The following is a 231,047-nucleotide window of genomic DNA, read 5'->3' on the forward strand; positions in this document are numbered from 1 at the left end:
GGTGAAAATTGACAAAGTTAATCCTTATTTCCATTTATTGCTTTTGTTTGAGGTTTAAAAAATGGCTTCCTCTTTTGATCTGAGGTTTTGGACTGTTTTACTTTTTGGATAAAGTATGTCTGCAGCTACATCAGTATGTGAGTATAAACCCACAACCCTCCCTTCTCACATAACACCAATCCAACCATGAGCAAGAATGCAAAGCATCCAAAGCAAAAACAAATATTTGATCTTAACTCTACAAAACAGTTTTTAATGTAGACACACTGGATGATAGTTCATTCAGTAAATGCAATGAGCCTGATTACCCTACTACTTAAAGTAAAAACTCCCAATCTGTCTTCAAGTAACCTCAGCTCAGAGTGAAAGACAGTACCTCACACTAAGCCTGACATGTAGCTAAATACTACAAACAGCACTCACAGTGAGTTATTTCTCCAACAACATCAAATCTATCTCCTATAGACTTACATTCCTCTTTCTCTCTACTTTGTTCCAGAATCACACCACCACAAAATCAGCTGTGTTAAGGCCACAATAAATTAAGACTGTATTCTATTCCCACTGATTGCAACAGCAAAAATCCCAATCTCCTTTGAATGGGGTCATACTGATGTATACTATACTGGCATTAAACCCACTATAGTATGCTCTAGAAATTCACATGTACCACAGGTACATTTTACACTTCTCACAGATTCTCAATCACTTCATGTTCCCTAGACAGAACAGTTGCTCTAGCCTGGTTCTCCCCAGCTCAGTTCTCTCCTGTGCCAACAGCTAGGATGGGACAATGAATTTGAGTTTTAACTATTGAAACACTAATCTTAAGAAAATTAGGGTTTTAAAAGTTAGTTATTTACTAGAATTAATTAAAAAGCAAAAGGATAGATAGACCTTGTTGAAAATAATTAGAAGTTAGAAGAAAACTAGGCTTGAGATAGATATCTGAAACTTAAATAATTGATTGATTGTCATCTTATGTTTGCTCAGCTGTGCTTACAATGGGAAAAAACTAAACTGGTAAGTGGACCCAAAGAAACATGGACAATGCAACCAGAAACTCATTCTTTGAAAAACTGGACTATCCCCAGAAACCATTTGTATTGTCATTGATAGAAAAGAGAGTTCAGGGTGAGGAAGACTCACCTTACTCCTTTTAAGACCCCTCCCCACAAAAACGACCCCAGACCTAATTTAAGAAGCCAACAACTCATGCTTAATAGACATTCATGGGAAGCAGGGGATGGAAGGGGCTGGTATTATGAATATGTATTTGTTTGAATCCCTTGTCAATAGACTCTGTGATCACCTGTGATTTTGCAGTGTGTATTGAAGATCACTTCACAGCTGCTGCCCAGCGCTGAATAAACATACACTTGTTTACTTTAAAAGACAGAGTCTTTTGTCCATCACAATTGAGTATTGGTGTTAGACCAATACTCATATTTTGGAAACTCACTATAGAGGTATAAATACAAGTCTAACGATGCTTAAGGTTTATGTACTGGGGTATTTTTGTTCCACATCTCTAAAAGGGAAGAGCCAGACTTTCCACTTAATACACTGAGCTTGACATTAACACAGCACTTACCTTCACTTCCTGTACTAAAGTGCTGGGCAGCATGGCCAGCTTTTATGCTGTTAAACACACAGTTTGTGGTAGCTGCAGTTCAGAGACTGAAATAGTTTCTACACAAACTTTTCTCAGTGTACTTAGGGTGGAATGGGAAGTGTTATAGAAGCATCAAACAAGAAAAGTGAGCTCTTGGGCCAGCTTTTTCCTTAGTGAAATAAAAAGACATTATGTAGAAGTATTTATAGTTATGGCTGCATAGCCTAATATGCATGCATGGCTCCATAACCTAACAGACAACAGTCACCAACTAATCTTCACAAAGGTCTTCCTAGAAAAAGGAAGATTAGAATCTAAATGTGGTTATTAAGTAAACAAAAAAAAATATTCTTAGAGACATGTATACTACTCCAAGTTATGATATGTTCCAGAAAGCTGAACTTTCATATCTGAGATCATGTTTTAAATTCTGCGTTATTAGAAAATATTTCCTTGCTTTGAATGCTATATTATAAATCCACATAAGCTAAGTCTCACAAAATCTTTGGGTTTAGATCTAGCCAAGCAGTGGCATCCTTTCAAAAATGACAACATTAAAAAAGCATTAGAGGAAGTTTACAATCAGAACTGATTATCCACTAAGTATAACTTTACCATTTATGTTAATGCAAATCAGGTGTAAAATTATGCAACCAAATCCTACCAGTAGCCCTTCTCACTCACTTCACACTTTGTAAATTATGATAACAAAGTATAAATATTTTAAAAAAGGAAAAAAAAATAGTGATTTTGAGCTTCAGCAAATGTGTCAGAATTATGGAAATTAAACTTCTGCTGCTGTTTTGTTTAAAAGACTTGGTTTATAAGTTATGGATTGTTTTCATGAACAAAACTTTAAAAAAGCAGGTTTTTTTATTAATTTGGCTTGCAGTCTCTTTTATTTTGCAATAATAAGCAACTGAAAGATTCTATTGGTAATAATGGTCAAAGCCCATGGAAAGAACTTACACCAGATTTTCCCACCCTAATTTTTCTTCTTACTTCAAAGTCAGACATCCTTTAGAGACCTTTGCACTGATGAGTCCCTGCTGAAGAGACTAGGCTCTTCCTATGACATCAGCATATAACAAGCTCCCAATGTCTTTATAGTCTGCATGTGTTGGGAATTATTTATCCCATCTAAATGATGAGATCACTCTTATTAAGACAGAGCTATCATAACCACTGTGTTCACGATGATTGCAGCTCCCATTAATGCATTGAGTGTCTAGGAAAACACACTTTTCAAGCAAGAAGTTAAGCAAACCCTAGAGAAACTGAGGAGCAGAGAAACCTTTGACAGCTGCAAAACCACATTTGAATACTGAACATTGCAAAATGCAGCTCTTTTTCCTAGCCTCTCTACCAAGTAGGGGACTTCTTAAGAGATGTTTTTTTTGCTATGATTAAAATATTGAAAGGAGCTTCTGCTAGAACGGTACCTCTAGAATAAAGCTCCAGCAAAATCTATCTGCTGGAAGACTTTTGAAGCCAAGAATTCACTAACAGGCAAATGGGGATTCCAATTCTTAGATTACACAGCTCAAATACAACAGAAACTCACTGCCTGCCACTGTTCCCTTAAAATATATTTCTCCACAAATCTACATAACAGTCCCTAAAGGTGTTTCTGAAATTCAGTAGAAAAAGACACATCAAGTAGGATTTAAAAGGAAATTATTAGATCAAATTCTGTGCAAATCAGTCTGTTTGCATATTAGAGGGACATCTGATAACAGAGGAAGGAGCACTTCTATCTGGACAGAAGTCACAAAAAATTAGGAAAAATATGACATTGTCTGTTATAAGTGTAAGGAGAAAGATTTTTCTCATCTTCTCATTCTCATTTTAAATTGCAGTTTTCAGAGACATTGCAAATCATTAATTGCTACTCCTGCTGAACAACTTGTGAAATCTTAATATATTTCCAAACAGGTTCCCAGGGGAGTTCTTAGTCCAGAGGATCAGTAAAGAGAGTAGAGTAGAGCAGCTGTCACTTTGTTCTACTTCAGGGCAGTGGGCTGAACCCAGCCGACTAACTTTTATTTCCATCTCAGAAATCACTCTGAAAGACCTTGCTTGTAAAAAAAGATTGCTGTGTTCTAGTACCTGAAAAGTAGTCAAGGTGAACCCCAGGATCTGTTTCGGGGCTGCCTCCATCAGCCTTAAAGCCACTGCTACTATCCTATATTATGTTGCCTAACATATATTAACAAAAAAAAAAGAGTCAAAATCTATAGACTGCACCCTGGCATCAAACTAACCTGATTTCTATCAGGTGTCACCTCTCTTATCAGCTTTCCTCCAGTCCCAGAGCTAGGGACACCTATTCCACTGTGAAAAAATTCTGGTAAAACAAGATTTTGTGACCCAAAAAAGCAGAAGATCCAAAATCTGCTTCCTAGGAACTTTTGATGACCTTGCTTGGAGAAACTGTAAAATTCCATTTCTCCTGCCTGGGAAATCACAAAGGATCCTGGCCCATTTCTAAAAAAAGCTAGTGAAAAGCCAGTCTGCCCCTGCCAACAGCATAACTGTAAATGCCATCTGAGAGAGAATCCCAAAAGAAAGTTGGCAATTAGGCTTAGGATAGCTCAGAATGGTGTAATGTTTGACAATAGGCTTTTGACTTAAAACAGGTAGTCCAATAAATTCAAAGTGCATCCAAATAAAATATTTTATAGATCAAAGGATTTTTCTTTCTGACAAACTTTCAGGTGCCTCATAAACTCTTCAATTTGAAGATTTCACTGCTGCATGAGAGATGCCAAACTTGGGGAGGAAATGAGAAAATTTGATATAACCCCTTCAAAATGAACTTTTAAGTAAGTTAAAACAGATTTTGTGCTCTTTTTTTCACCTTTAATTCCGCCCTATAAGCTAAATACTTTGGATATGCTTAGATCTTTTTTCTCTGTTATAAAATCTCATTAACTCCTCACTGGAAACACATCATCATCCACTATCCTAATAAAACTTATTTTTCTAAAATAATAAATAAAATAGGGCAAAACCAAGCTTAAGGTAGTGATGGAACTCCTTTATGAAATGAATAGGTGCTGTCTGTGCCAATACTGTCTGTTTTATCACAGCCTAACATTTTAATTATGTATATAGCTAAGGATTTGCTTGCACTGGCTGAATTATTCTGCATGATAATATGAACAAAGGGCCTCTGTTAAAGTAATCAACAAGAATTTTAGCTGGCTGAGTTTCCTCAAATGTTCCAAGAGCAATGAAAGATCTGATCATTAAGCATTTGCTGCCCCTGAGAGCTATTTTAAACCTGTTCCCTTCATATCACAGCTGGCCTCAAATTCTTTTTAACTGAAAGCCCTAGTAAGACAGAACAAAAGAATGTTTCTCATTTGGAGTGAGCTGTGTCATCTGTGTGATGTTCACTAGCAGGAGATGTCTATCTTAATGAGCTTTTGGCCAGGAACAGCACTGCCACTTTCTAACTTTTGTCCAGTTCACAGGGCTCCTGATGCAGGGCACACTGGATGTGTCAGAATTGTAAATGAGCCCCAGAAGTGCACATTGCCCAAGGATTCCACAGTAACAATTAAGCAATAGTCTCTCCTCTCAGGGGTCTCTCCTGCTAGATAACTGACCCCCCAGATAATTGAGCCCGACAGGAGCTATGCAGAGAACCCACGCTGAAAGTAGGGATGCAGAACAGAACTGAAGGTTCATTATCTTTCAATGAAAGGGAGGTTAGCCCCAATGGGAACTGGGTTTTAAAGGACCAAAGGGTTAAAGCTTTTACTTTTTGAAGGATTTATCATTAATTTCTCCTTTGCCCAACAGAAGCTGATTGTTTTGAAATACACCCTATTTTAGTGGACGCCAAGAATCAGATAAGTGGTAGAGAAGTAAACACTCTGAGCCTACCCACATACAGGGATAAAGAGAGTCCAAGAATCCTACAAAGTTGTACAGAATAAGACACAATAATAATAATGACATATCTTGGTTTAAAAGCTAAACACTCTGCAACTTATAAAAGTTTTCCATGTAAAATCTGGAAGCACAGGAAGAAAACCAGCACTCAATGTATTCCAACAGGAGAGGATCTCTCTAGAGATCAAGAGCAAGAGCTGAAGTCCAAGTACTTTCTGATCCTGCTTTCCTCTGTAAGTCACCACCACCACATTGCCCATTACACAGAACCTTCTCTCACAGAGGTGACACTACAGGTGCACCTGTCCATGCTGCATCTGAAAGATTCAGTTCACCTGCCCCACTGAGAGCAGGGATAGGGTGAGGACAACTGCAAAAGTCATCCAGTACCATGGTGGACATCTATGTAATTTTTATGTTGACTTTTTATTCAAACATTCATTTTTTCAATAAAACAGGCACCTTCTTATCAAAAGATACCAAAATGTTTGTGATAAATCCAACAAGAAAGACTTCAAGATATTCTAAAAACCTGTAAACTTATTATGTGAGAGGCAGATTTACTGGGGGGAATAGGGGGACTACTGTACTTGAAGGCAGCCCTGTGGAGTATGTGTTTAATCCATGTGACTTAGCAGAAGCTGTAGCACTATAGAATCCCCATGTCACCACCACAACTAATTCAATCTCACATTCACTATGGGTGGATTTGATGTTTCTCCTATTCAGTACAGATTACTCCTGAATCTGTGTTCTTGTTTTGCACTCAGCTGTCTGCCTGTTGTGCTGCCCAGTGGCCTCAGCTCCATTCCATTCACCCCCATTCCCTGCCCTATCACTCCTGCTAACAGGCCTTATCATTTTCCCTGGGTTTATAATTTCTCCTTGCTTTTCAGTTCCTCTGCCCCTCAGATTACAATGTGCATTCCTTTTCAAACATCTTATTTATGCAGTTGATCATATCAGTGAAAAGGCAGTGGTGATGGATGGTCTTTTTGAATAAACTTGTGTCAAAAAGAATGAGCATAGCTGCAGGGAGAAAGTGTGGTGTTACACAGTGGAGAGGCACCAGTCACATAAGCCTGTTCTGCTGTTCAGGAAAGTGTCTCGAGGTGACAGTTGTATTTTGTTAACAAGTTACATCATTAAACAAGGTAATAATAAATATGCATTTTTCCATTCCCACTCATTAAAAGCCATTCCAGAGCTGACTATTCCCAGGATCTTACTTGCTTCATCTATATTCTAGTCCAGTCCCTGAAGGTTTTCCCTTACCTAATCTGCATTTTTCCTCATTATTTTCTCCTTCCACAAATTCAATTAGTTTTGGCCACCAACTCAGAAATGCCAAAGGCTCTAGGAGAACAGTGTAGGGTTTTTTCTCTCATCTTATTGGCAAGGGTTGCTGTTAAAAAGCCTGAAAAATAAAAGCAGAAATAAAATGAGGCAAAACAATGACTGAAACTCTTAGAATGCACCTGTGGTTTTAGAGAGCTGGCTGTTTGTGAATGGTTAGTCTGCTTTCCTCAATCTGTCCTTTTGAGACACGAACATTCACTCGATAGGAGACGGTGAGAAGGAAGAAAGCAAAACTTCTACAGTTGTGCAGATTGCAAACATGAGGCGAGGCTCTGTAATGGAAAAGATAAAGAAACTACCACAAAGTCTTGTCCTGTGTCTTGCCTTGCACAGGTATGGTTGATTTACTTTGCACCTTTCTGAGCAGTTTCCTGTGCAGCACTTCGTTGCTTGCTTTCATGCAAGCATGGTCTTAGCTCCCATGTTTGGCATAGTTCCTCTGTAGCATGAACCTGATTTCCAAACATACTTCCCCCACCACAGCCATTAGAGTGGACTGTGAAATATTCACAGCCACACAACTGGTCACAACAAAGACTATTACCTAAACTGTTCACAAATGCCAACATGTATGGCACAGTGATGGCACAATGCCTTGGGGAGAAGGGCAGGTACCTGCCAGTCCTACCATAAGAGCTGTACTGGGCCAAGCCCCAGCTTACACAGCTCACATTTCACTATTGCCAAGCAGGTGATACCCAGCACATGCTGAAAGAAAACAAACAAGGCATCTCAAACTTCATTATGGTCTCAGTCTAAAAATGCAAATCCCAGAATCTATCTGGATCATTGGATTTCATCTGGAGGGTCCAAAATTTTCTACAGAGCTCTGTAAACACCAGGACCTCATCAGAATAGGCACAGAGAAATATTTTCTCATACCATCCACTTCTCTGGCTTGCAAATTTCCAAAAATTTTGGCTAACAGAAGAGTTTTCCCATTGAAGTTATTTTTATGTAATTCACAAGCATTTATTAATCATGGCATCTGAAAACACAGCTCTGTATTCAATATGTTGTTAGATTTTCATTTGGAACCAATTATAGACTTAATCACCTTTGATTTGGGAGGAAGAACAATCCTAGTTCTCTGTAGTGTGGATTTGCCTCAATACACAGCAAAAGCCAGCAAGAGAATCCCCAGGACAACAGCAGCAAATTCAAAACTGGTAAAAAAGAAAATCTCTTCTGCCAGCAGTCTTCAAAACCACTATGGCAGGAGACCACACACAGGAGACCAGAGTGTTAAAAATAGATCAGAAACTTATGTGAATAAGAAAATCAATATTTAAACCCCTAATAATTTTTATAATGTGACAGCAAGAAAGAAGAAAATCTGAACTGATTTCTGGCAGTATGCAGTGTTAGCATTCTGGCATCAGTTTCCATATACAGATCTACCAAAATAGAAACAACTACCATTAAAAGAGTTTAAAAACTAAATTTGCTTTCACTGCAGATAATAACACTTCTCCCCACCCTGAAAAAACATCCCTTTATTTGTCAAGTCAGGAAAAAAGGTCATTATAGTTTTCATAAAATTTGGACAATTCCAATGACAATTGATAGCTGAGAGCCTTAAAGCTCTTAAATTGTAGGAGGGAGGGAGAACTCTGCACTGAGGAATTAATTCTTTCCTGTATTTGCATTTCTGTATTATTTCTATTTTACTTGTTTATATAAGAATTTATACACATAGATCTCCATTCCTTAATTTATGCCTGTTTTCAGGGAGGTTATACTTCTGTCTCTCCTGCCTGCCCTTCCAGTTTTCTCTTAATACCTCATCCGTCTTAATTTCCGAAAAATCCCCAACTGTAGTTTTCTGACAATAAAAAAAAAAAAAAAGGCAAAAGATGTTTTTGAGAAATATTACATTCATCCTACCTTTCTACACTTGGTTCTCTTTTCTTACTGCACTGGTTTTGGCTGGGGTACAGTTAATTTTCTCCATTGTAGCTGGTATGAAGCTGTGGTTTGGATTTCTGCTGGAAACAATGTTGATAATTCAGGGATGTTTTTCTTATTGCTGAGCAGCGCCAACACACAGGCCTTTTCTGTACCACACCAGGGAGAGGCTGGGGGTGCACAAGGAGCTGGGAGGACACAGGGCTGGGGCAGCTGACCCCAGCTGATCCAAGGAATACCCCAGACCAAATGGTACCATATAAAATGGGGGGAAGAAGTAGGGCGGGGGAAGCTGACTTCTTATGTGTAATGCTTACAGACAAATGGACTCTGGGCAGCAATGACCTGCAATTACTAGGAAGCCAAACATATACCAAAGTTTTGAACATACCTCCCAGTGCAAAACCCAGCCTCTTCTGATGGAGCATGTTGAGTAGCACAAGACAGAAGCATTGCCTGCCATGCATATACTCCAAGAAGGAGCCTTTTTTGCCAAATGTTTTTTTTCAGTTATTAAGATGGTGGCTACACAGTTCACTTATTGACTGTTGGAGTAGCTGCTGTAGTTGACTCCAGTTGTGAGATTCTACCAACAATTTCCTCCTAAGTGAGGAGAAGATCTCCATCAATCATGGATAGATCCACTGCATCCCAGCAAAGTACCAGAGCAGAGTAAGGCAGAGCAATGTTTGCAGGGGTTTTGTTCTACACTTTCAGACTGGATTCTACTTATGCAGATTCAGTCACCAGGCAAAAATCTCAGACCACCTGTTCCTGAAAAAAAATTGATCTTTCCCTGGTATCTAAAACTAGACACCCAAAGAATAAATAAATCTGCAGCACTAATATTCAGCTTCCTATTTTCACTAGTAGCTGCTTTTGCAAGGATAATTTAATTATTCTGTTTCATCTAGTATTGCAGCTTGTAAACTCCTTTGAGGATCCCTACCAGGAATTCATCAGCATGAAAGATATATGCTTGTAAGATCCTAATCAAGTCAATCAAGGGGAGAAACTCAAAAGTTTTGCCACTAAAGGAGTCAAACATAAAAGCCTCCCTGGGGGGGGAGGGGAGGGATAGAGGTTTATATACCATGCCTGGCCTATGTTAAGAAAATTAAAAGTCGTTTCGCAACATAAAAGAACTGAAGTGTGACATCACTAAAACCAGTTTCCAGTACAGATGCCCAGTTTGAGACTGGTTTATGAGGGAAATTTATAATGCATTTAAAGAAACACAACTGACAAAAACATAACTAAGGAATATATACAACAGGACATAAATTAAACAAGGACAATTTAAACACAATTTAGCAGCCGTCCATGTTGCTATAACGAAGAACACTTCTGTTTATATCAATGGCAAACTTCTTACTTTTTTCAAAGGAAATGTTTGCAGAGCTGATTCTTCTAAGTATCTGCCTAACATAAGAGTTGAAGTTTGCTCTTATTACTTCCCAGAATCTTTTCAGATAGGGTAGTAGTGCTCCAGAAAGGGAATCCAGACTGCTGCTGGGCAATGTGTGTCAATGAATAGAAAACAGGTTTGGGTTTGCATTTGCTGCTTTTTGGTTCTATTGGATAAGGTAATTCTCCTCTTCCCTCTCACTTACCCAGCAATTTTGCTTTAAAAGCCTGCATATTTAAGATAACACATGTTCTAAATACATCATTCAGAGAAGGATGGAAAGAAATCAGTTTTCTGAAGAAGGTTGTCAGTGTTCTTCAGAAAAGAACAGGGTATAAAATGATTGTTACAAGGCACAATTCAAAAAACAAGATATCATTTTTCCTTGCATGCAAAAATGATAATCCTTTGAAATTGTGTCATTTTAGGGGACCCAGTAGAAATTAAATAGAAATGTGGCTATACCAGGTAAACATTTTGTTGTCTCCAAGAAGAGCCATAAAGGATCTGGTGGAGATTTTTCAAAGCTGCCTTAGGGGATGAATGTCTAGTCCCCATTAAAATTAACAGAAACTGGGTCCTCAGACCCAGTCAATGGCTTTGAAGAATGAGCTCTGTGGGGGTAATACCTAGCATCAAAGAACAGGGATGAGTCGTATTGTTCACTGCATCACATGGGAGTCACTTGTACATTTGTTTGAATAAAAACGAAGTGGGGGAAGAAAGACAAAAACAACAGTAATAGTAACAGTAACAACAACAACAAAAATAGTGATTGAACTAAAAAGCCTAAAAATAGAATTTCCCAATGGACTTCAATAACTTCAAACATTGTGGAAGGTTTTATAATGGTAACTGGAATTCACTGAGTATGGGCATCACATTTGCCTCTCCCCCTGAATCCACCTGCAGAAGCCTTTGACAGTGCTGAGACAAACAGGCCTGGTTTGAAAAAATTTCAGCACTGCTGCAGCCAGCTCTCCCAGCCCCACTGAGAGATTTAAAATGAACTCTAATTTTAAAATCCCATGCTCTTAATTTTTTTTTACAGGAAAAATTCTCCTCTGGCAAGACTCCCACAACAAAAGGAAAAATTACTTGCTTTGAGATTATGTACAAAGTCTTTTTCTTTTAGCCTCTTTCAGGATTTGGAGGTGGTATTTGTTGCAATGCAGAAAAATACACACTATTTGAAATGAGAACTTTGACATTAAGTTTCCCTTTCTGCTAAACAGCTTCTGCCTTCCAGATAACTCGCACTTGGTTTGGAGCATTTCACTCAGTTTTTCTCCTGACCTCTGGCTTAAGGGGTTTTATTTCTACAGAGTAAATTGAGAGTGGGTCCATTCTTAGGTGTGAAATTGGGGTGAAAATCACCACAAAAACATGAATAATGCTCAAAATTACCAGAAGAAAATTAAGTCTAACTAAACAAGTCATGGCAAACAGAGTAAACTCACACTCTACAGTGGGCTTTCACACAGAAGTCAGCTATAAACTGAGTGTGGCCTGCAAATCGATCAGCCCCCTGCCTCTACCTAATGAGACTCTTTATTGCATTTTTATAGACTTATAAAAGCAACATAGGAATGATTATATGAGCTGTCTGTCTACCCTGTCCATCTGTGGCTCTACTGGTGTTCACCCCCATAGACCAGGATAGTACCTGGCAGGAGCTGGAACTTAAAGAAGTACAGAGGTGATTGCGAGACTTCTAAAAAAATAACAAAGCAACAACAGACATACAGCCACTTCCTAGTAAAACACTGATTCCAACAACAGTAACAAGGCACTTGGTACCAAGTTCTTGGTAACAAGGACTGTAAAATCAAAATGAGTCAACAAGAAAACATCTTTACTAACGCAGCACAACACTTCAATAGCCTTTGTGTGAGACCTTTGTGAATGTCAGTGCTAATTCACATTAGAAACACAGACAATTTCTCAGAACTCTAAATGGAACATAATTATTTAAAAAAACCAGGTCATGTCTATTTGGACAGACCTATTTCAAAGTTCTAGGATAATGACTTCATTTAATATGCATTACACAAGACATTTTTGGAGCTATTCCCATAGAATCAAAGCCTTCCTGTTCACGAAACTCAATTTTGTGATTCTTTATTTTGTCAGTGTTGCCATAAACAATGTGCTGCCCGTGGCAGGGAGGGGAAAAGAGATATTTTTAAAGGAAAAATAGTCATCCCTGCTCAGAATTTTGTAGTTACATTTACCAGCTGCATAAGTGTTCTGATAAACTGCCAAAAAGGGTCACTATAAAGCAACACTCCTTTAAAGTTTTAATCCCTAATAAAGGAAATCATCTGGACTCTCTCCAGAAATATTTTGAGGGGGAAAAAGGGGCAAAAGCTTCCGCAGAAGATCAAATGTTGTTGATTATAGCTGCTAACTTCAGTAAATTAGCAAGGAACTTTTATTATATCCAATCAAGCTCTTGTTAAAGATAACAAGTTCTTTTCATTCCTTGCATATTTGTGTAACAGTCACTTTTCTGGAACTCATCAAAGCTTGTTGCAAATCCGTGCAAAATTACCACTCTTTTAACTTCCTAAAAATAATAATGAAACTTATGATCACAGTGAAAAGGCACTGGTTATATTAAAATATTTCAAAATAAAAGATTGGGAATTACAGAGAAGTCTGCCCCAGTGCCAGCAGACTGATAGTCCACAGCAGAAGAGCCCTAAAATGATATGTTTTTCACACTTGTTTTTTATTGTTTTGTTCATGCAGAAGAAACTTAGCTAAACAGTCTTTTTATGAAATCTGATAGTGTAACAAAGCTCCATTGTGGTTTCACTTTAGAGAAGGCATTCACTCAACTATTAATTGCTAAAAAGCTATTTTACATAATGAGCTCAACCATATGATTATGTAAAGAATACCATCTTTATCAAATAACCAAAAGTGGGAGGAAAGAATGTTTTCCTTTGAAGCTTTTCACTAATAATACATTTTACAGTATTTTTTTTCTAAAAAAAATTAGCTACTTCAAAAGCAAATATCTTGGTGACAGGCTGTTGCACTGAGATCCCTTTCTTACATGCCCTACTCTAAATACATATTTTTCATCCATTTCATTTGTCTGCTGTCCAAGTTTACCAGTGATGAAAGAATCCTTTCTGGAAACTATTTAAGAAAGTTCCAATACCCACTGAAATCAATGTCTAGACACGATTAGTCTAATATGAGAAGTTTTCATTAAAACTTAAAATTATCCCTACATTTAAGTATGACAAAAGCACAAAAAATTGATGAGAATCATTTTCTAAAAGGCAATGCAAATCAGTTTTTCTCAGTCCCTCTCCTTTAGCATTACTGAAAGAAAATAAAACCTAATACATAAACTGTGCCTTTTTAGGTTTAGGTCAGCTAAAAATCCATCTAATGTACAGTAATGTATTTCCACAATTGTAAATGTTTTTTTCTGACAGTCAATCAGCCATTTATTGCTTATTACTAATACTGCTCAAAACCCTTTGTTCTAACAAGCTAACTAGGAGCTTTTACTGAAAGCATAGTTCTTTTGTTTATTTCTTTTCCATTTATGTTGGCCAGAATGAAATAGCACAGAGAAGCTGAACATGAAGGTGGACATTTCTCCTCCCAGTAGGACACAAGTTGTATCTGGGCAGCTTTCCATTGTCTGCTGTTCCAGCATAGGAGTGTTTGAAAATCCTCTGTAGCAGCTCAGTCCAAAAGTTAAGAGGTGAAGTGGAGAGACCAGCCACCTGCAGTCTTTTTATTTCTGCATAATATCAAATACATTCAACTTAAAATGTTCTTGGATAACTCTAGCATCCTGTAATTCCCATGTAATGGATCCCTCCTCCCCAAAGCAGTCTGAGTTCATTGGTTCTGATTAGCTAAAAACCACCATTGCTACTAACTGACATTATGTAATGAGCTGCTGGAAGGCCTGTGAAGCAGCGCCGAGGTTTGCAGCATAAGCAGAGTCAGTGCTCAACGCTGTCACTCTTTTTCTGAGGCGTCTCAAGCAAGTCACTTAATTTTAGTGACATCTTTGTTCTGCACAGATCAAGAAAGGAAGGGTTCTAGCATGCTGCTGCTGGTTTGGGGTTGTTCTGGCCCTTGCTCTTAGCCAAGGTCTCTCAGCTGCCTCAGGACCCGAACAGAGCAGCTTTTTCCTGAGCCAAAGTACTACAGCACAGCACATCTTGTGTTTGCCCTCCTATCCTGCCTTGTACCCCTGCAGGTTACCCTGTTGGTGCCACTCCTTTAGTGACAGGACAAGAGGACATGGCCTCAAGCTGTTCCAGGGAGGTTCAGGTTGGACATCAGGAGAAATTTCTAAATACAAAGAGTTGTAAAGCATTGGAATGGGCTGCCTATGGATATGGTGGAGTCACCATCCCTGGAGGTACTTAGGAAACGACTGGACATGGCACTTAGAGCCATGGTCTAGTTGTCAAGGTAGTGATCCAAGTAGTTCAAGGTCAGACTCTCTGATCTCAGAGGTCTTTCCAACCTCACTGATTCTGTGATTCCTGAGTAACCCAGGCTGTCTACTTGGACAATGGCAGGAACAGGGGTAATTCACCTTGGTAGAGAAGTCCTGGATTAGGATTTAAGAGGTGAAAACTGGTGTCTCACATACACCCAAGTGTTCCGCATTTTTCATCAAACTAGAAAGTCCTAACTCAAGCTGAACTGAGATATGATGTACCAGCATTTCTGGAAGATGTGGGGTTCCTTGCAGAACCAGGACACAATGTTCTGCTCTGTCACCACAGCACTGGTTCTCTCACAACTGACGTTCTCTGCAAAATACTGCAAGGCAATACTTGTATTCACTATGTGGGTCCTTCCCCCCTGTCCTAGGGTGACTATGATGCTTGCATCCCCAATTGTCTTTTCTGTTTCTGCTGGATATTAAGTTCTGCACCTTTAAGACTGGTTTTGTAAGCAAAGGGGGGAGAAGAAGCATGCAGTTTTTCTGCAGAAACTGCACTTGGCTCCCTGCATTCATTCTCACAGACTGTGTTGTCTGCAGCACAGAAGCAGGAGAGAGCTCTCCTTAGCTTTTTAGTTAGTTTTTTTTTTTTAGCTAGCTGAGACAGAGAAGTTCCCTGGACTGTGGCTTTTCTTTTCTTTTTCTTGGAACTGATCAACCCTGCTCTGGACTGAAAATCCTGAAAAACAGCAGAAGCTCACACCTGTGGCCCACCAGGGCTGGGACACGGCATTTTTCGGTGCCAGAGGGACTGATAAGAGACTCTGTGTGATGAGTGACACGTCACAAAAAGGACTTTCTGAACATGTCATCTCTTCAGAACAGAGAGAGGTTTTATTGTTTAATATATTCAATTTTTTATGCTAAATAAGCAGGTTTTTTCTACTTTTCTCCAATGAAATTTTTCCTGAGCCAGCTGGGGGAGGAGCTGCTTGAATCTGCTTTCTAGAGGGACCCCTTTGAAAGTTTCCTCCCAAATTTGCTCCAAACCAGGACACCACTCAGGATGCAGAGTCACAGTGAGATCTAGGAAGGAGGAAAACTGCAGATACCTAAGAAAAGACAAAGGAGCTGAAAAGAAGTTGCCCAGAAAAGAGAAGGGATTGATGATGGAAGAGAAATTGTAGAGAAAGAAGACAAAGTGGACTTGATTCACAAAAATCTCTCATAAACATTCATAACAATAAATTGTCTCTGTGTGCCAGAAACTGACACAAATTATTTATGATTCTTCATTATGTGTTTAAACAAATCTGCTGTAATCTAAGTTTGATGGTATGTGATCTGCAACACCAAGAAAATTCAGTCAGCATTCTCTTTAGAAGCAGACTCTTGCTCTAGCAGCAGCCAAGGATGACAGGTGTTCTCCTTAGGTTGGAGACTCTTCCATTCTTTGAAGTAGGCAAAATGTCAGGAAAGCTACTCTGACACAGTTAACACATAAAGAAATAAATTGAAGATTTTTCTCACAGCAGCAGGCAGAAAGAAACACTAACAATATCTATACAACTTCCCAAACAAAAGACAACATGAAGATTTACTTGTGTATTAAAAATGTTAAAATGCAACAGCCTACGAACAGAAAACATTAAATAATTAGTTATATATAAGATAGGTAACAACACCCATACATATATTTTCTTCTTTGGACCATAGATTTATTGGTTGATGCAGGTTATGTATGTATTCTACACCTTGTACAATTCAGAAGCAACAATATCTGCCAATGATATTTATCAGGTGTTCAAATGTTGATTGAACTTTGAACATTTAAAACTGAAAAATGAACCTAACAGGTAGGGGGAAATGTTTAATGTTTCATTCTAGTACAAGCAGCAATTACACGTCATTAGATATAAGCTAAAACTTCTACATTTTTTCCTCTTTTCTTTGTTTTCTTTATTCCTGCAATTGTCTTTCATCCCATTAAATTTATTGGCCAAATTAGTCACTGTTATATGTTTTAATAATAATTTCATAATGAAGCAAATGGAAATACACCCACCAAACCAGGATGTTTCAAATTCCCTAAAACCCAGATCTTACCCATCCACTCCAACAACTGCAGATGGTAAGTATAGTCTGTCTCTTCTTTAATATCAATAATGTTAGCTGCTAGTATCTACATATAATAATCTTTTGATCTATACTGGGACTACTTGTTTGGCCCAGTTCTGTGTTCATTACCCAGGCAAACCTAACCCTTGAATCAAAGAGAACTTGGATCAATTAAAGGCTAAAGGAAAGAGTTTTTACTTTGCTCTTGGCAGTAAGTGCACTGAAAGAGTCCCATAAAACACGGCAGTGTTATGGGGATATTTGCCTTTGCATTCAGCAGCTGCAAGAAGGAGTCTCAGCCCCATGAGTCAGCCCTGCTTCAGTAATGCCACTCATGGAACTATATGAACAGATTTTTTGTGGAGCCAACAGGTATTAGTAGGAGCTGGTTATGTTCTGCTAGAGTTTCAGTATCTCTAATAATTTTAGAAAGGACATAATTAAGCAGTAATAAAGTGTGAGAGATATTAAGGACTTTCCATCTCAAGCATTTAAAAACCAAGTCAAATCCAAATACACTTTTTCATTGACCTTGGACTTTCTAAAAGAGAATTTAAGTCTTTGAGGTTTGCGTTTCTGAGTTTTTCTCACATGGGACTTGAGAACTCTTTTTGAAAACCAAGATGCTTGCAGAATTAAATTATTCTAGGAGCTGAGGCTTTAGAGAAAAAAAATACTGAAAATCACCAAAAAGTCATTAGCTATTAGTTGGGTTAGGTAGTTTAGTGACCTAGTTCCCTCCACAGATGTTCATCTGAGGAATGTTGCTGCAACTGTTCCAGACGAAAGAGATGCAAGAAAATTTGGGTTTTTGTGACCAAAGAGTGGTGATTGCGTTCATGCACTGAAGGCTGAGCAGACTGTGTTTCACCAGTCGATGGTTATTCCCAGAACATGCAATTAAAATGCAGCTGTTCATTAGGAAAACAATACACTATTCTTGCATAAGTAAGGTGTGTCATGAGTGAATAAAAGGAACATTTTTGGTCCAAAGCTAGTCTGTGAATAAATGCTGGATGGGAGATTTGATATACAATTTGACAATCAGCAATAAAGAGGCAAGACTTGAACCAAGATCAACAACAAACCTTTGAAAGCTGAAAACATGACTTGGAAAACATCTTTAAAAATACTTCAAATAGACAAAAAAATCAATACTGTCAACACTTATAGTGAATTTATCTAGTAAAAGCATCACATATTTCTAGGAACTTTTCTTCCTTGAAATAAATACAAGCCTAAATGCGGGCTGATCTGGTTGTTGACTAAAAAAGGAAAACACTTGCTGCAATGCTTTTTATTAATTTTATTCATCACTGACTCACATTCCCCTAAATTTTTGTACCTAGGGGAAATACATCCCCATGTTTGCAGTCTGGTATTAGCAAATTCTCAAAGGATGTTCCATAATCAAAATTTCACAAAACCTGGTCATGTAGGATTGCCTGTTCATGAGACACAAGTGGCCATTCTCCTAAGATCTGTGGATTTATCCACAAGTAAGCCCTTTCCATCTGGGTTACCTTACTAAGGTAGTAGGTGTGTTTTTGCATTCTTCATTAAACCTTTCTTTGACTCTGTAATTCAAATATCCATCAGTATGTTTAGAGAGGAAAGATTGTTCAACACACCCTATTACAGTGTGTGATAATCACAGCTCACAAGCTACAATGAAATCCATTTGAAGGCATCAAAATAAAAATCTGACTTTAGAAACCATCAGCCACCTGCATCTTACATTGACTTCAGTATATTTTGCAAGTACTCATTTCAAATAAAGACTTTCTTCAGGTGTACACAACTCCAGTCAGCCAGAGTGCTTCTCCATTGAGTGCTTCTGAAAAGACACATTGACAAAGCATGTTCTTTCCTCCTTTGCAGTGAATGGATTCTTTGAGGAAATGGGAGTATTAACTGTGATACAGCTACCCTTTTTGTCAAATTCTTTCACAAAGAGATCACTACCTCTGGGACCCACAGACCCACGTATTATTTACAGACCACACACTGGGAGGAGATGCATTGACCTCAGGTCTGTTACATCATCATTAGTGTTACTCCACCCAGGATCTGAACAGTTCATTTGGATGAAGTGTCAGAAGTTATCAAGAGCAGCCATGAACTTGGGCTGATTCAGTTTTGAAAGCCTGAACAGTGCTCAAGGAGCCAGAGAGGCCAAATTTTCCATAGTTCTTCTAGGGTTTTGGTGGTATTGTTTTGGTTTTTTTTAATTCATATTACAGATTCCCTATTTTATTACTCAGTCCCAAGGAAACAAGAGAAAAAATGCATCTGTACTTATTTCTCTTCTCTGTCATTTAGGAGAATCATATAAACATCCCTTCTGGATGACATGGCCTCTTGAACTCTACAAGCTAGCTGCGAGCAAAGGCCACAGTCTCTAGGGCCAGACCACAGGGTTCTCCTTTTATACAGATGAAGAAACACAGAGCAAGTGTGAAATTACCAAGGATTCCTTCCCTTGATACAGGGGATCCTTTGGGTGGATGGATGACAGAGTAACTTTACTCAACAAATGCACATGCTTCACAGAAGGGGCTGTCAGGAGTTTTAAGCAACTAAAGGGATTTGGAGCAGACATAATAATCCAAAAAGTCTTTGGGTAGCAGAATAAAGGACTTCAGCTCAGCCTTAAATGTGTGTTAAATTACGTTAAAAGACAAAATTTTATTAAGCCTGAGGGAACAGGGAGAGACCTGGTTTCCATGTCCTTCCTTCTTCTGATGTACTGAGCATAACCTCAGCAAGAGAGAGAACTGTGCTTTTAGGTCTTCATTTCTCAATCTACTTAGCCTTCCATGTGCCCACAGCCAAAGGGGGGAGAGTAACAGAGAGGGTTAAAGGCTTCGCTACAGTTGACTGGTGTTAAAGCTGGGGCAGATGTGGGTTTTAATTAGAAAGCAGCTGCACATACATAAACCACAGCAATCCTAACCCAGAGAGCAACAGCGTGAATACAGACCTCTTGCAAAAGCACATACCTTTAATCCGCATTTGTCTGTGGTTTTACAGGGAAGGGTTTCAGCAGAATTCTATCCTCATAGGAGAGGAGCTCATAGGAGAAAGAAGGAAAAGCATATTCCAAAAAAATCAGAAAAGGACACTTAATTATATCTATAATTGAGCTAATTATAGCTATAATTGAGCCTTTTAGGAACTCAGGTACCCAGTTTGCTAGGAATGCTGCCAAGGAGGAAATAATGAACATCAAATTCACTCTGCTAATACTTACCATAGTGGCTTGGTTTGAAAGACAGGTGTCTGCTAAGGCAGGCAGGAGCCTCCCTTGGAATGAAAAATGTAAACCCCCTCCCTTCAAATTATTATAATTTTAAAATTACGGGGCTCTCAGGCAAAGATATGGTAAGAGGGATAACAGTTCTTTACTAGTATGTATAACAAGGCAAACAAAACAACAGCTGTGGAATTAACACCAAACAGAACCACAAACCCAGTGACGCTCCTCTGGGCCACAGGCGCTTTCCCCGTTGGTGCAGTTCCGCTCACAGCCAGCAGGGGCGCTGGTGGCTCCCGCGGGGCAGGGCAGGTGCGATGATTCCCCCGCGGCTGCAGGGGGCGCTGTGGCGCAAGCTCGGGGAGCACACGGTGATGGCGGCACGGCCCAGACGGGAAGGGATGGAAAAGAGAGGCTTTGCTGCAGGAACCCCGGGGCAGTGTCGGTCCCGGAGCTCCAGCAGAACACTCGGAAGCAGCAAGCTGGGTCGGCAAGATGTATTGGCAGGCAGGGGTGCGGGGCTGCAGTGCAGTGAAAACTCAGAGCAGTGGACCACAGTGTGACCACTATGTCTGTATCTGAATTTGCATGTATATATGTATATAATTTAAAGGTTTAAATTTGAGGGCACATCTCGGCCATGCCGCCATTACTGCATGTGAGAAACAAGACTCAGTCTTTCAATTTTTAAAAGTTTAATAAGGGATAAAATGGACAGTATCCAGTACTGGGGTACCTGGCAAACTGCCAGAAGCACACTGTTAGCTTAAAACAAATTTCTTATATATATTTTCATTACATTGATTAAATGCCTATTCATGAGGGTCATACATATTCAAACATTCCTGTGAGTTCACATGTTCCAGGAATTCTTTTGCTTGATTTTAACCTTTGACTTGTCTGCATGCCATCCTGTAGATTAAATCAATATATTTTAGTTCTTCTCAAGGCTTAATTCTGTTGTTTTGACACTTCCTGATAACTGGAGAGTCAGTAGTAAATTTTTCTCTTGGTGTCCTGGTTCTTGTCACTGTTGTCGCACCATTCAGATAAGACAGTCCACACATACATTGAATCAACATAGCTATTTCACACAGTTATGTAAGTTAGTTACACAAATGAAAGCATTTAACATTACATAGTCTCTAATATTCTGCGAAGGCCTAAGCTATATTTATCACACTACTATTTATAAGCTATACTGTGCATATCAAAGTAGTTTAAAGGGATTACAAATTGTACTATGTCAAAATCTTTGTGATAATAAAACTTGCAAAACCAATACATAAATGCAAAAGCTGACTATATTTTCACTTACATGTGCTCCCCGAGCTCGCGCCACAGCGCCCCCTGCAGCCGCGGGGGAATCATCGCACCTGCCCTGCCCCGCGGGAGCCACCAGCGCCCCTGCTGGCTGTGAGCGGAACTGCACCAACGGGGAAAGCGCCTGCGGCCCAGAGGAGCGTCACTGCGTGTGTGGTTCTGTTTGGTGTTAATGCTGTAGTTGTTGTTGTTTGTTTGCTGGATGCAGAACTACAGGTGGGGTCTCACCAGAGCTGGGCAGAGGGACAGAATCTCTTCCATCCTCAGCTGCCCACAGGGCTCTGGATGCAGCCCAGGATATGTTTGGCTTTCTGCACTGAGTGCCTGTGGCTGGCTCATGTCCAGCCTCTCACCAGCAGCTCCCCACATCCTTCTGGGCAGAGCTGCTCTGCATCTGTTCATCCCCCATCCTGGATTGATACCAGGGGTTATTCTGACCCAGGTGCAGCACCAGGACTTGGTCTTATTAAACCCCATGAGATTTCCATGGGCCACTTCTCTAGCTTATCCAGGTCCCTCTGGATAGCATCTCGTCCTGTAGGTGCATCAACCACATCACTCAACTTGGTGTCATCTGCAGTTTGGGGTATGAGTGTGGATTTCATAGATTTGGAATTCCTGATGATATTGTTACTGAGATTAACAACTCTTCAGAAAGGCAGATTAATCTGAAAGTACTGGTCACCCATATAGTCCTTAACTGGACTGCTGCTTAATGAAGGTTATGATTTGCTCCCATGTCATTTGTGGGTATGTACCACATTTCTTTAATTCCCCAAGCATCCCAGTGGTGACTGCTGGCATTTCTGTGCACAGAAAAGTAACTAATAAAGTATTTAATACATTGCAGCTTCTTCATTTTAACCTAGCTGCAGAAAATAGCCATTTTCTCTGTCAGTGCTTCCAGAACCAATTGCCAGCACCTGATAAAATGCTGGAAGATCTCAGAAGCAGCACAGGAGTTACCAGTAAAATAATCAGTGAGTGAATTGCCTCCAAATGAAATCTTTCTCCCCCAATCTTCAGCTATGAAATAAAGTGCTGCAGTAATTTCCTAACATCTATATTATGCTGAAGCTACTTTTTAATGTATCTTCTTTTGTACAAAGCACATCGAAGTGGGGAGTGATGTGAAGGTCAGACTTGTTTTGGAAAAGCCCAAAAGCTCTTTCTGCTGTTATTAGGAGAGCTGTGAGAAGGCCCAGTGGCAATGATATGTAGATAAACATCTGCATTCCTTACATACCACAATCATTTTTGCTTCAAGTAGAACTTCACACTTTCAATGCTAAGCAGATCATGCATGTGCCCATTAGACACCCAAATACTCTCTCTCCATTTGGTGTCCGGTATCCATCTGATAATTTTCTTTTGCATTATGAAGAGCTATGACTGATGCAGTGATCCTCTGGATTTGTGAAAGCTCTCTTGCATGCTGAGCAAACATTTAGTTCTTTTACAATACTGTATGAGCTGATTCTTCAGTCAAAAATATTCCACTATCACAGAGTTGCATTGCAAAGATCCTCAACTATTTTATGCACTGCCTACTTAAAAAATAAATAAAGATTGAATTTAATTCCTGAGCTCAGGATCCTCTTGCACTATACAAATATAAGTATTTAATTTGGCTTTCCTGTTTATGTTTGTTTTAGTTGCTCTGTGTCTTACTCAAACACAAGAATCCAGTATAATTTGACTTACTCAGAACTGTGTGTTTTTGGCAGCTTTTTGCTTCACAGTAAAAAACCCCAGGTTTTAAAGAATGTCTAAAAGTGTTTTTTGTTCTTTAATTGTGAAACTAAAGACAAACAACCAAAAAAAATTTATACCAACAGCCCGCAAATAAAGGCATAGACTTTAAAAATGAACTGTTTGTAATATTGCAGAAAGGAAGCAGGTTGCCAGCCTGCAGATTGCTGTGTTCCTGCCTGTAAAAAGATGGTGGAGGTTAGTACCCACTCCAAAACCCTCTTGCCAGTATAAATTGGTTTATGGCAGGTACAGGGGAGAAGAGGACAAAGCTACATAACAGTGATGGGGGACTTTTCTGGGGAAGGTTTATTCTAACCCAAGAGGTCTGGGAAGTACCAAAAAGCTGTTCCAGCTCACACTGTAGGAAATGGGAGGAAATGGAGCTGCTGGCTGTAGAAAGAGCTGCCACAGCTCATAGGAGGTTGGCTCAGCACAGCAGCACCTCGTGCCCAAGCAGCAGGACTAACAATCCCAGTCACTGAGTCACAGAGTCAGTTAGGTTGGAAAAGACATCCAAGATAATCAAGTTCAACCTTGGACTGATCACTACCTTGTCAACTAGACCATGGCTCTAAGTGCCATGTCCAGTCACTTCCTAAGTACCTCCAGGGATGGTGACTCCACCATGTCCATAGGCAGCCCATTCCAATGCTTTACAACTCTTTGTATTTAGAAATTTCTCCCGATGTCCAACCTGAACCATCCTGGTGCAGCTAGAAGCCATGTCCTCTTGTCCTGTCACTTTGTGCCTGGGAGAAGAGGCCAACTCCTGCCTGTTTACAACCTCCTTTCTCAGATCATCACAGATCTCGAAGGCATCAGCAGAGCTTAAAGATGCAGGAACAGTATCTGGGACAATATGGAAGAAACTTTGTGACTGATGTTACTTCTGGTATCTTCACTTAGATCCATACAAATACATAAAGTTTCCCTAAAAAAACATTGAGGATTCTCCTATGAAATGTGTTTTTTCTGGCAAGGTAAACTCTGCTTAAGCAATTGCTCACATCCAGGTCCACATCAGGCTGGAGAGCTGACAGCTTCTCAGTGCCAAGTGCACAGTCAGGGTCACAGCTGGAATGTGAAGCTCAGCCCTTCCCAGACACAGGGAGCATCCCTGAGAGCCAGCCTAGGAAGCTTAGGGCAGCCCTGTAGATGTTTTTGCCTGTTTCTGTGAATTATATTAAATGAGTAACAACTAAACCAAAATAAATCCCCACAGGAGGCTGAAAGCAGCAGCATCCAGAGCAATTATAGTCAAATAACCAGAAGCAGCTCCCAATTTGGAGATGTTCTTAGTTCTTTTATGCCTAAGAAAGATGTACCACATAGAAGCCCCATTTGCCATATTTTAAAACATTGATTTTCTTATTCTGACTTCTACCCCTCAAAGAGCTCTATCTAGCCATAAAAAGCTGAATAATTTTACTGAAATTGCTGGAGTTTCAGATATTTACATTTTGTAATAGTTTACAAATGAAAAAAAATCGTAAAAGCACCTGGAATGAAAATTTATTCTAATTATTGTTCTAATGGTTGTTTCTGAGCACTGTGCAAAAAACTGATTCTATATTCAGTTTTAAAATGCATGTACAACAAGCATTACATTAGCAAAACAAGAAATAGTCAAAGAGAAGCAACATAACACAGAGACACACCCTTCTGAGACAGAATGCAAAGCAACACCCATGAGTAATAAATAAATAATTGGTCACACATTTTATACCATACAGTTTTCTGTTTCAGGGGCTAGTGCATAAATATTTTGCAGATGCTATCTACAGGGGGAGCGAAAAATCTTGTAGTAAATACAATAAATTCGGAAACAGTTCTTAAAATCTCATAATTCCTCATGCTAGCTGTTGCAACAGGAAGAGTGACCAAGTCAATCGTCTCTTAAGGATTTATGAGGAGCCAAAAGAAACTGGAGAAATGTGAACACATGAATGTTAACATCATTGAGACAGAAATTAAAGTAAAAGAGAGGAATTTCAATTAAATACTGATCATAAAACTAAGAAGCCAGTGGTATCCTTGAAAAGTCCTTCAAATGGGGATTTAAACTCAGAGAGGTTACACGCTCTACACACAGACCTTAAGGCCTCATACTCTTATTATTTATACCAGGCTGCCCTCTAGCAACAAAAACCAGTGCACAGCATTCATGAAGAGTTTTCTCAGAATACAAGTTGCTTTTCCCTTTCAAAAACTGTTTGGAAAAAATGATCGCCCCACCTGTGCTTTAATCTGCATTTTAAAGCTCTTATTTGGTAATTTTTCTCATTAGTTCAATAGAAACAGCAAAATTGGCTACTTAATTGCAGTGCTTAAAGTTAAATATATTTGGAGACAGCAACTGCTTTATAAAGATATATATACTCGACTGATCTTTGCTCCATTAGACCACTGTAATCCCTGATGTACAATCAGGGAATGTGGCTCCAGCCTTTTCTTACTCAGTGCACTATATGAAAAGCAGTCTGGTGCTGGTGGACTCCACAGTGGCTCTCTACGTCTCCAAAAACCTGGCAGGATCTCATCATTTTTTCTAGCACAATTTGTACAAGGTACATTCCAGTTCAAGACTGAAACTATAAACACTAGACCACACTCATGGGGTCTGACACATCTCGACCCATTCTGCCTCTCCCACACCTTGCCCTGCAAAATTTATGATTACTGTTTGCTGCTAACTCAATCTACCTGGAAATTAATATGCCAATAAAATGCATAGTCATTGAAATTTTTATTTATTTTTTAAAGGGAAGTTATAAAACAAATAGTTATTGTTAGATTTCTTCTTTGGCTTGATAAAATACATGAAAATTCCCATGCCCTGTGTTGATATTCAGGCCCTAGGCTAGGAAGACATTGCAGAGCACATTCACCTCTAAGCCACCTTGAATAGAAGTCAGTAAAACCTAAAGACAGGCTTACAGACCTTTCCAAGTGCCTGACCTAATCTGGAGTTAAAATTCTGAAACTGAAAACATAATTAAATATTCTGATTAAATGGCTTTTATGATTACAAATAATGAATAATCACAAGTTTTCTGTTAAAACAAACAACAAAAAAAAGAGTATCTGAGGGAAAGCACCAGAAATGCTGACAAAACAACAAAGACATTGGGCTAAGGGAGGTTCTTCAGCTACCTGCAAGAACAACTGTTCTTTAAAATTATGTACAGTTGGAAAGTTATAGCAAAGTAAAGGTCAGACAGCAATAGAAACATAATTCAAAAGGCAAAGAAATTTGTATTTTACAGAGTATGCTCCCTAAGGACTTAGCAAAAGATCACTGTTGTCATATTGAACTGAGGAAACACTGAGAGGAAGGCATCAGTAGGATGCATTTGACTCCCTGCTTCTCTCCCTCACATTACCCCAAGCTGAATTAGCTGCCACAGCTATAGCACCCACAAGCTGGAGGGACTTGAGAGGGCCAAACTGACCTACATGTCCTTCTTCCCCTCTTTCCTTCCAGTGTCTTTTGTGGACAGCTGAAGTGGAGGGGTTATGACTACCAGGATAACACTTTGCACTAGAATATCTCAGCTGTGTGTCTGAGGAGGCTTTTGTGTTGCTCAAATAGGACAACAAGATTGATTGTTACATATCCAACATTAAATAAACATATGAGGGGCGAAGGCATGGTAATGTATCTGTCTCAGGGACTCAGTGTACTGACTCTTAATTTTACTGGCACTTCACAACATCTGCTGTGAACTTCATATTAAACTCAAAGCATTTCCATTAACCTTTACCCCATAAATTTAAACCTTGGGAGGGGTTTATATGTGACACTATTGTAAAGCATGTTGCAGTAGTGGAAAAATACGTTACATGGAACAAACCAGTAGATTAAAGCCTCCCCTCTATTTTTCCAATAAATACTCTTTTCCATTAACCATGGCACTGGAATCCTATACCACAGACTTTGAAGCTGATTATGTGGAACTGCTTTTAAATATTACTTCTGAATTTATCTTTTTAACGAACCAGTGGGACATTCTTAGAATGGTATTCTTACAATACCATCAAATTATTTTCCTTGTTTAATATAAGTAACAACACTTCTTGAAATGTTCAGCTTCTTGTCCACACCCAGCTTGCTGAAAGGTCAGAATTAAATCTACTAGGGATTCACACTGGATAATTTTTCAGTGTGTTATAACCAATAATTGTCAAATAGCATAGTTAAATCTTAACTAGGATTCTGTAGACCGCAGGCAAAATTCCTACTGAAGTCATGAGAAATTTTTCTTGACAAAAGACCAAGGGCTAAAACTGCTGAAAGAAAGAATAATTTTATGAAGTCCTGCTGGCCAGTTTACACATTAGATAAACTGGTATTGGAACTGGCAAGCTATTTGGGCAGGAATGAGAAAACACAATTAGACCTTATTCAGCCACTGCAAAATCTTATCTCTGGAAATCAAAAGTTTTCACATGTAGGGGGACACCAGAAAGCCCTACTACTGAAACAACTTATAAAAACTACTTTGAGTCAAAAGAATGGTTAAATATAGTTCTAATAGTCCTAAATAAAGTCCTACTGCAATGTATACTTATCTTCAGGTAATGATGGTACACACCATGAAACCCTAATTTTGAACAATGTATTTTATTCCTCTGAGTTTTCCTCCTCCTCCTCCTTCTCTCTTTGTCATTTCTTCCCAGGATATGTAGATAATCTGACTACAGTCAGCAGAGATATAAAAAGTATGTTTTAAGAAGAGGGATTTCTAAGCCATCCTACAACAGAATCATTGCATGGGGACAGATAATGATGGTGAGAGAAGGGGAAGGCACTGCAGCACCTGCAATAGCCAATTTTCCCCACAGTTCAAAATATAAGACAGAATGCCACTGACAGGCTTCAGGCTGCAGCTGACTTCTAATGGAACCTCTCCTGATTTGTGCACTTCAGAGTAAAATCAAGTTCAACAATAAAGCCCTAACTCTTGTCACAGAAGTCTATGCATTAGAAACTGGGTTAATCACAACTCTGAGACAAAAATTCTTTCATCCCAAGAAAGAATGTATCAAATTACAAAACTCACTTTCTTCACATATCTGAAATGTGTAAGTTGAGAAAGAATTACTTGGATTTATAGATGTTCAGTGGAGTAGAACCAGGACTATTTTGCTCAATATTTTCCCTACCATTTCAAATAAAATTTTTGGTAATGGTATTGTTATCATTCAGGGATAGGTTGCTTTGGAGTACTCTAGCTTATCCTATCATAAATATAAAATTGAACAAATACAGTAAGACGAAATTGAACATTTCATAGAATGGGGATAAATGTGGATTTGATGGTTGCTAATAGCAATTTCTTAATATATTCTCTCATTTTGCTAAAATGCTTGGGCCAGGCAGATGCAGAATATATCAAATTACTACCTTAGGACAAGCAATACTATGTGATGCTTCATTATAAACTCAGGGAAGTAAACTACATCCTTGACATACTCTGCTTCCAGACATTGTTGAGGCAATTGATAATTCTTTATGTCTCATGTGAGGATCACCAGAGGAAATCTCTGGAACTAGTCATTAATTAAACAAAAGCATAACACAGAGCTAGAATTTTTGAAATGGTGCCAAAAGCATTTGTGGAAATTTGCAATGACAACTGATGAGAAACTCAATGCCTAGAGGGAGGGAGGGTTGTGGTTTTCCTCTGGTTTTGTTTTGGCTTTTTTTCTTTTCTACTGATTGTATAGAATCATTCTAGGGAAAACCTTACAGTCGCCTTTGTAGAAAAGAAAATCAATTTTACAGTTTCTATTGTACTGGCAATTTTCCTGTAGTTACACAGAATGAGATTTATCCATTCCAACAACAGGCTTCCAATTAAAGAAGAAAACCAAAATATAAGGCAACAGAATGGGTCTGGAACACACTAGGATGGGATGAGCCACAATCAGAATGCACTTAGCAAGAGAAACAGGTATTAAAATTGTTTTTTTTTTTTAAAAAAAAAGGAGAATGCCCCAGACAGTAAGGCAAAAAGGCAAAAAAAAGGAGAGCAAAAATGAGTGAAGAAACTCGTAGATCGCAGGAACTGTCTATGTCTAATCAACCTTAGCTGAAATGGTGAAATATATTCTAACAAGCCCTTGCAAATCAGCTGTCAGGTACAAAGAGAGACCTCACTTCTCAGGTTCCTGGCATAAAATGATATATTTTGCACATTTTTGTACATTGCCTAGAGAAAGAGTGCTAGCTATGGGACACATGAAAAAAAGACAGTTGCAGTAACCAAGGCCATTAGCCTTAGGTTTCCTTATACTACCAAACCTGGATCCTTACTGTTCAAACAACCAAGACAGACACAGTCTTCAAGGCACTAATACTTATGATACTTCCTAGCCCTTTTTTAAAATTTGAAGTTACTTCACGTAAGTTCATCCTTAAAGTTTTCCTGCAGTGTCAGGTACTGTGTTTTTTCTCTTCCCACCAATTTTACCAGGGATGGCATTCGAGGCCTAATTTCAAATTATGGTCACAACTAAGGATAAAGCAAAGTGTCACTTTTGTACCAGCTCTCTCATTGTGATAAAAAGATAATTATCTGTCAATCCACTGGAAGTCTTCCTACTTCAGTGACTTACATGTGCCAGGTATAATTCTGAAATTCATGCTACAAAGACCTCCCTAAAAAAGAGACTACCTCATCAGAAAAACAACTGGTGACATCCTGCTCAGTGAAGCTCAACAGGTTTCTGTAATGGAATTCTCATTTACACCCACACCAGCCTGGTGTCTCGACTGGACTAGTGGAGACAGGTCTTTGTTTCTCCAGAACAACCAGCACTTACAGGCAAAGTCCCTCACACCTTCCTGGATGCTCCAATACAACCTCTGCTGTGCAGACAGACACAACCACAGGTGATTTATGGATCACGCTGCACTCAGGGTAGGCTCACAGATAAATCAGTCCTGATAGGACAGCACTAGTTCCAGGTACTCTGCCACTTCTTTTCAGGGAAATCAAAGACAAAAGCCAGTACTTAGCTTACACTGGATGCTCAGGCAAAACTTAAATCATATGATATTGTGATGAGAAAAGAACAAGAACATTCAAACATTTAACTCTGAGGAGCACATTTAAGTAATTTAGAGAAATCATGACTTAAAGCATCATGCTTAGGGGGAGATGTATTTTCTCCATACATCTATTTGACAAGCACCATAAGCATTACTGTATCGCTATAAGGATGATGGATGTAGGATAATGCCTTTGTTTCCATGCCAAACAACCCATCTAGTCTCTGCTCAGAATTCTATCACACACCTTTCTTTTCAGTCAAAAATACAAAACTATGCATTATCAATACATGTAATTTATGTCTAGACTCTCAGTGTTAATGAGATTCAACAATAACAAAGAGAGAATGGCTTTGAATACTAAGTTTCTGATTGTTTAAGATGTAGCATTGCTTTATTGTGTTTACTGTGTCATTGTGTTGCATTAGCAACCTTCATAAGAAGGAGAGACAAAAAGTGTTAGAATTAATTACCTGATGGTAGCCAGGAAAAGAAACTCATTTTTTAATGCATAGTTCATTCATCTGCTAACACACAGATACTAATGATTGTCTCATGCTGATATATAACTAGCAGTGCACCATACATGATGAGTTACCTATTAGCCATCATTACTACTAGATTTAGGTTTTATTAATTTATTTAAAAGGTACCTACAATGCATTTTGTGTTATCACCTGCTGTTTCAAATATGGAAATAGCAGTTTGCTTTAGGAGTTTTTAGGAGATTAGTAGTCAGATTTCCTGCACTCACCATGAAATTTATGTGATATATTTATAAATCAACACTAGATGTGCGTAAGTGCTTCCTGCCTGTTGTCTGCGAGTGAATGCTGCAACATGAGTCATAATTATTCAGGCCATAATTTAAGATATTCTACATTTCCTTCAGGCCATAATTTAAGATATTCTGCATTTCCTTTTGGTCAGCAGCAGTACTTCAGAATGGTGCTGCTGGGGTATAAATGTAGATTAAATGACCAGCATACTTCAGGGATTGTCTACTCTTCTAGCTTCTAAGAAAACATTTATGATCAGAATAGCTAGAATTGAAGACAGATGAAAAGACCTGATAATAGGCCTTTTACTCCAAAGCACCTACAAAAGGTGCTTTTCATAGTTGGGCATTCTTAGCTGCCCTTGTACATGGGCAACTTAAATGACTGCTTATTGTCACAATGCTCTTCAGCCCCGGTGTTGCAATGGGTAAAATCTTACAAAATAACGACCCTGTAAAATCATGGCTCAGCCCTACTGCTTTGGTTGTGTACAGCTAACAGCAGGCTCACAGGTATCTATGACAATCAGCCTGTCAGCCTGTTCTGTGGGAGCCAGCTCCCACCTGTGAGAAGAGGGACCCACAATTGTGTGAAACATCTTCTTCCCAGGAGACAAGAATGTAAACATCTTTTAGAGAAGAAAGTCTTCACAAGCACGCACACTAGCAACTACTAACCAATGAACTGACTAGCAAAAAGTTAGTACCCAATTAGAATTAAAGACGATGTTTTTAGCACACCATATAAATTTGAGCTGTGAACAATAAAGGTGAGTGTACTGCATGAAGAAATGAGTGTCTCGTCCGTCTCTACAGCGACACCTGGTGACCAAGGGCGCGAGCAGCGCCGCGCGGGGACGGAGCACGGCACAGGACACGCGGCCACCGAGCCGTGGCACAGCCTGGACTCCAATTTTAAAAAGGTGAGCCACGGGGAAAAATGGGAACGCAGGTATCTACCGAAGAAAAAGCTATAGTGAATATATGGATGCTAAAAACTGTTAATTATGGTGTAAAAGCCAAGGGCTGGCCCCTGACTCAACAAATGTATTTAGTGTATCAAGCTGGGAGCAAGCGTGAGAATTGATTTTTGAGTCTGCTTCTCGCGGCGATGAGACTGCTAAAAGTATTACGACCACTTTGTTTCGGTAACTTTAAAACTACTAAAGGCAGACAGAGATGCAGAATTACTAACCGAAGAAGCCCAGGTAGCTAGCGCTGCAGACGGAGCCGGGAGCTGAACGCCACGCCGAGCTCAGGGCGCGTGAGGGGAGCCAGCAATGGGGCTGGGACGGCCCGCGCCGCGCGCATGCGCCGTGCGCACAGCCACAGCCACCTGTCCCGTACCTCCCGCTCCCACACACCCGCTGCATTTACCAACCTGGGCACGGAGCTACGGCATGGATCTTGAGAACAGACCCGAAACACGGATCCTGAGAACGATCCACAGAACGGATCCAGGGAACGGCTCGATCCCCCTGTCCATGGTTAACCCCACGGCAGGCACTGAAAAGCCCCCCCCAGCCCATGCCCCCCCGCGGTACATCCCCCCCGCCCATCAGCTCTGCTGCACGGCACGATCACACCCTGCACAAAGTGCTGAAGCTGTAGCACATCGTTATCAGAATGCCTAGAAGACGCATTGAAACACGTTTGTTAAAATTAACCTTGTGTTTTCAGTGAACTGTGACTTGTAACAGGATTGTTCACTGGAGAGCCTGAAAGCTGTCTGTGTGTAACGTAGCAAGATCTAACTTCTTTAACAGAAATGCTGATATATTGCATGATTGATAGAATTTACGATGTGGAATGTATACTCCCTTTTCAAGAATTATGATTTAAAGGTCTGATTGCACTAAATTAGCACTGGTTCTTTGCTGACTTAAAACGGTGTTAGCTATCACCATGGCAATTAGAAACCTACAATTCAATGCTGAATTAAAAAGTTCGGGGGACCCCTCTTTGCTAATATTTTAGGAGGATGTAGAACAGCAATTAATTTTCAAGCCTGGACTGAGTAATAAATCAAATATTCCTCTGTTCTCTTGAAGACAAACCTTGGATTTTATCTACAGCAATTTAACACTTACAGTAGTTTCACGAATACAAGCCGCACGGATTATAAGCCGCACCCCCGGTGCCTCGACAATGTTGCTGTCTTTGTCAATAGATAAGCCGCACCCCGAATATTAGCCGCACTTTCGTTCGTCGCGAGAATCCATGCGCAGCTTTCACAAATTGGCCAATTAGTAACAGGATCGCGGCATAGCGGGCTTTACTGGCTCGGGGCGGGGCCAGGCAGGCTCGGCCCGCTCATGGTTGCCGACGGGGCCGGGTGGCCCAGCTCAGCGCCACGGCTCGGCGGGGCTGGCCGGGTGGTGCTGCCGCCGCCGCCGCCGGGCTCGCTGGCCCCCCTCTCCCGTCAGCACCGCCCCGCTGCCGCGTTCGCTCGCCCGGCTGGCAGGGCTGCCGCCGCCGGGCTCGCCGTCCGCCCCGCTGCCGCTTTCGCTCGCCCCGCGCCGCGCCTCGCGAGCGCCGCGCCCGCCCCGCGGCGCTTTCGCGGCTCGCGGCGGCGCTTTCGCGGCTCGCGGCTCGCGGCTCGCGGTTCGCGGCTCGCGGTTCGCGGCTCGCGGTTCGCGGCTCGCGGTTCGCGGCTCGCGGCGGCGCTTTCGCGGTTCGCGGCTCGCGGCGGCGCTTTCGCGGCTCGCGGCTCGCGGCGGCGCTTTCGCGGCTCGCGGCTCGCGGTTCGCGGCTCGCGGTTCGCGGCTCGCGGCTCGCGGTTCGCGGCTCGCGGTTCGCGGCTCGCGGCTCGCGGCTCGCGGCGGCGCTTTCGCGGCTCGCGGCGGCGCTTTCGCGGCTCGCGGCTCGCGGCGGCGCTTTCGCGGCTCGCGGCTCGCGGCTCGCGGCTCGCGGCTCGCGGCTCGCGGCGGCGCTTTCGCGGCTCGCGGCGGCGCTTTCGCGGCTCGCGGTTCGCGGCTCGCGGTTCGCGGCTCGCGGCTCGCGGCTCGCGGCTCGCGGCTCGCGGCTCGCGGTTCGCGGCTCGCGGCTCGCGGTTCGCGGCTCGCGGTTCGCGGCTCGCGGTTCGCGGCTCGCGGCTCGCGGCTCGCGGCTCGCGGCGGCGCTTTCGCGGCTCGCGGCGGCGCTTTCGCGGCTCGCGGCTCGCGGCTCGCGGTTCGCGGCTCGCGGCTCGCGGCTCGCGGCTCGCGGTTCGCGGCTCGCGGTTCGCGGCTCGCGGCGGCGCTTTCGCGAGCGCCGCTTTCGCTCGCCCCGCCGGCAGGGCTGCCGCCGCCGCTGGCAGGCTCGCCGGCCGCCCCCTCCCGTCTGCACCGCCGCCGCGTTTCCTCGCCCTGGCCGGCACTGCAGGCCCCCGCACCGCCGGGCTCCCCCACGCTGCTGGCCCCGATTATGCTGGGCTTCCCCCGCTGCCAGGCAGCCCCACCCGCCGGCCTTCCTGCTTCTGCCATGCTCCCCTGCGCTGCTAGCCCCAGTTCTCCCGGGCTCCCCCGCCCTGCTGGCTCAGGCTCTGCCGCCCGCCCCCGACACTGCTGGCCCCGCCTCTGCCAGGCTTTCCCACCTCTGCCGGGGCCGGCCGGGCTCCAGCTTGGCTTGGGGCTGCCGCGGGCTCTCACTTCCGTGTTGGCAGCTTTTAGAATTTTGTTAATAGATTAGCCGCCCCGGAATATTAGCCGCACTTCCGGGTTTCCACCAAAATTTTGGTCAAATTGGTGCGGCTTGTATTCGTGAAATTACTGTAGCTAAAATCAGTACATGAAATGCACCTATAAAAGCAGACAAAATTATGTTAACTTTACCCATTCGCTTGTTTTTTAGTAAGGTAATTTTACTGTGAATCTTTTTGCCAAAAAGACATATGTGGCAACATTTCAGAACAATACAGCTATTTAGTGATTCACAACTGGTTATTTTTCCTTACCATCTATAAATTGAAATTGGACTTGACATCAAAACAGTTTCTTGCTGTTTTAGCCTTCAATATGTATATCCTATTACCTTTATTGGGCCAAGCTCAAATCCATTGTACAAGCACCTGCAAATGGAACAGGTTTGAAAGGCACTTTGCCAAAATCTACACCGTTGTAATTTTTTGTTTTAATAAAGCTGCACTTAAAAAAAAAAAAAATCCGACAAGATTATACTTGCACCAGAAAAATCTTCACTACAAATAAGTAATTTTCAATTTTCAATTTTCAATATTTGCACTTACCTTAAGTTATTCTCAAAACTAAATTACATAAAACCACAACATACTTGTCACACCTTTATAATCTCTCTAGTAAATCCATGTTGCTCTATTTCAGTCACAGAACAATTGTTTACCTGCGTATTGTTCTTTGATGTTTAGCTGCTGTATGACAGATTTCCGATAACTTTTTTGTAACAACAGTCAAAATGAGTTAAATTCTACTGTATTTGGAGCTTCTAAAGAGACACTCTCAACTCTAACTTTAGTTTGATTTAATTTCAGTGATGTTAATTTTCAGTTCAATTCAGTATAGTTTAAGTGATTATAAGCAGATTATAAGATTCTGTTTTCTTGAATTTAAGTGATGTTCTTATTTTAATTTGAAGTTCTGTTACACTTAAGTTCTGCCAGATTAAGATTCTGCTAAAGTTAAGTTCTATTAAGTAAATTTTTGTTAAGATTAGTTTCTGTCAAAATTAATTTCCTCAAGTTGAAGTGTTGCTAAATTGAAACAAACTCAAGTTATTATTACTATTACTATTACAAAATAATGGCCTTGTAAAATCATGGCTCAGCCCTACTGCTTTGGCTGGGTACAGCTAACAGCAGGCTGATAGGTATCTATGACAATCAGCCTGTCAGCCTGTTCTGTGGGAGACAACTCACACCTGTGAGAAGAGGGACCCACAATTGTGTGAAACATCTTCTTCCCAGGAGACAAGAATGTAAACATCTTTTAGAGAAGAAAGTCTTCACAAGCACGTACACTAGCAACTACTAACCAATGAACTGACTAGCAAAAAGTTAGTACCCAATTAGAATTAAATACGATGGTTTTAGCAAACTATATAAATATGAGCTGGGAACAATAAAGGTGAGTATTATGCATGAAGAAACAAGTGTCTTGTCTCTACAAGTGTCTCTACAGTGACACCAGAGAATAAAGCGCACAGACACTCCTAAGTACAGCTTCGTTGCATCAGGTAGACAGTTCTACCATAATGGTTCAGTGATTACACACCATTATGTTTGAAGCACAGTAAATATTTTGTTCTCTCTATGAGTCCATTATTCTTTTGCACATATCAAAAAACTGAAGTTAAACTAAAAGCACATTCAGAATTAATGGTGATGTTCAGCCCTTTTCTCAGATTCAGAATTGCTTTCCAAAGAAGCAGCTCTTCATAATTGTAAAATGGTGTGAAAGCAAAACCAGCGAGAGACTCCAAGTCAGAAATACAATTTAATAAGAAAAAAAGATACAAAAAATAAAATACATGCAATAGTACAAAAGAAAAACCACTGACAGAGTCAGAATACAACCTGAAACTCCGCTAGTTAGGGTAGCAGTCCAGATGAAGTGGTCTTGTTGAAGTAGAGATCCTGTAGAAAGGTCTGGTAGCTCTTGTCTTCTGGACACCAGTGGGAAGGGCTGCCTTGGTCTTCCAAATATCTTTTTTCATCTAGGTAGGAAATGTTTGGCTCCTCCCCCCAGGTGGAGCATCTCCCAATGGGATGATTAACAGAAGATATCTTCCTGGAAGAAAGAGGGTCATGGGAAGGATAAAGGTTTTTAACAGATGGCCCATTAGCAGAGGATATCTCCCACAGAGATAAGAGTCACTGCCCCACCTGTTTTCAGCAGATGGTGATAGAATGCATACTTTTGGGCACATCTTTATATTGCAACCTAGGACAATAATCCAGTCCCATATGGCTTGAATCTAACCCAGTTACAGCACTGAAACCTTTTCAGTGTCAGTACAAAGAAAGGTGTGGACTAGGTCCTAGTCTATGCTCTGGCAGCTTTAATACTGGCCTAAATAGGTTACTGAGAATTACTTTTGTCATTGCTTGGAAAACTGAACTGATGTCAAGCCAATGTACCTCGCTTTCTGCCAACTGCTTCTTGTTCTCTTCTAAATCAAGGAAGTACCACTAATAAGTGCCAGGGAGAAAGCTAAGGACTGGGCTATGCTCTAGTGACCTGTGCAAGCACAAGGGATCCACAGGGAGCACTTACAGATCAGAACAACCTGGGGTAGCTACTGTAATTTGTTCTGGGCACCATATAGAGATGCCAGTGTCTCCTCCAAGACTGTACCAAACACTGGCAAATCTTGTCATTTTGTTCTTATGTCACTGCAGAAAAGTTCATAAATATTGTATTTTCCTTCCTTCCTTCCTTCCTTCCTTCCTTCCTTCCTTCCTTCCTTCCTTCCTTCCTTCCTTCCTTCCTTCCTTCCTTCCTTCCTTCCTTCCTTCCTTCCTTCCTTCCTTCCTTCCTTCCTTCCTTCCTTCCTTCCTTCCTTCCTTCCTTCCTTCCTTCCTCCCTCCCTCCCTCCATCCATCCATCCATCCATCCATCCATCCATCCATCGAAACTTTGTCTGAATTCCTTTCACTGTGTGGGACCACAAACAGTTTAAAGTGAATATTTAGCATATACCCTACACCAGACTGAGCTTTCCAGAAGTCAGAGATCTTAAAAACATCAGTTTCCCTGACTGCTTTGAAATTTGAAATAGGGCACTGCTATGAAATACTGTCACTACATTACAGATGAAAGGAGTTTCTTTTGGATCATATTTCCTTTTCCATCTGTTATTGAAGAACTTTCTTCCACTGAGAACCCTTAAGGGTTAACTGGCATTGTGTGGAGGAAGGGGAAATCAGAGGTCAGCTCATGTTCTGATATCAGTGAACTCACAAGTTACTCCTTAAGCATGTGGTTTCATCCTAGATTCTTCCTGCCAGCAATTTCTCACTTTAATCATACACCCACAGCAAGCCAGATCTTTAAATTCAGCAATTCTTTCTCAGGTTTCAGCAAGTCATTGGCAGCCTGAGCTATTTTTGGGATATTTTCTCTACTGCAGATGCAGCTTAGAAAAACGCAGGGAGCATGCTAAAGACCTGCAGCTATTTGCCTTGTACAATTTGCTCATTTCTCTTTATTTCTCTGTTTTCCTGCACTCATCACTTAAAGGACAATATTTCTTGCAAACAAAATCCCCGGAGCCTGATTAGAGGGACTGAAGGCTCCCAGACACGGATTGCCTGCCAGCCACAGCACGGTAAGGACATGGACACTTCTGGCTAGCTTTACGTTGCAGCTTTTTAAGCTTTGCTGAACGTTTATTTGTGTCCATTGCTTCCAAATCAACATTGCTGGCATGGCAGGCAGTCTCCACCTCTCGGTCTCCATTTTCATTCCCTAAAATCCACAGCACTTGTAAGTAACACATTTATACTCACCATCTCTTTGTGTGTTTTAGAAATGACTGACACTAATTTTGATCGGTTCCAGGGGTCGGGGATTTTTCTTTACATTTTACTATCTTTTGGACATCTGTAATTTCCAATCCTGATTGAAACTGTGGATATTTTATTGCCTGATCTTCCCTGTTGAAGTTGTATTGTTAATTGTGTTACTTAGCTCAGAAAAATTATTTAAATCAGGGAATGTTTTTATGGTAGATGGAAATGTTATAAAAAAGCCCTGCTCCTGCTGATTTACAGTTTTATACATTGCCTTCCTGTCTTGTGTTGTGGCTCTGCTTTGAGACCTTGAGGCTGCCACAGAGCAGCACATTAACATTACAAAGGGACTGGCAGCATAAAACCAATGCAGCAGACAGAGCTGTACTAAAAATGACTAGATTTTATCATGCAGTTATTTGCTCACAGAAATGCATCAAGTAATCTCTACAAAAATGGTGAAAATTTATTAAAGTACTTTCGATTTAGTAGATTAGGATCAGGTTCTGAAGGAGGTATTTTTATTTCTGAAAGTCTCTTAACAATTTTGAGGCAATTTCTATGATATTGTCAATATTGCCTTGAACATAAGGCTGATACCTGAGCCTGGCTCTCTCATCCAGCTGGTGAGTCTGCCTCAGTTTCACTGAAATCACTGATACTAAATTAGCTGAATGATAAATAGTCATCAATCCATTAATCCTCAGTTCAATTTTATACCCAATCCCAATGTTAGTACTCAGGTTGGTTGAAATCTTGAGACTCTACATAGAAACCACAGGAAGAAAGATGGATGTGTTTTAGTAAAAGTTAGCAAACCACTCATTTTTTTACTGCTAACAAAGAAACTGTTATGTCATTAGACAAGTTACAGAGCACACATGTAAAGCTAGATAATGCATTTCTCTGTCAAAAAACCAATGTTGCTCTAGCACAAACAGAAGTCAGGTGAAGGAAGTTTTACCAACAGGACAGGTCTGTGCAGAATTGAGTGTTTTGGGAATTCAGTGAGATAAACCCAATACAGGGATTATACCTGTACAGACAGCAATTCAAGTGGTGCCTGTTCGGGCTCATTTTAGAAATGTCCTGAATTGTGCCACTGATAAAAATTATTACTAGAAAGACAATGCATGTTGTCACAACATGTGCAGAAAGGAAATAATCTGAATAATGAAAAAACAGATGACATATACAACTGTTTATTTTCAAAACAAACTGTTGCATACAGGAGTTCTCTGGAAATTGAAAACCTTGTCTTTGTTAGAGGAGGAATATGGACTACGGAGATTAGCAACTCCACACCTTCCCAACTGAGAATACACTCATACCATGTTAATACACTGATTTTTTGGCATGCATATATACTAAATCAGCCACATACAAGATACTAAAGATTAACTGACTCTATAAATGAACTGATTGGTAATTCAGCAGCAGCACTCTATAACTCATACTTGATGATCCTTGCCTAGAAACCAGAATATAAAAAGGGCTAATGGATATCAATAACGGCAAGTGGAACCCATGCTGATGTAAACTAAAACTTGTTCTAGAGTCAGAACATGAGTCAAAACCTTGATTATTCCTCAGAATATCATAGAAATGGGTCCCTGCAATTTTAGTGACGTCCTCAGACACACACTAAAGCTGAATAACATACTGTACATGAACACAGCCATGGTAATTGGCCAGTCATATTCCACTCATCTAACCTGGTTTCCTTAAGTTTACACTTTACAATTTTAGCTTAAAAATCACTTCAGAAAAGGTTAATTATACTACTCTGCATTTGGCTAGACTACAAGCACCCATAGTTTCAATGGCGCCATTGACATGTGGTAACTTACTACAGTGCAAAAACCTGATCAGGCTAAGCCCTTCATTAAAATTGAAGAGACAGTTTTATTTTTCCTGGCTGTCATCTTGCATCAGATTAATTCTATTAAATCCAGTTGAGGGACTGTGTTGAAAGAGGAATAATCAACAAAAAGTGAATAGTAAAAATTCTTTCAAGGAACTGCATCTGAATTTTAATAGTCATACAGAGCAGGGCTCTGCAATAAAAAAACTGACAAATAAGGGGTGTGCTGGTATATGTTGGGAGGCAGCATCAGTTTAGAGGAGGAATAAGAGAATTGCAGAAATGAAAGAAAATGTAGTAAGAAATGAAGGTCTTACTGGAGTCAAGAATAAGCAAACAAGGGGGCAGCTGAGGCCTGCAGGCTGCAGACTTGCATGTGAGGAGGCAGAGATGCTTGATGAGTCTGAGCAGCTGGACATTGTCTTCTTTGTAGCTGTTGAGTCCTGGCAGCACCAGCACTCCCCAGCCCTCTCCCAAATGGCAATAGCAGGATGAAAATGCTCTGCAGCCTGTTTCTCTTGGATCTTCCCATCTCCATTTCTTCCCACATCATCCCACAGCTGGAGTAGGCCTTGGCCCACTTCTGGATTTCATTTCAACCTAAACCTCAGCCTGATAACAGTTAGAGAAGCACCAGGTAGTAAGGGCTACCTGGGAAGGATCAGAGAGGGGCTGCAGGGCTGGGCAGCAGGATGGAAATAACAGAGGAATATGGAGAGGTAACAGAGATTCTGGAGGACTGTGCAAAGAGACAGGTAGACAAACAAAACCACAGCTGCTTCCACCCAACACTCCAAGTGTAAAACAGCTGAGAAAAAGATAAAACCATATTAGAGTACACCACTAAAGACAGAGATATTAGAGAGACCACAGCACTGATGGCATCCTATAAATATGGCTCAGTATTTAAAACATTATACAGTTTTGGTGACTCCCAACACAGAAAGATCAATGTGTATGGTAACAATGAGGCTATTGGTAAAAATACCATCATAGAAATTAATTATTTAAGATGCATGACCATGTTGGCCCAAGAAAAAACAGATATAAATCAAACATAGCAATTAGAATTCAGAGAATACAGTGAAGCAGTGAGATGGGAGCAAGAAACCCAATATCAGGTTTTTATGATGAAGAATGATCAATTACCAAAAGCAGTGACTGTTTTGGCAAGTTGCTGCAACATTTTAATTGCTCCAGGACTGTTTCTAGGTCACTGTCATACATGTTAATTTAAGTGAGATACAAATCAGTCTCTGGGTGTGATGAGTGGACAGGTGCTATAACTTTAGTAATGTTCCTCCTTTTGACATCACTTCTCTATCTGTGCAAATATTAAGATAACAAATGCAGTAACATCAGCCTCCTTTAGATACACAAATAAAACTAGCACTTCAAGTTAAAGAAAATTGAATAGAGAAATCTTGGTTCTTGTTGATATTGGGAAGAATCTTGGAAATCTGTTAGAAGACTGCATAGATTAGGGTATTTTGAATGTATTTTAAGTGTAAATAAGAACCAAAAATTTACTTCCATGTTAAGTTTTTCCTCTATTGCTCAAAAACCAAGCTGACTTGGCCATTGTCATTTAATGTTACATGAATTTCCATGATAATTCTTTGTAGTTAAATATAATCCCTGATACCACCTTTTGGTCTTTCTAGCCATTGGCTTCAATTAAATATAGTTGCAATTGATTCTTTAGCTGTCTTCATCAACTATGTCAACCCTTCTTTAGTCAGTTCTCATGGGTATTTCTATAATCTTGCTGATTTTTGATTGACTTTTGTTTTAATACATATAATGATCAAGCTAGCAATCATAAGAAATAGAATCACTAGCAAAGGCACTTAAAAGTTATATTTATACTTGAAAGTCCAAGTCCAGGTCACTAAGGAAAGTCACTGACAGATATTAATGTTATACAGCAGCTTCTAACTCCAATTTATGCAAATTATGCAACACCTTTTCCTGTGCCATGTCCCGTTAGTTACTGAAGTCACTAACTTTATCTAAAGCTAGATAAAATATACAAACTCAAAGATTATAATATATCAATGCAGGAATGGTCTACTAAATGTAAATACTACTTTTAACAAGGATAGCAAATGCAAGTAAAATTTGGCTTTCATTAACACTGGCTCACAGTTATCCCTAAATATTCTATGTTATGACACGGTATTAACCTGTCAGTACTCAAAATTTGAAGGTAAAAAGAATCATTTTTATGTTTGGTAAAGAAAAAACATAAGGTCTCAGGAGGGAGGAAAGAGATTACTATCCCTAAGTATGAGAAAGCCTTCAGATATTATATTGATCCAGTCATATTTATGTCTAATAATTTTAGACCTATACGGAAGCAAACAATATCCCAGTCTTGTAGAGCATGCTGACATCACAAGGCCCCCAGTTTTAGTTCTTTAATGTAGTTTGTGCTGGTGTTATTAATAGACAGACTAAAATGGGAACTTCGGCCTGGCTCAGCTTTGGTTCACTGCACGGCCTTGGGCATCACATAACCTCTGTCTCCAGTTCTCTATCTGCATAATGCATTTGTCTATCTAGTGACTTGGCAGAGTCATGGGGCAAATAAATGAGTCACTTCATAGAATTTTTCAATTGAAATACACTGGCTTCTCTTCTGCATTTTTATAATATATTTCCTGAATTTTAATATAAACTTACCTTTTTCATAAAGGCAACCAAAGTGTTTAAATAAACAGAAAGAAGAACTATTTCACACTTCCAAATCAAAATCTCTTGAACTAAAAGAATGGAACCACAGCCACATAAGACCAAAATACCTTTATCTGACACTTTTTATAAAGCACTTTACTGTCCAGGGGAGAAGGAAGAAGGAAGGCAGCCTAATTTGGCACTGTGCAAAGAAAGAAATGATTACATAGTAAAATCTGCACTGCAAAGTATGGTCTGGGCATAACAGAAGAATCTGTCAGCCAATCTCCACTATTACACTAGCAGTGAAGACCTGTATTAATCTAAACTGGCTCTGAGTGCAAGAGAGTCATACTCATTTGACTGCACCAGAAGACATAAATCCTCCATGTGGCTGAGATGACTTGCCCAAAGCTAATCAAGTTAGTTATACGCTTAGTTAATTTTTTTGCTTGTTGTCCATTGAAACGTATCAAATTTTCTCTAGAAGATAACTTCTCTGCTGCAAGTCTAACCCTTTGTGTCTTAAGGAGAGAAAAAAACCCTCCCGTCAAGGCTGCCCCGAGGGGACTTTTAAGGCAATGACATGCAATACTCAAATGTTCATTTGTAACGGAAGCCTAACCTAGACACAAAACTGAATTACAGAGTCATCTGGCATTACTTTAAAATGTAAAGATGGGCAAAGCAAGCACATTAAATTATCAAAAGTTGAAAAGTTCACCACTGATTGCAGTGGATGATGCAGCTTTACAAAGCCCAGACATCCAGTGAACAACTGATGCCTCATTAGATTCAAGCAATTGTATCTTTCAAGGTGAAGTACTTGGATGCTCACTCATCCATTGTTGTCTTATTTTTCCTTATGACTTGTTAATTCTTTGACTCGATTAGGGTCGAGATCAAAAATGGACCTTAATATAAAGGAGTACTTATAATCCTGGGACACATGAGGCATACTCTGACCAGTGCTGCTGTACTAAGCAAGCAGTGAGTTGTTCACAAAGTTAGTCCCTTTCAGCTCTGCTAACCAGGAGCATGGATCTCGTGATAGCACAGCTACCAGAGAATAGCAAATGCCATTCCATTGCTAATTATATCACTACAGAACGGTGATAGTAATGTATTGCCCAAATGCATGTTGATATGTTTGCATGCACCACAAATGCATCCACAATTTTCTGGTCTTGGAAGTACCTTGCCATTCCACAAGTAAAAAGAATTCAGAACTCCAATCTAATTCATAGCTTGTGTCCTCATGGAGCTTGGCAAAAGGATAAACAATAAAAAAACCAAAACAACCTCTAAAGCTGATCTAATCGCTAACAATGACATAATTATTATGACACAACTACAAATTGATGATAGATCTAGTCTGACAATGCTATTTTAGGACAACAGGTCAAACGAGGATGCAAAAAACCCAAGGTCTAATTCATTCCCAGTGTAAATTGGCAGTATTCCCTTTGACTTCAATAAGAGATTTAGTTGTTCACTCCAGCTTTAATTTTTAGTCAGCATCTTCCCAATATTATTACTAAGTTCACCAGCCTAAAAAGTACTCACTTTTAAATCCAAAGCAAGAACCTCCAGGGAGCTGGGGAAAGGCATATGTTCATATAAGAGTCTTCATTTAGACAGTACATTTAGATTTACTTTTACTGGAGTAACTTTCCCATATAAAGAAAAAATCTATTGGGAAAAAACTAACAAACTTCAGAGGAACAGCAGCAAGAGCCATCTAAAATGTCAATGTGACTCTTTTATGTCCAGATAACCAAAAAGTAATACCCAAGGAGGAAAGAATAGAAGGAATTAAAAGAGAGAACAAGGAGAAATAATAAACAAGCAAATACATGTAGATACATGTAATCTGACTGTATTGTTTAAGGGATGATAATAAATTCAAACATTAAACCAGAAAGAGTTGTTTCTATTTTCTTATTTTGTAGAAAATGGGATTTTTGTTTTCACTGTGACACAGGTATTTGAGAGTTTCAAAACAGCAAGTCTTGCTGAGGAAGGGATTTTGAGTTGTGCTAAATTAAATACTTGAGTCATGTTAGTTTGTAAATTGCAGCAAAACACAGAGAGATATTCCAGCCTTTTGCAGCTCAAATGGTATCAGCAATGAAGCCAGAGGATCAGTACTACCCCACAGTCAACCCAAAAGTATTGCCACAGAAAATTCTTGATTTTGGAGAAAACACTTCACCATAAGTTGGACTGTGATGATAAAGTATATATTTAAATTATATACTCTATTACCAGAGGGATTTTGCCACAGTGTAGCCCTGAAGTAAAAATGAAGAGAGAGAACTGAGGCAGCCAAGTGGTCCATTATGTCTTCTCAGAAGACAAAACAGTGAATGATTTATGATAAGTTCAAGCAGCAAAACCCCTGGTTTTAAAGCTTATCTCTATAAATACTTTTTTAATGTGGTTATTGATTTACTATTTAATGATGGTTGGTTAAAAGATGAGGTCCCATGATCTGTATCCATTACTATAAATGGATAAGTGTTGAAAACTTGTGGATAGGTGCTGTTTATTGATTTCCACATACTGTATAAATGCCATGGCTATGCATCAAAGACTCAGGTCAGGGTGTGTTGCTCAAAACTCTGTACAAAAGTCAAGCAAGGAAAATTCCTGAGTCAGTATTTTATATAATAAAATATAAAAAGAAATACAAGTTTTAGAAAAGCACAGGACTTGAATGGCAATTTCTGAGCTGCCAGGTTACTTTCAATATTGATCAACTAAATTTTCATCCAGGGTAACTATTGCTTGACATCAAAAAGGAAAGAAATTAACTGGGCTCCATTGTCTGACTGGCACTGTGAACTTTTGCCACTAGAGTGTGTCAAGGCATTTGTGAGGAATAAACCTCTTCACATGCTGTATCATTCAATTCAAACTATTACCAGAGCCCTGGACAAAGACAAGTAGCTGGAATGTACCATTTTTTCTGATTTCCTGCTTGACTGCTAGAACTTGTCTTAAAGACTATACTACTAAGAAAAGGTCTCACCTCATTAGTCTGCTTATGCTGTGCACAGAGATTTTTATATGGATACTGAACACAGGTATCCAGAAAGTCCAGCCAATTTTAGGATCCATTTCACTGTGCCTATGTTTTCAGTTCAATGTCAATGAAACATCCCTTCCAGGGTAAGACTCTTACTTTGAAGCAATACAATAACCATACTATTTTGTATTGAAAAGTCAGCACAGCCACTCAATGTATGTAAATCTGTCCTTTCCAGCTTCTGTCTCTGCTGGATGTCTGCAGTTGCAGTAAAATTGGGAGGGGACGAAAGGAAGGGGGAAGGGAGCCCACATACCTATACAAAAACTGCTGAAAATCTGAAAAGATACTGAAAATCTGTGTTGAGAATAGAGATGCTCCAGTGTATTTTAAAGATCAATTTGAAGAGAAACTATAAAAGCCCCTCTCTTTGATGACAAAAAAAAAAAAATCAGAACATTTAAAATTAGAAATGCGTTGGCATAAAGCATTTCCAGGATCAGAGTATGTTGAAATGTACACATTTGGTAATGCTAAAAATCAGGATCTGCCTCCATATTTTTCTGAATCAAGGCTTGTCCCCTTCTCCATCTGTAAAACTGCACTGACAACACTCTTTCTCTCTCTTTTTTGCCACTTTTGTCTCTTCATATTGCAAACAGGAGTTCTTGCTAAGTTTTTCACTGTCCATTATGTCATCTCCATGCTGAAGATTTTAGCTACTAGACCAACCCTAATAACTTTTCTTTGAAAGACATTACAAGAAAAACAAAAACATTCAAACAACCACCTATAAGAGACAGGAATCCTACACCCAGTCTGTAGTCATTTCATGCTCAAGTGTAAATGAGACACACAGTAATCTTGATTTCATCACCTGTTTTACTTCTCCTAGGAAAGGTCTGATAAGCCTTTCTTGGACACTGCAGCAGCTTTCTGAGCTTCCAGAGGTTGACACTGTTAGAGTGACAATGATGACTGAGGAAAACAGCTTCTGGAATCTCTAGGCATTCACCCAAGTCAGCCTTATAGGATCAGAGGGAGAAGAGCCACAGATGAGAAGACTGCTTTTGAATTCCCCAGATCAGCCTGAGAAAATGAGTCTGATAGGGTATCTGCAGTTCTGATCACCTGCTCTGTAACTTTAGATGAAAATTTCGAACATCCTATCTATTTGAAATGAACTGATGGCTGACAAAAGAACAAGGAACAGGAAAGAAAAGAACAGGAACACAATGTAGAAGGGAAAGACCTGTGATCAGGTGTCTTTTACTCAGTGTATGCTGAGCTAATGATACCTCACGCAGGTATCCCACAATCACATTAGAATTAAGAGATCCTGCTTTTCATGAACAACCTGCTGAAATCACATATCACTATCCACTGTATTTTTGTCCCAAGAATCAGAGTACAGCACAGGCAGAGCATGCAGCAAGGCTCAAGGTCCAGCATTGGTACAGCACAGGGAGGAGCTACACCCTCATACTCTGTAACAGTCACCTCAAAACACACAGATCACCTGAAAACTCCCAGGACAGCATCTCATGAAGATTTCATAAACAGAATCAAGCATGTGAAGTTTTTTCCAGTTCAGTAACAAAACTAAAATGTCAGAAAGAAGGAAGCACCAATCTCAGTTCATACAGAATGCACACAATACTTTTCTTTTTTTTTTACAAAATAAAAACCCAGTAATTTCCATTTGTGGTAAATCTCAAATGTTATATCTAATTAAAAACAAAAAGTTCTGTGACTTTTTAACAAACTCACATATTTTACTTTAAAATATATATTAACTTGAAAATGGAAAATGGTATTTCTGTTTCAAAAGATGAAAATTTAATTTTCAGCATGTTAAGATATTTCCTTTAAAAACTAAGAAAATGTTTCATATTTATTTAAGTTGAAACTATTTTAGTTCAACCTAACCTCAAGAATGGTCCCAGTCCTTTCAAACCTCTGTTATTCTAAGAATTTAAAAATCCTTCAAAAATTTTGTCCACCTCTATTCATAAATTCAAGCAACATTTTGGCCTTAGAATCTTGGGAAAGGAAATACTCAAGGGACTTTCTAAAATACCTTTCCATTTCCCACCACTGTGTCACTAGCTGATATTCCTTTGTATCCTCATGCAGCAATAGCCCTACCTTCACTGGGGCAGTCCCTCGTGAAACATTTTCTAGAATTAGAGTGTGAAGGCTGGAAAGTGAACTTGCTGCTTTTATAAAGAGGGAAGAACACCCAGGAGTAGGTATTTAAATTATGTCCTGAGGCAGAATGAAGTTGATTTATGTCAGGGATTATTTTTATCTCTCCAGTCAACTAGAAGTTATGCAGCAAAGCCTGCATAGGCGCAGCCATGCAGCACTGATCTGTACCAGACTCTGACAGTGCTTGCAAATAAAGCCAGCTTAGCAGCAGGCTGAGCTCTGCCCTTGCGCGCCTTTGGCACGGCTCTGCGGGATGGGTTTCCCCAGCCAAGCTCCCAGGCCTGCTCTCTGCTTGGACAGGCACCACATGAGCCCACTCTGCAGCACTTGGACAGTGCAAACCACACTTCACTCGCAGATTGCCACAGCAATTCTGGAGCCTGTTGGGTTTGGCTCCTGCATCTGCCACTCCATTCATGTCCTGGCATACTGATCAGGGAAAAATGGGATGGTTCTGACAAATCCCACGCTCCATTCTTCAGTCACAAACTGCCTCTAAACATCTCTAATCTGTGCTGAGAGCAGGTTATTTGAACCATGGACACCTGGGACCCTTCTCCTTCCTTTTTTTTGGTCTGGCTCTGACACTGAAGTGAATATATTCTTCCATGCCTGACACCTCAATCCAAAGTACATTATCCTTTCCATTGATTTCAGAAGTCCTTGCATAGAACTCCAACCAAGTATCCCAAGAATACCATTAGGAAAATAAAGCAAACCCCCACAACTGTGACATTACCTCTGGAAGAGAAATGTCTATTTCCTCAAGACTTTTTTGCCTGAAAAAAGCAGCACATTTACTGAGTTTTTAACATGTAGATGCATGTATGTAGTTGCCTGTAAGTACATGATCTAAAACATTAAATCTCTGCATTAAATTTTCATGTGTAGGGAAGGAAAATCAGTAAAAAGTTTGAATAAATAAATTCTCATGCAGTGTTTGAAATTAAAAACTTCGCACCACATTTCCAGTGCTTTCCAGCAAGAACAAATTCATTATAAACTCACATTAAATTACATTTTCCGGTACCACTGGTGAACAAGCAGCGATGTGCAAGGTCATAAATAAGAAATGTAAATGAATTTGTATATTAATAAATGTAATTACGTATCTAGCTGAATTTTAATCATCTAATGAATGCAACTCCTAAATTACAGAGGGAAAGAAACTAATGGATTCTCTATATCTTTTCTGTTGCGGCTACAAGTAGTGTATTTTACATTTCCTAGCACTGAAAAAGGACAATCCTGTGGCTAAGGAAGGAGTTCCATACAGAGGCCAGCAAGTAGCTTGAACTTTATGATGTGCAGCTTTTTATCCTTTTTCTTCTTTTAATTTTTCCTAGAAATACACATTTTAAGAGACACCCCCCAGTCATTTGAAACAAGTAAAACTGAGGATCAGTGAGATATATCATAAAGAAAAAGATAATCATCAAAATAACAGCTAAAAGGAATAGTTTACAGCTAAAATAAAATAACAGCTAAAAGGAATACTTCAATCTCTTTAAAATTTCAAACAGCACATCTTCACAAGAGCTAAAAAGTGATTTTACACTATTTAATACAGTGTAGGGATGTAGTGGATATATGTGTTTTTATACATATATATGTTTATTAGGAAAACTCTGAGTTCTCAACATTTTGACTCAGAGCAGCAAAAAGCACTTGCATGGGTTAATGCAAAATTTAAAAGAAATTTTAAAATTCTTTACATGTTTTCTGCTAAACATACAGTAGGCATATGTATTACACTCACAAGCTTTATTCCTTTCTAGACATTAATGTTTATGGCAATATTACTTGAAAGGGGAACAGAAAGCTTATAGCATATTACAGATACAATACATACAAATAAGGTTCTGTCAATTAAAATCCTAAAATTCATATGAGTCCTATATTATATTTGGCTATCTTATTTTTTCTGTTATGAGAAGAATCTCTTATCATTCCTATGAGATAATGACATCAAGCAGATGAAATTTGCACAGCAAGAAAGATAACTATTTTTTAATATCCATCTGACACAAACAAAGCTGATAGTAGGAAACCTTCTGGTGAATAAATTATTAGCAATTACACCTAATTTGGGTACAATACTGTCAGAACATTTCAGCAGTAGACAAATGCAATTTGATTTGAAATGCAGTGTGTTATTAGTATTTCAATCACTGCCAATTGCATTTACTTGCTATAATTATTGTTTCATAAGATTTAGAATAAGCATGTTTTGCTATTGCTGCAAGATACCATACCACAAATTGAGGTGATTCAGATTAAGACTTGACTTATAATAAGTACATTTGGAAGCCTAGACTTTAATACTTATAAATTATTCATATCTCCTCACAACTGTACCTGTTTCTTTTAAAAAATAATCTTGTATGGATTTGCCACTTTTTCCCAGAAATGGCTGTTCCTCAGATTCTCCTAATCAGGACTCACCCATTCCAAGTACTAATTCTTTCTACCACTTTTCCTTTCCTAATTTTCCTAAAGGAATCCTAGTGACCACAGTTCTCTGATGTTGAAAGAAGAGTTTAATTTACAGCTTTCTACAAACTTTGTGAATTCCCTTTTTTCACAGAAAGGTGGTGCAACAGGCCACCCTGTTTCACCTAGCAAATTACAAGCAAACATTAGAATAATTTACACACAATCTAATGTGTTGGTAATGAACACAAACCTACCTAATAAGGGATGCCATGCCAATTTTCTGCACACTGATGTTGGATGATTACCAGCAGTGGCCTTGTGAGGGAGCATATGGTTGGAGAAGTCATGATGTGATATTGACTTGTGTGATTTATCCAACATTTTGAAAGCAAACTTTCTTCTGATGTCTTAACCTTAAAGTGGTTACAGTAGATATTGCCATCTGATTTTTATAAATAAAAAGTACATACACTTTCCTTTGTAACCATTTGGAAAACTAGCACAGCATTTCTCTCACTGTGCCCTTGTTTATAATGATTACCTCAAATATTGACAACCATAGATACATTATAATATTAAAGGCTGTATAAACAAATAACTATCTTTCTGACAGATGTTAAATGATTTAAAATAGAAACTTTAAAAGTTGTATAAGTAATAGATTTATAATGTACCAGTTTGGAAAAAAGCCAGAACAAACCCAGGAAACAAAAAACCCTCAAACAAATCTCCAAACTCGGATTTGTCTTTCAAGGAAAAAAAGTTGTATGTAGCATAATTAGCAAGCATGGCTTATTTCCTTAATTATCTCACAATTCCTTGAAATGTAGAATTATGTATGATGTGAGTGTATGAATACAAGAGTTAATACCCCTCACTTCATACATCACAGAACAAGTTTCCTGCATTGTCCTCATGAGGCCTATAAGAATTGAAGGTCTGCATTAGAGCAATAATTGCAATCAAACCACATCCTTCACCAGCAATTCACAAGGCTCAGGAAGGAGTTAGTTTCCCCGAAGCACAATCAATTCCTTTGATACACAATTAGTTTTTATCTGTTGGATTTAGGTTGAGTATTTCTCATTTCCCTCTGAAGCATCAGTTCAGCCTCATTGTCTGGACATACATCCAAACTCTATCCACAGATCAAATCAGAAGTTAAATCAGACAGCACCAAGACTTTTTAAATTAAAAGCAATGTAATTCAGCAGTGCATAAATCATATTCTTCCATTGGCAGCCATGCAATTTCTAAAGCTCATCTGGTAATCTTGTTCCAAAGCAGAAAGACATAATTTTATCTTCATTTAACAGTTTCTCCAATAATTGCCCACGTTTTTCTACAAGCTTAGTATAGTACAAATGGCTTTTCTGATATTTTGATTAATTTTTCCCTAGTAGTAACAACTAAATAATTGGACTAGGAAAGTGTATGATTATTTCACAGAAATCTGTTTTGGTTAATGTATTTCTAGTCTTCATGACCATCTTCACGACTGTGCAGCATGTCCCTCACCCTCCACAATCCTGAGATTCTTCCCTCCCTGCTCTGCCCTTTTTGGTTTTACAGCACTTTTTCTCAAGCTCACAGCCTAGGTCTCTCATGGAGTCCACCTGATGGTAAACTGCATCTTCAGACCTCTGAGTGAAATAAAATATGAGCAAACCTGATGTGGCCTTTTTCCCCTCCTGATCAGCATGACAACACAGTCAATGGTAACACCACTGTGTTAGAGTCTTGGCTGTTGCTAAGGAGAAGGCAGTTTGAAATGTTACTTTAAAATCTGCATGTACACAAGGTATTTCATTCATCTCCTTGTCTCTATTCTGGGAAAAGGAATACGGCATCATAATAACAATAATATATCTGATATGGCATTATTTCTCTGCTCCTTGGATACCCAAGGAGGGCTACCCAAGGACTCAGTATTTATACAGAAGATAACTATCTTCTTCACTCCATCAATGTTATTTATACGATGTAAAATTTGAGGACACATGAATTTTGCATTTCTTTGGTGCTGACAGCACTTAGAAGAGTCTTAATTTGGTCTGCTTCTCATCCCTTGGTGCAGATAGTACAAAGAAAAGGATTTTATTTATCCCCCTTCTCCCTCTCTGCAAGTTCTTTATGCTGTTCTCTTGACTTTGTTCTCAGCATCTCTTACTTCCCTCTCTGCCTAGCAGACAAGGCAACCTTTGGGACCTGTGCTATTAGTGTCATCACAGGGCAGAGGCTCTGTTCATGGAAGAGCTGCTTCCTGCCTGGCTGTTAGCTGTATGCTAATGTGACAGCCTGGCCAGTATTTGAGAATGTCACTTCCAGCAAAATAACTGTGCTGAATGGTATCTGTCATATATAAAACCACATATCTGTCAACAACAACAACAACAAAAAAGCCCCAACAAAATAAAACTCTAATACATATTTCAAATGAGATGCCCACAGGCACTTTAAAACATGAGTACATGTCAGCAGCCATATGTGCTGTAATCCTCCTCTTTATACATAGACTCAGCATAATCCTTTCATGCACCATGTATCTAATCTCTGTTCTCTGCTTTGGAAGCAAAATTAATCTCAAACTTTCAGAATTAATTCAAAGGCATTAACTAGCTTTCAAATCTTCATTATTTTGGCAACCAAGTAGTTAAACGATGTGGCAAATGACCAAATCATTTGTGGTACCACTTCATTTCAGGTTCTTTAAAGCCCTGCAGCTGAACCACAGCTGGGTACTTAATGCAGAGTTTTATCTTTTGGAGGAATGTTACTTTTAAATACTTAATAATTATGAATTCATTTGCCATTTATTTTATAAGCAGAGGATCATAATGAACTCATCTGTTATTCATGTGAATGTCAAATGTGTTCCCATGGGACTTTTATTCTAATTCACTATTAGTTAGTGGACTCATGAAATAAAATGTTATCCATTTTTTACTCTGAACATGTAATGCTTGGTAATCGCTCATCAAAGGGCAAATGTAATATTTTTCTTTGATAACTTTCAGTTCAGATTTAACTAGACAGAGAACTAGTTTTAGAGTAAGTGTACCTCTAGAAACAGAAGTGGATTTGATAAGCTGTGAGTCTTCCATTTAAAATGCAATGAATGAGATTATAAGATTACATTAGAAAAAACGTACGATACTTTAAGCATGCTTGAACTACATGGATTTAACATAACAAGACAAGCCATATACAATATATATTGTTTAATAATAGTTCAATGAAAGACATATTTCAGTATTCCTCAACAGTTTTCAGGCTGTTCTACTGCAATAGAAAATTTAGAGGTGAGAGACTTACAGGTCATGGCAGAATCTGAATGTGATGACACCGGGCACTTGGACTTTGACCTGTGAAAACAACCACAAAGCAGGCAATAGTAAATCAGAGAATTCAAACTCTTATGTGATTTTTTTAAAGAGCTAAACATATAGGATTTGTTATTAAATTATTTTCAAATTTCTTCTATATCCCTAATCTAAACTGAGCATTAGCTGGAAGGACCTACCCCATGAATGGATAGCCTTGAAATATTTCAGTGCCTTAGATCTGACATGATGTCCTAGGATTCTCCACAAATGTGTCACAGGGATACTGCCAATCTTGAAATGCTCTTTAGAAATGCTAATCAAAACAAATGAATTATTATTGAGATGCAGTTTAAAGGGAGATGGTAATAAACCCATTTATAACTGGAGCCTGTAGAACAAAATACTCATAGATTTACTCTAAAATACGTAAGGAGAGATGTTCTTTTTATTTTCATTTGAAGGAACATGGGTATGCTTTTAGTATTAGGAATGGAAATAATAATTTCTTCAAATCATATGTATAGTATTTAAATTAAAAATATATTATTATTGTGTAATCTCTGGCAGTCAGTAGATTATTAGAATATTAACCATGAAGAAACCACTGAGAAAAAAAACAAACATGCAAATCAAAGCTCAGATACAAGTCGTGATGATCACAGATATTTTCAGATGTTAAAAACTGTAACTTCACCTTTTATAATGGTTAGCAGGAAGCACAATAAGCAACAGTGTTTCCTAAATGCAATGACTTCTTTCACAGTTGAAGAAATAGTATTTATTTTAGTCTTCTAAAATATATTTTGCTTTATTTAAATAATGATCACGTTTAAAAAAAAAAAGTCTGCTTTTACTTGCTGTAATGGCAGACTGAGTTATGGACAATGTGAAAAAGGCACATCAGAATTAGTGAATGAAAGGAAAAGTGCACAAGAGAGGTAAGACTTTTGAAATTTGCATGTTTATCAGCTTTTTATTCACAATTAATGCGATGTGTTTATTTTATACATTAAATAACTATGACAGAAATTATCACCACCAGCAGGCAGCCTGAAGGGCCTTCCCTAGAGTGAGAATACAAATGTGGGAGATAACAAAAATGGGAAGATATAAAGTTTTGTGGGGATGGGTATTGATCTATAAAAATATCACTTTCCTTGAAAACAGAAAACAGCCCAGGAGACTTAGAAACCGAAAAATCATTCAGTTTAAAAGGCCTGGGTTTGAACTCATCATTCTGTAATTGTGAAATTCTATTCACCACACTGGAGTAATTTGATTTATATATGTCTGAAAGGAGAACTGACTTTTGCAATAGAAAGAAATGAGAAAATATGTTGGAGAACATGAATTCTACAGAAAGGAAGCAATAAAACTAATGAAAATGTTATTATGAATAAGTGAGGCCCTGAATTCTACCAGTCCCAACAGATCCAATTTTATTCAGAAACTTGCAGGAGTTGAGGTTCAGGATTGCTAGTCCCCTCTAAAGCCACAAAGATAAAAGGGTGAGGATTTGGTGCACGTGAGTTGTTTGACTTTTCCTACCCACTTGAAAGAAGAATTTGCAGGACTGAACATGTGAAAGCAGATTGGGGATGAGGGTGAGGCTGAGCCTCTGCCACACTGGGGCTGCCCTGACCAAGTGCCACTGAGGAAAGGGAACAACTGCAATGACAAGGGCTTTTCTGGAGCCCTGCTGGCTTTCTGCCACAGAGGGTAAGAGCTGCTCTTAACTAAAATTCAATTTATATCAAGTCTCTTTTAAGACAATGTATTGAGTGGTTTTAGTGCTGAAGGACCAGCACCTTTATGGCAAAACACTGGCATTTGTCAGCTTTTACTTTGCACAGAAAAAGAGAGAAGTGCAACAAAGTGACCTAAGTGGTAATTTCACCAGACCAGTCACAGAAAGAAGGATCAACATATCATTTAGGGTGACATGTACAGATCAGAAGCACTTGAAGATGAAAGGGTAAGTAATCTAAGCATTGCATATAAAGAATGCTGATACTTCTAGGGAGAAAGGAAAAAAAATACAGTTGATAAATAGCAATGTATTACAATACCAAATATGGAAAAATACTTGAGTGCCCTGCTTGCATATTTTTAGAAGCTGCAATAGTTTACTAATGAACACTTTCAAAACAATAGCCAAAACACTACATTAGGAGAAACTAAACCCATCCAATATCAAGTGACTAGATGTTTCCATCTGGAACAGTGGAAGTAGTCTTTGGCCAATCTTAAAATTCATTATTTTATAGAACTGAGAATAAGTAGCAGAAGCATTCACTGAGTTTTCACTGCTCAAAAAGGTTAAAGAAAAAAATTCTTCAGTCTCTGGAGAAAAGAACAATATATCTCATTTCTCTGAAAGGAACAGAGAGATGCTATCTGAACAGTGTAAAATACCAGAGCAAGGGAGCATGAACCTGAGCTAAAAACTGGACATTAGAGGAATGGAAGTGGAATTCCTTAACACCAAAAGCTAGATAACATGTGCATAAAGATAGCAAGAGCAGCAGCCAGAAGAAACCAAATCATTTCACAAGAAAATTAAATGACACCTGAAAAAGGAAGCACAACACAGTCTCATATGAAAAGGAAGATCAGAATTTATGCCTGTTGGCTTCCTTACATGGGAGCATTTTTGTCATCCTCATCAATTAACATCATTAACAATCAATTGGTATTGTTAACATTAATCTCTTTTCTGAAATTGCTGCCCCTTTCATTAACTAAATTTATATGAAAGTTTCATTTTGGTTTTTTTAACATGAGATATAAAATCAAATGCTGGCCCCTTGGGATGGCTAAAGGCTTAGTGCAACTCTTAGGAATGAGCAGGCTTGTAATTGTGGTGTCCTGATCAGATTTTAATTCTTAGCAAAACATCACTATGCATTTTATCTTTCTAATCCACTCATACACTTGGAAATTAATGATTCAATTTTTTCCCTAATACACCTCAATTGTTATGTCCTATTTGACTGTTGCTGAGGTGCATTAGTGGTGTCTGTATAACTGCACTGGATAGACACCAATATTGTTCTAATTAACTTACAACTCTTAAAGCTCTGACTCTTCAGAATTGAGAAATGCTATTAATAAAAAAGGTTCTCCACAGCAGTGGCAAACATTTTATGAAGGAGACCAACTACAAACAGCCTAAGGCCTGTTATTAATGTATGAGCTAACATAAATCACTGTAACTCCATTGACCTCAATGAAGGTATGGTGAATTCATATTGAGAATACAGCTACATAAACTACATCTCCTTTTATCACTGTACAATGGAAAAGTACATCAAAAAAGGTCAGGATGTGGTATTAACATAATACTTGAGGAACACTGCAGCTCACAGAATTAGTTGAAAAGAATTCCTTTAAAAAGGTAGTACTAGTCTCACCTTCCATTTATTACAACTGCTTTGAACTTCAGTTTTTAAATTAAATAATTTTTCTGACTCAATTGACACACTTAATACTTTTATCTCTGGTTCAGAAATTGTTCAGTCCTAGATTATTTACTTTGACAAATAACATTTTAGAATGCATGGTGATTTTTTTGGTTTATTTGTTTGTTTTGGAGGATTTATTTAGTGGGGTGTTTGTTTGTTTGTTTGTTTTGTTGTGGTTTTTTTAAATGCCCAAACTAATGCTCAGTTTTGCAGTGCAAGCCCAGACGGTTTAACAGGACCAAACTCTAAATTCTGTAAATGTAAATTCTGTAAATTCTGTAAATGTCTGTAAAACAATGCAAATTTTAAAATAATACAGACTGGATTCACAGTATGGTAAAATTACTACACAGCCCAAAATATGAAACAGGATCAGAATTCCAGTAAAATAACATGTGAGGACCTTTTATCTGCTGGCTGTTATCACATCCGGAGATGATTTTTTGTACAAGATTTTTAGAAGAAACTTCAATAAGGGTTTCATATATGGAACAATAGCAGGATATGGCCTCTAACTGGTAGGAACAATTGCTGTTCTCAGACATGTACAAGTCAGCTTTCATTAACTTTGTTAGATTTTGTGTACACTTTTGGGCCTAGATTCAGGGCTGCATCGATTTTTTCCTAGGGACAGCTGAGACACAGAGTGAAGAAGTAAAGAACAGTAAATATTCTGTCTAAGCAGAATATACTGGGGAAAACTCACATGATCCTCAAGAGTGTGATAGACCAGTTTGGGAATAATGTGAGAAAGTAATACAACCAAACCCACTTTCTTTCCAGCTACAACTTTGATGCTGCACAGCAAGGGAAGAGTTACCAAGAGTGGCTCTAAAATGGGTGGAAACTCCTCAGACCAAAGGAATTTTCAGCATGTAAATCTTCCAGCTTTATGGCAGGCCCATCCAAAAAAAAACTCATTATGATGGGAAGATAGAAAGATAGAATTTAACCTTTCAATTTGGGAAGATGTATGCACAGACTTTTCTCTAGAATAGTAACTAACAACTCCATAGATATGTTATCTGTTTACATAATTCAAATTTTGAAGAAGTGTTTTTTTTTTTTTACAGAATTTTTTGTAGTATATTTCCTTCAGTTCTCAGAAAGTGGAATATTCTGTATTTCGAAAAGAGGACTTTCTGTTTCCCTTTCCTCATTGCCTGGCTCTGACTTTTCTACAATCCCAAGCAAAAATGAATTTCCTTCCCATTCAAGGCCCTTTATCTTTCCTCAACTGGTTTTCTTCATCTGTTATTTAAAATTCAAATGTTTCTGTGATTTCTTTCATTTTCTCCATAAATATGTGAAATGCTGCTTTAGGCTGCATTTTCTAATTTTTTACCACCACTATTTAATTTGCCCAAGAACAACTAATTCTCAATTTTGTGTAGCCACTCCAAGAAGCCAACACAGATTTTTGTAGGGCCCTCAGATAAACCACACTGGAGAACTGATTTGGCTGAAAAATAATTGAGGGAAAAGAGTGTTTTTAAACTTGATCTTCTGCCTCATATCTGCACAAACAACTGCATGAACACAACAGAATGGGTGGAGCAGGAAAGAGAACAATTAGCTGAGGTAGAGCTGCTTAAACCAACATTACTACTCCTGCAGAAGTGTACATGGAGCCAAACAGCCTAAATGTGCCTATTTAAAGTACCATTTTAAATCCCTCACCTGTTCCAGTGCCTATTAAAAGAACTGATAGGAATAAGGCAAGGATTATATCACTCCTGCTTACTGATGGAGCCAAATTTTGGCTCATTGTTTCCTTGTTCTGGTTGATTCATCTTCTAATTAGATTGTAGGAAACATAATGGGAAAACATAAATGATCTTTTGGCCCACTTGACAACAATCTGACTTCTACTACAGTCAGTGCAAATTCTACCTCAGATTCAAAAGGAATTAGATCGTGTCTATTAGGATATCATTTCCCTCAGACACTAACCATTCTGATTGTTTTGTTTAGAAAAGGCAATCCTTCAGAGCAGGTCCAGATCACTGAAAAATACCTTTCTGCAAATAATGCTGTTTCCTATAACAATTTACAGCTCTTTTCAAGAATAATGAGCTGTGTTTTTTAATAAAAACATTAATTTTAATCTGTTATTTATAACAAGTGATTTTTCTGAAATCACTGGGGCTTTAGAACATGAGATGAGCAATAGTGCTAAACAGCTGAAGTCATAGTTAAGAGCTCCATCACACCTAAATTGCATTGACCTAATTGCACAACCATTCTGGTTCTGTTTATACTGCTAAAGAGCTTGTTTTTCATCTGGAGTTCGCTTGGGACATTTGACTGCATATGAGGCACAGCACCATCATCAACTAACAAGAAAGAGTCTACTAAAGTTGGCAGAGTGTGGAAGTACTTTAAGGAACTGAACACATTCAGACTTTCTTGTAGTAAGAAACATAAAAGTCCTTAATACTTAACTGAAGCAAAGGACCAATGAAACACGTTGCACCTAATCAAAACCATATGATCCAAAGAATAAATGTCCCTTCAAATAGAAATGGAAAATTTCCACTGAGCTATGAAGAACATTTTGTGAGTCTGCAGTTCTCTCCATTTCAAGATACTTGACAATACAGTTATGTCCTCCCAATTCCACTAGTTTCCACGGTTGTGTTTGTGTATTTGTTGTTGTCTTTAAAGATTTGGTATGCATTACATGCATTGAGGTAAAACAGGAGCACAACTATAGGCAAATACAACAAAGAACATCAGCAGAAGTGGAAAAAGTAAGGTGTTTTGAATGATTAAGTAATATACTTAGTTTACCTTTTGATTCAGGGACCATTGCAATACAATGTTTAATCAAGAAGTTATCACTGTTCATTATCTTGACAATTCACTATTAATAATCTTGATACTGCATAAGGATATCATTCCTGGCTCTGAGTCTTACAATGAACCTTCCAAAAACCTGTTCCAGTGGAGTGAACATCTATTATTTCTGTCTCTATCATAAGCTTTTGAAGTTACTGAGTATTTTTATAAATATTGGTGTTAAATAATATATGATGTTAAAAAATGAGAAAAAGACAGAATTCAATACCTGAGAAACTATTTTCCCAAAAGCAACAGAAGGTGTCACTGCTAACTGATTTTAAACAAATGAATCCCTAAGCGGAAAACACTGTCTTTGTTTTGAAACTTGAAAGTTGTTTGGGACAGTAATTGGGTTCCCTTCACAAGTATTCACCAGCTCCAAACACAAATATTAATTTTAAAATGCAAAAGACTGCTTCACACCATGTAATTCTCCTTTCTGTTTGCTATTATTCCCTGCAGCTGTTTTACTTCTGCCTATGATTCACAGTCAGAGCAAGAGGAGTTTAGGCCAGTATTTGGACAGAAAACGCCCAAAGACCTTTTAACCCATTAATATTAGAAATCTAGTAATTGGGGATTTTCTCTTCAAGTCCATCATTTAAGATGCAGCCAAAATTAATAAAATGAGGATGTTGGAGAAACCATTTCCACCATGAAATGTAAACCTGAGTCTCTAAGTAGATTAAGACTGAAATCTATCTGTATACTGCATTTCAGCTTGTGTAATGGCTGTTTCTCTGAACTTGTGATATTATTTTAACTCTGTGTGGCAGTCCTCACCCTCTTGTCTCCCTTGATACTGTAGTGCTGCTATTCTGTGTTAAACAGCTGTTACATCCCATGCCAGAGATGGCTGCATAACACTGAGGGGTGAGGTGTTATTTTCTAAATATACATACAGATTTTGAAGTACTTTATGGCTGTTTGCAAGTCTCTCCATCCATTCTGATATACCTATATGGGAGGCTAACGTAATATAACACATAATATAAAACACATTTCCCCTCCTCAATGAGCTTAATTTTTGGTTTCTGGAGAACAGCAGGATCTTTTTTCCTTCTGGACTTCCCTTCCCTAGAGGTCCCTCCCGGGCTGCCAGCACCCAGGGCCGTGGTCTCACCGGGTCACGGCTGCTGGCTCTGTGGCTGCGGGCCTACGCTCCGAGCTGCTATTTACTGGTTGTGAAGTAATCGCTAAAGCAGTGATTAAAAAAAGAAATATATATATATATACATCTAAAGCCCATGGCTTTTAGCCATCACGATTGCATGCTTAATAGCTGCATCCAAGCACTCTCTCCAGGCTCCGCTCTGTTGGCGGCTCCAACACAGAAGAAGGCATTTCAGGTCACTTGAATTATTTAGCGGGGTGTTTTTAACCATCTCAAGGGCTTTGCTCCTGCCGTGCGGCGCCTGCAGAGCTCGGGTTTGTGGGTTATTTTTTTTTTCTTTTTTTTTCTTTTTTTTTTTTTAGCACGCGAGGTGGAGTTGCTCCACTTCCCTGGCAGAAGGAGGAGATAAAGCGCGGGGGGAAAGCGAGAGAGGCGGCTCGGCGTGTGTAGGGGAGGGGAAAGGCCGCCATACCTGCGGGCCGCGCTGCCCCCTCCGGCCCGGCCCTGCCCGCCTGGGCCGATCACCGCGTCGCTCTAACGCAGCTCTCTCTGTCTCTTCTTACTCCCCCTCCCCCGCCGATCCTCCTCTCCCTCTCGCTCCTCATTCATCCTTCCCTTTCCCGCCCCCTCCCCGTGCAGGCGAAGCGGGCGCGGCAGGAGGCGGAGCAGGCCGCCGCACGTCCCCCGGCCGGCCGGCCGGCCCCCCCGCCATGGGTCGGAAGCGCTGCGTGGGGGGAGACGGCTCCAAGATGGCGGCGGGTTGCTGCGGGGTGAAGAAGCAGAAACTCTCCAGCTCCCCTCCCTCGGGCTCGGCCGGCCCGGGTGGCGGCGGCGGCTCCCACTGCAGCGGGGCGGCGGCGGCGGGGGGCGAGCCGGGGGCGCTGCCCCCGCCGGGTGGCCCCCGCCTGAACGGCCTCGGGGGGCTGGCGGGGGGCGCCGCCAGCTGCGCCCTGTCCCCGCCGCTGCCGCCCAGCTGCGGCGGGGGCCCCGCCGGCCTCTCCCCGTCGGCGTCCTCGCTGCTCGCCTCCCCCGGCTCCGGCGGACCCGGCTGCAGGAAGATGGTGGTGTCGGCCGAGATGTGCTGCTTCTGCTTCGATGTGCTTTACTGCCACCTGTACGGATACCAGCCCCCGCGGAGCCCCCGCTTCACCAACGACCCATAGTGAGTATCGCCGCGACCGCCCGCGTGGGCGCCTCGTGCGCGCCCGTCCCGCCCGGCTCCCCCCTGGCCGGGCACCCTCCCTCCCTCCCTCCCCGCCGGCTCCCGCCTCCCGCCCGGCACCTTCCCCTCCGCCGCCGCGCGGCCGCTGTCCTCGCCTGGCCCCATGCCTGTCCCCGGGCCCGGCCCGCGGGCGCCCCCGCTCCCCCGGGAGCCGCGCTGCCCTGCCGCGCCCGGCTCGCGCCGCGCTGCCCGCCGGCTCGGTGACCCCTCCCTGGCCCCTCTTGGCCCGCTGCGCCTGGGGCTCGCTGGTGGCATCTCCCCTGTGATTCCTCACACCCCTGGTAGCGCCCTGCTCCGAGCGGCCGCCTTTGTGGCGGGCTCCGCGCCCCGGTTTCCGCGGCTACCTCCGGCCGCCGTGTTCCGTGGGCAGTGCCCTCTCCCCACTCGTGGGCTTGTGTTCAGCAGCGCTCGAGTAGCTGCTCCCCGCTCGTTTCACCAGTAGTCCTTGCTGGGACCCCTTGACTAGGCAGCCTCTTGCTGTCCATGTGTTCTGCCTGAGTGCGGGCCTCTCCTCCTCCAGTGTTGGATGGTGAGTACCCAGTGTAAGAGCCCTGTCGTGCGAGTACCAGATTTGTGAACACTGGTGTACTTGTACATTCCTTGTGCCAAGCACTTGTAACGCTACTTTGGTCTTACATCGTGCAGAGTCCTTACTTTGTAATGACTCCTGAAGATCACCCAGTGTTAGCCATCCCGACTCCCTGAGTAATCCACCACATCAAATTCCCAGAGTTTTGAACATATCACATAAACACCTGCTACTCCCATCCTCCCTCCGCCTCCCAAGCTTCCTTGTAAGAGTGTCCAGCAAGGGACACTGCCACTCTTGTTCAGTGTTTGTCTTGAACCCTGTGACCCGGCAGGACGGTGTTGCCCGGCATGTCCGCACCTGCAGCCTGCCTGTGCCGGGAGCCGGGCATGCTGCTGCAGATAGAGCTCAGACACTTCAGGGAGTAACTTCTCTCTGACAGGAAGTTACTTCCGCTCAGCTGGGATGAGTTACTGAGTTGCTGCATGATCCAAGTGCATTTGATTGCAGAGTTAATGTAAGGGGCTGTTGAAATTGAGTTTCCACTGGTTTACTTTGCTTTTCAATGGAATGGAGCTCATGTGGTGAGTTTCCAAACTCCAGCTGAGACTCTACCGTGTTGGTCCACCAGAGTGCATGTCACTTTTTTCCTCTTATGTATAGCATGACTATCAAGTTTGTGAGAGCCTATGCTTTCTCAGTACTTAATGAATACAAATTATTTGTACACCTTCACCAATCTGAACAGTTACCGTGCAGTGTGTGTTTCATTAATGAGATGTAGTGTATGCGTCTTGGTGTTTGAAAATGTAATGTATTAATAATCTTGTTTGTAGTCCTTGCTGTTCTAACACTCAGGATCTATACATCTCTTGCATACTTTCAGCTGCTGCCATGACAACCCAGTTCTGTGGATTTCTACTTAACCTACCACCCCAGCGAGTGTTCCCTATATGCTCTTCATAACTCCTATGTGATTTCATCAGAGTGCCAATAATGAAAGGAGGGCAGGGAGACTCCACTGTGAGTTTCTTTACCCAGGTCTTTTGCAAATCCATGTCTGTCCTTTTGTAGATACCAACTGCTGCTCTGAGTAGCCATTTTGGTGTGCATTGTCCTGTGTCTCTTCTCCATGCCAGACCACTATAGGTTGCAACATCAGCTTTGTGCTGTTTCACTCTTTGATTGCTGTAAGAGAGTTGAATTCTGTCTGTGTCTCTGTAACAATATTACCTTGGTGTTATGGTTTTTTCTCTGTATTGCAGAATGTTTTGTTGAGCAGATTAGTTCTACTGTCTGTTTTATAAGTGGGGGAAACTGAGGCGAGATGAAGATCTCAGCACTGATATGTTTTCCAGTAAGCACTTTGATTCCTCTTAGTAAGCAGCAGATGACTTTTTACCTCCCACTTCTTACTTAAACAACACAATTGCAAACTAAGTAAAATTGTTTTAATTTTTCTGAAATTCACATGTCCGTCAGATTTAGTTGCTAGACTTGGTTAGAAGTTCTTGCATCAACTTCTGAACTTTTAGATTTCATAAAGTGGCACATCATTAAAATGATGTAATTTCTGTTTATTCCCATGCTTGTGCCAGCATGCATGGCTGTATAGATCAGGAAATGATTTAACAATTTTGTGTTTTTCCCTGATTGGTTACAGAGTTTGGTTCTCTCTGGATCATTGCATGGCTTCACAAAGTGAAGCCTGCAAAAGTGTGAGGTGGGAATAAGCAGACAGATGGCAGAACTGCTGCTTTCAGCAGCCTTGTGAGCTGATTATGTTTGTGCAATTGGGGATGCAACTTTGAAAAAGTTGTCCAGTGTTACACATAAAATTTTAGGTCAGCGAACAAATTGCTCCTGTTAAGTGTTCAGACGTAGCATGATTTCTAGCATTCACAATATTTACAGGCAATCTTATCGATAATTGGGTAACTCACAAAGATAAGATGACTTTGAAGCTGGGCTTCATCCTGTACAGCATAAAAAACCTGAACAAGAAGTGCTGTTTTTCAGTGAATGTGTATTGCAGCTTTCTGCCTTGGATTCATTTGGAGGTTTCATCCACAGACTGAAATATTGGGTCCAAGAGAAGTAACCTTAAATAAGGGTTTGTGTATAAATTATAGAACTATTTTTTAAAGTTACGGTAATTACAGGGAGGATGAAAGATACTGTGATCAGGTATCCTCACAGAAACATGACTCATATTCCTTGCAGGTCTTTGAACAATGAAACTGGGCATGATCAAAGAAAAGCAGGTGGCTGAATCACTTGGACAAGGGGTTCTGGCATATTGTCTTCAGAACAAAACCTGGTTTTGACACCTCTGGATTTTTCTGACTTTCTGATGCCAAGATGAGGACAGTGTCAGGGCAGCAAATTCAAGGCAGTAGGAATGAGTTGAAAAGCTTGTTTTGAAAGGGTGCAGGTTTTGAACTCCAGGGTAGCCTGTACATGGATGGAATAGTTGGCATTTTCATATCTCTGGAGTTCCTAAATCACAGAGAATAGGTTGTCAAAAGGTATTGCTAGGGAGGTGTTGGGCTGGGGAGCGTGGTGACTCATGGAGTTAAAAGAAGATAGCTGGAAGACACCGAATCTCTTCAGCAGTATTTTGTTGAGAATAGGCTGAGCAAGTGCTTCCAGCCATGGACTTCATCTCCTCTTGTAGAGGAGATGACATTTTATTCTATCGCTCTCAATTGAAGAACTTTCTCATACCTTTAATATGACTTCACTTTGGGTTGCTCTCTAAGCCACCCTTTACCTTCTTTGCAGGATATGACCTACAGGGCCTGTGCATTGCTTCCACCTATGTGGTGGCTCTCCAACTGCAGGTGCAGAAGACGTGTAGAAATTATCCTGGTGGTGTGAATACTGATACAAAATTTGAAAATTGCTGACCCAGACGAGATTGCCTCTTGGACAAAGTGTAGTTTAGTCTCTGTTTTTGAGACTCAGTTTGATGAGTAAGTTATAGAGCAATGAACTTGTTTAAAAGCAGATTTTTTAGAAGTGTCCATAAAATGAATTTTAAGGGGATGCAGGAAGAATTGTAGAAGCATTTTAGCCCACTCATTTATGGAGAAGGAAAACTGAGTAGCCTTTTTTTCCTGTGTTTCTTGCCTTTCTGACAAATAACTCCTGTCCCTTTATTGCTTTTCTGGTTTGGTCTTTGTGCAATACACAGGATGGGCCATCATGATTAGTGGAAACAATACCATGTCCATTGTGGAAGTGGAAAGGAAGTGTCTACTAGTGTGAAGGGGCTCAAGGTTCACACTACTGCTCTCTGCTGTTTTCCTTCTAGTACGAAAGTGTTTGAGTAGAAGTGCATGAAGGTGGTGACAAGAGAGGGGAGGGTAAGTGTGTAAAGAGAAGTTCAGTTGAATGTGCTGTGGGGAATGAGGAGGACTTTTTTGTTAGAATTGCACATCTCTGCTCACTGTAATGATTTCCCTTGGTACATAGAAATCACTTTTCTGACTTTCTCTCCTGCACAGTGTCTGCTTCAAGCTCTTCATCTTGCCTACTTAATTTTAATATCAACATCTTTGTGGAGAAGACTTTTTCTGGCAGTCTGTTAGGTTAACTCTTTTGCCAGTTGTTTGTTTTTTTAGTCCCCTCTTGAAGGTTTCCTGCTAGTGAGCCAGATTATTTTAGTGGTGACCACCTGTACTTGATGTAATTTGTAAGGGGAATAATTTGTTCTGCCCCTGTCATCTGGTACTTGGTAACCAAGAACACAAGTTTGCAGCTGGAATGAGTGATGGGGCCTGTGCCCTGTTTCCCATCTGTCTGAACAGCACTTTTGAAATTGTATTCAAATGCCTAGATGAAGACTGGCTCACATCTTCCTCATCTGTCGGGGGATTGCCTCTGTGCCAGAGGCAGTAGGTGCTGCCTGTAGCTGACCTCTGTACCTGTGGGGGTTCTGATGCTTTAGGGAAGCTGACAGCCCTGTGCATGTGTGGAAGTGTTGCTAGCTACCACCACGTTCTTTGCCACAGGAATAGTCTCTATGACTTGACCATCTTCTGTGATTGAAGATCTCTGTATTAAAATGTTATCCAGGTCATAGCCGGTTTTGAGCTAAAGACTTAGCTCAGAAATTTATCTGTTCCTTTCTTCATTGATGACTTATGGTATTTTGCAGCAACTATTTGTTTGGCTACAGGACAGATACGCAGATCTGTGGCCATGTTGATGTGCCTGACTTTTGTATTTCATTGTGTTTTCAGGTCTAAGATCTGTTAATTTACATAGTCTGAAAGGGTATGGGGTAGCAGTACTACACTACCTTAATATTTTGTTAGTGAAGTTGGGAAACATTTCAGTTCAATGTAGCTTAAAAATACAGAGACAGTCTTGTGCCCATTAGTTTCCTCACTCAAGGAAATTTGTGATTCTACTCAAAGTGAGTGTAACTTTTAGTTGTACTTGTAGTAAAGAAACCGTTCTAGGATTACTGGATATCCAGAATTTTTTCTTCATTACTGTGTCTTGGTGAAGTGTTGGTAATGATGGAGAAGTGCTGATAATTCAGATTGAAATAGTTTAAAATCTTTCTGTACAGTCCCAAAACTCATTTTTTCCTGCAGTGTTAACTGTCCAATGTCTCTTATTAAGGCATTGAAGAGAGATGAGACTTGTCTGTAGATGTGTTCATATGCTTACACATACACGTGAATAAAAATGTTATGGCTTGCAGTTGATAAGATTTCATGCTTTTCTCAATTTCTTGTTTCTTGGGTGCAGCCCAACCTCCTGCTTTAGTCTCAACAATTTACTGTAATGTTGGAACATTGCTCTTAATTACTTGCTTGCTTTGGTATATGTTTCTTTATAAGCTTTTCTTTGAAACTTTGTCTGGAAACTTAGACTTTCATATTGTCTTAAAAGTCCAAGCAGTGTTCTTTTCTCTGCAATCCCTGTGCAGAGTAGAGCTCTACCTATTGTCTTTACTGCTCTTGATGCCAGGAATATGAAATTTTGGGGTTTTTTTTGCAGGACTTGATTGTATAGCAGGGGAGACTTACAGTTTTGTGTCAGACTTGGTAATAATTTGTATTTATTGTTACACTCCAGTATTACACAACAGCTATAATGATTGCTTGGTCATGGCCAAAGATCAACAAGGAAACACACAGGGAAGTGTTCTTTCATGTCTGTGTGTCTGTCTGACTTAATTCTGGTTTTCATGTGTATGTCACATGGATTTGTGTATGGTTCAGTATTTTCTTCTGAATTAACAGGGTGTATTGGTCTTTACTGTTGAACGTTAAATGTTGGAATGTGAAGTGGTAGTTCTTTCAGTGTCACATGCTGTGGTGTAGATGCTTTGAAAATATAGTGCAGTAGAGAATGTGTATTTTGGCCAGCATTGGCAGTGCTCAGCAGGGAATTCCCAACATATTTGAAAGCAGATCTGGTGAGTGTGTCTTGGTGCAGCAGAGGGGCAGAAAGGATAAGGTTGCATGGCTTCAGAAAGAAGTTGCCTTTGCCAGTAGGTTCATCCTCTGCTATGACTGGTGAACTGAGAAAATAATGCTATGATAAATTCCAAATTAGATTATCTGTAATTTGAGGACATTTTCCTTCATAAGTTCACTTCAGTGAGCTGTTCTTATGTTCAGATGAGGTAGTTTCTATTAGTACGGGAAATCAAATAATTGACAGTCTTGAGGATAGACCCTGGTTTTGTTTTCTCAGCTAAAAGCAGTCACCACAAAGTTATACTAAGTGCTCTGATTTTCTGCAGTACTAGTTCTGTGGAAGTCAATGGTTCTCATACTCCTTGCAGGGTGAAGAGGAGTCTGCAGCCACCTCTCCTTGTGCCATCAGTCTGGTCATTCATTTTTATTGCCTCCTTTGGTTTAGTTACATTCATACTGTTCGTCATATTTTCTTTATTCTGTTTTGTGCTTTATGTTCCTGCTAAAGATTTTCATGGAAATTCAAATTTTAACATTATTTTTTGCATTTAAACTCTCTGACTGTCAGAAAAATATATTTTCTGTCTAGATTTGGTTTACTTCACACATACATCTAACTTCAATATTTATTTGCTAGAAATATTGAGATGTTAAATCATTAAGAATGCAAATATTTAATTTGGACCTGCTGAAAGAGTATGCAGCTCTGCCTTCTCTTCAGTTGTGAGTTAAATATAATAGTGATGTTATCTAGCATGGAACACTAAAACAAGAGAAATTTAATGTTGGCACTTTTTGGTCACTGACAGTTAAGAGATAACCAGAAAATAAAAGTTTGGAACCATGGGCTAATTAATTTTGCTTAGTTTACAGTTCTAGACTGTGACCAGTCAATGAATGAAACATAGTCCTTACTTTTTGGTTCTCTCAAAACTTGTGCCATAATTAATGGAGCAAACTCAGTATGCGAAGCTCTCTGTTCTTTCTTTAAATAACTGTTTACAGTTAAGTGTGGGTTTTCTGTAGCATCAAATTATTGTGTTCAGAAGTAGAAGTGTTTGATGTATACCATATACTGGTGGTTTGTGGCAGGAGTCTCCATGGAGGGGCGGGACGTGTAAATTATTTAAAAATAATAGTAGACTCGCCAGAGTTTGGCCAATACAGAAACTGTTGCTAGGTTGGAGGCCAAAACAAGTCCAGTCAGGCCCTGACCCTCATTAGCAAAGCATTATGAAAATGCTTGGCTTTTTTTTTTTATGTTCATGCTGCTAAGGAGTGGGTCATTAGGATTGGTACTCAGCTTAGCATTGCAAAGTTTGCATTTAAATAACAAGATGGGGCAGCTCTGCTGTGGTTAACTGACGAATAGTTAAAAACATGTCCTTGATTACAAAGCATGCTGGGAGTGTAATAGCTCTCAAGTGGAATATTGCTGTTGAGTTGGTCCTAGTACTGCACTTCCTTATGCTGACCAAAAGCTGGGTGGTTTATCAGTCCAGCACTATAAACAAGTCAGCATCATTCCTGGGCTACTTGTATGACCTTCTAAAAAGCCATTCATTTTCCTAACTGGGATGTTGGCTAAAGGAATCAATGTAAAGAGCTTAATTTCTGAAGTGGGATATCTTCCTGTTCCATTGGTCAGAAACATATTCACTGAGATCTTTTATTTTTGCATTTATGTCACCTCTTCACAGCTTGTGTTCCCTAACAGACTGCATGTCTGTGTCCATGCTTTACAGGATATGCCTGAAGTTTTTGTAATCTGACTGGACTTTGATAACTTCCTGGAAGGCAGTGCTTGTTGTGAGTACATGGATATTGCTTTGCTGCACTAAGTACTTGCAGCCAGGATTATTAAAGTGCTAATTTTATCAGAATGACATCTTAGGGAATGTAGAACAGCTCCGCAGAGTTGTGGCAAGGTCACTGGGTCAGCAGCTGTATAGAGATCTGTGTGTCTTCCCAGAGCACTCATGTTATAAAGATGGAGTTCTCACAGTCCATAATGGTATATAGAATCTCACCTTATGCTTTTCTTTCCATTAGCTTGAAATCTGTGGCTTGAAATCTGTAATTTAGCTTTTGCCCCTCTGCCACCAAAGATGTCTCCTCTCCAGGCTTTGTTGGCAGCCATGGGTTCTAGCGTCTGTGAGGCTCTCTGCTTTACTGAGTGGTACTTGGAGGCCATGTTTGAGACAGGAGAGAGGGAGAGAAGGATCCCTGTCATAACTTTTTATCTGTTTATCAGTATTGCTTCTGCTTTATCTTTTCTGAAAGTTAAACCACTTTCCCTGTTTTCCATGAGGTGCTTTGTACGGAGATAAGAATTCTTATGGGTGAAGCTAAAGAATTAATGAGGTTTAGGTGTATTAGGGTAGAAAAAAGTGTGCAATTCTCCACTGGTGGACAGCAGTGTGGGCCGACTAAGTAAATGTGGTTGCTTCCAGCCCCTTTTTCTAGGTGACTGTAAGAATATAAGGGTTGGGTGCCACACTGTTTTCCTTACTCAGTAAGTGAGCACAAGGTTAAGTTCAGCTTCCAAGGAATGGCAAGTTTGCAAGGCTGTTCTTTTCTGTATAAATAAACTTGCTGAAAGATTGACTTTTGGGAAAGATGATGTGTTAGTCAGAGGTCCCTTATAAGGATCTTTATGAGGTAGAAAAAGCATTATTTTTGTAGTCCTCAATACTTTGACTGCCACGTTAAATATGTGAAGAAAGTGCTGCACCAACCTTCTGCAAGTAGTGTTTCTGCAGAGAGATTGCTGGAGGTTGAGCAGGTGCTTGAAAAACCCACAGAAAAGGTGTAGTGAGGAAAGAAGCCCTCTTCAAAGAGTGCTGCAGTGCCTGAAGGGAGGTGACTAATTGCAATTGAAGAATGACAGGAACAAAACTCCAGCAAGCCATTGACACAAATGAAAAACTGCAAGTCAACCAATAGAAGACAAGTTCTTTCGGTACAGTGTTGTACAAGCAGTTATCCAAACTCTGAAGAACTAAATGGTAATGTAGTATTAAAACTGGTCCCTAATAAGAAGCTGATAGAATGCAAAGTTGTTGTAATGAAGGTCACTCTTCCTTAAGAAATAGGAGCAGGATTCTGACTCAGTTCAACTAAAATTGAAAAATTATCAGGTAGAGAAGAGGCAGGTGACAGAAATCTCACGTGGGCTATTTCCCACTGTAGTACTTGAATTCCTCTAAAATACTGGGACGAAAAGTTAAGAGGATATATGAAGATTTGGGCTGTTCATCTGGAAGGAACACTGGATGAACCCAAGCATTAAAGTGTTGTAAAGAAGGATAAATGGAACACAAATTACCTTTTTCTTAATTCACAGGAAAAAGGTTCAAGTGAAACAAGTATTCATGTGTACATTTAACCACTGTGGTCTCTTTTCACCTCAAGGATGAATTATTGCAGTTTTCTGTGCTTGGACAGCTTGAGCTTTTAAGGTAGAAAATTTAAGCCCCTGCTTAAAGTAGCTCCCAGCAGTACCTCTTTTTGGGAGAATAGGAAATCTGTGCTTCAGGTTGTTTGGTGCCAGCTGCTTCCCACCCACCCAGCCCCCCCTTTTTTTTTTCCTTTTGAAGGATTTCAAGTTGTTTGTTCACATGTGTAATGTAAGTGTCTTGGAATAATCTGCTCAAAGACAACATACTACCCTTTGCTATCCTGCTAATTTAAGTATGCTTTCCTCTTTTTCACATGTGTTGAGATGCTCAGCAGCAGCAGATTCTTGCTTGTCCTGAGCTGAAGTAGTTACACTAGACAGGATAGATGAAGGTAGAGGAACATGATGAACACTCTGCTGCTACAATGTGAGATAGATATTACTCTTTCTCAGACCAGTGGTCATATAAATGTGTAGATGACAGATATACATCCAATAGTTAGTGAACATAACCATCATACACTTTCTTGGTTGTCATTTTATATAGAATGTTTAATGGAAATTGCTCTGGTGGGGAAAACTAAGCCAGTTCAGAGTGATCTCTCTCTTGGCACTAAATTTTAGGGGGTTGGAGATGGCAGAAATTTATTGGAAGAGGCCATTGCAGAGAGATCAGTAATGTTCAGATGGTTCCACTGACAAGGCCTCAACTTGTTTTTAAGTGATTGGCTTAGTCAAAAGGAGAAAGAGACAATCTTACATAAAAACATTGAATGGCTGTTGGACCTCTGAGTATTTCTGGGGCTTTGCAGGTTCTGTACAGCTTCTCTGTATGCAAGTTGTTAGAGGAGGCAAGTGGGACTTAAAGATGAATCACTGCAGTGGTGTTTTGAAGGATTGTGTTTTGTTCTGGCCATGTGATTATGGCGAACAAACCTTGATGAGGCCTTCAATCACTCTACCTTTTGTTCTTAATGTGAAAAATCAGGCACCTGAACCTACTTTTCTTTGTCATAGTGTAGAGAGAAATTGGCTGTTATTGTGTTTGTTCTTTCCCTTGACTGGATTACCCTGCCAAGAAGCTCTCCAGATTCAGCTCAGGATATTTTTTGCCTAAACTGGCAACTTGGCATACCCTTTTCCCCTCACCATTTTCCCCTCAGCCTCTTTCCCCCTGTAATCCACTACATCTGAAATGAATCTCAGTTGTATTCATGCTAGCTTGACTCATTTAAAGGCTACTGTTGCTTCTCAGTTAAGTCACAGAATTTGCAATGATTTTTTTTTTTCACAAAATTTTTTTCATTTAGGATTCTCATAGTTACAGTATCCTCCTTCATATTTTAGGGTACTGTTCAGTGGCTCCTTTCCCTGAGAATAGTTCATGCAGTTTTAAGTCTGCTAATACAAATTGAAGACAAGACCTTCCAAAAATCATACTGCATCTTGTGTTTCTGTTCAAGTTGCATGAACCACATTCTTTTATGGATGTTTTGAAGCTGTGCAGAAGGTATGGTTACACATTCCATGCCCTGCTAGAGCCAGTAAGTTATGGTTGTGTAGAGAGACAAGATCTCTTGATTTACTGAATGTTGGAAGTGGAGATGAGCAGAAAAAAAAGGAACCAGAAGGGATGTCTTAGCGTAATTCTCCCCAACACCCCACCCACCCCACTAGCTATGAGTAGATTATAAATGAAGTTTTACTGAGGTGAAGTTGGAAGGAAGATGAGAATGTTTTGCAGGAATGGTTGAAATACTTCAGGGGCTATACTGTTAGAAATTGAATGAAAATCAGCATTTTTTAAAACAATACCATGTACTTCAGGGGCACATAAAAACTGTTTCTGTAAGTTAGGAGTTTTTCTCTCCTTAATGGTTTTCTGGTATTATCAGTTGACCGTCAGATTGCTTAGCTTTCATTATAGATACATAGATACATAAAGGGCAAGTGACTATTTTAAAAAGCAATTTTAAGTAAGAATAGAAAAGTATTAAGTACACTTTTAAAATTGAGTGACTGAGCACTTGCAAAAATTTATGGTTCTGCTGCTGTCAGGAGAAAGACATCTTGTGTTGAGAAACAGGGCAGCCAGAGTGGTTGAAAGTGTGAAATCAGCTTGTAAAGGAAGCTGGGAAGGGCTGGGCTGCTTTAGAGGACCAGAACAATGACTAAAAGGTACAAGATTTGATTGAGGGGAGGTGTGTATGTGTGTATACATACTGGTCTGTCTGTATATATATCTATATCTATATATATATATCTTTGTGTGTGCTTATGTATATGTGTATAGGAAGAGAATGACAAAGGGACACAAACTAACTCTACAGCAGATGCCAGTACTGCTAGAAGAACAAAAGGATATTAGAAGACTGTGAATTAGTTTTAGATTGAGAGTGTAAGGTTTCTACTTTCTGGAGCAATGTGGCATTATTGTAACCACTAATAGGATTAGTGGAGGCAAGCAATCCAAATAGTTTAGACAGATCTTGATTACTTTATGATAAGATATATATGGCACATTGCCTTTGGTAGTCAGCTTACTAGATTTGATAGTTTAAAAGGTCCCTCTGAGTTCATTGGAGTGGACTTGGGCTTTAGGCATGAGTGTGATATTTTACCTTCTCATGGGTCCCCCATGGAAGGGTACTGATAGATGGCAATAATCCTGGTCCTTGTTTGTTTCTGCTTTGGGAATATGTTTTAGATTGACAAATCTTCTCGTGATGAAGTTTTCAAGAATGAAGACGGTAATTTTGCCATGATAATGTGACAAAGCTTGTCTTCTGCATATCATCTTATTGTCTTTATTTCTTGCCTGAAAATTCCTCTTTTGGTTTTTTTTTTTAACTGACACTGGTGATCATTGCCAAGTTGTTCATATCCTCATGTGCAGCCATGGTAGTTAGTAATGATCCACTAATACTTCTGACATGAAGTTAAGTGCTGTCACCAATGAATTCTCTATCTGAATATGGGGATAAGTCACCATTTTAAACTGTGGCATTGATGCTTTTCTTGCATAAAAAAGATTGTTTATGGGGAATAGTGATGATAGATGAATTTTATTATCTCTAAGGACCGTTAGATAACTATCTTTAGGCAGTTTCTGATAGAACTTATTTTTGAACAGATTGTTTGTCTCATTGTGAGTTCAGAGATGCCCAAACTGATGCTCTCTGACCCGACTGGTTCTAGCAGTTTTACTAACTTGGTGGGGGTTGTTCTCTTGTTTTGCTTTGATAGAGAAACTTTTACCTTTCTTTCCAGCCTGCTTTTGGTTTGAGTACGATTTATGACTTTCTTGAGGTGGAGATGAATAGAAGCAAACATTGGTCAATAACAGAACTCTGTGGAGATAATGAATTTGGAGAATGTTATGTGTACAAATAATTTTTCACTACATTGGAAACTGAACCATAACTCTGCTATTGTTCGTGTTGAGCAGGGAATGAGGTATTGGTTTTCTGAATGCAGTATCTTTTGCTCTTTATAAGAATGGTTACCAAAATAAAACTCAAGGAAAGGATTCAAATGGCAAACAAAGTATATGTTAAGCAGAAATGTTTTTTGGAGTAGTGATACTGGAGACTTTACCGCTTGACTTCAGCCACCTAATAAAATGGATTTTTATTTGAACAGCATTTCATGACAGCAAAGAAATGGAACAGTGTAGGAGCACGGTTTCTATGAAAGGGAGTAACAGGGAGGTGAACAGACAGGCTCACCCTGAGGTGTCAGGGAAAGTTGGGGCTTCCATGTTTATGTTGAAATGTCAGAAGACTTCAAGTTGATAATTTTGAAATTGTGATATGCGAAGGACTTTTAAAGCAAAGCTGTGGTTTGGTGGGTTGTTTGTGTGACTTTATTTATTTTTTAAACCAAATGCAATAAAGTGATACAGTAGTTGATCATTGCTTCTAGAGCTGGTAACATGGTTGTTTATCAGTGTTTTTATATGGTCATCCTGCTGTTCCTCCTCATCTCAATTTAGGTTTCCCCCATCAGCTGAAGTAGGCCCACCTGTGTTTTAGGCTTGGATGCAGTTGAGGGAGTGGCAGCCTGTGGAGCTAAAACTGGAAATGATGATCAGAGGAAGTCTGGAATGTACCACACGTGGTATATGGTCTGGCACAGAGCTGAGTGCTGTTCCTGAGGTGGATGCTGTGCCACTGCCTGTATCTGAGCAAAGTCAAGTGTGTAAATCCATGCTGTAGTTTTCAGTAAACTTTGCTAATCACAGTGTAGACCCACCTTTCTTTCCCAGGTTACTGAAAGAAAAATTGGTGCCAAGCTCCAGCTGTCAGATCTGAAGTTGCAGCCTCAAGTCAGGTCAGGGAGCAAGGTGCTGCAACAGTGGAATTATTCTGCCTTAGAAGAGGTGAAAATAGGAGATTTGGCACCATGAAGCATTGCAGTGACAAATCCAAAAAGGAACAATTTGAGCCTCTCTGTTGTTTTCAAGGGTTTTGTAGTGTTTTTTCATAGACCTTTAAAAATTATCTACCCTTTTCTGTGTTGATTTTAAAAAATGTTGGCAGTCGGATGGTTGAATGTTTAGGTTTCTTGAAGTAAAGATAAATCTTCAGGAAGTTCATTGATTAGCCAATGTACAGATTTAATAACAACAAAATAATATTCATCTTTAGATCAGTGATTTGGTCTGCAGCTGTTTTATTTTAGCTGATTCCTAGAGTGATTGAATCATGGTTGTAAGGGATCTGCTCATAGGTGGTGAGTTGGTTGAGGGCTTTTTGGCAGTATACCAAACAACTGTCTTCAACAAAACTAGAAAATTTATACTAAATAAATACTACACATATTTTTGTGGCATAATTGTAGGACACAATATTTTCAGAGAACTGATACTACTTTGGAAAGGCTATATATATACTTCACTGATGTGCGGTGCAGTTGTGTTTTGTGTTAGCTTCAGAAATGTGTCATTTTCAAGGTTAATTTTGAAGATGTTGTTAGCTTTTTGCATTCATGAAATAGCTAGGTAACAAAAACAAAACATGAACACACAGATTTTGATATGTCAAAATTAAAATGCTCTCTGGTTGTTTTCCAGAGTTTTCAGTCTGATAGGATGGTTTTTGAAATTTAGTTTTGACATTTGAAGGGATCTCACTGAAGGTTGATAACATGGTTATGAGAGACTGCATCTCATGTGATGTTTGAGAGAACATTTAATTTTAGAAAGAAATGTTTAAGCTGCTTGTGGAAACGTTATAGTGCCTTTGAGATTAATTCTGGGTCTTTCAGAACTTTGTTTTTCTTTAGTCTTGTTAGTGTTGAATAGCTGACTATCTCATGCAGTGTATTTGTGTCCTGTGAGCCACTTAAGGGACATTATAGAACTGGAGTGCAGTTTCCCAATCTGACTTCACTCGCATACCAAGAGTATTGCAGACATAATTAATGCTCTCACTGTAGTTGGCTGGTTTGGGGAAGTAATGTGAGTTAAATGCAGCCTTTGGATGAGACTCCATGTCCAAGGCAAACAAAACATCCTCATACATGTGCCCCACACCTCCCTTGAACTACTTGCATTCATCAGTGTATGCTGGCTGTGCTGTTTCTGCTTGATAAGTCAGCAGCAGATACTCTGCTGCTTTTTGTTAAGCTATTTCTTTTGCTGGGTTCTAAGACTTTTTTTTTCCTGAGTTTTTTAGCATGTTAAAGGCCAGCACTGGCATTTAGGGATGTGTCTTCCCATGTGGTCTGGGGAAAGATAGGACCCTTGCAACCAGCCAGTATTAATTTTAGGCTGACAAGAACTGTAACTCAAGATTTTTTTTGCTCTGAGAATGTAAATGCTTACAGTTGACACTGTAAGCCTGCTGCTGTACCCAGTGAAGGGAATAATACTTTTTTTTTTTTTTTTTTTTTTTCTGGATGGAGTCACCTCAATGATTTTTTCCAGCTTTTGGCACATTGAGGAGGTAGATTGGTGCCTGGAAGTACATCCAGAAGCTGTGGAAGAAAAAACAATCACGTACCAGATTTCCTTTTGTGTTTCCGCTGTTAACAGCATTGCCAATTGTTTGGCCTACACCTAATTCCTCAGTGATCAGAGCAAAGCTTACAGGCTAGAATATAAGGCTAAACAGGGATTTTTTTTTTCCCCCTTCATTGAGTTCATCTGGGTTACATCATGGAGCTTTTACACACGTAGTTGCAGACATTGCAATGTATGGCAAGCCTTTTGGAGTGTGATTTTAAGATAGTGAAGGAACCTGCAATATGTAGCAGAACCATGTGCTGTCACAGAAAGCCTTGAGCCTATTTTGGGTGGCTGAAGATTACATTTACAAGTGGATTTTTTTTTTCAAAATAGTCCTGATGGATTGCTTCCAGAAGACTATCTGGTGCTCAGCTCTGTGGATCCAGCAGTTGGGTCCCCAAATTCAGAGGTGGCACCAGCATGGGGGCAAGTATTGTGTCCTTAGTAGGATTTTCTCTCAGAGAAGCTGTGTGTATCTTTCCAGCAGACTGGTGGTCTGTGCTCAGTGATCTGATCTGCTGCTACCTTGCAGGGATAGAAATTGCGTTTGCTTTTCTGTTATGTCAGTCCCTTTAGAGTATTCAGTGTGCTCTGGAGTTACGCTGGCAACTTGTTGCCCAGCATTTCCTCAGTATCAGGGTTGGAACTGTCCTGTGGAAGACCTGTGCTGGCCCCAGTGAGCTATGTCTGACTTGTGTGTTCAGCCAAATGCTTCCCCTGTACATAATTCAAATTGACCTCATCCCTCTGACCTATATACTGTGAAGATAGGGGTGAATGTCTCCCCAGTTGCTTCACTGGTAGACACTGGGAATAGTGTCCCACTGAGCTGCTCTCCACTGGTATTGTCAATCCTCCATTCCTTTCTCATTTTGGTCTGTGAGAGTTCCCACTGGTTTTTCTAGTTGGTTTCCTGCTTTTGATGTAGTTGAGTAACTTTGCAAGGTGCTACCCAAACATGTTAAGTTCTGTTTCCGGTTTACTTTTGACCTACCGTGTATATTTTAATCTCTTCTGTTCTCATTAAGCAATCTTTCTGTTTTTAAAAAGCTGGCTTCTCAGATTTGCTTCCTAACTTCCCCATTTAATCATGCAGTATAGGCTTTTATTGCAGGGGCTGATGTATTCCTTTGACTGTTTTTGTTTTACTTCCAACTGTGAGGAGGTTTTACTTGATCTCTTAATACAGCATTACAGCATTTTGTCTGCTTTTTTTTTTTTGTAGTTTTCCCCCCTCTTTTAGGGTTGTGTGGTTTTGGGTTGGTTTGTTTGTTTAGGTTGTTTTTGAGGGGAAACAGGTTTGTGAGGATTGCTAATTACGTTTTTTTTACAGTGTTCCCTGAACATTAATTACCCATGTGCCAATAGTTTTTTGTCGCACTGTGTTCAATTGTGATGTTGAAATATAATTGCAGTGCTGGCACAGTTACAGAGCAGCTTTCCTATCCTTTAACTAGGTCCTATGTACCACTCAAAACTAAGCCAAAAATTGGATCTTTTCATGTAGGTCCTATCCTAGCACTAATTTTCAAAGTAGAAGTCATTATTTGGGGGAAAAAAAAAATCCGTGTGGCATTCTAGTGAGTCACAGGGTTCACTTTACATCAGGAGATTTGAGTTGCCCATTGTTATTACCTTTCTTAAAGTTGAAACTCTGTAATCTTCTTGAACTAGTAGTGTAGTTGATCATGCATCTTTATTACTTGATTATGTATGTGACTTCTACCATAAGAAGTTCATTTTGCTTCTCCTTTCCTGTGATACTTTATGCCATTAAATGTTTATATAACCTTCACAGACAATGCCATTCCCCCACCTGCCTGTTGTTTGTTGTTCCTATTGGAATTGCTGAGTAAGCTGGCAGGCTCTCAGAATTACCCTGTTTTGGTTTGTCTTCCTTCCACATATCTTGGACATCCTTTGAGGGTGTCAGGTGAGGCCAAGTATTTGGGCTTCCCATGTATTAGGAAATTTCTAGCAGTAGTGTAGAAGTGTTTGTGAGTTCCAAAGCTCTTATTAGCGTGCCAGTCTGGCTGACTCTGGGCATGACTAATGTGCGTGCCTAACAAGTTCTTCCTGTTTCCATCATGCCTGAATCCTTGCTGTCTGTATCACTGACTTCCTTTGTCAGCTTCACGTGTGGATCTGGCAGCACTTGAGAAAGTAAAACCTTGGAAATCCTGAGTGTAGTGCTTCTGTCCATTCTGAGTTTCCTTTCAGAGAATCCATCCTGTAATTCCATACACTACTGTTACTAGTGTGGATTCAGTGGACTACTGAGATGTTTGGTGGAGTTTTTTTTGTTTGGTTGGTTTTTCTGTTGTTGGGGTTTTTTGTTTGTTGGGTTGGTTTTTTGGGTTTTTATTGTTTTAGTTTGATTTGGGGTTTTTTTTTGCTGAATCACCAAGTAGTCAGTGTTCAGTGTAGAAGCCCTGTGAGGTTGCTCCCTTTCCATCTGCAAGGTGTTGTGCCAACCAGTTGTCAGATGTCATAAATACAGCAAACTGTGTGTCAAGTAAAGTCATCTGATGAACATGCTTGCTTCTTCCTAGTCCTAAGTCTGTCAAGGAGGATTCCTATGTTAACAGGAAGCAGAGGGTGGGTTGTTCCAGAGATTAACTCTGACCCATCCTAAGTCCACATGAATGCTAGAGATGGCAAAAAGCATGATGAAGCATGGAAGAGGAAATAAGTAGGCAACACAAGAACCTTTTAAAATGGTATTGCTTGTTATCTACTATAAAACTGCAGTGAAGTTCATATGAGGTAGTGGGCTTTTAAAAACTTTTTAGATTTGTTCCTTCATGATGAAGGCATATCCCTAAAATTGTCAGTCTTCAAACAGGAAAAAAAATGCATTTTTGGGAAGCAGAATTGCAGGCATCATCTCTATACCTGTGTGAACTTCCCTTTGGTAAAAGGCTGTGATAGAACTGATGTCCCCAGTGAGGATCTGCTTTATTAGTGTCCCAAGGATGGCCAGTGGAAGATTCTGCTGGAAGAATATAACAACAGGGAAAGCCTATAAAGATGCTTCTGTATCTTCCAGTAATTTCTTATACTAGAGCTGGTGGTTGTGTTTGTTGGGTTGTCTAATTGATGTATACTTGCTCATAAAATGATGCTCTGTTACCTTGGATGTCTGGAAGTAGCCAAGTCACATCTGTTGCCTGCTTTAAACTATGGCCTCAGTGCTGGCTCTGTGTATTACTGCATCATGTCACTAAGTTCCAAACGCGTCAGTGACCCGTCATCTGGCTTATTGCTAACACGCTTCTCTGGTGCCTGAGTGCTTAGTGTGTTCTTCTTCAAGGTTAGCATGGTTATGTTTACTTCATGACCAGTTTTGTTCTGTTTTGTGTGTTGCATAATCTGCTAAAGCAATATGTCTGAAAGCTCCTCTGCTTTTTCTAGCAGTATAGTCTGTCATCATGAAAGTAATTACCTCTCTTTAATAATCGTACTGCTGTTCCCTGTTGTTTAAACTATACTGCTTGTGTTTCTTCTTATGAGATACAAATGTAAGCAGTCATCTCCTTGCCCTTTTTTGTTGCCCCTTTTGCCTCTCCTCTTTTTGAGCTGACACCCCTGTGCATGCCTCTGCACAGTGAAACAAGAGGAAACACATTTGTTATAGATAAAACTGGCAAAAAGGAGAGAGACATTTTTAACCAGATCAGTTCCCCTGTCACATGTTCATTGCAGAACAAGAGAGGAGGCTATCTGGTGATGGGAGGCTAGAGTGAGTCTGTATTTAGGCAGCAGCTCTGGACTTCACTGTTGCTCAAGCCTTGATGCAGTCATTCGTGATTTAAGGGGTGCAAAGACAGTGAGAGATCATCCAGTTCATCTGAGGACATGATACCCTGTGTTCGGTACCTGTGCTGAGAGACGTCTGTCTTCCTTAAAAGCATCCAATTTCCATAGACTTTAAACCAGTGAGAACTCTAATTTTGAATCATCTTTGTCCATCTTAAAAATGCTGTCTTTTATTACAACTTTATAAAAAAAATAAACTCCACTTCGCTCCAATTCCAGCCCTGTATTTAGACTATCTTTAAAGTTTCATCTCGTTTAAATTGCATGGCTAAGTTCTGTACATGCAGTGCAATCTAGAATGCATGGATTTAATAGTAACTGATTTATTCCAGCTGTTGAGTTAGTGAAATCTGAATTAGAGGGCAAACTCAGATTCTTCTGAGGCTTGTTTTTTGGCTCCTCCTGCCAAAGGAGCTTCTTGAAGCCACTTCCAAAATAACTGAATGTTTACTAAATTTTCAAAGTTAAATATTTTGAAAATAAATTTTAAAAATCTAAAATTAAATGCTAATGTGTCTTCTTGTGTACACTGTTGTACTGTTATGCTTTAAAATACGTAATTTAAAATGAGAAGGAACAATGATTTTTAAAGGAATATTTTGAATGTTTGGCTGAACTGCAGTCTCTCCTGACACTTTGGCATATAAGTTTTGTAATATATTATTACTATAAAAAATCCTGTCTAGTTTCAATTTTTTCCTTACATTTCTTTAAATATTTCTCAATCCTTTGAACCAAATTCCACTTAAGCAGAAAACTCCTGTGTGTTAATTTCTCACAGACTTGGCAAATTCTAAGTTATTGGCATAAATTGTTTGTTCATCTGTTTATGCTGTGCCCTTAGGTGCTTGTGTCTCAGCATGCATCATGCATTTGGCAACTAACAGAAAGTATTTTAAAGGTCCAAATGGATGCCTTTATGACTCTGCCTAGTGTCTTGTGTATATATAAAGTGTCTGAACTTAATTAAGTAATTTTCCAGAACGAATCACATACATTGCATTGCCTGCTTCTACTCACTGATCTAATATTTTGAATGAACAGTGTGTCTCACAGTTAGCTGAAATTTATTAAAACATAAGTTATGATTCATCTGTAGCTGCTATATCTCTAATAAAAAAAAAGTGTGACCTTTAGTTAACTGTAACTCCTGATTTTTCATTGATGGCTTGAGTAACTGCCTCAAGTAATATTTCAGTACAAGAAAATAAACAGTTTATTGAAATTCTGTGGTCACTGGCAATTTGGGGTAAAAATGACCAGTCTAATCAGAGTGAAAAATTCAGTATATTCACTGACAATGAGTACAGACTCTCTTTTAAGGTAGTCTCTGTAGACTCTCAAGGTAGTAGTGGTTTGTTAAGGTGCTGTCTGAACTCTATTCAAAACAATGTTCACTCACTCCTGGTTTGTACTAAATCTGCAGCAACTACTTGCGAGCATGGAATTGTTTTGTCTTAAAAGAATGGAAATAATGTTGTGACACAAAGCTTCCAGACTTTTACTGCTTGGAGAATGCTTTTTCTCTATCAAATTTAAAAACTAATTTTATGCTAGTGATAGAAGCGGAAACATACCAGTGCCTCAAAACGAATGTTTGCTGAATTCTTGCTAGTGATTTCTAAGGAAATAAAAATATGGGAGCTAGAGCTATTTTTACCTGATCTCTTTAACACTGTCTTCTGGTCTTTAATGGGGTAGAAGTTCTGGGGATCTTACACAGCTTTCTGGAACATGTTGCATGTGGTGTTCTTAAAACATGTGGGTTTTTGAATTTTAGAAAAGTTTTCTGCTGAATCCTTTCAAAGCATTAGCTTCAAAAATTACTATTGAAAGGAAAATACTTTCAGTGGAAATACTTTGTCTCAATTCCAATCTGCACCTAGAGTGGTGGAAAATTATACCTGAGATCTTTGATGGTCCAGAAATTGCTTCAACTTTGACTTGCAAAGTGTCCAGTTATGTTATTAGGCTGCCTATTTTGCCCCCTTTAAGATGATTTTCTTTGACATGACTATCTCTAATTCAGGACTACTTGGTATTTCTGGAGAGGAGGCTCCAAAGTGTTGCTTTGGGTGGATAAGTAGTGCCAGTCCTTAACTTGAAGACTTGTTAGTTTGTTAACGGGTGCGTGTGTTTGAGCTCATTTTAGATATGAGAGCTGCTTGTGGTTTGAAGTTGCTCACTTTCTTTGAAACTTGGGTGGGGAGGTGAATTTGGCTGGAACCTATCTACTTTGAAAATTTCAAATGTACCCAGACTTCTTGATAAGCATTTTCCTGGTGTTTCTATCAAGAACTACCTGCACAAACATACAATAGTGTAATGTCTTCTGGGGAATGAGGAAGGTGGAAATACCAGCTTTGCTTTGTGAACAGTTTTTATTAACAAACCAGTAGTTTCAATGTATAATCTGAAGTTAGTTTGAGTTGATTAAAAAAAGTATAATGGATGACTACTAATAAAAGTATCAAGGAAACAAAAGTATATTTCTTCAGAACATTTAAAAATGTGCTACAGAAAGTCATAATCAGGTGATTGCAGATTCTGAAGTAATAATGTTAATAATTTGTAATGGCACTTTATTGATTTATGAACTTCATAAAGTCTGATTTTTTTGCTCTGGTTCATAATTGTGCAATTGAGGAAAGAGAATTGCTTAAGTAGGTCAGAGCATAAATGTGAAAAGTTCTATAATGTGTGTATATATTGTTGTGTAATTTTATTAAATATTGCAAATTATCACACCTTCATAACCTAGAATGTAGTGACACTCTTGGGTGCTTTTGACATTAGAGCAGAATTTTATCTGGAGTTACAGTCCTTACCCTCGATGTGTTTAATAAGCATGTGTACTGTCTTGAAAGATTAAGCATTACTTTGATAAGAAAAGTTCCAAAGAACCTTAAAGTCTTCATTTCAAAATTCAAACTCCACTTTCTCATAACTTTTTTGCCACTCTTTTGGGGAAACATGCTGAATGCTCCAGAAGTTTTAATCAAAATGAAGGTTCCAGAATTTATTAAACCGATAGACTTATTTAGTGAGGGTTGAGGACTTTCTCCCTGGCTTGTTATGGGCACGTGGAATGCAATAACTTGAACATTATATTATTTCTGCCCCCACTTTTTAAAAACTGGTTGCAAAGGGAGGTTTAAGTATGGAAAAGGTGGAGGGAGGACAGAAATGGAAGAGGAAACAAAAGGAATGGGGGAAGGGAAAGAATGCCTGAAAACACATGGAATATAGAAAGGAGCACAATGAGCAGAAGGATGAATTTTGAAATGTAATGAGTTCAGAGTGTGATGGAGGCAGGAGTAAATGCTTGTTCTGTAATACCTTGCTTGTCACATCTCAGATTGTGTGAGGGTGATAATTTTCATCAGAGGACTGTTACATGTTTATGGCTTTGTTACAAAACAGTGTACAGTTCAGCAATTCCTGATCTCGTGTATAATGAGAGCCAAAATCATCTAGGCCAAGTGCAGAGCAAGGGCTCATGATGTGCCTGATCACAGAAAGTACTGTGATTACACCTTGGTGAATGGCCTTAGCATCACATGTGCTGTGTTGTAAAGAGGCTGTAACCCCTTGTCCCATTCTGGTAGTTCATTTCTACATTGTTAGCTTTTATTATTTAAAACTAAGGAGACGTACTCTACTTGCCATTCAGAAGAAGGTGTAAAGCTCTTCTCTTTCCTCACAGTTCCTTCACTTCTGTAGTCTTTTGAGGAGCATTGAATTTTCCATTTTATTCTTCCTTGCTTTTTGATTCCTCTTATCTGCTCTAATCATATCCTTCCCTCCCTGTTTTGTGTGGGTGCCGGCTTCATGCCACTGTTCTTCATCATTGCAAAGAGTATTTTCAATTTGAAATGACTAATGGCTTCCCTGTTGCATGGATGATTCTGACAAGAAATAGTAAACATAAAGACGATGCTAATGTTACTGTTGCTAAGATCAGCAGCCAAGGAGCTGGAACAGCCTTGTGATACTGCATTGGCTAATACTTGGGTCATACTTGGAGAGCTTACTTCACAGCTGTATGGGTTAGAAATATTTTTAAGGCTTGATTTGTTTTTTTAAATTTTAAAAAACCCTTCACAAATTCCATAGCCATATCCATACGTATCCCTTCTGGCCTAACTGCAGAGGATCTCTGTTGGATACTTGTTTTAACCTGATCTTAAATTCTTGGAGATACAAATGGCTTTAGTGACTAAAATACAGTCCTAGGCTTTGAGGCTCTAAAGATACTCAATTCTGGATTACTTCAGTTTAAGATTTAGCATCTGTCCAGATATATAAACCTGATACCTGCTGATTGAGGTATAAACCAGCTTGATGATCTTGGAGTTTGTGGTAGGCAAGAGCTGGGGTTGGAACGTTGTTGAAGTGTTGTAATTTGAAGCAGTCTGAGCTGATGAACTGGTGTGTCCTCTTGGTTAAGGTGTGCATACTCAGCTGTATGACACATTTGTCCCTTGTACAAACACAGTTTATACCCAGTTGAAGTTATAATTTTGGGAATTCAGGGAAGATAAGCATTCCATTTTAGAGTGCAATTCAAGTGTTTTACCTTAAAACAAATCATATAGGCCTAAAGATTCATCAGTAATTCTGAGCAATGGAGGGAATACAGTAATTTCATGACTATAAGGCGCACCCTTTTGACTAAAATTTTCCCTCAAACCCGGAAGTGCGCCTTATAGTCCGGTGCGCCTTATCTGATGTACAAAGCGGCGAAATTTGCCAAACCGGAAGTGTGAGCTGAGAGCCATGGGGGGAACCGGAAGTGCCACAGCAACCGGCTGGGGGCGGGCCCGGAGGCCCGCGACACTGCCCCTGCCGGGTGGAGGCGGGCCGGGGGCCCGAGGCACCGCCCCTCTCCGGTCCAGGCAGTCCTGGGGCCCCATGGCTGCCGGGTGAATGTGGGCTAGGGAGGCCGCAGCACCCGCCTTCCCGTGTCCAGGCAGTCCCGGGAGCCCATGGCTGCCGGGTGAATGTGGGCTAGGGGGGCCGCGGCACCACCCTTCCCGGGTGGAAGTAGTCCCGGGAGCCCACGGCTGCCAGATGAAGGTGGGCTAGGGGCCCCGCGGCACCCCTGCTCCTGGGTCCAGGCAGTCCCGGGGAGCCACGGCTGCCGCGTGAATGCGGGCTAGGGGGGCCGCGGCACCCCCGCTCCCAGGGAACCATGGCTGCCGGATGAATGCAGGCTTGGGGGCCGGCGGCAACCCCGCTCCTGGGTCCAGGCAGTCCCGGGGAGCCATGGCTGCCGCGTGAGTGCGGGCTAGGGGGGCCGCGGTACCCCCGCTCCTGGGTCCAGGCAGTCCCGGGGAGCCATGGCTGCCGCGTGAATGCGGGCTAGGGGCCCCGCGGCACCCCCCTTCCCAGGTGGAAGCAGTCCCGGGGGCCCATGGCTGCCGGGTCCAGGGTGGCCTGGCGGCTCGCGGCAACGCCCCTACCGGGTGGAGGCGGGCCCGGGGGCCAATGGCTGCCGGGTTGAGGCGGGGCCTCGGCCAGCAACCACACGGGGTGAGCTGGGGGCGGGGCCTCACTGCAAAAAAAAAGTGCGCCTTATAGACCGGTGCGCCTTATCTGATCTACAAAGTTGCGAATTTTGCCGAATCCGGGGGGGTGCGCCTTATAGTCTGGTGCGCCTTATAGTCGTGAAATTACTGTAATTAATTCACCTGTAAGGAAGATGCCATCCTGAGGAATTTTCAGGTGCATTTTGACCTCTAGGACTGCAGACTTAAATTCCCTGACTTGAGTGGTTGTACTACCCTGACATATATCGCTATGGAGAATGTCATGATTTTGAAGGTTGTTTCTTAAAAGTGCAGTCTGAGGAACTATAGATAGTCAAACTGTTTTTAGCAATGGTTACACATAACCAACAAAGTATAACATGTACATACATTATATATACAATATGCATAACAAAAGCTATATATAACCAATGTGTGTGATTTCTGAGGCTATCTGGGTTTTGTAGCATGTAAATATTTATTTCAGCAAAGTGAACAGTAAACTTAGGAACATATGTCATAGAAATTAAATTTGTTTCATGAACTTGAGGGATTGTCTTGTGGGAGTTAAAGGGAGAAGGTGCAAAATAATTACTTTTTTCATTTGTTTTGGTGTTGGTCATGACTGACTGAGCATTCAGCCTGAGCATACCTAAAATTTCTTGTCATCCTCTTATAAATTGTTGCTTGTACCCTCTCTTACCTGAAATGCTGCTTGTATTGCCTGAGCTCATGTAATAGTGTGTACAAGAACAGCAGCTCTGATGCTGCAGCTGAAGGAGCAGACACGTAATCTGACTGTATTTGTGAATTTATGTCCTTTTTTGAAATAAATTTTTAATGTGACCTTAGTTAAGGTGTTTTAGGTTCGCTTAAGAAAATTACCTACCAGGTAGCAGTCCTTTTCTTTTTAATCCTGATTATACTCTTGTTTGAGCTAGATAGTCTTAAAATAGTAGCTACTTTCTGACCTTCCTTAAGATTAGCTGCTTAGATAAGCAGAACTTGCTAACAAATTCACACCTAGCAGCTCAGGTTTGAGGCTGCTCTCTCTAGGGGACGTGTTCATTTTGGTAAAATCACCAAATGTACTAAGTGGTTTATATAACTAAAGAAATCAATCTCTGAATGTTGATTTCTGAAATACAGTAGTTGGAAGTGTTGCTCATTTAGTTCTGAGAATGGAAGAATATGCTGTACCCTCGAAGTAACTGACAACCTTTTCAGTAATTGTATAGTAGTTTAAATTTAAAAATTACAGTTCTTTCTTCTGACTTCTGAAGCTGGTAGTTGTGATTGTCTTTGGGTCACCATTCATTGGCAGTAATGAACCTTCTCCATTGGTTAAATGTGTTGAAGGAGTAGTGCAAGGCAGACTTTGAGAAGCTCAGCATGTTTTCCACATGGAGAAAGAATGTTATCATGGAGTAATTTTCCTTCTGTTTGGGGAAATCTATGCTTGACATGCTCCAGTCTTCATGGATTTTGCTGGATGAGGTCATAGTCTTAGAAAGTTGAGGTATCTTATGTCTATGTGATGTGATTGGACACTGGGCAGGGGAATGGATTTGAGACCTTACTCATAGCTAATGCATTTTTTGATTGTGTAAAACTAGTCAAGCAAATTGTGCTGTTAACAACTAGTGTCAAAATATGTGTTAAGTGGCACTGTTGTGAAAAAACCCCAACCTTTTGTTTGCAACTAGCCCAAAAGACTCTTTACATTGACCTCCAGAAAAGGAAAAATATAATGTATGGGCTTCTCTAAATTTTCACTTCAGAATGGTTTTTTGGACTTGAGATGAAGAAACTGGTTTCTATTCTGGATTCAGAAAAAGTTGAAGAGCACCTTGAACCTCAATGAGGCTACTCAGTCTTTTGTTCCTTGAAGAAATAAATATTTTCTGATCCTTAAAATATGATATTATGTATCTCTCTTTCTCTACTCAATTCTGCAATAGTGCTACGTAGAAGGAAACAGAAGTATGATATGAATGTGGGTTCTTCAGATTTTTTTTTTAGGATTTGTAATGACAGTTCTCTCCCCCAGTTTTGCGCAAGTTTTCATGTGCGAATTGTCCCTTTGTTCTCTTATATTGCATCATACAAAATCAGAAAAGGAGTCTGCAGTGAACATCAGGAAACCTTTGATCTTTTCTCTTGTTAAAGGATGGAATCAAATATATTTACAGCATTCCTGACAGTGGCCTGTTTTTGGAGGCCTTTGAGGATACACTGGTGATGGCAGCTGTACATCCTCCAAGGCAGACAATCCCAACATTCATGTTTCTTACCATTAGGACTTCATTTAAAAGGAGTTCCTTTTATACTCATTTATATTCATATGTTGCAAATGGATTGTCTTTGTGCTTCTTTTTGTGCTTTGCTATTTTTCTGTCTGTCTTCTCCAGTTTTTCCAAGTAGATATATTGCGATGATTATCAGTCTTTATGCACTTAGGCATTTTAACTTTGAGGAAGGAGCTTTGGGCTCCTGTGAGAAGCTACTGACTTCTTCCTTTTGTTGCTTCTCTTGGCTTCCAGAAAACTGTATGTATTACTTTGCTGTGGTTGCCGAGACTTCCCCGTGGTCCCAGACTAGCTCAGATCCCAGGAAGAAGTCTCAGGCCCAGCATGGACAGAATGAAAGATAACAAAAGAGGCTCTTCTCCCCCTGGGGGAATTCCAAGGTTTATTTTTTGATGGCTTCCAGGAGGGCAAAAAAGAGCAAGGTCAGGGGACAGAGGTATTTTCTAGGGTCAGGGAGGGGACGGGGGAAATTGGATCTCAACCAGGTAGGTATGGCCAGAGCGGAAAGGGGTCAGACCACAGGACAGTACAGGGGTCAATACATCTAACACAGTGAATTACAGCATTAATTGTCTACATTTACCAAATTCTGTCTTTATAAATGTGGATGGAAGGCTATTGCTGTTCTCTCTTTTTCTCCTTTGGGGATTCATGAACTCCTGTCTTGACTTTCTTGTGTCTTACCAGACTTTTTCTGGAATATATCTGGTGAGCTAAAATGTCCTTCACCCACATTGTGTGCTTGTATTATGATGACTGTTTTAGAAAGATAACCAGATGTTTTTGTGGTTGTTGACCAGCTCCACCAAGTTTCCCCTTTCATCATAAGCCATATACTTCCAGCATACCCCAGAAGTCTGTGCAGGTGCCCTTGATAAAGCTAACTGGGGGGTTGTGTGCTGCCTCCTTCACTCCTGAGCTGTATTCTCTTATGTCGAGTAATGAGAGTTAGCTCATGGAATTGTGACAGCTGGAAATGCCCCAGCCTGGAGAATGCCAGAGTTGAGTGCATGAGTTATAGGAGGGAGGCTCCTCTCTGTGCTTCCAGACAGGGCTGGTGCTGCACCTGTGAGGGTCACAGCACACTGTTCAAGTGACGACTTTGAATTCCTTTTCCTCCAGGTGCTTCTAATTGGAAGCAGTATTAGGTGAAGGTTTAATGTTATTAAAAGGTGTAGCATGATCACAAATAAGACAGAGTAAGCTTTATGTAAAAGAATATAAATCTAAAAATTTCTGGAACTAGGGAGTAGTAGCTTGTTCATTTGTGTGAAGCAAAAAGGAAAATGCAGTGCCACTTTGCTTTTTTCGAGTGCTTCGTGGGCATGTGAGAGCTTGAAGATGCTCAGAGCTGAAGTGGAAGCACTCTGGTCTTACAAAGGGATGAGTGTGCAGCTTTTCAAAGTGTCAGATGCTACTGCTCTGGGTGTCAAGTAATATGAGGGCTGTAAAGGCTTTCTTACCTTCTCTGATTATAAAAGGCTAAATAACTATAATTAAAATAAAATCTAAATATCATTTTACCTTCCAGTTCATCAAGTTTAATCCTTTTCACTTCAAAGTCCTCCAAGTTTTTTATTACTTGGAAGTAAGTCTTCAAATGAAACAAACATTTCTCACTCATCTTTTAGAAAAGTAAAGAAATATTCTTCATCTGTTACCTTCTCTTTCCCCTGTTCTTCTCACCTTCCCTCCCCCCCCCCTTTCTTTTTCTCCATATCCACAACAAGGAAGAGAAGTTTTTCATATTGGTGATACCAGGACAGGACCAATTTATTTGTGGTTTTTGCTTTCTCTCCCACGCCCAAACTTAAAGAATCCCTTCACTTTTTTTGGTGAGGCAGCTTGTATCCAGTGCTGCAGTATATTAAAGAAGATATTTTTAACAGTGCATTCTGCATGATGTCAGTGTAAATTATTGGCATGATGACTCTTAACTGTGCTAGCTGATTGCTAAAATAGCTTGCAGACTTCTGCTTTCAGTCAAAATATTTTCAGTAATGTATAGCAACAGGTGAGTAATTGGTTTAGGCAACTTTGACTGTGAAACATTACCAATGCCCTAAACTCACTTTTTAACCATGATGTATCAGAGACTATTCTGATACTTGCTTTCAGTGTTTAGATAGCTTTATAATTGCAGCTTGCATAGGGGTTGTAGCAGTTCTCCAGGAGTTGTGATAGATTAATGCTCAGGTGAAGTACAGGGCTGTCCTAGTTTTTCCAATAATGGGAAGGGTATCATATTAGCTGGAGTTTGACATGGGCAGCACTGATCTGGCGACCCAAGCACCTGGGCTTCAGCACTCATTTCCTGGCTTGCCTTTAAGGTCAGTGTTCAGGGCGTTGGATGTATTTTAGAATCTGACAAGGAGACAAAGGGACTGTGTAGGTATGCCCCTTTTGATGACTGCAGTTGTATATAAGGAAGTAAAATCAGTTTAAACTCACTTCGTTGCAGTGGTCTGTAATTCAGTTTTGCAACTGAAAGGGGAAAAAAACTATACATGGTCAGCTGATTTTCATGGAGTAGTGCCTGACAACCTCTGTAGGAAATATCTGAAACAGTTCCTGCTATTCAGATTGGAGCTGGGCAACACTTTTTGATAAATAGCAAGTTAGGCAATGTCTGGATGGTGAGTTTATAGTCTTCAGGTTGCATGTGAATTTGCTGTGGCACCTGTAAATAGTTTGTTAGAAATACTTTTTCAGCGTCTGGCTCTCAAACAAATCAAAATGTAGACCCTTATGAAAGAAGAATGATTGTCATGTTTACAGGGGCTTCAAAGGGTCTGGATTTGGTCTCCTCTTCCTTTATGGTCTGAAACATTTTCCACCATCTTCCAGCTACTGATACTTGGTGGTGCTTTGCAAAACTCCTGTTAACACTGTCAGCAGCATATATTAGAGGTTTCTGGCACCACAAAGAGAAGCTGAACAAATAAATTTCCGAATCCGGTGGTTCAGGATAGCTCGCTCCCAAGCTTGAAGCTCTTTTGCTTTTATGCTTCATCCTAAATAAGAGAACTGTTTGAAGCTGATTATTAGAGCACCTCCCAGGGAAGGGCAAAGTCTGGTTTTGTGAATGTTTCTTTTAAAACTAACAAACAACATCTCCAACTTTCTGACTACATCAAGAGGGAACCAGACAGAAAGGTAGAGTACTCCACCCAGTATGCTCTTTGATTTTTGTGGGATATGTGGCTTCAAGCTTCCTTAGGCAAAAAGAAGACTGACCTCCAGGATGCCATGCATATCCTTGCTGTACATCATTGGATAGCAAGGAATCCAAGCATCTGCCATCTTTCCTGCTTCTTACTGAAGACTTTTGGGTCTAACAACGTGTTGCTCAAAAAACTCCTTGTTTTTATTTTACGAACAGCAGGTCAACAGATAAAAATTTTTTTTCAAGTTGAAAATGAACCGATTCACTTAGTTGCTTTTGACATCAATATCTGTGAAGTTTGTGACTTTAAATTTGCAGTTATGTCAGATAGCAAGTTGATTTTAGAACCAAGAAAAGAATTGCAGGCTTGAGGAAGATGGGCTGGCAGCTGAAGCCAAGGATGCCAATAAAAAACAACATAACATCACTAGAAAGAAAAATACTCTTTTCTCTCCATAACTTGTCTAGCTTCTGTGAGCAGGTTTGCTATGGTATTTATTTAGTGTAAGTTCAGACATGCTCTCTGGAGACTTCACATTAGTCTGTAAGAGTTAGTACTACTTTTAGTAGTCAATGTTCCTAATTGAGAGATAGAAGCATCAATTCCATCCGGGTGCAAGACCCTCCTCTGTAATTCTTCTGTCTGTGGTTCTAAACATAGGTGTTCAAGAAGGCAGATTTAAACTGGAAAAAACTGTAAAGAGGAGATATCATGGTCAGAATGGAAAGGTCCCCTTTGAGAGGAAACTGAATGAGCACATTCCACTCAGCAAAGTGAAGTCTGAAGAGGCATTTGAATTATTTCTATAAATACTTTGGGGTATAATAGCCAGGAAGGGAAAGAACTGTTTAAACTAAAGGACAATGTTGGCACAAGAATAGCTAGGTAGAAGCTGGCGCCGGAAACATTTTGGCAGGAAATTGAAATGTTTCCAGAGGTTCTGAACGTCAGCAAGGTTTTGAAGCAACATTCAGATTTTTCATTTTAGGGATTTTGTATCCATTATTTCTACTGCTGATGGTAGAACTTGGATCATTTGTGAACAGAATTATATAGTTATTCCTTACAATAGCAGGAGTCTTATTTCTTGAATTTTAGGAGTTAGAATCCTCTTGGGTCAGTGACTGTTCTGAACCTGCGGTCCCTATTACACTTTGAAGACATCTGTAATGATAATTGAGTAATTCTATTCAGTAGGCTTAGATTTCCTGTGTAGACATCCTCATACCTTCAGTGGATCCTGGGGAGCAGTGCAGGAGTTGAAAGATTACAAATACATCTTTAGTCAGACTATGTGTTGTATGGTAATAATGACTGCCGGTGGTTCATTTATTCGACTCAGTCTGAACAGTATGTTCATAATCCTACTACCAGTAGTACAAAAATGTATGTATGTAACTTTTACATTTTGTCTTTACTTATTGACAAGGACCTTCAAAGTGTATGCAAATGTTTCAGTATTATTTGACATTCAGCAAAGTTCTCTGGTCCTCTCTTGTCATTTTAAAGTAGCAGTAATGATGCATCTTAAAAGGAATTCAGTTTTGACAGGAAAGTAAATATTTATAAGTTTCCCTGAATGACAGCCCTCTACTATTACAGCTAATAAATCTCATAATCCAAAGATAAAGGTCAAGACAATAATCCTAAAGTCCATTTTGAGTCTCACTCATGCTTATTTCTGTTTAAGGGGAGAGACTGATTTCAGTGTCATTGTGATCTAATAATTTTGTTGGTACCATTAAGGGTGACTGGGATACCTGTCTTGAAAATGTAATAAAATGTCACATTTGAATGGAAAATAGTGCAATAGCAATTTCATTAAATGTTTGGGTCCTTCTGGCTTTATGGTTTTTATGGTTACTAAACTTTTTTAAAAGAGTGGGGGCGTGGCAGTAAAAAAGAAATAGAAGGAAATACAAAATAAAACTATGACTTCAGCTTCCTCTTTTATTCATCATCATTGAAAGAAGGGAACTTGTCCAACTCAGTCAAGTAAGGAGGAAATTGCTGTAGCAGCAGGTGATAGATAACAGGTTTTAGCAAGTTAGGAGAGGACTGAATGCTGCTGTGTTAGTGCTGCAGACTGAGGCATATCCTTTTCTGCCATCACAGGACAGGTATCTTGTGCCACATCAGATAAAGTGAATAGTGTGGAAGGAGAAAAGAGATAGGGGCTATTCCTTGAGAGTCCCAAAGTGCGCCCATCCCTATATATGGTACCCCCAGTAGTTACACCCATCTCTGCTATACTGTGCAGTTGTGCAATGGCTGATCTGCTCTTGTAATACATGCATTCTTCTCTATGTAATGCTCTTTGATTTGTCACCTTTCTAGAAAAAGAACAGATATTACATGCATTTCTTCTCGAAACATCCCTGTTTGTCTCAGTATTAGAAATCTTTGTTAGGATTGGTATCCAGATGCCATATACACTCCCTTGAGTAATTGAAGTTAGTGTAGTTTTTTCTTGCTTGTGTATTAATGCAGTTCATTAGAACTGCAAGGAAAGGTTTGGCTCCCAAGAGCTGTATAGTTCTCTTCTTTCTGATTAATTTATTGTATGAATCGCTATGTTGTTAGTATTGCTTTGTAACTATCATGGTCGTGTTCAACTTAGAGATTTTGCTTTACTTCTCGTCATTTTTAATATTTTTAAATGCTGACTTGGGATTCATGGAGAAAATATCTTTTTTTCTGTTAGCTCTTTAAGTTTAGAGGGCATTCCTAAATTATTTTTTCTTCCAAGGATTTCTGTTTCTAGCCAGCAGTATTAGCAACCACGGTATTTGTATTCAGGAGCGGGTGGCTAGTGGGACAGGGGTATTTTTCCCTTCCATAAAGGTTCCTTATTACAGATCTCTAAGGTGAGGCTTTTCCCATTTGCAGGAGAAGGTTAATGGGTAACAGTAAGATACACTGAGCATATCGGATCTGTTACCAAGCATTTTCATTCTGTCCCTAAACTATTCCAGTAATCTTATTTTTTATTACATCACACAATGTTTCTAGAACAGACAAAAGAATTGCAAAGGACATTTCTCACTGCTATGGCCTCTGCAGATAGAGTTAATTTAGAGATTTGCCCTCTGTTGCCTGAAATGGAAGGGCCCTGTTGCTGAAATGTCACACTGTCAAAATTGCTCCTGTGATCACGTCTGTCTTTTCCTCCCTAACACAGCCCACTGTTTGTAACGTGGAAGATTGGTCGAGATAAACGATTGCGTGGATGCATAGGTACTTTTTCCGCCATGAACCTGCATTCAGGACTCAGGGAGTACACACTTACTAGGTAAGAATTTGTTTTCTGTAGCCTTCACTTACATATTTAACTAGTCTGTTGAGGAGTTGATAGGTGTGCTTTGGTTTGTTTTGGGTTTTTTGGCTGTGTCACTGTACGAGTCAATGAAAATCTGTCTCCTTTTGATGCTAAGAGTATTGCCTGGATATTTGACTACTGAAGTCACGAGGCCATGCTTGCAGTTAAAAACCATAAGTTGAGCATATTCTTATTTTATTGGTCTGTAAACTACTCTCCAGTAGCTTATTGTAACTGATTATTAGTATTTTCCAGTGTTCAGATAAATTTTAACCTTAGTAGTTAATCTCAGGCCAGAAGACCAGAAAGTCAGATTTGGGGATTATCCTATTCACACTTCTAAAACAGCAGGTATTCTCACCTCTTCTCCATCAGGTGCTTCCAATCAGCTGCAGTTAATTTAATGCTACAAATTTCCATTACATGTTACTCTTCAGATACATCCCAGCCCCTGAGTGGGAAGCTTCTGGATGAGGGAGGTAAGTGATGATAATCCTTCACTCCCTGATGGCATAATCTTCATGTTTCGATCTACACCTAAATTCATTCACCTTAATATTGTTCCATTTCCTTTGCATAGAGTGAAAACTAATAAGTTTATTACTAGAGCTAGTAGCAAGCTTCTACTTGTTTTTCTAAGAGTTTTCTTAAGTTTATTCTCTAAAGAATCAACGGAATTTTGTTCATCTCAGTTACAATAGACTTTACTGTGCTTTAAAGTAGAAGCTGCATTCTGGCATGTGTAGACCTCTAAAATTGTCATCACTTAAAATAATTAGTGCTTTCAGATCACTTTAGATTTGAGGCTTTTGTCCATTATAGGATCTTCCTCTTTGCTGTTAAAATGCCTTGTCCATCCTGGCATTAAATAATAGTAGAATGGGAGATGTTCTTTTTGATATGTCTCCCTAGTTAATTGCAACCTGAAGTTCATTTCATGCTTCTCTGCTGAGCTTAAAGAAGATAACTACTCATCTCCTGGAGCCCTTACAAACTTTTGAAAGACTTAGTTACTTTATTGTGTTCAATTTATTTATTATGCACTCTGGAATGTTTCTGCTTGTGTCCTTTAAAACCTCAGCATTCAAAATGGTCAGTGAGAAGAACCTTGTAATAAAATTCAAAGTGATTTCTTTGTTGAGGGTTAAAAGGCTTAAAATCTTAACCATTAGTGAGGCAGACTGAATGAAAAACAACTTTTCCCCTGTACTGGAGAGTGTTTCATTTAGGTGTATGCTTTACAGTGCATGATCAAGAACAATGAGCTTGTACAGAAAATTTCCCCCTGAGGCTAGGAATAAGGCTCAAGAAAATAGTTTTTGTTCCTTGTAGATTTCTCCTTTCTCACAAATCAGATAGGACTGTACTCTTAAATACCTTTAAAACTGGTTATATGATTTCTGTCACTGCATTCTAAGTCTGAAAGCAGAAGTCAAAATAGATGAAAAGTGATGAAAATTACAGGGAACTGAAATAACTTCAGTGCAGTATTTGCAGGATGGCTACATGCTGTGGAAGTTTATACTGGGCTATTCAGAGGATAGATCAGTAATTTCCAAGATGAGGAAAATGAAACTACATTCCAACCTTTTTTTTTTAAATCTTCGTAAGCACATAAATTGCTTTGAAATAAAATACAACATTTACTGCATATTGGATTTTTTTGCCTTTTATGGTAAATCTTTTTTATACCTGTGATACCTAAAAAGTTTCCAGGTTGCTTTATTTTTTTTTAAATGACAACCAAACTTCAAATATGATCACTGAAATATAGCGTTCATATCAGAATATAGAAAAAAAGTGTTCCCTTCTATCAATCATCATATAAAAAATGAAAGAGAGAGTTACATGTGATCAGTTTCCTTCTTGAGGTCAGTCTTTTCAACTATGGGATTTCCAGAGGAGAGCATTTGAGGAATAAAAGAAGCACTGTTGAAATGTCCGTGGGCTGTGAGAGTTTGGAGCTCAATGGGACTCCCTAGGAAGGATTAGAAACTAAGACATTGTAGCTTGCTCCAGCAGTATATGGGCAATAGGCTGCTGCAGAAGATGTGACAATTCCTAAAAGGGAAAAACTTATTCAGGAAAGGCAGAAATTAATCAACAAAGTAGATAGAATGAGAATGGGCTCTACTGCAGAAAGTGCAACTTGACCAAAACTTTAGTTGATGATGCAGTCATATGACTGCTGACTTTATTTTCCTTTGACACTGGGAGGCACTTTTCTTCAGTTATTTTGAAGATACAGTGTGGATAAGCAGAACCAGGTCTCAATCATTCTTATTCTTACTCTTTTCCACCTTCTGTGGAATTGTGGCCCAGCTTTGTCAGTAAAATGGTACAAAAGAACAGCTGTTTTAAATGCCCTGGTGCTTAGCAATCAAAATATCCACAATTCCCTTCACACGTAATTTTATTGCAAATATTCTGAATAGTCCTTAGGATCACAGTAAATAAATTTTGTTATTTCTAGTGGTGATCTCTGGCTGTGTGTCATATCCAATGTGTAGAATACATATCTCTATCTGCCTATGTTAGTATAGTTCCTTTGAAGCAGCATGATGATAGTTCATCTAGAAATCTGGAATGAACAATTCCTTTCTTGGGATACACCCACCCTACACTTTTTCAGGTCAGTAATCAAAAATGATGGTGATCTGTGACCATTTTGTAGACTGTTGTGCTGATATTGCCAGTATGTTCTAAACAGGAAAGTTATGTGGAATGATTCCTTATTGATTGGATGTATCTGCCTAAGTTCTGAGGAGGGATGAGAATACCCATAGTTTAAAAAGCTGTTACTGCACTCCTTACAAAATCTACGTGTTAAATTTTTCTCTGCAGTTATATCAGTGAAACCCAGAGGAAAGGATGTATATTATTAAAATCGTCTGCAGAACTTTATGGAGAGAGAGGTTCAGATTTGGTGATTTCTATTTCATTTTACTTGGGGGGTAAACAATGTCCAAATGTTCTGCAGTGTTGAATATTGCATTTTAGAATGAAGAAATTTTACCATGGGCAAAATAGTCCTTTAGACTGAATGTGTTAAATTGACTATCCCATCTGAATACATAAAAATAAACCAATCCAGATTATGAAAAATACCTTATGTTTTACAGCTCCTTCAAGAAAATACTCTGAACTTGGAAGCAGGTTACCAGAATTTCATAACAGGTTGATAAATTACTTTTTCATGTATATTGTACAGTAGTAAGACTTAGGTTTTGACACTGAAGTTTTAAACTCCTGCTTTTGCACATTTGAGATACTGAACAAAATGGTTTCAGTTCTTTCTTTCAGTTTTAGTTTTTAATTGTTTCATGGAACTTTAAGTAATATTTTATGCCTATTGGATGTAAAAATACAGGTGCATAGATTTTTAACTCTGTGTTGGTTTAGTCCATCAAGGCTAGAATATGTATCTGGGGAGGGAGATAGTAGAGAACAGTCAGGTAAAGGGAGATGTTACATGGCAGTCTGCTGTCCCAGAGGAAGGTAGAAAGAAAAATTGGCAGACTCCAGGGCTTAACTGTTTTAACCTAATGACTGAAAACTGGATTTAACTCACCTTCCTTTAGCTAGCATAGACCTGTCTCTACTGACTATACGATGTAATCAGTGTTTTTGTTATGTGTTCTACTTATCACTGCAACTGAGGGAAATAGGGCTACTGTCAGATACAGCCTAGATGTGGCTGATCAAGAAAAGAAAACAAAGAGAAACTTGGGATGAGAAGCACAAGATAGAAGGAAATGAAACCTTTTGTTTCTATACTTTCTTATAACTGAATTTGGGCATACATTCCATATGAGGATTTGGCTACTGCTGGCATCAAGTACTGCTCTGTCCTTGTCAGCAATTTCAAAAGTCTTAGTCCTTGTTGCTGCAATACTGCCTGCTCTGTCAAAAACACTAACCCTTTCCTCCTGTTCCAGAGTTTAGTGTCCAGCTGTAAGGCAGCAGTATGGCAAGCTAATTGAAGGGGTAAAATTGAAAAATATTTAATGGCTGATCACATTCAAATTGATGCTGGTTGTTTGATAAAGACTAGTGACAAGTATTTGTACAGACAGGACAAACTCCTTCATGTGTTTAGTTGAGTTTACAACTCAACTGTAATCAGCCCCACAGGTCAGTGCTAACTTCCCAAAACCTTCACCACCAAGCAGCATTGCTATGGGTGTAGGTAGTCATTACCACTGATCCAGGGCAAAGCATATTCATTGGACTGCAATTTTTTGAACTGCAGAGTTGGGGGAATGACATGTTTTTGACAGTTGTTGTGGCCTTCACTATTGACAGAAGTCATAGGTTGAATTAATTTGTGCAGATAACATTTGATGTAATATTTCAGAGCACACTGTTGCTTCTGTGTTGCCCACTGATAGTACTTTGCAAGCTGTCTTGCTTTTGGCTTTGATTTATAGTAGACCACTGCTTTAAAAATTCTGTTAATACACTGTCTGATGGGCATCAGTGGCAAAACTGATAGTGAAATGAAACTTATATTATCACATTTGAAATTAAACTCTGCAGAGAGCAGTGTATGTTCATGACAACCTGAACTCACCAGGGTTATGCTGTTCTTCTGTGTTTAATACTGTTTTTAAAGACAGAAAGCTTCCTTTCCATTTGTATGTGTCTGTGAAAAGCAGGTACCTGCTGCTCACCTCCGACTTCTCAGGGTTGCCTTATTCAAGGTAGAGGGTGCAAATCTCCAAGTGAGAACAGGCATTTAGGACCATGTGTGGTAACGTGGTTCTGTGTGTGGTTGAGTGGACAGACAACCACTATGTACACAGAGCAGGTGAGAAGCCAGTGGCAGTAACCCTCTGGAATGTGTAACTCCTACCTTAACAGTGAGTTGCAGTCATGAAGGGTAAAATTTTTAGGGAGTGGTTCAACCTATGAAATCCACTAAGTTTTAAGAATAAAAATGCCCTACATGCTGTCAAAGGTTGTTGAACCAATAAGGCTACAGGCAACTGGGACTCTGCAGATACTCATCTTTCACATTGAATCATGGAATTGTTTACATTGGGAAACAGCTTTAAGGTCATCAAGTCCAACCATTAACTCAGGACTCCAACAAACCCACCACTCCAACATATCTGCAAGTGCCACATGTATATGACTTCTAAATCCCTCTAGGGCTGCCACGTGTTTGGGCAGCCTGTTTCAATGCTTGACAACCCTTATGGTGAAAAAAATGTTTCCTAGTAGCCAGGCTAAATGATGCATGCCTGGTACAACTTGAGGCAATTTTTTCTTGTCCTATCACTTACTGTTTGGGAGAAGAGGCTGACCCCACCTGGTTATAGCCTCCTTGCAGGTAGAGAGCAGTAAGGTCTCCCTTGAGCCTCTTCTTCTCCAGGCTAAACATCTCCAGTGTAGGCAACTCTCAGTTACACCATCATATTCCCTTACTGAGTCACAAGGTTCTGTAGGAGTGATTTCAGAGCATCCTACATTCCTGGGGGGTAGGAAGTGGGGTAACAAAGACACTAGAGGGTATACTGAGTGCTTTTCTCTCAGACCAGAATGGGGACTCCCTGGCCTAAGGAGAGTTCAGGGATGCTGAAATTCAAGGATGTTGCAGGACTGCTGTTCTGCTCTACCAGCCTTGGGTTGGTAGTTGATAATGTTGCCGTGATACAGACATCACCCAGTGCCCAGTATGAGGCAGGTTCTGCTAACTGCTAGGCACCAGCAGAGAGAAGGGTTTATTCTCATCACTTCCTAGCAATTTCATAGCTCTAAAACTCCTTAGCAAAAGAAATAGATGTCTGAGCCAGAGCTGTGTTTGAAAGACATTGGGAAATACATAAGTACTGAACACTTTTATTATATACACCTGTATATTTGTATATAGCTTATAATGTATAGCCCATATGTGTTCTGAGTCAGAACTGGGCTGAAGTGTATTGAGGCAGTTCAGCATTCAACTTCACTTTACAAATTAGAAGATGTATATAGATATGTATATATTTATGATGGTGTTGCCCTCCAGGGGTACTAATAATACTGTATTTTAGAATTCCTTTTTCTTTTCAAAAATGCTTTTGTTAAAATATCAAATTAAGATATTAGCACTGTGATTTTTAAATATTTACTGATTACCTCTATTGAAACTGAAGCAAAATTATTTTAACCTACAGACATTTGGTACTGGCTCATGGCTTTGGCTGCCATATCATCAGTATATAGATGAGACTTGGAACTGTTCATATTTCTAAATTTTATCCAAGTCAATGAAAGCTAGTTGCTTTGACTCTGCCTGTACACACTGACTTTACAAATAACAAGCACTTTAATTTGGGTAAATCCTAAGGTACATTCTAGTGGAATATATGTTCATTAGAAAAATGATTTGTGGTGTAAACCCACAACAACAGAAAGTCCAAATGAAGTATATAAATCTGAATTTATTGAGTCTGGCTTAGTTACTGTGTGAGTCAGTTCAGTAAATGGATCAGTAATGATTTTGTGCACACAGTGCCAGGTCGTTACTTCAGGGAACTGTTGCTTAACAGAACTGTTTGCTGCCTTCTCTCAAAGAGCAAAACTAAATAACGTACTTGCTCTTCACATGAAAAAAAAATCCCCAAATTTTTGTTTTGATGATGGGTTAGACCCTTCTTATTTTGTTAGGAAGGAAAATCTTGTTGTTAGAAGAGAGTAGCATGCCCTAGGGAATACATGTTTTTTTGCATATTTACATGTGTTGAGAATATAATAATTCTTATTTTTTTCTTTCTTTAAAAACAATCCAAAAAGCCCTGATTTTGTAATTGTTACTCTGTTATTCCTGAGAGAAACCTTGCTAAATCCTTGGACCTAATGGTAGGTGAGAGTATGTTTCCTTAGCAACGCTTCTTGAAAGAAAGCAAAGGAAAATGCCACAAATGGAAGGACAGTCCTTAGATTATCTTTATGAAAGGAGGAGAGCATAATGATGCTCTCCCAAAGCTTTTTCAGTAGTCAATGGATCCTGGGTTGTCAAATATTGAGAACCATTTTACTGGTTTTCTGGGAAAACTGAATTACAGAATATGAATCCTTTGACACAGGAGAATGCATTACTGTGTTTTGTAGAGTAAACTTACTCTGGGAGTTGACTGTTTATGAAAGGTACCTGAAAATCAAGGAAAAATAAATTTTATAATTAAAAATTACTACAGAATTGCTGTATCTGTATAAAATGGCTCAATAAAGTTTAGAGGAAGTTTTACTGAGACTTAAACTTACTGTCATAAGTTTAAGGTCTCAGCAGTAGAATTTGGTGTGACTAAGGAATTGCCAAATTTGAAATACTTATTTCATCATCTTATTTAAAAGACTCAAAAATGTACTTATAAAATGCAGGCTTAGAAAAAGACATGCTCAAGCAAGATAACTTTCATTAGTTGATGTAACTTGTGGTATTTGGAATAAATCAGATGTTGCTGAAATTTGATTGAACTGGTGCTATGCAGCAGTTACTCAGACTTTCCAGATGGGTTTCAGGGAGGAGCCATGTCCTTTGTGACTCCGGTCTTTCCATGATGATCTTGCATTTCATCTTCTTCCACAGTCTCCTGTGATGAGAACAAAATGCTGAATATATGTTCAAACAGAGTTGTAGTTGAATTGAAACACTAGTTTGGTTCTAAGTCAGATATTGATTTGTCTTTGGATATTATTTGACAGAAGTGTTTGGGAACTGGCCACTCTGGCTTTCCTAGCAAAGCTCTGTATTTCCATAACTTACTTTTCCTTTACTAGTACAGGTTACTAGTGTTGGTACTTCAATGGGTTTTAGTCAACTTTTCAATCTCTTCATATGATAGTCTTAAGGGGAACATCATCAGAGTACTGCCTAAAAATATTTTATAATGACATTTGCTTTCTTTTGAGACTCTTGGTGACTTACTGATTCCTGAAGCGCTGCAGACAGAGATGTGCTGGGCTATGGGCCAGTGTTCAGAATGCAAGATAGGACTGTGCTCACAGCAGACAGAGGCATAGGTGAAGTGTGTCCCAGAGCATTTGCATTGTAAAGAAATGATTTGTCTATTTGGAAACAGGACAAAATGGAAAAAGTTGACATAGAAGTTATCTGCTTTGGGTGAGCGTTTTTCTCTCTGGCTATTCTCAGCAATAGGTGTTAATTTTTAATACAGAGCAAGGGATGTTTTCCAGAACTTTCTTGTGAGTAAAACATCCCACTGCACAGACTGGCCAGTGCTTGTATGTACTAAATATGAGACACCCTAAGTAAGCCTCTGAGAATTGAGGTGCAGCTGTGGTATATTAGATACTTTGCCCAGTAGAAGTACACTTTAGTTCAAGGAACTGATTTTTACTGAAATCTGATGTTTTAATACCAGTTAACAAAGATTAAGCAAGGTCACAGGTAAAAGAATTCTCTTGCTTTCAAGCTGTTAAAAACTTTAAACTATGGAGCTTTGTGTGGGACACACTGTGGGAAAGGAGTCTCAAAGTTTTCAGCCTGTCAGCACTTCTTCCATTTAGGTGTTTTCTGATGCTTCCTTTTAAGACTATAAAGGAGAAATAGCACAAACAGTGTGGGGAACTGGGCTCCAAAAGCCCTTGTTATCCCTGTTCACTTTAACACAAAGGTGTTGAAGCTTTTGAAATTGTTTTTTTACCGTTTTCCATAGATCAGAATAGATCAGAATAATGAGAGTTACAATCCTCTTGTAAACTGTAGCAGTGTTTTCTGAATTTTTTAAGTAGTACTGACAGATAACCTATTTCTAAAATTTGTTCCTGTTGATACCAGGAAGGGAGAAGTTATGTCCTTTACAAGAGCTGTGCAGTTAAGATGGTGGAAAAGCTCTTGGAAGAAGAAGAAATAGCCTATCCACTGCTGGAACACAAGCAGCCATATAAATGCTGAAGAATGTCTGAAGACATCTGAAGTTAAGCATACTTCTGAGGTAGTCCTAAAGTCTTAGAGGCCCAATCACTGCACTATTTCAACTCATATCATGTGTGTATTTGTGAGCAAGTGGCCTGGAGTGGGGAGGGAGAAACACAACACACAGGAAAGTCTTGAAAGACTTTTTGAACTTCATTGTTTACAAATGACTGGAGTTTTGCTCCAGTTCATTGTAGGGGGGAATATATACCTACCTGAAAATAACCAGGTTTTTCTTTTCAAACGTGAATTTAAAAATACAGTTAGAGACAGAAGCACTGCAGGTTTGTCTCTTTTCTTTGAATAGCAGATGCACTTTTCAGATTCTGCCATTTTCAACTGTACTCCTGAGAAAAATACATGGAGTGCTGTATACACTCTAAACAACTGTATGTTTGTGGTAGCCTTTATTTAGAAACAGACTAAATGTACTTTAATTATTTTTTAGCTCTGTAAATAATTGTGTTGATGCAGTTCACAAAGCATCTACTGCTGTGAAAGTACGTAAATAAACCATTACTTAGGAGTATTTGTTGTATAACCAAAAAACATTGCTAATCTCAAAGATTCCTACTTGTATTTTAATTAGAAGTCTTGAAAACTCAAACTTTTCTAAATATAGTTGTAATTTACTTGTGCAGAGTAGCTTTTTACCATGGTGGAGAAGAGCTTTTTTCTGCCATCAGTACAAATTTCTGTAGGACTGGTAACACTCAGTTCTTCAAGCAAGGATATTCTCTGTGGGGGAATGGTGACATGTGCCTGCGTCTTAAATATAATACGTAGGCCACGAAGTGTCAGCTCACATGCTTAAATTTAGGTTCTGTGTTCCAGTGCAATGGTATAATCTTTATTTCTTAGTGCAGATTACTTGTATTAAAGGGTCAGTTGTCAGGCAAGGAGTCTCTCAGGTTGGAGAAGTACAGTATATAAATAACTACCACAAGAACTCGAGGATCTGGTGCAGATGTTAAGAAGTGCTCTGCTGAGCCTGGGCACAGCTCCTGTGAACTTCCCATCTGTCACAGTTCTCCTGTGAACTTCCCATCTCTGCACCCCCAGCTTCAGTGAAAGTGCCCTTTGTGGTCATGCCAATTACTGACAGTTGTGGTTTAAGCCTGTATATGAAATCAGGTATTGCAAACTTTTACTGGCAAGGAAAGATGACTTTTTATTTTTACTGTATTTTTCAGTTCATTACAATTCCCTTAGTTTTGATTTTACAGGGAAAAAGAAAAAAAGCTCCTGGGTTTTTTTGAACAGTACAACTTTCTGGTACTTTTGATTCAAGTAATCTTATGACTTCTATAATGACACAAACTGAAATGGGTGTTGTGCTTCTTGTAACATGCAATTAATTTGCTATTTTACATACCAACCTAACTGTAACATTCACAGTACTTTTTTGATAAATAAAAGCCAGATTAGAAATGCATTCACACTGGTACATTCACACAGTATTTCTTATTTCAGGAGACTCTTAATTTCTTTCATTTAATGTTGCTAAAGTGAGTGATATAGAATAAAAATATATTTAGTATGTAATAAAAGGTTATGCTTTTATTTTCTTCAAATATTGGCTTACATCCCATTTAACTGACATGTGAATATAAAGCCAAAATGTAATATGACTCAATTGCACAAAGGTTTAAAGAGATGTATCACTATGGAAGAAAAAAGTTATCTCTGCATATGTATATGGATTTAACAGCTTCAGTTCTTATTGAATTAGAGTTTAAAGAGCTGCTTGTTTTATCTCTAGGCCAGTTACTTCCAGGTATTGTTGTTGAAGCCCCACATGTGATGTGTTCATTTGGCCATGATGAAAGAATGCTTGTTATATAAGGGAACACAAAGAAGGGAAAGGAGAAATGTAATTTTAAAGTAATTGAGAGGTCATTGTGACCTCAGTTCTACAGCAGGGCATCACTGCTTTTCACCAGAAATATTTTACATGCTCTGTCAAGAAATTAATGCTGGTTTTGTTTCTGTTCCAGAAGCTTCTGCACAATTTGCAAGCTGGTTAGTTGGCCCTTTCTCATCTGTGCTGAGGATGCAGTCTGCAGTTTGCTCACTTAGCTACAGAGAGGCTTTTTTCCTTTGACCTAGACTGCTAATCCCTCATTGCAAAGAGCAGCAGCTGTGCTTTGTCTGCGAAGGTCTCTGCACTGCATGCAGCCTCATTTGCCAGGGCCACCCCTCTTTGTGTGCTCAGCTTTTTCAATCACTGAAAAGATGACTTTCTGGTTTGTTGCTCAGAAAACCCTCTTCAGGTTTGTGGAAGTCTACAATTCGTGGGTTTTTTTTCCCCCAAAAAATGTGAATTTCCAAGAGCTGTTACATATGACATCACAAGACTGTATTGGACTAAAGCTTTCCTGACAGTCAGGAAGTGAAACATTTAGTGAGTCACTTTTTAGAAAAATTTAAATACTAGTCACTTTAGATAGATGTGTTGAATTCTACCTCTAATGGTATGACTATGACTAAACCAATTTTTTGTGTGTCCACGCTGTATCCTTATTTAACATTGAATAATTGAGCTTTAGTTGGTCTTGATACAAGTCCCTTAGTTAAACATGTAGCAGTGCAAGATGTTCCAAGGTAGTTAAAAACTGAATAGACACATGGACAAAATGGTCCTTTGCTGATTTAGGCTTTACTGCAGTGAATGGCAAAATTCTACTGCCTTCAAAGGTAGAAGAATTTGGCCTGTAGTTTTGCTAAGATTATGTGATTTCATATACCTAATTCATAAGCAGACTTTTCAAATGTTTGTAATGCTGTTGATTTAAATGTGTTCCTTGAATATTTGAGTTATAGTTTCTGAGGCTATGAACAGATGTAGCCTAACCTGGACCTTTTGACTTTCCTTTATTTCAGAACTTCCTTTTCATTCCACTTCAGCTGGTTTTTTTTGCTACTCAAAACCTGGTTTAGAGTGAAAAACATACACAGAGTGACAGCTGGCAGACTTGGAACTGAATGTACTGTATAGCTGAGCTTGCAAATGTTCTGTTGCTTGGGCATCTTGACCTTAGATAAGAGTGGTTTGTGAGTGCCCCATCCAGGCACTTCTGTAAGCTGAGTAGGTTGCAGGTGGTACAGAGCGTGCCACTCCAAGTAGAATTGTGACAGGAATCTGGAAGGAATGAAAGGATGAAATCGTGACCTGCTCTCATGAGTGAGAGAGAAGTGGCAGTTGCTAAATAAGAATAAGAAGATGGCTTACAGATACCTTTTGTGTGTGGAAGGTAAAGGGAAGGAAATGCAGGAGGCAAAGCTTCCAGATATATAGAATATGTTTATCTATCTAAAACATACTTTAGTTTTTATTTGGGGATTTTTAGAGGTAATAGTAATCATAGCTTGATCTGTTAATGAGATTCATATATGAAATAAAAACCTGCACATGTACAAAATGAACAGAAAAAATGTTAAGACTTTTTTGTTGCCTTAAATAGGAATTAAATTCTGTTGATGCAGCATTCTGGAATAGTTTCATGGTAGCAGGAGCAAGTGCCTAGAAACCTAAAGTCTTATGAAGTAGGGGGGGACCTTATGAGGGACCATTTCTTTCCCTGAGGTCTTGTTACATGTGATGTGCCACAAGGGATTTATCTTGTGCCTATTTTTTACTGTATTTATAAAAACACTGAGAATTAGTAAGATGCTATGATCTCATTTACCATCATCTACACTGACAGCATTCAGATCTGCATCTCTGCAGATGTACTCACAAGATGTGTAAGAGATTGTGTTTAGCTAAAAACCAGTTGGTTTGAACATAATCCAAGTTAAGTTGTGATATTGATGAAACACGTCTGGGGAAACAAGCCAGGATATTATTCTGTGTTCTCTATTTTGAGTGGCCATATTCCACTGTAAGGCAGTGTGGACCTTGGGTTATTCTCAGTTTATGTGTTTGTTGAAGAATTTCAAGACTGGATTCTCTCACCTTTCATTTCTCAGACTATATTTACCAATACCTTCATATTTCAGCATATTTTCTTGTCCTAATCTTTTTCTATGAACCATTTACTTCAATACCTCACATAAACAAATATGATTGAGTAACCTAGTCGGGTGGAAGGTGTCCCTGCCCACAGCAGGGGTTTGGAAAGAAATTATCTTTAAGGTCTCTTCCAGGACTGTTCTGTGATTCTGCAGTGTTTGTCCTTAATTGATTTACTGCATAATCTACCATGCCTTTTGCTTCCCTTGTATTTAACTTGGTTGTATATATTTCATTTGTCCGTCACTGTGATTTCAAAGTCCTGATTGAAAAACAGTTTCAGTGTTTGTGGCAAATAGTACTGAAACTGAGCAATAAAAACTCAACTGTCATATTTTTATATAAAAATACAGTGTTTCTGGTGACAGAAGAAGTGTTGAGAAAATGAAGCAGTCTTTTGTTCTAGACTCTCAGCAGCACAATTTAAAAAGACCCTCTTTTTTGCAAGCTGCAAGAATTTGAAGATGTAAATGTTTAAATTATCTTCTTATATTTATATATAACTACATTGCTGACACATTTAGAAACATTTTTCTGTATGTGCTTGAGATGAGGCCTTTTCAAAGATTGTAATAAATGAAAAATACCTGATTGCTTTGTTCTCTTATAAAATTATGGCTTGAATGCATCTTTAGAGGGGGAGCAATATTTTGTGAATTGTTTAAATGAGAGTTGAACTCAGCTATTATGTGTCCTTGAAGATTTTTGTCTTGACTTCAGTGTCTGTTTTGGGGTAAAATAATGATTTCAGGTCAATATTGAGAGATGTGCTGGGGATGTAAAGAATTCTAGAGATCTCATTTTATGTTCCTAGAGATTTGAATGGTTAAGGTTGCTCAAGCTGTGTGGTTCTAAGTGTAATTGAGCAGTTCATTTTTGTTCATTATCTAAACTTTTCCATCTGCTGGAAAGCCTTTTGGTGACATTATCATTTAGTCCAGTTGGAGCTCAGTTAGAGTTTTCTGCCCAGTCTGGTATCATGTGTTCACCAAACAAAAACCTACACACCAAACCCTGGTCGGTTTTGCTGCTCGGTTTTTAAACAAGCATTTGGAATCACTGTGACAAGCCTGTGTTATGCTGGGAGATTGTTTTAAGTGCTGTGGATTTAGTTTTTATGTGGCAAACCAAGACATTTATGTGGCAGTTGACACCTTTCAGCCTCCTGAATGTTTGACACAAACTGTCAGGCGTTTTTTAATTCCATTGTCGTTTGTCCCAGCAGGATCTATGGTGCTTGGACAAGTGAGGGACAATACAGAAAAAGACAGAAAAGAAATTAAGAAATTCCTGTATACAGCTGCTGACCTGATGTTCCCTTATAGTCATAAGATGTCCAGGGTCTGTGCTGAGCAATTCCCAGTGCAGGCAGCTGTGGGGCTGTGGATGTCCCAAACTGCCTTGATTCATTCCTGCACTGTGGATGGCTGGAACAAGCAGTTGCAGCTCTCCACCTACACCTGGGCAAATGCGCAGGAACTGCTTACTCTGGGCTGCCCCTCTCTCTCACTGCCCTGTGTGATGGGAAGATTTTGGATTTAGCACACCTCTGTCAGGGTGTACTTCTGACCTGGTACTGAAACTCTGTTCCATCTTGAGGTTAACAATTGAAGATGTTGATTTTTTATTTTTTTTTTCTGGAATTGTAGGATATATTGTATAGTAATGCAAAATGATACCTCTTACCCTGCAGGACTAAAACTGTGAGGAAAATGAAGTCTTTACCTTATTTGGCCTTTTCAAAGGACAGTAAGTCCTTTAGAACCACCACTATAGTGTAAGATTTCTGATTTCAGGAAACAGTAAGGAAGTTAAAGCCATAGAAACTTGACTCTTTGAATGTAATCAGGAACCTACAGTATTACTTTGTGGATCTTTTTAACTTTAACTGAAAACTTTTTGATGGGAGCAGGTTGCAAGAGCTGTGACTTCTGTGATCATACTTTTCCCCTTGAAGTCCATAACAGCACGTACACAAACCTTTGTTGTTTCCTTGATACTTTATGGCAGAAAGAAAGAGAAATTAATTTCAGACATCATGTCCACACAGTGCAACATCATCATAGCATAATGATGAGCTAGATTTATTTGGAAGAATCCAGTGTGATAGAGTATTTCTCTGGGTAATTGTCAGACCAGTAGAAAAACATCTTTGGTTCTTTCTGCTAAAAAGCCCTGAATTTATGGGAGTGTTGGCTTTTTAGAGATTCATGCTTGTGAGCTTTCTTTTCTTAAAACAAATTTTGTGATGGTGAGTCTATGAGGAGTTTGTTTTCATCTGCTAAGTTTACAAGGCTGACAGACCCAACTGAAGGAGCAGCAGTAGTGAAACCCCCAAGAGTTTCAGCCCATGGTCACTGGGCAGGTGCACATTAGCTCTGTGTCTTTACAGGTACTCAGTGACTGCTGAATCCCTGAGCAACACCTCAGATGGTGTCAGTCCTTTGTGTGTGCTCTGGAGTGGATCTGTACCATGTAACCAGAATAAGAAATTGAGTAAAGATTTGTCTGGAAATTTTAAGTACTCCTAGAAATATTCTGTAAAGGCTTCTTTTGATTTAAACAGCTCATGGACTGTTTGTGGAAAAACAAGGGCCCAGAACCTTACCAGCAATACCAGTATGGTTTTGTAGGTATGGTTTCCACAATACATGTACATAAAAATACTCTACATATAGTAGAAACTGTTAAATAAGAACATACAGACAGCTTATTTTAGGAGCCACTGACTATCTAAAATGACTCGTCTTATGCAGCCAATATAGTTGCCTTTTGTGATGAGCTTTTCTAAATGCTTCATTTATATATGTCCTCTGATTTGTCTTAGAAGAAATGGCATTTTTTCAAAGCTAAAATAAATGTCTAAAATAGAGTAGCAGATTTTTCCTTCTTCCTATTAAGTTACATGTCTAATTTCAGGCAGATTGAGAGAAGAGAGACTTTCTGGCATACTTCACTTTTGTGGAGTAAAAAAATAAATAAATAGATTCAGGACCCAGATTGCCAGATCAGTATTTTATTTGTCCCACCTGGAATGCTGTTGCTGTTACCTGCTGCACTGTGCTGATAAAATCAACTGAGAACTTTAGAGATGTTCTTCCACGCCACACAATAAATGTGTATTTCTTTTTTATACTGTGACTACCACCTAGCAACATTATGTGCAGGAAGTATAAATGTTGTTCTTTCCCTTTCTGTCTCCTAAATGTAGGTGAGAGTTCAGGAAAAACACATCACATTTGTTTTGTTTCCTGGAAGTATTTCCAGTCTGACCCAAAAAAACCAACAATATAAATAAATTCTTTTTGCTTACATTCAAGTGATTTGATGTTGTGTTTAAATTACTCCTTGAAATCTCCATTTAAATTGGCAAAATTCTGCTGCTCATCATAAATAAAAGCTGGTAAAAGGCTGACCTGTGGGTTGTCTTGGGCTGTCTGTGACAGCTAGGAGGATTGTATTCATAATAATTTCTACTTTCTGAAATAGAGCACACTTTGCCCTGCTTTCCTGGCTTAAAAATTAATTGCATGTCATGACTTGGAAGCTGTTAGCTTTCTCTGGTCTCTGCCAAACCAAGCTATGAGAGCTGATTTTCATTAGGAAAACACTGGTGGTCTGCTTAAGTGTTCCTTAATTTCTTCCTCTTGAAGTTACTGAAAAAGTAAAAATCTGAACTAACTTCACTGCTCAGTTTCGCAGCAATTGAACAATAAATACTATCTTTTTTTTTTTGTTCTTAAGTCCTGGCACTGTGTCTCTTGCTGTTGTCTTCTCTTCACTGTTCCCTAAAATCTAGTGAGTTTGCTACTCATTAATTTAAGGAGGTTTTGAATTAATTGAAGTACAATATCTCAGCCCTTTGGCTGAGTTCATTGACAAAGGGCCATTTCTTTGTTAAATACATCTTCAAAGGTAATTCTACTAAGCTTAGTTCACTCAGTGAAAAAATTCCAGAATCTCAGGGTTACATTTACTGAGCTAGATGAAGAGCTGGTAGGATTTAAGTCTTTTTCCTACCATCTGAAATTAGTGCCAAGGTACTGTTTATCAGAAGAGGGAAATAGTTTGTGAAATAAGATATTTACTCTATTTTTCATATGTCTACTGATGATATTTGAAGAATTGTTTAGATGCCAGAAAGTTATGGTTTGGTTTAACTGTGCTCAGTATCAGAAGCTGGTTAAGAGAAAATTGATTACAATTGAGTGAACTAAAAAAGTAATGGAAAAATTATTTTTAAATTGGATTAAAATTATTGATTCCATTTGATTATTTGCGAGCTACATTTCTGCAGAGTAGGATGAGTAGACTAAAAGAGAGGCTGTCACAAAAAGAAGATTTTTAGGAGTCAGGGATCTTAGATTCTGTTCTCAATTCTGTCACTGTTTCACTGTGTAAGCCTCCTAAATTGCATGACTCACTTAATGTCTCTGCCTCATTCACACTTCCTATAAAAGTGAATATTACTTACATCATGCCCAGTGTTTGACAGCTTCCTTTGCATCTCCTCCCATGTCATGTTTAAGCCTTCAAAGTAATTTCCAGCAATACACAAAACTGTATCCAGTTTTATCTAAACTCTCTGTCCAGTATAGGTCTGTAGATGTGACTGTCCCCAAAAAAGAGCTTTAGATCTCCACCTGATTTTTCCAACTTCTTTTGCTGATTATTTCCACTTACCCTTCCTTAATTCTAAGTTTAACGTAAAAATTGTGGAGTTAATATTTTTTAAACATATTTAATATACCAAATTTTGTTCCTTTTTCTAACAGAAGATTTGACAGAAAAATACAGCATTGAATAAGACTGTAAAATCAAATTCTAGGGGTTCAAAAGTACAGACATATACAGATTCTCCTGTGCCATTTAAGAATGTTGATGACCCACAGTTGCATGGTGATTTTTTTGTTATTCTGAGACCAGTGCCAAGTTTTTGAGGAAAGCAAGCATTGCCTTGTTGTGTTCTCTGCTTGTTTGGAGTTGGTTAACAGGAAGCACGTGGCAAGTGCAGTGACATGTCAGGGGAGGAGGCACAGGTCTGGATTTCCATCCGTAGATGTTTGTAGAGTGTGTGAATTGTATGTTGAGGGCTAAACTGCTGCATGTAGAAGCTGTTTCTCCTTCTTCCCAGAACAGGAATGGCAAAAGTAAAAGCTCCTGCAAGGATTTTTATCCTTGATGACTAAATGTTGACATCTACTGACCCTTCTGAGAGCAATGCCAGTCCATCAAGCAATGAGAGCTGGGATTTGTATTAAGTGGAAGCTGCCATTGAGGAACTACTGGGCACCATTCTCTTGTTCCACTGGCACCATCAGAACAGAGATGGTGATTTATTCACTACCCACAGTGATGAAGTTTAAAGTCGAGGATAGTGGCTGAGTTCTGAAGGGAAGCATCTCTAATGCCATATTTCCTGGTAACTAGGCATTGAGAAATGCAAAAGTGAGAGCAGTTCATCAGTGAAGAGATTTTACAAAGCTGGTGTGCTTTTAGGTTTTGCAAAGGTATCTGGAACTTACTGTAGAGTTTGGGCCATGGTAGCAATAATTGAATCATTGAGAAGATGACTGATATTCTAACTTTACTATAGAGCACAATAAATCAAATCTTGATTTTTGAAGTAGTATGTGATGTCCAGACTTCTTAGGAAAAGGTTATAAAGTTTTAAGGTAGTTCTTCTAAAATTGGCACATGATACAATTTTTGCTTCATGAATTTTAATAGGAGACAGTATTTCATGTGTAGCTAATCAGTATATGCTCTCTGATTGGCATTTCCCTTTAGTAGGTTTTATTCCAGTTCCTGATTGTCAACACAAATTTCTCCAGGTAAATTTAGGTTTTGCTTCTGAAACAACAGAGGCAAAAGCTGTTTCGAAAGACCAAAAGGGTCTGAAGACAGGAAAAGGAGGAATAAAATCACAGCAATACTCTGTGCAGAGTAGTCACAGTGGTGTCAGAGAATGTTACTCAAATCTCTGGTCTGTTCTGCCAGTGTTCTCACTTCCAGAAGCAGGAGTTTTGAGACAGGATCTGTGAGCCATTGTCTGTAGCCTTGGAGAAATTTTCCAGCATGCTGTACAGATGGAATAGTGCCTGACAGTTCAACAGGAGTTAGTTACAATTGAAACCGCTCTATCATTTGATGGCAATATTTTAGTTCTCGTGAGGTGGTTACATGAAGACAAGGTATTTGTGCCAGTGTCATTACTGAAAATGGTCAGCTGAGCTTGCTGCTCAGTGTGTGCTGGTCACTGCATGGCACTGCTTTCACTGGAACCAAACCACTTGCCTGCCTCTGTGTACATGAGGCTTTTACACCTTTGTGTGCCTTCCTGCTCCCGCTGTTCACCTGAAGGTTTCGTATCTCAGCTTTTATCAATATTTAAATTTGTCATGATTTCGCTCATCTCATTTCAGTTTTATTAGCTCAGAGTTTACATGTGCTGAGGTGTCCTGTACAGGGCCAGGAGTTGATGATCCTGATGAGTTCCTTCCAGCTTAGGATATTCTATAGTTCTGTGAGACATGGCTTACAGAGTATGGCATGAGGTTTGTTTCTGCACAGCTTAAAGAATGTTAAATTACAGATGGTTTATCATCTAGCAATGCAGATCTTCAATGAGTGGGAATTTGCTGGAGACTCTACTGTTGTCTTTGTGGAGATCAGGCGTATATCCACAGCACACAGACAACGTTTGCCTCAAAAAGTTGCAATTTACAGTAGGTTTTGGCAGCTATAGGAATTGGAATTTGAAGACAGACTCCTGGTACCAAGTTGTGCAAAAAAGGAAAAAAAAAAATATTTTGAGAGTTTTAAATTCTTGCAATATGGGAAGTGTTTTGCTTGGTAAGATGGTCGTATAAATTTCAAGAAACAGATTTAAAGCAATATTAGCAGTATCTGTGCATGCAGTTATTTGTAGGGATAATTGAATTTGTTGCTTGTTTTTGAAATAATGCTTGTCTGTCTGGGTACTTCTCAGTAGAGTGTTCACATAGCTTGATTATATGGCAGAGATGCAGGAGACCTTGGGGAAATGAACCATCTGCAAATAAGCAGATGGCTTAACCTGTAGTAGCAATGTATTTGAGGATTAGGATTTCCAGGCATAGTTTCTTATTTAAAAAGAGGGTAAAATGTTTTAAGTGTGTATACATGAATTTACAAAATAAAATTCAGAAGAGCTTTAAAGTACAATAATCCCATCTCTGACTCAAAATACCTAAGCTATAGATAACTATAGCTATAAATTCCTGGAGACTGTTCTAGGAAGGTACCCTGGACATTTGCTGTGATCATATACTTTTATTCTTTCATTTTGCTAACTGCTGTTGGTAGTGACTTACTACAGATAGAACTAGATGCACTTTTGGTTTGAACTGTCCCTGTGTTCTGAGTGTCCTCCCTTTACATACATATATTTATATGTTTCCCCCCCATGTGGGGGGATATGAAAGCTGAATTAGGTTATTACTATTTTGGGATGTTGTTATACACTGTGGCTATGGGAGTTCTCTCTGATGTTGCTCTGGAACACCAGAGGGCAGAGGATAGTAACTCTGCCTGGTTCCAGCAGTTTGAAAGCTAACCTGGAAATTCCTATCAGCATTACCTACTTTAAATATATCTTCAGTGGAAGTCATTAGTTAAATATCATAGGCCTTATACTTTAAATCTCTTTACTGATTTCTCCCAGTTCTTTACACATCTGTGTAGAAAAGGACTTTGGAGTCTGAATTTCAGTATTATGTTGTGTTTTGTAATATCTGCAATAAAAAATTTGCCTTCCGCCCCACCCCAGAAAAACATAGGTTCTGTTTTAACTCTTCAGTGTATGGTATTAATTCTTGATGGGAAACTATTTCTGGTTATACATATGATTATTTCCTGTAGTGAAATTTTTCATGTTTTCTTGGTTTGGTTTGGTTTGGTTTTTTTCTCACGTGTCTTTATGTGGTCTGCTTTAATGAAGTTCTGTTATATAAAAAGATGGTGATTTTTGGTGGAGAGCCTGCAGCCATTATTCTAACACCATGGCTGTGGGTGTGATAGTATCAGCTAAGGGGCAGCCATTGGCTCTAGGCCACGTAAAACTGTTAAGAACAGTCTAATTGTTAGATGAACATGAAGAGCTTGGTAGTATTTCAGTGTCTTAAATTCTCTGTACTCATCCCAAAGCTCAGTTAGCAGATCATTGTTTTTGCTGGGAGATGAGCATGTTTGTATTCATATCATATTTCAAAGCTTAAGAGAATAAAAGATTGAGATGCCATCCACACTTTAACCTTCCCTTCGCCAATTTAACTGGTTCTTAACCAAACTTATGCAAGTAGGTTTTTACAAACGTTCTTATGGCACTGCTTGCTGTGTGTTTCCTGACGTGCTGGCCTGTGCACAGGTAGCTCCCCTCAGTGTGGATTTTACCCCACTAGGTGTGTTTGTCTGTAGAATGGTACGTCTTCCATGGATTAGCTGTTTGCAAGCTTCCCTGTTACTAATCATGACATCTGCTTTGCAGAACCTCCTCAAGTCCTGTTGGTTTATAGGTCTGTAGAGCCCTTCGATGTTTTCACCTTTTTATATTCACCTTTGCTAGTAAGCATGACTATTAGTCTTTTTTTAGAGAATATTCTGCTTGTTTGGGTTTTTTTTTTCGCTGAATAATTAAATTTTACAATTTGATTACTATATCAAGTGTTCCATCACTGCAGGCTATAGAACTTCCCTCTCCACTGTGTGTTGAGAAGTTTAATCCTTTTTGAAAGGGGTTTACAAGTTGCAAGTGGAAGAGCTATTGCTTTTGTAACTTTTTTTCAAAAGCTTTCTACTGCTGTAATAATAAGATTGTCACAATAGCAAAACCAGCTCAGGAAGGAATGACCCTCAGAACATCATCTGATTGGCCAGCCAAGAACCAAAACAAATGTCTAAGGAAGAAATTGGGAATGTTGATCAGAGTGTTACACTGGTGACTGGATTATCAAACTGGTCATCATTTCATCAGGATTTTTTTTTTATCCTTTATACTCTTCAGATTAGATCCTTGAAATTTAAAAAAAAAAATCCTTTGAAATTCTGTTTTGTCTCCAACAGTGCCCTTAAAGATAGTCGTTTCCCCCCAATGACGAGGGATGAGCTGCCACGGCTTTTCTGCTCAGTGTCTCTACTCACTAACTTTGAAGATGTGTGTGACTACATGGATTGGGAGGTAAGAATGTCAGATATTTTTCATGAAAATGAACATCTATAGCTTAAGTCACACTGTTTAAATGATCTGCATATATTATACCTGTCACTGTTTTGAACTCTGTACACATGGTTCTGTGCCTAGATTCAAAAGACACTTTTTGATAAAGCTGTCATCACCTCAAGAGTCTGAGCCATGCAAATGGAATAAAGTTGTGGTTTTGCCCACAAAGGCACTCAAGTGGTCTGCACAGTTGTCTTGATGTCTAAGACTCCATCAAGGAAGGTGGTGTCTCTGAGCAAGGTAGACCTGGTAGATCAGTCCATTGACTCTGGAAAGGGATGTTCCTGTATGGAAGTTAACAGTCTGATGTATGCTTCTGGAAACAAGCACTGCACAAAATTGCAGTCCCAGAAAAGCTGCTTCATTTAGCTTGTAGAGACGTTCATTGTTTACTTTCAGAGTGGGTGTTCTGCACAGACCTCACAAAGCTTTATATAGTGAGGCCACATAAATCATTGCTGTCACACTGCTTACGCACGGAGCTGAATCTATTCTAATTGCCAGGTCCTGGGGAACCTGCATGCATCCTCTTGGAACAGCAGGATAAAAGAGATCAAGAAGCAAATGCTGATGTGTGTATGACAGTGTACACTGATGGAAGTGTTAGTCTGTAATGTTCATTTCCCCAAATTATTTGGCATTAGACACTTGCAAAAAACAAGGTACTAGACTTAAGATGAATGCCTCATCTCAGTCATGATGTTAGATTCCTCATTCCTCTTTGAGTCTATTTTTGAGTGGACATAAGAAAAATTTTGAAATTAGCATAGAATAGCAGACATTATAATGCCAGAGACACCACAAAAGCTACAGTATTTCCCTGTAATAATAACTTAGCTTGACTAAATAGTTAGAACTTCTTAGGAGAAAAAGTGGCTTTCTGTTTTATTTAGACATTTTAAAAAGTGTTTTCAATAGAAACTGCACTTGTTAGAACTGTAAGAAGCCCTGCTGTCTCCAAAGGAGGGTATCAGAGGTAACCCCAGCATTATGAATTTTACAGTAGCTGAAAATTGACAAAGATATGTTTCCTGTTCATGTCGTAGAAACAAGTGCTTCTTCACTTCTGATACGTAATTCTGATTTTTGATGAATCCAGGTTTTTCTTTGAGGTTTATGAGCATTTTCACCATAATCAGAAATACTCATTTTTTAATGTAATGTCAGACCAAAAATAAACCTTAGCAAAAATTTTGTCTGCATTCTCAACAAGAAACTTTTACAGAGTAGTCTGCCTTGTCGTTGAGCCATTTGGCACTTTAAATGGTGTTTTCAAGTAATCAAACTGGTGACTATTGGTGCTAAAGCTAGAAATCAAAATGGTAGAATTTTTCTCCTCTTATTAGGTTGGCTGCTGGTGGCCAGCACTGTGATATTTTTAATTTCATTTATTTATTAAAAATCAGACTGTGAATGCACTCAGAAAATGTGAAGTGCATAATGAAATAGCATTTAGCTCTTTGCATGCCATAGTCTATAAATATTACTAGGTACTCTTTCATTGTCTGAATAATAAACTTCTAAGATGACCCAAGTATTCATCCTTAAGGAAAAGCTGAAAACAAAGTCTGAGTTCAGAAATCCACTTTTCCTTGGAAGGAATGGTTTTAGCTTTGTTCCTTGGGCAACTGCTGATTCATAACTAATATTGTATGAAAAAAGGAGGCTTTTACTTTCTGTGCTCTTTCTGTATTTTACTACAGAACTTGTGAGAGTGTAACAACAGTGTAAGTAAGCATAATGCAGATTTCTAGTGTTTTTGAATTCTGATTGATTTTATGGATTCTTACAGCTGTTCTTATTGGAAAGCCCTGACTTACAAGGAAAGAAAAGGTGTGAAAAATACAAAAAGCCTTGTGTGGCTTAGTTGCTCTCTCCTGTTTCACTCTCCTATTTCTAATGACAAGTTTTTAAAACCCTTTGTAAATTCCTACAGTTCTAAGAAGTGGTCTAAAAACTAGGTTTCCATGCAAAAGGACCTAGAGGAGGAGGGTGACATAAAAATATGAGATTATAAAATTTGTAATTGTTAGTCCTTAAAGGAATGATTAATCACTGTGTGTGCCTGGCAGCGAGATAGCTTATGTCATCCATGTGTCTTTTAGGGGAGCTGCAGTTATGCAATATTAACGGCAAAAGGACATTTCAGGATATCTAGAGTATGATGTAAAGAGAGATTCTGCATCTTTCATCTCCTGTCACGCTGAGATCATCCTGAAAAACATCAGCCTAATTAGCAGTCCCTGCATTTGTCGGTGTGCTACTGATCTCATGGGAGCCAGGTCAGCTGACACAGGTCACAATATTTCAAAATTGCCAATTCAGACAGCTCAGTGCTCTGAGGGGCTTAGAGTCTGAAGTCAGGAGTGAAGCTGTCTGAAGACAGCTCAGGACTGTCTTCTCTAGGAAGCAGAGTGGTGGATGTTTTCTCACATTAAGGAATTACCTTCCCAAACTAAATGAATAAAAAGCAATGTGAGATCCTTTTGCAGCAGAAACTTCCACAAGTAAACAGGAGATGTGTGTGAATTCACTGCTGTTAGTTCCCACGTGATTTCTGAAATGGCTGCATTTTCACCTTTTATAAATCTTTTAAGGACCACTTCAATGCCATGTTCACAAGGATGCTTCCTAAAATACAACTTAGCATTCTTACATACCCGTGACTTTGTCTAAATTGCAGTGCTGAACAGATGTAGGGTTTTGAAAGGAACACTGGGAGTGTAAGACCTGCATCTCCAGTTCTGCTTTACAGAACCCATGAGAGACCACTGTGGTCCAGTTGCTGCTGGGGTGGAGTTGCAAAGCCCTAGTGGAACACCTCCAAGAAACGGACAGCATGAAAAATTCAAAGACATAGTGTTTTTGTTGATACTATTGCTCTTTTATTAAAATCAGACAGGAAAGACTAGTTACAAGACAAGTCATAAAGACCACTTACTTTTGAACATGTGTGCTGTTGATAGCAGTCATTCCTTCCCTACATAGACTAATTCAGACCTGCTGATTCAGATCCTCTCCTCTTTTTTTATTAGAAGATCCTAAAGCATTGCAGTTGTATGCCATTATAACAAAGAACCTTTTGGCTAGACTTGAGCAGTAGCTCTTCCTTAAAATACCTTGAAAGAGGTCTTTGCCCCGAAGTTGTTTTTCTTCAGTAAAGTAAAATCTGCAGAATTGTACGTGCTTTCTTGATAGAAAAGACCTGTAGCCTATGTGCACTGGTTTAAATATTAGATTAAATAGTTGTAGCTGATAATGTTGACTGAAAGGCAGCTTTTCATTGTTGTCAAAGTGGGTATATTCAAGAGATGTGGAAGTTCTTTCCTGCCTGCAAGTGCAGCGACACCAGTGGCTCTCGACTTCTGTTCTGCAGAAGTGAAAAGAAAGTCTGGATCTTGATATGTTATTCTCTCTGGAGAGTATTCAGTGATTCCATGTATGTAAATGAATGACTATGCTTGACATGAAGTAGAGAACAAACCTCCAGAGGCGTCTTTTGCCTCTGTTGTTAAATCAATATGTCATATTTAGATGCTACTAAAGATGGTGAGAAAGAAGCCACCATATATGCTGCAAATGTGGAGCTAAAAAGCTGTAGCATTCAGCTAATATGAAGTGAGATCAGCTTCAAGATAGTAGCAATAGTCACTTAATCTGAAGGTTTCCATTTCCAGAAACATTTGTGTACAGCTATTTCCACAGTATTAGTCAGGTAAACAAAGGGGAAGGTTGCTGTTCTATGGTGTCATAAGGAATACTGTGCTAGTTCTAGGCCAGCATTTTTGTTGGAAAACATTTCTGGGTTGCTGCAGAAACTGAGCTGACAAACAAAGGGCTGTCCCTAACCCAGAGCAGGGTGTCACAGTGCCACTGGTGTGTGGGCACGAGCTGTGCAGCAGGTCTGGGGAGCAGGAGAGCAGAGAGAGGGAGTGGAAATAAGGAATAGGCAGATGCTTGTTCCTGACACCATGGGGGTGTTGAAGTGCTGCAGCTCTGGAGCATTCCATGTGGATTCTCTGTAATAGGCTCTTTGTTACCTGCTTTAATGTATTTCTGAACAACTGTTTTATGATTGATTAATCTTAAAACTAATTAGTGGTGATTACATGCAAATCACTTACATATTTCAGTGCAGTAGATATAACTGAATAGAACCATTATTGAACGATAATTTACTGCACAGTGGAGTCCACAGAAACTCAAATGTCAACAAGGCCTGATGTTTAGGTGCTTATCCAAATTCCCCATGGGCAGTCTAATAACAATAATGTAATTTCTTCCTCTCTGTATGGTTGGAGAGTCAGTCCAAGAGGAACAAATTAATGAACTGTGTTTGGAGTCTTGGGGCAGAACAGTCCATCAGGAGAGTTGCTTGGGCTTTGGAACCATTTTTTCTTAGATCTATAGAGGTAGATATTGTGGGCAGTAATCTGGCAAGTGCCATAGGACTTGGCAAAAAATAAATGTGGCATGTACATGTTTTCTCTCATCCCAAGGTGTATGGGAATAAAGAATTAATTTAAAAATAATGTATATAAATGAATATTAATGTATTTAAATACACAACAAAGTCTGAAGTTCTGTAAAAGTCATTTCAGAAGTAAAATAATGTAGTTTAATGCAATCCTTAGATATAATGAAAGGTCTATTAATTTAATTAGTATTGTCACAGAACCTAATTTTAGGTAGCCTCTGGCCTCTTACACAACTGATCAGGAAGTTTATATCTACAAGTACCACTTTATTATATGTAATAGGACATAGTATTTCATATTCTATAACCCCATAGAAATATTTCTATTGGCAGATATTGTTTTTTGCCTAAGTCTCTCTCCTTATCTTGCTTTCCTCTCCCAATAGCAACGATTTAAATAGATTCCTATCCACGTGGGAGGCTGAAGCAGCAATTGTGTGGTCCCTTTTCAGCTCCAGAGGATACCTGTAGGCAGTCGTTTCCCTAATAAATGGTAATAGGCGAGACAGAACTCCAGCTCCATCTGCACAAGATTGGTTTGTTTTTCTAAACTTCACAGACAGATGTTGTTGTTCTACAGAATGCTGCCTGTAGTGTGTCAGTATTTTTAGTCTGAGAAGCAGACCTGAGGCTATGTAGGAAGGTACGTGCTGGTCCTGGTAGCAGGGCAGTTAATGCCTTCCACAGACCCAGCCCTTACCTCCCATCTTGCAGAGGGCCATTTTGGAAAATCTCTCAGAAGTTTGCATCAGTTGAACACTAGTCTTTCTTGAGGAAGTCAAAATAAATTCCACACTGTGCCCATGCGAGTCTTAATGTGGATCATTTTTATTTTGCTCATGTGTGGCTTCCATTTATTCAACTCAAGCCTGGTAGCTGGAGTTGAACAATGAAATGCTGTTTGTCCTGCTCAGCTGCACAGTTTGAATTCATGCTCCACAGGATGCTATGAAATTTTCCCCTGCTGTACATACCTTTTTTATACAGACATGGGCCTGAAAGTCAATTAAAATGGTTAATTGGAAACATCCGGAGCAGTGATGCAACTTTATTGTTGCGTCATACTTAATACACCACTAGTGCTCCTGGGTAGTTGCTCATGAATATTACATTGTCACTAATATGCAAAACACTTGTGTAGCATTTAGAATCTCATATTCTGCAGAATTTAAAGGTGTGGAAACCCTGGAAATATTTAATCTTAGCATTGAATAAACAGTTACAAAATCACCAGCTGCAGAAACTTACTGGTTTGGGCATAAACTCTGTAGGCTTTTTTCACCTTCTAACATAATTTCATTTTACTTTCAGGCCTTTGGGCTCATAATTATATCTTCTGAGTATGCAGATGTGATCTCTAGTGATTATGTATATCTGTGTAATGAAAGTTGGAGTTTAGGAGTGTTTGGTAATGAAACAACATGTTAAAAGTTGCAGTGAATTAAATTCATTAGTCACAAAGTTACATTTTTCCTATTTATGAACAATGTTAGATTCATAGAGAAAAATGGTTGTGGCCATGGCCAGCCAGCATTTCCCCTGCTTATGTCATATATAAAAAGTCTTAATATAAGCAAATATGTTAATTGAAGAAGTGGTAGAGCTTATAAATACTGCTTATTTGTTTTTTGCCCTGTAAAGTAGGTAAAGTAAGTAAATTGTCACTGGAGAAGCTGTTACAGCATTTTTTGATTAAATTTGTGTCCACAAGGATATGCCACACCAAACAATGCAGTGTTGGGACCTTTGGATTCAAATGAAAATAACATCTTGGTTATGTGGGCATAAAAATCTCCATCTAATAATGCTTTGTGTTTGTGCACAGAATTCAAAAGCAACTGAAAACCTTCTGGCAATGGAATATCTTTTATGGCCTGATCCATTTCAGGTACTCTCCACAGAATAATTGTAACCTGAAAACAGGGGGGCTTTAACAGTGCCCTGGAAAGGTGTCCAGCCTCTTTATTAATTTTTTTTCAATATTTTTGGCATTTTGATTTTTATCTGCATCCAGCTCCTTGGTATTGGTAATCTTGGTTTCTGTGCTGTCATTTTGTCATTTTAAACATTCTTAGTAGCACAGAAATAGGAGTGTGAGGCTGGGCACTTTGTAATATTTCTGTTTCCTCCTTATACATGAGGAGAAATTTTGAAGGCTCCAGGCTTGAGTCCATAGTGTGACAAATCTTTGATCGTTCAGTTGCTGCTTTGAACATAATCAATGCTCTTAATCGAAGCCTCATTAGATTTGGCAGCTGTTTTGCCTGCAGATTATAGCTGGTGACCAGGTGATTTTATCAGCCACAACAATGGTGACAGTGTCAGAGGAGACAGAACAACTTTAGCTCCTCAGCTGGATTTCCTCCAGCCCAGGATTGAAGCTCCATGGTGGGGAGGAGAGGAACATCCTGTCTACCTGTGCTGCTGCTGAGCTTTCGTGGCTGTAAGTGAACACCTCTCAAAAAGATGACACCTACTGCAGTGCCACCTCCTGTGTGAAATGCTGTTAACCACTGAAAGGTTCACATTTTGGGTTTTACCATGTCAGAAAGCTATTGTATCTTTTCTCTGGTAATGTATACTAATGAAGCTGCCAATCTCTTGCAGGTGGGTGTACATGGCATTAGAATAGAATTCATCAACGAGAAAGGATCAAAGCGCACGGCCACCTACTTACCAGAGGTTGCAAAGGAGCAAGGTCATTGTTGCACTTTATTTCATATGATCTGGTGAAGAATTTAAGCATACCTATAAATCTAAAATGCAATATTTGACCTTGCACTGATGTCAGATGATGGAGCAGTATTTAATTGTAAGAAGACTCTTATATGAAATGCCAATTACATGCCTGTGTCAGTCTGCTAGAGGGATTCAGTAAACTGTGGCTGTTTTTTAAGCCAGTCATAAATGCAGCATAGCTATAGGAAGATAAGATGTGGAGGGGTGGTGCAGTGCTGTCAGCCAGGCTAACAGCTGTTAAAAGCTGCCAATTTCTGTGTGGCTGCTAGGCTGGGATAGAAGGGAGATGCAGAAGCCCTGTTAAGCGTTGGGAAGGCTGGGCAATTTTCTTAACCATGATAATTCCTGGTGATCAAGTTGTTTGTCAGTTAGGTGCTTTCTGTAAGTACTCAATTCCAGTTACAAATACTGACTACCCAGGTTTTTAATGGATGGAAGGAAATTGTTTTCAATATGGAAGTACAAAATAATGTTGTTAAAAGTCCCTTTTAATAGAGGCACAGACTCAAGTTCGTGTATTTAAAAAACTAGAGTAGATTTTGTTGAACAGTATTTAGCTGAGTCTGAGCTCTCACTATGTTTTTTTATTTCCAAAAGTGTCTCTGTCTCAATCTTTTACAGTTTGCATTACTGCTGCTTTTTTTTAACCTTTTATATGTAAGTTTGTCTGCAAAGGGTTCAGCTGATGTCTTTACTGAGAATTCTTTTTAATCGATAATTCTGTTTTCAGATAGTTTCTTAAAAGTCTAGAGGTGTTCCAGGATGTTTTTAGAATTCCAGAATTGTGGGGGGAATGTGTCTAAATTTCTGAATAGTTTTAGTAGACCATGAATTGCAATCTGATTCTTTAAAGTCTCCAGAACTACTAATTTGTATTTTGTTTGTGTCTGAATTGACTGTAGTTTTTGTAGGTTTTTTAATGTAACAATCTGACTAATTAATGCATCTTTAGGAAATAACATCTCTAACAGCTATTTAAAATATGAGAGTTCTTAAATAAATAGGAGGTTTGGATAGCATGAAGAGTTTATTGAGAACAGTAATGAATCCATATTTTTAACTCATCGCTTCTTTCATTATCCAGACACATACAATATATAGTTGTTCTAAAATCAGCCGTATCTCTGTAAAGTGAAGTGATATTTATGAAGAAGTCTAATTTCAAGTTCTCTGCACATATTCAACTAATAATTATTTTAAAGGTTATACAGAAATTTAGTTTTCCATATTGTCATAACCATTTATAATGTCTAAAGTGACTGTGGTACGTGATCATGTCTGAATGTTTTGGAAAAGTTTAGTTTTGTATCACACACCCAATTCTAGGACACTTGGATAGAATGGGTTAACTTTTAATATATTTCAATTATGAGATGAAAAATACTTGTTGTTTGTAGAGTGAGCTATGTGTGTAAAGAAATCTTAAATGTGGTATTTCCTTCAGGTGCTCTGAAGTAGGGAAGAATGTTTTGGTTTATCCCAAATGCCAGCAGAGCCCTTGCACTCTCAACAGCACCACACACTGTACTGTGCTTTTGCAACATCTGTTCCTATTGCTTCAATTTTCACTAATTTGTGCTACTGTAAAATTCAACAGGATGGGACCACATTCAAACGATAGATTCCTTGTTGAGGAAAGGAGGCTACAAAGCTCCGATTACTAATGAATTCAGGAAAACAATAAAGCTAACCAGGTATGCACTGGGACACTGCACATAGCCCTGTTGTAATGCTGGGAGGTGCTCCTTCCTGGTAAGTGCTCCTGCAGGTGGTAATGGTAAACTCTCCTGGCTGTATCATTTGTGATTGCTTTGTTTCCACAAGAGCAGTACATCCTTAGGAGAAGCTTTACACAGGGATGAATGGCACTAAGCAAGGAGTAAGAGGCAGCTTTGCAGTACTAGGACATGTCAGGGTACCTGCACATCTGGTTTGATAACTCTGCATGTTCACAGCAGTGTTTTAGCTCACAGAGGATTTTTTGGCTGTAGTGGGTGTCCAGGCCTGCAGGCAGGGGTTACTTGCTCTTGTTAGATTTATTTGGGCAGATGGTGTGTGGTGGGGCTGCTGTTGTGTTGTCACAGAGGCCCCTCAGATCCCTAATCTGCTGTATCCTCAGAGAAGGCTTTGGGTTATGCCCTGTGGAGTGCAAGTTTCCCTAATCTTAATGTGTGAGACATGCAAGCCACACACTGCTTTGACAGCAGGTGTACTAGTGAAAATATGTCAGGGTATTCCCAGGAGTGGGGACAGGAATTTAATATTTTATTTCATACTAGTTTAGTTTGGTTTTGCTAATTTAATAAAAAGTGTTCTTGAAAAATTGTCCTTAGTGTGATGCAGCCAAGGTATTTCAGAATTAGCAGCAGATACTCTGCCCATAATGGTGGTAAATGGTAGAGGAGTCTGTATGAATGTCTATAGGAATGGCTCTAAAGCTATTTATTTGTATAAACCTGCAGTGTAAAACGACTGGTGAACTCCAATTATTTAGGCATGCATGGAGAAATAGGATTTTTTAAAATCTTAGGTTATAAGGAAGTTTTGACCATTTAACTTCTTCAAGGAGATAAAGATTTTGGGTCTCAATGAGTGTTTGCAATTCTGGATTCTTATAGGAACCTAACTATTGTGGAGTAGCTGAGTAAGGGAAACATTTTATTCTGAAGGTTAAATTAGGGAGGAAGGATTTAGAAGCCAGCTAAATTTCCAAGTGCAGAACCCAAATCTCTCTTTAATTTATTTCAGCTGTACACTTGGTATCTTATTTTCCAAAAGAATATTCAAAAAGAGTATCTGGAGATAGCTGAGGGCAAGAGTAATAATGCTATAGATCATTTCTGTATACCTCAGCAAATAAGGAGTATATTTTTCTATTAAAACAAAAATTCTATATAGCACGTTTTCTTCCTGCTGCATGATTTTCCTTGGAGCAATGGCATGGAGCACAAAAAAAAAAAAACCCTAAAGTTCATCCCCACCCCCCCCAGAAACCCCCCAAAGAAGCCTTATATTTAGTGTAATTAAGTTCACAACAATGAAACTGCTACCAAAATGAATTGCCTGATAAGTTAAATGAGAAACCATAATTTTTTAAATGTTCAGAAAAAGAGGTTTTTTGACTGCCTGTTTTACTTGCTTAGAATCTCAGGTACTGCTGGCACATTAGAGATAGTATTATTAATACTAATTGTTTCCCAACATTAGCCTGGTTTAGAACATCATTTTAATAATTTATTGTCATACAATCATCATTCAATTCACATTGTCATGAAAATATCTATTGGAGGAGTTAGTAAGGGCTTTTAACTTCTTTTTCAAGACTTCTGAATTGAAGTAAACATCCTGTGTGTGAAGAAAGCTTTAGACTGATCATGAGTCTGTCACTCCCTTCAGGTTCACACCCAGCAGTTCTGGCCATGTTTTAAGAGACAGCTAAGCAGCAGCAGTGGCACTGAGGGACTTGCAGCAGTCAGAGGGTCTGGAATGCAGAGGGTCAGCAGCTGGGGAGTCTGTGCCATCTGCAGAGCTGTGCAGGGGCTGTGCAGCTGGCCCAGTCAGGCACAGCCAGCTGTCACCTGCAGAGCCCTTGTTTCCATAGGGTGGGAATTCCATTTGCTGGGTGCAATGTACCATCCCCATGGATTCCAGAAAAGCTGCTGGTTTTTTGTCAGACAATACTGATGCAGATGAATTCAGAGTATGTGTTGTCAGGACCTGGATTCTGCTTTTAGTTACACAGAACTTGGAGATGTTCTTGTGGGAGCATTCTTCATTAATTTTCAACTGACTTGAGAGTCAGGAGAGGTCCCAGTTGAGTGGAACCTGGCAAATGTTGCTCCATTTGGAAGAAGGAAGACCCTTGTTATTACAGGCCTGCCGGTCTCACTTAAATGCCTGGTAAAATTGAAAATGCCTCTCTGTAAGGAGTACATCATACTGTAGAGTGTGATGAGAGGAAATTACTAGAAATGGTGAAAGGCCTCAAAGGCAAGACCCAGAAGGAGTAGCTGAGGGCACATTTTGTTCCCTTTGGAGAGGGCTGAGAAAGACCTCACTGGGTTTACAGGTTCCTTGAGGGGACAGTGGAACAGAGCTGCTTATCTCCCCTTTTGGATGACCAGCAGTAGAACATGAGGAAAGGGAATGAAGTTGCCTCAGGGGAAGTTCAGATGGAGATTAGGAAAATATTCTTTACTGGGAAGGTAGTCAGGCACTGGAACAAACTGTCCAGGGTCATAGCATCAAGCCTGTTGGAGTCCAAGTGGTGTCTGAACAATGTTTTTAACCATATGGTTTAGTTTTAGGTAGTTGTGTGAGGAATAGGGAGTTGGACTCAATATTCCTGATGGGTCCCTTCCAACTGGAAATACTCTGTGATTCTAGTCTAAAAAGAATGTAGCTACATTGAATGTAGATGGGATAATTTTAAAAGCAGAATTTGGCAGACAGTTGATACTGATTGTTTGAAAAACAGCCTAAAAATCTGTACTGCTTGTTTATGGTTTTCCTACTAGGTTTTTGTAGAGTTGGCTGAAGAGACAGGACATTCTCTATTACCTCTGCTTCAACCAACATAGTAGGCAACCGTTTTTAACAATTCTGTTTGCTTAAAGTATTTTTTCATAAGCAGTTATGTTGTGATTTGTCATATGATTCAGGAAATGACACTGACAGTTGTGGCAGTTACCTTGTGCAGCTGAAGTCAGTCTTATTCCCAGCATCAGAAGTGCAGAGCTCCTCTCACTAAACAAACCAGCAGTGCAGCATTTCTAGTGCTACTTGCAGCTTCCTGGTAACAGTTCCTGAATTGGCCTCTCTGCTCTTTGCCAGGTACCGCAGTGAGAAGATGACGATGAGCTACACAGAGTACCTTGCCCATCGTCAGCATCACTTCCAGAATGGTATTGGGCACCCCCTTCCAGCATACAACCATTATTCCTGACACTGAGCCGCATGACCAGTCACTGGACCTCTCTGCAGACCTCTTCCCAGGAGACCCTGCCCCTTCTTGGTCTAGCTATCTCTATTACTGTACCATTTTATGATGATAGTTTCCGTTGCCATGTTGAGACTTCTTAGTTGGTTCAGCTCATCATGGCAACGGGAGGGAAAACTGCATTACTACAAAGATCCCATACCTTTTTATTATTGATTCACTGCAGATTTTTTTGCAGCATATACCCTTAGGATTTTTTATGAAAATTTAAATTTCTACTTCATTAACATTGAATTATATCAATCAAGGCTTTCTGTAACTGTGGATGGAAGGAAGAGTTTAAGGATTGCAGTAAGGGATGTTTTGCTTAGCAAAAAGGCATTAATGGCTTTTGCATTAGTGGGTGTGATAGGGAATGAAACATATCAGATTCAGGTATTGAAGTAGACAATTAATTGCATTTTCGTAATATTCTTAATGACGTTGTGTGTACAATATCTCACCTTCACAGTAAAGATTCCATGTAGCTCTGTACAGGATCTCCAGATCCAGCACAAACAGCCACAACACCAAGGCTGACGTACAGGATGCTTTCTTGGGATGAAGAGAAGCAACTCACGTACAGACAGGTGATGTTAACATGGCAGCATTTTCAGAATCAAGTGGCATAAATGATAGGGCACAATCCAATCCAGGACCCCTTTGTGTCCCATCCTGTGCTGGGAATCATGGGCAGCCCAGGCCTGTCAGGAGTAGTTAGGAGAATGCATTTCTAATGAGACTATGCCTTTCTGATGACTTAAATTAGGAGTAACTCAAATTTGTGTCCTGAAAACAGGTTGGTGAGTAGCCGATGTCATATTAGGAAGAAAATGGATTTAGATTTTAGTGCCTTTGACTATAACATAATTATATACTTATATATAAAATTAATAGAAAATATATACTCCAGACATTCTAGCAAACCCTGTTGAGGCTGCTCTGGCATCAGGGTTTTGGACAATTTTTTTTCTCTTTAAAATGAGATTTATTTTTTTGTTCTTTCATCTGCTCTTGAACTTACTGAGTTTTACCAAGTCATGAATAGTTATATCAAGTTAACTTTTGTTTAATAAAAGCAAAAAGACTGTTATGAGAGAGCCAGGACAAGTATGCCATAATGTTACATGTTTTCATCTATTGCAGGAATAGTGCTTGAGAGATACAAATACTGTGTAATAATTCTGATACCCCTCCACACGGTAGAAGAAAGACAAACTGATTGGAACTTTTTTCTGCAGTAAAAATAGGATTTAGTAAAAGGTATGTGTGGTCTATCTGCAAGGCCAGTTGATGGCAGGAGCTTACTCCTTCCCCTGTGCCTGCAGAAGCCCCATTGCTGGCTGTTGCAACACAGGTCACCTGTTACAGAAAAGACCTTCCTAATCTGTGTGAGTAAACCACAGTAAGCAGAAATTCCTGTTACTTTGAATAATGAATGTTTGTAAATACATAGATATATAAAAATCAAATAGATAAAATTCAGTTGTTTAAAAAAAATTGGATTTACTGTAAAAGTTTTAAAATAGTGTTTCAAAGTCAGATAAGAATAAATTATGCTCATCCCTTATGTGAGGTTAGGTCTGCCACTTAATTTCTGTTGAGGTTCTTGTAGAAGGTCTTTGGTATTCCTTCATCCACAGCATTAATGTCCAAATATTACCATTTTCAGTTGCGATGCCTTAATTTTTAAGCAGAGGGCCTGAAATTTCAGGAGCCAAGAGATGCCAGCCAGAAGCTGCAAAAATTAGATGTTTATAGAGGCTATTTTGGATGATACTGTTGTCTTGTTTCAACTTGGGGAACACTTTTAGATGAACTAGTCTTCAAGTGGAAATGTGAACAAGTGGCTACCTGATAGAGTCGTGTTGGTTTTTTTTCTTGCCCTTATAGGGAACCTGAGCACAAACTGAATCATTCTGCTGCGAAAAAAAGTCATCCAACCCCATCTTTATCTGTCATCTCGTTACAGCTCGCTCGTGCTTCTGCATGAGCTCATTGTTAGAAGTTTTTTAAAAAGATCTATTATATATAAAAATATATATGTATTGAAAGGTGCTAATCAACCTCAAGAAGGTCACGTGACTGGTCATGCGGATCTAAAATCATATCAGATTTTTTAAGAAATCTTCGATATATGCAGATGTTATACAGAATTTCTTACCAGTGTAATAATGATATACTGATGCATAAACAATCCTGCAGGATTTTAAGGACAAGGTCAGCAATACTTCCCACCATGGCTTGGGGGAGAAAAGGATAGTTTTGTCTCCTTTTTGTATACAGCATAATGCACAATGCATTTTTGTCTATCTCTTAGTAGCTGTTGCTTAAAAATATAGTTCAAGGGTGTTATACAAACTTGTAAAGGTGTGCTTTTGAACCGAGCTCATGCCAGACCCTTCTGGACCAGAGTTTTGTATCATTAATTAAAAAACTGTTACAGAGTCTGTGGTCAATCAGATTGTATGATTTTTATTTTTTTTAAGATTGGTATAATCAGTCTACCTACAGTGTTTCTAGGGCACCTACCTCTGAGCAGCACACTGTGCTGAACTGCTGCAGATTGTTTCTCTGTAATTGTGGGATTCTTTGTACCAAACGTGCAGCTCTCTGTGACATGCACTGGCACAGAATAGGTCTGTTTGCTTAAAGCTGATCAGCAATTGCTCTCACAAATGTCATTCCCTCGTAGTTACATTTACTAACTTTTACCTGTACTGTTGGGGTTAGCTACAGATTTGTTTTTCATTTGGGGTACTTTATGGAAATTAAGGTACAACCAAGTAGCTTATTTCACTGTTGGTTAAGTTGAAATGCTGATTTTTTTAATGAGCACTACTCATTTGCCTTATTCCATTGAAGAGAGTGTTGGGTTGTTCTTGGTTTTTTTTTTCATTCTCTTGCCTAATGTTCCTAAAAACTCTGTTCTGTAAACTGAGTTATACAACCAAACCATAGACTTGACACGAAGCTGTTACTTGGTGATGCTTCAAGTGTCCTTCCTGCTGCCATCCCAGCGGATGCTGCTCCGGCAGGGGTGGACGCTGCTGTCCTGACCTCAGCCCCGCTCTGGAACCAAGGTGGGCACAGCCCTGGCACACCTGGAGTTTGTATATGGACCTCTACTTGTCTTCAACTGTGCGGGTTTTTGAAATTTTTGTCTGGAGTAGGTTACATCTCTTAATGTGTGTTAGATCAAACCAAAGAAGCCTCCAGCCATGCCCAAATGCTGCTCCTAAAGCCTGCCTTCCAGTCCTTACAAAATCCCTGCAGGATTAAATGTGTTAACTTTTTTATTTTTGTACAGTTTCTAACTGATTTTTGCTAGTGATGTTAATTGAATTAAGTTTATTTGGGGAGTCTGAGTATCTCCTCCATTTAAATAAACTGGTGACTTTCATTTTATGTTAAAAAAAAAAAAAAAGTTAAAAAAAAAAAAGAGAAACCCAAAGTGTGCCTCTCAGATTTAAGGGTTTCTGGTTACATTTATTCTTAAGACCAGCAATGATTCTTTATATACAAAGATATGTTTTCCTCATTTTTTATTACTGTTAAAGAAAAAAATAAAAAAGAAAAACCTCTTCCTTTGCTCTGGACTCAATAATTGTGCTGGTACATAAACGCACTGAGAAAACAAACTTTTGTTTGAAACTTTTGTAACAACTTATGACTTTTTGTATATCAAAGTTGATTCTTTTCAAGATATTTGGATCTAGTTTCTAAGTTATTTTAGTGTTTTATATGTTACAAGGAAAAAAAAACAAATTGTTCACCAGCATCTTGAGTTATCTTCAATGCCATGGTGACACAGAGTGGGCTCAGAGCTACCTGGAGTAGCTTGTAAGGCCTCGGTCTTCTCCTTCCTTCCTTAGCAACTCAGTTGATTACAGTAATATCACAGATTACCTGAACCCCCTTCTTTCATAACTAGATCCTTCTTCCTTCCACATTTAATTGCTATTAGTGTGAAGAAACTGTTGAAATGGGCATTTTAATATAAGTATGGCTTAAAAAGAGAAAAATGAGGAAAAAGAAAAAAAAATGCTAGAAGGTTATCTGTGGGTCTGTGAAATATGGCTGTGGAAAGATATATTGTAGTAGTTTTAACACTATTGTTATTACCTTTTAAATCATTTACCCAATAAAATAAGGAAAAATAATCACCATTTCTTTTTATGTTTCTCTGCTTAATTGTGTGGCTTGGTCAATGTTTTTATTGAAGCATTTGTACCTGGTGTCAATGCCAAAGGCTAAGGATGTGTTAGAAATATTTCCCTCTTTCCCTTTTGTCTGCTGTAGGAACAAACTGGGGACAGGTACATGCAGCTTTCACTAAACATTCCCAGTGAAATCACTGTTTATATCAGCTATATCAGTTATTTATCTCAGTATATTTATCTGTATTTATATCAAGTGCAGTTCAGTTTTATACTTTATTCTTATGTCTAACTTTACACTGGAATTCTGTCCAGGCCTGAGCCCCCTCCTGTGAGAGGCAGAAGTGGTTTCAATCTTTTGAAGCAAAACTTCTTTGCAGAACCTATTATACTGGTGTCAGCAACACAGAAGTGGTGCCCCTTTACAGCCAGATTGTTCAACAGAGCACTGTGCCAACATGAAGAATCTCTGTCCAAGCAACAGTACAGCTGATGCCAGAATTGAGTTGGAGAACTCCAGTCCCTCAGCCAAATTCTTGGTGCACTGAGAGACACTTTCTACTGAGTCTGAGTTAAAAGCATATTTCCTCTGTAGGATCATTCCTGAGACAAAGCATTCCATCTCCCTGGAACTCAGCTCCAAGTTTAGAAGGGCTTTGCCTCCTGTTATATTAACAACTCTGCTGGCTGTAGCTGTAAAGTCTTTGAAAGCAGAGCAATAGAATCCCTGTAACCTTTGGATGTTGAAGTCTGATGCAGCCATTACTTCACTCCCTCTGAAGTTTTGTTTTAGGAGACTAACAGACATCTGAAGGGGAACCTGCCTGGGTGAATACTAAACCAGTGCTGGAAGCTGGTTCACAGATTTGGTATCATTAGTCTGAACTGTGTAAAACTTACACCAAACCTAATCAATACCCTGAGGCAGTTAAAGGCAGAGTTGGTTACTACTTCCTACTTCCATTCTTCTCACTGCTGTAAAAATCAAACCAATCCAGTAGCATTAAGGGTGTTTCAGATGTAAAAACTTGCTTATTCTTACATATTTGTTGGTATTATAAAAGGTTGATTTCCAATTAGCTATAGACAATAATCAGCAGTACCTGCAATGGGAAATTGCTTGCTTGGTTCAGCACAGGCTGCCATATAGCTCTTTACCTTGGATTTCTACTTAAGCTGCTTCATCAGTCTTTATACTCCTCCAAAGAAATTAAGCTGGAGAATTGATTCTTTTCCCCAGCCACATGAAAAATCAAATCCTCTGCAATGGATATTTAATAATAGAGAGTGGGCACATCAAGTATGTTCCTTCTTCCAAGAACAGTATTTGCCAAGAACTGCACAGGAGGCAATAACCTGCTTGTCTGAGATGTACTGGGTCACAAGAACACATTTAACTAGGCTGCAGTCGTGTTTATCACAGCCAGAAGCATTTGCAAAGGGCATTAAAACTACTTTTCCCTCCTGTGGTGGGAACTGAGTGCAGTCCTGTAGCTGCTACAGCAGCTTTCTTAAAAGAGGTGTGAGCTGAAAACTTCTGTGCATATTCTACCATCTTCTGCTGAAGTGCTGTGAAATAGGAACTACATTGCCCAAGCTGGGGTAGGAACAGTGAGGAAGGGTGGAGAAAGCATCCTTGTATTGTGACAGTTCCCTGAGCTCTGCACCTGAAAGACAAGGACAGGTCCTATTTAAACAGCGATTAAAGGATTTATACCCTGCAGTGAGCTCTGCCAGTAAGCTGCTGTTACCTGACAGGTACCAGGCACAAGTCAGACTTGAACTGCTTGAAATCCCAGTACCCACTGTTCTCCCAGGAAGGGCTGTGTGCAAGGTAGACAACATCAGGCTGTGCAGCCTGTTTCAGACAGCAGCCTCCATCTTCTTATCTGATTTATAAAGAGCTAATATTACCATAGCCTCATGATTCTTATCTAGTTATAAAAAGTCCTAAGCAAGACAGACTCAGACCCAGCACAATTAGAATGATAACAAAACTATCCAGTAAAATGCATTTATTTGTTTTAATGCCAAGGTTTAACAATTTTGTCCAATGATACGGACTTAGGCACAACAACAAAAAAGCCTACCAGAGCAAAATATGAAAACAAGTACACAAATTACCCCTTATTTATAAATGTTACCTCATAACCAAAGTTTAGCACATAAAAAGTTTACAAAATTTATAACACTCTTACAAATTATTCAGAACTAACAGCAGTTAGGCCTATCCACATCCATCCTTGCCTTTGCCAACCCATTCATGTCCCTGCCATGCTGGGACTAGAGCATGGGGTGAGCAGCCCTGCAGGTTCTGCAGCTCCCCAGTGCTCCAGCCCAGCCCCTGGCACAGTGTGGTTGGGGACAGTGGGATGTGCTCACTGCTCTGCCTGCTGTGTCCTCTGCAGCATTGGAATAATGACTCAGGAAATGCATAAATAGTTTTTAAAAGTACAAAACTGACCCTGAAGAAAAATAAAATTATTTATAAAACAGCTTGGCTTTGACTAAGTTACACCAACAGCTGCAAGAGATATTTACAGCAATATCACTTGAAGTACTAGATCACAAAAATCAACAGATTTGTTATGAGTCCTGTCACTGTAGAACTGAAAACACCAAAGCTGACCTGTCTGCCTGCAGAAACCTTCCACCAGGGCTGACATACATCCTCTTCCTCGGTTTTGGCTTTTTCAGAGCTTTGTTAACTCTTAAGGACAAATTTGATTCCTAATCCGCCTAGAATGAAACAATTGCAACACTGAAGAAAACACCACAACTCTTATTTTCCATTAGCTATGGATGCATGGATCCATGTGCAAGACTTAGACATAAAAGTACAGTTAGTTAACAGATGCAAATAGCCATTTCTGAAAAATACAATTGAATTTTATAAAATTATCTCAAATACACAGAAATATCACAACTCAGTGGCCAGAAACAGAAACCTGCAATTAGGTACTCTCTGACCTCAGGGTTTGACTGGACTGCAAATGGACTGTTCCTGTTTCCCTGGCTCACCAAGGCAGCAGCTGCTCAAGCACATTTAAGTTTTGCTTATGGGCAGCATCTTTGAACTAAGAAACTGAACCAAAACCAGCTCCAGGTACATGTTCATAGACTGTGGTTTTTCGTTGATTTATAACACATGGGTAAGAGCTATTTGTTTGCACCCTTCAAAAGAAACAAGATGCAAATCCTCCTAAGGTGCTTAAAAGAAGGTAAAGAAATAGATCCAGCTCAGGCATTGTACAGTGTCTGAATCCCTGGAAAAATAGCACTGCAGGCATCCTGGGCAGCTGAAGCCATGGCACAAGGTGGTGGGGGCAGAAATGTTATTGGCTTACCTCTGCTTTGGAGGGCTACTTACTTCAAGGCTCCATAAACAAACCCATCAGTAAACAGGTTTATTATAGCTATTAATGCTTCATTTGTGGGTGCACTTGGAAGGAAATGCAGCCAGTGGTAGCTGAAGTAATGAGTTTGCTTAACTCTTTGTTTCTTTTGAAATGCCTACAACACTACCATTTGGAGGGCTCTGTTCAGACCCCTTAACCCATGCCACCATCTCTAAAAGCCAGGCAGTGACACTGCACAAGATTTTTTTTGGTATTCTGGCCAGCAAATGAAGCCACTCTGGGGTGAGATTTTACACTCTACTTCAGCTGCTGGGAACAGTGGGTTGGGCTCTGCAGCCCCACTCCTGCTCTGTCCCACAGTTACTGCCACTGCTGCTGAAATTCCCAGTGCCATGACCCATTTGGGCACATTTGACCAGGAGACCCACGACAACCCTTTCACTTGTGCATTGCACTGCAGCACTGTAAAATCTCATCCCCACGTACTGGACAACAGCTTCAAGATGTTTTGACATGGACTGAGTGTGTGACACCCCAGGAGAGAATGCAGTCACCTCCCAGGAACAGCAGTGGAGTTCTGTGCTTTCATTTCCTGCATAAAGCAACCAAAGAAATCTGTATAGTGTAACTGCCTGTAAAACAAACCATTTATGGAAAAGAAAAATCAGCCTCTGCCAGGAAAAACAACAAGTAACTGCTATAGAGATTAAGTACTCTGCTTTCCCATTTCCTGCATATATAGCAAGCTCTGGCTCATGCACATTCCCAGCAGATACCAGAGATAGGTGAGTAATGAAGGATGTGAAGTTCCGTAACAATTGCTTCACAAGTTTTTTCCTTTTCTGCTCCCATTCTGGCCTGTCCTTCCACTTCTGTGGAGCCTGTCTCAGCTACACTGATGCAGTTTTGAGTGGTGGGGTCACCATAAATCAACATGAAGTTCCTAAAAGCCTTCAAAGAAGGGCATGAGGAAGGAAGAAAAAATTTTAAGTTTTGGGCCTGTCACAGGAAAGATTGAGGCTCTGGAGCAGATCCAAAGCAAAGCATTAGAGCTGGGGAAAGGTCTGGAGCACACATCAAAGGAATGGCTGAACGTGTTTAGCCTGGGGAAGAGGAGGTTCAGGGTGGACCTTGTCACTCTGCAACTGCCTGAAAGGAGGATGGGGGTCAGCCTCTTCTCCCAGGAAATAAGTAACATGACAAGAGGAAACAGCTTCAAGTAGCACCTTTAAATTGGATGTTAGTAAAAATCTCTTCACCAGAAGGGTTATCAAGCCTTGAACAGGCTGCCCAGGGAAGTGGTGGAGTCACCAACCCTGGAGAGATTTAAAAGACATGTAGGTGTGGCACTTGGGGATAAGGGTTAGTGGTGGGCTTGGCAGCGCTGGGTTAATGCTTGGCTTGATGAACTCATGGGTTTTCTCCAACCTAAATGATTCTGTTCTAACTCAACCAGCCTCACAAATACTGCACAACAAAAAAGCAACAGCTTGTGTTAAAAATGTGGAGGTTGCACTGCCTGCATTCCCACCTGACTTCAGCTGCATCATTTGATTCCTTCACTGCAGCTCCAGTACTTCTAAAATCCTTACTGAGGGCACTAGTTGGTACCTCTCTACTTTTCTGCCTGTTCAGTGAGACATTTTCGCAGCTTAAATTGATACGACAGATTCAACAAGCTCCAGAATGTGCCCACATAAGGTTTAAAAGGACAGTACAAATGCCCCATCAGGGCTCCATCAGCAAACTCCATGTGGTGAAATTACACCTTGAATTTCTGTGTGACTCAAAACAACTGGAGCAGCATAAGAGGGAAAAGCACAGGTGACCAGCCAGGGAGGGAGGGCAGGGGCAATCACTCCCAGCAGTTCTGTACCAGGAGTTCCTTTCCACTGCCCAGGGATGGCCCTATCAGCTCTGTTCATATTCCTGCTACTGAATTTTAAGTTAGCCAGAAGAGCTTGCAAATTCTGCTTTCCAAGCAAAGACCTTGCACTGAGAGACACCTGAGCTCATTTAATTGACCAGAGGCAGTCAATGGTGGCAAACAGCAGCTGCTTTATACTTGTTTGGAATGCCCTGAAGCAGATGATTACAGATAGGAAATGCTGTAATTTAAAAAAGGGAAAAAGAAAGGACTCCTACTTAGAGAAGTGGTTCCAGTAACTACAATACTATGATGGGGAAAAAAAAAAGGGAAGATGCTTTTAAAAAATGGCTATTTTTAAAAAAAGGAACCCAAAACCTTAAGTTAAGCAAATAATAATGCTAAATAGTATTTGCAAAATTTGTCTGAAGTCCTTCTATTGTAATAGTAACACCAGCTGTATATGCCTGAGGGATAGTTTAGGTACATGGTGCATATTCTCACGTTGTGAGCATACAGTATATTTTTTGTGTGTGTATATATATATCTATATATATATATATATACACACACACATAAGCAAGGCATGAAAGAAAGCCAGAAACCAGCCTGTAAATCAGAATATGGGACAATGTATATCTGATTGAGGTGTACTTTTTTAAAACATATGGAGTAGAAATACTTGAATAGTTTGCTCCCTCACCAAAGAAATTTTTTCTTTTTTAAAGAAAAAAAAAAAAAAGTCAACTTACTTTTGCTTCCTCAGGTGTAAACGTCTGTACCTTTACTTCAGCACATACCTTCAGGTGATCTAGCTAGAGGAGGTATGATGGTCCTGGTTTATCTTACAAGTCACAGCTTTGACAGCACAATGAATCTATTAAATTCCCACAAACTTCTGTATAACAAAAACCTGCAGCCCTGAAACACAACAGTCTGCATAACAGACTCACAATTCCAGAAGAACACAGTCAGGATTTCCATCTTTCTGCCCAATGGTTTCTCCTCCTGTAAAATTTGAGCAGGTACACACAGTTGATCATTCTACCCATCTACATCCTGGTTCTTCAAAAGACATGATGGGCCATGCTACTAAACTGGAAAATGTTCCTTGCTGTAGAGGCCTACACTGATTTGACATTCCTTTTTATACCTGTATTTTAAAATCAGTACACATGATATAGCAGAACTGTAGAGGGGAGGGAGCAGAATTTAATTTGGTTTCTCCACCAACCAGTCTGGTGAATGAGGGTCAGTATAGGCAGAGCAGGAATGTTTCAAAAGCTACTAAGTATAAAAAAGCCTTGATATTTACATTGGACTTTGTATCTCCACTCCTTCTCCAGTCTAAGCAGAAAATGAAAAAAACTGTTTTGTTCAAAGTCAGGACAGAACAGTAGATGCAATATCTTATTATGGCCTATATATAACATGGGCTTTTGAAATTATTTCAACATTCCTTTTTTCCCCTCACCAAAATAAAAGTATCTCTAAAACATAATGATGGGACTTCACTAGCTAGGTACTACAACTTAGAAATTAAGTAGTTGATTGATTTTTTTTAATGAGTTATTATTCCCCAACATTTTCAACCACCTTAAAGAAAATACAGTAGAACCTCACTGTTTTGCACTTCTGGCAGGAAGATTAAGTATGCAGTTTCCTGTGACCATTTTGGAACATTCAAGCTTTAAGAATTAAGCCACAATGATGCAGTTCAGCATGTTGATTCACATCAGTGGAGTGCTACAATTCAGCATTTTTTTCCTATCCTAGAAATGTAATATTCTTTAACAGAAAATAAATCAAAACGAGGTAGCACTGCCACTGTCTTTGCTGGCCTAATTTTAAATGGTGGTTTAGCAAGATTCTACTGTAATCTATACAAAATGTATAAAACAGAAACCTTCCCCAGAATAAGGCCACAAATTTTGCCATTGGCAATAGGCAGTGAGAAACAGCAGGTATAAAAACCCCATCACTTCATTACAGAGTTGGTTTTGAGGCAAAAAACCGAGGGAAGAAGTATAAAGCCATTGTCCTCTCATCCCCCCTCTGTTTTCCAGTGTATCTCTGCTTCCTGTATTAACTGCTCTGTGGGGAGAAATTTCAGTCTATTTTCTTAGCTGGGAGTCTAAGCAAGTCCATGCTCCATTTGAAGGTGGGGACAGCACTCTGAAACAGCAGGATTATGAGCTTCCCATGGGTCATGGTCATGACAGTCTGATGTCCAGATGCCCAGATTCGGTACCAGGGCCCATAAAAAGGATCTGAGATGGCTGGGCACAGCATGTTGTTTAAATTCACTTCTGTAACCTGAGGAAGCAACAATAAATTGACCAATTAACAATATTTTTATCTTGCACTGATTCACCCAAAACCAGTGAAAATTTAGAAAATTACCATAATAATAAAAAATTTTCAAGTGACACACATTTGCTCAACACAAGAAGGGTAGTTTTCAGAAAAAAGTAGATACAAATTTAATAAATGGATTTATGCAGGTACATAACCAATCTATGAAATATTTTACCAGTACTTGCAAGATAGAATATACAAATGATCATTAGAACACACAATTTGCATACTAGTAGCCTTATCAAAAATTTGCATGCTAGTAGTCATATCCATGTAGACCTGGACACTTAAAATACTCAGTGTTTTTACTCTGAATATACTTGCAGACTATCCATTTATTAATCTGGGTTTACTTACCAATCCCAGGATCTGCAAGATGCTAAAATGATACACAAACATAAACCCCGTGGATAGAAGAGCCCACCAGAAATTGCAGAGCGGTTCAGGGGTGTAGACACCTTGAAAAGAAAGGAATAGATTAATGTTCAGCTGCACTGCTGTGCCCATCACACTCTCAGTGAATAATCCTCTCTCTGCTGCTCTCTGGATGTCAGGGTATCTGGCTTGAGCTGATAACCTCCTCAATACCATTATAGTGATTAATATTTGAGAGCTTTATTTCTTACTTGAAGCATCCTGATCAGCTTCTTCCCTCCTTCTTGTCAAGCAGTGAAATGTACAATATGTTACCTTGCTAAATTTGTCTATTTTTACCAACATCAATGATTTTTACTTCATTCTTCCTTCTACAATAGGAGCAATAAATGCAATAACAGTGCACAATGAATCTTCAAAAAATCGTGTTATTTATACTTAAACACCTGCTTCTTGCAGGGATTATGAATTCAGCATGCACAGAACTGATTTAGGCAGCAGCAGGTCCTGCAAAACCTATATTAGAGCACAGGTTAATAGTAATTTCCTAATTTTATGGTTGTTTAACAACTATTAATAAGGAACTTGCACCAATAATGCCAAGGAACAGAAAAGCTGTATCAGATGGTCAATCCATTAATGACAGGCCATGCTTTTAAATTAAAGCTGCTCTGGAGATATTTCCAGATATACACTACAAACAGTTTTATAATCAGTAGATATCACAGATACTGTAAAATACTTTTCCCTTCAAATGAAGTAGCAGATGTATTATTCCAGCCTTTCTCTACCCTCTCAAAACCAGGTTTTACTGACAAAACACAATGTTCCCTCATCTAGAATGTACCAACAAAATCAGATTTAATAAAATTACTCATAGATACAAGACTATCTTGGGATATTGAAATTTCATACGGTAAGAACAAAACCAGTATACAGAGTTCTCCAGATTCTTACTAGCAGACATGAAAATTGCACTGTAAAAGATGTGGAAAAGTATTACTTTCCTTATGACTTTAATAACTTAGCCTCAGAACACAGAATAAAGATGCACAATGTCATACTGTTTGGCTGCTCTAAGAGTTTCAGAGGATTATAAAAATACACTGGCAATTTTTATCTGCCTTTATCTGCTCTCTGATCCATTAGATATTATTAAATACTGGAACATGTTTCCAGTACTCAAGGAACAGCTTAGAGCACAGAGTGCAATATTGATACTTGCCTTGGCTAGCCAGCACACTCAGTAATTACCAGGAAGTAATTAAAGACTTGAGCATACACTGCACAAGGCTACTGGGAACCTAAAAACCTCCACATGCAGAGTGGCTACCACAGCACCCATCAGACCACAGCTGCTATGAAAATGCTGTGTATGGAATCCTATGGAGATAAATACAAGTAACTGCTGGGACCACATCACTGTTTAATGCTGCATCCCAGCTCAGGTTTCAGATCTCTAGAGCAATGCTTGCTCAAGCTCTGTCACCCTTCCAAAATTATATTCTGTAGAGCTTCCTTCCATAATTTGTACCCAGTGTGCTAGTTCAAATTGATTTTGCAGTAGCTACCTGAAATAAGCTCAATTAAATAGCATTTGGTGAATGCTACAGATTCAAAATCACTGCACATCCACTCAGTGTCCATTCCCAAGAACACAAGGGCTGTGCTGCTCCTTGCACAGGGTAAGACTGTGTGTGCATGTGTCAGTGCCAGCAGCATATCTGCACCCCACACAGCCCTCCTGGTTCTAAGGAACCAGCAGCAGTGTCATTACTCCAGGTACCTCTGCACCCCGGGGTTCACTGAGCAGGCTGGGAGTTGGGGAGCCCATGATAAATTTGGGCACAGGAGCTACTTGGAAAGCACAGGGCAGCTTGTGAAGTTTCTTAATGCAGTGGGAAGGTGAAGGCCAGAAGTGCCTGAACAGCAAGTAAAACCAAAGGTAAAAGAGAACTCTCCAGGAATCACTTTAAGTTCTGCAGGTAAAGGGAAAAAATTCCCAACAGTAATTCTTGGGATGCACTTGGCAAGCGTGAGCTAAGAAGTGGCATCCTATTTAGAAAACAGTACAGAAGTCTTGAATTTGATTGCAATGACAGTCATTAAACTCCATGGCCTGAAGACATCAGATAGGTGACACCACCTTGAATATGCTTTTTCATTACAGAGAGAAGAAGAGGAGGAGGAATGAGCCTTGGTGGCAAAGTGCAGGAGATCATGGCTCTATTTTTAGCTGTACCAACTTAAGGTGACCTGGTCAAGCTTTACAGAAACTCTTTGTGCTCCCTCCTCTGTTATAAAGAAAACACTGCTTGACTTGCGAAATTTATTTCTATTATCCTTGCAGTTTTAGGTGCATGTTTAACCTAAATACAAAACACAACATTAAATTTAAATAAGGCATCAAAGCAGCTCCTGGGAACTGGCTGAGCAGTGCTAAACCAAACTGGGTTTCTGTTGGCAGTTGCCTGTGTTATTTCAAAAGTATTTGACAAAGTCTGGTGAGAGTCTAAAGGGGTGAGCACCCAGGAAAGCTAAAATACAGAAATCTCCATATTCAGGTGACTTACAGTACAGGTAGGGTATAAATACTAATACAGGCAAGACCTGTAGACCCCAACTATAAAATAAGACTGGAGGGAGACAACAGTCATTAAAGGACTGAGGAAATTGCACAAGATGACAACACAGATCCACGGCACAATTTGGGTTTGAACTCAGGTTTCTCACGTCCAGCTTCAGTCTAATCAGGGAATGGTATTTCAGAGGTCCCTTAGCAGAGTTCTTCAGGTTCCCCCAGCAAGGAATTTCACTCTGCTACATCCTCATTCCGTTGCAAAATTTAAAAAAAAAATACATCAGCAACTTTTGCTCTCTACAGATTTTTGGTCTTGCTTTGTACCAGAAATATCCCTCCTTATTAGACTTTGCCATCATGAAAATAATGGTGTAATTTTCAGCAGTATATTTGGACATCAAAGGACAAAAAGGAAACACTGATCTCTGCACAAAAACATTTTAGAGCACTCTAGAGTCCACAGTGTGCTTTGGGAAACTAATTCTAAATCCATACCCGAGATATTTTCTGCACATTTCTCATTAAATAAAATACCCACTATAGATTTTATTACTTTTGAGCCCTGCTGTTCAATGGATGGCTGTTTAATGGAGCAGAGTGGTCTATTTTCCATTGTATGGTCTGTTAAAAAAAAACACAAACAGGAAAACTGAGAGCCAGCTGAGTGGTTGTTTGAAGGTCCTGTGTTGGCTTTGGCAAAAGCTACTTGCTGCTTGCATAGGAAATCAATTTCAATAGGTGGGAGCAGAGACTTTCACTCTCTTATTTATGAAGGAGCATGGGCAGTTCTTATACATTAAGCACTTACAGAAATTTAGTCCAAGTGCCAGTCTGACCCTGATCTCATTCTCAAAAACACACCCAAGGCAGCTGAGGCCATTCCAAGCTGGGCCCATCTAGGCAGGCTGCAGGTTTGCTCCTGTGTTGAAACAGCATGGCAGGGGACACCTCCCTTTAAACTTCATTATCCCAACAGCATTGATATGAAGGATTCCATAAAGACTGAAGAGTTTGGGGTTCTTCATCTGTTTCTAAACAAGAAAGATTTTGTTCATCTTGAATATGCTAAGTTGTTAATTTTGCCATCTAGGAAATGGAAGCATGGCTTCAAAAAACTAAAGATCAACAAAGAGATGCCATTTTTTTAATGCTGCTCCCTCCCCACAATGTGCTAGTTCAAATGTTCTTATGAACTATTCTTTTTATTTAAAATTTTCAATACACAAGCTTCTGAAAATTTGAACGTAACTTAATAGAAAATGAAAACATAATACAGGAGAAAATTACTCTCTGTTTGAATTAAAGAATTAGAATCTAAATATAGTACAAATTTTTAATTTAGTAGGGTTTAAAATAATCTCTTTAATGACTTGCTTTCATTCCCACTACTTCTGATAGAGTTTTATGAGTTTTCTAGTGCTGCACACTCTCATCCAGTTGTCTTATAATTACAAGTAGATCTGCTAAATCCAAAACTCAGAGCAACTGTTAAAATACTCTCATTTTCAAGCTTACAAAAACGTCAGGGCAAATTTATTTTCCTTTTATTTCTCTTGATTAGAGGGTTAATTTCAGTTGAGTGGCCTATGGAGGTAGCCTAGAGATAAAACTTCCTTTCCAGGGGAAAACAGGAAAAAAAAATGTTTTCAGGAGGATGATCCTGAAATCCATGTTTCCCCTACAGCTGTTCTGACTCCATGTGTAGGTTTCAAACTAGTATTTTATGCCAGGAGGTTTCTGTAACCCCTCAGTGCCAGCTACTCTCATCAGAACCAGCTCAGACAGAGCTCTTATGGTACGTGCTTCTCTCAGGAATAATTTTTTATATTCCATAAAGCAGTAGCTCTTCCTCTACCTTCATACAGTAGCAGTTCTTCCAGATACTGGCACCTGCCCTTCTAAACTTCTCCATCTCCTGGAGAGATGGGTTGGCAAATTTCCGAACTTTGTCCATATATAAGCCGCTCTGGACTATAAGGCGCACTTCCGGGTTTGGACCAAAATTTTAGTCAAAAGGGTGCGCCTTATACACATTAAATTACTGTACTTCTCTCAATCATAATCCACAGAATAACCGATGGAAATTTGTATTTACAATACTGAAATCAAGCTGCATGCTGATCCATGTCAGCAATGAAAAAGCAATTTTCACAAGACACACAACTCAGGACAAGGGTCTGTGTGATCTACTCAGAAAATGCTTAAACAGAGGTACTAGTGAAATGACAACATTAACAAATATTTTTAGATTGCATAATTTTTCCATCAAAAATGATCCATTAGGTCACCTGTGGCAGGAGTTAATGGGTGTTTTGCTAATTACAGCTAGTCAGATGATGAGGAGCCAAGAGCATAAGAAATAGAGCAGTTATTAGTTAAAACAGCCCAGAGCAATCTCAATTGACAGGTTTAGCCAACATAGTTCTTTTAGCAATTTTACTGCCCCCATGTCAACATTAGATGGCAGCAAATACCTGTACATTATACAAGGCAGGCACTCAGAATACTCAATCAGGGTGACAACTGTCCAACATCAAACCCTTCCAACTGCAAATCCAGTTCTTGTCAGTCCCAGGTCCTGAAGAACCCTGAGAACCTCTACTTCAAAATAATCAAAAAGTCAAACCAAACCATCAAACAATCAAAACTTAGAAGAACACATCAAGCATCAAACAAGACCAAGCCTTTTTAAAGCAAAGTGACCTCAGATGGAAACTCCAAGGCCACAAAGTGATTTATTGACATCAAGAGCTTTGTTTGTCATTACCTACAATTCACTCCACGGCTGCTTATGTTTTCTGCCTCCTCTCCTCACCCTCCTCCTGCAAAGATTATGAGTTTGTGTAACTCCTACAACAACCCACCACCCTGGGCATTATTTGCCAGAATTTTAGGATATCAGGGGTGGATTAAAATTAAGCATGATAAAAGAAAGAAACAGAATCATCTTTTGAAGTACAAGACTTCATTTTTCCTTTGAACAATTTTTCTCAATTTCAGTCAGCAGGTCACAGTGCAATCAGGTCACTGCAACACAAAGGTTACAGTGAAATAGGGTGAAGGATTGTAAGTGACCACTGGTATAAAACACAATGGATTCAGTAGGATGGAAGAGCCTGACTGTATCCCATTGCTTGATGATGTGGGAAGTGCAGACACAGAGAGCTCCCAAGGCCTTTGCATACAGGCTCAGAAATAGAGATGGACACAATGTTTGACCTAACACCTTGGAGAAGTCTTGGAGAATTAGAACATTGAAGTGACAGATACGAAACAAGTATAGAAGTTTGTAGTTTAAGAAGAAATATGCTTTAAGCAAACAGGAATATATATTATGTAAGCAAAGCAATATGTTAAGTAAGATAGTTAAAGATTTTAAATTTTAGCAATAGAACCTGTTGGAAGTTTAAGATATATCAATGTAAGTTTATAAAGTGCTAATATGATTGGTTGAAAAATGACACACTGTGGTAAAGTCATGAAAGACAAAGCAATTAATGAATGGTGTAAGAAGATGCTAGCGAACTTTGTAGAAGTATGTGATTGGTAAAAATCTAATATCAGGCATTGTAACTGAGAATTAGATTGGCTTCTGATGTTATGGCATTGAATCCAACACCTTTAATGTCTCACCCTTCCATGAGACTTATAATGCCATAAAGCAATAAACCATCTTTTACAACATCCCTCAGCAGTCCTCAAAGTAATCCTGACAGACATCACATCCTCAGGGCTTTCATTAACGCCTACTAAACATGTGGATCACAAATGATCATATTTTTTCCCTGGATGGAACAGTCAAGCTCTGCTAGAAAATGCAGCTGAAGGCATGTCAGCACTAGAGGGGGGCAGAGCATCACACCAGCAGTATGTCCAGTGCATTCCCTTCGAGGATCCGCAACTGGAAAAAAAAATCACTGGCCAGGGAAACAATTTAGGATTCCCAGACTTACTGCACTATTATGGCATAAATGAATGCAAGATGGCAATATTGTTAGAAGAGATAGCAAACAATCTAGTTCATTTTGTGATATGTGTCACTGCATTTCACTGGAGCTTCAGAATTCCTGGGATTTATCTAACTAGACAACTTTTTTTTTCATTGCTCATTTTGAGTTCCAGTACTTCTCAAGAGACATCCAAGAAGGTAAAAATCTTAAAAATACATCCCACCAACAACTGAGAATATTTCAAGATGGCAGAGATGCTGCTCAAGAAGACAATGCACATTGTGCAACTACTACTATTCTAAATACCCCTTCAGGCAAGGACCTTTTTAAAATTTTTGTTTAGTACCTGACACAACTCATTACCTGGGTTAAAACTCCTGGGTTACACATTAGAACACTAGAATATCAGGAACTGTTAATTAAAAACAGAAAATTGGCAAAAAAAGGGCAAGAATAAAACTGACTGTGTCCAGTAAACACAGTGTTTTCATTCCACAGGACCAGTTCAATCCATACAGAGTAAACTGCCTACTTACCTCCTTTCTGCAGCAGATAGATGGGCACAACATAGAGCATCACATGCTGGATGTAATAAATCTCTGTTTCAAATGGAAGCTGTGGAATAAGAAAAATTTTGTAAGTATTTTCCTCACTAAAAACCAAGTTCCTAGGAAAAATTATCTTTCTAACCCATGACAATGCCCTCAGTTCAGTTATTTTATCACCTATGTATAATAACAAACATTAATGGTCAGTGCCTTGAAAGTGCAGCTAACTGCACACATTGCATCCCCCTTAACACAAACACAACACTTCCAGTAGGCAATTCCCAAAATTAGCCAGAAGCAAACCTAGAAGGAGTAACATAAGATTGCTCTGCAAACCACTCAAGAAATCACTCAGAAACAACACACACCCCCACACCATAGAAGTCTTTTTATAAAAATATACTTGCCACCTAGGGAGAGGACTCTAAATGAGGTCCTTTATACATAGGAGTATATAAATACATATATACAAGTAATTACTGAGGAGGCCTGTGCAAAAAAATCAAAAGACCTGACTTACAGCACCCTGCATGCATGTACAGAACTGCTAAGTTTGATCAAATATAAATTAAAATAGAAAATGACCAGTCATTTATTGGTTTTAAAGACAAGCTGCAGAATTATGTGTAAACAAGTTACCAGTTGATAATGAATCAGGTATTTCTCACCTGCTGCAAACTTTTGGTAAAATTGCAATTAGTCATTTGTGTCTATTTGAATTAGTGCAACTTCTAACAAGTCAGACACCTAAAATAATACTAAAAATATCTTCAACCATACCTCTGTGTTTGAGCCTCCTAATCCAAATCCAATTATTTGTAGCTCTTTATCAGTTAGAAAAAAGGGGATGCACTGTATTTGAAAGTCACTCCCATCTATAAGTACCTTAGCCTATATCTATTTATTACACTAAAGCAGCCCATTTAAAACTGAACAAAACTGAACAGTAGTAGAAAACACTCAAAAATTCTGAATTCAGCTTTTTACTGCATCTGACTTACAGAGCTGAAAAGCCACACTGTTGCATTATTTTTCTGAATTGAAAATTGGACAATACCACAAGTATAAAATCTCATGGGAATAATGAAAAGCCTTGGTTCAAATGCAGACTCATTCTGTCATCTTGCAGCCAGAAGAATTCAGACCTACCACTGTCATTTGCATGTTGGGAAGCAGGGAGTGGTGAGAAAAGCCTTCCTTTTCTATGATTCTTCTGAGACACTAAAGTCACAACCTTGCAACTGAAATGCTACAGAAATCTCTACATCAACAGAAGAGAGGTTGAAAGAGTTTTATTTTCTTCCTAAACAGTAGTCAAACAGTTGATAAATAACAGTGATCTTTTAAATTTAACTGCAATTCTTATATCCTATTTTGAATGTAGAAGATTCTAAAACAAACAACTGAATTATGCTAGTCCTGTCTGTATCCTGATGGCAACCTCCAAGGTGGCCAGCCAGCTCCTGTGGGGACTAAGCTAAAACAACAATCCTCCTGTACAGTCTGCAAGTATTCTGTATCAAAACAAACACAAGCAAGGTAACAGCATGCAAAAGCAAGAGCTTCATGAAAATTGTGAGGTTTCCTAAATCAGAACCTTTCCTGCTGTCTTTTGTTGAAGGACACAGAGAGCATAGAGAGGGAATTATAATTATTTGGAATGGGGCTAAAGCAGTGTTCCTAACTGGAGACAAAGCTGTACCTCTCTCACATCAGAAACAATTGCTCCTGATATAAACACCACAACATGAGGCACTCACTCCTGCCAAGGAGCATTCCCCATTTATCTGTGGTGTCAAAAGGACTACCACAGCCTTGGAGTTGTGAGGATCTGTTGCACAAACACTGTGCTGGGACACTCCTGAGAACAGAGTAACAGTTGTTATGCTGCAGTAGTGTTGACAGTATTTTTTTTGTGTGTTAAACAAAACATCTTTTTCCCCCTGTAAAAGATGGCTTGTTCTGAAGCCTGGCTGATTCTGCAAGGGCATTTCCTGCTACAGAGCTGCAGTACAGCCAAACACTGAAGTTGTACAGCTAGGCTACAACAAACAGAAAAAGCAAGCTGTACTGAGCAACTAACTCACCTGCATCTTGTGCCTTGTCTATAAACAGTTCTATCAATGAAAGACACTCAGCATAAGCACCTTTCACATGCAAGGAGAAACTGGAAATAAAGACAGGCATAAGGGATCACCTATCAATCAAGGATTTAAAGAATCTCTTTGTGAAAACGAGTAAGACTTCACATTCTAACTTAAACCAGTTACTGGCCACAGAGAACAATGAGATCTTTCCATGCACTGAACTCAGCTTTAGAAAAATCTCTTCAAGGTAGCAGTAGAGTGGAGCCCAGAAGTTAGATATTTTGAGTTCAACCCAAAAGAGTATGGACATAATACTAATTTAGATTAAACACTCAGGCATAGCAGTTTGTTTTCAGTGGGCTCACAGGTTAACACTTTGCTCTGGTTTCTGACAGCAGCATGCCACTCTGTTAATTATTTATACCCTGGCTCAAGCACTGCACTGTACAAGAGCACCTACTCCACCATTCTCTACAAAGACTGCAGAGTGTAGCAGAAAAGGAATAGAAGGAAATAAATTCTCAGATTCTGGTCTTTCCTGTAGTACATCTAGAACACAGCCTAATAAACACCAAATGTTGTACTGTACCAGCCACGTTCTTAGAAGGTATCAATAAAGTACAGTAGTTTCACGAATACAAGCCGCACGGATTATAAGCCGCACTTCCGGTGCCTCGACAATGTTGCTGTCTTTGTCAATAGATAAGCCGCACCCCGAATATTAGCTGCACTTTCGTTCGTCGCGAGAATCCGTGCGCAGCTTTCACAAATTGGCCAATTAGTAACAGGATCGCGGCATAGCGGGGTTTAGTGGCTCGGGGCGGGGCCAGGCAGGCTCGGCCCGCTCATGGTTGCTGACGGGGCCGGGTAGCCCAGCTCAGCGCCACGGCTCGGCGGGGCTGGCCGGGTGGTGCTGCCGCTGCCGCCGGGCTCGCTGGCCCCCCTCTCCCGTCAGCATCGCCCCGCTGTCGCGTTCCCTAGCCCTGCCGGCGGCCTGCCGCCGCCGCCGCCCGGCTCGCTGGCCACGCCGCGTTCCCTAGCCCTGCCGGCGGGCCAGCCACTGCCGCCGCTGCCAGGCTCGCCGGCCGCCCCCTCCCGTCTGCACCGCCGCCGCGTTTCCTCGCCCTGGCCGGCACTGCAGGCCCCCGCACCGCCGGGCTCCCCCACGCTGCTGGCCCCGATTCTGCTGGGCTTCCCCCGCTGCCAGGCAGCCCCACCCGCCGGCCTTCCTGCTTCTGCCATGCTCCCCTGCACTGCTAGCCCCAGTTCTCCCGGGCTCCCCCGCCATGCTGGCCCGGGCTCTGCCGCCCCCCCTGCCCCGCCCTGCTGGCTCAGGCTCTGCCGCCCGCCCCCACACTGCTGGCCCTGCCTCTGCCAGGCTTTCCCACCTCAGCCGGGGCCGGCCGGGCTCCAGCTTGGCTTGGGGCTGCCGCGGGCTCTCACTTCCGTGTTGGCAGCTTTTAGAATTTTGTTAATGTATTAGCTGCCCCGGAATATTAGCCGCACTTCCGGGTTTCCACCAAAATTTTGGTCAAATTGGTGCGGCTTGTATTCGTGAAATTACTGTACACACTCATACCATTTTAATGCACACAGCATGTACGAGTGCCCAAATGTGCACAAACTTTGGCTTAATCACCCACCAGCCACCCAAGCACAATCTCTCAACGTCCCCCACTGTTCCTGTTGTTTTCCCTTGTGCCAATGAGATTAAGACAGTTTAGAGACGACAATGTGCTACCACAACCTATTCCATTCTGCTTTGCAGGCAAAGCCATTACAGGAAAACTATTTAGTGCAGTGAATTATGACTCCAACAATCAAGAACAATACAGCAGTCAGTGATTGGAGTGTACATGGAATGCACTCACAAGGTCTTGCTCAGAGTATGATTCTGCTCCTAACAGATTTAGAATGTGGATCTCTCAGGCTATATAGTTCTAAGAACAGAATATAGCAGCTTATAGAAACATTCAAACTGCCCCATCTCAGCCATGTGAGCTGACACCCACATATCCAACACTTTTGGGACATGTCCTGTTTTTTACTTTATCTATATCAACATTTTCAGGACATCAGCTTGCAAAAAATCCTCCCTTCTAAACCAGTGGAAAGACTTTTCTTTAAAATTTGATAAATGCAACATGAAAGCTCAAAAAACCCAGTTACTCTGGAGAGAGTTGGAGTCTTTGTGGTAGTTAAATGAATTTACATGCACAGCCAGCTTATCAATATCAACACTAAATATTGATACAGAGAAAAAGAAATCTTTCTACTCCTGTATATCCTCTTGTACCTTGCTGGCTCCCTTTTGGGAGCCTAACAAGCCAATTCCCTCAGCATCTTCTTTTCCTTTATTTCTGAAAAGGTAAGAACTCACAAAAACACTGACTGGACAAGGAACAGTTTTATCTTTATCCAATACCTATCCCAAAGCACAGAATTTAATTCCATCAGCACATGGCAAATAATGTAGCAAATAACTGCAATATTTAGGTGCCAAACAAATACAAGTGGGTGCATCTGTTGCTTAAGTCTGTGAATTGTTGGCACCTCAACCTCATGCCAAAGCAGGAAAATATTTTCTTGGAAAGAACAGAAAAGACTGACCTCACCTTTTAGGCTATATTTTTTTGAACACCATCCCAGTTGCCTGTTGTAGTCCAACAAAATTTTTAACTGCATTGTTTAGCATAGTTTGACTGAAAGATTTAAATAATAGAAGGTAGAAACTTCCTACTGTTGTTTCAGTGAGTATCTAAACTCTCCCTTTTCAATGGCAGTACACTACTATTTTAAAAGAATTTTGAAATTACTGAGGTTCTAAAAAAAATAAAGAACAAAAAAATTAACAGATACCTTACATGAAAATGGAAACCATTAAATTATGCCAGAAGTTTCCACTTCAGGATAACTTAACACTGAAGCATATTTACAAAAGGATATTAGCATTTCATTAAGCAATGTAACTGGTACTGAAAGCACATGACCCTAACAGACTGTGCCACAAAATGTAAGAGGTATTCTGGAAATTACTTTGAACAAATTAACACTTACAACTCAAATTCTGATACCCACTAAAACATCCATCATCAGCTGAAGCAATGATTGTCTCTCATTCTGAATGATTGAATCAAAAGTTTTTCACTTAGGTATGACAAAAGCATAGCAGCCAGCTTAGAAAAAAATTGAGGTTTTTTTTAAATTCCTACTAGGTTTTAGGAAACATTTCCTGCTTTCAGGACAATGTTGGTGTTAAAACCACAGTGAGAGCTGTGGAGCAGAATGAGTGCCTGCCATGAGAATCTGGATCAAAGTTGTGCTGTACAACATCACCACATTATCCTGTGCCAGGAGAAACATGGAAAAGTGAAAAGCCTGTCAAGCAGCTGTTAGGCCAGAAATATCCTAAATTGCAATTACTCCAAAAATATTTACTCTTGGAGAGTATCTTTTGGCTACTCTGTTCCCAATTACAAGAACAATTTCCTAAGTAGTTAGTATCTTTCTTGTTTAATCACCACTGCCCTAATATAAATGAGATCTGTGATACAGGCAGAGAAAATACAAGCTAATGATTTATGAAATACTTCAACATTTTTTCCTTCATAGGTTACCCATTCCAATTTTATCATGCCTAAGGTTATATTTACTTAAAAACTAGATGGTTTTAAATACAAAATAAAAAGAGTTTTCCTTATCAGGAAAAGAACACTTCTTTTATTAATTTGTTGCCTCCTCAACAGTACCAAGTTTTAATAAAATATAATTGCAAACTACACATAAGCATAAGATTATACTTCATCTTATTTAGACAGCCAAGACTTGCAAGTGGAGATCCACCAACAAAATCTGAAATGGAGTCTGAAGCTCACAACCATTTTGTTAATAATATTAATTAACCCTCTATTATTGACATAGTTTCCTTAAATATAAAGTACTTATATCTGTCTTAAAACAGACATTAAAATAGCGGCAACAACAGATTTTTGCAGGTAAATCATATGGAAAAAATATAAAACATCTAGTGTGCATACATGCATATACATATGTGCATATACATGTACACCCCCTCTACATATACATGGATAACAGTTCTTTAAATAATCCTTAGAAATACTTCATTTGAATCACACTCAAAATAGCTTTTTTTTTTACCTTTAACTCTCAATGGATTTAAGAATCTCACTAGGAACACCAACAGGTTAATTTTTTTTGTCCAGGATACTAAAGTTTTACGGCAGTTTAGAAAACTTGCATGGGAAAAAAATAAAAATCTGCTGTGCCTAATCTCGGGGGAGAGGGAATGACAGCCAACAACATTCGGCATTTTCCAGGCCTGAGGAATCTTACATTTAAATGTCTAAAACTTTGACCACAGGCCACAAGGTTAACCTGTGAAAGCCTCTTTCAAAGCCATCAAGTTTTCTCTCCATTAGTGGCTAGAATGGAACCAACACTCAATGCAATACTACTTGTCTTTTCACAGTCAGTCAATCTTTTCACACTGAGTTTTAAACATACAAAAATCCAAGATTGTTATTTTGGTTCCACTGTAGTGACCAGGAGTCTATAGCCTGGTAAAATGAACTTTAAAAGGCCAAGCAAAGCAAACATCTGATATCTCCCCAGAAATGATCTTTCAGAAATAAATAAAAAAGGAGGAGGAAAACCACAGTACACTCACCAGGCGTGTATTAACAACAGGAAACAGCAATGCTAAGAGGGCCCCATTCAGCATATGCATCTGCAACCTTAGAAAAGAGATGGGATATTATTTTCACAGATGAAAATAAAATGCAATATTTGCAGGTCTTTCATCTAGTATCTCCCTAATAAAAGATAGCAAGACACTTAAAAATGGTTTGGGCTTGAATTTGAATTAAGTCACTATTAGATGCAATAAAACTGGACAAAAACTTATCTTTAAATACACTCTTAAAGAATTACCTAAAGTATAACTGCTTTTTATAATGAGCTTTGGATTCCTAGAAAGCCTTGACTGCCCATAATCCAGTTCATGATGTAAGCTGCTAAATAGTTGGAATTGTGCTGCTCATTTGTCTTCCAGAGCTTAAAATAGCATCTTTGATAAAGGGTTTTATTCCTCTTTAATGCTGTGCATGAACAGCTTCAAAGTAAAGCTTTAAGAATTTGAAAGAAGTCCCTTAAATAAAAGAATTACATTTATCAAAATACAACAGCAAGTCCTAAGCAAAGAACAAGGCAGGAAAGTAGTATTATACGCTGTAATTTGTATAGCTTTCAGCCATGTCTGAACTACTGTCGATTGCAGGAAGAGAAAATTAGTATCAGAACTGTTTCAGTCTATTTTACATCAGACACAAAGTAAAGAATAAATTGTCTCCCACCACTGTCTGTCAAATTCCTAGGAATTTTAAAGTAACTTGAGGAAGGAAAAGGTATTACAGCTTTAAAATAGATTTTCAAATATAATTTGTATGCAGTCAGGGTGTTAGAAAATGGATACACCTGTTCTGAAAAACAACAAATATTGTGCCTCTGCTGTACAACTGGTCTTTAGTAGAGATTTCCTGGACAGCAGACACACTTTTCACACTCTCCAAGACAGAGATGCTAATACAGGGTCTTTGTTCAGCATAATCCCTGCAGAAACAAGGGATGCAGGGAAAAGCTGCAGAAAGCCTGTCTAAGGCATTCCCCCAGCATCATTTTTGCCTAGACCAGGACAAGGAAGAGCAGAGTTTAATGCCATGGTGACAACTACAGCCATTCCCAAATACCACTGCCCAGGAAGTCCCTGACCCTCCCCACAACACTTGGGCTGCAGCCCAGCAGAGCCTCCTGCACATCAGGGACTCTTGTGGCTCCTGAAGTTAGTAACAGTGTGCAGTATTGTAGAAAAGACTGCACAGATCTGAGAAATATCCAATCAAGCCAAAGAGAATTTGCTTTGCCCCTTTAACTGTACCTATCCACAATTTTGAAATCAGACCCAGACTGCCTGCACGGCTTCCAGCAAGGCGCAGTTACTAATTTCTACAGAGGATGGTAAAAAGGTTCAAGGCCCATGACCCAAATTATAGTAGCTCGTACATTAATCTGCATTAATCCACTGTTACTGAGCTAATCCCTGTTCATAAGCAAGGCCAAACCCACCAACACACAAGAAGCAAGGATAAGGGGCCCAACACTCTGCTTTAAGCCCTGACCCTTTTCAAGGCATCATTTTTCAATCCAACCAATATGCCTTTACTACTTGGTATTTCCCTTAGTATTTTATAAATTAAGCAGTGATTAACTTCTAAAATACATTGTACAAGTAGACAAATACAGTAAGGAAGAGGTATTACCTGAAGAGAATCATTGCAGTCTGACATGGGGGACAGGCAAGAAGAAAAATCTGAAATGTCAGAAACAAATTTAAATTAATGACAAGGACCTCTTTTAGAGCCTGACAGCTGCATGGATCGTCCTTCAGCCATGCCAAAACATCTGGGTGAGCCTGGCACAGACACTCCAACAAGAAAACATGTGCCTGTCCACTGCAGCAGCAAGAGACCCTATGTCCACCTGCCTGGTAGGGATCCCACTGCAGGCTGGAGAATATCCAGTCAGCTTTGACACACCTGTGCCCAACCCAGGTCCTGAGCCACACAGCATCCAACCACACCAAAATCATCATTGGCAGGCTGTAATGATTAAGAGCCCCATAGAGGAGTGGCTGCCAAGTCTGCCCAAAGCAGCTCAGGAACCCCAAGAATTAGAGCTATTGGGTTCCTCCCCAGCACCATACTGCATTCACTTTACCTTCAGCCCATTATCTAGCACCAAGGCCTTTCACAACATACTGCAGTATCAGGAGGAGTTCACCGCCAAAAGGTGGTGTCATATTCTGAGCCATGTTGCACCAGATAATCCCTACCATTCAAGTCCCAAAAGCCTCCCTAAGGGTTTGTTCTTAGTTTGTGGAGATTGGGCATGGGCAGGGATCCCTTCTCAGCTATTAGGAGGGTCTTCGGGGGGTTGTCCCTGTTAGCACCCAACCAAACCTTAATTGGAAATGGACTCATAAAAACAATTCGGCCAACAAAACTCAAAAGAGAAGTGCTGACAATTTGGACCCAAATTTATCTGAAGTTTTTCACTGGGCCAAGTCAAAAACAGTTGCTGTATCCCTGTTCCTTCCATGGGTTGCAGTAGCCAAAGCCCTGGGTGAATTGGGCCACCCAGAGTGCTGGGTGTTCAAACAGGCAAATTTAACATGCGCTGCCATCAGCTCCCTCCTAGAAGACGAGGAAATTACCAGGCAGGCCACACTCCAAAATCGTGCTGCCATAGATTTTCTCCTGCTGCTACATGGACATGAGTGCCAGGAATCTGAAGGACTTAGTTGCATGAACCTAACCTCAAAAACTCCCAACATCCGCACAGCCCTCCACAACATGAGCAGCTTGATCAGACAAGTGAAGCAGGAATCTGAAGTTTGGCTCAGTGAACTGTTCAAAAGCTGGGGACTCACAGGGATGGTGGACTTCAACAGTTAAAACAACTTTGTCAGTTTTTGTTGTTCCTTTTCTCATAGTGTTGGTGTATGGAATTCTACGTGGCTTAATTTTTAAAGCAATTAACAGTCTAATTTCTACTACCTCAGAAGTCAACCACATGGAGTTGGCAAACCAAAACCAGTCTAAGTTTTGTCAGCTGCAAATTTTCATTTGCCTAATATTTCCTAGTTTCTTTGACCTGTCAGCATTCCGTTAGTGATGGTAATCAACATTTCTAAAATAAAAACTAGTAAAAATCTCAAGAGCTGTTCTCCAAAGATTTACAGTCTCTTTTGCTCAAAAAGAGACAGCAATACTCTCTCTGAAGAAAAATACCTCTTAAAATATCTCTTAATTGAATGCTATTGCCTCACTCCAGGCATTAAACAGGAAGAACTCACTGATTTATTTGTTTGGTCCCATGAGTCGGCTGCATCTTTGCTTTTCTTTTATTCCAGACCATTCCAAATCTCTACAAAATACTGCACATAAGAGCTCCCCTCGAAAGTATTTTAATTTTGACAATAATTTTCAGTCAGTACACTGAGGCAGACAGTGCAGTCAAAACATGTCATGAAAGGCTTTTCATCTACCAGTCCTAGCCCTGCTGAGACAGAAACATACATAACAAGGATCATTTATTTTGATCAAAAACCTAGAGATAAAAGACAATTCAAAAATTGGAGAAGAACAGAGCAAGTCACACAGTTTCAACCATTCCAGATGTAACATCACAGTAGCACTAGTAGGATCAATGGGAACACTTAGGGATGTCTGAGTAGCTGCTGGCAGAAGACAGCTGAGCATACTGCCCCTAAAAACCCTGGACCTGTAGCACATATTTCATTTACCTTTCAGAATAGCAGCTTGTCTGTCCCTGAGCAGCCTGTTTGATTTAGTATCTCCTTGCAGCAGACTGGAAAATACATCCTTCTTTTTCAAACATTTCAGTCATGATTACTTAACCAGATCATAAATGGATTGGTTTATTGTACTATTTCAAAATGAAAACTTGAATAGGTTATATTTTAATTTCTACTGGCAATATTAAGAGCAGTGTGAAAAATTCATGGAAACTGGATTCATCCAAAACTGGAATGAATTTAAAACCAAAAGGAACTAAAGAGCTAGAGATAGGCTTTAATAAATCTGCATTGAAATAAAAACTTTCCCTCTGTTAGGTCTATCAAAGTACTCTCCAGAGCAGAAGAGATTAAAAGGTATGTTTAAAAGGCTAAGATAGAGTGAAGTACACTTACCTCAGGGTGGTAAGTTTAAGTGTACTTTACTGTACTTGTGAAAATCATCTGTTTTCCCTCACAATAAGACAAGGAAGATCCAAGTAGATGGACAGTTTAAAAGATGTGAAAGATTTTGTCAGTCAACTCTAAAATTAATTTTTAAGTAAGTTCAAAACAATCATTCTATCATTTATCAGAAAGCAATAATTTAACAGGTCCATCCTGCAGCTTTGAGTCAGCATTTCTTTCTGTAGAAACTATCAAGTCAGCTATCACTTAAAAGCCATCACTTGCCTTCTAAAAGGAAATTTAAATTAAAAAATCAAAAACATATCTGTGGTTTGACAAGTTCAGACTGCTAAATTTGGGAAAAAAATAGATACCAAAAGATGTTACATTCTAATTGCTAAACAGGAGCAAGTTGGATGTATTTAATCTTTTAGCAGAAAAATCACTGCTGCCTCACTGCAGCTGTCAGACAGGTTCAGGGATTAATGTGTCCTATGTCAATCTAGTACTAAGGATACTCATGATTCAAAGCAACACTGCTGGCAGAGAATTAAGAACTGCTACAGTAAAAGTAGTTTCTCTGTTACATAAACCAGACTCCTGAACATAAAGAGCTGCCTGTCCCTGGTTCCAACCCCTCAGCTTCCCAGTTCCACCCAGGGATGGAAGAGGCACAGCAAGCTAAACAGCTTCCATCCTCTACAATCTAATGTACTGTAAATGCTGCATGTTCATTGGGACATTCTAGGTTAGTCTCCCCTTCCACAGGCTTAGCTTGTTTAATCAGCAAACCCATATTCACCTTCTTCCCTTTTAAAGTCTTAGGTAAAAGATTTCTAGACTTCTCATAGTTCAGGATTAATTATTAATACATGACTCAGGTCTTTCCATGAGTGCATTAGCTATCACACCTTAGGAATTAGCATTTCACAGGTCAGTGAAGTTACTTTTCCTTTTTTTCTAACTACTATCTACACAAGCCCTTCATTAGCAGTGGCTTACTTCATTCCCCATTCTAAAATCAGTGCTCAAACAAAATCTGACAATTAAAAATATATCTGAGGTAAAAGAACAAAGAGGCTGAATTTAAAAAAAAAATCCTAATTCAAATGTCTCAAGAAAATTTAATTTACACTGAATTTAGCTTAATTTGCATCTCCCTCTATCAGTGACACATGAGTTCACAAGAAGATTCTCACATGCATATTCACTTTTGTTACTTTTCCCCCTGAGCAGGATGTTTTGTATTGGTTTCCTACAAAAGTAAAATCATCATCAAAAGCCCTGCTCTACTCTTGATTCACCAACATCTTTTTTTCTTGTCACAGTTCAAAATTCCTCATTTTGTAGGATCTTACAACAGAAATTTTTAGTCTTTAAAAATACAAGACAGTAAGCAACTAATAGCCTAACAACAGCCAACTTTTACCAATGAAGTAGTAACACAATCCATAAAAAGGTATACATTTTATTCCTGATAATTTAAGACAGTATTTCACTAAGCAACAAAAGTATTACAACACAAACCATTAAATTTGTACACTAATTACTTGGCCATCTGAATACTCATAAACCCTCACCACATCAATCTAAAGCCCTGAGGAAATGCCACCAGAAACATGAGTCCCATTACACTCTGCAGGTTTCCATTTGTAGTGCAGGACTTGCTCCTGGTGAACACTGACACGGTTCAAATGGCTGCAAGAGATGTGGCTGGTGTACAACCCCTTCAGTAAAACTCATCATCTGAGACTGGGACTGTCAACATTGCCAGCAGGGCAAGGAGACAGCAAACAAGGGCTTCTTAGACTGGAAATCATGAGATTAAAGATATCCCAGTCCCTGGAATCTGTAAGGTGTCCAGTGTGGTTACCGCTGCTGTTTTCCTTCGCCGCGCCACTGAAATCCTAATGGCCTCAGGCAGCTACTCCTGAAACATCAGTTTTAGTTACCAGCAAACAACCTTCATGGAATGATGTGTGAAACTGCCAAATAGGATAAAAAAATCCATCCTAAAATATAAATTACACTCAACAGCAGTATATTCTAACACCGGATAGTACACTGAAACAATTATTAATAGTTCTATTCTGAAAAAAAGTAAATCTAAACAGAAGAAAAAAAGAAACAAAAAGAGGTCTTTATCTCCCTAATATGTTGCTCAAACTACACATGTCACACTTCGATATTTGCTTTAAATCTGTGATGAACTCATCAAAACAAACCACTATCTGATTACCCAATCATTCATCTAGTGGCCTTTAGATGATAACACAGTGCAAATATTTGGGGTCAGAGAAAGCTAAGCTTTTTCATGCAGTTCCCACTCCTGCTTAGAGAGCAAGATATCCCTTGTCAAGTCCCCACTTTTTATATTCTTTTCTCCTAAGAATATTCAGAATAAAGGAGAGAATCATCTAAGAATGCATTACAGCCTGAAGCACATCAGTATTTCCAAATTCTAACAACTTCAAAACAAAGGCTTAACTAAGAGCTTTAGACTCCAATTGCTGAACTAGAACATTCACCAGCACCACGATGTGGTACCTGTAACCTGGACTAAAGCATCACTGGTTGATAAAGCCAAATCTTGTTTAAATTAAAAAGGCTGCTCCATAATCTCTTCAAACAAATAAAACAGAATCACAGCCTTAGGACACATTTGCTATCCTCTTTATATTAAACAAAAAAAATACTCTTATTTCTGACTGAGAAACCGTGACTTGCCTCACACTAATATTTCCTGATTTCTCTACTATATGCTGAGATATACTAAAAGTAAACACAGTGGTGAAACAAAGAACATACAGTGTTAAAGTTATCACAGAAAAGCTTTTCCTCAGTCCTATATGCATTATTACAATAATTACAGTATCAGTAAAAGCCTCTGAACTTCAGCTGATTGTGTTTTTTAAACACAACAAAATCATTGCTTTAAAATAGTACAAATAAGACAAATTAAGACAAAAGTAACTTAATTAAAAGTAATTAAGAAAAAACCTGACAGTTCTGGGAACCAGGGGCAGATTAAGCTGCTTATCCAAGCATGTCCTGGTGTTCTGAAGGCCAGACCAATGGTTCTGGAACACTGAAGGCCCGGGGATAAAGGAACTGATGGATTGTTTCCTGAGCTGTCACTTCCTATCTGTGTCCCTGAGGCTGCTATCATCTTCCTGGAAAGAAAATGCACTCCTTTGCAAGAAATGAGGCTTGCCACCAAGAAACACTGGTGCTGTCAATGCTTTAATTCTTCTTCATCTGCCCTTTTTCACCACACACCAGCATGCATTTCCTCTCTAGCCACCAGCTGTAAGAAAAAGCAACACAAGTTAACTTGCAGCTGTAAAAAAACCTTATGTTTATAGACTTGTATTTTGAAAAATTTATACATATTTATAGGAAATTTTGTCCCTTTAATTTTAATTCAATGTTTTGAAGAGACAGAATATTAAAAAAATATCCACAATATAACCGATTCTTCCAAATACAAAGCATTTGGGAACCACACACACAAATTAAAAGGGAAAAAAATGAGGAAGTAAATAATTAATTAGATATATTTTGGGATATATTCCCAAATAACACAGAATTCAGTCAAGCTATGTTTATTATGTAAGCTCTGAAAACAGCCCATTGTTTCAAAAAACAGTAACCTCTTTTACAGAGGACAAAAAAGATCCAGGTCCCTAGAGAAGCCAGAACTGGAAATAAGGAACGCAGAATTTAGTATTTACTGAGCTGCAGATAAACTTAACACTCATTTCATTTATGCAAACATCAGACCAAAATCACTGGATGAAACCTATACTTCTTTCCACCTATTGCTTCCCCTTTATGTTTATTTTTCTTTGACTAAAAGGATCACCAAAGCAATAACCCAGCAAAACAGACGTTTCCTACAAACACACTTTTCTTAATTCCAAAGTATCGTTCCTTAACCGGCCGCAGTGGAATCATTCAGTGAAGAACTGGAAGAGAACTACAACTGACCAGCTGAGAACTTACCACTGAGAAATTATCCTAGCAAAACTCTTTCTAGAATAAAATAGAATTACAAAAATTATTTAAGATTGGTATTAAACCACCATTCTGGAAGAAGGCCTAGAGATACTAAAGTCACGTTCAAAATCCACAACAGTTTACAAGAACGACTGGCCTATCATTTTAGGATGAGACCACGGTCATGTTTCTGCCACTTCCTTAAGGTTTCAATAAAATTATACACATGCAGTTTTAATTTCTAAAGACTGGTCAGTCATAACCTTCAGTGTTCAAAACTGAAGATCCTTTTTAAAAAGAAAAGCATTATAATAATCACATAATCATTAAGGTTGGAAGGGAACTTTTGAGATCACATCACCCTACGAGTGTTTCCTACAACCTCTGCTCCTTTTCCTTACTTTTTTATTTTTTGGTTACAAATTTATCTTTTGCAATACAAAGTTTAGGTCTGGCTCCTGTCTACACTTAATTGCCTGTTAACTCCAGCTAGGTGTCTTTAGGACATCAAGAGACACCTGTGTTTACTCATTTGCATTAAGTTGCCTTGGTTGTGAATAGAAGGTTGCAAATTCTGTACATCAAATTACAAACTGGGGGTATAGGAACAAATAATGCAAAACAATTTTTGATATAAATTCTAACTGCTCCTTCACTAAATCTGAAACTAAGAATTGCTACATGAACAGTAATGACTTAAAAGTAATGTCTTAGGTTACGATGTGAGACATAACCAAAAGTATGTGTTCTATTACCATCTGTTAAAACAAGGTGGAGCAGTGTTCTTTATCACTTCCATGACCCATCCTCCCTCCAGGGGGATATCTTCTGTTAATGGGCCACTGAGTCTCATTGCATGACTGAGAAAATTACATCATCCCATTGGGAGATGCTCCACCCAGGGGGAGAAGCCAAGCATTCCTACCTGGATATAATCTGGGATTTGGAACACCACAGTCTTTTTCCACAGGATTCCCAGAGGAAGACCAGACCCTTCTACACCACCACTCAAGCTTCAGAGGAAAACCACATACTTCTACAGCATTGCTGTTTAAACAGAACCACATCTATCGCTCCAAGTGGACTGCAGCCACCATTGGACTGCCACCAGCATCCTGACTGACGAGGTGTCAGGTTGTATTCTGATTCCCATCACTTGTTTTGTACTAATGCATTTATTTTAATTTTCCTATTAAATTAAAGCTCTGACTTGGAATCTCTCACTGGTTTGCTTTCAAACTAGAACAAATGAAACAAAAACTATAGTTTAAAAACCACAGAACAGACAAAGAAAATCAGTTTGAAATAATTTGTTTTGACATTGCAAAGAGTGAAATTTTCCTTTCACCTCACTAAAGCCATGTTCATAGACAGGGACACAACACTTGTGTGTATACTTTTCAAGAAGCACACTCTGGCTGCTGCTCAAAGTCTCCTTCATGAAGCTTGTAAAGAAATCAATAGTATTTTGCTCTTGAGGGAATCCTCCCTCTCGCGCTGCTCACTCAGAAGCTTCAAAGATTTCCTTCACATAGCAAATTTCAATATCACAATGATGTCCCCTGAAATACTATAAAGTATTAGTGTCTCCAAAATAAAACCCCTGGTTCCTTAAACATATGCTTGTTTCCTGCGATGGAAAGGCAAATAGGTTTAAAACAGCCTAGAGAATTAAGGTTTCCCTTTTATGTCAGGTCGGCAGCAGCAGTGGTCCAATCATATTGCCAATCCTAAAAGGACAGTGGTTTGTGGCTTGTTTTTGTTTTCTTTTTTAACTGAGGTGTTCAAATAATTTTCACAAAGACCATTTTTTATGTAAAGAAAGAGCTCAGTATGAATTCCTTCGCAGGCTTCTCCCCTTGCCGCACCACACACTAACTAAGCATGCTGCACAAACAGCTAGCAGAGAAACTGCACCAGTTTCCGTTCACCTTTGTTACAAAATACATGTAATTTTTTATGCCTTGAAGGATTTCTCTCTCAATGATGCTGTATGCATGACAGTGGTGAAGAAACACCCTTCTTCTTCCAAAAACTAAGGAAAAAGACAAAACCCAGAAGAGGAAATGAGTGACATGACTTCTACGTAATTCAACCAGGTGACAGGATGGCAACAAATTCTGGGAAGCTGATTAGCCATGAGACCAGTTGAGGCAGTTAAATACATTCACTTGATCAACACTTCATCCTTGCAATGACACATCTGAACTAGTTCTTTCCACTTACAAAAAGATTTGAATGCAGGTTGGCATAATAGACCAAAATTAGATACCTGGTCAGAACAGACATTGCTGTCATGGCAACTTTCATGAAAACCTTTTTGACATTCTTCGATTAATTCTTCACCTTTAATTGTTTAAGCTGTTCAGTATTGAGGGTACAAAAATAAGCAAAATAATAATATTTTTGACATTTCCCACACTCATTTACAAGCTCAGTGAACTTGATAGTTAAGTACACACAAGGGACTATAAAAAACCATGGCTTATAAGCTTCAGATATCCTAGTTCAGTAACTGTTTGTCTATGTATCCATTATTTTGAAATCTACACCAACTGCACATTATTGCACATCAACAACCATGCCACAAGGAAATGTGAGGAATTACATTAAAGGAAATTGTTTATCCACACGTGTTAGGCCACATCAGTTTGCTCACCCTACATATGAGAAACAGGTAACACCTGTTTACTATTCAGCCTCTAAAATTAGAAAGGTAATTTGTTTCTCCAACACCTTAACAAAACACAATCACACCCCTAGAAGGCACTTCCTTTAAAAAGCTGCACATAAATTGCATAGCTGGTTTTCCATTAATCTTGTTTTCATTAGATATGCTGCAAATTTTAGCACTGCTGTCAGTGAAAACAGCACCTTCTATTTCTGAAGCAAGGATCAGGTGAAGGCAAGTGATGAGAGGCTTTCTGGTTGAAAGTGTAATTACTTACACTTTTAACCAGAGATCTGGACATTAGCTATAGCTACAATTTCGCCTTTTCATCTGACTTTTTTTTTTTAAATAGATTTCTATTTAACTGACTAAAGAGCTTAGTTTTAAAATATTTATAACATTCTTGGCATTTGTACTTTTGCTAGGCACTTTTGGTCCACAAAACAACTACGAGGGGAAAAAAATAAAGACACTTCTTTACAAGTACACCACAAAAGCAAACTTCCAGGTGTCCCTGCACAAGCCTTACCTGCATCACGGTTACCAGGTGGCAGGGATTCAGGAGGTAAATGACAGTCCTGGTGGCAAACTTGAAGCCCACCTCCAGCCCAAAGATGAGGCAGAGCAGCACCAGCAGCACGTTCTTGCCCAGGCTCTCCTGCTTAGTCTGGGGCTGCTGCAGCAGAGTCTCCAGCTCCCGGGCATGCTGCTGCCTGAGCTTCCACAGGGACACGAGGATCTCCACGGTGCCCACACTGAGGAAGACCAAACTCTCCAGCAAGCGCTGCTGGCCGGAAAGAAAGGCGGCGCATTCCGGCCCTCCATTGCCGGCAAAGCTGGGGTCCACCCCGCCATACATCCAGTCCATGAGGTTGTGGAGGCTGTAGCGAGACATGGCGGGACGGTTCCTTTTCTCCAGGAGCAGGTAGGAGCAAGTCGGAATCAAAGCACTGCTGGCTGACGAAGCAGGGATCGCCAAGAGGCTCCAGCTGCAGCCCTTCCTTGCCAGGCTCCGTGAGAAGCGGGCAGCTCCGCTCGGGGCACGGGCAGTTCTCCCCTTCCGCTGCCCGGAGGAGTCCCGCACGCAGCAGCCTGAGGGAGGCAGAGGCCGCAGCTCCACGAAGCCTGCCAGCTCCAGACCCCCGCCCCGGGACCCCTCCTCTCCCCGCCCGGCTCTGCCGCCCGCCTCTCGCCCCTTCCTCCCGGTCCTGTGCTGCCCTTACCCGCGGCCAGCGCTGCATGCAGCCCCCTCAGCCCGCCCCGCTGTCCCCCCACAGCCCCTTTCCCCCGCCAGCATCCCCCGCAGCCGCGGCGCGGTACCTCCGCGGGTGTCAGGGAGCGGCAGGCCCGGCGCCCCCGGCCATGGCGCGGGCCGCGGCGAGGGGCGGGAAGGAGGAAGCACCGCTGTGCTCCGCGGCGGGGCCGGCACGGCCGAGACTCCGGGCCCGAGCGAGCGGGCCGCCCCCCGCGGCTGGCCCGGCCCTCGCCCGACGCCGCAGCATCACCCCACCAACGTGCCTGACTCACGCCGAAAAATGGACGAGTCGCCCGAATTGGCTGCGCCCGGCCGCCCGCTCCTCCCTCCTTCCCGGCTGCGCCCGCCTCCCTCGGCGGGTGCGCGCTCCCCGTCCGCGGCTCCCTCCCGCCCGCTGCCGCTGATTTCGCGTGGCTGCCTTCCCTTACTCCTCCTCCTCCCTCCTATCGCAGCTGCCTGCGGTTCGCCCCCTCAGTGCCACCGCCAGGAGGGCGGCAAGGACCGGGCACAACTCTGTACGCCCGTCAGCGCCGACCTTGATCGGCAGTGACCTTAACTCGATAAACGAGTTTTTCAAGTGCCATTGCAGCAGATATAGGTAGGTCGACCGAGGAAGGGACAAACCCCAGCGGGGCTCCAGCTCAGTTCCGGTCTGGACATGGGCAGGTGCCTGCAGCCAGGTGTGCCCGAGTGTCGCACACAGGTTCCTGCAGCCCTGCAGCCAGGTGTGCCCAAGTGTCGCACACAGGTGCCTGCAGCCAGGTGTGCCCAAGTGTCGCACACAGGTGCCTGCAGCCAGGTGTGCTAACGTGTTGCACACAGGTTCCTGCAGCCCTGCAGCCAGGTGTGCTAAAGTGTCACACACAGGTTCCTGCAGCCCTGCAGCCAGGTGTGCCCAGTGCCTTGCACAAAGCACAGACTTCATTTGTCTGTGTGCTTAGACGATTTACTGCCGTGTGTGCACTGTGCAGCAGAGTCCGGGTTTGGTTCCTGGTTGGTGGCATTGTGAAGAGGTTGCAAATATGTAACTCTGTGTCTGAAAGGCAAAGGTCTGTAGAGATACAGAGAGAGTAGCAGGTTAAGGGAATATTTCCAAGGCAGTCAGAGCCATGGACATCCCCTGAGAACTGTCTCCTAAAGATTTTATTTCACATTACCTGCATGCAGTACATCGCTTCTGCCCATCTTGATCATTTCAAGGTTTTCCTTCTTCACAGGACAGCATTAGGACAGCACCATCACTGGCCAAACTGTTGAGTTTAAATTGAAAATAAAAGCTCAGTTACACAAATAAGTTTGAAAAGTCCAGATATCAGTACTGGGTGAGTCAAATCACTGGGTGATTTCTATATAGACACAGGGGCAGCAACACCTGGTCTGTAAAGCTGGGGGCTGCATGTCACTGCCATTCTGCTGTGGAAGAAATTACTCCCTTTTTGGGAAAAAAGGGGTCCCACCAGGCTTTTCCAAAATCTTGAAGACCTCCTTTCCACAATTTGAGGTTAATAAGAATTCTACAAAATGCTGTTTTTTCAGTCACTGCTGATTAAAACACCACTGTTGATCTAAACCTGCAGCACAGTGTTCCTGTAAATGCCTCCCCAATTAACTGGACACACACACACCTGCAACACACGCGTGCTGCACAACCCTGCTTGAGTACTCAAAACAAGCACTTCACCACTAATACTTGGCAGTTTTCTTCTTCGTCTGTTTCTAAGGTGTAGGATTACTGTTAAAAAATACTCTATTTTCTAAAACACAGGATTACTGCTCGCAAAGCACAGAGTATTTTCTCTTAGGAGTCTCCCAACTGGATTATCTGCTGCCATGAACAACCTGGGACAGATCTGTCCCTTTCCAGTTCCTCAGTCACATACAAGAGAACAGCTACTGCTCCTAGAAGCAATTCCAGGCAGTTTTGTACTCTGTCTCTGCTTTTCAGTCTCTCACCTTTGGCAGTGTCTGGGGTCTGTTTCTTTGACGTCTTTCCTGAGCTTATCTTTGGTGAAGTGAAAAACCTTCCATTAGAGCAGCAGTACATTGTCAAGTGCTGGTGTTTCAGATGTAGTGACTTATTTAGAATATGGACTAGCCTCAAGAATAGGAGGGTTTGGCTGGGGGGTTTGAGGTTATTGTGGTTTTTTCAGACTGCCAGGGAAGAATAACTGGCTGAAAACATAAAAGTGGGCAGCATTTTGCTCACAAAAAAAGAGCATTTGCAAAATTACAGCTTGTTCTCCATTGAAGAGGAAGGAAAGAGAACAGCTAAATAAGGACAGGACTCATGAAAGCTAAAGATTTAAGCAATCTATAGTCAAGACCTCATAGGGAGGAAGTTTAAAGAAAGGCGTTAAGAAAAGGAATGATGCTTTAGAAAATAATTCAAAGGACCATTTATCCCAGTTGTGAGTGGAAAAGAAATAGCAGTAAGCTTAGCTTGGCTACATCATGAGGTCTCTATTGACCTTAAGCACATGAAGAAAATACAAAGGAAGATGGGTCAAATCACTAAGAATAAGAAAGAAATACTAAAAAAAGGTATTGCTGCAAAACCATTGAACTGTCAAGAGCTACCATATAAAAACTGCTCTTTACATATGTTTGTACTAAGAAGGATATAGAGAAATTATTAACTCCCTAGTCAACAGAGAAGAAAATCTACCAACAAATTATGAGGACAGCTAAAGGGATTGGTGTCTCTGTTGTATTAGACTTACAAAAAAGACCTTGCAAAAGCAAATAGTTGGGACTGGTGATGCTGAGAACAAAATTAGCTCAGAGGAAGTAAAGAACAGATAAGGAGCACTCAGATGAAAAATGTTTTCAGTCTGAGTCTACTGAATGTGATTGAAAGACAGTTGAAGAATTAAGAAGGTGAATGAGATGCTGGAAAAACAAGATGCAAATGTACATTGCTGTTACCAGAGGAGGGGTGGAGCCAGAGAAATACAGCTCGATTTAAGTGTAACTAACTTAAATTCATTTTAAAATCCTTGGACAAATAAACCTCACAAACTATTATTAGCACCTAGATGATAACCAGAGAACAATCACAGTCAACATGGATCTGTCACAAATAAATCACACCAGATCACTTGATTTTTTTCTTCCAATAGGGAACAGGCCTTATGGAAAGGACAGAGCCTGTTGTCAGCTTGATTATGTTTATGACACTTACATGACATTTTCTTTAAAGAGTTAAAGAAATGCAGTCTGGATGAATGTCTTATGAGATCTGTACAAAACTTCCTGCACAGCAAGGAGTGCTTCACAGCAAGAAATAGTCCACTGACCAAAGGAAAGGATATATTGCTGGTTTTCTAGAGCCTGTCTTCAGTCTGGGTGTCTGTCTTATTGATATTAACAATTTAAAAAACAGAACAGAGAAAATTCTTATCAATTTTGCAAGTGATGCAAAGCTGGGGGTAGGACACAGAATAACATTTCAAAACATTTTTGACCATTCAGGAAACATTTAAAATAAAGAGTAACTTTAAAATAAATAAAGAAGAAAATAAAGAAGATACTTAGTAAGATCAAGTAACATCATAGTTCAGCACATTATACTGGTATAAATCATCTCTGTCTTTCTTTCTCCCCTTGCTACTCATTTTCTGCCTCACTGTCTTATGCCAGAATTAATTTTTCTGGGGCTCTGGTTGACTGTGTGAGGAAGCTGATTAACTTTACAATTATAATTCCAGAGTTAGGTGTAACCTGGAGCACTCTGCTGATCTACATGATCCTACTTCAGGTTGTGGCAATGGATGAGGTGCTGATTTATTGTCTTACTGTGATATTCCACTCATTAGAAAAAAGGAACATGGTTGGTATAAAACTTAATATCCTGATACAACAATGCAATATGGATCAACACAATATGGATCATTCAGGTTCAGACTGTGATTCAAAGTAAATCCAAAAGATCTGGTTCTCTGGTCTTGATCTGTTGGATGGCTTGGGTACAGTTCTTCATTCATTCTCTCTGAGTTTCTTCAGCTTCTTTGAAAAGCACCCTGAAATCTGTGAAAAACAATTTAGTATTGTTGACTGAAAACTAAGGTGTTGCACTTGTCTGTTTATTAACCATTTCTTCTCATCCTTTGTCTAAGTTAAGATCTTACTAAAATCCACTGTAAACATGTCTCTCGTATGTCAATAGAAATGGTTTTCTAAAAGCAATAATTTCTACAACTAAAATGTTTGCACGAGAGCCTGGGGCTTGTTCTTGCATCTCGCATGAGACTTCTTTTTCTGTCAGTGGCTTCTTTAAATATAAAAATGGTGAAATTTAATGTTAATGCCTGAAGAAATGCCAGGCCCTGGGCATACCAGGAGTCCTTGCCCACTCAGAGCCCCAGTCCTCTCCCAGGCTGGGCTTTAGGCAGATTCTGTCATCAGCTCTGCCTTTGCTGTTCCTGACTTGTCAAGTGGGCTTCCTGGACTGACCCAGGACCTGACTTGTCCCCCCTCACTTCTCCCTTTCTTTATGATTGCTGGACTCTTGCAGCGCCTGTCACCATTCCAGCCCTGTTCTCCCAGCCTGGATGCTCTGGGATGAGCCCTTGTTCCAGTCAGCGCCTCTGCGTGGTTACCCTCAGCTCCTGGATCGCTGCATCTGTGGGGCAGCTCCACTCTGACAAGTCATGAATTTAAAGGCAGCTTATGCTCTCTCTGGAAAACAAAACTCTACATCTTGTCTCTCTCTAATGTATCATTCACAAATTCCATCTTACGTGAGTCTGAAAGTAAAGGCAAGGCCTAAAATCTTGCATGTGGTAGATCTCAACAAGCGTCACAAGTTGGACTTCAAAGCAGAAGGAGTAAAAGAGCTCAATTCTTATTCAAAAGAGCATTCAAATATCGGCAATGGAGAGATGGGGACAGCAGAGTTTGGATTGGAAGCCAATTTTATTGAGTATACAAGGTGTTTATATAGGGTTTTACTTTATGGCACTTTCATAGCGTCCTATTTTTGGTAACAATTTCCCGTTGGTTACACATTCTTCATGACATCATGTCGACTGGTAACATTATCTTATCACAAAGTTTCACAACATGTTTCCTGGTCACTTCTTGCCCAGGCAGCATTTATCTGAGTCTATCTCACCCACAGTTTCTGCTTGATCAGGCCTAAGATATCAGGCCCCTTTATCAGTTCCACTGTACTCTCTGTTTTATTCCCTGTATTCAAGCACATGCTTAGCTTTAGCCTGTCCTCAAATACTTTGAATTTAATGAAATCGATTGAGACCCTTCCTCAGTATCAAGCTCTGCTGCTGTACTTTAGAAATGTGATTGTACACATCAGTGTGTAGTTACACCTGTAGCTGTACTAGAGACTTTGTGCTCTTGTTGTATAGGAGGTATTACAAGAAAACAAAACAACAAGAACTCACAAGCTAAACGAGCAACAAAGCAAATAATATTTTAAGTCTGAAATGTTTCTGGTGAATAATGATATTCACAGATCTTCCTTGTTTGTAATTTTTTTTGGCTGAAGAACAGTACTGGGCACATAATTGCAGTCTGGAAATGCTTTGAGCAGTCAAAATGAGACTCAAAACAGTTTAGGGCAGCACTTGCAGACTATGGGCATGAATATATTCAAGTTGTGTATGCAGAAAGCAACAACAGTTGTAAACCAGAAGGCCTGCTGCTGTGCAAAACAGAAACCACAGTCTCTTTGGCTTCCTACTTACATCCCCCCTCTTTTCAGTTTTCACTTGGCCTTCCTGTTTCATTCCTTGTAGCCCAGGAATTAAATCGAATGTATTTTCCCTTCACAAATTAGGACAATTGCTTCCCTACCAAGGTCAAATCTTCTAGAGTCTATACATCTACATCCTTCTTCTGACCTTATTTTCAATGTGCTTTTTGTTGTTAGTATGGCTTTGACACCCCAGGCTGGGTTCTACTAACTCCTGAAGTGCTTTTATAGTCTTAAGAAGATTCTTCTCATTTTATCCATTTCTCAGAAAGTAATCAAAGCCTGGATCACTTGTGAAAGCCACAAGCAATGCTTTACTGACTGTGGCAAGGGCTGATTATTGCTTTGAACACAGGACAGACTCTGATAGGCTGCTGGCAGTCAAACCCTGCTGCTGGCTGCCCTGCTCACAGTGAAGCTGTAGCTGGGTGTAGATCCGTGTCAGGAGCATGCAATGCATGTTTAGTTGTGACATCAAACATTCCTACCTTGCTGCAGATATTAGATACTGGGTAAGGGCTCTCCCAGCCTCGAGGGGCACCCTGAGAGTATCCCTGCCCCAGGGAGATCTTCACCATAAACCTCCATGCAGGACACCTCAGTGGTCTCAGGGAAGCAGATGCTTACAGCAAGCCACTCACTACAGAGTGGATTTGTTTGTTCTTATTTTTTTGTTTAGTTGGGTTTTTTTTTCCTCTTGCTACAAATCAAGGTTCATAGAGATTCTTCCATCAGTTTTTCTGACTTCCTTCTATTGAGTCAGTTGCTCACATGCATTTTTTATGAATTTAAAGAAAGGCTTGTGGTAGTGTAATTGCTTATTTCCTCTCAAGGAATTTTCTTGAGAGAAAGATGGAAGATTCATCATATCTCTCCCTGTCAGCTAATTCAGCCAGAACTTATGCTAGACAATACCAGAAAATAAGTAAATGTCAACTAGAAACATTCAAAATAGAAGTTTAAAAAGCATATCACAGTCTCATGTTTTTGACCAGATGGACTGGAAATAATATAAAGCACCAGCAGAAACTTGCTAGATGACACTGCATGAACTTGGAAGCTGAGCCTTAACAGCAAATTTCTTAGTCTCTAATTGTTTGTTAGAGTTGATTTAAGCTGTGACTGGTATACGTAGGAGGTACACTCTAAATCTACATAAATATGCATGTAGAAGAATGTGTGCTTTCTATTTTTGCTCTGTTTTTCCACAGTTTATTGAGTACCATGATGAAATACTGAAAACCCTTTTGGCTACAACTGAGTTCTTACTTTTAAAACTAAGAATTAATTTCAGATTGAGACACTGTCACTATTTATGAACCTCAACTCAAGAGATTTGAGATTTGTGTCTTCCATAACCTTCTATATAGAATTTACTTTTGTTGTTAAAACCACAGTGATATTTGGTGCTCAAATTCAGAGAACTGCTATAATTTAACATAATGTAAAACAAATGTAAAGGTAGTCTCAGAAACTGAGAAAGATGGGAAGGAGAACTATAACATGGTGTAATCTATGGTTAATTAAATTGTATGTAATTTGTACCATTTCATTCTGTCATGGAATATTATATGGCCAGGCCTATTGTGTTATATAATTGTGTTATCACAGTGTATTTTTATGTCTTGTGATATTTGGGAAGGAGGTGTTGGATACCTCAGCTTTACAGTGAGTGATCAAGCAGTGTCCATTTTTCACAAAGATTTCTGAGCCAAATCTGGATTCTGTTACAGCCTCCCATCATTTATTATCATGCACAGGTATCAGTCACACACTTGAGCATTTCTGTGAATATAACCCCTGAAACCAGATGCTTTAAAATACCAAAAAGCTACTCTTATACCTTTGTATTGGATTTGGTAGTTGAGGGGGCTACAGGGGTGGCTTCTGTGAAGCTGTCAGAAGATTTCCTGACGTCCAACAGAGCCAAGGCTGGCTGGCTCCAGGACAGACCCACTGCTGGACAAGGCTGTGCCCAGCACAACAGAGACAACAGCTCTGGGATAACAGATTTCAGAAGAGACAATGACCCCTGTGCAACTGCAGTGGAGGAAAGAAGTGAGAATAAGTGAGAGAAACAACTGCAGACAGTGAAGAAGGAGGTGCTGGAGTAGAGATTCCGCTGTACCCATGGTCTGGACCATGGTGAGGTATGTCTTTAGTGCATCTTAATAAGTTATTGAGAAAAAGTGGGTATGCTGGCATGTTTTCTGTGCAAACTAGTGCATTTCACAAAGAGTAGGAGCTTCACACAGGACACAGGTCCTGTTTTAGTGCTTTGTTAAAGAAGATTTAAACATTTTTTGAACAGTCTGGAAGGAGCTGTGAGCCCTCTGGTGGTTGCTCACTCCCTGAAATTCTCATCCCAATGCTCTATAGCTAATACAATAACCCACATACACACACTTTGCTTTCAGTAGCAGTACAAGTTTTGTTGGTTTATCCCTTGAGAATGTTGCTATGACCACTTTTCTACCCATAGGAAATTAAATAGTAAAAATTTACTATTAATCAGGCTGAGAGTTGGGAGTGTTCAGTCTGGAGAAGGCTCCAGGGAGGCCTTAGAGCACCTTGCAGTGCCTGAAGGGGCTCCAAGAGAGCTGGAGAGTGAGTTTTGACACAGGCATGGAGTGACAGGACAAGGAAGAATGGCTTTAAATTGAAAAGGAGCTGGTTTAGGTTAGATACTAGGTAGAAATTCTTCCCTGTGAGGATGCAGCAGCCTGATCTAGTGGATGGAATGAGATTCCAACCCTGGCCATTCTATGATTCTGTTTCTCTGAATTGAACTAGTTCTATTCTAACAATATATGACACACTTGCATGAGACACAATACTCTTCTATAAGGGAATTCTACTTTAAATTCCAGGAATGTGTGCCTGTTCTGCAAAAAGCATGATGGACACGTGGTCACTGAGATCTTGGCTGGGGCCTAGGTACACCAAGCATTTTGATAGAACAGAAGTTAGGAAAAGGAGTCAGTGTTTGCAGGAAGGAAGGCAGGAATTGTGTTCTCATGTTAGTTCTCAGATGAGATGGGGTAGAAAGGAACTAGCTCTAAACTGCAGCAATCCCTGGACTGGTATTTCATGATCAATAACTTGAACTAAGTTTTCTTGAAATATGAAAGGATTGCATTTATTGTTAATGAGGTGATGTTTAAATATAAGAGGGTTTATGTAATTTGCTGAGGCCAATGTAGTGCACTGTGTTTGAAGGAAACAAGAAAATATATATCTCATGCAGATTTAATATCTCAGCTTATGTTCTCATCTTGGTATCCAGATGAATCACGTAGTCATTGGCTCTTTCATTCATCCCACATCAGTGGATTGCTGCTAACAGTTTCCAGTAATAGAACAGGGGTTGAAAAACAGTTTTTCAGGTCTGTGATTTCCAGATAGCTCAGCCTCTCTTAGGCTTTTTCATAAACCTTAAAAACATTTACCACAGAGCTTTCTATATTTATCAGGATTCACGGCTTGTGTCCATGTGAGCATTTTCACAGCTTGGCTGATGGTATGCACATGTTTCAGAGCTGGGGGCTGAGTTTTCTCCCATGGCTGATTACTGGGAAGATTTCTTCCACAGTCCCAACCCTGACACAATCCCTTCTAGCCTGGATGGGAGGTCAATGCTATGGTACTCAGTACAGCTTTACAGTTACCCAGCATATCATATGGCAACAGATTTTTCTGTTTATCCAGGAGCATGTCATTGAAAAAGTCATCCAAAGAAGGGGGGAAGAAGAACAAAACTCCTTATGTGCCAGCTTAAAACATTTCAGGCTCTTCCTGTTTCTCAGATCTGTTTGCAGCTGTTTTATTAAGTCAAAAGAGCACAAATGGCTGCTATATAAGCTAAAAAAATTCTAGAGGTTCAGCCACACAAACAGAGTAAAGTAGTTTTCTCATTAAAATATTCTTTAAAATCTACATCACAATACTAGTGCATGCCTACTCTTATTTCTGTAGTGCAGTGAGATTCTAGGATCTACAAATTATGTAAGTGAAACAAGGATATTTAAAAAATACTTGGTATCTATACAAAGTCTGCTTTTCTTAAAACAAAACAAAACAAACAAAACCCAAACCAAAAGGAAAGAAATCGTCAGTCAAGCAGACAAGTGCAATTTGGTGAACATTTAGCAGAAAGTTTGTTTTATCTGTAGGGTGGCAGACACTTCTTATACATTCATTCATGTGCTGTATAAAATAGTTTGAATGTCTCCAGAAGTTGGTATTTTGAGATATTTCTTTTGTAAAGGTTGATGTACATTGGGTTGTACACATGTAGACAGTACCACATGTCACAAAGCAGTGTGTGTGACCCTCTCAGGTGAGGCACCTACCACCGTGACCTTGCCTGGAGACCCTAAGAGTGTGCACCAGTGAACTTGCCTGTGCTTCAAGAAATTTCTCCCATTGCCACCTGTGTCAAATTCCTCTCCTCTAGATGACTTTTTATGAAGGAAATCAGGCTAGACATCTAACTTGTGCAATTAACCTTGTGTTACAAAATTACTCACTTTTTTAACAGGGAACAAAATTGATGGTGCACAGCAGGTGGCAGCCCCGGTCCTGCCTGGCTTTAGCCTATTTTGCACCTCAGAGGAAAAGAGTATTCCAGAATAGAGTTCTCACTGCTATTAAACAGCTGTCCTTTCCTTTCTTGGAAGCAGGTGATTTTTAGCAAAGGTGTCATTGATCACTGCCATACTAAAAAGGCAGAGCAGTTCAAGGGAAGCTCATTTGAAAATAAAATGAGTACACTATGTGAGTGGCACCACTCGCTGGCGATTTGGGATGGTACCTTGTCTTGGTTTGAGAGACAGGTGTCTGCTAAGGAAGGCAGGAGCCTCCCTTGGAATGAAAAATGTAAACCCCTCCTTTCTGAATTATAATTTTGAAATTAAGGGTCTCTCAGGCAAAGATATGAGAATAGGAATAACAGTTCTTTACTAGTATGTATAATAAAGCAAACAAAACAACAGCTGTGGAATTAATAACAAACAGAGCAGGGACCCAGTAATGCTCCTCTCGGCCGCAGGCACTTTCCCCTTCAGTGCAGCTCTGCTCACAGCCAGCACTGAGAGGTTATCCTTATTAAACAGGGAATCCATGGAAAAAAAAGAGCTAGAGTGTCAAATCTATTAAAAACCCGGAAGGCTTCATCAGCTCTGCTGCTCATAGGAGTTCTTGTTTACTCTGCACAGCAATATTTCAGTCTAAAGGCCTTTCTCCTGTGGGCAGCCATTTCTGGGAAGGGAGGTGAATGTCGGTGTAACATTGAATAACACTGAATAGGGACATAGCTTTTAATTCTCCAGCCACAGCAGTGTTTTGTCAAGTTCCAGTATAAAACAAAATCTGATAGACAGCAGAGATAAAAAAGGGAAAGAATGAACTTGTGTTTAATTATGTGGTTTGTCTCCTGTGGAGGCCAGCGATTCAACTAAGAAAGAATCTCCCCCATTTCCCTGGAGGGAATGCCCTCAGGTGCTAACCTCTGTGTTATAGTGAGGAAAATTCCCCCCAGCATGCTTCCCTATGCAATTTGTTTGTACCCCACTGGTCCTTCCCCCTCTGCTCTGCCCCTGAGCCCTCAGCTGATTTGTTGCTCCACCCCACCCCTGCTCTCCCCATACAAACCCTGCTCCCTCAGACCCTTTTGGAGCTGCCTTTGTCCCTGGTTCCCTTTGTGGCAGAAGCTCAATAAACTTCTCTGTGGAGCACCATACGATGCTCCTGTCCCTCTCTTCAGTGTCACCAAAGCGGATTCCCAGAAGAGCCGCCCGGGAGCACAGACATGCCTGTGCTACCTGAACCTCCTTTTCAGGACACTTCTCTGGGAAGGTCACAGCACTCCAACCACCAGGCCCCCACCGCAACAGTCTCCAAATTATAAGAGTTCCTTTCTAATATGAGAAGTTTGCTTATAAGAAGTTGTGAACTTATTATATCAGCCCAACACATAGCTGGTATTGGGGGAGTTCAGATCTTACTGTGACGTACATCAGTCCAGTGTGAAAACATGTCCTAGAAAGACATATATAACTGCTTTGCTTTAAGCAACCCTTCAAATTCTGAGAACTAGGTTCTAGAGAACTAGAACTGAAAATCCTGTGCTACACACTGCACATGTTCTGTTTGCCGAGCAGCCTCTGCAGGCAGAACTGGCCCTCACTTGTGCCTGAGGGGAGAGAAGGAGCTGCCACTGCTGTGCTCTGGTGCCCTGGGCTGACACTTGGGCTGCTCCCAACTTTTCTCCTGAAGGGTGGTATTTTCAATGCTGATCAATAATACTTAAAGGAAAAACAGCCGTGCAGCTGTTTGTGTCCTTGATAATGAGGAGATAAGCAAGGCATCTCTCGTTAGGCCTAATAATACAGTTGGATGAAGTAATGAAACATAATACTCTAAAACTTGGTAAGAGATGGAATTTCTCGGGCTGCTCATCCAGTGGATATAATGTACCATTTCTTACCCTGCCTATTTTTGCACTGCCTTCTCATTTTCTCGAGTTGCTACAAGTCTTTTATGTGAGCATGCTTCCATTGTATACCAATGAAGGAGTTAAATTATCTAGCTAGCAGAGGCTAAAGCTGAAACTCCCTAGCATCACCTTAAGTATCATTGTCTGGTAAGAAAATAGGTCTGTAAGTGATACTATTCATCTGAGCAAGAAGAAACTGTTATCAGGGTACTTATCAGCTGTGTAATACTGATACCTGGGCTGGGCTGTGGAGCCAGATAGAGCAGATAACAGAGAGATGAGGTGGACAGGAGGGGCGGTGGTGGTGTCTGCTTTTGGGCAGTGTTGGACCCTGAGTACCGGAGTAGCAGGGGCAGAGAGCACCCCACAATGCAGCTATTCCCTTCCCCAGTCCCAGGGAACTCGCCTTCATTCACAAGCATTTACTCCTTCTGTAGCTGCTACAACAATAACAGTTATTTTTTGCAAACGATTTGTGTATATGGTCATGTGAATAAATTAAATAACTGGCTCCAATAATTAACTTGTAATAGAACTACCAACAAAAACAAAAGCACAGCAATTAGAAGTATTGTGTAAATTAAGTATATCCCATTAATATTTGTTGCATACATCATTTGACAATGACGTTAACTATAAACCTGAGGAACATGTACAAGTAGGTAGCAGCCACTGATATGACAAACTGATTGTGCAAGTAGAATTCTCTTCTGTTTTGCTACCAAAAGTCAATGTTCCAAGTGCAAGCATTTAAGAATCAGTTTTGTTAACTTTGCCACAGCGTTACAGACTGGACTCTTCATTACAAATGAGATTACAGATCTGAGTACCGAGTCAAATCCTTCATTCACAGGAAGCACTTTTTAAGGTAAGAATTCAAATACCTTTTTTCTACTTTGAGCTGCACTTTCCATCTTTGTATGACATTTCTGCTTTTTTTTTTCATGGATAAATGTTTTGTGTACCACAAATATTATAAATGGAAACAGACCAATTTAGACCAAACAGATTTTGGCGATGCAGTTACTATGCAAAGGAAATCTTGACCTGTTGACTGAAAAATGCTATTGAGAATGTAGGAACTTGTTATTCTGGCATCTTTGTTCATGTAAGCAAGAGCTGATACAGACCTAAGTGGATGGGAGAGGTAAAAGTGCATGTGGGGAATGTTTTATGGGTGGCTCCTAAAGGGTCTGAAAAAGATTACCAAATACTCACATACCTTTCTTACACTGTTCAGTGTAACAGCCAAAATTGCTGAAGAGGTCTGTATCACTACAGCAAACTGTCTATAAATTATATTTTAAAGGATATTTCTCCTGGAATTTGTGTTCTTTTTTCAATATTCCACAGTGCTATGGAAGTAATTGTATTGGGTTGATGGGAAACAGTCCAGTGATCAATCTCCGAAGAAAGGGGTTGTGCTAGAAAAAAACAAAACTCAAAGCTTTGCTACAAAGACAGAATTAAAAGAATACAATTTTAATTCCAGCAAAATCCTGACATTTTCACAAGCTGAGTAAATGAGATTCTTATAGGTGCAGTGTCTTGTAAATCATTAAAGAATGGAAGCTGCAAGACTGTCTTCTTGTGAGTTCTCCCTTACCATTTCAGGAACAGGCTGAAACACAACTCCTGAAGCATGTCAGGGCAGACTGGCAGCTTGCTGGAATTAAGACAGGAGGTGCAGAGTATTTCAGTACTTGAAAGCTACTCACTTGCTTTAAAGCATATGCAATACTTCTGTCCTTGGGCTGGAGTTTTGTGTTGCAACTCCATAATTTTACCCTCTGGTCACAGCAATCTCTGATACAGAAAGGAAATATATCTGATAAAATCAGGATTAGTTTGTACTGATTTTTAAAGGGATTTACAACCCTAGAAACAGATGTTCCAAGAGGAACACTTACAGGTCATTTAAAAAATCATACTTCATAATTCACAATAACAAGACTTTATAAGGCTTGCATATAAGTAGATTGCCAGTCTATCACCAAATAAATTTTAGGAATTTCTCTTAGATTTCTATGTTTTTACATACAGAAAATAGCTCAGTCTGTCAATGTTAAGGACTGTTGATTTAGTTTTTTTCACTTTAAGAAATGCCCAAAGAAACACACCATTTAATCTTTCTGTAATAGGTAAATTGTTACACAGGAAGCCGATTACTCCAAAATGAGTTAAGTACTCCTTGCTGCACCGAAATAAGGTTTGGACACAAACATGATATCTGTCCCTCATGCAATCTACTGATGTTTATTTGCCCTCAAGGCTTATTGGAATGGCTACAAACACATAAGCAGTAAGTTGAGTCATTCTAACCTTACCAATATTATTTCTCATTTTGCAAATTTGGAGGAATATATGCACCTGCAACTGCTTCCTGTGAGAACAACATGTACAGGAGTACCACAGAGGATATTGCTTGTTCTTACCTGTTCCATGTTCCTCAGAAATGCAGCTGACACAGCAGCCAGCCCACAAACATACATGCTTAGGACTACTGCTACTTTTTAAAATTAAGTATTCTATTTTTTTAAGAATTGAGCTCAAATGAAAACTTGGAACAAAGTTAAGGTGAACAAGTAATTTTTTTTTCTCTCTAAGTTCTAAATTAAAAAAAAAAAGTGGAAAAAAGTATCAGTTAGGAACTGGCCTTGCTGTTCCTGTCAAAAACTTCTGCCATCACATACGTAAACAGAAAAACTATTGAAGTCAAGGTCCTCACTGAAGTCTAGTCTTCATTCTAATGAATTCCCCAAATGGTTTCATACTAAATTAGGACACCATATTTAAAATCTTATTATTTCTTTGAAGGAAATTATAAGACTCAAGAGGTCCTTGTGAGAATAGTACAGAAATAAAGACAACTTTTCACCATAATGTATCCGAATCTTAAGGGCTCTTCGTAGTATGTCTGGCCTGTTGTGGCTACTGTTAGCTGCGTTCATGCACTTTAGACTGGTGTCTTAGGTCGCAACACAAGATGTGACCAGAAGTATGTATTCTATCACCATCTGCCAAAACGAGGTGAGGCAGTGATCCTTATCTCCATGGGAGATATCCTGCTAATGGGCCATCTGTTCAAACCAGGTGGGGCATTGTTCTTTATCTTTTCCACAACCCAGCCTTCCTCCACGAAAATATTGTCTCCTAATGGGCCATTCAGTCCCACTGTATGATTGATAAAGTTCCATCATCCCATGGGGAGATGCTCCAGCCAGGGGGAAGAGCCAAACCTTTCCTACCTAGATAAAATCTGAGATTTGGAACACCAAAGCAGCCTTCTTTCCACTGGATTCCAGAGGAAAACCGGACCTTTCCACATCATCACTGGACCTTCGGAGGAAAACTGCACCTTCTACAGGAGCACTGCTTCAATAGAACCAAATCTGTCACTGCACGAGGACTGCAGCCACCATTTAGTCAGACTGCTACCAACACCCTGACTGACAGGGTGTCAGGTTGTATTCTGATTGTGTCAGTGTTTTGTGTTTGTTCTTTCTAGTACTGTATTTCTATTTTTAATAAAATAGTAAAAAACTGTTATTCCTATTTCCCAGCTCTTTGCCTGAGAGCCCCTTAATTTCAAAATTAGAATAATGATTTGGAGGGAGGCAGTTTACATTCTCCATTTCAAAGAGAGGCTCTTGCCTTTCTTAGCAGATACCTGTCCTCTAAACCAGGACAACTGGATTGTAGAGACTCTGAAACGCATTCTCTAGTTACGGAACATGAGAGGCCTTTCTCAGCTGCTCCCTCTTGGTAAGTGTTCAAAATGGGTTAGGAAACTTTCTCCTTTGTAAGGCCTGGCATGCCAAGAAAACCTCACCTCCCTTCCTACCAGCTCCAAGACGCTTAAAAAAACATCTGTTCAGACACTGGAGACTCAAGAGATGGCTTGCATTTTGAAAATTGTCTTCTGAATGCTTTTGATTGTTTTTTTCATTTTGTGTTCATTCAGTTGCCTCAAACATGTAATTTAAAAATCCTTAAACCTTCTTAATGAATAAAGATATGGGGAGTTGTGGAGACTCTGAAAGGCATTCCCTAGTTAGGGAACACAAGAAGCGTCTCTCAGCTGCTCCCTCTGGATAACAAACCCTATTCCATCAAGCCAAAGCAACCCCTGTTCTGTTCCTTGGGTCAGTCCCCTGCCTCTCCCTGTCCCTCAGTCTTTGGTGACTCCCACCCTGTTCCCCTGTTGCCCCCATGCCCTAATCCCACCCTTGTGACACCCCCATGTCCCCTGGTAATTGGTCTCTGACTCTTCTTTCCCTGCCCTGCTCATCCCATGTACTTAACTGAGATCCTCAGATCAGGCCTTGCCTTTGTCTCCAAATCCTGGGCTGTGCACACACGTGGCTGCAATAAACATCTCTGTGAAACCCCTGCAAAGGCCCTTCCTGCTGCTTTACCTGCCATCACCCCAAGCAACACCCAGATCGCAACACTGGATCTTGTGAAAAATTAAATAAAACTTTTAATTTCCATAGCGCTTAATTTTCTTTCTTGTGAGTGTCTCTAGGCAGCATAGGACATATTTCATTATGTGCTAACTACTCAATCTTTTGCAATGGCTGTTCAAAATTTCCTCTGAAGTCTACTTTTAGGAATTTTGTTTTCTATGGTGATCTACTGATTTTTCTGCTGATGAGACATGTAACTGCTGCCACCAACAAAATTGGATTTAGCGTTCCATATCTTTCTCTAGATTTTTTGTGGTATATATCAGAAATCTCTCTGTCAATACTGCTTTCCTTTCTTAAAATGTAAATTCTTCAGTTAGTAATTTCTGGTCCATACAAATAGGATGCTATTTGTGATCTAGTACTTTAAGGCCGTGCTTCAGATAGGGCTTTTCAGTTTTGTGATAAACTGAACAGTAAGAGAACACTGAAACTACATTCTCCTTTGGCTTCATGTGACCCACCTACTCTCAATGGAACTCTCTGTGAGTGCTGATTTGACCAAAGATCAGTAAATAACCAGGTGCCCACTTGGAGGAAAGAATCAGGAGAAAGAGAAAACCAGAAAATATGTGCTGTCATTGCTCAGGTATCTTGAAGTGTAAGCAGGCAGAATGTTACTGTCAGGCATTACTTCTGGAAAGCAAAGTAGCTCTAAACTCTGCACGTATCTGAACAGGTAACGAAGCTGATGGTTTTGCAGAATACAAATGTTATGTCTGCAAGCAGGTATATATATATATTTTTTTTTTTTTAATATATATATATTTATTTTTTTTTTGTTCCACACATGGAATAGGGCTCAAACCATTTAATTATGTAATGCAAGTATTTGTTCACTGCTGTTCATTTTTCTACACAATGACTCAAAATGAGAAGTCATATTTGGGTACATGAGGGGAACAAAACTGATTGCAGGTTTTTGTTCAGAGAATCTATCAGACTTTGTCTCTACATTTTTTTGCTCCTTCCCCCAAAGGCCCAGTATTATGATTAGAGATGCAATAAAGGGTTTTTTATTTTTAATATAAAAATATAGAAATTTGCTGTTCTTTGACAACTGTTATACAGATTTGCAGATAATTTAAAACCTGGTTTCCTGTATAAGACTAAGAGAGGAATGGAACTAGCTTGAACAAAAAGCATCAAAAACCAATTCATATGTTTGGTAGCAGCCCCTTCTCTTAAAATGCTGCCTTTTATTCACAGCTATTCCTCAGTTCCCCCTACTGGAAATTCCTCCTTGGAATGCACTCACTTGTAGATATCAATAAGCTTTTGTGTTATCAAATGTGTATGCCTGACTGCTATATTGGTTTTGTTTTCTTTTAAAACACAAGATTCAGTTTAAAAAGGTCTAGAGTGAACAAAAGTGCATTACTCCCGATGGGCAGAATTCAGTGTGCAAAAAGGGGCACACTAAAAACTTCACCAGCCTGAGACGAAATTCAGGTAACTTTTCTGGGAGAATGCTTGCTCCAAATTTTGTTTTCTGTTGTTCTAACTGTACACTCTGTGAAGACAAACAGGATTGTATTTAGGAAACAGTTGATTTCATCAGTCACTTTTCCCGACATAAATAAATATATAAATAAATCACAAAGCTCCAGATATTGATTTATTACTTAGATTAGAAGTGCTAAGATTGTGCAATCCCTTTGCTGATATCGGGAATGAGGTGAGAAGCTCTTTACTCTTTGCACTGAATCCTGGGTGAAAAACAGAGACCTTCTAGGCCTTGGCTTCAGCCTCTCCCCAAGATCCTTTTCTCTTCTTTTGACCTCTATGATAAGGCTCTTAAAATCAGCATGAGTACAGGTGACTTCACTGTCTGGGAAGTGCTGCTACACTCATCACATCCCACAGAGATCTTCAGTGGGTTTCTTACTGGAAAGATACAGACGAGTTGCAACACGAGAGACAAGGAAAATCCTTTCAGTCAGATTTGGTTTTGAGGATACTGTGACATTTTGTTTTATAGATAATTTTAATTTTTGTTTAAAGATTCCTCTAAAAGTTTGCAAAGACATTTTACACATCTTGTAGTGAATATCAGCTTCCTGACCATAGCCTTCCAGTTTTAAAGCTTTTGGAAGTATCACACATCCTCAGGGAATTACTAGTTGATCAAAGCTTTATTTACAAAGAGCGAGTAAATCCGTTTCTGCTTTGCTTTCAAAACAGAATGTTTGGCATCTTTCAAAGAACTTCTTTAAATGAAATTGTATCTTATGGCAAACAAAAGAGCATATTCTACATCAGTAAATCCTGTGAAAATCAGCCAGGTATTTGCATATGTGTAGCTGCAGGAAAGGTTTCCCATGGTGCTCCTTCTAAAGCATCCACAGGTGTATTTGACCCTTCACCTTGTCTGTAGTAAGTATAATTTTAGGACTCATTATTCCAATGATAACCAGACAGGTTATATTTTTTCCTTAATTGTAATTAACCAAAATTTGTTTCCAACTTTGCTGAAATTATTAGTTTGACATAGACGTTCATCCTTCTGAAACAGACAAAGTATTTTGTTGAGCATCCCAAACAACACCACTGAGGCCTGGATTTCAGTCAGTGGTGCCTGGCCTGGGGACATGAGTGGACAAACCTTGCAGGCACTGGGGCTCCCCACAGAGCTTCTTGCTGTGGCACACAGGGCCAGCTTGTCCAGGGCCAAGAAGAGGTTGATGAGGTGGTCCCATGGCTTGGTGAGATCTCCAGCAGGGAGGGCACAGAGGGACAAGAGAGGGAAGAGTTACACTCAGCAGAGGTGCACAACCTGAAGCACCTGAAATCCAGGCGGCAGTAAGGACATGCAGCAGTAGAGAGATGGAAGCTCTGACTTGTTGGAGGTACTTTGAAACCGCACCTGGTAAATGTGAGACTTGTCAGCCTAGAAGAGAGATGAGTAAGGTAGTAGTGCAAGGAATATGTGTTACAAATCTGTAAAACAAGGAATGGCGTGGAGAGAGATAAGAGAGAATGGGTAACTAATGTAAAAGTCAGGGGACATGATATGGAAATCCCAGACAGAAGGCACAGAACATACAGAAGTGATTTCCACCCAGCATGAAGTCAGACCGTGTAACAACATCAAGCTGTAGATGCTGGAAGCTTATAGGACTAAGAAAGCAATTGGATTTCTTTTCCATTTTCTATCAAGAGCAGAAATAGGCTACTTCTAGCTAAAGGTCTCAGAGTTGCACAAGTCCTCATCTTCCCAGGAGATGACCAGCTACTGTTTTGAACGGCATCATGTTCTACCTCGGGCATTGCTCTGTCCACTGTGGCCATTCTAGTGCTTTAACTGGCTTAGGCACAAGACATGCTTCCTTACCCACCAGCAGGATACATCAAGGTCAATGTATACTCACTTAATTCAGAATCTAAGACTATAAGAAGTACAAAATAGCTGAAAGAAGTTACAAGTAGATTTTCTTGCCTATTTACCGTTTATGACAAAAGTTTTATAAAAGAGGCTGTATCAGTGTTCTAGTTGGGGAAAAAATTGCGGCAAGTTGGTTTGCTCAAGATTTTCTAAGTATTTAGCGAGGTTAGATGAAATAAGTAATCTACATGAAACAGATATGCCTTTGGGCATCTTGTGCAATCCAGGTTCTCTTATTAGTGATGATGTCAGATTAAGAAAAACAATGGGGTTTGAGAGAAATTAGAACAAAATGAGAGTGTTAACAGACTGCCCCAGGTGTCATATAGTCCAAACAGAGCAAAATCTACACACTAATTCAGCTCAGTTTTCATCCAAGGAAGTGATGTGCTTTTTGCTTCTCTGAGAATTATTAAATATAACATCCACATTGCATGTGCAGTTGTTGCCAGAACGTTTTAGCCTCCTGCAAGATGTTGTCTTTTATGGAAGCAAACTTGTTACCAAATATAGCAATGGCTATGCAATGTATGCCAATTTTGTTTTTCACACTCTGTCCCACTCCATATGGGGCGGGGGAGGATCCTGCTGGACTTCTGTTCTGCATAGATGGAGCTCAGGATGTTTTCCCTTACATGCTATTAAGAAGTGGCTTTGTCAGAAGCAAGTTATTTTGTGCCAGTTCTCTTCTGAAGAACCCTCAAACTCCAAAACAGCTAAAACCACCTGGCAAACTCTTGCATGAATCATGGGGATATTTGTAGCCTCTGGCTTTTTGAACCGCAGTGTGAGTAATCCCAGTCGCTCTCGTCAGCACTGCTGCCTGTTTACTGTGTTCTGAATAAAGACCAAAGGGGCCTCCGACTGGGCCTGGTGGTCTCCAGATTGTCAGGAGGCAAACCTGGGTTACACAAACATCCGAGCTGTGTGTTCCAGCCTGGAAGATCCGGACTGGCGGCCTTGCAGCTTCCAGCCGGAGCCTGCCCGAGGCTGTGCCCGAGGCGGGGGCCGGGGCTCCCGGAGCGGCTGTAGCCGTGTGCCCGCAGGCCGGCCTGCCCGCGGCCTGTACGAGAGCCTCAGCGGAACTGTGACAAGCCCCGCACAAGGGCCGCACTGACCGAGCTCTGCCCGAAGCCCGAGGTCCCGTGTCACTCCCTCACGAGCCTGCGGATGCCGGGGTCACCTCGGGACGCGGCAACAGCACTGACCGGAACCCCGGGCTCGGGTCCGCGACCGCCCCCGCCCCTTTCCCGGTGCGTCACGGTGGCGGAGGGAGAGGGGGGACAGGGAAGGAGGGAGGGAGAATTGGGCGGCCCTGGCGGCGGCAGCGGCGCGGGGCTCGCTCCTCCCCCGCGCCCTCAGCCATTTTAGCAAGCCGGTACCACCGCCGGTAGCGCTGTGATCTCCGCCGGCAGCGCCGGGGCTGGGCACGGTGAGTGCGGGCTCTGCGGGAGGGACGGCCAGGGAAGGGACGAGACGGGATGGGGCTGGTCTCCCCCTTCGCTGCCCCTCGGCAGCATCTGGGGAGCCACGAGGGCCGGGAGGATGGACCCATGCACGAAGAGGGGGCGCGGGGCTGGGGCTGCCCCCAGCTCGGGGGTCCGCGGGGCTCCCGCCGGGCGGAGGTGGCCGGGTCAGCCGGGAAGGGGCGCGGGTTACGCGCGGTCGGCTCCATCCCCGCGCCCGTGGCTCGGCGGGGCCGGGCCGAGAGGATGCGCCGGGCTCACCGCTCCGCTACGGGCGGGCAGGAGCTGCCTCGGCCACTGCCCGGAGCAGGTCGGCGGCGCGGAAAGGGCTCCTCGAAGTGCCGTGGTGGGGGTCGGGAAGGGCGCCGGGCGGGCAGAGCCTTTGCCCGCTCCAGCACCACCTCGGCCCATGGCGCCGCTCCGGGTCTTCTCCGCAATTCCGGGGCAGCGCTGTCGCCGCTCGCCGTTCCCGTCCCCCCCGCAGCCCGCGGGCCGAGCGTGGTCGCTCCCGCTGGCAGCCGGACCCGCCGCTTCCCCGCTCCGCGCTGGGCGGGAGCTCATCCCCGGCCGCTCCCGGGGCCTGCACCGCAGCTTTGCCCGGTGCTTTGGCAGTGTTCTGGCCTCCTCCGGAGCCCCCCCGGCCCTCGGAGCCCTCCGCCCCCCGCCCGGATGCAGGGAGGAGGCTGGGCTCGGGAGATGGGCTGATGCTGATCAGGAGAGGTGATTCACTCCTCAGCGCATGCTTCTCGGCTCCACGTCACAACAGCACCTGTTAAAGGAAAGCAAGAAACTGGCTGAATGTTTTTGATGTTGTCTTCGTCTGTGATAAATTTTGCTTCTTACTGTTGTAGAGTATTCTCCTGTGTGGATTTCTGAAGCTTATTTGAAAGCAAGTGCATGTGCACTGCCTGGCTCCTCTGCCCTGGCTGCACAGACCTCTCCTGATCCAGTGCTGCTGTTTGCCCAGTCCCTTAACGAAATTATTGTAGGCTATAACTTTACAGCATATAATATTTGGCAAAAAAATGAAACGTGAAACATTTATGTTAGGAAAAAAAAAGGACTGATAGTACAAAATATTTCGGTGAGGATGTTCGGCAAATATAGATGGAGGTTACAGAAAGCTTTGGTGTCAAAGAATGTTTTACAGAAAGTAAATGGACAGTTGAAGTCCCTGATGGTGGTAGAAGATGATTGTTACACTAAGGGTAGTGTTGGCCCTTGCTTGGTTACTCTTTGCATCTTGGATTGTTGCACAAAAATAAGTATATGATGTGTGTTGTCATTTCCTATTATAGACAATCTTGCAATTGTAGCCTTGGCAATTTCAAGTGCAGAAATGAGCAAATAAAGCTGCAGATAGACCTTAGAAACATACAGTGTTTTTTTGTTAAGTTTTGCTTTTTGAATCTTTGGAATTTTTCATCTCAGACTAACTGTAATGGCTAAAGACATGGATTTTCTTTTTCCCTAAGATACATTTAGGATTTTCACGTCTCCTGTCTTTTCACCCAATTAAAAGACAGCTAGCAAAGTTCCGCAGTCTCTGACAGGATGATGGGTTTCATGTTTTATTTTTTCTGCTCTTTGTGCATGGATATAAAGTTTGTATTCTAATACAGTTCTACAGAAGCCTTAAATATTTCCTCATCAAAGTTGTTTTGGAGACTGTTTAATGCATTTTTAACATAACTGTCATTTCTTTGTATTTACCAGTTTCCCCTTTGTTGTTGTCTTAAATTATAGAATTCTACAGACTTGAAACACACAATTCCCCCTGGACCCTGCTATGGTGGAGAGGGGTTTCAGGAGGTATTCATTATTTAGGTGTTTGCATCTCATGCACACTTCATTAATGTGTTACCTTTAATGCCCTCTGGAACATACGCTGCCAGCAATGGTGCTGCTCATTGAATAATCCAACACCAGCAGCTATAAACTATAAACTTTCAGCATAATAAATTAGCAGAGTTCAGCAGATGACACCTTCTACTAAAGCAAGGGTGATGCTTCAGCCCTTTTATAAAACTAGAGAAACCACTTCAGAACAAACTACTAAGGCAAGGCTTTGCATACAGACATATGCCAGGTGATGTTACAATATATATCTAGTTAAGTAGGTGCAGCCTATTACACTGTTGTAAATGAAGTTAGTATTCAGATACCAAACAGTAGCCTGGACTAAGTAAACATGCAAAATATATTGAAGTTAATGATAAATAGAGTTAGGTAGTTAACATGACAAATGAATGAGTGCTCTTTTATAAGAAAACCCTTCTGAGTAAGGCATTGCTGAAACTAAGAAAGAGTTGGTGTTAATCATTAAGGGAAATTTCATTATATACTCAAATAAGCATGTGGTCACTGTGCTTCAGGACGTTTGTTTTCTCAGGAGAGAAGGAAGTTGAATGGAAGGAGGAAAGCAATTTCCTGAGAAACGGAATGTACAGTTTTGTTCTATTTGTTCATAGGTTGGATTGTTATTTAGATGGTGCAACTTCTTCAGCCGTTTTTGTGGAAGGCCTATCTCAAAAGCTGTCCACACTGTTTAATTTTACTGCCTTCTGGAGCAGCTGCAGAGTGACTGCTTTGGTGTTCATCTTTCTTCCAAAGTCTCTTCCTCTCCTCTCTGTAACTGGGATTGCCCTTTGCATTTCCATTTGGAATAGGCTAGCTGTATAGAAGGGATGGCTTAAGAAAGCTTTTCTCCTCTGCTGGTAGAGTGATGTTTACAGTGAATAGGGGTTATTAGTACTTTGCTATTGTTTCATTGTTTTTTTGGTTGGGGTGGGGGAGGGAAATTAGGATTACCTATAATCTGTTGACATTCCTAGAAGCTGCCTGTTTATTCAAAATGTTAAACTCTGTAGGTAGGCACATGCAAACAAATGCTGAGTGCAGCACTGGTTATTCCTTCTGTGGCCACTCACTCAGGGTAACCTGTGTTGCACTGAAAGTGCACATTGAAGTGGTGTGAAGGTTTCTCCTGAGACCTGTGGTGCCTGTGGAACCTGACAGCGCCAACACTTGGGCTTCTCTGTGGTCTGAGTGATGCATGGGGAGGACCTTGCCTTAATCCTGGGTATGCTGGAGCTGTGAGTTGGTTTTTCCTGTTTTATATGGACATGAGCTAGATGACACTGTTTAGAAAAAGTTTTGGCCATTGGCCAGCATTGCCTAGGAGCTGTGGTTTCAGTTTCCTTCTCTGCAGAAAGTACCTAGTGCGATCTACATTGGCATCAACAAAAATGGTTGGGCAGAATGTAAATAAACTACGGCAGCTCTGTGTTCCCTGCCCCACTTCTTATCAGGGCTATCAGTTCCTGCCTAGCTCTGCTTATGAAGTGCACTTGTAATCAAGATACAGCTTCGATTGTGTGCCAGGTGTTCCTAACTTTATTTACCTGACCAAGTGTGTGAGACAGAGGTAAGGAATGAGTGGTGGAGGTGGAAATTCCTCACGCTCTTGTCGTTGCCCTAGATAGGGAGCCTGTCTCCTCTTCAGGTTACTGTCTTGCTATAGCCCAGAGTAGCTTCTGAGTCAGGACTGACCTGGGGCTGGGATCAACTTCTTTTTCAGTATGAGGATGGTGATATGCTGGCACAGGTTGCCCAGGAGGGCTGTGGATGCCCCAGCCCTGGCAGTGTGCAAAGCCAGGTTGGACAAGGCCTTGAACCTGCAGAGCTTCATTGCAAGGAGCGTGTGAGTGCAAGGCCTGATGGTACAATTGTCTGGAGAGTTATTTAAGATGATCCCAAATATAGCAGAAAGTTCAAAGGCACATTGAATAATTTTTAGTAAGGAAATCAATAGCAGAGGCAGTGTTGGGAAATGGAGGAGCAGAACAAGCAAGGAAAGATGACTGTGGGCATGGGACTGGGAGGGATAGGAAGTGTTTTCCTTCAGCCAACATGTTGCCAGACTGTCAGTTTGTATAATGGATGATTTTTAAAGTTTGAGTGCATAAGTTGCTTAGGATGGATGTAAGGTTGGAGCAAATGCTACTGCGTCACAGAGTCAGTGTGCAGTTTATTTGCTTTACATTTGGAGTAACAGCTGTGTAATGTGAAGGATGTGGGGAATTGTTTTCCTTTTTTATGCTTCAGATAGAACTAAGCACTTGGACTTGCCCCTGAAATCAAAAGGTACTTTTCACCTCAGTAAAGTGGTTTTAAGGAATCCTAGATATTGAGAAATTGTTTTTTAAATTAATTTTTGCATGGGTTTTATAGTACAGTTAATACTATATCAAGGGCTGTTGTACATCTGGGAGTTCACCAGGCTTCAAGGTGAGATATCTTTATCTCCAAGGCAGAGATAAGTGATCCACCAATTATCACAGAATTAAGAGTCTCGGATTTAAAGTGATCCAAGGTGGATCCTTAGTTATCACTTTAAATCCAAGACTGTTAAGTCTGTTATGTTTGAATACCACTCTTGTACTAGGATGTCTAGAATTTCAATGCATATTGATTTCAATGCATATTGATGTCATTATTGATTCCCTATAGTACATTACTGCTTCATCAGTAGAGCATCTTTTTTTAAAAGCATACTTATAACTTTCCTTTTAGGTTAACAGGTTTATATTTATTTTAAAGTTCTTATTATAAACACATTGGTCTGGCAATGGCAGCTGTTAAATGTCAAAACTCAGAGCAGAAGACCTGTATGCATATCTGTTTTACCTTAAGCTATAATGATGTTCATTGCATGATTTTTGCTTATCAGTTTTGTTAGTGTACAGGGAAAATGCCCTTATTTTCAAACCCTGATGTTTGGTGTATAGCATTGGTGTATAGTGGGAGTTAGAATATTAGTGAATGTACCAATTCAAAAAATAATCTAGGTATGCTTGGAAGACTGTGAAATTAGGAACAAGTTAACATGGCAAGGACAGACTAAAAATAGCACATTACATCCCAGTACGTTTTCTCTTACAGCTTTTAACATTGAGATTTATACATTGAGATATTTAAAGTATCATTTTAATAACACTGAAGTGGTGTTCTGTTTTAACTCCCCTTACTACGGAAAATAAGATTGTAAGTGAGCAATACCAAGATAGTTACAGAATATGCTTGTTTTAAGATGATTTTTTAAAAAATTAAACTTATAATAAATGAATGTTTTAATTTAAAAATGTGTTAATGACATGTTTACCCTACCCCCTTGCTTTTTTATAGTATAAGCTTGGCCAACATGTGAAAGTTTTGACATTAAGCTAATGGTTATGTTTCGTAAAAGTGCTCTTTAGAGCTGTACAGGAGACCTGGTTTTTATTTGGGTTTTTTTAAGCTACTTTACAAGACAGTGTAACCCATTTTAAACCCATTTAATTTATTACAGTGTACTCTGATCTTTGTGCCACTTGTGTTTCATCCAGCTGCATAGCATTTTAAATTTAAATTGTGCTTAATAAGTGTGATATATTCTAGAAGACAGAAGTAGATTGAAGAGACGTGAAAGGATGGTGCTTTTTAAAACTGCTTTTGGCACATTATAAGCTACAAGAGGTGCATCCTGCACCACACCTTCACTGAGGTTTTCCTCTGTTCATGCAGTGGCTCCATTTCAGCTGTTCAATATCCAGTTTATGCAACTGCTTGTTTGCTGTGTAACTTCAGAGAAGTAACTGCAGTGTCAGTAGTGCCTTTACTAAGGTTCTTACTGACTGCTGCATGGCAGTCTGTGAGTGTGTTATGGGTACAAGACTGTGCTCTGCTGCTGTCAGCAGTGCCCACTAAACACCCATGTGTAATTTGACATTGCTGGGGTTACTGGGGACCAAGAGCTTGAACACTAATTTCTGTGCTGAAATTTTTGACCTTTAAACATTGTGACTTAAAAGTCAGGCACTCACATGATGCTGCTTATTTCATGAAGTTTTTCTTCCCATCCCCAAATAGTTGTATTTTCAGCCATGTCTCTGCTCACCTTGCACTGGTGTAATTTATATATCCCTCATATCCACCTACTCAGCTCATTGTCAGAGTAGCCCCTAAAATAGCTGGGTAACTGCCCTTCTTGGTAAGTGACTATTAAGCTTTCTTATAGGCCTTATTTGAGGAAGTCCTCCTCACAGGAAAAAAATAAATTGGCATAGAAAGGAACTAAATAAATTGTAATATTGAATGTGTAGTACCACAAAGAGAAAATTCTCTGTTGGTAGTTTATAGGCATGTTTATTTGGTATTTCCCAGTTCAGGTTCTTGGAAAAGAAACATAAAGCAAATAATTGATTTCTTCAGAGCACCTGTGTGCCCTAAGGCACTTCTTTCAAAAAAAGAAAAATCCAGAAAATCTTTGTTGCGTAGCACAGTAAGAACAGCCTTAACACTTGTGTTGGGTTTGCTTTAACAGTCTCCTAGTGCAAGTGAATTTTTACTATCCTTCAGTTGCACAGATGCTTTTACAGACAAATCAGCACAGCAGTATTTCTTTCTGATAACTTTTCCTGTGGTTGTTTTCCAGCTTGTCCATGTCCTGCTGTGGCACCTAAAGGCCCCCAGCTACAAACTGTTGGACTCCATGCCCAGTGCAGGCAGCTCTCACCACGAGCCTGCTGTGGGCACTGCAGAAGCCTGGTGTCCTTAATTCCATCATCTCTGTTCTCCACAGCACACACTGGGCACACCATTTGATTCCTGTGCCTCAATTTTTTACAGGAGCTATCCGTTGTGGTTAGCCTGGAAAAAAAGTGAATCTCTTGCTTTTAAATACAAAGCTAAAGGTGTGCAGTGTTTATGGAGACCACGCAGCTGAGTTGCCCATTCTACACGGAGCTAACTCAGCTCAATGGCAAGCCTCCTATACCACAGTGTTTGCTAAAATAAGAACTTTCTCAAAATAAATGCATTTTTGTGTCCATATAGTGATTGCTTATCTGGCAACAAATCTTGATTGGAGATGTTATAATTTACAAAATAGTAATTTATTTATTAGGTCTGTGCACTAAAGCCACTGTACAACTTGAACCAAATAGCACACTAAGGATGTATTTAGAGAAACAGTAGATTGTAAATAATGATTACTGTCAGTTCCTCACATGCAGTGAAATACAAAGAGCACTCACTACTCCTGACTTGTCAAGTTAGGCAGGTACTACGAAGTGTTTGCTGTAACTTTACCCTGTCTTGTAGTTCACCATTTTGTTGTACATATTTATGGCATGTAGCACATACAGCAGAGTGAGTCTTTGCATATTTAAATGTACACTGACACGTGTCCTGTTGAGTGGATAGGGCTATAGGAAGCTGGTAAGAACACAAGGAGCCTGTGTTCACCTTCCTGGTAATAGGGTGCAAGTATCTGATGGGGGGGGAAAAAAAGGGACATATTGATATAACTGGTCAGATTTACTGAAACACTTCACCTTGTCTAAGTGATCCATCAGGTACTTTTGTGTTTCCTCCCCAGCAGTCATACATGCAGTAGTTCTGGAAAAGATCATATTAAGTTCAGTTTATCTAAAACACTTGAGTGAGTCAGTCTCCCATTTGTCTTGGCAGCTAGAGGAGTTGAGCAGCCTATGAAATGTCACTATTTCAAATATCCCAGCTCAGTCTGAGGAGCTGGACACAAAGTATCACAGCACACTGAGCGGCTCATAGCAAAAGCCCAGAAATTTATGAATGAGGGCATTCGTCTCGTAGCTTAAGCTGACAACTTGGCAGCCAACTACCACACAGTTACTTTGGATTAGGAAAATTACTAACTCCTGACCTTTCACATATAAAACATTATGCCTGTTAAAGTATTTTGGAGTCTATAAAATTGATTTGCAATAACATTTTTAAATTGGCTAGGAATGAGGGTTGGGCTTGGTTTGGGGTTTTTTTTTGGCTTTCAGTAAAGATGAAAGTAGGTTATATATCATGGTTCAGCTTCTGGTTGCCTTTTTTTTCCCCCAGTACACTTCCATGGATGCACTTGCTAAGCTTGCAAAGGCTGCAAGTCTGAGCAGTCTTACTGGCTGCTGGCAAAAGAAGAGGACAGGCTGGGGCAGCAACAAATAGGTAGAGGCTACTTTGTTCAACAGTAGCTCTGTTTTCTGGCTGATTTCAAGTTCTTGCAAAGCACAGAACTGTGTTTCAGGAGAAGTAAACCAAGGTGACCACTTCCTCTGTGGCAGTGGCACTTTTTGGGACTGAATTGTGAGTGGTTGTCAGACAGCCCGTGCCCACAGGTTGTGTGATAGGTGCCTGCAAACTCTGCAGCCCGGGGAACAGCCAGGGCACCTCAGGTGTGACCACCTCAGTCCAGAACTGCATTCAGTTACCTGTCATGAGCCTAAACTTGAAGACTCAAGGAGCCAACCCCCTTGTTGTGCTGTTTTCTCATTTGGAGTCATGTTTATGTCAATTCAGCAAAGTAATTTGCTGATGTTGTATTGTATCCTAAAAACAGCTTTGACTACTAACCTCTCTAACATCTTTTCTATTCCTAGTATGGCACTTCTTGTTCTGGTTTTTTTACACAATGAAAATGCACCTACTAAAAGAATTGCAGTACTGTAGGTAAAGTGTAGTTTTACAATAGTATTTTCTATAGCTTTGAATGTTATGTAAAAGTGTAAGCAGTTAGTGGTAATGTCAACTAAGAGCAAAGTGGTACAAAACTATAAAGAAAAATTAAAAATAAGGAAGAGATCTTGGTTTGTGGTGTCCGTGATCTTTTTGCACTAGATGTGGAAGTAGGAAGAATGGAGTAGTTTCTGTCTGCTCATAGTAGCCCATTAGTTTGTCATTCTGCACATTACTTTCCATGAAGGCAATTGTACATACTGTTGAGTCATACTATGTATTTACAGAGGGTAAATTAATGCTGAACTTGATAGCCTTGGTTTTGTGTCTTTGTTTGACAGATGCATTTAATTTTCATTATGAAAATGGATTATCTGTTTATTTCATAAGCATGCAAATACTTCTGCATTTTTATGAGCTCCTATGTTTGAACAACTTAGTCAAAAGTGCTTTCCCTATGAAATCTATTGCCACAGGCAAGAGGCAGAACTAGAAAGTGAAACTAAGCTTGCTGTGCTTAAGTAAAAAGCAGGGTGAGAATGTGAGGGCTGGAATAGGGTTCAGAGCAAGGTTATGCCTTAGAAAACTATGCAGAGCATCTTCCTTGTATGAGTGTGCTATATTTTGCTATTCTGGGATTGCCAGTTCTCCATCTGGCTGGTCTTTCAGGCCTGTTTTTCTTGCATGTCTTTCAATAGCAGTACCTATGCATAGTGTTTTATGGCTCCATGAACTCAACAAGGAGGAGAGATGATAAACACCTGTCAGCTTCTGTCTGACATAACTGAAGGAAAAAACCCTCATTCCTGCCTTGAATGAGTCCAGGTTATTTACATGCTCAAAGGTGGTTTGATGAATGATCATCACATAGACTTATTTCTGACTGTTATGTGTAAGACTCTGTCCTTATCATATTACCACATCAGCTGTTTTCCCACCTTTCTGGGTCATGGTCTGTGTCCAGATGTTGGATGAAAAGGTGAAGGGAGGATGTGTTATTTCCCGAAATGCAATGGTGCATAAGTTGTCTAAGTTGAGTGTTCCTAAGACAGAGCAAAGAGTTTGAAAAATTTTTTACATATTACCTCTTAGCTTTTAGTTTTCCTAGTTAGCTGAAATGAGATTTGCATTTGTAACTTGCATAGCATTAAGTAGTTTTATCTTTCAGAAAGGTAAGCTTTGAATATTGGGTTGCTGCAGCTTTACTGTTGAGGCTGTTAAAAGCAGTCTGATGTCAGATTTAACCATGAGTACATGTGAAAACATTTTGTCTGGCACATTTTTGGCAGCACTTTACATCATTCAAACTCCTGAAGACGCTCAGAACATAAAACTGAGGTGAAAATTGAAAATGATAATGAGTTTCTAGTGGTATCCCCTGACCTGCATCCTGTTCCATATTTACAAGGAGTAGGTAGTGTTTTCCAGTTGTACAAATGGCATTGACGACCAACAGCTGACAATGGTCTTATTACCAAGCCTGGAAAAGTTTGGGTTGAGTGGTCTGTTCTGTTATGTTTGTAACTTAAGAGGGCCTAGAACCTTCATTATTTAATGTTTTTCTTTTCTAGATTTTTTTCTGAGTTTATCAACCTGCTTACCTGGAAACATTTGAATTGCAGTTGTGTTCAAGGTAAAGTGACTTGCTTTTTGTGTCTGCTAGTGAGCAGCAAGATTGGTAATAACTAGAGTGGGCACTTAAATAACCCTTACTGAAAACTTCAGCAGGGAACTTTGTCCTCCCACCACTGTAAGGATCAATTTGATAGACTTGAAATGGGGACTGTGTATTTTTAAGTTGAATTGGAAACATTTTCTGACAAAGTTAGCTTTTTGAGTATCATTGCATTTGTTAATAAACTAAATTACTAATTGTTTTTATTACTTAACATGAATTGTTGTTGTGATGCACTGTGTCATGCTAAGGATTCTTCAGTCCCTTTTTCAGAACAAAAAGTTCCTAAAAATAAGTGTAAAGAATGGTCAACAACATCAATTTCCTCTTGAAACTTCCTTCAGAATTTGTCTGTGACCACTTTACTGTCTGTTTAGTCTAGTGCTGCACAGTTTTTCTTCTGCAGTTGTTGCTGCGATTGCTGCTTTATTCATATTCAAAATTATCCACTTAGCTAAATAAATAAATAAAAGTCATGTCATCAAAGCTGTGTACTTTGCTGAAATTGTCACACTGTCAGGATTTGAACAACTTTTTTTCAGGAAGCTTTGTGGCTGTGCTAGCACCCAGCTGTCCTGTGTTAATATATGTGACTGGGAGGTAGGACATGTACACAGGTGTGACCATGATAATGTAATAAATAAATAATAAATACATAAATAATGTAATAAACAAAGCTCCTTGGCCAGAGCCAGCTCCAGCTCAGGCCTGGAGCACGTGATCCTCTACCCCTCTGCTGCTTTGCAAAAGGTACTTGGATATTTTGGAGTAAGAACGTCAAATACTTCTGCCTTTGCAACTGTACACCTTAAACACTTTCATGTCCGTGCAATAAATGTTCATGCACATTTATTGGGGAGTAGTAAAGATCAGAACTTTGGTGTTTAAAACTGTTTCAGAGGTATTTTTTTCTGCATATTTTTTTAAGATATCTTGAAGAATTGTGCTAGTTTGTGCTGTGTTCTCCTTAGTATGAATGATTATGTTCAGAGTACTTTTGAACAAACTATTGCTTAGAGCTATTAAATCTAAAAACTTTGCCTTGTAATGGAAAATGTTTGGTCACCTTACTTCCTTTTTGAAGTGCAGATAAAAATCAAAGAACTGTTATGATACAGTAAGGAAGTAAAGTTGCCTTCCTTGGCAGAAAATGTCAGATAATGTTATTAACAGAAATGTACCCTAAAGGTATCTCAGTCTAGCATACAGCACGTGAAAGGAGCACAAAGCAAGTTCACTCACAAAAAGTTTAGTCAGTTCAGCAAATAGTTGCAGTATGAAGTCCTGTCTTAGATAAGTTATGACTTGAGAATTCCACATATGCTTCCAGAGATGATGAATACTTGGAAAGGAGTCTAGGTATGTTTAGCTAGAAAGTAATGGGGTAGGTTTGTTGCTATCATGTGAGAAGAAGAGGCTGTTCTAGAGAAGAAGAGGCCGTTTATTGACTGAAATGCAGACATATTTATAATGAGGATGGCAAAGCTCAGGCAGAACAGAGAATTATTGGACAGAATAAGAAAACAATCTCTGTCACGTACTCAACAGTACAGTTATTGGTTACAACAGGTGTCTGATCTATGTTTTTCTGCCTGGGAACTTCTGCAGCCCCAGAGCTGTGTATTCAAAACAACCTGGGAAGGTTTTAGCTATTTGTGAGAAACAAGAACTGTGTGCTTTTCACAGCCTGAGAAAATCCTGACTGAGAATTTCCTAGGCCACAAACAGCGTCCACATAGGTTCAACATGAGCCAAGCAATAGACTGTACTAAAGTTTTGCATTAAGACTATAATAAAATTCAGTTCCTTAAATGTACAAAAAAGTCGTCACTTTTTCACTGGAAGATACTGTGAATCTGTTCAAAAGTTTAAACAATGCTTGCTCCCAAAGCTCCTAGTGTTTATTGACCCTCTAAGCATTTTTATTACACAATGAAAATTAAAAACAGAGATGACTCATGCTTGAAATATCAGGGGCTATAATCTCAAATGACCATGGGTGGGGGCAGCTTTCTCAAACATGTATTTTTTTAACTGCAAGGAGATAATTTCTTTGAAATGCAAATAAGAAAGCCTATTTTCTTTTTTTGTTTTTTTGGCTTAGTCAAAAAAAGGGAGGCATTTGCATTTGAATGTGAGCACCTAAGAGAAAAAGGAAGGTGTATCTTCCAGCTCTAGTGCTCTTCTTGTTGATGTCCCCACAGAATTTTGAAAAACCCATACCAACCTTAGAAAAACCTCCCAGCCTACAGTATGCATTTTGGTACACAAGGAGGAACATTTACTCTCCCCTCTTCCTTTTTAAAGTATGTAATTAATTTCACTACCTTAATTATGACCCATGTCTGAAAGGAAAACACCCTAATGTGAATGATGAGAGATGCTGGAGTTTTTGAAAAGCAAGAAAGGTAAATGTTAAGTCAATGGCAGCATTTCTTGCTGAAATGAAAGCTGAAGATCCAGGAATGAATAGAGAATTACATTTAGAGCTGGAACAAGCATAAGTACAATTTCTGTGAATCAGATTCTGAAAAAACACATCTAGGGAGATTATTTTCTCCCTCTTTATTTGCAAAACAAAAAGCACCTGGCATCCTAATTTCCTTACATTGTCAAAGGCTGTTGTTGAAATGTTCATTGCAAGCATGAGAGGGGGAGATGAGCACTCTAATTCTTGCACAGTGAGTTTAAGAATTCTCAAACAAAGCATTTGTCAATGCTTATGTTTCTAGTGCTGATAATATCTGAAAATAGATGAAAAAGAATGTCACCAGGCCCAGGGAAGCACCTAGCAATTAGAAGCAAAAAATAAGTTAGAAAGTATGAAAGTAACTTTTATCTGCAGTATCCAGTAATATGCCAGAAACAGGAGTATTACATCTGGCTTTGAAGACTGTAAAACACTGTGACACCTGAAAAAAAGACCCCATAGACCAGTGTCTACAGAGCAGATATTTATTTATTGTGGCACTGGAGGTGAGGGGGATTACTCCTCCTAACTCACCCACCTTTGTCAAGTGCTGTGGTATATTTATACAGTAAGTATTGCTTAGTGTTACTATGTCACTATAACATCATCACACATGTGCTGGAACTGATTTACATAGTATGATCTCATGGTTATTATAGTTCTTTAACGCTGTGCTTGCGCCTCCCCAGTTCAGGGGTTGGCAGGGGTCTTTAATGGAGGCTTCCAAAGTCATCTTCACATCTGAACTTTTCAACTTTGTCTTTGGAGCATGTGCAGTTACAGTCTTCCTTGGTCTTTGTGGTCTTAACTGGCCTAAATTCTTTGTTTTGTGGCTAATTGGCTTTATTTCTCATTAATTTATTTCTCTAATTATTTATTTCTCATTCATTACTCATTATTTCTCATACTATACTTGCCTATCTCTAAAGCTATCCACCTGATATGTTTTTTCTTCTTTTTTGTCTATTCAGCATTAAGCAACTAGTTAACCATAATATCTAGCCCTTACATTGTATAGAAAGTTATTTTTATCAGGTAATATAACTATAAAAGTTATTATTCAGGTTATAGAGATATAAAAAACTATTATTCTGGTTATATTGATATCAAGTTATATAGATATATAAAAATATCATTATTTAGGTTGTATTGATATCAGAGTATATAGGTATATCAGGTTTTATTGATATCTTGTAACTCAGGCTATATAAGCACCTTGTAACTCTGACCTAAGTTACATAGGCACCAACTGTAAGTTGGTTAAATAAGTTATTTACTTTTATTGTGCCCTGAAAATGCAGAGGAAGATGAGGCAAATAGGGCTTTACATCTGTAAATATCGAATTGATTTGATCCTCTACACTGTATAATTCAGCAATCTTAGGAGAGGCCTCTCTTTTTGTGAAGCAGTTGCTACTGAGAAGGAATCATAGAGTAAAAGGTGGTAACTTAAATCTCACTAGTTGGATCATCAGAGCCATGCAAGTCACAACCTTTCCCCTGCAGAATGGTTGTGTAGCTAAACACAGAACTAGCCAGTCTGTCCATTGTATGTTTTTTGTGTGGGGGGAAAAGATTATCGGTTCTTATTTGGCTGTTTACAGAGCTTTTGCTGAAGTCTTCTACAGGCACATGGCCTCTGAAATTTGTCCTTGCTCGAACTGCTTGTCTTTTTGTGTCCTTGTTTAAAAATATTGGGTGGAAACAGTACATTTATCTCTGCTTTGGAACAGCAGAGTAGCATTTGTCATAATGCCTGATGAGATTGGGGTGTATGTTGGGGGATCAGACTGAAATACTTTGTTATTAGTATAGAATATGCATTTTCTTTTTATTTTTTTCTCTTTAGTCCAAGTATATTTTGTAGATGTTTGTAATAACAATATTTTTCATTTGCACATTTTCTCCTTTTCCATCTACTTCTGGAATACTCTCTGTCCAAGCTACCAGTTTTTAGCCTAGTCATTAACTAAAATGCCAGTGAAACAGGAAGATGCCTCTCACTTCCCTTATCACAAAAAAAGGTATTGAAACAGCTGTGTTTGTCATCACTTACAGCATTCACAGTGCTGTGTAACTCAGATTGACCTGGTGATTTTCTGCCTTGCCCTTCTGAGACCCAGCCTGGACTATCTCTCACAGTTCTGGGGTGTCCAATATTAGAAGGATATGGAGCTGTTGGAGCAAGTCCAGAGGAAGCCATGGAGTGCTAGGAGGACTGGAGCACCTCCCTGATGGAGACAGGCCTAGAGAATTGGGGCTGTTCAGCTGGGAGAAGATTGTGTGAGACCTCACAGCCTCTACTGGTACCTGAAGGGGCCTTCAGGGGAGCCAGAGTTCCTTGTCATGAGGAGCTGTGGTGACAGGATAAGGGGGAATGGGTGCAAATTGAAAGAGGGAAAATTTAGATTAGGTAATAGTAAATTCTTTCTAGTGAGGGTGGTAAGGTACTGAAACAGGCTGCCTAGAGAGGCTGTGGATGCTCCATCCCTGGAGTTATTCAAGGCCAGGCTCAATGGGGCCCTGAGCAACCTGTTCTGGTGGAAGGTATCTCTGCCCAGGGCAGGGGGGTGGAACAAAATGAACTTTGAGGTCCATTCCAAACCCTTAATATTCTATGATTCTGTGGTTCTGTGACTTGACAGCCTGTGCAGCCCAGGCTGTGTGTGAGCAGAGCACAGCACAGGCTGGGTACAGCCTTTGGGAGAGGCAGTGCTGCAGTGAGAGAGCCTCAGATACTCACAGGACAGGTTCTGGATGGAATTGGAGACAGAGGAGCAGGTGAGTCAGAGGAAGTACTTTCCCAAATCAGTGTAGTCTCAATGGACAGTTTTCAGTTGTGGAATCTTGCCATAGTCTTTAACGTTTTCTGCCTTTGGGGCATGCAAACAGCTCTTAGCCTTTCACCAAATATTTGCTTGCACTCTTGTTACGAATTAGGAGAGAGTTTCACATCCGGCTCTTAGATAATTGAGAACTACTGGGTCAGTGTCACTGGGCTGGCTTCTACTACAGTACTTGTTGCAGAAATAGATATTTGACACTTACAATTGATTTTTTTTTTCCTGATTGACTTTTAAGTGGATATATGTTGTGAGGTAGTAAGCAGAAGCAATGAACATAAAGGACAACAATAATATTTTTCTTAAAACCAAAAATAAATCTTACCTTTGCTGTCAGCTGAGTAAAATACCGTATTAAGCAGCAGTATTTTTTAAGCAGCAGTAAGAGAAAGTTTCCTACTATTGTTATTTTGCTATTTCAAGTAGAATGTATATATTTAAACTTATATCAGGATCCACTACAACTGATTTAGCCTCTCTCTGTTGGGACATAGGTACCAGTATTTACACTGTACAGATGTAGTGAGAGCTCTCAAACTCTCATTCTTTGACCTTCTATTGCATTGCCAGAGCACAGAAGTACTTCTGAAAATTAGGTTTTGTTATGCTTTCTCTGAATTTTCACTGCCCTTTGTGATGTATCAAAATGGGCAAGAGGAATATGTCTAGAAATCTGCCTGTGAGAAAGAAAGAAAAATGAGACCTCATGAACTTTTTTTCTACCACGAGTAACTTGAAGTAATATTGCTGGAGTTTGTTTTCATAAAAACACCAACATGATATAAAAACTGAGTAATTTCTTCAGTTTCTTTTCCTTCCATCTTTCTAACTCCAACTAAGTTGTAATTAGCCACCAGATTCTTCTAACTCTTACTGCTATTTCATCACAGTCTTCTCAGCTGTGGACAATGGTCTCTCGTTCTTGTGTGTGTTAGGTATAAATCTGGAATATCAAAACTTGTAGAGAGCCTGACAGTATGCACTCATTTCTTTATTGTGCTGCATCTTCCTTGCTATATGGTATTTCTTAGTCTTTGTGTAATTTCTTTTTGAAATCCCAGCCTTGTTCTGTCCTGTACTGGAACAAATTCAGGATGGCTAAATACCAACCAATTTCCTTTCCAAAAACTGACTTAACTGAACACCCACATACTTACTTAGGTCAACTCAAAATTTTTTTTTTACTGTGTGAAACCACTTTTCCAGTTACAAATCCTGAATGCTCAGTCATTCCAAAATATTTAGATGTTCCTGGGTACTAGAGAAGTTCCAGAAATGGTTGTTACTTACTCATACTGGATTGTTTTGGAAAGATTTCAGATCTTACTGACAGGAGTGAGTCCTGAGCACTTACGGTAAAGTCAGAATTGTGTCTCAATTTGAAGCTGGCAAGAACTCCAAGAGCTCTGATGCAGAGGAACCAGATTTCCTCTAGTATTGCTTTTAAAGTAAAATTAATCTGCTTTGCAGATTGCAGTTTTCTTCACAAACTAGAACACAACCCTTTTCCTCTCTAATGTAATCTTTCTTACTGGATGATTTTCCTAACATTATGTTTGAAGCAAACAGAAAGTGAAGTTGTGTTTTCTTCTAATCATGTTATTCCATAGTAAATTGGATCCTTGGCAAGCTTTTTAACACCACAGGAAGGATTATAAACAATGTTGTCAATATGCTCTCACTGTTAAGCCTTTAGAGTGTTTTGGGCTTGGGCTAATTAAAGCCCTTCCTAGTGAAGATAATAATTCGCTGCCTTATTAAAGTTAAACTGCATAGGGTAAAATTTCTAGCTACAGGTACTTAGATTTTTGAATCATGCTTAAAAATTCTAGTATCGTGTGTAAATGCTGAGTAAGTTGATTCTGTTCAGTTTGGAGAGTCAAATGCAGAGAAGATTAGGGCATTTCACAGTCACTTCTGGAGGCATAAATCTTTCTCTGTTACCCATACAGAGTTTTGCTCTTAGTCCCATAAGCTTCTGTAACTATTTAAAAGGTTTTTTCTAAATTAAAAAATATAATTGCTAGTTGTTTCTTAGATTGGAGTTAAATTAGGAAGAGACTAATGTCTCTTCTATTCTAGAATGTGTGCTTTGATTTCAGACTCTATTCTGTGATCCTGTCTACAGGACAGGAGTAGAGTATTAGCTGTCAGAGTATTCAGCATATTATCTGTCTGAAACTTTTAATTAAGGATATTAAAGTCAGACTATACTTAGATAACATCTGACCCATCTCTGGCAGCCCATAAAGTACAGTGTCAGTCAGGAGTAAGTTTGGACTATAAAATGTTTGTAAATACCCAGCTTATAATAAAATCCATAAGTGAAACATTACCTCATGAGTGAGATTTCCATCATGGACACTGTAACGTGTAACAACTGCAAATGTTTAATGATCTCCAGACTACTTCCAAATTGACAGAAGCTGCTTCACCTGAGGAAGATCCTTTGGAAATGCTGAAAACCAGCTATCTAGGAGAGAAACATCTATTTTTGTTTGTTTTGTTTTTTTTCTTGTAGTTACGCCTGATGCCCACTGTTCTTTCTGGGAACATGCATTTCCTGCGTCATGAACGGGAAGCTCTGCTGTTTTCAAAACAGCTAGATAAGCATCTGAAGAGGCTAGTGCTGTTCAACAGTCAAGAGAAATAAAAAGCTTTGTAGACCAATAGAAAACGTTAAATATACTAAATATTCCAGTGTTAAATAACAATTTTGTCTTGTTATTGTGAATTTTTTCATGAATGCTAGGTTTTATTTGTAAGAAATGAGGAAATTTATGAAGAACATAACTGTTATACTTCAGTAATATGTAACTGTCTTACCTTGAAGTGTCCTTGGTGGTTCATTAATGTAAGCATTGCATCTCATCCTTTCACTTAAAGTCCAAGTAGGAGATTGAAGGCATAAGTGTAATTTGAATAGCTAAGTTTGGCTTCTAACTGAATACAATTGGTGTGGAGGTACCTTTGCATGTTGAGTATGTCAGTAGGTTGTATGCAGTATATTTAAGAGATGATAAATATTTATTTAGCACAAGTTTGGGGTGATCCTGCAATGGTTCAAAATCTTAAATAGCCACATGCAAATGCAAACAACTCTAAAAACATTATAGACCTCTTCTTTATATTTCAAGAGAAAATCTTTATAGGAGAATTTTACAAGAGACATTTAATTCTGTTTCAGCTTGTAAAGACTGATTAGAATGTTAGACTTATGGGGAAGGCCTTTAAAATATAACTAGGTTAAACATCAGTTAAAGCTTTCTGCAGTAGCCTTCTTGGAGCCTTATCTCTGCAGTTACACACCACCATCTTTTATTGCACTGGTCATGGGACCAGTGAGGCTTCACTGCCTCTATAAACATGCTTTTGTTCTGGAAACTCTTCTCTTACCTCAATGCCCCAAATCCACTTCATGTTGTGTGCCACAGGTAGTTCTGAGTTCATGTTCCCACTGATACTCATCTCTCAAGTGTCACAAAAGGCTTCTTGTTCTGCCTCGAGTAAGAAGAATGGACCATATGCAATATGAAAGTCTCTTCCTTGTCTTTCTGGGTTTCATTGGTAAATAAATTGCATTAAGCTTCTGTTCCTAATTTTATTCAGAACATGTTTAGATATGAAAGGGAGGAAGTAGTGTTGCATAAAAATGAAAGTCCTTTTTTGGCAGCTTTGTCTCTTGTTTGTCCAGTGTAGTCTGGAAGTTTAATCTTCTCCTGTGTTGTAATTGCTCTGCCTTGTATGGGTTGTGTTGCACCTCTGTCTGAATTCATAGCCTGCGCTTCTTAGGAGTAGTAGGGTGGAAGTTCTAAAGATTCCTTCTTTCTGCAAGGCAAAAAACATCCCACATTCTACTCTGTTCTTTTTTTTCAGTTTTACTATAGATCTAATCAACCTGAAAAAACCTCAGTCATCAGTGTGAGATCCCTTGTAAGTACACCTGTGTGTGTGTGTGTGTCTCAGCTTTTGCATGAGCATGAGCATGTTCAAAGGAAAAAGCCATGGTTGTCTGTTTGGGATTCACTTGAGTTTTCCCAACTGATGCATTTTAAGAATTACAACTGATTTTTGTCAGGATAGAAATGTGATAATCTTTTAAATTACTACAAATATGTACAAATTAGCTAAATTTTCTGGTTTTATAAACACTTTAAAAAGTATTTCAAATTAACCTGAAATTCCAAAATAAAAGAAATTCAACTTTCCTCTCCTCCCTTCCTAAATTAGCTAGTTCTTGATTATTAGCCAGTAGTGTTTCACAGTAAGACCAGTTCTGAACAAGCTCCTGTGCAGCCCAAAGAAAAGCTGTGGTACTGTCTCATTGTGTTAAATAGTTTGCAGTACTCTGGCAGCTCTGCTTTTTATCCAAGTCAGTGTGCTTGGTGCTATGTTCATTGTTGGAAGGCGAGGAGCAGCTGGAGTTACCCCTGGGGTTTATTTTAACTTGTAGCATTATGTGTAACCATGGGTGTGTCCTGACATTTCCTCACCATGCATCCTTAGAGCCATGGGTTGTCTGAAATACAAGTTCACCTGCTGTTTTTGGAGCACTGAATTAACTGGAATGAAAGTATGATACAAGATTTGTGTTATAAACCAATAACCCTTCATTTTAGAGAACTGGGGCCTTGGGAAGTAAACTCTTCTCTTTTCTGCTGAGGTTGATTGTGAGATTCACCAGAACAGAATAAACATGTACATTTTGAAAAGAATGTAGCATTCATATTTTTTTATGAAAAGAAATATGCAGAATACTTTCATCCATACAAGTCTGAGTTTAGTTTAGCTTAGTTTATTATACTATCATTCAACAGTAATTTTATGCTGTAGTTGTAATTACAAAATTAATGTGATGGTCATGTTGTTTTAAGTACCTGCAGATCTCTCAGTCTTATATTAATTAAAGCTGTTGATATTGGCAACAACACAACTGCTTATGTTGAAATTCTCATTAAATAACCCACCAACTTGTTAACTGATTTCTGTCTGCTGTTAGTAGCAGTTGTCTTGTTTAACCTGAAATGTTAATTGTAGCCTCCCTCATCACCTGAGGGTGGCAAATATATTAATAAAGGTGTATTTTGAGTGTGCCTACATACTTTTAATTCGTGATGGAGCCCTGAGAATTTCCCTATTCTCACCCATTCTGTTTATCAGTGTCCATGACAGCCTGGGCTCTCTGATTGTGGCTGTCAGTGTCACTGGCTGCCCTGCCTGTCTGAGGTTCTGCCCTTGGTTAGTGCACCTGTCCCTTCTATTTTCCCCACTGTGGCAGTGTGGGTGCTGTGTGAGCAGGCTTTGTTTGCACAGCAGCCAGGTTCAGATAACCACCCCTCCCTCACACGCCAGTGCAGACTGGTCCCAGCCCAGTGGGCTGGCCATGACTGGGCTTTGCTGTGACGCTTTTGTTTTTGTCCCACTCACCAGCAGTCCTTATTTAGGACTGTTCTTAATGAGGAAAGATTTCTGACATGCAGACAAAATCTTGCCAAATTGTACTTTATTTTAAATTGAGTTAAATTTGTTAAATTTGATTTTATTTTCCATACTTGGAGTTTGAAATGCGTGTATTGAAGTAGTTTTTGAAATTGGAAAAGCAAATCTGCATAATCCCTTTCCAAGAGTCTGACACTCAGAGTTGAAAAGGAAAAGATTAAAAATGCAGTTGGTGGAGTGAAGTTAATAAAGCAGTTTTGGAATATTATATAATTTTTAGATTACAGCATATAGACTTTTGAGTCCATATACTATCTTTTAGTATATCAAGATACATTTTAATCTGAATAGAAGATGATAGAATATTCTGAAAAACAGTTAAGCGATCTGCTGTACCTTTTCTCTGTAGTACAAATATTTAGTGGGAAAACAACTGTTGACCTTTCCTATAATTACACAATTGTACCATTACTCAAGTAGCTTAAACACAATATTATGTTGAGAAGGACAGACTTCATCTCAACAGCCCTGAACTATTCAAACAGAAATAGCGGGGGAAAGTCTGTGAAAAGTAAATATTTGTGCATGCAAGAAATAAGTATGGAAAAGATTCGTTCTCTTTCATCCCCAGAGCAGTTACTGCTCTGTTGTGCAGTGATGCTTATGAAGTAGGCTTTTAGAAGGACTAAAACTAATTAACTGACTGTAATATTACTAATTTATTTTTTTCTTTCTTTTTCCTGCTCTCTGCTTGGCACTGGTTTTCGCCCATAGGTGTCTACTGTTGGCCCTCAAAGGTTACTAAAATTTTTGCAGCTGCTCTGAATCAGCACTACCTAAGCTTCACCTACTGTTGCTTCTCCCTACACCGCTCTGCACTGCTGCCTTGCTCTTGCCTGCTTCAGAACTCCATAAGAGAGTTCTTTTTTAAATACCCGCAGTGAAATTTAGGCTAGAAATGTGTGCCATTTTCTTGCTGCCTGTATACTTGTTAATCTGGTTGTACAGTATGCTGGTATTTATTCCCTGGTATTTTCTTACCAATGCCAAGAAGAAAAAGGCTATGGCAAAGCGGTTAAAAGCTAAACCCATCTCGGACAAGCCAGGGAGCCCCTACCGCTCTGTCACTCACCTGGATTCACTAGCAAACATAAACATCCCTGGAGCAGACACCCTGGACAAGCTCTTTGACCATGCTTTAGCAAAGTTTGGGAAGAAGGACTGTCTTGGAACCAGGGAAATTCTGAGTGAAGAAAATGAAATGCAACCGAACGGAAAAGTATTCAAAAAGGTAAAACTTAAAATTTTTTACTTAATTCTGATTTGGTTTTGAGCTGCTTTGTATCTTGTCTCAACAATGCGCGAACCTTTTGAGCTCTTCCTCAGTCATCATCTGATAAACCAATCATTTTATGGTGGTTGAGGAAAAGCAAAATATACAGGATGCACTATTTATTCTACTTCAAGTAAGATGAAAGCAATTTCTTAATGAACGGCAGACTGTGTACTTCTGGTGTTACACACCAACTCACATCAGCTCGTAGAGCTATACCAGAAGCTTCTTGTCATGAAAATTCATTGTTTTTTCCTCTCAAGTTAATTTTAGGAACTTATAGATGGTTATCCTATGAAGAAGTAAATGAGAATATTACTTGCTTGGGGAATGGACTGACTGCCCTGGGACTAACCCCGAAGAGCACCGTTGTCATATTTTGTGAGACCCGAGCTGAGTGGATGATTGTAGCTCTCACCTGCTTCAAGTACAACTTCCCTCGTGAGTGCTCACCTTGGTTACTTCTAATGGATTTTAGAACCATTTCTCAGCACAGATACAGCTTTTAAGTATTTTGTCAGTCTTGTCATTGGAGGTGTAAGAATTTCATAAACTTTCTCTGCGGATTCTTAGAAGTTTTCAGTCTGTTCTATGCATTGTGGAGATCCCTAAAATTAACTTGCTCGTACTTATGAAACTGTTTTATATGATTTTATTGTACTAATGTTCTAGATGTTAAAATCACAGAATAGTACACTTGCTATTCAGGTTGTTTTAAATGTTCTGAAGATCTCAGTAGTTGCATTCAAGATGTCAGTAGTTGCATTTTTCCCCACAAAACGTGGGGTGTTTTTATAATATTTTCTGACTGTATCCTAAATTATACATCCAAAAGATGAAATGGTTATCAGAAGAGAAGAATGGTAAACAAAATCATATGATAGTCCGTGGGTTGTCTGTTTTGGTGACATTTGTAAGCTGCTCAAATTCATTACAATTATCTATGGGTTTTCTTTTTTAAGTCAAACTGTCAGAAATCTCTAATGGGTGTTAATGCATGCAGACTCCTTGGTGAGCTGCAATGGTTACTGAGCACTCCAGTGCCCATTTTGCACACAACTTGCTGTGACCCACAGCCCTTTTTTTTTTTGCTTGCACTGGGCCATCTCTTTTTCTCCCAGCAGCAGTAGTAGCTGCCTGTGCGAGGAGCAGCTCCTGCAGCAGAGTGTGCAGAGAGGCTGTTCAGGGACAGTAGAGGAAGAGATGACCTTGCTGCTGAAGGAGGAGACTATGGTTAATTTGGTCTGGATCCCTATATTTTGATAGGCAGTAAGAAATAGCTGTATAACATTACTCTTTTTCCTCTTCTGCATGAACCCTGTCTCACAGCACTGTTAAATTCCTTTAATGGTCTTTGGAGGTTACAGTTTTTGAGATAGCAAATGATACTAAAGAAAGGTTTTCTTCAGTAAAGAGGTGGTGAGGAGAGGTGAATTCCATTGTGCCTGTGAGGCACTTAATGGCATATCTGTAGCCAGCCTGGGTTAAAAATAATCTGACAGTGTGAAAAACAGTCTAATTCCTTAGTCTGATTCTCTGTCTTGCTCCCATCACCAATTCCATGGGAGCAAGGAAAGTAGCAGAGAGTGTGCAGGCAGCTGTGCCCAGCTTAGCTGGTGCCCTGTAATGTCTGAGTGTCATCTCTCCCCCTGAGTTATGGTTGCAGAGAGTTAAGGGGCAGAACACCTGCTCTTAGTTGCTTATTCTGGGATTGCTTTGTACATTATTGTTGGGTTTTGGTGCATTTGTTTGTTCTGATAATTTTTTTTTTGCTATAGAAAAAGCAGAATTATTTCAGGAGGACATAGATGCCATTATAGATTCCTTCCAATTGCCTGACCACTTCAGGGCTGACTAAAAGTTACCTGTTACCTAGAGTGTTGTTCAAAGGCCTCCTTAACAGTGACAGTCTTGGGGCATCAATCCATTTGACCATGCTTTTTATCCTATCCATCTGCCCTCCTTGTTCCAGAGGTCTCTTGTGCCATAAAACTTCCGATGTGGAAAAATTCAAAGCTGTTTTATTTCCAAATTAGAAAATTCCCAATTGAGTGCTTTCCAGTAAGCTAAAGCAAGAGCTTTTGCATTTAGTATTGCTTGTTCCCTTCTTTCATGTCCTCTCCCATCCCTGTGACAGTTGTCACCCTTTATGCCACCCTGGGTGAAGAGGCGGTGACCTACGGTCTCAACGAGTGTGGAGCATCATACCTGGTCACAAGTGTGGAACTCCTTGAGAGCAAACTTAAGGTAATTTGGTATCATCTTCACCTGCAATAAGCAACCCTACAGTTCAGTCAGTACACTACTAAAAATTTCATTTCTCTTCTGTAGACTGCACTGCCACAGGTTTCCTGTCTGAAACATATAATTTATGTGGACACGAAGACGATAAATAAATCAGAATACCCTGAAAACGTGGAGATTCATAGTATGCAGGCAGTAAAAGAGCTGGGAGCCAAACCAGAAAACTGTAAGTGATCACTTCACAGAGGAATGACTAATAAAGCAGTGTTAACAGTGAAATCAGACCTAAAAAACCCCCCACCCAGCAAAGGGCAGCTTTTGTCACCAACAAAGGCAGTGGCAGGGTGCCAGTTCATCCTCCACCTCCCTTTAAATAAACAAAAAAAATTGTTTCATATTCTTTTATTCATGTGTCATGAATGTCAGGTGAAACTTTGTTTTTAACTTCTAAACCATAACCAGAATAATTTAATACTTCTTCTTTGTTTAGGAAATGAAATAGAAACTGTTTAAATGTTTCATTTTCTGCTACTCTTACATTTTATTTATCTTACTGTCACTATTTTTTCTAAGAAAAGAGGGGAAAGCACTTAAGGCCAGAGGAATAACAGTTCCCTTCATTGCTGTCTTGGGCTGCCAGGAATGACTGTAAACATCTGCTTTATGGAAGGATGGCCTGTTCTCCTTACATCAGCAGTCTGTAATTACCGCATCTCTCTGGAATAAAGGAGGAGATAAACTGGCAAAGGAGCTTTGGGAAACACACATTCATCACAGCTGCTTATCTCTGATCAGCCTGAGGTGCTGATACAGACCAGCAGTGACCCTAGTGGGTGTTTTTTCTTGGGCTTACTCTCTAAAAAAACTGCTTCCTTGCAGATATTGTGAAAGCCATGAAAGCTGATGATTGTCATCCTAAGAAATAAAGAGAACTAAAACAAAAATCAGAAGTCAAGTGTTCCAGCTTACTGCTTTTCTACTAAACCTACAGCTTACCTGAGAAAGGTTTATGTAAAAATTTTTAAAAATGGGGGGTGGGGAATAGTTAAAAGGAATCTTACCTCTACAGCCTTGGCTTTGAAAGACTGATGGACAGAAAAGCTGACTTGCAGGTTTTTGGGGTGTTGTTTTTTTTGTTTTGTTTTTTTACTCAACTTGCTGTTTATCATCAGTACTGTATTTCTCCCCTTCGCTGCCTTTGACAGTTTTATTTGGTCTCCAGTGGGCTCTTTCCATGAAACTTTCAGTCAGCTATAAACTACAATGATAAAAGTGTCACCCAGATTGTGTAGATGCTCAAATATTCATCATTGCTTTCAAAATTGGCCTTCCCTCTCTTCCTCTTAACACCAGATGACTGCTCTGTCCAGCACTGACCATGCAACAGCTCGCTGTGCTGGCCTTCCATGAAGCACCTGTTTCACAAAGATTACAGACATTTTCACATTGATTAATTGCAGAAATGGTTTAGAAAGTAGATAAGAATAACAGTTTTTCTCCTGAAATTTTTAGCAAGCATTCAGCCAAGCAGACCTGTTCCTACAGACTTGGCTTTAGTAATGTACACCAGTGGCTCTACTGGGAGACCCAAAGGAGTGATGATGATGCATAAAAACTTAATAGCTGGAATGACAGGACAATGTGAGAGAATACCTGGACTGGGGTAAGAAACACTTTGTTGTCTTGTGTACAGAGAGCTAAAACAACCTCCATAAGTGTCACATTTATAGAATCTGCTGCTGGTGTTGTGTTGTCAAGTTTCTTCATGTTATTGTGAGGCCACTACTCTTTAATTTGTAAGAAATATGTCTTGTGTGCATGAAAGTCCCTTGGTAGAAAAATATGCCCTTCTAGCTCTTTTCTCAAATGCTGTTGCTATTTTATTATTATTACCCTTAACTCTAAGTTTGTGATGGATTTTTGCACTTTTGAGTATCAGAGGATACCAGTAGATAAGTGATTCCTCCTCTAGTGCAACTTGGGAAATGTTTTAGGCATTTTCAGGCATCTAGAATCAGTTTAGGAAGCATGTCAGAGCCTTGCACTTCATTGACCTGGAAACACCACTTTAGGTGCACATGCTGCTCCTTCTGCTCAAGTACAGTTCACTGAAGGAGCAAAAAAGTAATAAATTATGCATTGACAACAGTAAAAGCAAGTGCAAATTCCCTCACATTTTGAGGAAGTTTTTCATGGAAATGTGTATTTTTCTCTGCATTCACAAAGGGTTCAATAGCTGAAATTAGCCCTGTTGCCAGACTGCTGTTGTGAGAGGATATAACCCAGTTCTGGCTGGGTGCTGAAAGCTGCTCTTCAGCAACAGCTCTAAGGTTCTTGCTGAGAAATCTCTGAGCAATTACCTTCTGAAACAAGCCTCAGTACTTCAGTAATCAGCTCTCCTTCTAGTAATGTATCCTAGAAGAAGATGACTGACAGGGTTTTGTGACTCATTGGTCATTATTTTAAAGTACAGTTATTTCATCCTTAATTTCTTAATTGGAATGAAACCTCCCACAAGGAGAGGAAATAGCAGTAAAGGACTAAGGAATTGGAGTTTCCTAGAAAACAAGGTAAATCTTGTAATTTGTAGTGATTTCAGTAAGGGCAGATTTCCCCAATTTGTTTATATACTGTGGCTGAAATCACACCCATCTTGTGTGCAGAAGAATAAGCTCACCTGTGATTCAGGTCAATCAAAAAGTAATAACTAGCCACACAATGAAATGGTTAAATGGTATTTTCAGTTCACTTGTGACTCATGGTTAATTATTTTTTTCTTTCCCAGACCCAAGGACACTTACATTGGTTATTTGCCTCTGGCCCATGTGTTAGAACTGACAGCAGAAGTTTCCTGCATCACTTACGGCTGCAGGATCGGTTACTCCTCTCCTCTCACTCTGTCAGATCAGGTGAGGGCTAGCAGAGCAGGGTGGGGAGCAAACTTCACCTCTGCAGCCTGTTCTCTCCTTGCTCAGCTTCCTCCTTCAGTAAAGAAATACTGATGTATATGGCACTTCAGAAATGTAAATTTTTTTCAGAAAATGATGCAAATTAATGTTCCCAGTGAACAGCAGCAGTGGATTGTACCATATAAATTTTATTAAAACCTTTGCTTTTATGATACTTAGGAAATCTAAAAGCAATCTTAATAAATGCCTATAGCTTTATCCACTGGATAACAGGGTAAGAACAGCTCTCAGTAGGTCAGCTGAACTGTTTAAAGTGACCTTAAGTTTTGTTGTCTCTTTATCCAGTTATTATTGCAGATCTTTTATTTAGCCCTTTGCCTTTTGTCCTTTAACAATTCAGATAAATAAGAGTAAATTAAGCCAGAATAGATATGTATGTTTTGCTTGTAGAGAGATTTGCATCAAGCAAAACAAGCTCCCAGAGGAAGATGGAGAAAGCAAGTACTAGAGGGAGGAAGTAAAAGAAAGATAAACAAAGTGAACTTGTAAAAGATTGAGTATTTTAGTTGAAATAGATGTTAATCATTACCCTTTCCATAACAGTGGGGGCAAAATGACACAGGAACAGGGGAAGATATTAGAACAAATTGCATGCTAATATATTTCCTCCTTTTGTTAGTCCTTTAGTTTTCAAGTGGTGTCTCGTTTTCAGTTTCATAAATTGACATTTTTTTCCTTATTACAGTCGAGTAAAATTAAGAAGGGAAGCAAAGGAGACTGTACTGTACTTAAGCCTACACTGATGGCAGCTGTGCCTGTAAGTATGCAGAAGCAGATATGTCCAGTAAAAACTGTTTTGTTTTTTTTATGCTAGACAAATATATTTACAAGTGTGTTTTTCTCTTCATCTATAAGTAACTGTCACTAATAGGAAAAGAGCAAACACAGACATTCCAGCTGTTGATGGATTGAACTGATTCCTGATGCTGCAGATGAGCACAAGACTCTGCCTGTACTAAAGCCAAGATCTTTCTGATCCATACCTGTAAATGTTTCAGTAGTTACAGGTGGTGGTGTACTGATATAACAATAGGATACAGTCATAGTCTGGAGCTCCTTTTTTGCTCAGGGGCAAATAGGGTGGTTCTGGCCAAGAGGGAATCCACTTTAAGGATATGGGCATTTGGCTCAGTCACAGACTTAGCAAGTCAAGGTAACACTGAGGCTGAGTCTCTCTTGCTGTTCTCAGGGGCAGGAGGCCAGGCTTAGCCTTCTTTCAGAGCAAAGAGTGATCAGGAGACTGTAACTCCTCCTGCTTCTGCAGGTTACACTGCTCTGGGAGGGACCAGGCTCCTGCAGTCCATAAGGCTGTGGTGCTGTCCAAAAACTCCACAAATGTTTGTGCCTTTCTGGTGCCAAGGCCCTCCCTACATGTGCTGCCATCACAGGCGCTGCTTTTAGGATCCTGTCACATCTGTGGCTCATAAAACTGGTAGCACTGGATGGTGCCACAGGGTGGTGGGGAGTGAGTAGGAGGATTCAATCTAATTTAGGAATAGTGAATTTTGGTTGGATCTGGTTATTCTGCAACATCTTAGAATAGCCAAGAGTTGTAAAATCAATTTAGTCACTTGCATTCTTCTGTTTTATAAAATCATAAGCACATACAGAGATGTGGTCATCTTCTTAATAATTAACAGTGACAATTAGTATATCTGAGAACTCCAACCTTTTGGAAAATATCCATTTAAATTTATTTCATGGAGAGAAAGCACATAAATACTTCAAAACATTATACTTCAAAACAAACTTGAAGGAGTCAACCTTTAAACTTCCATTTAATGCTTCACCAGTCTGAACAGTGTTTTAGGTTTGGTGTATTTGGGTGACCATAAGCTTATTATTTTAATGGAAATTAATCTCTGGTCTGTGACAGAATTATGGTGGGTTTTTGTCAGATGATTAGAATTACTGCAACCACGTTGCTCTGAAAGTTGAATATCTTTTGGAAAAGGAAATGGTTAAATGCATTCTCTTAGTTCCTTCCCTTGCACTTACCAATTGCTCTGGATAAAGTAAAGCATCAGCACTCCCAAGCATGACACATCTTGAGGGGAATATACCAACCTTTAGCAAAGATTGCATTAAACTTGAATTTAAAATTTTAAAATCAGTTTGTCACAGTTTAAGTACAGGTTCAGATGTAATAGCTCCAAGCTGCAGTGGTCTATGAATTGGCTCATTGATCATGTGTTAAAAGCATTGCACTCAAGCATTGCCTAACCCCATGATGTAAGATCTTCACTCTTATTATCCATTTTAAAGGAAGAATAGTGGGGGGGTTACTTATGACATGGGATTTAATCTACACATGCTGGCCTGTTGCAGGTGGTAATTTTCCTTTTTTTAACACTTTGTAGGAAATAATGGACAGGATTTATAAAAATGTCATGAGTAAAGTTCAAGAGATGAACTATATTCAGAGAACTCTGTTCAAGATAGGCTATGACTACAAATTGGAACAGATCAAGAGGGGATATGATGCACCTCTCTGTAACATGTAAGTAACATTCACGGGCCAAGGGTGCATTTTGCCTTGGGATCTCTTAGGACAGTGTAAAAGAATGATCCTCTGAGCTATCAGATAGTTCTCATATGACATGCAAATAACACCTAATGAGTAACTGAAGTACTCCAAGTTCTTACTGGAAACAGATATTTCATGGTAATGACTAATCTTCCAAACAGCTGCCTGGTTAATTTTCATTGCATTATTGGTTTTTTTTTAAGTGATAAAACTGGAATGTCTGTAATCTACGGGAACTCTGCCTCCTCAAGTGTTACACAAGAAGTAATGGGTTTGGATTAGCTATGCTAAAATCTGGGGAAAAGTTAATTTTTAAGGTGTTTCTGATAGAAAGGAAGGAAGAAGGTTTGTGTCTTCTTATAACAGCAAGCTAAGTGAATAATTTCTAATGCTTTTTGCCTTCTTTCAAGACTACTGTTTAAAAAAGTAAAGGCCCTGCTGGGAGGGAATGTCCGTATGATGCTTTCTGGAGGAGCACCACTCTCACCTCAGACACAGAGATTCATGAACATCTGTTTTTGCTGTCCTGTTGGTCAAGGCTATGGACTTACAGAAACATGTGGAGCTGGAACCATTACAGAAGGTAGTTAAAACACCTGTGGAAATATGCAAGTTAAGGAATAGATATGTATGGACATTTGGTGATTTTTAATTTTTTTTAAACAAGTCAAAATATAGCTACAATACTATAGCTGTAGTTCTGAAGTAAAGTAACTTGAGATAAGATACATCCTATTCATATTTCAAATAACAAAAAATCTTGCTTTTCTTTCTTGTTCTCTCCCTAAGTTACTGATTACAGCACTGGCAGAGTTGGAGCTCCTCTTATTTGTTGTGAAATAAAACTGAGAGACTGGCAAGAAGGTGAGAATAGTAATTGTTCTGATTTCAGAGTAATTAATTTAGCCCCTGCCTATCTTTGCCTATCTGCTTAGCTAGGTATAGCATATTAAGTAATTGTTCTTTATCTTTGATAATAGTCATCAGTTAATGTGCTTTAACTTCAAGCTGAAGTTTCAAAGTATGTTCTTGGAAGAAAGATATATAAGTTGAAAATAATTGCTTGGGACTGTGTTTTTTCAGGGGGCTATACTAATAATGACAAGCCTAATCCTAGAGGAGAAATTATAATTGGTGGACCAAATGTCTCCATGGGATATTTTAAAAATGAAGAGAAGACCACAGAAGAGTTTTCTGTTGATGAGAATGGCCAGAGATGGTTCTGTACAGGAGATATTGGGGAATTTCATCCAGATGGGTGTCTGCAGATCATAGGTGGGCCTCAGTTTTTGATACCTTAATATTGACAAGATACTGACTAACCATAATTACAAACATGTTATTAATACTGTTGGCTTTGCCTGGGCTAATCTACTTAAGGTTACCTATTTACAGCATCGGTGTAAAACACATTTCCAAAAGCCCTCATAGGTGTAGTAAAATTTTGGAAGTGATGCCATTTCCTGTGACATTATCATCATCTAAATGTAGCACATGGACTTTAAATAATAAATACAAGATTAACTTTTGTATTAATTACAAAGCTTTAAAATTTTTTCTACAAGCTGTGTGACAAAAAGTGTAGTGCTATAACACTGCTTTACAGAAATTTTTATAAATTTGGCAGCTATTAGCTGCTTTTAAATTTGTCTATTAAGATCTGGTATAGCACAAAATATGTGGTATGTATGGAAATGAGTCTGTGGAAATGCTGAAGTTTAAATGAAACAAGGTTTTCTTTTTTTCCCTTCCCCTGACTCCTAGATCGTAAGAAGGACTTGGTAAAGCTCCAAGCAGGAGAATATGTATCTCTGGGCAAAGTAGAGGCAGCACTGAAGAACTGCCCATTAATTGACAATATCTGTGCTTATGCCAAAAGGTAAGAGTGGTATTAATTTAGAAACTCTGTTTAGAGTAAACATGAAGTACAGGCTGTGATCCACGTCTCTGATCCAACTATAGTTTTTCGTGGTCTCCTTCAATAACCCTCTCCATTGGAGTAAAAGTTAGAAACAGCATGTCTGAAGAAGCCCAGGTTCTGAAGAAGTTGCCTATTTTTCTGTGGCATTTCTCCTATCCAGATACACTTCTGTTCCATCCCCTCCCTTTTTCCTAAACTGTATATATCATTATATATTGCTATATTTAGCATGTGTTTTGGCTAGAATATCAGTGAAAAGTTCACCTGGACACTTCGCACCTGATCCAAAGCTTTCCAGTGAGTTTGGGAAATAGTCCCAGTACCTTCCCCTCTCTCCCTATGTGAGAGAGAACTGCAGAGAAGGGGTTAAACCCCAGGTCTGTCTGGGGAGCTAAACGGAGATGTGCATTAGTGAAATGACAGCAAAGGCTCATTCTGATCAAACCCGATGATGTAAACCAGCTTAGCGTATCTTCTTGGTAAGCCATCAGATGTGAAGCCTTAATGCACAAGAAGGATTCTGCATGGTGGAATATCTCCAGTTCAAAAGGCCCTGGGCATCTGTGGGCTCAACAGCTGGTGATTTACACCATGAAATGAAAGTCTTGACTGGACCTTTTTTCCTTCCTTCTCTTACCACTCTGTGTAGTGACCAGTCCTATGTGATCAGTTTTGTGGTCCCTAACCAGAAGAAACTGACTGCATTGGCTGAGCAGAAAGGCATCAGTGGAACCTGGGTGGACATTTGTAACCATCCTGCAATGGAAGCAGAAATACTGCAAGAGATCAAAGAAGTGGCAAACAAGAGTAAGTACCACAGCACATCCTGCTGGCCAAGGGGGCTTATCCAGCAGACACTGTCATTATCCTCACTAAAGGCTCCTCCTTCTTCCAGTTTCTCTGTATCTGCCAAAACATAATAGTTTATCAAGGCAAAGACTGCATGAAATTGTTGCATTATCCCAGGAATTTACATAACACTGGTTATATTGATTGCTATACTACTTCTGTCCAGAATTAAGTTGAAAAAAACCTTCAGATATTTTGTAAAAACTACAAATTGCTTGTCTAATTGGCTAAAATAAGGTCTGAAAGAGCTGGTAGTTGTAAGAAGAGTTGCAAGGCATTTGCTGGCAAGGAAACTGGTCAAGCAAGATATTTCAAAGCATTTTTTCCCCATACAACTTTGTTCCCTATGGCTGTGAACAGCCATGATCCTTATGTTTGTAGAGGCTTAAAAGCCTGCTAATCTTTGCTGTGGTACTGAATGATCAAAAGTGTCATCAGTCCTTTACGGGACCAAAAATTGAACAAACTCAGTGGGGAAGAAAGTGTCTAAAGCACTTGGAACCTCATACAAAGAAGCAGTAAGAGCTGCACTTAAGCACTTTCTCTTGAATACAGAGGAGAATCTGCCTTTTCAAAATGAGAAAACAAGAATGAATTCGGCACTATTGAGGCTCACCTTGAAAAAATAAATAAATCCATAGGTTTAAACACTTTAATCCCTGGAGGAGTTTTTATCGTGAATTAGGCAAATTACTATCCATATGGCTTTGTGTACTTCAATCTTTGCTTGTACATTCTTTCTGCCTTCTAGATAGTAATCTGCTATTGAGATACAGCTGATTTAACTTTTTTCAAAACTATTTTAAAGTGGTAGTTCTTATTCTTAGCAGAGCATGATGCACCTTCATCATGAGCAGGTACACATCTGAGTGAAAGGCAGCAGCACATCCTGATAGCAGCTGAAGTTAGAAAGGCAGAGGAGCTGCTGGGTCCCACTTCTGCTGCCCCCAGAGGCTGTGCTGGAATTCAGCTACAAGGCCATGTCTGTGGATGCCATTCCCAGCCTACCTGCAGGGACTGGTAGCAAACTTCATGCAGTACTGGACACATGCAGCATCTCTCTGTGCTGTTCCTGCTGCTCCTGCCCTTCCCCCTGAAGCATTTCCCTTTCTGCTCTCTTGCTTCCCCCTCTTGGGCTGTTACTTGTGCAGGAGGGAGAAGCAGCCTTGATTGCAATGATGCTGTGCATGTGCCAAGCCACTGATTCCAGCTGAAGGGAAAAGAAGTGGCTAATGTAACAAAAATGCAAAGAAGTCCCTTAGTTTTGAACTCTAAACAGACTTTTATTTTAAAAATACAGGAAAGAAACATTCAGCCAGGGAAAGTGTACAAGTACTTCATTATAATTTAAATATGAAGCATGTCCAGCAAGTCTGAGTTAACCTAGTTATTCCACTCCTTTAACAAAGATACAAATGTAGATTTCAGTGTATGCTCTTGTGGCAGTAGTCTCAGAGCTTCAGGCTACTCAGTCATTTGTTTTGAGCTTTAGATTTTGCATTGTCACATCCATACAAGCTCTAAACACAGAGTGTTATTAAAGTATTTGCACACTAACCAGCATTCAGTGATGGGACAGGAAGAAATTTACCTGTGACTCTTCTGTAAGGTTATGTCATTAAGTAGGACAGCATATTATGCAAGCTACAGGGTGCTGACCAGATTTTTAGGAAACTTGAATTAGTATTTCATTTGGCTTTGTAATCACAGTCATGCTTTTCTTTGTTCTTGTCCCTGCAGTGAAATTAGAAAGGTTTGAAATACCCATCAAGGTCCGGTTAAGCCCTGAACCCTGGACCCCTGAGACTGGGTTAGTAACAGATGCTTTCAAGCTGAAAAGGAAAGAACTGAAAAACCATTACCTCAACGACATTGAAAGAATGTACGGAGGCAAATAAACAGCTCTGCTGACCTGGCAGGTGGTTCCTTCTCATGCCTCAGTTTTGGATGTCTGTGTATACTGTAGATATCACACATTCAAAAAATACACCAAATGGATGACTGTTTCTATAATCTCTATCAAGTAAAACAGAGAGTATCTTAGACTCCAAATTCTTAATTATTAGCAGATTAGACATTGATGGTCTTCACAGAGTTTCATGTGATCATCTCCAGTTTTGAGACAGACATCATTATGTGAAGCAGTGTGACCAGGTAATTTTATTGTTTCTCTAGCATATTCAGACTGCTTACAACTTCTCCCTAACTCATGCTGAAGTCTGGCCTATATTTCAAAGAGAAAAAAATAATGTAATTGTGATGATTCTTCTGTTATAATGAGACACTTCTAATAAGATATTTCCCTCTAGCAAGGAGGGAAAAGGAGTATCTACCCTTCTCCATTTAAAAACAAAACCAAGACAACAGCAGCAGTCAAGAACTTGCTAGAGATCACTAAAAACACACTGCTTGAGAATGGATGGATTCTTCTGCACATCAGTATCTTGAATATTTACAGTGCCTACAAAAGAATAGAAAGTACACTTATTGAAGCAAAGGTGAACTGAAAAGCTTTCTACAAAACAAGTTATAAGAAATTTCACTCAAGAGCACTGAATTAACTATTTCAACTTCCAACTCACCAAATAGATTTTTAATTACCACTGCATTTTAATTCAAACAGAGCTTTCCACTGGACACAGAGTGAGAAATCAGTGCCTGAATGCAGAACTTGCATCTGGATTAGCAAACAGCTGTGAAACTGGTGGGAAGTGGTCTCTAAACAGACTTGAAACTCAGAGGAGTTTTGGTGTGTTTTTTTGAGAGGTGATTGATACTTTTAAGGCACTGATCCTCTAGACATGAGTACTGGTACAGGTTACCTGGACATAACGTAGAGGATCAGGTTTTACATGTCTGCATTCCTTTATGGAAAGTATTTCTGTTCACCTTTTAACTGTGGTAAGCATGACAAGGCAACCAGAAAACAACAGGAGTTTCCCTGTCTAGTTTTGTTTTACTTATAGAAAAGTAGTCTGTGACCAGGGAATCTTTGTTTCCTGGAAACTTGTAAAAAGGGACAAATCACTCTTTCCAGAAATCTATTATAAAAATGTTCTCTTATTAACTGGAAGTGAAGAAGGAGGATGATGTAATTTAATAATAGTTCATCATTTTGTGTGCCGAATCCTGTACTGTGTTTTCGTTTGAATTGTAACTGAGCTTCTGCATCCTTGCCAGCTCTTCACACTTGAACCATAAGTGCTGTAAAAAGTGGAGGCTGTTGATACTGTTCTACTTTGCACTTTCTTAATCATTTTATATATGTTGCTTACATTTTGTAATGTTGCTTACATTTTGTACAGCTGTGGCCCTCGACTGCTCTATATTGCAAATTAATTTGAAAGTATTTATAGATTTCTATTCATAATATTTGTGTTGTGTATATTATGGTTAAAAAATTATTTGGTATTGTCACTGTACAGAAAGTAAAAGATTTTGTACATTGCTTCTCTTGAACACACAAGCTTGCAATTTCAGGACAAGTTTCTCCTTTTCTGCATGTATATGTATTTTTATTTCCCCGTTAAAATAGACTTTGGCAAAAATAAATGATGGCTCTACACTCTTCAAGTAAACCATCCCTTCTCCTGGAGGCAAACTTCCAACTTCACCATGCATAATTTTCTCTGGCTAGTCCAGGACACTGCCAGCTCACCTTCCAAGAACCCCAAGGGGAAAGAGAGAAAGAAAATCTGGTATATAAAGGTGACAGTATCAGTTGTGCATGGAACTGCAAGAGTCACTAAAAGAAACAACAAAACAGCTTTTCTAAAAAATTAATTTTTTATAAGATGCAGACAGTTGTTTTATTGTTAACAGGAAATAATTCCTGTATCAGTAGAAACTTTTAAAATTACTTGGTCCTAGAGCCATGGTACCAATTTTTCCATGTTTTAAAACTGGTCTCTATTAAATGGCCTTTAGTCAACCTATTAGCATCACAAAAGTGAAATAGATGTAAGAAAGATACTTACACTCAAGTCTGTCAGTAGGTTCTAATACTATTTTTTTTAAGCCATGAATGTATTTATATGAAATGTATTTTATTTTTTGTGTCCTGGTCGACTGAGGATCGCTATTTCTAAAATATGTATACACACATACACAATGTTAACATTTCAAAAGTGGAATACAACTTAAATGGTTCAACAAGCTTGTGTTTATATCTTTATATTACACAGGCTCTCGTTCCTGTTCCGTGCCTCACATTCTGTCTAAAACTGAGCCTACCTTACAAAGACTGCTCAAAAGCAGCAGCACTGAGTCCATACTTCTGGTAATAAAAATCAAGCCTCAATCAGGCCTGGTTTTTCTTGTAAGGAATGAACTAGAGGTGAATGTACTGCAAAACACTATTTGCTGCATCATCAGCTTTTCAAGCACCTTTGGAGAAGGGGAAGGATTACATCAGGCTGCCTTCAAATACAGGGATTGTTTGCAAATACGGGGATTGTTTGCAAATACCTTGCAGCTGGGCAAGAACTTTATCTTTCATTTTAATGAAGGATAAATCCTTTTTGTGACAGCTTGTGGAGGAGAAACAGAATGAGCAAGACTGTTTAATTCTTGCTATTAAAAAGAAGGAAATAGGATGCAGATGAAGAGCTAGAAGATCACTTCAAAATCATTATGTGATAGCTACAGATGTTACAGGTGCTGTTTATCTTGTGCTGGGCTGAAAGGATGTACACCACAGGACTGAAATGTGTGGGAAAGGTTCATGTACTGCTGAGGGTTCTGGAATGCTGGAAGTTCTTCAGCAAGCAGGTTAAGAATTTTAAATCATTCCTCTAAGACTGAGGAAGCAAGGTCAAAGAGAAACAAAATTCAGTTTGGGCATACCTCGTGTAAGATTATATTTAGGCCCTGTACCTCAAAATACACTGTCTGGCTAGATGTGTAAAGCCAGAGTGTAACTACCACAACAGGGAGACTAGAAAACTTAAGCTGTGAAGGAAGATTAGAGTTGTCTAGCTGGCCTGAGAAGGAATGGCACATGCCATTAGATGATTAACCTGCAGCTCCATGTACAGTTACTCTGATAAAGGCACAAAGAGCCAAAGGGAAAGAGGAAGAACAGGGTGTAAGTTTGCACAAATGGATGAAATGGATGATTTAGTGTTTTAGAAGAAACACAGGATTTTAAACCAATTCCTTACTAAATACTGAACTAGTTGTCCTAGATCTTTCCCACTGAAAGTCTTCAGAGCCTTAGCATCAATGACAGTTCAGCAAAGCCTTTGAGGAACAGCCTTGGCACAGACCCCTGGGTGGGGCTGGCAGGGACAGGTCCTGCACGTGGCACAACAGGAATGATGTCTGTAACAGGCACAGACATCATTAAGTGGCTTGAAAGGGAAAAAAATGAGCCTAAACAGGGAGAGGAAGGAGTTACTCCCTTAGGAGCAGGTGAGGTGGTGTTTAACCACCCCACGCAATCACAGTGCCCTTGACAGCCACTCAGAGCATAACCTGCAGGGTACTGCCTGCCAGCTCCCCCAGCACAAACTGCAATTCCTAGCACACTGGCAGGCTATAAAATGAACAGAATACCAGTTCAGAATGTGGGTCACTCATTTTCATTAGCAAAAAAGAAAAAAAAAAAAAAAAAAAGAGAAAAAAACCCGTACCTACCACATCTCAGAACAATAGCTTCAGATAACTGTGTTGTACTCTAACAATAACTTAGTGTTGTTTTGCAATTACATGCAAAACAAGAAATAAATTCTTATTATGTATTTGGTTTTGGTGTGTTGGGGTTTTTGTTTGTTCGTACCTTGACTTTGGTTAATTTTGTTTGTGGTGGGATTTCTTTTCGTTCATACTGAGCCTACCCAATGGCTAAGCTCTATTTAGATGACAGTAAAGCACTTTCCTTTTTGAAGGCTAAGACTTACACACTTGAAGCTTAAAGATAATAAATCTGGTGGGTTTTTCGCATAAGATGGTACATAGGTCATCTACAAAATGCAGTCAGCAAAACTTGCAGTCACTGGTTACATGGAACTGCAAATAATACACAGAGTAAAACTCTGTGAACTTACCTGGATTAATAAAACACATTTCCAGGTAACTCACTGCACTGCAAAGTGGATTAGTGATGGCTTTATGATAGGAGAACATCAGCCACATAGGATCAGGACTGACTATATTAAATATACACTTGTACTTAGCCTGTAATTTGCACATAATTTAATCTGAGTTCTAACAGAAATGGGGTAATGTTTGCACTATTGCTTTGCTACTGGGTGCTGTTAATAGGTTGGATTTTGCTGCACCTTGCTGCTCTTGGGGAGAGACATGTTTTGAAGAAAATGAAACCCATTCTAGATTGATAAAGCGTTCTAATGAAGCTGAGTATCACAGGTAATTTATCCAAAATTGTCTTTGGTTGGAAGCATGTAGCCTTGACATTAAACTAGTGCTAATTAATTTAGACAAACAGAGCTCTGGCCACAGTGTCTGATCCTCACAGATTTCACTTGCACTTTTAAAGCAAAAAATAACTAAAGGACCAAAACAAACAAAAAATGAAACAAAATCACAACTGTTGAGTTTTCCTCTTGTTCTCCCATTTTGAAACACCAGTAATGTGGTTAATGATGAACACTACCAGCAGAGATAAGTGTGTATTCAGTGGTGGCCACACAAGTGAAGGCAAGGAGCTGGCAGGTGATAATTTAAGAAACTGTCTATAATGGGAAAAACTCAGCATTCAATTTTCATCTCCTTAGAAAACTCTATTTATTTTCTTTTCCTGTCTCTTGTACTCTTTGTGGCTGGTCTGAGTTTAGTGCTAGGAAATGTAATTATATGGATCTCAATTCTTTTGAGACAGAATAATCTTGTACACAGAACAAAATAAATTTAACTTTCCAATATTAGGGCAGTTTGACACCCAGGCTTGGGGACCTGGCAGTTGTTAGTGCCTGGCCAATCTCAGAACACAGAGTTTGTCTGATTTAGGTGAAATTTCATTAATTGGAGACGAAGTAAAATTGCCTCTTGTTTGCTCAGCACTAAAAATCCATCTGAAGCTGATTGCTGAGGCTCGCTGCTGAGTGATGGGATAAACCCCTGCAATGGCACCATGAAAGGAGAGACCGGGAGAGAAATGTTAAAAAATGGCATTTCCAACCATTTTCAGGCCCTGATGTTCTGCTGTTGGCTTGATGCTGTCAAAGGGGCTGATTTTGATGGTTTTAGAGGCACTAACCTGGGAGGAAAATGCACCTGAGGCAGAAATTGCATCTCTGGTCTCTGCAAGCACCTTCATCTTCCTTCATGCTCCTCAACACTGAAGTCCTGCAAGGATTAATCTAAGTGAATCTAAGTGAATGTAAGGTTTTGGCCCAATAGTGTCAGATTTTGGTGAGATTTGAGTCAGGAGATGGAAGCAGCAGCAGAAGGTGCTTTAATCTTCATCCTTGCTCTCTCCTGCAGGCTGATGCAGTGTGAAGGAGGCAGGGATCCATAAAGCACCATCTCTATCTCCTGTGGAAGAAAAACAAGTGAGAAATTAAATTTCTTAGAGTTTCAGGAATGTGCAGAACCCCAGGGCCAGGCTCTGCCTCTCATTGCTCTCACTGGTGCTTCCAAGCTGTCCTCTGTGATTTTTATTTGCAAACCACCTCTCTGACCAGCTTCCACTTTGCTTTAAAAATTCAGCACCACATTGGTGGCTGAACAGGTCCCAGAGCTGAGGAGATGCAATTTGCATCACAGAATTGTTACAGAGGGGAAAATGTCACATCTCTCCTGTGCCCGGAGCTGCTAATCTTGTTCTGAACATTGAAAACCTCTTCAGCTTCTCTCATTATATCTAAATTTGATTACTGCTCTGATTTCACACCTCTTTCATGCAGCCTTTTCCCCTCTCCTTGGCTGGAATTGTCAGACCTGAGAAGAGAAATTTTGTCGAGCCTTGGGACAGTTCCCATCATCTATCCCAGCTCCTAATTCTGCTTTAAATTATCTTGGGAATCTGAGCATGAAGGAAACTGGGGGGACTTTAGTGAGAGGAAAAGGAAGGCACAGAGGCTGAAGTGTAAATGCAGAGTCTGGGTTACCACAGTCTGCAGCGTTCTGGGGATTTGGGTCATGCAAACTGATGTTTGTGAATGGCTGATTACTTCTGTGTGTCTCCTGAAATTCCTGTGCACCTGCACTGGGGCTGCAACCACACAAAGTCCCCATGGAGCTGTGTGGGACCCAGTGGGAACCAGTTATTTGCTGCTTTTGAT

General features: G+C 39.8%; 3 protein-coding genes and 1 long non-coding RNA gene across 11 annotated transcripts; 3 read left to right on the top strand and 1 right to left on the bottom strand.

The window, feature by feature from the left end:
• Positions 1-37,515: 37,515 nt before the first annotated feature.
• Positions 37,516-134,656, top strand: AMMECR1 (AMMECR nuclear protein 1). 2 transcript variants are annotated; one of them, XM_033072140.1, is made up of 7 exons: positions 37,516-38,196; positions 61,986-62,508; positions 95,956-96,066; positions 118,137-118,251; positions 125,378-125,468; positions 127,107-127,203; positions 130,343-134,656. In XM_033072140.1, exons 1-7 carry the CDS (start codon positions 38,025-38,027, stop codon positions 130,452-130,454), a joined length of 1,221 nt encoding a protein of 406 aa, XP_032928031.1. In that variant the 5' UTR covers positions 37,516-38,024; the 3' UTR covers positions 130,455-134,656. The 2 variants fall into 2 exon arrangements, with proteins under 2 accessions (XP_032928031.1, XP_032928032.1); XM_033072141.1 differs by lacking the exon at positions 95,956-96,066.
• Positions 134,657-136,647: 1,991 nt separating this feature from the next.
• Positions 136,648-168,819, bottom strand: TMEM164 (transmembrane protein 164). Of its 3 annotated transcripts, none has more exons than XM_033072241.1 (7): positions 168,740-168,819; positions 167,751-168,313; positions 158,108-158,157; positions 156,460-156,526; positions 149,674-149,752; positions 142,589-142,689; positions 136,648-142,189 (listed from the first exon to the last, which is right to left on the bottom strand). In XM_033072241.1, the coding sequence occupies exons 2-7, from the start codon at positions 168,114-168,116 to the stop codon at positions 141,983-141,985; spliced, it is 870 nt and encodes a 289-aa protein (XP_032928132.1). In that variant the 5' UTR covers positions 168,117-168,313; positions 168,740-168,819; the 3' UTR covers positions 136,648-141,982. The 3 variants fall into 3 exon arrangements, with proteins under 3 accessions (XP_032928132.1, XP_032928134.1, XP_032928135.1); XM_033072243.1 differs by having other exon boundaries at positions 168,749-168,808; XM_033072244.1 differs by lacking the exon at positions 168,740-168,819 and adding an exon at positions 168,542-168,621.
• LOC117002805 lies at positions 168,058-184,098 on the top strand. 2 transcript variants are annotated; one of them, XR_004419410.1, is made up of 3 exons: positions 168,058-168,146; positions 181,467-181,553; positions 183,991-184,098. It is a non-coding gene; the product is annotated as an uncharacterized LOC117002805 (long non-coding RNA). The 2 variants fall into 2 exon arrangements; XR_004419411.1 differs by lacking the exon at positions 183,991-184,098 and adding an exon at positions 183,814-183,947.
• Positions 184,099-189,882: 5,784 nt separating this feature from the next.
• ACSL4 (acyl-CoA synthetase long chain family member 4) lies at positions 189,883-228,547 on the top strand. Of its 4 annotated transcripts, none has more exons than XM_033072206.2 (17): positions 189,883-189,971; positions 200,103-200,164; positions 209,396-209,452; positions 211,733-212,249; positions 212,555-212,732; positions 214,429-214,538; positions 214,623-214,761; positions 216,048-216,198; positions 217,321-217,444; positions 218,190-218,261; positions 219,865-220,004; positions 220,442-220,614; positions 220,821-220,895; positions 221,115-221,306; positions 221,796-221,910; positions 222,602-222,759; positions 224,542-228,547. In XM_033072206.2, exons 4-17 carry the CDS (start codon positions 211,917-211,919, stop codon positions 224,697-224,699), a joined length of 2,118 nt encoding a protein of 705 aa, XP_032928097.1. In that variant the 5' UTR covers positions 189,883-189,971; positions 200,103-200,164; positions 209,396-209,452; positions 211,733-211,916; the 3' UTR covers positions 224,700-228,547. The 4 variants fall into 4 exon arrangements, with proteins under 4 accessions (XP_032928097.1, XP_032928100.1, XP_032928098.1 ...); XM_033072209.2 differs by having other exon boundaries at positions 212,010-212,249; XM_033072207.2 differs by lacking the exon at positions 200,103-200,164 and having other exon boundaries at positions 189,885-189,971.
• The last annotated feature ends 2,500 nt before the right edge of the window (positions 228,548-231,047 follow it).

Source organism: Catharus ustulatus, chromosome 14 (assembly GCF_009819885.2).
Source record: "Catharus ustulatus isolate bCatUst1 chromosome 14, bCatUst1.pri.v2, whole genome shotgun sequence".
Lineage (NCBI taxonomy): Eukaryota > Metazoa > Chordata > Aves > Passeriformes > Turdidae > Catharus > Catharus ustulatus.

Excerpts from the sequence above, each read along its gene's own strand:
- AMMECR1 (XM_033072140.1), top strand. The coding sequence starts at position 38,025 with ATGCTAAAGACCTGCAGCTATTTGCCTTGTACAATTTGCTCATTTCTC. Across the intron at positions 62,509-95,955 it reads CGCTTCACCAACGACCCATA|CCCACTGTTTGTAACGTGGA; the intron begins GTGAGTATCGCC and ends TCCCTAACACAG. Across the intron at positions 96,067-118,136 it reads AGGGAGTACACACTTACTAG|TGCCCTTAAAGATAGTCGTT; the intron begins GTAAGAATTTGT and ends TGTCTCCAACAG.
- TMEM164 (XM_033072241.1), bottom strand. The coding sequence starts at position 168,116 with ATGTCTCGCTACAGCCTCCACAACCTCATGGACTGGATGTATGGCGGG. Across the intron at positions 149,753-156,459 it reads CTGTTGTTAATACACGCCTG|CTTCCATTTGAAACAGAGAT; the intron begins GTGAGTGTACTG and ends CTTATTCCACAG. Across the intron at positions 142,690-149,673 it reads CTATCTGCTGCAGAAAGGAG|GTGTCTACACCCCTGAACCG; the intron begins GTAAGTAGGCAG and ends TTTCTTTTCAAG.
- ACSL4 (XM_033072206.2), top strand. The coding sequence starts at position 211,917 with ATGTGTGCCATTTTCTTGCTGCCTGTATACTTGTTAATCTGGTTGTAC. Across the intron at positions 212,250-212,554 it reads ACGGAAAAGTATTCAAAAAG|TTAATTTTAGGAACTTATAG; the intron begins GTAAAACTTAAA and ends TTTCCTCTCAAG. Across the intron at positions 222,760-224,541 it reads CAAAGAAGTGGCAAACAAGA|TGAAATTAGAAAGGTTTGAA; the intron begins GTAAGTACCACA and ends TTGTCCCTGCAG.